At 37.6% G+C, this 231,597-nt stretch overlaps 5 protein-coding genes across 15 annotated transcripts; 3 read left to right on the top strand and 2 right to left on the bottom strand.

Moving 5' to 3' along the window:
• The first annotated feature begins 19,763 nt into the window (after window positions 1–19,763).
• Window positions 19,764–39,085, top strand: VPS26C (VPS26 endosomal protein sorting factor C). 3 transcript variants are annotated; one of them, XM_072335641.1, is made up of 8 exons: window positions 19,764–19,954; window positions 27,150–27,293; window positions 30,212–30,361; window positions 31,387–31,467; window positions 33,941–34,015; window positions 34,233–34,383; window positions 34,719–34,871; window positions 36,619–39,085. In XM_072335641.1, exons 1-8 carry the CDS (start codon window positions 19,898–19,900, stop codon window positions 36,699–36,701), a joined length of 894 nt encoding a protein of 297 aa, XP_072191742.1. In that variant the 5' UTR covers window positions 19,764–19,897; the 3' UTR covers window positions 36,702–39,085. The 3 variants fall into 3 exon arrangements, with proteins under 3 accessions (XP_072191742.1, XP_072191757.1, XP_072191751.1); XM_072335650.1 differs by lacking the exon at window positions 19,764–19,954 and adding an exon at window positions 26,096–26,280 and having other exon boundaries at window positions 36,619–38,179; XM_072335656.1 differs by lacking the exon at window positions 30,212–30,361 and having other exon boundaries at window positions 36,619–37,189.
• Window positions 39,086–39,532: 447 nt separating this feature from the next.
• On the bottom strand, window positions 39,533–95,097 carry TTC3 (tetratricopeptide repeat domain 3). Of its 7 annotated transcripts, none has more exons than XM_072329230.1 (46): window positions 94,979–95,097; window positions 94,397–94,482; window positions 90,943–90,988; window positions 89,639–89,771; window positions 89,158–89,245; window positions 87,993–88,046; window positions 85,362–85,485; window positions 84,394–84,479; window positions 84,014–84,108; window positions 82,830–82,892; window positions 81,867–81,921; window positions 81,073–81,235; window positions 80,914–80,962; window positions 80,025–80,184; window positions 78,270–78,324; window positions 73,094–73,154; window positions 70,282–70,348; window positions 69,186–69,323; window positions 68,405–68,485; window positions 67,700–67,812; window positions 66,056–66,182; window positions 64,666–64,788; window positions 64,429–64,530; window positions 63,688–63,780; window positions 62,906–62,970; window positions 62,201–62,337; window positions 60,588–60,896; window positions 59,601–59,864; window positions 59,140–59,186; window positions 57,477–57,533; window positions 56,305–56,378; window positions 55,554–55,700; window positions 53,753–54,641; window positions 52,381–52,446; window positions 51,591–51,740; window positions 50,110–50,249; window positions 48,674–48,742; window positions 47,750–47,846; window positions 46,522–46,622; window positions 45,482–45,575; window positions 44,826–44,924; window positions 42,646–43,046; window positions 42,116–42,233; window positions 41,741–41,974; window positions 41,452–41,541; window positions 39,533–40,784 (listed from the first exon to the last, which is right to left on the bottom strand). In XM_072329230.1, the coding sequence occupies exons 2-46, from the start codon at window positions 94,469–94,471 to the stop codon at window positions 40,674–40,676; spliced, it is 5,910 nt and encodes a 1,969-aa protein (XP_072185331.1). In that variant the 5' UTR covers window positions 94,472–94,482; window positions 94,979–95,097; the 3' UTR covers window positions 39,533–40,673. The 7 variants fall into 7 exon arrangements, 6 of the variants coding, with proteins under 6 accessions (XP_072185331.1, XP_072185365.1, XP_072185356.1 ...); XM_072329264.1 differs by having other exon boundaries at window positions 45,482–45,572; XM_072329255.1 differs by having other exon boundaries at window positions 89,158–89,242.
• On the top strand, window positions 94,830–100,817 carry PIGP (phosphatidylinositol glycan anchor biosynthesis class P). 2 transcript variants are annotated; one of them, XM_072329300.1, is made up of 5 exons: window positions 95,137–95,224; window positions 95,372–95,471; window positions 96,797–96,869; window positions 97,265–97,383; window positions 98,271–100,817. In XM_072329300.1, the coding sequence occupies exons 2-5, from the start codon at window positions 95,390–95,392 to the stop codon at window positions 98,399–98,401; spliced, it is 405 nt and encodes a 134-aa protein (XP_072185401.1). In that variant the 5' UTR covers window positions 95,137–95,224; window positions 95,372–95,389; the 3' UTR covers window positions 98,402–100,817. The 2 variants fall into 2 exon arrangements, with proteins under 2 accessions (XP_072185391.1, XP_072185401.1); XM_072329290.1 differs by lacking the exon at window positions 95,372–95,471 and having other exon boundaries at window positions 94,830–95,224.
• A 5,405-nt stretch (window positions 100,818–106,222) lies between these two features.
• Window positions 106,223–108,997, bottom strand: RIPPLY3 (ripply transcriptional repressor 3). Its single transcript, XM_072326698.1, has 4 exons — window positions 108,888–108,997; window positions 107,782–107,851; window positions 107,237–107,304; window positions 106,223–106,522 (listed from the first exon to the last, which is right to left on the bottom strand). Exons 1-4 carry the CDS (start codon window positions 108,995–108,997, stop codon window positions 106,375–106,377), a joined length of 396 nt encoding a protein of 131 aa, XP_072182799.1. The 3' UTR covers window positions 106,223–106,374.
• Window positions 108,998–113,983: 4,986 nt separating this feature from the next.
• HLCS (holocarboxylase synthetase) lies at window positions 113,984–229,553 on the top strand. Of its 2 annotated transcripts, XM_072326696.1 has the most exons (11): window positions 113,984–114,252; window positions 117,306–117,458; window positions 121,228–121,390; window positions 123,050–124,002; window positions 126,851–127,033; window positions 152,582–152,853; window positions 216,629–216,696; window positions 217,668–217,828; window positions 221,031–221,145; window positions 224,598–224,811; window positions 225,343–229,553. In XM_072326696.1, exons 1-11 carry the CDS (start codon window positions 114,034–114,036, stop codon window positions 225,509–225,511), a joined length of 2,670 nt encoding a protein of 889 aa, XP_072182797.1. In that variant the 5' UTR covers window positions 113,984–114,033; the 3' UTR covers window positions 225,512–229,553. The 2 variants fall into 2 exon arrangements, with proteins under 2 accessions (XP_072182797.1, XP_072182798.1); XM_072326697.1 differs by lacking the exons at window positions 224,598–224,811; window positions 225,343–229,553 and adding an exon at window positions 223,028–223,113.
• The last annotated feature ends 2,044 nt before the right edge of the window (window positions 229,554–231,597 follow it).

Raw genomic sequence — 231,597 nt, 5'->3', positions numbered from 1 at the left:
GTTCTAACCTGCGATGGATCTTTTTAGCTCCCAGGCAGCCTCCTTGAGGAAATGAGGACACGTTGCTGATACCTGTTCCTTGAGCTTTTATTCCCACCTTAACACTTTTTTTCTTGCGGCAAAGATGGTGGCAATAAATAGGCAAAGATAGGCAGATAGGTGTAGCAGCGACCAGGCATTACATCCCCCAAATACCTCATCATTGCTTTACTCAGGCAGTTCATAGAATCACAGAATACTTGAGCTGGAAGAGATAGGTTAGTATCACTACAACACTTTAAAGCAGGAGTTTGTGTTATATTTCTTACAAATAAGAAGACGGGCTCATAAGGAATACCTGGTTGGATTTCCCTTCCAAAAAGACAAACTGCCCCAGAAAGCTCAACATTTGAGGTCAAAAGGAACAACAATAAATGAGATACTTCAGGAGAGAAGAGATGAGGAAAAACCTACTTAAAAAAATAAAAAATAAAAAAAAAAATAGGGAGAAAACAGGGAGGAATAAGATTTGAGGAAAAAAATAATTTACAGCAGATGTGAGAGATAGATGCAGAAGAAAGCACAACAATATAAAAGTTTTCTTAGTTCAGAAGGTGAGAGGCAGCACAGTATGCAACACCCAAAATGCTGAATTACGGTATCCTATATCACGGAATCATAGAATCACCGAGGTTGGAAAAGACCTAAAAGATCATCCAGTCCAACCATTCACCTATTACCAATAGCAACCACTAAACCATGGGACAGAAATATACCTTAGGGTCAAATCTGGTGACTATTCCACCTCTCCTTCTGCCTGTCTTTCAACATGCTGAGAAATACAATCCTTCCTATCTTCCTCTATTTTGCTGGCATGCATTTACATCTATGCTGTCAACAGAGAAGACTTAGGACCAGTGCAGAAATGGTTGCAGGTGGAACTGGGAGGACCCAAAAGTTCCTGAAGGTGATTCTTTAATACATTTAAAAGTCAAGTCCACATGTACTGTTAGTGGACGGACTACGTGGAGCTTTCTCCAGCCACCAGTTCTGCTTTTTTATTTGTTGCTTCATTTGTTTGCCTCTGATTATACACACAGTCTACTACATGCAACACCAGATTTACCTATCTTGGTTCGTAGATGTTGGAAGCAACAAGTGATTTCAAAACCTTCCTCACTTTGTATGGATTACCAAGGCTTCAATTACTCTACTCAAGCAACTATTGTATTCTAAGATAGCGTTTTAGTTATTCAACCAAGCATTCTGCCATAGACTTACAGCAGTATAGCTGTGTCAGCAGACATCTATGTGGACTTTTGAACACACATTATATCAGTAAGACTATTTCTAGTGTTTTTGGGGTGAAAAAGTTTTCCTGTTTAAGGATCTAAGTACTTCCCAAGTCTATGGAACTTGCTCACTATATTATTGGCCTACTTCCATATCTTTGTCCTGCTTTAGAATATGGATGTGCTTTGTTTGTTTGTTTTTTAACCATGCATCTCCTGATAGTGGAATATGATTATGGATAGTATGTCCAACTTTTTTTAGTTGTGAAACACAGAGTAGAGGGGTCCATTTTCCTCTCCAACCTAGGCTTTGGAAGTCTTCATTCCCTAATCCAAAACTTTAAGAGCCCTCATACCATGCAGTTTTTCTTTTGGAATATGTGCATTTCTGTTAGAACTCCAGGCTTCCTTTCTATCAGTCATGGGAGCTCTGACTTTTCCAGATTAATACTTGTACTTTGAGTATGTACTTCAGTCTAGAAGATGTTTTGTGTCAGCAGCAACTTGAGTAATCCTTGGTATCCTACACATCTTCTGCAGGAGTGGCTTTCTTAGCCCAGCAGAATGAACTTAGAAGATCTTCAGAAGGGATTTCTTCAGAATGTGGGGAAAAGATTGTCAGCTGTTCTGTTAACTTGTGTTTTTCAGGCAAAGCCACCGTATAGCTCAGTCCCTTTAGTGCTAGGCCGCAGTCTGAAGTTAAGTCCCAGAAGGAGATCTTCTCTCTGGGTTACATCATTAGCACTTCAGAGGACTCCACAGCAGCTCTCAGACAGACTTAATTCTAAATCAAATCATCATCTGGAATGAGCAGCTTGTGTTTCGCCTGTCAAAAAGGTGCTGCTAAGTAACTAATGTGGTCCATCTCTTTTTAGGCCAGAGAGGTTGCCATAGTAACTTATCTGAATGCAGATAGATATGCTTTTGAGTCATCATCAGAGCCTGGCTTTGATAGTACATGGTTTGGATTGACAGCAAGTACTGCATGTTGTGTAGGTTGGCACGCCTCTGGACCAGAAGGTCCTGGAATTGCTGCTGTTGCTGCAGGATGAGGCTTTCTGAAAGAAAAAATTATTAAATAAATGAAATAAATAAAAATTATGCAGCTCCTCGAGTTTTCTCTAATATTTTCTTGAATGGTGGTTAGGTATTCCTTGCTTTTCTCACTCTCTAAAATGGCAAGCTGGAGGTCTCTTTTCTAAGTGTGACAAGTTCCTCACTCCAATTTCACAGTCTTTCCCTAAAACAATGGAGTTTTTGGGGAGAAGTATCTAGGAAAGAGGCTACGTTACTTCAGAGCAAAAGTGTAATTTAAAGTTGTACCAAGAAACCACTTTCTATGATACATCAATTTATATGAGAGCAGAAGAGTTTTCCATCAAAATCAGTATCAGGCATCTTGAAGAACGGTGATTCTTTAACAGTTTTGAAAGTCGAGTGGCACAGTCTCAAGTATGTCCCATCTGGGAATTCCTCTGCATCTTCTGTTTCCAGCTTCTGGAGGGAGGTGTTTTCTCTGCGTTTGGAAACACGCAAAAGACATTCTGTTAATTTAATCGTAATACTTCAAATTGTGCATTTGGTTCTGCTGATGGTAACAAAGTTCAGTTGACTCTACTTACAACTACCCAATGTAAAGCTTCTGCTTCTCTGTAGGAAAATTCCCCTTGGAGTAAAAGAAAAAGAAAGTCCTAAATCCTTGTAAAATCAGGTCCTTCTTTGGCAGCTTCTTCTAAAGTTTGTCCAGTGGTGGAAAATAGAGTTTCCTTGCCCTGTAGTTGTGTGTCAGTAGCATGTATGTCTTTGCTGGCTAAACTGAAAATTTTGTTCTACATGTCAAGAGAAAGCTCCTTTCTGGAGGGATACTTTGAAATGCTGAGGCAAGGTATCTGCAGTGTCCTGACTTCACAATTCCATTCATGGAATTTCTTAGAAGCACGATCTGCAAGGTGCCTGCCTACGTGGCCATAAAACCTCTTGCTAGCTAAGGAAAAGAAATTGTGGCAAGTTTTAAATTACATTTCTCTAAACTTGCTACATACTGCGTTTCACCATACTAAGAAATCACTCTTCAAACAGTGGAAACCACAATGCTTGGTTATCTACCCCTTTTTCCTCCCAGATACTCTATCCCCTCCCAGTCCAAGATTTTATCTCAGGGTTCCAGATTTCCTGTGTACCTCCCTGTCAGTGACCCCAAAGCTTCAGCATGTGACCCTTTAGAGCAAAGATGACTGTGAACTAGGGTTTATTTGGAGTTTTATGGGTGTAGCTTGGCCAGTTGGCACACCAACCAAAAGCATTAACATTTAAGATTGTGGTTCAGCTTTTCTGATAGTGAGAAATAATTAACTAACTGATTGGGATCAATCATCTCACCAAACTTTTACTAACTTTGTGTTTCTCATATGTGAGATCTCTGCCAGAAAAGAGTCATTGTGAATCTGTGATCATTATTAGGAGTTAAAAAATCATAATGATGAATGGACTGAGGGACCAATCAAGAAGAAGTTTAACCAGCCTTATAAAAACAGAATAAAATGAGTTTGTTCTTTTTACTATGCGTGTAAAATAAATCAGCTGTGTGTACATTACTTTCCTATATGTTTTGGAATCGGTTCCTTGGCTATCCACACAGCTTTGGCCCTGGAGCATATTCTGTGGTATCACAAATGTAGGCTAATTGCTATGTGGGACAGCACTTTTTTTTCTTTCTTTCTTTTTTTCTTTCTTTCTTTTTTTTGTAGGACACGCTTTTTAAGGGCCTGCACTTTCACCTCAGCAAGTTATTCCAGGGAAACTGGCAAGGCAAGGAGGGTTGATATTGACCTTATGCTGTGGATGCCCTGACCCACCTCATGATCACTACTGCATGCCAGTTGTGCAGCCAACCAGGCCTGTGGTGTCAAGTCCCACAGCGACAGTCCTGCCAGAATGGAGTTACTAAAATAGCACATCGGCTGCCGGGCAGGGTTTTTCTGCTGCTCTGAGGATATCCCATAAGTATTCCTTCTGAAGGTTCCCTGGCTGTCTGTGACAGTCTAGGGAGGGCAGAATGTCACAAGCATCTGTGGGGGAAACACGCATAGGGCCACTAATCTGAGTTTGGCACGGGAAGAATAACATAAACAATTCAGTGCAAGCAGGTCAGCCAGCCTGCTCTCCACGTACACAAGTCAGGTCTCAGTTCCCTCTGGAGGTACAAGAGCGGGGGGATGAGTCCATGAATTCACCAGATGGTTTGCAGTGAGTTATACTGACATGAGAAGCCTCAGGGGAGACCTCATTGCTTCCTTCACTCACCTGAAAGGAGGCTGGAGTGAGGTGGGGGTTGGCCTCTTCACCTAGGTAACAGTGATAGGATGAAAGGGAATAGCTTTAAATTGTGCAAGGGGAGGTTCAGGTTGAATGTTAGGAACCATTTCTTCTCAACAGAAACAGTGAGGCAGTAGCACAGGCTGCCCAAGGAGGTGGTAGAGTCAACTGGACTCTTCCAGAGCTGTGTGGATGTGACACTGATGGACGTGGGCAGTGGGCGTGGTGTGAGTGGGCTGATGTTGGACTGGGTGATGTTAGAGGTCTTTTCCAACCTTAACGATTCTATGGTTCTATTATTCTCTATGACTGTTCTCCAGAGAGTTTTCCATTCCGACTCTTTAAAAAGGCCGTGGAATTGTCTGTCTTCTTGATTCAGTATTATTGACTTCCACCCTAAATTTCCTTGTGCTGGGATTCTGATGTTCAGTTACCAGACAGTTGTACTTCCAGTGTGAGAAGGGAAAAAGAAAATATGTTGAACAAATGACTGCATTCAGTCTCAGAAAAGACGAAAACCTGCAAGGAGTGCAGCTCACCAGAAACAAACTTGGGCTAATGCATGTTCTTTCCTCATGACCTGAAGTCAAGAGGTTTGGTTGTTCATTTATTTAGTACAGATATGTTTGTGAAAAAAAAACTTCATCAAAAAGTAGTAAAGAGTTAGGATAATATGGTTAGGTTGTGGTCGGACTTGATGATCTTTAAGATCTTTTCCAACCTGAGCAATTCTGTGAAAAAAAAATGGCTTGGATTGCATTCAAATCAGCATGAGAAAACCTGAGATCAAACAGATTTTGACAATAAATTCTGGCTAAGAATTGGCCCACAAGCATTACAGAACAGATATCTGGGCAGTTCCTTCTTAGTGGCTTTTCCTCTGCAGGATCACATGTTTTTTTCTTAAGGTCAGTTCCATGCTTTGCACATTGAGTAAATCTCTGATGGCACAATATGTACGACTAGTCGGCTAGCATTCTCCAGCTATTTGGAACTTGTGTAGTCACATGGATTTGTTTAGGATATGTTTACACACCAACAAATCGTAGCTACTGATTGCCTAAAAATGGTGAAGTGTTATTAACATCAACACGTTTGGAGTGCATTTCTGCATAAAGTCTTAGCTTTACTTTAAATATCTAATGCTTCATTTTGGCATCTAGCCCATCTTAGCCCCTCCTCCGTTACAAGACGTAAGTCTTGTTCAGCTCATCTTTATCTGCTGAGATGCTCGCTGCTCTATCACCAGTAATAACTGTGCAAGGTGGTACAGTAATATATGAGAAAAATATTTTATACTTGGAGTGGTGAGTGCCATTATGCATGCAGCTGAGGATGAGATGTGTTGTTGGCATGACTGCTATAGCTGACTGGGAGCAGAGGAATAAGGACTTCTACTCCTGTTTGTCTTTGGGTGTTTGTATTTACACTGGTAGTCTTGTAAACAGTATTTAAATGTCACACACACACACACACACACCCAAAATCTGGCAATTTTAAATAGTAATACAGACTATGTAAAAGTGGAGAGTCTGTAGAGGTATGAAAGCATGTCCAAAAAGTATTTCATTCATCAGCAGCTGCTGATGAAACTTACTATGACAGTGGTTGCACAAAACTACATCTCTGCTGCTATACTCTGTGTTAAGTGCACTGCCCATAAATTCTTTCCCTTCTAGAGAATAAAATTAGCATAAATCCAGATAGCTAATATCTTTATGCGTAAGGCCTATCAAGTTTATGAATGCACAGACTGTCACGCTTATGAGTGCACACATCATCAAGTTTATAAGCTTTAGCACGTTAACAGTTATGCTCGTAGCACATAAACTTTATCTCTTGGTATATAAAACTCAGTTATGAAAAACAAAAGCCAAAAAAACTACCTCAAATCCATTTTTTCACCCTTCCAACCTACTTGTCATAGAACAGCATGTCACAGTGAGCCTCGATCAATTTTTGCATATAATTGAGAGTGGGTTGGAGTTTTTTTTTTGTAAGATATTGCCCCACTTATGTGAGATTGGACTTCTGTAGCAAAATTTCAGACAGAACATAGTTTAACTGAAATTTAGAAATTCTAATAAAGATAAATGGAAAGCACATAGTAAATTCAGTGTCTAAACTTACTTGTGAATGGTCATTTCGAAATCCCACTGCAGAGGAACTCACAGATACATTCATTTTAAAATGGTGGTTTTTTTTTTACTCAATGGCGTCTCATATTAATCAAGATGAGTCTGCAGTAATAGAAATAATAATATAAATATAATAAATATATATCTATAAATATTTTTAAAATGTAATTCTCATTTTTTATGTTTATTCTGGTTACACCACTATTCAGTGTAAGACTTGTGTTTGACCCTTAGAAGTCTGAATGAATACCTCTTCTGAAGAACTAGAATACATAGGTTGTTCCAGAAGTAATGCCTCCTACTTATTTCCACAGAAACTATGACAGGTCTTCTATTTTATAATTGCTAACTCTCTCTTCCTCATACTTAGCTGTTCTGAATGTTGCTTTTAATTGCTGGGTTAGTGCCTGTGGCCACTGAATAGAACAACGTGCACATCACAGCTGCACCAAAAAGCTGGCTAAGCTGGTCAAATGCTCAAGCAGATGAAGTAATACCTGAGCTGTGCTGTGGGAAGTGGCCCAGCATACTACTAACACAACATAGCGACCTTGGTTCAACAGCCAGCCCTAAAAGGGCAGGTACCTCCTTCCCTCTGATTGCCTCTACCTGAAGTGAAGGCATGGTGCGGCCTTGGCGTCTGTGTAGGAGTTCACATGAGAGAAGCGACTGGAGACTTGTGGTCTTTACTATAGTTAACTTGCTGTTTTATACCAGCCCACATAGTCATTTTGAACAGTATACTTCTGGGTTCAACTCAGAGTGGAGAACTGTATGCTCGTTATGAAATTAGGCACAGTTCTACTACTGCAAAATACCGTAGGCTGTATCTAAGATGTAAAAGCAAGGGCTGGTGGGACTAACCTGGCAAGAACACCAAGAGCAGCAAGAGGCTCAAGGCTAATCTTACTTCTTTTTCTAAACTTGAAACTCCTGTTTATATCATCTGGCCTATGCTCCAGAGATATTTCTTCCCCAGTTTGTACCTATCCTCTTGCTCACAGTAACCCTGCTTCTTATCCTTCCATGTTCAGCCTAATATATTTCTCCTTTAGACCTAAGCAGCAGAAATGCTAAAGAGACAGAAGAAATGTTCTCCCTGCAGATGCATAGAATTCAGATGCCACCTGTATGGGAAATTGGTAATCACAGCCTGAACCTCTGATTAATCAGCTGAGGCAAGTGTCAGGTCAGCTGTGGGAGCACAGGTGAGAGTAATTTAGCTGTGCTCCTGGAAGGGGTGAAGCTTGACTCCACCTCCTCTAGACCTCATTTAAGGGCTGACCACCACTAAGGCAGCATCTCTTGGAGATTGCCTCAGCATTTCCTAGTGAAGGTATCCAGTTGGTGAGTTTTTCCACATAAATAACCTTTTGGATATCTGTTACCATCTTTGTATCATTCCACCTTACACCACCAAATGCTGGAACAAGCAATGCCAGTTAACCCACTGCCTTATTAGTTGGAGAAGAAGGAACTCGAGAATTTATCATTGTAAAGATCCAACAGCTCACAGACAACCACAATTCTTCAGGCGTTCATCATTTTGACTGGGGAGGATAATAGGAATAATAGGGCTGAGTGTCCTTAAGACCTGGCATGAGAACCAATCCCTGTTTAGGTTCAATAAGCCTGACACTGAATGTGATCAATTTGTGTATGTCATGTAATCACCAAGACCAAACTGCGTGTGTGTGATACAGAGCCATTATCTGACACGTGGATTACGTCAGATATTTTGGACACGCTGTACTTGCGTATGTGGTGTTCAGAGCCTTGAGCATCCATAACAGGAAAGGAACAGAACAATTATCTCACATCATGGCAGCGCCTGTATTGATTATTAAGAGCTGTTTTCAGTTAAAAGACTAAAGATTTTACAGGAATTTAAAATAATATATGTATGTCCTTCTAGCTTCATTCTGAGAAATGGCTGAAACCTTTCTGGTATATATATATTTTTCTTTCTCTCCAGAACATTCGGTTTGAGGCAAACATTCAACTAATTCTTGTTTGTTTGTTTTCCATTGTTTCTGGTTCTACCAAGTTTCAACAGCTTGGAAGAAATTCTGGATCCTGGGTGCTCCTTCAGGCTTGATTTTTTTTGCTTGTTTGTTTTTGAGAGGAGAGGTTGGGGTTAGTTTGGGAAAGGTAATATTTCAGTTTTGGAAACTTACAAGCAACTGCAGACAAAATGTCAGTTTAAAAGGCTGAGAAGAGCAGCAAAAGTATTCCAATCTGAGGTTTTCACAAGAAGGAACTTTTTGTTGTCCTTTTTGTGTTGCTTGTTAGAGCAATAAGAGCAGTGTGTAATAAATTATGGTAAATAACCCAGCACAGTGTTATTAATTCTTGCCCAAATCCCAGATTGCTCTAAGGCATCATCTACTTAGCCAAAGAAACAATATATGGTTTTGTTACACCCAACACACAAGTGTCACTGTACATGCCTACTGAAGAAAGAAAAAAAAATAAAGGCATAAAAGTTTCTTCAGAATTAGGGAAAGTTTCCAGGCATTTGTTGTTTCTTTTCCCAACAGAGTATCACAAACTGCAGAAAACAGGGCTCTCAGCAAACAGCTTCCCGTTGTATCACAAAATTCTGTAGTGACTGAGCCACAGTTAGTTTGGAGAGAACAGGTGTGGAGACTTCACCAACAGGAGCATCTTGTATTTCTGATATGATGCACAAAATAGCCCTTCTTTCACATGTTTCCTTTTATGGCTAATAGTAAGAATAAGTACATTACTTCAAATGAAATTGTTTGTAAATTACCCATATTCCTATTCGAGCATCAAGATCTGTTGTCTGATACAGATTTTATATATGTGTGGTATACAGATCACAGTTTAGCAGCCTGATCTTCTAAATATGATCACCTTTCTAGTCCCCTCTTGAATAGGAGAAGTCTGGAGTTACCACTTCCAAAATGGCACAGCACTTGCAACAGAGATGTCAATTATGGCCTGCACAGTTAAAACAAAAGTACTTTAAGGCCATTGCTAAGTTGTGTAAGAGAACTTTGTAATGAGAGTCATCAGTATTGTAACAGCTCAATACTCATGTTGCTCTACAAACAATTTTAGCTGTGCGTCACCTGCAATGAATGGCGTTTTTTTTACTGCGTCAATATAGATATTTCAATCTTAAATACTTGCAACACCAAAATACTGAATTTATTTTCTTCAGACCTAGATTCCAAATTTATTATTTTGCATTATGTTTGTGTGATGTTTGAATCAGAGTCTAATGGAAATATATTTTCCTACATGTTATGTAAGTAAACATGTTTTCCCTTAAGTGTCCCAGTAACTTTTGAGTTGAAACAAAATACGCAAAGCTTTACCATGAAAAGATTTTTAAGTGATGAAAAAGAGAGATAAGGAAGAACATTCACCTATAACTTTAGCTAATACAGTTCAGTGTAGCAAGCATAAAAACCTGGTGAATGTGCAAACAGCAGAGGTAACGTGAGCATTTCCTATACAGTCAGCTTTCAAGTTACCTTTATGCAGCTGAATAAAAAGGTTTAAATTTAGGCTGAATCATAGTGTGTTCTGCCATACAACTAAAAGAAGTTCTGTGTATGCAAATACAAAGGGAGGAAATTACATTTCCTTTCTCTCACGCAACAGTCACGCACCCTCTTGCACTTTTGCCTCCCACAGTTGCAGTCTTGTCTTTTCTGTTTCTCAGAATGGCATTGCACATCTGAATAAAACAATGTTTTGAACAACCCATGGAGATCTTTCATTTCTCTCTGGAGAAGGATGTTGAAGTGGCCTCCTGTCCTGTGGGGAGATAGCCTTTCTTCTACCGTGTGTTCTTTCTTTCTCATACTTGCCTTCAAAGTTAATTCTCTTCCTCTGCAGAGTGACATGACTTTGGAGTCAACAACTGTCTCAGAGATCACCAGCAGAACCCACAGACACCAGAGTTCCTTCCCTGCAAAGAGACAGTGTTAGTTTTTACACGTGGGTGACTGGCATTACTGCTTAACTGCTTTTGACACTATTTTCTTGCTGTATGGATTAAGATTCTTTTCTTCCAGAGGCTATCAGTGTGCCTCCTAACCCTTCATAACTCTGAATCGTTTCACAGTGGTAAATCTTACGGTATCCAGATTTTTTCTATGGTGTTTGCATGATGAACTGCTATACTGTGAACTTTAAACTCATCTAGTTTACTATCTGGTTTCCAGCAACAGCCAATAGAGTATATCCAGCTTAAGAATAAGGTACATGTGTTGTCCCCGAGCAGTCCAGTATCACTAATCTGTGGTTTGGAGGCTTCTGCAGTGTGGATGATGAATGATGTTTTCTTCCTTACACTTAATGGAATTTTCTTCTATTAATTTGGCTGGCTGGATTTTAACTCCTACACCTTTAACATCTTGCAACATCTCATAGTATTTTGCAGCAAAGGATTCCACAGCTTAATATCCTGTGAAGAACTCTTTTTGTTTTGAGCATGTTTCCTAACAGCTTCATTAATACCCTTTGAACTCGTTTTGGAAAAAACAGCAACAGTGTCTCCATATTCATCCTTTCTTCTACCACTGGTGATTTCATAGACCTCTGCCATGTCTCCCCTCAGTCATCTGTCTTTCAGACTGAAGAGCTTTTAGGTATGTCTCATGCAGAACCATTATGTTTCTTCAGTTGTCCTTATCAAACCTTTTCTGAATCATTTCCAGCACTATTATGCCCTTTTTGGGATGTGAGGAAAAGAACTGAACATACTACTCAATGCACAGTGTGCTATGGGTTGATACAGAGGCGGATGTATTACAATGTTCTCTGTTCCACTCTTAATTATTTCAACTATTTGATTTACTTTTCTGCACACAGGGGAACACTGTGTAGATGTTTTCAGAGAAACATTCATCAGAACCCAAAGATCTCTTTTGTGACTGGAGAATCAGCTTATAGTCCACCACTGTATATATACTTTGCATTTAATGGTCACATTTTATCTGTTGTTTTATTATCCAGTCACTCAGTCTTGTAAAGTCTTTCTATAGTTCTTCAGTTCTTCACAGCCACTTTAACTTCATCACAATTTGTCCTCTAACTTTCCTTTACCTGAATAGCTTAATATCATTAGCAATCTGTGATACCTCACTGCTCACTCTCTTTTTCCAGATCATTTATGAATACATTAAGCAGCACAAGTCACAGCACAGGTCCCTGCAGACTCCTCTTGTGATCTTCCTCTTCTATGAAAACCAACCTTTATTTCTGTTTTAATTCTGCTTCCTGACTTCTAGCCATTTTTTGATCCATTCCCTTCTCTTCTTGCATAAAGGCTTTTTTTTTTTTTTTTTTTTTTTTTTTTTCCCTTTGCTTTTCTCTTTTTTTTTTTTAATGAAGCTTTGTCTAGGGATCTCATTGCCATTGCCACTGGGAATCCTATAGCCCTTAAATAGGAGCTCTCCTTGTCCACACACGTTAGCTCTACCCAAGAATTATAGATTTGCAGCATGTGATGTAATTCAACAAAAGCTGTACTGTGTCTTCCTCAAGATGTTCTATTTGTATTTAGATCCATTGATTCTGTTAAGAAGGATAAATAAAACTTATTTGCCCAGATGGACAACACAACAGACTTACCTCTATGTAGCTGCATGCATCTTCACTGGAGTCATTTCTGGAAATGGCTGGCACATTCCTTTCTGAGTTACCAGGGAAAGGGGTTTTAAAACCATGTGTTTTAAGTACTGAAGGGCAACACACTTCACTACTTCAACTCTCAGATGCCTGATTTCTCTTAGAGTTCTCGGATGTAGGCCATCTGGTCCCCACAGTGTATCACTTGTTTGTTCCCTAACATCTTCTGCCCCACATTTAAATTTGAGGTAAATCAGCTGAATTCCTCATACTGAAAAGTGCCAGCATGAGTTTCTCTAAGCTCTTGCACTGTGAAAACAGATGTAAAGACATGAATGTAGTTTTTTCTATGGCCTTGTTTACCTTAAGTGTTTTTTTTTACAGACTGATGTCTACAGGCCCTACCAAGTCAGTGGCAAGACTCCTCTTTTCTCCTAATGGGAAAGGTCTTGAGTTTTTTGTATTGTGTTTTGTTTATTTTTCCCATGGCCTTGCAAGTCATTTTGCAAGCTCATTTTCTTTTAAATCTCCTTTGTGCTATTGATGTAACAGAATCTATAAACCCATCAATACTTCGAGAAGTGTGATTTCCATGCTGTTCTTTACCCCATTTTAAAAATATTGCCATCCAAACACTAAGAAAAGTATGCCATTAAAAATGCATGGCATCACTCAACATTTTGCAATAATATCTCACTGCCTTCACAGAATTATCAAGGTTGGAAAAGACCTATAAGATCATCCAGTCCAACCATCCCCAATACTTCCCAGCTAAATCATATCCCTCAACACAACATCCAAACATTTCTTGAACACCCCCATGGTCGGTGACTCTACCACCTCCCTGGGCAGTGCATTCCAGTGCCTGACTACCCTTTCCAAGAAGTAATATTTCCTAATGTCCAGCCTGAATCTCCCCTGGCGCAGCTTGAAACCATTGCCTCTAGTTCTATCACTGTCTACACAAGAGAAAAGGCCGACTCCTAGCTCACTACAACCTCCCTTCAGGAAGTTATAGAGAGCTATAAGGTCTCCCCTGAGCCTCCTCTTCTCCAGGCTTCTTAGCTATAACACATGAAAGGAAAAAGCCATTTTAGGGAACAAGTTCCATAGTTTTATTTTTCATTTACAAGAAGAAAAAAAAATCTCTATTTATTATCTTAGGTAGTTCCACAGTCCACCAGTCAGAAGAGTATGGCTGTGAATCTCCAGTCACTGGCATTAACTTGCCTGCCTATTTATGTCATCCCTACCAATTGCAGAAGGAAAGATAACTGGATAAAAATGAACCCAGAAATAAGATTTTAGATTTGGAGTTTAAAAAACTAAATCACAGTAAAAATGTTAACAGTCAGGGTTATTGATAGCAGTTACTGAGATCAATTTTTGTTACTTTTTCTAGTATCACACCTATGTATATATATATATTAATTTAAAAGTTCTGTTACATACAAGCCTCCTTTGAGTTCACTACAGAACATAACTTTGCAAAAGTTCTTATTTATAAAAGCTGATGTAAAATGTGAGGTTTATATTGTATTATTAGCAAGAACATGTGCTTGTTTCCTGGGGATGAAAAAGAAAAGGTAATCTGTGCTGCTCTAATCGGCTGCCATGATCAAAGTACTGGGCTTAATAAACAAACAAGTAACAGAATTACACAGTTAGATCAAACCAGTGAGCTGATTGATGCAAGATCCTGTTATCTCCATGAAACTTGTCAGAAAACACATCATGGAGTGTTAGGGAACATCCAACTTCCAGTTATACTCTGAACAACAATTTTACGATGTTTAGTGTTTAGGATGTTTCCATAGAGTCATAGAATATCCTGGTGTTGGAAGGGACCCATGAGGATCATTGAGTCCAACTCCAGGTTCCACGCAGGACAAATCTGCCTCTTGTGTGCAAGAGAACTAATGCAAAGAACCTGGGTGAATGTCAGAGCTGCTACTTCTGTAATGAATAATGTGTCTGTCAACTTAAAAACCAGGAAAAAAACAAAAAACAATAGTTCTTTTATTCTGAGATTAAAATGTTACATCATTGTACAGAATCTCACAAAACTCATTGTTAATGTTTTACACTACGAATATATATGTATATGTATATGTGATTTATTTCTACAGTTTCCTATCTCATTCTAACGTATTTCTGACATGACTTTCTTTATCTCGAGACTCTTTCAAAAAAATAAAAAATAAAAAAAATAAAAATCAAATGTCTGAATCAGAAACAAAACCTTGTTTAGTTTTATGCACAGTTGGTTGTCACCCCCCACATGTTCCATAATGTCATTTTCCATATTTCCTAACACTTTTGAGAGAAGAGTAAAGCTTGGTGTAATTTTCACTCAGTTCTAGGTTTGTTTGTTTGTTTGTTTAAACAAACTAATCACATTTAATCTGTGGCAGTTCCATTAAAAATGATGCATTTTGGTGGGAAAAAAATGTTACTTGGTTCTTAAAAGCCTTCAGGATTCATAACCAAATATTATCCTGTGTATGGCATTGACTGTGTTTAACTATTTCCTGTTTTTTCAGGAGCTCAGCTTCCAGCACTGCTTTGCCTCCTGACACGACAAGTACCCCCACATTTCCTGTGACCAATCCATTTGCAATGTTTTTACCCCTTGTAGAGGAGTTTTCATCACGCTGCCAACTGCAGTTCTCACAAAATAGCTCTGAGGATTTCAGTAGCACAGAACCTCATCTTTTTTGCTTCCTAATAGCTGTGCATGGCCCTCTAACTGATAAGTACAGTGGATGTACACATACCTCCTTCAACTTTATGTCTATTTTTTGCTAGTCTTTGAACACTTCTTTTTTCTTACTTTTAATTTTGTCTTTATGTATTATCTGGCTTTCTTTAGTACCTCCTATATGGACTTTTCTTCAACAAAGTTTCACTGACTAGCCTTCCACAGCCTTTTCCTGTCTATATCCATGCATGGTTCTTCTAAGCCTGATAAAACTTAAAAGATAATTTTTAAATGAACATAACTTTCTGTGCAATGAGAAGCATTTCAGAAAATGTGGTTAAGACTTAATGTGTATACAGCTCCTATTTGGGATAAAGATTTTTCTTTTTCATTATCTTCCTTGTTTCTGAAGCATTCAGGAGCCCTACCAAACACTTATGTGATGTGATGAGGGGCTTTGGCATGATTTCTGCAGCAAAGACAATAAATTTAAATATGCTCCATTTTCTTCAGTGGATCAGGTACAGCTCTCTTGTGTTACTTGGAAGCAGTGAATGACTTTTCCACTCTTAAGGTCTCATTTCTTTTTGGCTTGTCATAAAGCCAATATGCTTCCATTAAGCAAATAAAAAATATTCAATATATGAATATCTGTAATAACTATTTTATTAGCCTTAATAATCTCTCTCAGCAGTGTGCGTTCTATATTCTTCTGATGACAAGTAGTGAATTTTCAGGTATGATTTTGTGTTACCTATGATTCTGTGATTCTACTTGCACAACTTCTTCAACTAAATTTCTTAAATATATTGCTGTTCTCTAGGCAAAGGCAATATATCTTGTTTATTTCAAGTTACAAATGCAGTAATGTGATATATGTTAATGCATAACTTTCAGTCTTGTATTGAGGCACAGAAAGAAATCTGATTATTCTGAAGAATTTAAACATATTTCTTAAAATAGGGTTTTAAGGTCAGTTAAAATGAATGCATGTGTCATTCTACTTAATTTATTATATTTTTTCATTTACTTTCAGTTTAGGTTCAACTTGCACAAGAGATCTTCTAGTTCAGCCCCAGCTCAGGGTCAACAAAACATAAAATGATAGAAGTTCACATTCAAGTTTGCGTTTGGCTAATTCAGCAAGTAGAATTATATCCAATATGAATTAAAGCAAAATATATACCCTAGTTCTCTGTGGGTATATAGCAAACAAACAAACCAACAACACAGGAATAAACAATAAAAATAAATATTTGATCTTATTCTTCTAGCTGAATGCAGCACTGCATGAACCAACATCAGTAACAGGGTAATAAAGAGCTGTCTCATGACAGTAGCTTCTATGTTCCTAAATTGATTCCTATCTCCAAAATAAAACTATGTTTTAAAAAAGAGAGTAGGAAGGAGGATAAAAGAACTACCTTGAGGAACAGAAATGTTTAGTATGATTTTTTTCATTGAAATGCTTACACAGAGAGCACCTGAAGTCTGCAGAGTAACCTTAACTTTATAATTACCAAACCTATCATTCTTTCACTCTGGAGTCTTACTAGTACCTATGAATACCTAGGAACTGAAGAAAGTTACAAAAAACCCTCCCAGATTCTGCTATATGGAACAGCAGTGATCCCCACATTTGTCTCTCGGACAAGAATGTCTTTATTCCCATCATGGTACACTGCTGCTTAAGTTGACTTCACACAATACCAATTGTTATCTTCATGTGGCATGACCTGCCCTCAGGAAGGCACTTGCTTTGTGCCAGGCACCAGGAATGCTGGTTGACAGCCAAAGCGCATTGAGAGGTGCCCTGGCCCAGAGCCTGTCTGCTTCAATAATCCTTCACGTAGCCCAGTACCCCTCACTCCTTCCAGATTGGAGATGGTTGGTGTGTATAAAACTGCAACTCTATGAAGTACCTCCCATTGGCTGAACAAAGCCTAAAATTTTCAGTCTCATCATTTCTCCAAATTTGGAATGGATTTTTCAAGTGGACAGAAGAAGCATCCCCCGACAATGAGAGGACTCGCTGCCAAATTTCAAGCCTTTGCTCTAAAGCTTGAACTGTCACACATTCTGCTGAAATTTTCAAAGCAATTCCCTATGGGGTAAATAATGCATTTAGTAGAGAAAATTTATGACTTTGATCAATCAGAAGGAATCAGTTCTTATGAATAAATATAGTTATGGCTGTAACTAGTAGCATGACAGAAACAAATAATGTACCTGGAGACTCATAATCTTTCTCTCAAAGAGCTGGATTAGACTATGATGAAACCTTTTTTTTCTTTTTTTTCTTCCCCCCCCCCCCCCCCCTCCCTCCCCTCCCCCCTCTCCCCCCAGGCTGTGGATAAAACTGATTGAAAGGAGAAAGGGCAATTGGAAACATTATGTTTATAAATAAAAACATTAAACATTGATTTCAGACTTTGGAAATGTGATTGAGGAGATGAGGAGGATGGTATTTGGCTCCAAACTGGCCAAAGCATCTCTAATTGTTCTAGCCAGTATTAACTCAGTCCAGACATTTAGAAACACATCTACAGATCTCTTTATTTTAGTCACCAGCCTCACTAGTCCAACAGAACATACCTTGAATCCGACTGCAGTCAAGAAGGAGCTATCATCCATTGCTGGCAAGAAGAATTGCACAAAGAGTGCTTGCTGAACTATTGATACAGAGACCGTATTTGGACACTACTTCAATGGGAGCCAGAGTGCTCCAGACGGATTTGTTTGTGATGATCTGTGTTGCTAGGCAGGAGGGCAGCTACAGCTTGTACCAACGGGAGCTTTTTCTGGACGTGAGACCTCAGTTCCTAGAAATGAGTAACTGAAGTACCTTCAAAAGTTTCCTAAGGATTAAATACTTGATTGTGAAAGCAATGGCAGAAAGCGTACATAATATGAAGACGACTGCACTATCTGGGCAAATACTCTTTTCAGTTCTTCTTTGCTGGGGTGAAAAATATAAAAAGTAAGTCTCTTTTTACCTGTCTCAAAGTGACTAGCAACAGTAACTAGTTATGAAGCACAGTACTAATCCTTTGTAACTAAACATTCCTTTCTCTTAGCACTTAGGTTCTGCCTTTGAAACACTCTCTGCAGAACATTTAATGGCAGCTGTCTCCACTCCTTCCCCAGAACAAAAGATGCTGCTAATTACAAGTGTGTACTGTTTCTTGGGTTTTGCTTGTTTGTTTAGCCAAGCTTTCCATAAGCACTTAAGCAGCTCAGGTGGCATAGTGTTTTGGTGATCTTCTTCCCTAATACAGTATCGCTTTTAGCACTAAAGTGTGCACAGGGGTGAGAGGGGATAGACCAGAACCATCTTCTTGGCTTCACATGGCTGGGAGGTCTAAACACAGACTTGGAGCCCTACACACAGACTTGGAGCTTTGCACCCTCTTCATGTCACTTGAGTGCTTCCCTCCTGCCATTTCTGGAGCCCGTTCGTGCTCAGGAATGATCTCTGCATGCTGTTGCTAGGACATGGTACCTCCAGATTTGTATTTATTTTTTGAGCTATTTGAAGCTAAGAAAATGTATCTTCTAAATCCCAATAACTAAAAAAGGACAATTATTTATACTAAGGCGATAAAATTAAAATAAAGATGACTTCAGAATGCTTGGAATGCTTATTCATTCTCAAATGCCTTCAAGAATTATTTATCAATTTTCACTGAGAATAGCAATAAAGAATACTGATTAGTAAGCTCAGGTGATGAAAACCAGCCCTAGCATTCAGACTTCAAAGATCCACAATATCACCAATGAGCAGCTCCACGACTCTCTATTCCAGGCCACTCAAAGCCTTGTTTTAGAAGACAAGGCCACAGAAAAATGTCCTTACCTTCCACCCATGCACTACATCCATGTCATTCACTGTAAAGCCTGCTCACCACAGCTGCCTCCCCAGAGGTCACAGCTCTGAGCTGATGGAGTTCAGGGAGGATTTGGAAGTTGCAGCCGCCATCAGGCCTCCTCTCAGCTCTTCTGCTCTGGGCTGAGTACACCGAAGGGCCTCAGTCGCTCCTCACACACCTTGTCCTCAGAGCATTCCCCATCTCTGTAACCTTCCTTGGGATGCTCTTTCACAGCCTTATGTCCTTTTTGTACTGCAGCACCCAGAACTGCACACAGTACCCAAGGTGAGGCCACACCAGTGTGGGGTAGAACCAGACAAATCACTTCGTTAGTTGTTAACCTCTAATATTCACCAGATACTTCTCTGCTTCAGATTTTCACACAGTATCACAGTATCACAGTGCGAGTTGGAAGGGACCTTAAATATCATCATTTTGTGGTGTATTTTATTATTATTATTATTATTTAACAGATTTTCTCACTTTATATTTTACAAGGCATTGCCTTCTTGAATTCATAAATTGCTGAGAACTTCCAGGGCTCAGACTGCACACGTGAAATCCAATGTGCCGAATCACACGTGTAACTGCAACAGACAACTCCAGCCGTCACGTATTTATCTATAGGCTCTTTATGTTTTCCTTAAGGCTGTAATTCCTTTCAGCGCAACGCATTTAGGCGGCCGTCCTAGGCTGTGGGCTTCCCCTACCCTCACAACCCCTCCCGGTTCCCGCCGAGGCGGTCAGTCCCTTCAGCAGCGCCAACAACGGCTGCGCACGCCGGAGCCCGCCCAGGCCGCGCCGAGCCCGACCGTTAGGGCCACTCCCAGTGCCAGGAAGCGGGCGGGGCGGGAAGCGGGGTCACGAGCGGAGGGATGACGCCACGGAACCCCGGATGTTGGCGGCACCCGCTGCCCCGAGCGCCGCGGGAGGAAGCGGCTGACGGGGGTGGGTTTCCTCCCGCAGGGGCCGCTCCCGTCCCGTCAGGGCGCGATGGGTACAGCGCTGGACATCAAGATCAAGCGGGCCAACAAGGTGTACCGCTGCGGGGTGAGTGCTGGTGTTTGTACTTGGCGGGGAGTAATACCCTCATAGATACACTCTTTAGGCAAGAGCAGTTCTACCGATTGAGTTCTCGATCGTTTGGTTTGTATTTTTTTTCTGACCGAATCTTTAAAAATGTTACAATAATGTGGCCGTTGTGTGTGGTAAAGTGATTCTGTGTAGCTCAACTTTTGCAGCTACTTGAAAAAATGCTGTGACTTTTTCAGTCTCTTTTCTCATTCCCTCCGAGAGCAATTGGCTTTGCTCCTTTACAACCACCTGAAAAGAGGATGTAGTAGTGCGGGGTCAACCTCTTCTCCCATGTAACGGCTATGGGACGAGAGGAACAGGCACAAGTTGCGCCAGGGGAGGTTTAGATTAGATATTAGGAAGGATTTCTTCTCAGCAAGAGCAGTGCTGCAGTGGCACAGGCTGCCCAGGGAGGTGGTGCAGTCACCGTCCCTGGAGGTGTTCAAGAGCCGTGTGGATGTGGCACTGAGGGACGTGGGCAGTGGGCATTTCAGCTTACTGAATGATTATAATGCTGGGAAACTGCTTTAAACAGTTTTGAATGGAAGGTTATGGAACATCTGCTCTGCAGTTGTCAAATCATTGAGGCAGCAGCATCCGTAAAGCTGAGCTGTCGTGCTGTGAACAACACATCCTTTTGGGTGTGATGTTCTGGTGGTAAATGCTCTTCTCTGTTTCTCGCTTTTTCATCACTTTCTCATGCATGTTGTTGTACTGCTGTGTTTCTTTTTGGTTTCTCTGCTTGGCTTGCTGTTGTATCATGTCAAACAGGACTGATTTTCTTAGTACAAGAAAAGGGTTATTTCTTCTGTCTTCGAGCTGAAATTAAGTAAGATTTTTACCATTAGTCGATCTGTGTGGTGTGTTTACTGTCACTCAAACTCCACAAGAGGAGGTTTATAGTTTCAGTTCATTAACAAGGTCTGAAATTCTGAGATTTGAGTGATGTGAAACAGCAGCGAGCTGTGTGCTAGGACTACAATAGGAATATTTGATGGTGATTTCCTAGGCATTGGAAGGCTTTTCAAATCTCTCCATAATTAGGCATGGAATACGTGCAGCTTTGGGGTTTGTTTGTTTTTTTAGAAATGTACTGATTGTTGTATGCTTTGCTGACATCAGCGGTGCTAATAATACCTTCAGTCTATGGCAGCTTTCAACTCAGAAAATGCTTTCATCGACGCTACTTGAAATTGAGGAGATTCCTGTAGTAAAAACTGTAGCTTATCCCAATATAGATGTCTTGCTATTTATATGAAGGCAGCGGAGATACTGGGGCTTGAATCGATCTTTCATTTTTTTTAAACTCATTTAGAACTGCATTTGGATATGAATAAAGATGGTCACAGAATCACAGTATTGTAAGTGTTAGAAGGAACCTTTGGAGATTATCAAGTCTGGTGATGTTCAAATCATGCAGTGGTTCGGCCTGTTAGGAGATAATAGCACGAAGCTTTCAAGATCATAATTTGCCTGAAACCACAGTTAATCCAGCATAGGCTTTTGACAGTGTTGTTACCTTTCTTATCGTCTCCTCACATTGGTTGTTACTTCAACACTAAACCTTTGAAAGTATGTAACATAGTTGAGTCTGTAGGTTTTCCCCACATTGTACAGGAATCAATGAGGTTGTGCCTAATGCAATCTCTTTCTTATTTTAAGAACAGTGGGCAGCCTATGGAATGGAGACTGCATGGAGTAGAACAGCTCCAAGAGAACAGGAAACTGGACAAAACAGATAAAGTTGTGGGGATGAAGAGATGACTGAGGAATCTCAGCCTATGCTTCTAGGTCCTAGTAGACCAAAGAAGTGGTAATGGCAATGGCTGCTGGTTCTTCCACTTGAGCTCTGGTTTTGTATTCTGTGAGAATGCATGAAATACTTGGGGATTTTTAGCAAGCAGCATCTCTGAACCTGTTGAGTGTATGCCGTTCAGCATCTCTCAGCCTCCTGAAAGCATCTGCTGTGTTTTTGTGTTACCTCCAAGAGGCAAGGAATGAGGGAAAACAGATATGAGACAGCCCCATATTTAACAAGTTCAGAGCTTCTAATATTAGTGAATTCCATATTAGTGAAGGCCCTGAAGGTGTGGGAGCTCATTTAAAAAACTTTTAGGGAGAAATGCCTAAAGATAAAATAAATCTGTTAACTTTAGTGTTATTGCAGAACTCTTCTGTGTTCTTGTAAGAGGAAAATATTGTTTCAAGTACATAGCAGAAGGCAGATAAGAGAAGAATGTGTGTGTCCGAAGTAAATAGCTGGCCAGGAAAATTAATAACATCTGAGTTACTTTTCATTTTTTGCTTTTTATAAGGTTACAGTGGTATGTGTGGTTTTCTGTAGGCTTTCTCCATAAGGCCAAGACCTCTACATTTCTCCTTGGTGCTGAAATAGCCGAATCATTCAGTCTTCAAATTACTGTTCCCTGCTGTCTTGGATTGGGTTAGGTTACTTTTCATCCTGGTACAGTGACCTTGCTTATATTAAATCCAGTTGAATTTGAGCATTTTTCATCATTACAAAACAGACTTTCTTGCCAAATTGAAATCTCTTCTCCTAATTTTATTTCATTTTCTTTTATTTTTTAGTGCAAGGCAGTATCTTGGCAATAACTTTGTTATTTTTAATTCCTCTTTTCTTCTATGCTAATTGTTATTTTTAACTGGGAGAAAGCAGACGTAACATTTATAAAATAATTATGCATGATACAAATCACTGCTTTTAAAAGATAAAATCTTGCTGTGATAATTGGTTAGCTGTTTCTGTGTTCATTGTTTACGATCATCAGAAACTGGAGGAAATAAGCAAACAAAGACCTTTACTTTTTTTCCAGAGTTCAGCTTGAGAAAGCTTGGTTTAAACAAGTGACCTTAAACTGAGGGTAAAGAAAAACAGCATGTTTGCCACTTCCTGGAGCAAAAAGAGTAATAGGATTTTTAGGGGGCAATAGAGGAGTGATTGGAGATTTAAGAACAAAAAGATAATGTAATAGATCCTAGTAGTTTGTTCTGTTATCTCAAAATAAGGCTTACTACAGCAACTAGGAACAGAAGGTCAGTGTTCAGGAGAGTTTCCCCCTCTTTCCCCCTTCACCCCCACCCGCTTTTTTTTTTAATTGAATAGAGAATTCCAAGCCATTGAGGCTAATGTAACAAACTTTGGAATGCTGGAAGAATGTGAGGGGACAGGCACAGCTAATGATGTGTTTTATTTAGCAAACCTAACAGGATGACTGGAATATCTGTGATAGTTAGCCCAAAATGGATAATTAAAAGAATTGGAGGCTGAAAAGCCTGAAAAATGCAGCGTACAAAGAAGAAAGCTGTGATTAATGTCAGTGAAGGACTTTTAATGACAAGTGACTCCAAAATATACTTAAGTGAGAATTTGCCTACACAGAAACTTTTTATTGTTTCTGACAAAGCAAAGCACTTAGTGAAACTAAACATTGAGGCTGAAACATCTGATGTCCTGTTAGTTGGATATAGCAGGGTTTACCTATTAAATGCAGTCTCTTTCTCTGTAAAGGATCAGAAAAATGCATAGTTAAGATATGTAGGTGGATCAGTTGAGCAGAATAATGCATGTGGCAGAAAATGATGAAGAATATTTAGTAAATGTGACTTAAGTGAACTTAATAGGAAATCTAGAATTGCCAAATTCATGCCCTTTGTCCTGAAATTAAAGGCTTGTGACGTCAAAAGAGGAACCCCAAGAGAAACTAAAGCATTTTGTTGGTAACCAACTGACCATGGACTTCCATTCTACCAAATCAATGAAAAGCATTTGGTAAGCATTTCTGTATGGTATTAAATATGCTGTCTTCTGCTGCTGTCAACACTTGAAAATGTGTGATGGTTGATTTCAGGTGGTCCTGAAAGCCTGCCTTATGGTTTGTTTTGTTTGATTGATTTTGGTGGTGGTGTTTTTTCAAAAGTACCTCTTGTTAGAAAATAAAATAGGCTGATATTTCTTATCAGCAGGTCTGTCAAATGCCCAGCTCCAATCAGAAAGTACATCGTATCTAGCTGAAAGCTTGTTGTTGTGCCTTACTCAAGCAAGAAGATGTGTCTGTAAGTGGTCAGATTGGAACTGGTATGTGTTCTAACACTAGAAGTAATTCTCAGCAAATAACTTACGGGACAAGACAGTGTGTGCTTTGATCCTGTGAATCTTTCCATCACGCTTAAAGAAACAGATTGCCTGCCTGGTTTAGTCAGGAGTCGCAGCTTGTCTTAGAAGTTTAGATATGAGGTTCTGTGTTCTGTGCTACACACTATTTCTTCTTGCTGCACAAAGATCACCTCTAATTGTCCTCAGCTAAACTCAGATAGCTCTGCTCAAGAACCTTGGAAACAAGGGATGATGCGGTTGAATGAGATGAGGATGTTTGTTGTAGTTGTGACTTTTCTGTTAGATTCATGTGCCTGTTTGGGAGGTAAAGAACTGACAACAGAAGACAAAAGAGCTCATTTGGGGATCGTTAACTTAGAACAGTTTTCTCACAAGAATGTTATGTTCCAGTGTAGTATGCACTACAGGATATGGTGTCCTTTCTGTGGATAGTTGCTCTTGTTAGGAGAATGATTCTTTGTGGAAGTGCATTAGCATTATTCCATTTCGCAAAGTTTTGTCATCATGTGGTGAAGCTGTGAGGAGTTCCTGGTAAGTGTGGAGGTAGAAAGTGAAGCAACAGATTAGTTGTAATAAGCGGGGCTTCATTTCAGTGGTGACTTCTACGCCTTTATAGAATTGGTTGGAAGGGACAGCTAAGATCACCCAGTCCAACTATCAGCTCACCCCCACCATGCCCACCGCCCACGTCCCTCCGTGCCACATCCACACGGCTCTTGAACACCTCCAGGGATGGTGACTGCACCACCTCCCTGGGCAGCCTGTGCCACTGCAGCACTGCTCCTGGTGAGAGGATATTTTTCCTAATACCCAACCTTAACCTCCCCTTGTGCAACTTGAGCCTGTTCCCTCTCATCATAACATGGTTACCTGGGAGAAGAGGCTGACTGCATCTTGCTACAACCTCCGCTCAGGTGGTTGTAAAGAATGATAAGGTAGATATGATAATGTAGAGAAAGGTAAGTTAGTCCCTTTTTATATGAAGACAGTAATAATTAGGCTAGAGATGCCAGAAAGCTTTTTCAAATGTTATGTGTTTGATTTTGCAAAACTGAGAAGCTTTCTCATAAATGGTGTGCTGACTGTAAGTATTTTACCATCTTGTTACACTTATGTTCTTTGATTTGTACTTCTTGGAAGGGCAAGTACTTTCCTAAATACAAAGCAGGGGCTTTGTATTTAGGGAGGACATGAAAAAGTACAAAGTAGCTCTTCTTAAGAAAAGGCATAGCAGATTTTCCCACCCATTGCAAAATGGTGATAGAACCTGGTTGCGTATAAACAGTTCAGATAAAAATTAAAGCACCTCTTTTTTGATGCTACCCTTTCCCCAACAAGTGACTTCTTAAAGTTGCTTGTTAAAAAGTGATTTCAAGGTTTTTGTTTTAATTTCTTTTTATTAAGAGATAGTTATTGTTTAAAGAAAAAATCACATTTAATTTTAAGCCGTTCTTCTCTGTTCTGCCCTAAGTGCATACAGCCTTCTTGTGCGAAGCTGTGTAGGTGATAGCTTTCTAATAGGTTGTTGCTATATGATAGGAGTCTGTTCTTATTTACTAAAGCTCTATATATGTTCAGGGCTGTCCTTGCTTCTTATAGTTCAGCAGTATTCATTTTTCAAAGCAATAACCTAATTACAAGTACTAATTAAAGCCTGTTTGCAAAGCAGTACAGTATTTAGGTCAGCTTTTCTTCACCGTCCTTTTGTGCTTGTGCCTTCTGTTCCTGGAGTTTCCCAGTTGCTGCAGGTCCTCTTCTCAGAATTGCAGCATGTCAGCCTTCATTGTGATGCTTGATATTCTGCTGCTACCATGTACTGCTTTAAACTGCCTGACCCATTTTCTATATTGTCATGCTGTACTGCTAGTAAAGACAAAAGGCTGGCAGCATTCAAGTAGTGTCTGTCAAGTGTACAGAGCTAGACTGGTTCTAACTGGTTGAGCGTGGAGTGGGCAGTCTGACTTACTGTTTGAATACTGTTTAGTGTGTAGCCTGCAAGCCTGGTGAAGGCACAGAGCTTTACTATCAACTGGGAGAGAAAGTTGGTCCTAAGAAACCTCCAAGCTCTCAAATCACTTGTGGCAGTTTCCAGGCGTGTGTGTTTGACATGGAATACTAGATTGAAGTGAATTCTCTATTGTAGAAGAGAGGAAGGAGAAATGATGGGGTATGTAAATTGAAATGTGTCTTGCTGTCCTGCAGTTAATCCTTTTTCAGTGTTCGGCCTTCTAAATTGGTGTGTAAAAGATGCCATGCTCTTGTGCAGATACATTCTTAGTGGGATAAGTGACCTGCCTCTTGAGTTCACACACCTTACTCTTAGATTCAGATACACTTTGAAACTGTTTCCCACATAGTAGGGCATAGGTTTGTGTAGTAGAATGTCTATGAGGTATTTTTGTTCGTTTGTTTTTGTTGCTGGTTTCTGTTTTTATTTATTAATTAACTCTTTACAGCTCTTGAGATTAACCTGATCTTCAGCTCAGTCGTTTCTTTCACGGCTGTGCTCTCTCTCCCATTCCCTATGACAGACCGTCTTGCTTTTGGTATTTAAATTTCTCCTGCGATTTGGAAATGGAACTTAACTGTTACCAACTGAACAGACAGCTGTTGGTGTGGATATTTTTCATTTGCAGGGAGAGGGAAATCTCAAAGCATTGGAATGCAATTGAAACTTGGAGTAGTACTTCTGTGAGAAGGAGAATGATTTTAAAGAAAACAAACTGGAAGTATGACAGTCTGTTCCTCACATTATTTTGTTATCAGTCTCTTCTATATTGTCTATCTTATATTACCTCTTCCAGCAGGGAACAGCTTTGTTGAGTTGCTGGAAAATCAGGTGGAATCATAGAATTGCCTGGGTTGAAAAGGACCGCAATGATCATCCAGTTTCAACCCCCCTACTATGTGCAGGGTCACCAACCACCAGACCAGGTTGCCCAGAGCCACATCAGGCTGGCCTTGAATTGTCTGAGTAACAGCAATACCAGGAATTGCTTTAAACAATTGTTTACTTGTTGTCTTTTCTTCTATTAGGAAATTCTTTCTGGAGTCGTGGTCATAACAAGTAAGGACACAGTCCAGCACCAGGGCATCTCATTGACAATGGAAGGATCTGTAAATCTGCAGCTTAGTGCCAAAAGTGTGGGTGTGTTTGAAGCTTTCTATAACTCTGTCAAGGTAAGAATCTATGCAGGTTGATATTTTCAGCATGAAACTTCTCTGTTTTCTTAGTTTTTTCCTTATTAGCTCTCAGGAAGTTACAGTACTTCATGGCATGTGAATGATAGAAAGCAGAGAAATCCTTAATGTTCTCTCTCCATTTGGGAGAAATTAGAGTGTTTTCTTTAGGGCAGAAATGCAGTAACATAAATACTAAGGTTACTGGAAGATGCATTGGAGGCACATTCTACTGTGACATAGTTTAATTAGACTTCTGTGCCAGGTCAGTTGTTACAGCAGTAGTTTCTGCAGAGGTCACTGAGGCTGTGGGCTACTGGGCATGATGCAGGTTCCTCTGTGCAGTATGACACTGCAATCCAGCAGGTTGAGCACAGAATCCTGGAAGGTCTCCCTGCTGCTCTCCAGGTTTGGAAGCGTGAAGTCTGAAATCTAGAAGGGCAAGTTATCTTGGGCTGCACATAGATGTGGCTGTATTGATTGAGGGCAAGGTTGCCTATGTCTAGAGCCCGTGTAGTTGTATTTGTGCAAGTTTGCCAAAGTTAGCATAGCTTGAGTGTAAGGTCTTTTAAAGTCTTAATTTTTATCATAGTTAATTTGTTTACAGCATGAGTAATCTATCCATGAATGACTGAAAAAGAGAAAAACAGAAGAAACAATAGGATTTTTTTGTTTCAGCCTACTTGTATGGTGGAAGTAATACAACTATAGTATTGTACAGTTGAAATAATACAAGTATAATGTACAATTGGAATAATACAAGTATTGTTGGAAATAAATAGTCAGAGGGTAACTAAGGAAAAGGACTCAACAACTCTGAGGCCTTCAAAATAGGTGCTCACCCCAAGAAGTCCACAAAGGAGCAATGTCCAGAAGGAGATGCTACCTTAGTGGTAGTCAGTCCTTAAATGGGATCTGGGAGAGGTGGAGTCCCCAGCAGGGACAGGGAAGTGATTGTCCCTCTGTACTCTGCTCTTTTGAGGCCCCATCTGGAATACTGTGTCCAGGTGTGGAGCCCTCAGTGCAAGAAAGATGTGGGGCTGTTGGAAAAGGGTCCAGAGGAGAGCGACGAAGATGATCAGGGGACTGGAGCACCTCCCCTATGAAGACAAGCTGAGGGAGCTGGGCTTGTTCAGCCTGGAGAAAAGAAGGCTGTGGGGTGACCTCATTGCAGCCTTTCAGTACCTGAAGGGAACCTATATGCAGGTGGAGAGTAAACTCTTTGAAAGGGCTGATAATACCAGGGCAAGGGGAAATGGATTTAAGTTGAAAGAGGGTAGATTTAGGTTGGACGTTAGGGGGAAGTTCTTTCCTAGTAAAGTGGTGAGGTCCTGGAACAGGCTGCCCAGGGAGGTTGTGGATGCCCCGTCCTTGGAGGTGTTCAAGGCCAGGTTGGATGGGGCCCTGGGCAACCTGATCTAGTAAATCTGGAAGTTTGGTGGCCCTGCCAAGCAGGGGGGTTAGAGCTTCATGATCCTTGAGGTCCCTTCCAACCTGGGTCATTCTGTGATTCTGTGGGTCAAGCTCCACCCCTTCTGGGAGCACAGCTGAATTACCTTCACCTGTGCTCCCACAGCTGACTCATCGCTTGCCTCAGATAGTTAATCAGAGGTTCAGGCTGTGATCAGCTGTTTTCCTTACAGTAATAGAGGAAAAATAGAAGTAAAACTGTAGAGAAGTGTTACCTTCAAGCAAAGCTGCAGTGAGCATAGCTCTTTGTAGTCATCTTGTACGCTTTTCCTAGTAAACTCAGCATTTATTGATTAGTTTCCTTCTAAGTGAGTAATAAACACTTTATTATGAGCTGGAGGAAAAGAAGTTCTCTTTATGATGTTCCTTAAGATAGGCTGAGATCATTTCATCTTTTCATCCAGCGCTGCTTCTGCTGCTTTGTTTCTGCTCATTTGGGTTGATTTAATTTATTAGATTAGTAGATCAGGAGAGGGCAAGTTTATTTCTGATATATCTGTTTAATTGATTTGAATTGAATTATCTTCCTGATAGGTCAGATGAATGTCTAGTTTGGCACAAAAAAAAAAGTAATGCCACATGGAGGAACAAGTTAAGCTGCTTCTTTTAGCACAAGCGAACAGTTAGCTTGGCTCTGTCATTCCTCTTTCTCATGTTAAAAACAGGTTGGAGTAAACTTAAATAGAGAAGGTTTAGCTTTATCTCATTAAATGTCAGAACAATAATTACTCTTTCAGCTCTTGCACTTTTTATACTCAACGAATACATGCAAGTAATGGAACAGTAAGATAATGAGGGATTGCATCTCTTATCAGTGAGATACTGAAGCAACTTGAGCTGCTTGCATGAAGCTGAAATCTTGAATGAAAATAAGATGCTAATAGTAATGCTGTGATAGATAGGGAAGCAGACTGAAAAATCTTGCAATATTCCTGCTTTTGCTCTGTTCCATTTGTGTTTATGCATGCATATTTCATGCAGATTATCAGGCTTTCCCAGTCCTGTGCCAAATTTTAGTTAATCATAATTCCAGAGATAAATTAGCCCTTAAGAGAAACCTTCAGGGTGAGAAGTGGTGGGCGAGTGGGCAGCAGGGTGGTGGGGGAATGGCTGCCTGCTGATGTGGCATGTGTACTTGTTGATTTCTGCTGCTCACGCTGCAGGTCATGACTTGGAAAATGGAGCTTTGCTTTTGCTGTTTAGTTCTCTAAATGCACCCGGTCATTACTTTGATACAACCATTAAATATATCACACATCGCTTTTCTGAACGAAACATGGTTAATATTTCCATTCCTTGTAATACTGGAGAACTGTGTCTGAGGAAAAAATATCTGAAGTTTTTGAAAATTTTTGAAGCCTGTTAGACTTTAGTGATATTGTTGGCTCTTTTGAAATGATGTAGCTGTCACTGTAGTTCAAACTAAATCTTCATATTTATTTTTGCAGCCTATTCAAATTATAAACAACACCATTGAAATGGTAAAACCAGGGAAGCTTCCCAGTGGCAAGACAGAAATTCCTTTTGAATTTCCATTGCACGTGAAGGGCAACAAAGTTCTGTACGAGACATATCATGGTGTCTTTGTTAATATTCAGGTAAGGGAGTCCTACCTGTAAAGAAAGTCTGAGCTTTTGTTACCTGCCATATCTCGTCTTCCATGGAAACACAGGATAAAGTTTTCTGTCATGGTGTCTTCAAGTATATTTGGTTTTGTCAGTTTGAAGGATAAGCAAAAAGTCAGAGGTCCTTCTCTTTAAACCAAAGCATGGTGAGAAGCAATACCAAAATCAGTCTTAACTGAATTTTGGGTGCTCAAGCCATACAAGAGCGTTACTGTGTCAGTGAATTAGTCCCTTGATCTCATTGGCTGTTATCACAGAATCACAGAGTCACCAAATCACCAAGGTTGGAAAAGACCTACAGGATCACCCAGTCCAACCATCTAATCATCACCAATAGTTCTCACTAAACCTTGTCCTTCAACACAATGCCCAAATGTTCCTTGAACACCTCCAGGGCTGGTGACTCTATCACCTCCCTGGGTTCCTTTCCACTACCTCAACACTCTTTCAGAGAAGCAGTATTTCCTAATGTCCAGCCTGAACCTCCCCTGGCACAGCTTGAAGCCATTCCCTCCAGTCCTACCACTGTTACACGAGAGAAGAGGTCAACTCCCAGCTCACAACAACCTCCCTTCAGGCAGTTATAGAGAGCAATAAGGTCTCCCCTGAGCCTCCTCTTCTCCAGATTGAACAATCCCAGCTCCCTCAGCCGTTCCTCATATAACTGGAGCACAGTCCTTATAACATAGGAGACCATTTGAAAATGTGATGGGCCTGTAAGCACAAAAACTAGCTTTCCTTTGGGGCATCTGTAATCATGTACCCTGTATCTCCTTCCTTCTCACTTCATCACTGGTATATATGCATTACCTACTAATCTGCTGTAAGCAATGCCTTAAATATTAAAATCTGCATTCTGCACATATATATACATATATATATATATATATATATATATATATATGCCCATGCAAAGGACTGAAAGTTAACAGATGGAGAAAATCTTAAGTTCTTTAAAAAGTCTCTCTTCTTTCTTATTGTCATCCTATTCCTACCAGTATACCCTGCGGTGTGATATGCGACGTTCTCTGCTGGCAAAAGACCTAACTAAGACTTGCGAATTCATTGTGCACTCACTGGTAAGTGTAGTTTGTATTAACTATACAAAGTGGGGGGAGGTTGGTTGTGTGTGTGCTTTGTTGGGTTTGATTTGATTTATTTTATTTTTATTTTTCATTTTAAGTGAAGTTTGGAGGTAAGTTTAGAAGATCAAATAAAACAGTAAGTAATAGTGTATGTGGTATGTAAGTATCCAGACCATCTAATGTGTCAGTTTTTCCTGATAAAGAGTAACACACAGTTGTGGTTTTTTTTGTTGTTTTTTTTTTTCATTTAATGAAGAATTGTAAATGGGATTTGCATTGCATTTTTTCTGTTATTTAATTTTTAAACTGAAACAGCAGTGTGGTTAGATAAATACTATGTGTTCATCTAAACGCTGTTTCAGATTATTTGAATGTTTCCTATCCAAAGGTTCCAGGCACCCACAAGCCCTGCCCTAGAAAAGCGAGTTTGTTAGTGGAGAGATAGCACACAATTTCTGTTACTTAGAAGCCTAGTTGTGGCTTAGAGCCCCAAGCCAGAATATCCAAGTTAGGACTGCATCAAGTTGGAAAGAAGAAACTTGTCAGCTTAATCACCTTTATAGCCCATGGTTGGCAACATGCTAGATATCCAGGTTAACGTATAACCACACACTCCAGTCAGTGACAGTCTTTCTTCTATATCATTGTGGGATTAGATCTGACTGTCTCACAGTAAATGGTTTACTGCATGTTATTTGGAAGTTCCTATATCAGATTTTTTTCCTCATTTTAGTTTGTATTGCCTTGTACACACATTCAGAGCATGCATTATCAGTACAGACTGTGCAGGCCTAACTAAATACCTCTTTTTCCACACAGAACTTACTAGAACATAGTGTTTTGTATCATTCCTTTGGAGTTTTTAACACAGCAATTAAAGTGTTAGACTGTCTTTCTTATGGTGTAATATAGTGGAAATATGCTGTTTTCATTCTGTCCTACCACAGATTTAGCTAGGTGCTAAAAGGAGGTCTGTTGGCAGAATTGTATTATTTTCCAAAATGTATTATGCTTCTTTTTATTAGTCCATCATTATATTATAAGTAAACCACAGCTGTCAAAATAGGGAACAAATTATATTGTGCAGTTTCCTGATTTTATTTCATGTTCCTACTGTGGCACGTCTTAGAACACAAGTCAATAAATCATGATGAATCTTCCAGTTGGGGTGAATTAATGAGGTTTTACTGAACATATAATTCTCACTGTCAGTGCTCAGTGTACCATTTCCCTTAACCTTATTCTTTGCCAGAATTTGTCATTTGTGGGAGAATACAGTCAATCTTTTTGCTATTATCTTCCATCTTGCAGCTGGGCAGCAGAAGCTGTTTTGAATTCTTGGGTAGTAAGTGAGTCCTAACTTAAGAGTTCAAGTTAAGGTCATTGGTATAGCAGTGCACTACCAACTCCCGGTCACATACAATTGGGTCTCTCCAGATTGATGCTAATCACTTGTTCTACATATGTAGGATATGTAGGAAAAAGACTGTACCTCTCTCTGAGATAAGGATGGAGAGAGAGTGTGGGTGAATGGTCAGTTACTCTTGCCTTCCTAATTCAAAGCACAGACTGCATCACAGCTGAGGTCAGAGCCCAGCCAGCCATTTATGTGAAGACTAACTTCTTGATTTTGTGATAAGTGATCTAAATAAGTGAAACAACAATAGGAATGTACCCCTAAAATTGTTTTTTTCCAATGTGGAAAGTTAACCTGGACCACGTTTTCCTTATTTTACAGTTAAAGAAGCTGAGACTCCTCGCCAGTTAGATCAGGTCCTTCAACTGAGGATCTCCTTTTGATACTAGGATGGCTTAAGAGGCCTGAGCTGTTCCTGAAAGGGCAGCAGAAAGAGTTCAAGGTTCTCAGAGGTAGAAGGAGTGAGGGAAGTTTATTTAAACATATAAATAATCTTGCTTCATTACTCCAGTTTACCCTTTTCTTCCCTGCCCAAATTTACAAAGTAATGATAATTTAAGGAAACCTAAGGTATAATATACAAAATGTAATTATTTGTAAATACAGAAATGTGAAATAGGCCATTTTTTCTATGACATTCGATATGTTTCAGAAGATTGGTACTGTTCTTTTTTTCCGGAGCGTTTCAACTACTCAAACACTTGGTTGGTTTGTTTGTTTTCTGGTGTGGGTGGAGCTTATGCCAAAAACTTAAAAATGGAGATTGTGTTGTAGTTTATTGCAATGGCAAGTGCAAAGTAACCAAGATATGGACTGTTTTGTTTCTATAATTAAGATTTGCAATACGCTGTGATTTGTTTAGACAATATTATAATATTACTTAATAACAAATGCAGGAAATCTCATGTCTTTTTTTTACACAGATTCGTACTTCAAGCATGCAGACAATCCTGAAAATTAACACAGTCATTGTTAATTGTTGTTAGTATTCAGAGTGTGTGTTTGTGTGCTGTAAATCAGTTACAGCTTAACTGTTTCATTACCCTTTAGTCACAGAAAGGGAAACTGACGCCGAGCCCAGTAGACTTCACAATTACTCCTGAAACTTTGCAGAATGTTAAAGAGGTAAGTTGTTTGGGTCTTATTTATTTATTTTTATATTACTACTTGCATGATTCTGACTGAAAACAAGAAAAGAATGAATAAAAGCTTTGCTGTACATAACTAGCTTTTCTTTCTTTCTTTCTTCTCTCCTCCTGTTTTTATTTTGTAAGGTGATGCTGCCCATTCTATTCTGGTAGTGATGATTATGGTTATGTTTGTTTTCCCTCCATCTTCTTAGAGAGCATCGCTTCCAAAATTTCTCATCAGAGGCCATCTCAGTTCTACAAACTGTGTCATTACGCAGCCACTTACAGGGGAGCTGGTAGTGGAGAGTGCAGAAGCTGCAGTCAAAAGTATTGAGCTGCAGTTAGTGCGCGTGGAAACCTGTGGTAAGTTCCTCTATAGGTGGAACATGTATATGCTGCAGTAACTACCACTTAGATGTTCAGTAGGCAAGACAGTCAGAAACCATACAACTAAAAAGACTGGCAAAAACATAATTTTGTGTATCATGTGGAACAGTTCAGGCATTGATTTAAATCCAATCTCCATTACTTAATTTTGAAGCACCATGCGAAATATCATATATCAAAGGGCAAAAGGCCATGCCCCATTCCCTTCCCTTCCCTGCTCCCACTCGCAGTAAATCTTCATATTTGAATTTTGGCTGCTGCTTTGCCTTCCCTTCCTCTCCCTCTCCCTCTGAATTTCTTGCTTTCACCAGGGTGTGCGGAAGGTTATGCCAGAGATGCCACAGAGATACAGAATATTCAGATTGCTGATGGAGATGTCTGCAGAGGCCTACCAATTCCTATATACATGGTGTTTCCCAGGTTGTTCACTTGCCCTACCCTGGAAACAACAAACTTCAAAGTGGGTAAGCAGATAGGATCTTATGTTCTGTTTTTGCATCTCCCTTTAGACATAAGCTGCTGGTTTCACTTCACTTTCTGGCATGTAATTAGATGAATCATTGTGCAAGGAAGATCATCTTGTTTCCTTGTAGAGGTTCCATGAACAGTACTGTAGTATGCTGTATTTCATATAGGCTGAGAAAGCAGAGACCAAGTGCTTCGAATCAGAAAATAGTTAGGATACTGTTATGCAGGTTCTAAGAGAATTACATGGCCGGAGTAATCCATGAGTGATTTTTTTTCTGCCAAAAAAATCTGGTGTTGTTCAACACCCGAGTTGTAGCCTAAGAATAAAACGCAAAGATGATCACTTCCTTCTTTTCATCACCGCTGAGAATCCCTCCTTCCACAGCATCTTTTTTTGTTTCCCGTTCTCCTGCTGAAGACTCAGTAGTATCATAGCATCATAGTATTGTGCGAGTTGGAAGGGACCTTAGAGATCATCGAGTCCAGCTCCCGGGATTCGAGCCCTCTGTGTAGCAGAGCGGCACTTCTACCGCTTGCACCGCAGGGGGGATTCGAACCCTGGCCCTCCGGTGTTGCAAGCGGCGGTTCTAACACCGCATGGCAGACTGTATCTGACTTTCTTGATCTACATAGGCCACTTCCTCATAACTGTATCCAAACTCTACCTTTTTCATTAACAAACATCTAATATTTAGGATATTTCTCGTTTGTTCAAATAAGTACTTCAGAAATTTTCCCTGCTAGCCTGTCGTTCTCTTTTTTCTTTTTTAAAATTGCATCATATTGAGGCTGCTACTACAGTAGTAGCTGATCCTACAGTAGAAGTCTCTACTTCCAGGATGCTTCCCAACTGAAGCTCCTGTTACTTTTCTGCTGTGTATCTTGGGCAAATATGCACAGGTAGCTTTTCAACATTGGCTACCTGATTACCTGTTCCCCCAAGAGCATTTCTATACCTCATATGCAGTGATTTTTCTTTTCATCCCCCCAAAATAATACTCTGCTTTACTTTGGCCATTTCTAACTATTAAAAAACAAATGGCTGCTGTTAACGTTATGCCTACTTTAATGTATTTTAAGTCTTAACTGAAGTATGAAGGTGCCCAAAAAAGACAGTTACGTTCAGCGTAATTTCTGTCTTCCTTCATCTGGGAACTCGCCTTTATATTGTCTCCACTTAGTATTCTTTATAGACCCGATACTATTGGATAAACACAGTGTAAGATTTTGAGATTTTTTTTATCATTTGCACATGTATGGTGATTTGGTGTTTAACTTCACTTTCTGTGAGACCTTAGAATCTTATACTACGTTCTGACAGTGTGGGCAGGAATCCATTCCCCAACTCTCCTACACGCTTCTAAAAAAAAAACAACAAAAAACACACATGGTTTGGAGTGAGGTTTCTCACACCAAAGTCCATTTTAATCTGTAGCTGTTTGATTTCTGACATACTGGTTGGTCAACAGGCATCAACTTGCAGTTGCAGGGAAGTAAATCCAGAAGAAACTCAGCTTGTAGGAAGCCAAGGGTCTCAAGAAATGGCCCAAGGTCTCAGATGCCTCTGATTTGGTTCTGTCTGGAATACTTTGTTCATCCCTGTATGACTTGGCCATAGAAACAGCTTGAGAGAGTCCTGTAATGTGGTGCATCTGAGAGAAGGAACTATCTGCGCTGTTTTTACAGTTACAGTTCAGTTGGATTAATTAATGAAACTCTCTTTTTTTCCCTCCCTTCCTGTAGAGTTTGAAGTGAACATTGTTGTCCTTCTGCATGATGATCATCTAATCACAGAGAACTTCCCACTGAAGCTCTGCAGGATGTGAACAGCCAGAGGAAGAATCACTTAAGGAGTCACTAGAGAAGGATGAAATCATTCAGAGACAAAATGAAGATTTTATCTTGTGTTATTTGAAGTGAAAACTTATCACTTCTTTCTTCCTGATGGTGGTTCTTGGGCTGTCAGTCTCTAATTCTCCCCAAAGCCTGTGCCTGTGTTATGATAGCCTACGTGGATGAACCACCTCGAGAGCCCTCTCAAGTGTTTGATTTCAGCAGCCAGATTTTCTGCAACTTCTTCCTCAGCCAAATTGTAAATGATTCTTTGCATATTTTCACAAGTTCTAGATATATGTAAAGTAAGTTTTTCTGCTCAATTCAGAATGTAACACCTGTTTCAAATTCTTTCAAAGACCTCTTAAACGGAGTCAGTCCTGTTATATATGGTGTATATATATTTGAGGAGGGGACAGGACTGGGATATATAATACTGAATAGTATTTGTGGAAGTATAATAAATGGTGCTACCACAGTGCATGGTGTCATGGGATGAATATTGCAAGCTGATTGAATTCAGAGATGTGAAATGAGTAATGATGTGAATTAACATCAAGTGTATTTTGGTCAAATTAGTAATGAGTCTGCCTCTAAGGAGTGCTTAGAACTGAAGTTACTGCTTTACACGCAGCTTCTCACTGGATATTCCCTGGAATGCCCTTGCTTTACCTTTGCTATTTGTGTAAAGTAGTGCCAAGAAAGATCAGTCAGAAGTTTTTAGCTTCAAACTGTACTTATTCTGGGCATTTTAACATCTTTCTTCTTTACTACACTTGTACAGCTCAGCTCTGATGTGAAAAAGGAATGACTGACGTGACAAACAGCAGCATTTGTCATGCATTGTTCGTCTGCTCCAAGAGTAGACTACACCAAGTACTGGAGAAAGTGCCCTAAAATACTTTCATGCAGTGGCACCTTGTGCCCATGGAAGAATATTATTCATGATGTGAGCAACCATTCCTAGGAAGATAGACCATTTACTGCTTAAACAGGTGGGTTAATATGTACAAATACGAGCACCAGAAAGGAATTTGTGGAAGCAAATATACAACTTTACGCTAAGAAATACATTAAGTCTTTGGAATCATAAATCTTAAAGGTTCATATAAACTGTCAAAGTAGGAACGAGATGGGAATTCCAGCAAGAAGGAATCTTCCCCAGACAAACAGGTAATGGATTTTGATGTTATTTAAAGTTAACAGAACAGCTGCAGTTTTCTTCTAATTGTTCATTTTCCACAAATTTTGTGTGGGATGGAGGCAGGCTAAGAATATAGGGTGAGGCACATCAAGTATGAGTAAAAAGATGACAACCTTAAAAGGATTAAAATCTGACAAAATCAACTTCCCATAGCTTTTTTCAGCAGCACTGCTAAGCAGGAATAAGCGCTACTGAGTTTGGCCATTGTTTGGTTATTAGCTCTGCTTCAGGAGTAAGCATTTGACGTTTTAATGTCCTACATTTATTAAAACAAACAAACAAAAACCAAACCCCACACCTTTGCTGTTCTCTATCCCTTCTCGTGCCTCCCCATTAAATAGAAATAAACACTTTCTATTTGTTTTTAAGATCGGGAAGCAGTAAGTACAGCATGATTTCTGGAAAACAAGAGCCCCTGGTCGGAGTCTAGATGGCTTTAGTCTGTGTTTCTAGTCTACAGGAGTGCCACCTGCTGCTCAAACCTAAAGTGGCAGCATCACTTCACATGTTCCAAAGTTACATGAAAAGATCCTGCCCCTGGCCATTGTATCCGTGGCATAGAACTCCTTTAACTGCAGCCTACTAGGTTGCCCCTTTGCCTGTACTGTGTTGTTCCTGGGGTACTGATGGTTAAAGAATGGTTCAAGAATCCAGGAGAAACAGCTGAGAAAATTCTGCTACAAAGTGCTCCTGTTGCTCTCTACAACCTTCTTGCTTTCTAAAAGGCAGCTCTGACTGGAAGCCAAGGATTAATGTGGGACCCTTCAATAAACTGCTGACAACTGAAAACTGGGTTAGAAACTGGACTCTTCTTGCAGATGGATACTTCTCCTGTTGTGGAGCATGTCCCCAGCTTTTCCATGTCAAAAGTCAAAGGCATCCTAACACAACAGGAATAATCATTCAGGATTTAGTACAGCTCTGAGTTAGGACTCCTGAACACAGAGCGAGGCTGCTTTACCTTGCCCCGGTCTGGAGATAAACTACCTTGTGTGCACTTACTTATCATTGGAGTCTGAGATACCTCGCTTCCGTCAAAACAATCTCATATAAAACCAAACCTCGTTTTTTTCTTCTCTAAGGCCTCCTTTTAAAGATGTGAATGATCTACCTCTGGCTGCCAGTAAAACTTGTGGTTTTGGGGTGTTAAGAGAAAAGGAGCAGAAATTTTTTAAAAAAGGAAAAGAAATAAAGAAAAAAATACAACACACCCACCTTACTAAGGACCCCGAGATCCCATCTATCTGTGCTGTGAACACAGGGACAAGATTGGCTGGTAACAAGTACAAACATAATTGTAATTGTCAGTTCAATGTTAAGACCTCACATTAACAGCCAGTGTTGCTTTACCCGTTTTCACACTCAGCTTACCCTTATCACCTCATGTCTGGCTGTGTTCTGATTAGAGAACACTGTCACCTGTGGCATGTACAGGGCTGCTCTGCCTGTACTCCCTCCCCGTGCACACTGAGAAAACAACGTAAGCTGACAAGAATGCAAGCAGTGTACCACAGAGCAGAACAGCACCTAATCCTGCAGGCAGCACAGTGCCTTGGCTCTCAGTACCTTACTCATCAAGAATTCACAATTAGCAAACATTATACAAAAAGAATCACCACAGCGGCTGCAGTAGTAACTTTATTATTGACCCAAGTTCCAGTAAACATACTGACTTACCGAAAGATGCTTTGAAACTTCAACTGTGTACTCATTAACTTGGGGAAACAATTGATCTGTTAGGCCACGGCCTGAAATAGTTGAACACAGCTCGTGCCCAAACCATGGTCAGACTCGCTGCATTTTGAGGGTGCTTACACCATGCGCAGTACCTTATCTAGCCCTGGATGTTTGGCTGACAGCAACCAATTTCACAAGGCAGAAGGCGCTCATGGCACAATCGGACTTTCCAAGCAGCAGGACAGCCATTCCTTCAGCTGGTTGTACCGGGTACCTCACGCTGTTGACAAATTGGCATTCGTGCACAGAACACAGCTGCATTATATTGCTTTGCCAAGAATAAAGATCCTTTAACACCAATTTAAACAAATCAGCTCAACGAGGAGGGAAATCTAAGACATATTTTCACATTACAGAATTGAATTGTTCTAAAATTGATGTATGAACGGGAAGATTCACAAGGATACTCAGTGCTTCAAAATGCAGCTAAGAGTCGTCATTTAAACAATTTGAATTATCAGCTCCAGATTTACATGGAGAAAAGAGTTGCAATTTCACGAGCTACATTTGTAATGATCTAAAGAAGCCCGATTCAAACCCTGCAATTGTTTATACCAGGGAAAACGATGGCTTGGTTATTCCAAATTCTGCTAGTCTGCTGCTTGGCCCACTTCTTTTATTTTGAGTGTAGTATCAGCTCTAAGGAAAACCCCCCTTTTTAGAGGAATTGTGCACAGACAGAACCAGCCTTTGAGAAAAACAGATAGGGGAGTTCAGAACCCTTAAGCAAGAACCCCACCAGCCTTGTGTGGTCCTGGCCTCTGAACTACGTGAGGTGCACACGCTTAAAGCAGCAACCAGGAGAAGCGCTGGGTTATGGAGCACACTGTCTTCATTCAGTAAGCGCCACAGCAGTACCTGCCTCTTACAGCCTAGTGCAAAATACTGCATTAGAACAAGTTCTGCCATCGTTCCCACTAAAACCAGCGTTCCACCTCTTAGGCATCACATTTCCATGCCATGTCGGGATGGTGATTTTTCTGCAGGCACTCCACACCTTACTGAATGTCAAGTAAAACAAGGTTTAGGCATATTTGTTGCGTGCAGGGAGCTCAGGAAAGTCTTCAGGTAACAGAACGTGGATCCGACAGATAGGGCAGGTACTCGAATGTTCCTTAAGCCATTTTCTAATGCACTGCAAAAATAGGAAAATTATATTGGAGAAACAGTCTTGGTCTGGTATAAAGAGTTCAGCATGACTTTCTTAATAACTGCTCCTGGCAGGTAAGAGATTTTCTACCCAATTCTACAACTTGCTATGAAATCTGCCGTTAGAAAACTATTCTCCAGTTCTGATGTTCTGCTCACCAACCTATTTTGCAAGTGACAAAAAAAAGCAGTAAACAAATACGGAAGTGGGAAGAAGTCACGGACAGAAGTATTGTGTTATGCCAGCATAATTTTTTGCCTCCTTACTACATGAAGTTAGATGTGCAGCTCCTGTCAGGTGGAAAATGCAGCTTTATAGCAATGGCCCCTTCTCTAAGGATGCTGCAAACAGAAATCCGTGATTTGGTTACCAAGACTTGGATTATTCTGAATTCAAAGCAAGCTTGAATTCGTTCTGACAAGTTACCATCTAAGTTAAGGTCTAAAACTGGAAACATTCCAAAACAGTAAGATTGTGTATAGCAAATCTTGGTGCAAAAAGTATGGAAGGGAAAACCATGTCCTGCCGTTCCAAACTTCAGACGCTGAAGGACAAGGGGCAGGGAGAAGCTTTTAAAAAGTAAAACCACTGCATAACCGAACAGAGAGTTAGTCAGCACTTGCATCTAAAGGAGTAAGAAAAAAATCCTTACTTCTCTGTGAAAATGATGCCCACATTCCAGTTCACAGGAGTCTCTGCTCAGCTCATCATGGCAGATGGTGCACGGATCATCGCTGGAAGGCTGAAAGTTTGTTTTAATAAAAAATATATTTGAACAAAAAGCAATTAGTAAACAAATAGCAACAATTTATCTTTTTTTTTTTGTCCACAAAATGAAGAAGTCCCGATTACTTTTTGTCCAGTGATACTTTGATTGTTTCACATCTCATAAAAAAGCACATGGTAATAACTTGAAATTCACAATGCAATAGAGAACTTACTATATAGTCTAGTTTTTTCCATTTGGATTTCACTGTTGCTCCAGCATTCCCCCAGGGCTGGAGATTTGGCTGAGGTGGCAATGTGTTTTTACTTGAGGTGCTTTTGTATGCAGGTCTTGCCTTGGGTGCACTGGAAATGTTTCCTTCTGCAGCTGCTTCCTGACTCTGAGTTCCCATCTGTCCCACTGAAGCGGATGATGCTGACTTCATATGTCTCCCTACAGAAGTTGATGCCTAGACAGGTATGGGATAAGAGTTTTGAGCAAGTTCACAGTTCAGAGCTTGACAGCAAGGAGAAATTTGTATTCTCTTTTAATGCTGCATTAATTCCACTGTCAGAGATGCACAGTAGAAACAGCAGCAGCTACAACAGACCTCATTTTGCTGGTCCAGAATGAGATCTGTCACTCTGCTTAGAATTTCAGTGGAGCTCAAACTTGATGTATTCCCACTTCTTCTTTGTACATCTTTTATGAACTTAGTAAACTCTGAACTGAAAGAAAAATGACACGATTACTGACGGGTAATACTACAGCTACTATAGGCATATTAGATGACACTGTAGTTTCCATGTTTGACTTATAGCAGGAGAGCCTGTAAAAGATCCTAACCTCTCAATAGAACTGCAGCAAGGACTTACTTCTAACACCTCTCAATAACTAGGATCTAGCTGTCGTATTTGTAAAAATAAAACACTGCTACTTCTATTCGCTGAAACATTAGGTCTACACTGTAGGTCAGTTCCAATAAGCAAAACCTCAATGAAGAAGGTTAAACACATAATGTTATTCTTTTGGAGAGAAAGAAGTACCCAGTAAGAAATCGATTCTTTTTGTACTTTATCCATGAAAGCTTAGAATTTCTATCTATTACCAAATAAAGCATTACACGCATTAAAAAAATACCTGCTGTAGCCCGGAAATATAGTTTGTAGATGAGCAATAATATTTTCAAATGTGTTGTTTGAAGAGGGCTTCATCTGTGTAGCTGAATCATCTTGGTGGGTTTGGTTTGGCCGTATATTCTGAGTATTGCTGCCTGAAACCTTCGACATAGAAGTTAGCAAAACTTTATCGGCATACGATCCCGTCCGAGCTTTGGAGTTTGTTTTCACTGATCCATCACTTGCTGAGCAAACCTTAGAATTTGCATTTGCAGGTTTAACTCCAGCCTGGGTATTAAATGAAGCAGTTACTGGACCTTGATCTGCAGAACTTGAAACTGCAGGAAGTAAATTAGGTTGTGCAGATGCAGAGGAGTACAAGACAAGGGCTGGATCACCGACGGCAGGTCTGCTTTGCTTTCTCTACAAAATAAACAGATTCCACAAGAAAAATATTAATCGAAGTCAACTGAGCAGAACTCTGGAGCATTTGCGGCATGAACTGCACTATGTTTTGGTCACACTGAGGAACTGGAAGGTCATATCCAAACTTTTCTGCCTAGGTGAAAATACTGTACAAAAGTGCCCTCTATTTTGTACTGCACAGAGACAACTGGCTTGAAGTAGGATTTAAAAGGGTAGCATGTATGCATTCAATGTGTTACTTTTACGTATTATGGGCTTACTAAGGAGTGAATGCTGCTGGACAGCTGTGGTATTTGAAGTATAGTTTAATGTCGGTGTGAGAAATCACTGCTTTAACACAAGTGCCACCAATCTGAAAATACATTTACTTCTTTTAATTGGCAATATAAACAATATATAACCCAGTGCAATATTTGTTCACTTATTTACTTTAAAAACAAACCCATCAGCTAAAGGTGTCATGTTGAGACTCCTGGAGTTCACATGATCCAGGAAGACTTCTCGTTGCACTAACAACTCTTTCATAAATGGAAAGAAGTAGTGAGAACTTACAGGAGGCTCAATTGGACTTTCACAAATTCTCACATACTTTAGTACACAGCTTGAGGTTTGGTTTTGTTGCTCCTTACAGATTTGTTTATTAATTTGTGTTTCTTATACCTCTTCATTAAAAAATGCTAAGAATTACAGATGGAATTAAACAGTTAAGGACAGCAACCGTTTTCATCAAGTCTTTTTCATCTGGATACAGCATTTGCCTCTTAAGGTCTCCCTGACGCTAAAAGAACTACAGATAGATTTTCTAAGAAGTTATTCCTCCATCACGACAATAAAAGCAAGAGCCAAACATGTAACAAGTGGAACAAAAACCACTCTACTTCCAAACTTCTAAAATGATGGTTTCCTAAAGAGGGTAACTAAGAGTATCTAAATATTCTTTAGAGTTCTGTGCCAATAAGACAAAAGAAGGGACCTAAACCTTAGTGGGGAATAAAAGGTATGCCAGAGAACATAAGGGACTATGAGTCCAGAAGTACTGCAGTGACAATCATAACATACTACAGTTTTGGAACAGAACCTTGCGTCTGAATTACACCCAAAAACAAAGGAAAGAAAAAAAACGTGACTTTATGCAGAGAATACATATTTTAAAGGAAGCTGTGGTATCTATGATGCTTTTGAGGATTTCATTTTGGCACGTACCAGGAATGCAGTTTACTTAGAGTTTAACTCCTCTATTCTAAAGAATGACTGAGCTCTTTTTGCTTTTCTCCAAACTGTCCCAATGTACAGCAACTCACGCGTGCTATTTGTCTTCATGACAGGGCATCAGCTCTGTGCCCAGGTTTCAATTTTACTTCAGTGAATGGCAGCATTCAGGCTGCTGGCATCATCGCTGCAGCTAGCTTGACTACTTCAGCACGGTTGTGTATCTCCCAAAAACCATGCTGATAGGGAATTCAATGAGTACTGACTTACACTGCCTTTGTCCTGGCACCAGGAACTAACGCACACTGTTTGGAAGTGACTGACATGATTCAAGCAAAGCATTTGTGGAAATGCTGACCTTTAAGAAAGTGCTTTTTTAACAGCATTTGTCTGGGATGTAGTCATTGTAGATTAAGTTCCATAAATGGCTGTACCGCTCTGAATTCAAGGCTACGTACTCAAGTTCCCCGTGTACATGTTCTGTAATGGACAGCCATGCTGATGCAATCTTACAGAATTTCTTTTCAGAATGTCTGAACATACCACTATCGCACATAAGATACATACTAAGACACTGGGAAGAGATGAAAGATCCACAGCTTCTATTCTGGTGAGGCAGTTTCGAACACCATTTTTCACCTTCTCAATTTTTTCTTCATACTCAACCTGTGGAAAGAAAACAAATTCCTCTCCAAATCACCATTAAATAAAGCTCTTCCGGTAGTTCAAACAGTAAAAGGCAGCAGGCCTTTCACACGGCTACAATATGGCTGCCATCTTCAACGGTAACACGAATCTCTATGGAAGTACTTGCATTAATGGCTGGAAACATTTGTGAAACACTTAACTTTTCAGACTTCACCTACATGTTCCATACAGCTTCCCTTTTAAAAGACAGTTTTGTCTTTTAAGTTGCACGGACTTCAAGGTTCAAAACATACAACAGAACTGACAGACTTGTCAACCTGGGATTCTATAAACTTGAACGACTTGTACAAAGGAAAGACTTCTGCCTTTCTAAAATGGAAGGTGTTCATCACAACTTAAGAAGATTTTATCATCAGGCCTTATAATCAAAACTATCGCCATTAAAAGAAACGCAGATTGGCATGTGGAGAAGACACCGGTGTTTTAAGAAAGGAATGAAAAAATATTTAAGTTATTTATCCTGTTTTAACTTCCAAAATTCAACTTATCCCTAGTTAAGAGAAATTAAGACTTACCTTTACTTTCTCCATTTGTTTCTTTATATTTGAAATAAATACTTCCCAATAATTAATCTGTGACTTTAAGTCAGGAAGTGCTGAAGCTGAGCTGCTGAAATAATGAAGATTTTCAGTTAAACTCCAACATTCCCATTAATTTGTCTACTTTGAAGAAAAGAAGGCTGAAAGGCAACCGCGTTGCTCTCTGAAGCCTTCTGAGGACAGGATGCAGAGGGGAAAGTGCTAGGCTCTTCTCTTTGGTCACTGGTGATAGGGCACACAGAATGGCACAAAGCTGCACCGTGGGAGGTTCAGAGTGGGCCTTAGGAAAGATTTCTTTACATGAGGGTGGTCAAACACTGGGACAGGCTTCCTAGAGAGGTGGCTGATGCCCCATGCCTGTCAGTAATCAAGAGGCATTTGGACAATGCCTTCAGTAACGAGTTTTAACTCTCGGTTAGCTCTGACAGCAATTTGGTTGGTCAGGCAGTTGGACTCAATGACCTTTGCAGGTCCCCTCCAAATGAAATTTTAAGACCTAACAGCTTGAGTCACAGTTAAAGCTATTCTAAGCTAAAATCACTTAAATTACTTGCACCTATGTCCTGTCCAGTCGTAGAAGTAGACTCCTCAAATGTATAATAGTATTTTGGGACAACCTACACAGGGAGATGGAACACAGCATATGTTTTTAAAATATTAATTCCTTCACTCTCGTCAAATGCCCAGCTGTTTTGCTTCATCCCTTTTTTATTTACATTGCAGCCCTCTTCCAGTGCTACTGGATAGCAGTAACTGGGACATTCCCAGCAATCTCATCTTCCCAAGCTAAGAAAGAATTAGCAAAGAAGTTTGCTTCTCACGTGTTGGTAATTTAAGCCCGGAATAGAAATCCAGCTTCAGGAAAGTTGCATTTAATGACTGTGCACATTTCAGGATAGCATTGCTTTGTGAGCAAAACTGATTTGTCTAGTTATAACGGTCACGATTAAACATCTAGCAATTGCTTTTGCTTAACAACAAGTAGCACTGAAATTCCTAGTGTAAAGACTCCATACCTGTTTAGTGACTTCAACATCTTGAGATTTGCTTCTGCTTTGGCAACTACGCCGTTTAGTTTGCACAGTTCGCTTTCTTTCCAGTTTTTGAGTACTGATATCTGTAACAAAACAACAGCTTTTTAAGAAGTGCAACAAAAGCATTGCTGATACAATGAATAAAGCCTCAATCCCTTTAAACAACAATCTGATGATACAGGGCACACCTGTATAAAGAAGTTAAGAACTTCTTTACAGTGAGGGTGATGGAGCACTGGAAAAGGCTGCCCAGGGGGGTGGTGGAGTCTCCTTCTCTGGAGATATTCAAGACCCGCCTGGACGCCTACCTGTGCGACGTGGTGTAGGGAGCCTGCTTTGGCAGGGGGGTTGGACTCGATGATCTCTAGAGGTCCCTTCCAACCCCTACAATTCTGTGATTCTGTGATTCACTCACAACTGAACTTCAAGTAGAATTAAGGGCACAGGCAGGCCTCTGAGGAGTTAAATAGGTTATATTCACTTGAACTGACTGTAGAATGTGTGCATAGATGTTCCTTCCATTTGCAACGTAAAAATGCACGTGTGTTCATATACACATTTTAAGTGTTTAAGGCAGTCTTTCAAATGTTGTATGGTAAAAGACCAACACGGACCAACAGTCTAATCTTTGTATAAAATTCCACTGCTCATATAACAGCCTTCAGACTTTTTCTATGAAGAAACAATTGTACGTCACATGACATATTTTTCCCGTATTAAATGCTATTTGGGCAAAAATACTGATGTTTATTAGTAAACTCCTCCTCTCAGTGAAATAACCAAGTTGCATTCTGACTGCCAGACTATGAAGCAGCTATACGTTCCCTGAGTAGGACTTATTTTTGCAAAGGAAATCCTATTTTCCTACGGTTAATACTCACTAATGAAATGAATTCATAACAGGGCTGAGTATAAACTGAGTTATTAGCTAAACGTTTTAGGCGATACCAGAAGCCCCAAATTCTGTACAGTTATAACACTGGCCAACAACAGACCAACATAGTGATGATCTGCAAAGTTCTGCAGGACAACATAATGAACAGCAGTTGTCAATATTTGATTAAAATTTTTAATGTATTCTTATAAAATGTCTTAGGTGCTTTTAAAAGGGAAATTGTTAAATAAGACTTCAACAGTCATCTTCCCTATCCAGCAATGCAAATGATCCAGACTGTAAAATAAGTGTTTCAGGGCTTTTTTTTGTTTGTACCTCTGCTTTAACAGCTCTCTTCTCATGCTCCTTGAAGTCATCTTGACTCTTTTTAATAAGTTCTTCCAATTTTACTTTCTCATTAGCAAATTTATTACTGCAAAACAAAAAAAGGTCAAATGTCTGAGTAACACAACAGAGCAGTATTTAGAACTGATGCCATTTTGGAGGTTTTCTATGGCTATTACTTCTCCCATCCTCAGAACCATTAATCTGCATTTACGCTGTACACGTTCTTTCTGGCCACATTATCATGTTCTTGTAGCTATACTGCTGGCTCCATGGACATAACTTTGGGATTTCTGAACTAAATTTCACTGTGTGACGTAATAAGTTGACAGGAGATTGACTACTACAGTCATGCAAGTTTTACTGTTCTGAATCTGTTCACATAGAAAGTTTATCTATAAATTAAACCTCGAATTCCAGCTACATGCAAGTTTTATGAAGTGTTTAGGTATCTGTGTATATTTAGAACTACAAACTTGGATAAGTAGTATGTATGTAGTGCACCCAAATTCTAAGGGGTTCTAAAATACAGGATCATGTTATCAAGAGAAATATCTGACAGCATTTTGGAACGATGGCTTTTAATTATTGTAAAGCCACCATCCCTGGAGGTGTTCAAAAAGCATGGAGATATGACAATGAGAGACACAGTCAGTGGGCATGGCAGGGATGGGCTGATGGTTGGACAAGGTGACCTTAGAGGTCTTTTCCAACCTTAATAATTCTATGATTGTAAATAGCTACAAGAAAATAATATTTACTCATGGTAAACAGAAGTAAACTAGTTCAGAATAAGAGACATAAGCTGAAGTGCTTATTTTTTTCTGATCTTTCACCCAGAGTGAGACAGGCAACTCCAATAATGAAAAGTCAATAGAAAAATATAAATATTACTGAGAGGTACAAGAGTTTTACCTGGTCTCAAGATATGTATTCAAACACGTGTTATACTCCTTCTCCTTCTCGTCAATGGTCTTTGAATACCTAGAGCAATCAAACATTCATAAAGCTTGTTTTGAAAAATGTTCTCTAGCAAATACATGTCCCTTTATAACCACAGTGTCAAATACACAGCATTGATAATTTGTATGTCCTATATATTATTGTTGTATGTGCACTTAAATGTACTACTAATTAAGAAGCAAGTAACCAATGTAAGTGCTAGCTGATAATTATTCATAAAAGATTTGGCCCAAGCTATTCACATTAAAGATAATACAATAGCATTCTATGACAAAAGTCTTCTCAAGTCTGTAAAGCTGTCAGCGAACATTAAAAATACAGCAGGGATCGACAAACCTGCTAATTAAGTCAGCTCCAGCAGTTATCTGGCAGCAGTTGTAAATGGTTACCTGAATGTGCAAAAAGAAAACCAAACCAAAACAAAAACCCCCAAAGAAACAAAACTAAAGCAGATGTTCATACTTCACACACACCATTACTGTGAGAAAGCTTCTGGCTTGCTATACAGCCAATGATAAAGTTACTTAAAGACTTCTCTGGTGCTTAAAATGCTATGTGAAAAGCTACATCAAATCACACAATATGTTTTTCAGTGACGCGATGTCTGAGCTGCCTGGACTGTGGTAGAAAGCTGAATGAAACTGCTTGGCATTCCTTCACAGCCAGAAAACTACTTGCCAGGGGAATACCTGGGTTTGCTGCACACAGGACTGTGGTAGGATATGGTAGGATATTACTGATCTAAGTTCCATAGGAAGCTCTGCAGACTTCTGTTATAGGGTGAAGAATGGGTAAAAAAAACAGAACAGGTACAAGCAGCTATGTGGCTCCTGCAGTTTTACTTCAAACTGAGAATTAAATGCTAAGTCTTGAAAGGAAGCATCCCAAAATAAGCTTAGGAACGGATAAAAGGAGTGAGAGAAAGATGCAGATAAGTTTACTTGGATTGACTGAGGAGGATCAAGACATGAAAACTGAAATAAATTGAGAATTTAAGACCAATCATACAGCAAAAGCAGAGCACAGTGAGGAAACAATGTTAAGTCATGAAGGAGGAAAGTAACTAAGCAGTGCTGATCTAAAGGATTCTGGAAAGCCAGGAGATTCTAAGTAGTGAAGAAATAGTATTTATTAGGTTATTAAAGGTTAAGTAACTATAAGTGTACCCCATTGACAGCAGCTCTCTAATCCAAAAGTTGCATATAACTTACTTTCAGAACTATATTATCAGAGCAAGAAGTTTTCATTCTGCACACCTCAAAGAATATCAGTGGATATGAAACTTATCACAGTCTATTAGAAACAGCCGTACGTACTGCTGCTTTTGGAAGAAAAAAAAGACAACAAGCCAAAGGACAATAATGTAAGTCTGTGTTCAAAAATGGTACCTATCATTGGTATCCATATGCTTTTTGGCTGTGTTCCTCATTGCTTTTAAGTTCTCTTGATTTTCCTTTTTCTCCTGTTGCCACTTTTTAACTTTAATTTCTAAAGCTTGATGAAGCCACTCCACTTCTTTCTTAAATATCTAAAAGCAGAAAATAAGAAAACATTTTTGCATACGGTATTCTGTTAAAATGCAAGTTAGAGCAGATTGCTGACACATGATCAAAAGAAATGCCACTGAAATTAACACTGACAGCTTCACTTAATTTACTTTTAGGTCAGGAATTTAGCACAAGTTTGTCTCTCTCTTTATTCTGCCCTCATGAGGTCCCACGTGTAGTACTGCATCCAGGCCCAAGGTCCCCAGCTCAAGAAAGAGTGGAGCTGTTGGGATGGGTTCAGAGGAAGATACGACAATAATAGAGGGCTGGAACACCTCTCCTATGGAGAAAGGTTGAGGCAGCTGGGCTTGTGCAGCCTGGAGAAGAGACGGCTCTGGGGAAATCTTACAACCTTTCAACAGACAGAGTGCTTATAAGAAAGATGGAGAGAGACTTTTCACCACAGCCATAGTGTTAGGACAAGGAAAATGACTTTAAACTAAGGGGAAATTTAGGTTCTATCAGGAAGAAATTCTTTCCCTGAGGGTGGTGAGGTGCTGGCACAGCTGCCCATAGAAGCTGTGGTGCCCCATCCCTGGAGGCACTCAAGCCCAGGTTGGATGGGGCCCTGGGCATCCTGAGCTGGTGGGGGGCAGCCCTGCCCACAGCTGGGGGGTGGAATTAGATGATCTTTGAGGTCCCTTGCAACCCAAAACAGTATGTGATTCTATAAATGTTAAAGCCGGAATTCAGGAGATCCCAAGATGCAGTAATTTACTCCAAAAAAATGCACAAATGAAAGGAAAATTCATGAAAAGAATATTGTAGGATAGACCCCCTCTTTACTAAAGAATAATGCGGGGAGATGGATAGAATGGCTTTGGTCTAACCTGATTTATTTAACTGAAATACTCCCCTTAAATGCAGACAAATGAACAGTTTGTAGCACAATCAGCTTTAACTATGAAATCAATCCAGTCAAAGTGCTAAACAAGCTGACGGTGATGTCTGGAAACTACTCTTGCTCCCAGACACTTTCATAGAAACAAGTCTGTTAGACTTCCCAACAAATCAATCACTGACCACTGGAAGCCCTTCTCCTCCAGAAGAGGGAGAGTGTCAATAGCACGGTGCTTTTTTTGTTCTTTAGTTGAATAAGAACCAGAACCCATCCACTAGATGGATGCAACCAATTTTCTGTGTTCATTTAAGCGCGTTCCTAAGACAACATACAGATTTTCAGATTTGCTGAGTAAAACTTAATAGCTATGAGGACCATTGTTCAAGTTTCAAAAAAATAGTGTTGTCCCATCACAACCAATGCTGTCAGCCACCGCAGTTGATCTTTGCTAACCCCACTGCTGCACAGGTAAAAATGTTACCCCTCTTTCTTGAACAATTTTCTTTATCAGCTCTTCTAAAACACCGATTTCCTCTGAGCTCCGGTTTTCCAATTGTTCATATTTTTCCTGTGCTTCTTTAAGTTGCTCTTTTAATACTTGATGCTCTTTTTCCATACGTAGAATATCTCCCTGAAAATAAATCAGTCACAGAAAGTAATTCAGAATCTACCGTGCACAGGATAGCAAACTTTTTTGAATAACAGTCAGTTAGCGGATATTCAAAAATTGTGGATATTTTTTGGTGCCTTTTTGTTGTTGTTTTGTTTGGGAGTTTAGCGGAGGTTTTGCTTTTGTTTCTTTGGGACAGAGAAATCTGTGTAACAGCAATGAACATCCGTGTCTGGAAAGAATGGAATATGAGAGTCTGAAGATTGTATTTTCTCATTCTGACAGGCATGTAAGGTCACCATTAATATCAGCCTGAGATGTCTCAGTCTGTATCCTCCAATTTAAATCAAGCTTACAGATTTTTTGAGAGGAAGCACTCAGTTTCCCTAGAACACTGTCCAACATCTGAATGGCTGCAGTACAAAGCTCAAAATCCTTCTTTTTGTGGGCCGTGGTGAAGTTCGTAAAGACATTACAGATTGCAGCCCGCCATGAAGGGTGGGGGAAAAAAAACAAACAAAAGAAAATAACCCCAAATCAAAAATATATTTTAGAGCATCTCACTTTGAGAGAACCTTCACCTTCATGCCATTACAGATTTGGGCTCTGCTTTAAACTTTTTCATGAGAAAGATGTAGAAATAAGTATACAGGTAACTTACTTGTTGCTTCTCAAATGGATGAAAAGGCAAAGTATTAGTTTCCCTATCAGTTACTTCATTATTCACCTAGAATACAAAGAATCATGAACTGATTAGAAAAATCTCCTGTTTACACGTGCAACTACTATGCCAGCTCTGCTCTGGAGCTTTTACATCTAACCTACAGTTCTATGAATCTAACCACATTCTGGAATAGGTTTACCCACAACAGAACAGGAAACTATGCATATATTCCCCAAATGGACTTGAAGCTATAATGAAAGCTATTTTTTTTCCCTCCCTAATACTTCCCAGCTTTAATTGACTATGTAGCATTATACTGGCGACAATTCTTACAGTCTTCAAACACAGCTGTGTTCCATTTAGGCACATTCGCTCTATTTATATTCTTAAGACTGGCAAATCCAGTGTCTGACTGCTCATAGAGCAGCTGCGTTTTGTTGCTTATGATCTATGACACAAATGCATCTCCTTAAAAGCAACTAAACTCAACGACCTTTGGAATTCTTGCTTGTTTTCTTCTCGGATTGCTCATTAAGGACCTACTGAAAGAACTGATGTTTATAATTTAATCATGCAATATACTGAAGATCCAGTTTATGCTACCACATCAATACTCTATATAGCCTAATAATGGTAATTGCTTTGCTATACCACACTTCCACAAACACATCTGTTGCATTCTGACCTCTCAAACTCTGCTAACCAGAATTCACTACATTGAAAAGCATTGTTGTCTTCTGTTGACAGTTTGTTAAATGCGCTCAGCAATTAAAAAGAAATTCCACCTTAAAAGCCCTGTTAGCCCAGTAAGTGAATTCATTCGCCAAGTCAGCAACTGCTCAGGAAAGATTTCAAGTAAGTGCATAAAAAAACAAGTCTGGGAAAAAAAATAAGGGTAGCAATGAAATGTGTTAACACTTTCATAATTTACAAAGCAATAACAGAAAGATGACCATCTCACAACAATAACATTGATTCCTTCATTAGTAATTAGAAATAAATTAAGATGAAGAACTTTTCTACAATCATTCTTCTAACATGCTGGATAATCTACCATAGGAATGGACGTGAGAAACTGCCATGCCTGTAACACTGAAAACTTGGCATCTTAACACAAAGTGCTTTCTGTAACAAAAAAAAAGCACTAGAGAACACTAAATACTACTATACAATACCCCTTGTATTTGGGTACCTTGAAGTATTTTTGCTCTTGAAACTCAATACAACGTTTGACCCTTCGGGAAGTCATAAAGAAATCATCCCAAAAGGAGCTGTGCCTTCCACCGCTGAAGAAACGTAATGCAGGATGTCAACACCATTTTTTGTCACTTACAAGCTTTTAAATGAGTGTTCCATTTTAACCTCTTACCTGAACAGCTACCATCCTTCTATGAGGATTTTTTTTCATTACAGGTATACTCCTGCTTTCTTTTTCCTTCTTAATCACCCGTATATCACATTCAGCTTTATCTGCACTATTTGCAACAGCAAAACTGTCCTCATAAAATGCGTTATCCGAGTTCTCCACCAAGCACTGAGGGTCTCTGTATGTTTCTATTTCAGCTGGTATAAAGTTGCTGCTGACATATTTTCTGTCTGAAATTGCTAATTCATCATTATCCCGATGAGTGACGTGATGAGCATAAGTATACCCAGGTTGCTTGGCAACATTTGACAGGAGAGGCATTGGAGGAGTCACTGGTGATGTTCTTTCACACTGATAACCCCAGGAAGTCTGGGGCAAAAATCTGCTTTGATTCTGAACATCTTGATAAAGTAAAACTTCTGGAAAATAAGGCATATTTTCGACAGGATCGATATCCTGACTAAGCACTGACTGCCATGAAGTAGGCAAAGAATAGGGCAAATATTGTGGAGTCTCACAGCTTTCTAATGATATGTCAGCAGATGTTGACGTATGAGGTTGTTTAGGATAAGACATCGGTTCGAATTCCTTAGCAGCTGGATTTAACTGTATCTTGTTCTGGAAAGAATTTTCTCTCACATCACAGACAATATAATTTCCATTATTTTCAGTCTCATCTCTGCTTTTACTTTCTTTAGTAAGAACATTGTGCCTTAAGCTAATAAAATTATCCACCATAACGAAACGATGGGATTTCAGAAGAAAAGATTTCAAACCACCCTCATCTTCTACAATCTTTCGAGCTTCTTCAGGGAAATGTTCATATTCCCCAACTAGCAACTCATTATTTAATTCCATCGGACCGTGTTCTTCCAATATCTGAGAGAAATAGCTGGAAAAAATAAAGTTGTAATTGTTCATTAACAATTTCTCACACATTTCTCAAGTTTTATTTCACATATATTTACACAGTAATAAAAAGCAGTAAGTCTGCAGCACTAATGAAGAACAAACATCTGGTGTTCTATCTAAGCATAAATATTGCCTGTGATGCTGGTACTTCTCCACATCTTATACTCAGGAACCTGCAGCCAACTGAAAGCATAGTACATATCTTTATGTACATACCCAAGTATAACAAACCATCAGGACTTAACTGCGATCTTTATCCAATTATGTGATTTAATAAGATGTTGCATCTAATACCGCTGTCCCCCAAAGGCCTGTTATTTACGTGAGACATTACTGCATGCAATCTACATACCATTCAATGAGAATTGAAAGGAACAAAGAAAGAAAGTGACGGACTAAGGAAAACGTGTTTGTTGCTGTCAGATGACAGATACATACAAAATACACTGTTAGCAAACTGCATCAACATATACTTTCTATATCGTTATATGCTATAATTTTCTCGTTTATAAATGGCTACAATGACTATCAATGAAACAAACAGTTCAACTCCACCTTCAGGTGTCAGAAATGTCATCTTGTTCACTGGTTCAAAGCTAAATTGAGGTCTGCCATTTGACAGACTTCCTTTATTCCTTACAAACAGACCTGCAAGTCTGAGTTCAAGGCCTCAGTTTTTCTGCACTCATCCAAAATTGCAGAGCTTTCATGTTTGTAATCGTCAATTGCTTCTATAGCAGGCATCAAAGATACTTCAATTCTAATTACTTCTGTCAGTTATTTCTTGGAATACTGTAGCATTAGTTATCTAACACAAAAGTACAGAATTTACAAGCATTTAAGCTAAAGGAGTAAAGCCTTTAGACTGCTAACCACAGAACTGTATACGTACTCATATAAGCTTTCACAGGTTTGATTTAGATTATCATCCAATCTTTGATAGCTGTCAATGTTTGAGATGTCATATGGAGATTCAAACTCCTCTAGTTGCCTCCGAAGATATTCTGGGATTATACATGGTTCATAACATGTAAAATCTCTACAACATCATAAAAAAAAAGAAAGACTCAATGTCTCTGAAAACAATTACATTCTTCACATACACTGAGAGGAGAATTAAAACATGGCAACTACACAGATGCTAAGAAATATCCCAATAGCAAACATTTTCTAACAAGGAGAACGTGCACTATTCCCTAAATAGTGAACTGCTAAACTTCTTAAATTGAGAATAACTAGTAACTAGTAGTAACTAACGGTAATAAAGCTCAGCTGTTTCCTAGCAGCTCTTCTTCTGACAAATGTATCAACTAATTTCTTTCTGCAGTAAAGTGGAACAGGAAGAAGGTAAAAGAAGTTACATGAAAGAATAGGTTTTGGCCTAGAGACCTTACTGGGATGCAACCTGCTCATTATTTGATTACCTCTTAGATCACTAACATCTTATAACATATAGTATCCATCATACTTGTCCCAGAAGAAGAAAAGTAATGGCTCCCTGGAAGCTCAAATGAAGGTTATTTCTAGAAATACTGAGATATGAACCCAGACTTTCTAAGGTGTTTCTAGGCCTGCCTACTGTGGTACCTGCAAAGTACTTTGGAGCTTGGACAACAAAAGTAAAGGTGCATGATGATACTTACAATGTATTTTCTTCTATAAATGTATTTTCTTCTTGTGGTGCTGTACTAACTCCACTGGATAATACTAAAACAGACTGATTAAAAACAGATTATTACTTTTCATCTTGGAAAATGATCCCATGTAATGAGTATGAGTAACTTGCTTACACAGAACCTTGTTCTGTAATTTTATTGCTTTCAGATGCGAGACTCTGAATGGCAAAACCCTCAAGTACAATTATCTGCATGAAGCCATGCTGTGAAACTTCTTAATTTTAAGTTACTAGCTTCTTCAGAACTTACTCTAGATCATATAACACTGCAATGTTCCAACAGTCCAACCTCCTTTTTTAATTTTTACTTATAGGTATCATCTAAATCCTGGATGTGCTCGATTTTTCACTGAGTTCTGATAAGACACACAGAATTTATGGCAGAGTTTTGCCTGCTGAAACACACCAATTGAATTTATAGGGATCCTACCTTGAAAAAAGCAAAGAGCATAATTTTTGTTGTGAAATTTGGGCAAAATATAAAATGTTGGGGGCACGGAGGAAATCAGGATGACTGTATTCAATAAAGCAAGGTTCTAGAAAAGTGGGACAAAAGATGCTATGTTTCGGATTTGATATTGTTTCTAGCAAAACCTATAAAATACTGAATGAAGTTTTACCTTAGCACTAAGCACCTGCAACTTCGGTGAGTGAGCTGTCCATAAAAATGATCAGAAAGGCAGTCAGAGACAAAGCGTCAAGTTTATCTCACGACTGGTAAATTAGTCCTTTGTCACATTTGCTATTTATCCTTGTAATACAAAGTGGAGCTGAAATATCAATTATGTAGTACAGTCTGTGCTTTGTCTTCACTGATTTATTTGTTTTTATTTTCTCCTATGGGAAATTAAGATGTGTGAGGACAGTGGACAGACTGAAGTTATGAGCACACAGTTCGAACCCAAGATCTTTATAAATAACTTCTTTTTCAAGTGCAGAATCATCTTTTATACTGATTAATTCAGACCGTAATGAAACAATTAAAACTGTATCAACTGTGTCTTAACATATTTCCGCTAGAGGAAAAAAAACACTTCAAGAAGGAGCTTCCACAAGATATTTACAGATATTTATCAATATCTGATCTCCAGTAACTCTGAAAGAAAACTGTTTATAGTAAGCAGCTAAAAAGTTACTGACCCGTAAGTCTTTATAGTTCTTCTTTCTGCTTTTGTTTTTAACTTTGATACCATTAGGCTGAAACAGAAAGAGACCAAATTATTATGTAAAACAATAACAATAAAATGATGATGCATTTCCAGAATCTATCCATACATTTAAAAGCCTCATATTACAATTCGGATTCTGTGTTGACCAGGAAGACTTCCAAGGTTAAGCATGCATGCTATCCTGTCCCTCTCTCCTATGCTCCCAGCTGAACAACACAAAAAGGAACAGAGCTTTGCAAAACCTTATCCTTTGGTTCCCTTTCGTTACTCTGCTCCTCAAACACTGAACAGAATACAAACAGAACAGTGCACTGCCGTAGTAGTTTGGATGCTTATTCACTACTTACATCTGACACTGCATATTTAGGCAGCTGTGATCATGTGGCAACACAGATTTTTGTAAGGAACAAAAGCAAATAGAACTGTCAGAAGTTTTCCTTATCCCTGTTAGGATAAGGAAGAACTAAAATGCCTCTTCACTTTTTAACAGGACACCATTATACATTAACATAACTCTACTAACAATAATTTAATTATACCAGAGATCACCCTTTTACTGTAGGACACAAATAGGGATATGAAATAGAATTTATTGTAGGAGGCTTTTAATGCTTGGATTTCTAATTCATCCAGTGAAAGAGCAAGAGATCTCACATCTCATTATGATTTATATTAATTAATAGCTCGCCATGTTTATTCTGTGTCAAAAGCAAATCTTGGTTTTGTACAGATAAACTTATCTGCAGGCTAGAATAGTTCTAATCGATTGTGTTTCAAACCTGTAATTAACTGAAATGACATATTCCTGCCAGTTAGGATTGTAATTAACATACTAACCAAAAAGTGATTCAGAACGATATACAGTTGAAGAGTTCTGGGTTTAATCTGGAAAGCATGGGTGAAAGTTGTTCACTACAAGCACTGAGTACATCTCACTTCAAATTTACTGCGCTTGTTAGTGGGACGATCTTCTAATTCCATCCTTACAGCTTAATGACATCTGAAAGTAAAGCTGGGTTATACCACCCTCTCATGCGTTGCTTTAGATGTTAAAATACACAGCACAGCTACCATCTGGAATTCTTCAGGTTCTAATTTAGCACTCTCAAGGAAGAATCGTACTTCATGTCATTATGGTAAATATGCAGACAGGCAAGTTAATAAGAGTCTCTGCCTGTAAACTGGACACACCTTTTACCTCCCAATTCCTCTACAGTTTTGCTAGAGATCTTGTCAACATAACACCAAATTGCTGTGAACACCACTCCCCTACACCGCATTTGCCCTATCCAATGTAACACGTTACTGTAGTCTCACTCGCTTTCACTGTAACCCCCTCATCTTCATCCTTGAAATGTGCACACTCTAAAGCTGTCCCGTTGGTTTAGTTGAAGAGAAAATCCTGTACAAATACTCTATGACTGAAGAAAAAGAGTATGCAATGCATAACTAAAGGACAGAGGCTATTTTAAAAAGCCTCACAGTGTAAGTCTCCAATCAGGTCTAAAGGATGATGTTAACAAGCAACCAAACAAAAGAAATGCATGCGTCTCATTCATTTTTGCACTTTTCTCAACACCAAACGTGTATTTGTTTCTGAGCTTATATCAGAATGGATACTTAGGTTAACATACCCATATATCTTCATTTCCGTGCTTCTTTAATATGATGGTGGGGTTGTCTATAAAAGGATAATCACACTCATGAACTTGTAAATTACACTGAATAGTAATATTCAACTGTGAGCTATGCAATCACAGTTATAATTATTATACTCCATCTAACACCACTGAAGCACCACATCTCAAAGACTCGTTACAGAATCTTTATGCTTAAAATTAAATACTAATTCTGTATGGACTGCATAGACGCATAAACATACGTGCCAGCCCATGATACAAACAGCAGAATGTAGCCCACAGAATGCCTTGGCTTTTTTAAGACTATGTTGTATTCTAAGCACTGAACACACAAGCTCACATGTATGAGGTTAGCAATTTAAAGACATTTCAGTCTTTCACAGAGTATATCAAAGGAGGCATAGAAAGCAGACAAGATTCAATGCTTGTAAGAATGAGGACTGTTGCAGACTTACCCGTTTTATCAAAGAATTCATCCAAAGCTTGATGGAGAGATGGAAAATTTTCTCTGTTGTCTTCTAACAGCCATATAAAACAACGGACCTTTTCTAGAGGTGGTTTTAAAAAATAGTCAAGAATTTCTCTGCCTTCAGAACTACTTGACACATAGTCAAATTTACTACCATACTTCTCATTCCAGAGTGAAGATAAAGTAGAAAAGTCAAGTTGTGTTAAAAACCGTCCGTACTGAAGGATGAAGTTCACTGTCGCTGTCAGCCCTAAAAGAGCAGAAAAAAGCCACCGTTTCATTTCAGCCTCAGAGTTTCTTTCGTTTTAAGCGTGATCTTGCAAGTGAAAGCTACCACGACAAATTAACTTTGTATAAATTCTACTCTCGGTCAACAATGACTACATTGCATCTGAACGTATCTGAACAAATTCTTTGAGAGACACGGACACACCGGAATACAGAATCCTTGTTGAAGTTTTTGGCATCTTAAATCCTTTATGCAAGCAAACAGAAGGTTTTATCTTCACCCAGGTACAAATTCAACAGCAAACCACACAGCAAGGCAACAATACCAAAGAATATGAAAATAAATTTCTTCCAAGTTAAAGAAATCACCACGATACACTTCCCAGAAGCAGAGCATATCTGCGAATATTCTCATTTAAGCCTATTCGGGAACTTTAAGATGTGAGACAAATCAATAAATAAATGAATATTGTTTCTTTCTCTCAAAGCCCTGCATCTGTTACAATGCTTTACTTTTTCTGGGAAGGTTGCCTCTGCAGAGATAAGAGAGGTTGCTGCTCTTACCAATGGTCACTTCTCCTGAAATCCTGCTCAGGATCAAGTAAAGGAAAAAGGAAGAAAGTTTTACCTCACCCCTTAGAGTTAAGAAAGCAAAACTGGGAAACAGGGAGGTTATTTTTCATCTGTAGATCAAACAATAACGACCAGGCAAGTTCTTCTGCTGCTACATAAGCACACAGCTTACCCAGTTCATTAAGCTGTTTCATCCACCTCTGTAACTTGGGATCCACTTCTTCCAGCTCACTCAGGACACGGATAAAACCCCTTGTTTTCACTCTGTTTTCTTCCCGAATCAAGTAACTGATGAGCTGCTCCACCACAGCATGTGACACGCTGCTAGTTTTGCAATATGATGTGTAATCCTCTTCACTGATTACAAACCAGGAACGTAATTCCTTTAACAGCTTGGAGGCATCACGGACAGCAGTTTTGATCTGCTCAGCATTTTGAACAATACGCTGCAGGAGTTGATCGCCAGCATAACCTGCATAACCTACAATGGGATTTAAACAACAAAAAGATCTCCTGGTGTTTTGTTGTTGATGTTTGTTTAGATTTATTCTCTTTCACAGAATCACAGAATTACTTTGAGTTGGAAGACTTAAAGGCCATCGGGTTCACTCCCCCTGCAGTGAACAGGGACACCTACAGCTCTATCAGGCGCTCAGAGCCCTGTCCAGCCTGACCTTGAGTGTCTCCAGGTATGGGGCATCCACCGCCTCTCTGGGTAACCTGTTCCACTGCCTCACCACTCATACTGTAAAAAATCTTCTCCCTTATATCCAATTTAAATCTCCCCTCTTTTAATTTGAAACCACTTCCCCTTGTCCTAGCACAATGAGACACCACTAAAGAGCCCGTCACTTCCTTTCTTACAGCCTTTAGATACTGAAAAGCCACTCTCAGGTCTCCTCAGAGCCTTCTCTCCAAGCTGAACAGCCCCAGCTCTCTCAGCCTGTCCTCATAGTGTTCCATCCCCTGGATCATTTCTGTGGCCCTCCTCTGGACACGCTCCCATAGCTTCATGCCTGTGTTGACAACTCCCCATCTGGATGCATCTGGATGCAACCTCACCAGTGCAGATCAGAGGAGCAGGATCACCTCCCTCACCCTGCTGGCCACACTTCTTCACACCGAATGCTATGCAGTAGGCCCAAGGATTAAAAATAAAGACATAGATATCTAAACTTAAAAAAAACAAACAAACAGAAAAAAACAGCAAAGCGACCTGAATATGATTTTAGAAAACCACAGGAAACAAAAATAGTGACCTACACGGCTAATGGATGGGCCACTCTCAAACAAAATGGCTAAAGGAAAAAAAACATAACAAAACAAAACAAAACCAAAATAAATAGCTGCATATATGAAGAAAGTAGCAGGATATGAGCCAGCAGTGCCCTTGTGATATGCCACTGAACAGGCAGCAGGGCCGTGGAGAGCTCTGAGTCTGGTTGAGTATGAGATGAAAGCATGTTGTCTAAGAATCTGATAAGATTCCAGTTTCTTACAGCCTTTGCTTTTGCAGAAACAAGAATAAAAGTTCCTTAAAAAGGGTCTTAAACAATCATACAATAACAACTTACAGTTATTTAGAAATTAAAACCAAAACTGAAATAAAAGTAACCTTAAGTGGAAATTCAAGTCCCTAAGGGAAGATTATGTAGGTCTTCAAGGGTGCTGGTGTGAGAAGTATGTCCAATACTAACAATCTGTTACCATTTGATTTAGGACACTCAGAACATTACCTATGGTATCTTCTGCTATCTTTACACAATAATCTGTACTTCTACATACCACTGCGATTACGGTATTGACACGGTTCATTTTGCAGCTGATTTTCTTCTATTTTCTGTTTAGAAGAACGTAGTGCATCTTCCCGTGCACGTTTTCTTTGTAATTTTTTTTCTTCTTTCCTTTTTAACTTCCTAAAACTGATAAAAACAATGAAACAGTGAATCCAGTGTTACTGAAGATAAACGTGCCCAACTCCTTTGGTGAATAAACTTGTTCTGTGTCTTACAACAGGTATACACTTCCATTCTACTGTAAAATACAACTTGGAAGAGTACAAATATAATCAAGGTACTTTTCATTTAAGTTAGTAAGAGATCACAAGCATTCATGAGTTATTTTATATATAATAATATAATAATATATATAATCTATATATATTATATAACTGTTATTTATAAATTTTACTTGAACAAAAAGCATACAAACAGTTGTATTAAAGGCACACGCATCAACCTTATTAAATAGCTTTATATAAGGGAAACTGTTGATCACAGCCTGAACCTCTGATTAACCACCTGAGGCAAGCAATGAGTCAGCCACAGGAGCACAGGTGAAGTTAATTCATGTTTTTCATAGGCAATGGACAAGAACAGCTTCCTGAAGTATTTGTGGTGTTCAATCAATTCTTTAAAAGGCACAAAGTTCAATCCTAGAGAAAGCTTCCTCAAACCGATTCAACTTACTCTTAAATGTCAGAGAGTTTACCTTGAACATTTCTGTTTAATAACGGCTCTCGGTGGTTCCTTGGGTTTTGTAATTTTTTGTTCAAACTACAAAAAAAAGTCATCATATTACTTAAATTTGGGTTACAGTGCAGCATTGTTTTTTCCCCAAAACCCAAGAATACTTGAAGCTTTGGAAAGCAATAAAAACCAACACTACCACAATGATCTTGCACCTTTGCAAGCTTCTTATGCCTCACAAAGGTCTACATGAAAATAACTTCATCGCGCATTACAGCTCAGCACACAGCAACAGGTTTTTATGTGCAAAAAAGACAGGTGGGAAGGTAGAGCAAAGTCAGGAGGTACTGGATACTGTTTATCTGTGCTGGTGGACAGGAAGAAAACTTAATAATATCTTTTCTTGCTTTTCACACATCAGTGCTAGTCAAAGATGAAGAATCCATCTCCCCAAGACACTGCAGGGGATACACACATCATCCCAACAGGAGTATTTCGTTTAGTAAGACTAGCGCTAAGCTCAACTAATAGAGTTCCTTCCATGTCACCCATACTAAATACAAAACACAGCTCTTGTGCTCCTCAATGATGGTTGTACCCAAAACAATAAGGTAACGACCACTCCAGCAAGTTAAGAAAAGAGCTGTCAATTTAAATGCCTAGTAATGCTCTCAGATTCTTTAGTGAATATAATACTAGTGAGTTTGCATATTCCTCGTGAGTTACAATACCACATTCACTTTATCTCCTTTACCAGAATAAATATTTTATAGGTTTTCATATTTTATATAAACTTTTACTTACTTCACATTTTACCAAACCAGAAGAACTGAAAATAACTATTTTTGAAATAAGGCCTTTACAGTCAGGAGTGAAACATAATTCTTGAAGAAAATCCTGTAGGAGAAAAACATAAACACAAAAACCTGCAAATCCATGCAAATTCTATATTCTCATACAAATTAGAGCTTCTTAGGTGACTGAGGTAATGAAAGCTAACATAGACTTAGACTCCTACTGGGTGAGGACAGCAAATCACTCACAGCTGTCTAGGCAATGAATCCCAACCAGAAGGGCCCTAGACCTGTGGCAAACACCTGCTGTTCACAAAGCAAGAGCCCTTCTCCAGCTTCAGTTTCAGGAGTACATAAAGTAACGGTCGTAAAGTTGACTCACACCCTCCCAGAATTTCCTTTTATTTCAGATTGATTGCCAATATAATCTTCTGTAAAATTACTTTAGATATGATAAATGTCAAATTACTTCTTTGACACCAAGACTTTAGAAGGAATACATTTTCTTGTGGAAGGACATAAATAACACAAGAAAAACAGGCTAAGCACATCCAGGCCTTTCTTCTGTAAATGAAAGCAAACTTTGCCAACACTTGCATATCATTCAGCAAGAGAATCCTCTTTCCTCTCTTCCTGTCAAATGAGTAGAATATGTAGCTGTAGCACCTCACGTACCATAAACAAAAAGAACATTGTAATACTGGCTAGACAAAGAAGAAATAAAATGCTTCTAGTCTAACATAGCTCTTACCTTGTCATTCTTATCACTGTACTTTGCAGTTTTCAACTTCTTCCAACAGCTGGTATGAAACTCCACTCTACATTGCTGACAGCAAGTAATACGTATGAAACCCTAACAGTAGAAAATAATACAAATTTGATGCCTTTAGAAACACAGAAAACAGTGCACAACAGAAGATATGATGTAGGGCTGAAAACAGGGAAATAGAAAGTTTTATTTCCCAAATGCTCTTGAACTAAAACGTACCTTAAAGTCTGGATCTGTAAAAAATATTTGGATCTTGGAATGGCCATGGCACTGCTGATAGCGACAAACTGCATCCGGCTCTGGAGGGAACTTGCATTCCTCAATGCAATTCTTTAAGAACAACTGAGAAACACAAAGCGACAGACAATAAACTGCACAGAAAGCAAGAGAAGATCTATTGTTTTCTTCTAGGGAAATCTGCAGTGAAACAGACATCTCTTTTTGAACAGCAGGAGGCAACTAATACCAAAAGAACAACTCAAGTCATAGTGAAAGCTGTGCAAGATTGCCCTTTTACACCAAAACATTCAAAAGTTCATTTGAACTGCTGTCAACTATATAACTCCCTGCATGCGGGTTTATACAAGCTTAACAATTCCAATAGCATGTGAATATATAAGTCTTCAATTACCAAAAACAATAAGCCAGACTACCCCAATATAATATGATGAAAATGGACTGCTTGTTCCTGCCATTTCATAACACCTCTGGGATCTGGGTTATAACATTAAGTACATTCCCAGGAACAGCTCAGACCTGGCTCTCCAATGCAGCTAACGAGCACTGTGTGAGCAGCAGTGCGTGAGATGCATTACAGCAGCTTTGTGAAAAGTATGTACGAGTTCCAAGGGGTTGGAACTGGCCTGAAATTAATAAAACATTGTTAGAAATAAATAAATGCCCAATCACAGCCTCCAGATTTTTGTATGATATTCTCCAAGAGTCTCTACAGTAATAATAATTACAAACTTTTAAAAGCTTTTCAACATACAAGAGGACTTTTTAATTCTAGAACCACACGCTGGATTTTTCTACTCAAGCCACTCCCAAGATAATCACTTACCAAGAACTACGCAAAGTCTCATTTTTGTTTTAAATACGGATCACTTAAACAGTTTTCAACTTCACATTTTTGCTAATTCTAATTTTCGACTTGTTCTCTCTAGCTTTACATTGCGTTTAGCCTTTACATCTACCCAAAGCAAAGTTTAATAATACACAACTCGTGAATAACTTGGAGCAGATCAGAACTACATTATTACGTAAAAATCCCCAAGTGCAGACTCTTAAACAGAGACTTTATGATTTAAATAGCATGCTTTCCAACAGTAACATTTTGCCATCGTAAACAGGGCTCTTCTCTACAAAGACCAGGCTTTGAGTTGGCAGTGCCCAAGAAAACAAGCACTGCACTGGCTTCTCCATGTTGAGTCTCTCCCTGCTTCTGTTCACCACTCTCTTTGGCCTTGACAATGTGAGGTGAGGAACAAAGTAAAGATGACGCCCTAGAAGTCACACTACAAAGGTTTGTGAAGTATGTCCTCTTTTCTCTTCTCTGGAAAGACCATTTGAGAGTACAGCACACTGTTGGTTTTGTTTTTAAACATACCTGTAAATTCTCTGTCCGTGTTTCTTCAATGACCTGAGATGTCATGGGCCAAGTTAATACTCCAGGTACAATCTTATGATTAATCATTGTTTGTGACTTCATAAACTGATTGAGTGCATCTGAAAACCTGAAATTTAAACAGGTAGAACATTGAGATGATATATCAGTGTATTTTACATGGCTTATAATTCTTTCACGATTCATTCTGCGCTTCAAGAAAAAAAAAGCAACAGTAATGGTAAGAGTACATAGAATGTATTCAGTTATCTGGGAAAAAGGAGTATTCTGCATAAAAGAATCATGGTCTGAGGCAGTAGCTGAATAAAGAGTCCCAGAGGCCAGGTATGGATATTATGCAGACTGAAAGCCTGTGTTGATGTCCAAGGAATCCATGAGGATGGGTGTGCTCATCAGTCTGGAGAGTGAGGTCATGCATATTTTCACTAGTGACCTTTGATCTCTACCTGCCAGAAAGGAAGCAGAGGATGCTGTTTTCTGTATTGAAGTTTTACCTGCCTTCAGACAATGTTACATGGTTGGTACTATTGATTGTGGTAGCCTCTGTGGGCAGCTGTGTTAATGTGTGCATGTGTGTACCTCTTCAAAACACACGCAGTCTCTCTACCAACCAAAACTGCAAAGAGAAGCAGCAGTCACATCCACAGGACTGGGCACAGTCACCTCCTGTGCCTTACAGACGGCCTGGCCACACCACAGTAGCAGGAAGGAGGAAACCTCTCACAGAATTCAGCACTTCTTGACCGGGTTCGTGCAGATATTCCACAAAAAGAGGGTTGAATCTTTGATATTAAACCTTCTTATTTGATAAATTTGGCATTGTACTGTGTTTACATAGAAAGGACTGGGGTTTTGTCTGGCAGAGGAGAGCAGGAAGTGTGTGCAGTGGCATTCAGTGTCAATCTACCATAGACAAATCATGAGATCTTGATTTAGTAGAGCAATATACTGAAATCGTGACACAAGTATAATACAGTAACTGCAATATACAGTTGAATCACAGTACAGTCATGGTTCCCATTACGGGTCTCTCTGTGCCCACTGTCACAATGCTGGGTGTTCCCAGTTTACAGGAAGGAATATGTAGTCAGATGCCAGCTCAAGCCCACTGCTCTCTTCAAAGCTGGTTAGTTGTCCAGTTTTTACACACTGGATCAGGCTGAGCCATGTATACACTCTTCCCTCTACCACTCTGGCTAGCTCAGGAATCTCTTTGCTGTTTACCTCAGGGAACTTAATGACTCACTGGTACAGCTGTCTTGGCTAAAACCAAGGTTACTCTTCATCCTCCCTGATCATGCAATAAGTTCAGCTTTCTCTACAACGCATGCATTCCAAGCTCATCATTTTCCTTGCCTTTCCTTAGCTCATCTCCACTGCAGAAGCATGTGCTGTTCAGTCACATCCCCACAGCCTGGAGAATGCCAGAATCAACTGCTTCTATTACATTTTTAACATTAACAAAACTGAAGTAGTAACAAATCACTCTGATATTTGAATTTGTTGATTAAGAAAGACTAATTACAAAAAAAACACGAAACAAAAATACACAAAAATACCCACACACGTATTTCTCAAATGAAAAGAGCTTCTGAATCAAATATTGAGATTTTATATTACACTAACCTGTTTTGTCTGAGGTACACTTTTCCAATTCCATAGTATGCCAGACAATCAAATCTTTCTTCCTGGTACTGTACAATTATTCTCTTAAACTGGTCTTCAGCCTTCGCCAATGCCTTGAAAATACAATAAGACAAAAATGAGATGCTTAGACTTTCCATTTTGTCCTCTTGTTTTTCCTGCAACATGCCCTATTGTTTGATTTAAGGGCAAAAAAAGGAAATTAAGCAACTTTATGTTCATGCATAAAGGGCTTTAAAAACAAGCCATCTAAAAAGTAATGAGCTTATTGAGCTACAAAATGACCAGATAGTTTTCAACTCACTGAAAGACACAGAATATTTGTAAACAGTATACTGGGATCTACTTTCTGTCTTCAGGAACCAAGAGCATTATCTCCCTCTTTCTTTTTTTTTTAAGGAATAGTACATGACCATATTACAACAAAGATGGAGATAAATAACTGACCACTTAACTACTACTTAAGAATCTCACTTGAAAGTTTAGAAAGTAATCCTCTTATTTGGTAGTTTAATTTGTCCACAAGTATTAAAGACCCAATCCTACAAAACACAACTTTATAACCTGCGATAAAAGCTTTCCTTCCCGACTCATCTTATGTCTGCTAAGAGTTAAGACAAAAAGGGATGACCAACCATCTGAACTAGAACTTCAAATAAAAAGCAAGACAGTGGTTTAACGTCATACCTCAGGCTGTCCTATTCCAAGAAGAGAAGTGGCATGTCCATAGATGAATACAACATAATTAATAACACGAAGGTTCAGTTGCTGCAAATAGAGTCAAATGATAGAAATAGCTTGAAAACACCTGGGTAGTAACAAGCACATTACTGACTAGTGTGAATTGAAGATCTACAGCAGGCATGGAAAACTACCATAGCTTCCAACCACATTAATGTTGCATTTAGCATAAAGAGTGAAGGCTAACTACCCCTTTATCTTGGCAATTTGGCAGCCTTAAGTGTTTCAAAATAATACACTACAGATCAGACTTTTTTTTTTTTAATTGCCTATTTGGTGTTGTCTTTTAAGAAATCCAGGATCACAAACGGCTCAGGGGCAGAATGGCTAGACACGTGCACTCAGAAACTGTAATACCTGCATCAGGGAATTAGCTGACAAGAACAATATCAATGCTTTTCACTCTGTACCATGACCAATAAAGGTTAAGCCAGCAAGGCAGTCATTTCATATCAAATACTTCGGTAGATACCTTTAAAACATCACCTATAAATGCACATGTACACTGAGCATTACAAAGATACATCATACAATCCCATAATTACCCTGATTTCAATTTTTCTCATTTTTAAGCTCCTTGGTATACACAGTGCAACATATAACACTTAGTCAACATGATGGTCAACAATTCAATTATGATTGATTTGGGCGGAAGGAAAGAATGACACGGTATTGAAAACATAAAGCCCAATTACCTTAATAAATAAATTAATTCCTTTCTATTTACCTTTAATTCTGAAGGATCAACAATGTTCAACAATTGTGAGAACATCTGTTCAGCACTGTGACACCTCTGGTCCATCAAGGCTGTGTATCCATCATGAACGAGGGATTTAATCACTTCAAGCAACATAGTTGAATCCACCTATAATATTTTAGAAAGCAGCTACTCAAAATGAAAACAGCATTTTTTTCCCCCTCTTTTTCTTCAGAAACTTCCACATTCAGTTCAAGCATTACCTTATCACCTTTTGTACAGCAAAATGCAGATATGTTTCCACCCCCCTTATACATTCATTGTGTACAAATGTACTTCCAAAAAGCTGAGAATTACTTCTTTCTGCCTACAGTTTTTTCTCCATCTAGATTCCAAGTTAATGCCTGAAGGCCTAAAATTGCATTAGGTTATCAAAATTTCACTACAGCAGTCACATGCATGCATGAACACTGGAGAACATCTCCATTCATATTTCACTCAAATTAAACTTAATTTTTTTGTAACAGATTTCTGATTAAGTTCTTTCAACTGGATGGAAAAAGTTTGATCTAAGGTGAACTAATCGTTCAAATGAACTGTGCAGAGTAAGTATTTGGTGGTTATCAGATAGATGGATGCACAAACCCCCTATGATCTCAGCATTAAAAACATGCTTTTGATACATAACTAGTAAGGTTTTAAGTATTTAAGCATTAAGAAATAATTCTGAGAGAAGTTATGAAACCACATAGACTCCTTCTGATGCCAAATCAAAACAATCTTGCTGCATTTTCTTCAGGGTCACACAAACACAAAAGGAAGTTTTCTTTTTTCTAACTAGACAATATTTTCCAGAGTTTTACAGCATTGACCATCACTGAGACACAGATATCTTTTTGTCAAATTAAGGCTGGACAGTGGTGGAAAGGGGAAAGGAGGAGTAAAGGGGCTATGAGCAATGAGACAGCATAAACCAGTGCAATCATATGATTCTTCTTCCCTGATAAAAATCAGGCTAAGTGTGAAATGCTAGGTTTTTGAGTGAACTAGGATCTTGGACAGCATTACTAAAAGACAGCAAATCATTTACAGCTAAGTTCATATGCCAAGTAATTCCCCGTGTTACCTGCTGCATAGTACAGACGAGTTTATCTTGGATGGTTTTAGACTCTATCTTCAAATCAAGGTGATCCCTACAAACAACAGGACAATGGCATTGTGAGTTTGTAGATGTACTTTACATGTACTAAACTTCTGAGAAACAGGTACTTTTATCAACAACATCACACCAGCCTATATGACAGAAGTTATCATAGCACACTCTTTCACAACAGCAACAACAAGTATTGGAACATTTCAATGGATTACAACACTATTTAACCTTATGGTCTGGGATTCAATAAGGCTTCAGGGAAGTAAAGGCCCTCTTCACCATTTTAGTCATTTTATTTGATCTTCTTTACCTCATAATCAGCTGACCTGCTTTCACACTGGACCAGGTGATGTTCCAACATCAAAGGTTAAAGTACACTTTAGGCCTCTTTCCCTTTTTCTGAGTACAAGATCCTTCATTCAAGCACATCTACTTAAAATCAATTACATGTAGCAGTTTGGCAGGGCACAGGCAAGGAAAATACATAAGAGAAGAAAGGAGTTCTTTCCAGCTATTCCTTTCTCTTGCTGGAGCACAAAGTCAATGCAAAACTGATCAACAGAGAAAGCATCATGCAGAGGCAAACTATTGCTTGATACTCTTAAATCACATCCCCAACACTCAGATTGCAACTCGGTCTTCAGTGCTCCTATATTTTCCAATATACCTTTAGTTCTGTCCCACATTCAAAGGCATCACTCATCTCCTGGGAAAAATGCTCTAGAGTGTCAAAGGATCCTTGATTATTTTTGAAGCCAAGCTACGTGCCAATTACAGAAGTGGAGATTTGTCTGTAACTGACCACATACCTCCCTTGTTAGGAAATACTGTATTTTCCCAAGTCTGAAACTTTACTGTGAGAGACGTAATTTTGTAGGTGGTTCTATTACTTTAAAGAGGATTTGTTCTCACAGTGACTTCGAAATTTCAGAGCTTTTTTCCCCCATTAAACTGAAAGAAGAAACAACTCAGAGGCAGCCAAGTTAAATGAAATACAGGACCTTTCCCATGTCAAAGTTTCAACTGCTCTAGTTGTGGTGGTATTCACAGAGTCCCAGAGGGGAAGAAAAAAAAAAGAATCATACAAACAAAAGAATATAAAAACACAGATCAAAAGATGACAGGTTTCATGGTGACACTTCAATTTGGACTACAAGTCATCAGGTTCAGCTCCTTGGTTTCCTAAAGGTTTGGCCTCTTCAAGGTAGGAAAAACGCACTTCAAAAAACAACACTTAATGGAAGCTCGCATCAATGTCTCTATGTCAATGTAAACAACTTATTTTGCTTTATCCCTTATGTGAACACAGACAAAAAAATATCAGCTCAAGAAGCATATGACCAAGAAAGTACAGTTAGAGCACAGTTTGTCCTATTTCACATTCCATGTTACAACCCCTACAGCTTCGAACTCTGTGTTGTCTTAAGCAGTGTGCCATTTGCCTCAATTCTGTTACAAAACAAGTCAGCAGCTATAGTTCTTCACCTTTAACAACCTATTCAGTGAGGAAATACACTTACAAATGGTATCACCTATAAATGTAGTGAACTTCCCAACTTGTTTGGATTATGTCAGCTCCGGTGTTACTGGAAACAATTATTTCTTTTGATAAACTCTTTTAAATTTTAGAACAAATGGAAGCATGTGTTTTGTACATAAAATCTACAGTGCTGCTCATTTCAACTGGCCATTAAACATATTGATTTACATTCAGGAAAGGTATTCACATTCTAAAGATCAATCAGTGTACCTTATGCCAAGATTCAACTTCTATGGAAGTACTAAAGAACTTTCTAAGTAACAGTTCTAGTATAAAACAAACTTAATTCCAATGCTCCCTTCATGGTCAAATCTCTTATTTTGACTAAGCGCACGAAGAATGAAAAAGGTTTAAAAAATGATTTGGTATGCAGAACAAATAGTACAAAGAGACCTTGAAAATAAGATACAGCTTGAGTTCTGCTGTGACATAAGTTTGAATGTAACAAGAAGAACAAGATTGCTATTATCTTCTGCTGCAAAGGAAGCACATCTACTGATAGCCTATATCACGTGTCTTGCTTATGGGACTTAATTATTCTTTTTAAGTAGCAGGGATTAAGTTAATGCCTTCCTTTACTGAAGTTCAACTGAGATTTGTAAAACATTTAGTTTTCAAATAAGAATTCAATTTCTTCACGAAGTTGTAATACTGGCAACTTTAATCCACTGTCTTAACCTAAATAATACCCTGAAGAGGAAATAAACAATATCAATATATAATAGCGTATATTAGGTTTTAATTAAGAAATGTTTTATCAATTTTCAGCTATACTTTATTCAGTTATCTTCTTTTCATATAAATCCTTTATTATAAAGGTAAGTTGAATTACCAGCTGCAATTACTTTATCTGACATTCTGCTAGACGCAAATATTCAGTATGCAGGCATCATACACACAATGGCATTTCCAGAAAGCATAGCTAATGGTAGTGACTATGTTGAAAATGAGTGTTCTGTAGCTGAGAATTTTCTCTGTCAAATAGTGTTATCATGTTCTTTGTATCCACTGCGATTTCCATGGAAAAAAATAGGAGGTGTTACTTTTGGAGCAACCTACATATTCACTCATTTATTTCTATACTAGATTTAAAAGGTAAAATTTGTCCTAATCCAAGAAAAAGAAAATCAAAAAGCAAAGAACAAGCAGCAAGTCAAAGCTTCTTTAGCTCTTTAAGTGCTTTGCAACTCAGTGATAAAAAACAAATAATTTTGGTTCTATTAAATAATTTTAAAATATTCTTACTGTTTCTTCTCAGGTTCACCAGGTTTGTTCTTTGACCTTCCTTTGTGCTGGTGACTCTGGCCTGTAATGAGAAAAAAAGAAGTATTTCAAACAGAATGGCCATTATATAAAAAACCGAAAAGATACACTTAAAACTCATATTTTGCTTTATAAGAAATGGATCTAAAAATACTACAATATTCAGAGCTAGTACAACTGAGATGCTATTTAAAAAGCCATTGGAGTGCTACAATATAAATCTCATATTACTTTTATTACATAGTAAGTACAGAATTTTACTAACCCTACTGTGTATTTCAAATACACAGAATAATCTTGAGATTCTCTAACGTATGATCTGATTCCAATACTGTAACAGCTATTGAAGCAGACTGCAAGCCAAAAAAATCATGTATGTTACACAAAGCCAACACTGATATTTTTAATTACTATACGATAACTACAACTTCTGAAAGGTAATAATGGATCACTGTAGCTGCAAAGTGCCTTTATCTCGAGTATATAGATTTTACAGAAAGTCTCCTACTTGAGAAAAACGTTTCTAGAGAAGTCCAGTACAAGCCACATTAACATTAGAATTCCTAACATATGAGTCACATTGAGAGAAACATCCCTGATTCTAACTTACAAATGTTCTATGAGAAACCACTGGGCTACAACAAGAAGAATGAATCTATCATGGTACTGATTAGTTTCTAGCTGTGAAACAGCAGCAAGGACTATGCAAAACTCTCCCTTACTCCAGAATTTCCAGTGTCTGTAGTTAATTAGTTACACTGCTCTACAAAGTAAACAAGTTGTTAAGAACAAGGAACAAGAGAAGATGTTTTAATACTTTAATGCAATTGGTCAAAACCAGGAAACAACTCAACTGTTACTGCATAACATAAAGGCACTTGAATGCGCCCATGCATGCTCGTAATGAAGCCATGAAGTGTTTAATTTTCAAGACTTTTCAGTTAGAACTTTACGAGGCTGTAATAACTCAACAGCAACAGTGGGATAAAAAATCCAGTTATGTGGAGAGCTCCCTTCTGATAATCAAGCAATTCACAAGCAAGGCAAAAAGGAGGATTTCTGGATAGGCGACCAACAAGCTACTGACAAATTCAGTTACATAACTGCTGAGCTTCACACATTACATGAGTTCCAAATTATTTACAGTAAGAGGAAGGGGACAGGGGTTTTTTTGCTTGTTAAACCTGGTTCATTTTACAAAACATACAGGAAACTCTGTCTCAGCTATATGTTGGAAGAGAAGACGACTACAGCTTCCTAGCACACAGCATCACACAGACAACACACATTCCAGCACCTGGATTTAAGCTATTAGAACACTTGAACCCAAGCATAAAGTATGGCTACTGATGGTAATTAAGCAATCGCTCAATTACCAACAGTTCAATATGAAAGAGTTAATAATTTCATAGGTAAAGTTTCAATAATTACCTATTCTTTCAAACGTTTGTGTTACTCAGAAAAGTCTTCAATGTACTTCAATTTTAAATTTATTTTGCATATTTGTATTTTAAAATATCGAAATACATTAATCACAGAAAAACACTGATCTATCCATTTGACTTATCTCACTCAGGACAGCAAAATGTCTAATAGATTCACAGGGAACCTCCCACTGATTTTTTCACTGAAAACCACTTCATTACATAAAATCGGAATTAATCCAAACAAAATTCAGGTGTCACCAAGACTGAATATGTTCAGAATTGTTTTGCAAACCATTTATTGAAAATGAGACAGGAGACTGCACAGGTGCCGGCTGTAACACTAATAGTCAATATAAATTTTAAAGACATTAAATTTAAAGACATCTAAATGATGGAAAACAATATTTTCAGAGTCAGACATTTCAAGCATATAATCAGTTTACCATTTGGAGATGAGTATTCTATTCTCTTCTCTTCATTAAACAAGTTTCTGTCTGTTAAGGAACTGATATATCATCCAAAATGGAATCTTAATGAAAATAAAGCAATAAAAACCTTTCCTTGCACAAGATAATTAATCAGCCTAATTATTTCACACTGAATGAACTTAACATTGAAAGCCATTAAATAAAAATGATTTTAGGGAAAAATTTCCTGCATGAATGATTACTCTCGCATAGCAACCAACTTAAGATAATCCCTGAACAATTCTAATTCAGCATGACTTACTTGCTACTTTCATTTCATAAGACGCTACTCTTAGATTTTAAAAAGTACATTCAATTCAATAGCAAACATAATTCACTTACCCCACCACCATTTTAAAGTATTAGCACAAATGACACTGCTTTTCATAGAGATTCTCATTAGGAACAAACAAATGTATTTAACAGAAACATACACATGCTCAAAAAAATAGCACATGCAAACAAAAACTGTAACGAAAAAGGACAGTGCTGTTAAAATAAGATACAGCGGCATAAAGTTCCTTTACATGAAACCTCCTGCGAGTCACAAGCCTTTATGAGAACAAAGGGTACGAAAGAGAAAGCTGTCCCTCCCCAACCACACCAAACATGTATCGGCTAGTCATTCAATGCATAACCCCTCCTTTCACATCAAAGCCAAATCAAATATTTTCTTCTACATCAGTACTGACATAATGAGTATCGGGGAGAAGGAAGCAAGAATAGAAAGAAAAAGTACGGAATCATCCACATCATTTTTTCCCCCCCCCCAACAACTTCAACGCATTTCATAATCCTACAATCTCCTCAGCCTGGAAGAATTTGCAGTTCTATCCCTGCATTCAGTCTTTCATTACCCCTCTTCCTTAACCTCTCTAACATGAGTTATCCTTCTCGCTCAGGAAAAGTGAAACCAGGCATTTTACTTGCCAGTTGCTTCAGACTTGTTCAAAAATCCCTGTGGCCGCAGTACATCTCGTATTTTTTCTCATTAACGCTGATACTTGGAAATAAATTCAGGGCTTTCAGCAATGAATTCAAGCTCCTCAGAAAACTGACATCCTTTTTTTTTTCCTCCCTAGACAAACAGGACATCTGGAGCCTAAAAGCAGATTCTCAACATTCCACAAGCCTTGAGGAGGTACGCTGTATTATCAACTCAGAGTCGATAATACAGGCGCCCTAACAAAGTCAAACTGTTAATCAGAAACTTAGTTAACAGACATGTTTCTTGTAAATAAGTTCCTCACCATCTACGGGACCTGGCCTACGTATCACACAGCCTTTTGCTTGGATAACACCTCCCCATGCAACCTTTGGACCACCAAAGACCCCTCCTACCAAAACCCATATTAACACAGCACATGTGTAGCATTAGATTTTAATATGTACAGCAATTCTAGGGACAGGTGGGAACGTCATGGTAACTGTATGGATGTTCAAATGTTATAGTGTATAAAATCTCTGTGCTGTAGATCCTGGGTACATATGTTATTCTTTCCTTTAATAATCCCACCCACACTAGGTTAGATATTTAGAAACTTTCAAATGGGGAAGCACAGGTAACAGACATAATAATCTTCTCTAGGATAAAAGGGGGTATTGTCTGTGCTTAATCAACGTGAACATAAGATCTTTGACTCTACTAAAGCAGAATGTCTTAGCCAGCAATGTTATCTGATTAATCAAGGACAATTAGCTCCCTTTGGAGAATTAGGAAGAACAGAACTTTTCAGCTTGTTCTTAGGTGACCAGATCAGGATAAAAAGAGGAACATTCCCCAAATGACCACCAGGGCTGCTGAAGACCCACAAACAACCCCACAAAAGCACAGGCGGACAGGAAAGCAGACAGCAGAGGATGGACTGCCCAATCCCCCACAGAAAGCAGCATCTCCCCTGAGTGTATGGGAATAGGCTCATTGCACACCAGTTAATAAATCCACTTTTCTGACAACATTACCACGTAATACCCTTTCAACAAACTAGTCTTGACTTCTTCTTTGGAGTCTTTCTACATTTTCCACTCCGTAATAAATGAAGACTTCAAGATATTTGCATATGTACAAAGTCTACAAATCATGATTATTTTTTCCTACTGCTTGTTTTTAAATAGTACTTTGCAGTACTTCTTCATTGGCTTCCTAAGGTCAAATTTTGAGATGCTTCATACTTTGGCATCTGTTCAGCTAATTATTTAAGCATGTGAGGTCTACAGAAGAGCACAGCTGAGCACTTCAACCTTCAGACTTCTCCCTGTTCAGGACTATAGAAGGACCTGCTGCAATGGAGGTCAATGGAGGGAATACACCACAGACATGCACCTGGTCACACAGTATCACAGTATCGTGCGAGTTGGAAGGGACCTTAGAGATCATCGAGTCCAACTCCCGGGATTCGAGCCTTTCTGTGTAGCAGAGCAGCATTTCTACCACTTGCGCCACAGGGGGGATTCGAACCCCGGGCCTCCGGTGTTGCAAGCAGCACCTTATACCACTGCGCCACCGGGGGCACACTTAATAGCCCAGATACTGCAGGAAACATATTCCACACAAACCTTACAACTAACAATAATTTCTGAATGTCAGAGAAATCTCTTAGGAATTTTCAATTCAAGTAGGTTTACCAAATGATAAAAGCAGACAAAGCTCAGGAGAATTCACTTTGAAGATGAGAGCTGCTCCTGCTTAAAATGAACACACTCAATATGGGAAGGTGATTCCAGGACTGTGGTATATTTGGGGTTAGCAGGTTCTTCTACTAATGTGTTCTTCTAATTTAAAGAAACACACGAGCAATAAAACATACCAACTTCCTCCTCTTGAAGTTCGTAGCAAAACATTACCTCTGTCAAATAGTTTGTAATATCCTTTCTCTCTAACTGCAAGATTATTTTCTTAAAGACAATACGGAGCTTATAGTAATCAAACAAATTATTAATACTAAAACAACAACATCTGTAATGTTAGTCCCTAAAGATCCAAAAACAAGGAAAGTTATTTCCAGCCTCTAACTCAGCATTTTACTTTCCAGTTCCACTTTAAATTCCAAGATCATCCATATAAATTAGATTGAAACTACAAAAGAGGAAAGGAAATAAGACACAGAAATAGGAGGAACTGAGTTACTGCACCAAACAGGAAGAAAAACCAATAACATAATAACTTATTGTTGTGAAAATGGCACTACATAAACTTGCTTATTAATAACAACAACAGTGAATGAAGAACTGACCCAGACTTGATAAACGGTAAAACAAACTCACTTGGTGGAAAGTCCGAAGACCACACTTTGTTTTCTGTCCTGGGCATGTTGGTCACCTAATGCCAAATACAATAGTTCGGTTTTACACAGAAAATAAAAAGCAAACAGGTATTATTCAAGCTTCACAGTCACTTCCCTGCATATTAACAGAAACAATCTTTAAATCTAAAAACTGATTTGCCCATTTCAGTCCTGTCTGGAAATTACAATTAAACTAAAAATCACAGATTCAACAATGAAAGCACCCATTCTATCATATATTGTGTCCCCTAAGAAAATTTGTTACTCAAACTGTACTCATACACACGCTTTTCCCTAATTTCAAATCAATTTACACTATCTAAAAATGGCAGCTTTTTTGAAGTAACATAGTTTAAGATAAATTTATACAGACCTACAATATGAAGATCTGCATGTGCAAAGGCAGATTCAAGTTCTCATAAGACAGTCAAAAACTTGAAGCACTTCTTGTACGTTCTGGACCTGTCTTTTCCAGCAAGTTATTCCAACTAACATTTCCCTCCCTTTGCCTTTGTACCTTAGTTTCATTTTCCTAACTATTGCGTCATCTTTACTCATTGTCCCACCCTCCTATAAAAACTGAGAAGGTTGTTTGCTGAGTTTAATCCACAACAGCACAGAAAGCCTTTGCATTTTAACAGTGAAGTAATACTCTAAAAGGCAGAGTTATAGGCTTTTGTTGGCAGATTTCTTGTACCATCCTTTTCTACTCCTTAGTTTATTTTTTCTGAACAAAACTCAGTCCTGATCAGAGAAGAAAGTTTAAGTCTCATTTTATCTTAAGTCTTCCTCACCAAAAAGTGAATAAAAATAATTTAGTAGAACACTTATGCTTGCAAACAGGTACTTAAAATTTAAGAATTAACTTGGACTCAACGATCATTATGGACCACTTCCAACCTGGGACATCTGTGATTCTGATTTCTAACAGTATATTATGCTTGTTTCAAGCACACAAGCCAGACACATGACCGAGAACTACAAAATCCTAGTTTTAAATATAAGTCAGTTAAAAGAATCATAGAATGGCCTGAGTTGAAAAGGACCTCAAAGCTCATCTAGTTTCAACCCTCCTGCTATGTGCAGGGTCGCCAACCACCAGACCAGGCTGCCCAGAGCCACATCCAGCCTGGCCTTGAATGCCTCCAGGGATGGGGCATCCACAACCTCCTTGGGCAACCTGTTCCAGTGCATCACCACTGTGATGAAAAACTCTGTGTGAAAAACTTCCTCCTAATATCTAACCAAAACCTCCCCTGTCTCAGTTTAAAACCATTCCCCCTTGTTCTCTCACTGTCCACCCTCATAAACAGGAAGGGAAATGGCTGTTTATATGCTCCCTTCAAGTACTGGAAAGCCACAATGAGATCACCCCAGAGCCTTCTAGGGGTACTACTCAAACAACACTGTATCCTGTAGAGGAAAAAGCTGCTTCACAGAACAACAAAATAATAGTCTGTAAACGTGCAAATATCTTAGCACTGCAATATCAGTACAAAATGTTCCTATTTAGGAAAAACCCTGTATATGATTTAACTTTTGCAAAAGCATTTTCCACTGAACTCAATTATATCAGGGCACACTAGCAGAATCCTCTTGAACTGAGAGCAGTCTCAATCTAAGGGCACTCCTCTTGCACTTAGCTGAGAAAGTAAACAATTACTAAAATACTATCAGAGCAAAATTTCTGCCAAGCATTAATTGGCATAGTCCAGAATGGAGAAAATTAACATACTGGTAGTCTCGGAATCCCGTCTGTAGCATATCTTATGGTGGTATCATGTTTTTGATGATAATGGTCATCTTTATGATCGAACTGCATTTGCTTTCTGTCCTTCTCTATTTCTTTCTGCTCTTGAGAAATGATCAAATGAGATTTTGAAGAACCGAAGTCCCTGAAAAGTAAAAAGAGAAAACCCTAGTTTTTCCAGTGTTAACATTTAAGGTATATCACATATATATGCTGTGAATAAAATAAATAAAAGCCTACCCTCACATAAGCTGTCATGCCACAAACATGATCAAGCATTGATCAAACATATATATATATTTTAAGACTCCAAGGTACACAGTCTTAGCTTAAGCAAAGATCTCTAATGAAAAAAAAAAAATCATACAAGGAAAAAGAAACAAACCCCACACAATTTCCTACAGATAGATGGCACATCACCAAAAGTAGACCAGCAGAAACCAGAACAGTCTTTCATAGGCATTTAATGCAAGAGTTAAGGATTATGCTGTAACACAGTTGAATGTATGAATACAGAACCCCTCTCAATTCTTTTGCCTTCTCCAGAGAGATTAAAACAGATGCGACAAAACCAAGTTCCTATTTACTGGGATTCACATTATTTTTTAGCATTGCCACAGTTCATTTCCTAGAACTTAATACACTGAAGGAGACCACTTGGAACTAGAAAGCATCAGAAGATAGCTTATTTAGAACCTAGAAGTCCTCTTTACTACTAGGCCACATTCTGGCTGCAGTTCTGGTAGTCTTATTTCTTTCATTTTTATTTCTTAAACTGTAATATATCAGTAAACATCTATGACATATGTTACTTAAATCTTATGCTAAGCATTGTTAATTAAGAAAAAAAATAGCAAATTTAGCAGTTGCTTACTTTTTCTCAAGAAGCAAATTCTTTGGTTTCTGCTTATATTCTTTAGTACCTATAGAAAATTTTATAGGAAGGTAAAAAAATTAGCTGTTTTTGAGGGAAAGTTACCAACAAATGAGATTACCTTTTTTCAAGGCAAATCTTGAAATCAGAAAAGGTTACCCTTGATTTCTTCCAATGTCTTCTTTAACTTGTCATTTTGTTGAATAAGATCCTTAAGTCCATCAAGAATATTCTTGCACAGTTCCTGAGCTCTCTCATTAGCTTCTAAAGCCAGTTCATGTTCCCCCAGTAATGACAGCGCCTTACAGAAGTGGTAATGACCCTATGTGGATATCAGTTTAAGTGTTCATTCACTCAAATAAGGAAATACTCTATACTTAAAACAGTTGACATGCACTGGACAGTATGAAGTAAAAACTGCACACTAAAATATCTATTGCACCCGCAGATAACCAAAGTTTTCAACTACTCAGCACACTGAAACAGAAACTAATTCATCAGAAGCAGAATCTAGCCTCTGGCTTCAGAGAAAATGTTTTGTTTTTTCCTCTCAATTTCAACCATTGATTTGCAATTCTGTACCTACCCCTTCTTTAATCTCCTTTAGTCCAAGAATAGAAGGAAATACATTTTGCTCATTAAACACGCTTTTCATTACTCTATGGACTACATGAACATTTTTTAAAGCACTATGATAACGCAGCTATGCATTATGAAGTAATACGCGTTTTCTTCTTCACACGTGCAGAACATCATGTATGCAAAGCACCAAAATAACATTTTTTACATAAATATGCAAGAAAGCTACGTGCTTGTCTGACTGAAGCAGGCACTCCCAGACACTCTACTCATGCAGATATGAACACTTCCTATCTGTGTGATTCAGACACTGAGATCCTACGTTGATTTACGACACCAGCAAAAGACAATTTTGAAACATGTATGAAACCAACCTTTGGCCAATTAGGCTTTAAAATAGTGGCCCTTTTTCCATCAGCAAGGGCTCTCCTTAGAGAAAAGGAAGAAAAAAAGAAGAGATATTTATTATTCAGACTTCAAGAAAATCTACAGACAAGGGCTTCAGTGTACATAGCATTGCAATAAATTAATAAAAGAACAGTTCATTCACCTGCAAAAAGGCCAGAGAGAATTAACATAACTGGGAATTCTTAAGGAAGGAGATGACTGAAATTATCTGAGAAGACTACTTCAGGTGAAGTAGAAAAAAACAAAGTCAGTGGCTTGGCACTGGAGACCTCATTGCTATTAGCTACTCACCAATGGTCACGTAAAGACACACCAGATGTGGACAAATAGGACTTCGAGAATAACAAATAAGTATCTAATATCCATTAAAAGTATCATGCATAGTAAAAATCAAATGTAATGTGCAGAGGGTTGAGCACAGAACCAGGAAAATGGGCAGAAACTATGAACTGTATGGATGTCAGTTTTTAATTCTATTATTACTTCTTTTTCTTGCAACAATTAGGTGTGGATTAATGATAATCAGACCCTTAAAACTTCAGTTTTACTAACAATAAAATGTATAAAAAAAAACATACATCCACTTTGGTCACAAACAAGATTTTTGGCTTAATATCTGGCTTAATGAACAATAATCCCAGAAACACACTCTTCTCTAAAAGGTTTCATAAATCACAGTGCTCAATGATACCAAGGACTTTTATTTTCCTAGTCATGTAACCTCCTCACCATTCCAAACTTTAAATAGCATTACATACTACCAGCGAATAGAGCTAACATTACTCTTTACTCTTATTATCAACTTCCTGAGGTAGTGACACCACAATTACAATAATACACTTCAGTTTTTTAAATACTTTCTTTGTTCAGTGTCAATTTGCACTTATAGGAGACCACAATATTTCAGATCATAAATAAGAGTTACTTACTTGTACTGCTTCGTGAGAATTAAACAAAGAGCTCGGTTTCCATACAGAAGATGGTTTGCAGGACTTAAGAAAAAAAAATCAAAAAGTTTGTAATAAATATATATTTTTATTTATTTTTATTTTTATTTTATTATAATTATTTTTTTTTTTAATAAATATATTTCAGAAAACTTAAGGAAAAGTTCTCCCAATAACTGTCTGCAAACACCACAGCACAAACACTGCAAACAACTATATACAAGTTTCCTTCAATAGTCTCAGCAACTTACAAGTCACTAACATTATAGTTTTAGTTATGTAGCAACTAAGATTAGTAAAGTGAAAAAAGAAGAAAGATTTAGATTCTGCCCCCAATACTTTGTTGCAACAGATACATCAAAACACAACTCAAGCCATCCAAAGATGCAGATAGTACACTCCCTCCCATCTCTGCTTTGCCTAGGGAAAATCATGGAAAAAGCTAGCTTGACTGTCACATACATCACTTTTTCTTTTGTTCTGCAGTTCTTAACTTCCAATTAAACCAAACATTTCACAAACACTTTTGGATCACCGGTTCTAGAACTGTTTCATCATCATCTGTCTGACTGGGACGATCAAACAGCAGTTCTAAAGAATTAAAGCACTGCTGCCAAAGTATCTACAGAAGAGTGAACTGTGTATGTAATCCAGTGACCACATGAAACAAAAGGAAAAGGATGTAGCTAGCTGAGGTAGAAGTGTGATGATGAAGCAGATGAAAGTCAGCTCAGTCAGGGAAGAAGGAGAAAGAAAATAATGTCCAGGAAGGCTGAAATCAGCTTGAATTTAGCATTGAGATATGACACTATGTACTGTGGGACAAAATCTGAAGAAAGACAACAGCAAAATGCTAATCCCATCAACCGCATGGTTATAAAACTATGGACCAAATTAAAAAATATATATATATATCAAATTCAGAATTACTGTACTTATTATTTAGTCACCTTAGATCAGCTCCAAACCTAACAGAATCTCTCGGAAAGAAAAAGAGCAACCACTAGTATGAAGAAATGGAAAAGGTTGTTTAACACCTTTTTTTTTTTGTTTTAGTTAGACATCATTTGGCTTCTAGCGGCCCATGCAAAACTAAACAAACTCATGACAGATCCCAGTAAGCTCAGTTCATATGACACAACACAATCTAGTTAACCAGCTCTTACCAAAACTCTATGGCTTTAGTATACGATACTATAGCATGATCAATTTTTCCCTGGGAGAACTCCTCATTTCCTTTCTGTTTCATAGATTCACTCTTCTGTGAAATTAAAAAACAATTCAGAAACCACTGTAATTAAACTCTCAGTTGCAACGTGCAGTAAAGAAAACATCTGGTAGTAGACAGCTCCAATGTACAACGGCAACATAAAACAACCAATGTTCTGTTTATTAAGTCAGGATCTCTCAATTAAATCATTTATGTCTGGATAATTACTCACTTAAACTTTTGAAACTTGAATCTTTGATCACTTGGCCATTTTTTTATGGCCAAAAATACCCCGCAACACACAAAAATGACAAACACCCTGATACAGTCTCTTACCTTCCTACAGTTTTCACAGGTGACAGCTTTAAATTCTTCAACTAGATTACAATCTTCCAAAGCAACTTTAGTAATATAATGTTTGCCTGTAGACAAAAATCAGAAAAACGCAACGTAAGATAAATTAATCAAGACAAAAAGTAGAGTTTAGTTTCTGCTAAGAATTGTGATACCTTGTATGGGCGGAAGCAAAATTTGACATAGCAAACAAATGATAGAAACAAATGATGTGACAGAAACTCTTGAAACAAAGGTACCATTTAAAATACCTTGCAAGCCGTAAAACCTTTACGGATTTGCCCTCTTGCAAGCAATCGATTGAAATTTTGTTTCATTTTGATAAAGTTGGGACTTTGGTACTTAACTATAAAAAGATTTTCTGGTTACATGCAAGTCCAGTTCCCACCAGTCACTTATTTATGGTAGTAGCTAAATTAGAGTGTATATATGCAAAAATTAAGAGCAGAATACAAGCTGCCCAACAGGCAAGAAAAAGCATAGGCCTGGCATCTTCTGCCATTTCAACTGAAGTTCTACTGCTAGTGTTAATAGCCTATGGTAATGTTCATGAGCTGTGTAAGCTGAATTTTGAAAGACGAATGTCCAACATCAGAATACAGACAAAATCCTCTGTCAAACTTTTAACAATAAAACCCTATTCATATTACAGTCACATTCCATCCCTACATTAAAGATTGAGAGCCAACAGGCACACAGTTCACAAAGGACTCCAAACTCAGGAATCATTCTGAACACCTGTTCAGAAAGAGTGTGTGCACTGTGAACATGGCAATGTGCAGAAACTCAAGGAAGAACTGACTTAAATAAACAAAAAAAAGCAAAACAGTAACAACACTTTTTCCAGTCACTCTTACAGACACTTTCAAGCTAATATAGCATTACTATTCCATAATCTGAGCACAGGTGACTTTCCACATGACTGTTTCTTCACAAGAGTTCATACTTACATTCACCAAAGAAAGTTTCAAGGTAGAGCCAACCAAAATCACCAAGTTTTTCCAGCTTCTGCAGAATATTGATATCACCTGTACATCTGATCCAATCAAGTGCATCCCTAACATCGAAGAAACCCTAGTTCAATTGAACAAAAGGGGGGGGGGGGAAATCAACAAACAAAACAGTAACTTTATACAAAGTCCTAAATAAATAAATAAATAAAACCCAACACACCAGATAAACCAAGAGTTCATTGGCAATAGCGAAAGTATAAAAAACAGTTCTTGTGTAGCACCCACTTGAGGCACTTGATCCCAATTTGTTAGCCTTTCAAACAGGTGATAGTTCACAAATATAAATATCCAGGTAATTCAAACGCATATTCACAAAAGGCAGACAGACATATTTTCAACAGGAGGCAGGAAAGCCATTCAAATCATAAAATTTGATTTAGAAACTTCTTTTTTTCTTTTTTCCAGTTAAACCACAAAACACAGCAGAAACTAGGAGCTGAAGAGTAAAAGTGAGAAGCATAGAGAAATGAAGAACAGTCAGAGAAAATGAAAGAAAATGAAAAAATTAACAAGCATAGCTCTACCAAATGCTGACTTTGATCATGAAGATGGATCAACGTGCTCCCATAACACAACCTTAGTCAATCATTCACAGTCTTTCAGACTCAATCAGTACCACTGTATGAGAATCTCTTGGAATATTTCCCATCTGCCTCCAAAAAAGAGAGGTTCTGAAGGTTTTTATCATTTCAGTAATCAAGTATAGTCTTATCTATAGCTCTGAAGCCTCATCATACATAGAATCATAGTAGTATTTCATAGAATCATAGAATCACAAAGTTGGAAAGGACCTACAAGATCATCTAGTCCAATGTCCAGCCTGAACCTCCCCTGCCGCAGCTTGGAACAATTCCCTCTAGTCCTATCACCAGTTACACGAGAGAAGAGGCTGACCCCCAGCTCACTACAACCTCCCTTCAGGTAGTTATTGAAAGCAATCAGGCCTCCCCTGAGCCTCCTCTTCTCCAGACAGAACCACCCCAGCTCCTTCATCCTCTCCTCATAAGGCCTGTGCTCCAGACCCCTCACCAGATATGTTGCCCTTCTCTGAACACACTCCAGGGTTCAAAGTCTTTCTTGCACTGAGGGGCCCAAAACCGGACATAGCACTCAAGGTGCGGCCTCCTCAGGATGGATGATGACTTCCTGCTCCTGCTGTCAACGCTAGTTCTGATAAAGCCAGGATGCCTTCTTGTTTATTTGGGCAAGCTGCTGGCTCAAGTTCAGTCAAGCATCAACCAATACACCCAGGTTGGTTTCCTCTATTCAGTATTCCATCCAATCTGCCCCATGCCTGCAGCATTGCCTGGGGGTGCTGTGGCCAAAGTGCAGAATCTGGCACTTGGTATTGTTGAACCTCATCCATTGGCTGCAGCCCTGCTATCCAGCCTGTGTAGACTGCTAATAGGCCAAAGGACTGCAACTGCCAGGTTTACTACTTACTTGCATCTCTAACAGAAATCTCTTTTGACCAGGTGGCTATGATTCACTTGGCTCACTTTTGCACAGTACAACAATAGTTTATATACAGACAGTAGTTATGTGACTTGCTACTGCTATGGTTAACATAATGATGCAATATTAAGAAATGTAAAAATAAAAGACAAATATAATAGAGAAAATGACTCAATAACTGGAGACATGAAATAGTTGAGAAGAGTACAAACATAGGAAAGATATCACAAGCTGACTTCAAAGACCCAGTAGCAATAAGCAACTGGTAAACACTCATTATAGAAACAGTAAGCAAACAAAAAGAAACAAATATCCAAACATAGAAATGGACAAAATTGGGGCAAAATGTATGTAGCATACATAAAACACAGGAAGTATAAGAAAATCAGAAGCAACTTGAACATGCATACCAATGACAATAGCAAGCAAGGCACAAAAGTGTATTATCAAACATAAAAAACAAAAGCAAGTCAATTCTAGAATTAGAAAGAACATCAACAGTAATCATCACAACAAACTCTTAAGAAGCAATGCTTATTCTCCCCACTGTAAATTGAAGCCATTGACTGTAAGTCTCCAAGGAGCTGTAAATGCTAAGCATAACACCTCAAGTAGGGTCGGAGACTAGGAAACATATTTATCAGTAATTTTAATTGTATTATTACTATCTCAAGAGTTCCTCCATTTACTTTTCTTTGTTTTCATCCTTTGTCTGTAATAACCCATTCTGGAAGGTTTCAGTTATACTAACAATTCCTTGTCATTATATGCAAAGTGTTTTTCTTCCCCACTGGCCTATTCCAAGATTTTTAGTGTAATACACAAACACCAGCACAAAAAGAGGACAAGCAAACAACATCAGCAGTAGGACATACAAGCCACCCTCAGAATTCCCACCCATTACGATCTTCTTACACAGACAGTATTTATTTCAGACCTCCTGTCACACAGACACTTTATTTTGTGGCTCAGCGTTGCAACAAGTGGGATGTATCAACATACAGATCTGTATATGTAAGTAATTATTTTAATATTTTGGATACTTGTACAAATATTTTGTTTGTATTCACACATAAAAGAGCACTTCAAGTAAAAAAAATTCAAGAAACTTACATTTTCTAACCTGCTGCCAATTCTCAGTATGCCCCCAATAAAATGCGGCACGTTCTAGCAGAGAGATTTGAAGAAAAATAAGAAAAAGTTAACATCTGTTAATTTTAGTTGCTGTCTGCTCAGGTTCAACTCAATAACATTTTCTATTCTGCGTCAATACAGTGCCATTTGGATAACTGCTCTGGTCCATTTCAACGTTCAAGAAATATTTTTGTATTCAGTAGCTAATCCCCAACTATTGTTGTTGAAAGATAAATGAATAGTGAAGATGCTACGATGTCTGGTTAGGACAGCCAACTGCTTTAGCCACTCCTGCAGTTATTTACACAAAGTACCAGCTGGCACGTCACATGAAAAATATCCAAAACAACAGCACTTCCTCTCCTGAGATCTGGATACTGGATATACTGTCTTTTACAAGAAGATAAAGGCTGAACAATTAAGATCAGCAAAGTATGGGTCAATGGGAATGGGAATACACACGGAGCTCCTCATATAAAGACTGAGAGGCTCCCATGGAGGGAAACAGCACAAAGAACTCATCACATCAGGCGAAGTGGAATAACTGCAGGGACATCCTGAAGTATGAGAAGGTGAAAACAGAGAGCCTGAAGGGGGGAGTGGCACCAAGAGCATAAGCATGAATCCACCAGATGAGTACCTAATAATGTAACAGTAAGGTGGACAGAAAAGCACACTCAAGAGTTCAACACAGAACTTCGGTAAATGAATATGTATATGTATTTTTAATGTCATACTTAAATTCTAAAAGTCTACTATCTTTCCTTCCGCTGCTGAAAACGTTCACGTCATTCTCCCCTCCGCACTGTCAATGCATGAAGTCAACAACAGTATCTATGTTAGAATAATCTGTTGAGCAAGGAAACAATTTGACCAAAAAAAAACCCCCAAACCCGTTCAACTTACTCATCAGGATAAGGTGCCATTTCTTTTTCACGCATGTGACTCTCGTAGCAATTTACAAGGGCCCCAGTCAAACATACTATAAGACTCTGCAAGTACTTAATAAAAACTCTTCCAACTATAAGAAAATCTATGATCTGAAACTAAATTTCTAGAAATCTGTACCTTGACTATTGATTTATTCACTCCAGTAAAAAGGAAATGTCTAAAGTAAAACACAGTATTGAGTTATAATACTTACAACCACTTTTTTAGTCAAATCAACAAGGTCTTCCACAAGCACTAAATCACAGAGTTTCTTCCAATTCCAGTCTAAAATCTGTAAACTGCTGCAAAAAAAGTTACCAATTAGAAAAATAACACTGTTCAACACGGTCTTATCTACTAATAGTTACAGTGATTAGATCTAAGCAAGAACGTGGCTACTAACTAACTCAAATCAAGCATTTCAGAAGGGGGAAAAACAAAAAGACGCAAAGACTTTGGTACCTTTCAAACAGGAGATACCCATTTAAGCACTTAAATACCCGCATGGATTCCAAACTTCAGAAACCCATTCTTAACAGTGTCATCACATTTCCAAGAACTAAGTAACACAGCTCACCGTAAAAACACTCCTGCAGATTGGTTTACCATTACTGAGAGCACAACTGTCACATCTGTTATCCTTCTCAGATGATGAAAAGAAATGCAAAGGCTGATGAATCATTGTGAGAACTTACCCCCAGTCAGCTACCAAATAATTACTTTCACTTTGGAAGAGAAGAGGCCAAAAGATGCGTATTTTAATAATGTTGCAATATTCTCTCAGTTTGTCAACCGGCTGACGGCACCACACTTCACAGGGGTCAACATCTTTAAGAAAACAGTTAAGAACTAGACTATACAATTCAAGCATTGGAAGTAATCAAAGTCCAACTACACATTCAAAATGACCAGTTATTTCCATGATGCATTCTTATGTACTGTTTAATCAGAAAAAGACAATTTGAAACTCCCAACATACCTGATAAACTGAGGTTTCTGTTTATTTTTCTAAACTGAAGGAGGGAATTTATATGGAAGTAAGCATACAGACCTGCTGTCAGACCTTACATTCTTTCACTATGTTCTGAATAGTATTAACATAAATGTATAAATGAATAAATGCTTCCTGCTTTTAACAAGGAGCCTAACAAGGGTTGTGAGCTGCTTAATGGCTAAAAGAGATACTATTTCCAAGGTACAATATGAGCCTCTTGTAGCTGTACCCATTTAATTATTTTCCATGACAAATTTAATGTATTGTGGCATGTAGCAACATAGCACAAAAAGAAAAAAAAATAATCAGAAACAATCTTTTTTCTCTAGGGTTCATTACAGATGTGATATATGGCTCTTCCAAAAAATATAACGCTGTCTTTAAAAGGTAAGGATCCCGATTAGACCACCGAGGTGGCATCAAGTAATCCCAGAGCAGAAGTTCCAATCTGAGTTGGAATAAATGCAAAAATTCATCTCACACAGTGAGACTGGTAGTTAAACCTGAAATCCTACATATTAAATGTTATCATTTCTGTAGTGAATCCAGATTTAATAATTTAGCATACTCTAAAGCCATCTGCTTCTCTGCAACTGTCCAAAAAATGATTATTAAGGATTATAGGTAAATAGTTTTGCAGTCATTAAGAACCATTTGAACGTGTCTTTAGATCTAGACAGCTAAGATACAGTTACAATTAAAGCATAGGTAATAAGCATCAATCTTACCTTCCCATACTTGTAGTATTAACCACCTGAATTTACGTCAGTATTACTGCGTACTCACACTGATCTCACAAATGCATAGTAGTATACTGCATCAGCAGAGTAAGATGAGAATCCCTTCAGCATTAATTAAACATAAGAATGCTTCTGATCAGAGACGAAATGATTTTAGCTTACTCAGACGAAAGGAGGGGAAAAAAGTGAATCAGCAAATGAAAGATGCAAGCACAGCACAGACACTGCTTAAGAAAGTTATATTGTATTAATTTAGTTTACTTACCAGTTTTAGGTTTATGTGGAGAACGTTGTACAAATACTCCATGACCCTAAAAATAAATATGTTATTTCTTAACACTGCATATCTCGCAAATACGTTCCTTAAGGAGTTTTGAAGTATTAAACCAAAACATAATCTTTACATTAGAAGAAGTGGAGGAATAGAGGCAATTTTTAAGCTCTCTCACCAATTTCTTTTCTCAATACACTCTTGCTTTCAAAGCACTGATACAGAGGATCAGTAGCGAGGATGATCTGTGGCTATGGTGGCAACCTAACCTAGCTGGCATATCTCTGTTTACTGCAAGGAGCTGGACTAGATGGCCCTCAAAGGCCCCTTCCAACTCTAAGGATTCTATGATTTTATATCTTCATAAGTAGCATGATCAAAAAGGAAACAAATCTATGAAGCAAATCATTTGGTACTGAGGAGCCTACTTTTACATTACACACTTCTCAAGGGGTTGTTTTAGTTTGCACTTTTTCAAGTCTAGTCCCACAGACAGCACACCCATTCATGGCTAATGCACATTACCTATTGATAGGGAAAATAGTAAAGTTCTCAACCAATATGCTACTCATGTATCCCCTGTACAGCCCAGAACCATGACCCATGTAGGGGTGTTAGACTATTGTGAGATTATAAACAGTAGAGATAGACAATAATAGTGCTGACATTGTTGTTTAGTAGTTAATAAGTTGATGAATGTATAGTTTAACCATGAGACAAATGGAACGGACTGGTCTAGCTCGGAATCGGTCTAGCACGGATAGCTCGGATGAAAGAAGATAATGAATTTTTGGATAAGTTCAAAAGAAGAATAACACGTGAAGCATGAAGTCTGGCACAAGCTAAGGACCTAAGATGAAACACAGCGTTTTGGAAAGAAGAACTGAAGATAAGTTAATTAGTCTCGAGAATGGATAACATAAGTGGTGTAATGTTTTTCTGATCATATAAATATAGGACCTTTGTAAAGCTTGATGTCATTCACTAGGAGTGATCCAAGCTCTGTATGTTTGTTGCACTGAGCTTGTTAATAAAATCAACCCTAGAGTACCCACAAGTTCGAGTCTTGCCTGGTTCCTTTCTGCAACACCTATGCTCCTAAAAGCATCTTACAGATTAGCCTCACTCTCAGCGAATCCCACAAGCACACTCCTATACATCTTCACAATGAAAGCTGAAGCACAGAAGACAGGGACAGCTGGGATATCTGCTTCAAAAGCATCCCGAGTCAAACTAAAATACTAATGCACACACATCAACTAAATCAATCAGTAACTAACTAAAATTTAGTAAGGCATTATTAACTCTAATTTCTTAGTAGTTAACTGAAATACTAATGTAGATAACATAGCCAGGAAAACAATTTTTGCGTACCTACTTGTACTGAACAGAAACTTGTAATAAAATCTTAATGAAATTCACTTAATGTGAAGACATCTCAATCTCTTTTATGTCCAATTGGAGATGGGTGAACTCCCACAGCCTTCCCTCCCCCTGCACTGCATTTCACAAAGAAAAAAACAATACTAATGTTCCTAATCTGCTCCATTTCTGGAATTCTGCCATCTGTCTTCTGGGAGAAAACAAGGAAACTTACAATCTGTAATATTTTTGCACTAGCAAATCCCTCTGACAGACCCCTTCATATCAACTCTTTCTAATTCACCTTTAGCAAAGCCAAAAAGCAAGCCAGTAAGCAAACAAACAACAACAACAAAATGCATTTTTATTAGTTAGCTAACACAACAGTCTAGTCAACTGCACTCTTATGGAAAATAAAAAGTGTATCTACATAACCATATGCTGAAAGGCATACCTACAGATTAATCATTAGGGATGGACAAAAACTTTTTAACAGTTTAAACAACATACTTTAATGGGTTTAAAGCACAGTGCTCCAGAGAAGCCTCTCAAGCTGAGAAATAAGTTACTTTCTTCTCTTTTACCAATTTCTAAGAAGTCTGTTATTTTAATAAACACTGTGTGTGCCATTTGATGCATACCGTTTGTATTATGCCCCCACACAGCAACATTATCATATCAAAGAAGCACATACCTATCCCTGAAAACAACCGGAGAAAAGTCTGTAAATATGAACCATGTCATTCAGAAAGTTCTTTTCAAAGCCCTTTATTGTTTCAACAGCAGATCTCACAGAAACACAAACATGTGGCCCAATGATGACTTACAAACTTGACCTGAGGTGATGACAAGGAATCACACAGTTTTGCCCAACCTAATAATCCTGAACTGCTACTGTGCTACACATAAGTCAAGGCTTACACTTAAAAATAAGTTATTGCAGTGTCAACACACTCACCAGACCAGGGCACCAACACAGAGAGGAAAAAAATTAACTGGTACTTCAAAATCAATTAATCTTGAACGATGACTGAGAATGTCCTGGTGAGCTTTTCCTAAGCCCTAAACCTGATACAGCTTTACAAGTCAGAAAGTCACTTAATCCATACTTGTTATTTCTCTGCAAGATAAAGAATTGTGGCCCAGCTAGTTTGTAACTGGCAGCAATAACGCTTCAGATAAATAACCCATGAACAAAAGCAGCAAAACGATTAGCTGCCTCAGTGTTCTGGAGGTTCCTTAAGCACAGCAAGAACTGGGAAATAAGAGTCACAGAAAGCATTTGTGGAAATATTCTAAGAGAAACATGCTACAGTTCAAAAAATAAAATAAAGAACTAAATAAGCAGAAGCCATATTGGGCAAAAAAAGAAAAAAATAGAAAAAATATATATACGTATAAAAAGAAAGAATAGGTGAGCACTATACAGCCAATTCACAATCCTGAACTCACACTAACTGTTGTGACAGTTGTGAATGTTTTGTGATTAAAGAGACACTCACATCTGTCATCCCATACATGGCCTGCATACACAACCAAGGGATTTGTTAAGCAGTCATTACAACCCACCCATCATTGTCTGGTCTTACATCAATTGTATATGCATTCAATAAATGCCTAATAGAGGATATACTGTCTCTGTTGCCCTACCCGGATTTGCTATTTCTGCAAGAGAGCGGTATACAGAGTAGCACAAGAAATCTTTGCTTGAGGGAGACCTAATTGTGACCTTCCAGTATGTAATTGAAGGGAGCTTATAAATAGGAGGAAGACTAACTGGTAATAATGTAGTATTAGGACAAGGGGGAATGGCTTTAAACTAAAAGGGGGAAAATTAGGTTAGATGTTAGGAGGAAATTCTTTCCCCAGAGGACAGTGATGCGCTGGCACAGCTGCTCATAGAAGCTGTGGTGCCCCATCCCTGGAGACACTCAAGGCCTGGTTGGAAGGGGCCCTGGGCAGCCTGAGCTGGTGGGGGGCAGCCCTGCCCACAGCTGGGGTTGGGGTGGGTGGGCTTTGAGCTCCCCTCCAACCTAAGCCACTCTATGATTTTATGAAATCCCGATGGAATTGCAAACCCACTCACCAATTCACAGCAGGACTTATAACCAGCACTGAAAGCCAAGGCCGCAAACTCAGATTCAGACAAAGCTTCACCCATGATTCGCGATCCTGAAAGATAACGATTAAAAGAAATACGGTGAGAAGCGAGCCAAGAAGCAAACAATCCATGGTTAAGAGGACTTATCCAGATCCCTACAAGAGTTTCACAGAAGAGCTGTGTTATTTCTACGCGTCACATCCTTCAGGCTGTGGCTTTCAACGCTAACTCAGCGCAGCGCTCCGAGCCCCTCGTACCACCCAGCCCGGCGCCCCGCGGTGCGGCACTACGCACAACCCGAACGCGGAACCCCGCAGCCGCCCGGCAGCTCCTCTGACAGCCGCCACCCGGAAGCCCCGCGGCTCCGACTGACGTGTCGCAGCCCGGCCCCACAGCGCCGGCTCCCACCCCAGGCGACAGCCAGCCGGGGGCTGCGGAGAGATGGAGATCGCCCTTCCCTCCTGCTGCAAGGAAAGAGGCATAGGAACGAGGCAGGGATGGAAGGGTCGCACCGGCCGCTCTAACCGCTCACCAGCCCTCACCAGAACCAACCGACCGAGCACCCACCCGCCCTCAGCTCAGCTCTGACGCTCAATGCTCCGAAAAACCCTCGGGCTACTCCTTGCCTGCCCGCGATGGAGCGCTGCCTGTCTCTGACTGCGCATGAGCGGAGGCGACCCAGTAGACTCGCGATATCCAGGGTGAGGAGTGAGGCTGGGTGTTGCTCCTCCTGCGCCTTCCGGCTTGGGAAGGGGAGGGCTGTATTGCCGCGGTCACTCAGGCCGTGCAGGGCCGTCCCGTGTTGCCGGCCAGGTGTGTGTGTGATGGCGGCGGTGTCCTCTTCACAGTGGCCGTCCTTATGGCAGCGGTGCTTGGGGTAGTCCCTTGCTCGTAACACAGCTCTGAGGGAGCCTTCTGACCTCATCTTACCGTTGTTGTTTTGTTTCTTCCCTGAGTTAGAGGGAAGGAGCAGCGAGTATGGTGGAGAACTCTCCAGCCCCGCTGCCTGAAAGGGCAATATACGGATTTGCTCTGTTTTTGGGATCTTGGTTTGGCTTTAGTAAGTATGTTGGCTACTGGAATCTGTTACTTTGCTTATGGGACAAATGTCATTCTAACAAAACCATCTCATAAAGGTGATGTTAGTGTTGAACTGCCCGCTGTAAGGAGGTACAGTGGAGGAGTCAGCATTACTTCTCAGGCCTGTGGGTTGATACATTACCATCTGTGATTCTAATGTGTTTTATTTTATGCTGTCTTTTGTAGTAGCAATAATAGCATTGATAAAACCTAGTTTAAAACTCTCTGCAATCTAGTTTTAGTAAATCTTGCATCTGAATTGTGTATATTGCCACTGCTTAGTAACCATTGCGGAGAGGAGTAGTGGGTGTATGGTAGAATGATATAAAGATGGTAACAGACATTTATGAGGAAAAACTCACCGATGTGAATGCCATTGCTGAGAAATGCTGAGGCAATCTCCACCAGGGAGTGGTGGTCAGCCCTTAAATGAGGTCTAGAGGAGGTGGAGTCAAGCACCATCCCTTCCGGGAGCACAGCTAAATTACTCTCACCTGTGCTCCCACAGCTGACCTGACACTTGCCTCAGCTGATTAATCAGAGGTTCAGGCTGTGATTTCCAATTTCCCATACAAGTGGGTATCATAGGCTTGTTTGAGTTGGAAGGAACCCTTAAAGGTTGTCTGATCAGGGACACCCACAGCTCCATCAGGTGCTCAGAACATTCTCCAGCCTGATCTTGAGTGTCTGCAGATATGGGGCAACCACCACATCTCTGAGAAGCCTGTGCCAGTGCTTCACTACCCTTTTTGTAACAAACTTCTTCCTTATAACCAATCTAAATCTCCCCTCTTTTAGTTTGAAACCATATCCCGTTGTCCCATCACAACAGACCCTAAAGAATCTGTCCCCTTCTTTCTTACAGATCCCCTTCAGAGACTGAAAGGCTACTCTTCAGTCTCCCCAGAGCCTTCTCCAGGCTGAACAGCCCCAGTTCTCAGGCTGTCTTTGTAGGGGAGTCAGAAAGTGCTTCCAGTGTTCAAGAAGCATTTGGGCAGTACTTTCAGAAACTGATGATACTTGAGGGTTCTTTTCAACTTGGAATATTCTGTGATTTTACAAAATGCTAAAGCAAATACAGAAGTGTTATTGTATAAGTGGCTACAAAATGTTATCCCCATGCTGGACAAGATTTTTCTGAGGTGTATTCTACCATATTTTAGTAGAGCTATTTTTGTTTAAATTCTGCTAAAGCAAAGTCGTTTCAGTACGTTCAAGTATGAGAGTATTGCTCTAAGAAATTAAGAAAGAAGTCTAAAATGGTATTGTTTGAACTGCTGTGATTCTTTTAATTCTTCTGTGCAGTGCTGTATCTTATCTGGGCGTACGTCCCTGAGACTTGGCTCTTCTCATTGGGACTGACATACTGGCCTCAAAAGTAAGCTCAAGTTTTATTTCTTAAGATCAACCTCAAACTGTTTCTCATTGTGTCTTGGGGGGGATGGTGGTATTTTGGTGTTTTATGATAAATTTGGATTTTTGCTTTCAGAGAGTTTGTCAAATAACATACAGTAGCCTTTAAACTGTAAATATAAAAAATAAAAACTTCCTGTAAATGAATCTATTTGATGGTTTATACCAAAGTAGTTACACTGATTTTTGCAGTTGGGTATCTTCCTGGGGGAAACCATGATCTACACCCAGAAGTGTTGTTTCTTTGCCCGTTGGTAAAGCCTGTAGTAGATAAAATAGCCACTACATTAAAGCTGTTTGTGAACATCATTAGACATTTGTTACTAGAAAATATATGAACTTTAAAATCTTTTTCCTCAGGTACTGGGCAGTTGCTTTGCCAGCGTATTTATTAGTTGCTGTAGGAATTGGTTATGTATTACTTTTTGGTATTAATATGATGAGTACAGCTCCACTTAACTCCACGCATACTATTACAGGTAATCTTTTTTTTTTGTTGTTGTTGTTGGGGATTTCTTGTTTTTTTTCTAAAATTTTTATATTTAACTGATAATTTCTGTAAATACACATATGTAGACATAATATAAATCAAATATTAAGCTTTCAAATATTTTAACATAGAAAAGTTCTTGGAAATACTTAAGGACCAGAGGGAAAAGATCCCCAAAACCTGACTTCTGCTTCTTTGTTACTTTATAGCAGTAATTTCCAGCTGGTAAAGTGTACCATATTAGCAAAGCAGACTACATTAGAGAAACAGGTCTTAGGTATTTGTCCAGGGATGTGTACATATCTCTCATATTGTCCTCTCACTTAGTACCAGCCCAAGAGTTTGTATGGCGGGTGGGATGTGGGTCTTGCTCTGTTTGGAAAACAGCTTTTCTCGTCTTTGTTTTCTCCTGAGAGAAATGCTCAGTGACTTTTTTTGTTCAGTATGCACCTGTGAACATGTTTATGCTGTTATAGGAGCAGGAGCTGGGAACAAGAAGTTAAGATAAAGGAAGGGTAGCCAGCATCTCAGTAGAATCCTAAAATGAAATACTATTGCTACAGACTGAGCAACTCGCTGCAGGGTTTGTTTACTCTTTTTATCTGTGACTAGTTATGATTTGATGCCATACAGCGTCTTAAGCAAAGTGCAGTCCCCAGTGGATGTTCCAGCAGAAGGGCAGGGTTGATTTCTTCTTAACATATGTTGATGTAAAGTGTTTCTGATTTACTATTTTATTATAACTCAGCAAGATGGGTTTTTCAGTGTCACTTAGTAGCTGCATTTATACAGTATTGCATTATGTAACATCTATTGAAAGCAGGAAAAAAAAAAATAAATCTTTAATATGTAGAATGTTTTCATTGTTTCCTGTAGATAACTATGCTAAAAAACAGCAACAGAAGAAATTTCAAGAAGAAGCAATTCCAGCATTGAGGGATATTCCTATCAGTGAAGTAAACAGAATGTTTTTCCTTCCTGAAAAAGGAATCTGCGGTAGCAGATAGTAGTTACTAAGACCTGGATGAAGAAAGGATTATGAGGAACGTTACATAACCTCTCATTGCTGAAAGAAACCTTCTTCTCATGGTGTAATAAAGCTTTTTTTTGTGTGTGTTTCTAACAAAATTTATGTACATGTATTTCACTGATATGGCTTGGTAATCTGCATTAATATGAGAATTATGGCACATTAATTCATTTTACCATTCTGTTGATTTTAAAATTACATTAGTTGTGGGCTACTACTTAAAATTTCCCACTCAGAGTAAAATGAATGTTTGTACCTGGCTTAACTGTGTTTGTCGTTGAGTTCAAGGAAAGCAAATGTGTTTTGTTTGTCAAATGCTCGAGGCTTTTTTTTTTTTAATATAAGTTAAATTGAAGTGTTTACATTGCAAATCTACAGTTTTCATTTGTAAATATTAATAAACTGTAAGTATTTTTAAGGTTAGCAGTGTTCCTGTGATTTAATAGGATTTGTTCTGGGTCAAGGCGTATAGAGATGGGCTTTTCTTTATGTAGTTCTTTACTCATCACATTATAGAATCATTTAAGTTGGAAAAGACCTCTAAGGTTATCAAATTCAACAGTTAACCTAGCACTGCTGAGTGTACCACTACATCTACACATCTTTTAATTCCACCAGGAGTGGTGATTTAGCTATTTCCCTGGGCAGCCTGTTCCAGTGTTTCAAAGCCCTTTATGTAAGGAAATTTCTACTGATATCCAACTTAAACCTTTCCTAGTGCAACTTGAGGCTATTTCCTCTTGTGCTGTTGCTTGCTGCCTGGGAGTAGAGGCTGACCTTTGCCTTGCTACAAACTCCTTTGAGGTAGTTGTAGAGATTAATGAGGTCTCCCCTGAGCCTCTTTTTCTTCAGGGTAAATAGGCCCATTTCCCTTAGCCATTCCTCGTGAGTCTTGTACTCTAGGCCTTATACCAGCTTGTTGCTCTTCTCCGGATGCGCTCCATCAACTCAACATCTTTCTTGTGATGAGCGGCCCAAAACTGAATGCAGTAGTCAAAGTATGGCCTCATCAGAGCTGAGTACAGGGATACAAATGTTTCCCTAGTCATGCTGGCCTTGCTTTTTCTGATACAAGCCAGATTGCTGTTGGCCTTCTTGGCCACCTGGGCATGCTGCTGACTGATATTCAGCTGGCTGTTGCCAGCTGGCTGTTGCATCCAGTCCTTCTTCACTAGGCAATTTTCTAGCTATGGTTGCATTGCATGGGATTGTTGTGATCCAAGTGCAGGACTCTCTACTTAGCTTTGTTGATCCTCAGACAGTTGGTGTCAGCCCATTGCTCCTTGCTCTCCAGATTCCTCTGCAGATGCTTCCTACCCTCAAGCAGATCAACACTTCCACCTAACTTGGTGTGATCTGCAAACTTACTGAGGACGCAGTCGATCTCCCTGTCCGGATCACTGATCAAGATATTAAGGAGAACTGGCCCGAGCGCTGATCCCTGAGGGTCACCACTTGTGGCTGAATTTAACTCCATTCACCACAACTCTCTGGGCCTGGCTACCCACCCCATTTTTTACCCAGTAAAGTATATACCTACCCGATCCATGAGCAGCCAGTTTCTCCAGGAGAATGCTGTGAGAGACAATGTCAAAAACATTACTGAAGTCTAGATAGACAACCTTACCATAAATAAGGAAAACTCTTTGCAAAGATTTTCAGAAACAAGTCTTGAAATGACTTTTTACCGTACTGAAATCTAGGTTCAAGGAACCCACAAGTCCGCCTTGTTATAATCTGGATTATAGCACAAAACACAGTAATTTATGGCAATAGTCTGGATTTTGTGGAAGTAAATGTTCTTCTTCAGTAATGTATGTGTTACTGAGAGGAAAAGTAATTTTTATTTGTTCTCTTTGGAGAGTCAGAAACTGAGTTGCAAACTTTTAATGCGTTTATCTTAAGTTATCACAGTCATTTGGCTTGTATCCTCATTATTGGACAGGTCTATAAAACAGCTTCGACGCAGCAAAGAATCTAAAGTGTCTCTATCTCAATAAGAGAGAGTGAGGAATTTTTGAAAATGTATTTGTAAGGAAACACATTCCAGTTCTTTAGAAATCAGTCAGAACAACCATCACTTCCTGTGAGAAGTTTTAAGATCTGATAACAATTATTTTGGTATGAATATGAAATTTGCAGTTTCTTGGTCTACTAGTAACTAAGTCTTCAGTAATTTGCTACTCTTTTCACCTGTGTTTGAAGAAAAAAGAAAGTATCGTGGATATGAGAAAAAATGCCTTCTTAATCAAGGAAGAAAATGCATCTTGACTTTTCAATCTGAAGTGGGAAATTTTAGATACATAGTCGTTCGGGAGCATTTCATAATAATGACTATTTGTACCTCATCTTCATGAGTGCTAATTAGTAAAATGTGTATTTGCTTAACAGTTATAGGCTTCTTGGTGTTGCTTTGTTTTACAGGTTTCTCTCAGTTACTATTATTTTCCCAGCCCCGTTTTTACCCTTAGATTACTTTTAATTTACATGCCAAAACAGCCATTTATAAGGTGAATTCAAACCTTTATGATCAACAGACATGAAGATTCATTTACTCTTCTGTCAATTCTCTGTTCATGTTGTAGACACCATATTATCTTTTTTTTTTTTTTTTTTTTTCCTGTGGAACTTTTGTGTTCCATGTTCCTACTGCCTCTTGAGAAAGCAATTTCATTTTTAATTCTAAATTGACAACTTGTGAAGGCCACATTTCTGTTATCATTTAATGTGAGGATTAATTTAGTCCCCTGTTAAGGATACTCAAATCCCTTCAGGATAAAGAAAAGCTACTGGAAGATGCCCCCAAGCCCTGAAAGCACACAAATTAACGGACTGTAAACCTTGGACAAAGATTGTATCAGTGATGAATCTGCCATTTCATTTAACTGCTGACCTCACAATTATGGGAAAACTAACAGAGGCACCTAAGTGTGTAGGCAAACTGGGGCCATTTGTTTAAGTAAAACTTGCAGGCATGAAACTCAATCTTTGCTTTTCTGTCATCCCCATGTAGCGGTGCTTCAAAGGCACTGTAGTGACCTTTTCTTCAACTTACGAATCATAATTGACGCTTCAGAAATTGCCCCTGTGATCAAAATAAAACCAGGTAACTCAGGGTATGTCGAGGATAATAAATGCATTTTGCTGAGAGATATGTCTGTTTTGATTGGGATTCATCATTCCATCATCTGCCTGTGACTGCAGTTAAGTGAAAGATAACTCCGTCAGCAGAAGGAAGAGAGGTTCCATCTTTTGTAAATACACAGTACACTTTAGCTACAGTTACTTAGAGGGATTTTTATGGATTTGCTTCAAGTTTTAGTGTTCAAAGAAGATCTGAAATGATTGAAAAGTGTTGGTAATAGTGCCTTTCTTTACAAAACATACATCTTTAAAGACTATGGATATCAGGTATCCATTCTTCTCAGACTGACACAAAACCTAAATAAATAAAAGCAATAGCTAAACTTGCCCTCTCTTTCACCCTTATGACTTTTGATAGCATCTTTTTCTACCACAACTGGTAGCAATGTTTTAAGTCAGATCAAGTGCTCTATCCTTTCTGACACAGACACAAAAAAAAAGATGCAACTTCTCTTTTTCTTCCCTACAATTTTTACTGTGTTGGAGACTGATGATAATTATCACATCTTGGTATTGCCTTCATTTCATAAGACAGGTTCCCCTCAGGTGGTATCAGAATGTACATATCATCCGTAATAAAAAATCACAAAGGTTTAGTGTTTCAAACAAGAAGATTTAAAGCCAGAGAAAAATAACAGAGCTGTGGTTGCCAAATTTGTATAATGATGATAAAGGTTGTCTCTCTTTTCCATCTTAGCTGTGGAAGGAAGGGTAGTAACACACATAACGTTTATGACATTGAAGTTGAAAAACATTGAATAAGAAACACTGGGAATATCCTTTCTTTTTAATAATTTCCATGAGTTTATCTTGGATTTTGGTCTTTTATTGCACTGCACTTTACTGAGTACTAAAGGCTTGGAAGCATCAGCACAAATACTTAATACATGCATATGAAGTGGCAGAGCTAAACTGCATTTTTCAAACACATTTCATTAATAGAAGTATTTTTCCACTTCAACTGAGTCAACAAGGAGTTGTAATGGAAGAGGGAAAGTGCTCAGCTGTGAAGTTCAAAAGTACAAAGCATGTGGAGTAAAATATATGAAAAGATAGCACAGTTTTGGTTTTTTGTTTGTTAGTTGTTCCTACAGATGGAGTGACTGAAATAAGAGAAGGAAACAAAAAGAAATACCCCATCTCAGGTTTTACTTCATGAGTAGAAGCGAGTACACAAGGAGAGACAGTGGGGGTAAGGTAGCAGGTTTGTCATTCCTTTATGGTGGGCCTTAAGATGCTGTAAGTTGAATGAGGCAAACATGATGAAGATAAGCGACCGTGACTGTAGAACAGACCATCCTGTGACAAATGTGTGGGTGGAGGCAACAGTAAGGTAACCTAAACAGAATTTCAGGCCCTCATACTGAGCAATGTTTCTCATTACTTCAGATTGGTGCTGAAGCTCCCACCTACAGATACTATGAGAGGCCCAGCAATGAAGTTTTCAAACACTTTAAAAAAAAAATTAAAAAAATCGTTTTGAATATTTTCTTTACCAGGCAGTTTGTATGGGTTTCACTTTCTTTTATGGATGTAAAAGATAAAGTGTTTCTGATTCACAAAGAGAATAGTTAATAAATAATTTCTACATAAACATGTTTTGTTCCATAATGCATCTTTTACTTTGGTGCTTGAGTCTGAGTGGCTAAAATACTTAGTGCAATGTGCTGGTTGCTGACGTACTGTTGCATTTCCAGTCAGTTGTAAAATAACTAAATTGAATGGGTTTGTTTTGTTCTTTTATGTTTTGTTTTGCTGTTGGGTTTTTTTTGTATCTCTCCCTCTGTTCTTGATATGGACTGTAGTCTGAAGAGGTAGTTTTGGAAACAATCTTCTTGTTCTGACAGTTTCCTTGCAGAAAGGTTGCCAAAGTAGATTTTGCTTGTGTGCTGCACAGTTGATGCCTTATCTTAATTATGAACCTAGAAGCAGCTGATCCAGCTCAAAAATCATGACTGTGTGGACTGTCATCAAATGTTAAGTGTTCCTGTGCTTTGGATAGATTTTGTCTCCAGAGCTCATAAAAACAACTGTTGTGAGGATTACCTTGTTTCAACTGCGGCAATTCAGTGCTGTTGATGTTATTCTCCCAGTGTAAGTATAGTTTAGGGGGAATAAAAAGAAAAAAGAAAACAGAAAAAAGAAAGAATTGCTTTATTGCTCCCTTGATAATCTGTACTAAAAGAAAAATAGCTGTTACTGTGTAAAAAAAATAACACTTAAAAAATACTATGTCGTATAATGGTTATGCTTCCCTGAGACATATGTATCTCTTAAGAGTTCATCTTAAAAGAGCTTGGAGATAGGATTCAAGACAGTTTGGTGAATGCACCTTCTCTGACTTTTCACAAGAACACATACAGTAGAAATAAAACCTTAGGCTTTATCTCCATATCCCTCCAGCATTCAACTTCCAGCTTTCATAATTTTAAACAAACAGAGGAAATCAAAAGGTAGCATTTGCTGGAAACATTACAGTTATGGAACTACTGTCGGAAGGTCTGTGAAACAAAGATTCAGAGCCAACAAATCAATCTGTAAGGCTGTAGATGGCTAGCCTTGTCTTTGAAGCAGTACACTCACAATAAAGCCGTTATTTAGGGATGCTTTGTTATCTTTTTCCTGGACCTGATGGATGATTCTAAGGTCACTGAAAACTTCACAAGGTCAAACTGCAGATGAGGTAACAAACTAGAACTGAAAACCGAAAGTGAACTACATTTGAGCAGCAGGGATGCTATAATTGATTCATTTTTAGTCCTTGGTTAGTTGTTAGCAAACGGGTAATGGATCACAATGCACATTTTATTTGCATGTGCAAATATGTTTAGGTTGTTGACATTGTAACACGAAGAGATTGAAAGTTATCTGACACACACACAAAAAAAAATTGCTGGCATGATGGGGAAAAGAATAATATAATTTGTCTTCCACTAAGAACCGTAGCTAAATATTACCAGTAGTAAAAATATATAGTATAGTTCTATTACCTGAATTTAAATGTGGAATTCAGTGGTAAAGGGGAAAGTAAACAGGATGTAGTCAGAGTAGTACTGACTGAGAAACTGAATCAGTACCTGCTGATAGAATGCTGCCAGACCTCTGCATATGTGTAAGGTGATTTATTTTCTTATTTCCAGCTACCTTTGGTAAGATGGGTATCTATCATCTAGTTGCATTTTCCTAATAGCAAGGTTTATTCTACTCTCCTAAGGAATGCATTTCTTTAAAGTTGCCACTTATTTTTTTGTTTGTTTCAAAGGTATGAATTTGCAACAGCACTTCTATATCAGATGGGCCAGGATGGATCAGATGGGCAGCGAATTTAGCCAACATCTTCTCTCCAGCACTGGCTAGTAGTGTGTGCCTATATAAGAGCAAAGAAATAGGGCAAGAAGCTAGCAGCATTTCTCCATAATTCTTCCCCAGTCTGCAACAGTGTGAGTCAGGAAACTTTAGAACCAGATATTTGTATTTTTTCTTATGATAATTTTTCATTTACCTTTTTGTAAAGTAGATAAACTCTAAGTTTCAGCATAATCACAGCATAATCATAGGCTGGGTAGAGTAGTCTTTTGTTTTAAACTCACTGCTCACTATTTTCACTAGATGGTCAGTCATTTTCTGCTATCTGCAAACCTCTCAGGTGTTCAGAACTAGACCTATATACTCAGTCACATCTCCCAGGCTGAAAAGTTCTAATCTGCTTTGTTGTTTGCGTAGTCTACGTTCTTGTTATCTTTTTAGTTTGTCAAAGGCTTTCCCAACCAAAAATCTGCTGGTGGTTGTCCAGGATGCTCTTTTGCAGACCTCAGTGAGGCCCCTGCCCACTGTAAGTTGGTCGGCCACCAGCTGGTAAGAGTGCAGGGCAGGATCACAGAGTTCCACACAAAGGAAATGAGTGTCTTGAGGATGATAGGCTGATACTGAGAATAGGGTTTTAGCTCCATAGACAGATCTTCAAGAGCTCTGTCTGTTTGAAAACATGGTAACTTCAGTGTGGATGACCAGCAGCATGTAGTCCCTCCTGCTGATGCAAATCTTTCTGACTCAAAACTTCTCCTTAATGCAGGAAGGCTAGTGTTGTTTGCAACTGAGACCGCCCTCTGTTTATGTCTTTGAGCCCTACAGATATTAGGTCCTCGTTCCTATCCTGCAATAATCTAAACACCTACTCTTGCTGGATGACTGCACTTATAAGAATGTACTAATCTTGTCCGATGTTTTTTCTAAAGCCCACTGTTGGGCTTCTGCAGGGCAGATAGAGAAACTGTGTAGGGCAAAGTAACAGGCAGCATGGTGTTACAGGGAGTTAAGGATCAACAAGGAAGAGCCTGCTCCGCAGAAATAATATGCAATATTCTTCGCATTTGAATTCATTTCCTCCTTAAATTCTTAAAAACATCATGACTCAAAGCCTTCTGTTTATTTTAGGGTTTTCTATTACATTATTTTGCCCTATAGCCTGTCCTATTTTCATGCTGCATTTAAAAGAAAGTGAGTAACTAAACGCAGTGTTCTTCATGTTCTTAATATAACTGATGTTTAAACCAACACAATTAAAAACATTACGATCTTTTAGTAAAATTTCAGGGTTTTATTTAAAAGTCTTTTGAAACACAAACGGATTTCCTCAATCCATCGACTCATTCTTCTTGGTTAGTTAGCTATAAATAGTCTTCATATGAGCTTTGATGTACTTCTTTGTTCAGTCAGATGTTTGTTCATGCATTCTTGACACCTCCTTTTTAATTCCTTTCTTTATTTTTTAATTATGTACTTGGAAAGGCTGGTGATTATTAATTACTAGGCTGAACAGGTTTCTTCCTCATCTTCTTCAGACTCAGTGTCATCGTTGTAGAAGTGAATTGTGGCTTGTACTGGAAAGTTAGCCAGAACCTTCTCTCCAGTGTTATTAAGAAACTTCTGGCATTTGGATTTGGGCAAATAAAGTCTGATAAGAAAGCATATTTAAAGAGAAAAATTAAAACCATGAGACACTTTCCCAGCTAACCTAGCTTGGCTATTAAAATCTAATTCTGTCTTTCTCTGAAGGCAGAAATATCCTGGGACTCTTTCTCCTTTAAAATAAAATTTGCTGACTAAAATGTGCTATTAACTGTTATTTAATAGTATTAACTATTACCTCAACTGCTTTGGTCATGTTTTGTAATGTATTTATCTAAGGTCCCTCCATGATAAGGTGCTGACAGGGCAGTGATGTGTGCTTGAGATTTTTTGTTTTGTTTTCTATTAAGCACAGTTCATGGAAGTGTCATATGTGGCTGTGAGAGGGTTGAAGAATGTTTTGTGATTCTGGAATTAAGATTAAGACACCAGTTTAAGATTGGGGTGGGTTGTCTCTTGCACACAGGTTGATCTTAGTTTCTTTTTTAGTGTCTTCAGGTGGAAGAGATTTATTTCAAATGCAAGTTAGATTAAGTAGGATGGTTTTTTAAAGTGACTTTTATTTATTTTCATTACTGGAGTATTCTTTCAGGTTCTTTTCAGCCTGGGCATCTTTCCTTGTGGGGTGTAAATATCTATGGAGTTTGGCAAGTTGTTAAAATGCATCATTACAAAGAGACGAAGTAATACTTTTTCCTACAAGAAGTATTTTCTCCCAGGACGTTAATTTCCCTGAATCAGGTGATAGCATTTAACTCACCTCACTGGATGTTGAAACCCCAGGGCTCCTTTTGATCTAAAACTTGTTAGCTGACCATCTGAATGTGCCTGTAAAGAGACATGCTTATTATATAGAATGGGCTAAAAATGAAGATTTCACTTTTTTTCTTCTACAAAGAACTGTAAAAGTATATGATTATGCTTTTCTGTTTGGTGTTCTGAGTTTTCTTCTACCAACTAAACACTCTTCAGATATTATCTGTGCCCATTTCAAACAGACAGTATTCTTATTTTTGTAAAGAAATAAAAACTGATGTTAAAATATGAGCTGTCTTAGCAAGCAGTGTTTTCTGTAGCTCTTATGAGCTGACAACGATTCTATCTCTGATAAAAAATTAGAGATACTCTTACGCATTGCCATGCATGGAGAATCATTAATTGGAAACATTTGTCAATGCTGAAGAAAGTACTTTGGAATTGAAAAAGGAAATGACTAAAAGACCAAGCTTCACTTGCTGTGTTCAGATATCTTTCATTTCTGCACCTGTTTACAATGAGGATTATTTTCTCCAGATTTAATCTCACCATTTGTTGATTCTCTGTCATTTCACCATCCCTGGCTGTGGGCATCCAGGGCCTCCATAAAACAGGGCTGCTGAAAAATTAAGATAGAATAGCACTCCCACAGTTAATTCTCTGTGTTAATATCCATAGAATATCCATAAAATAGTTACTTTGTTAGTTTCTGCTGGCATCTTTTGGAAAAATAAATAAATAAATAAATAAAATACATGTTTTTTGTTTTTTTTTTTTTAAATTTATTTTTTTCCTCAGCACATTTTGATCACAAAATCATAGAATATCCCAAGTTGCAAATAATACTTTTTGTTTTGTTAGGTCTGATTTCTGTGGCAATATTGGTCTGCCTCCTGTCCATGATCTGATTAAACAAACTAGATAATTACTTGTGCGTTTATAACTAATGTATCATTCCCTTTCAAGAATTCACTGAAATATTTTCTATTTATGTGCTACTGCTGCACAATGAAAGGTAACTCCCCATCTTTGGCACTACATCTAATTAATCGTTACATATGATCACTGAGTGCCTGATCGTTTATTGATTAGACAACATTAAAGTATCACAGGAGACTGGATCTAATTACCATTTTTTTGACAGGGGAAATTGAAAAGTTATATTATCTTCAAAAGCTAAATAAATTAAAAAAACAAAACAAAACAAAACAAAAAACAGTTATTGCAAGTTTATTATTCATTTGCTTTTGTTTGCAAATATATTTGGAAATACTTGACTGAAAAGGATAAAATATCAGAAAAACAAATATCAGTCCTGGATTAAAAACTTTCAGAAATTTATTTTGCCTCTTATTTCTGAAGTTAAAAATCGTTTTTCATTTTCTGCTCAAATTTAGAATTATTACATTCAAATGGTACTTACAGTCTGAGCTTCTTAGCAGTCTTTAAATAATTACTGGTGGAATCCATTTACTGCTAACAGTGATATAGCCAGCTATCTTTTTAAAGGGGATAGTTATGCTTAGAGATGGCTACAATCGCTGTCCTTTGAGTGGATCCCTGTTTTAAGGGAGTCCTATTTTTTTCAGTATTTCTGCTGGCATTTGGAAAGGAACTTTGGTTAAAAAAAAGTTTTCTGCCTGTCTCTGTCTTACCTCTCTGGCTGCTCTCTTGGATTGAGCGAGTATTGCTGGGCATCTCTGGAGCACTTACAGATGTGATCCACTGTAGCCCGGAGCAAGAAATCTACAGCTGCACCCTCCATGGTTTTGGATGCTCTAAAGCCTGCTGTTTCTGTGGCAGGCTGGCTGCTTGTCTTGGCCTCTTAGCCCCTCCTTTATCTTAACTCCCAAAGCTTACTTACCTAAAACAAACATGGCCTCAGGTAAAAGGAAAGAAACATCCTTAATGAGTTTTCTTTTGACTCCTCCAAATAGTTCAAAGATGTTCTCATTTGGTCAGACTATTGGTGAGAGCAATTTTGGAGAAACAGTCTATTTATTAAACTTAAGTTAGCAAATCACATTGAATACTGTGTCCTTTATCTTTCTGTTGCTATTTTATACTCCTTGTGTGACTTGGGAAGATGCATCAGAATCCAGTCTTAAAGGAGTGTAATGGAGGCTTGAAGATAATTTTAATAACAGAGTGAATTTTACAGTGAATGAAATACTTTCCATCTTTTAGCTATAAAACACAAAAAGATACCAAAAATCAGTGATGGTGAGAGGACAGGCATAATGCCTGCCTCAAGACTCTGGGGATAGTCCTTTAATTTGCTACTTGATGGAAGGAGAAGAAATCTTATGCCAAGAAATATTACTTCATCTATCAAATAATAAGGGTTATGAATGCCATTTCTTTGAGGCATATTTTATTTCACAATATGCAGTATGTTTTAAACCTATAAAGACTGAATACAAACTGTCTTAGTCAAAGCTTTCTTCCCAGTGTTATCATCTGAATTGAAAATTACTAGTTACCTATTACATTGTAAAAGAGCAATTCATTATTTGATAGGTAACATTATCTGTTTTTATTGTTAAGGTTCATTGCAACAGTTCACTTGTTTCCCTTATTCCTCAACCACTGCAGAGATGCAAGTGGATTGTAAGAACCATTTGCTGAATTATTTTTCCTTTGGTGCTGCTTACACATTGACAACAACAACAACAACAACAAAAATAGATTGAGCTATCAAACATAATTGCTTTATGCTCTCAACTTTCTTCCCAGAGAGAGAAAAATGATTTTGCTTACTGAACATTGATTATCCATTGATTACTGAGAAAAAAAAAAAAAATGGCAAATTTTCTAAGTAACTTAAATTATTATTGACTATCTTGCTGAACTACTGTCTTAAAAACACATATATAATTACATCAGCTTTGTTTTGTTTAGATCGAATTTATCTTGGTAGTCAAAAAGGAAGTGTTCATTACACAACTGATACCTACAGTCCCAATCTTGCAATCAGATCCATATGTGAGAATGATTGATTTGTAGCTCTAGACAGAACCTGCCAACATGGATATTAGTGCAGAACTGAAGCCTGGGCTACTAAAATACAGCTCTATGAACGATACAGTTACATCAAATAAATCTGTTGATAAAGTCCTGCAAGACTAAATCTGCTACAAAATTACAGAAAATATATTTTGTTAATGAAAATATAATATAATATAATGTAACTCTGGGTAACATTGTAGGAAAAAAGTAAATTAATATTTTGCTAGAGACTTGTGTTTCCTGCTGGACAAAAAGCTGGGCATGAGGCAGCAGTGTGAGCTGGCAGCCCCGAAGACCAGCAGTATCCTGGGCTACACCAAAAGAGATGTGGACAGCAGGAAGAGCGTGGTGATTATCCTCCTCTGCTCTGCCTTTGTGAGGCCCCATCTGGAGTACTGCGTCCAGGCCTGGGACCCCCAGCACAAGAAAGATGGGGAGCGTTGGAATGGGTCCAAAGGAGGGCACAAGGATGATCAGAGGGCTGGAGCACCCCTCCTGTGAAGGCAGGCTGAGGGATCTGGGCTTGTTTTGCCTGGAGAAGGATGTGGGGAGATCTCATTGTGGCCTTCCCACTACTTGTAGGGAGCTTATAAACAGGAGGGAGACTGACTTTTTGCATGGTCTGACAGGACAAGGAGGAATGGTTTAAACTAAAAGGGGGAAAAATTAGGTTAGTTGTTCAGAGGAAATTCTTTCCTCAGAGGGCGGTGAGGCGCTGGCACAGCTTCCCATAGAAGTTGTGGTGCCCCATCCTTGGAGGTGTTCAAGGCCAGGTTGGATGGGGCCCTGGGCAGCCTGAGCTGGTGGGGGGCAGCTCTGCCCATGTCAGGGGTTGGGGCAGTGTGGGCTTTGAGCTCCCTTCCAACTTAAGCCCTATCACTACACTATCTTATAGAATCCCTCTCCAAATTTCCTGTAGGCTTCCTTTAGGTACTGGAAGGAACAACCTTGTTTTGAAATACGCTTAATTTCAATATGAGGAGCTGTATTTTGCAAAAGAAAGAAATACTGATACTGTTACAAGTGCTTATCTCTTTTTTCCAGAAGCAGGGATTATTTTCCACACTTCTAATACTTCCTGAGAGTAACTTTGGCAGATTTGAGTCTAATTTTAAGGGAATTAATGGTAGTGAATCAAAAGAGAAAAGGACCGTAAGATAATTGTGTTTTTACCTTTGTGGGAGACTCAGTTTTGTTATGAAAGCACATATGCATTTGCAAGAATAAATAATATACAAAATGAATTGGTACAGTCAGAAGACAGGATAACTCTGCAGCATGTACTGATTTAAACATTAGCTGGTGTTAAGAAACAAAACATTGACATTTGGAGCCATTAATAGTATACAAAGCTCCTCAAGAAATGAATTCAAAGTCATTCACAAAGCACACCAGAGCTGTTTTCATAATACTTATTTTAAAGTAGAAAGTTAAAAACAAAAACAAAAACCAGAGGCTCCTTAACATTTATGCTCTGTGGCAGTACTGGCTCCCTGTTCTGAGTCATATGGGTGAGCCTAGATGGACTTAACCCCTCTAGGCTGAAGCTGGTCTTTCTGTCCCATTTGGAAGGGGTTATTTTCTCCCTGTCTGTGGGCAGAATTCTGAATTTTAGCTTATTCCCTTTATTTAGAGTTTACCTCATTTTCTTTGTTAACCATTCCATGCCTCTGTGTGTCTGTCTTCTACTTCTTGCAACATCTTTCTGTAAACTGTGCTCTGTGAAAAAATATGCAGGTGTTACGGTAAGTCTGAGAGCTAATATTACACACTGTTCCTTTTCGAGGCTTCCTTCCACACTCCTTTATGGGGAAACTGATTGTCATGCCTATTTTAGGATGTCTATTTTAGTAAATATCCTAGTGTGTACACGGCCTTGATTTCATAACAATACAAAAATGTTCCCCAATACAAAATACTTAACATTCTGAACAGAGCTTGTCATGATTAAGTCGAAGCTACGCTATGATCAAAATCCAAATACTGACAGCAACTTTATGGCTTCAAATTATTCTCATTGAGAATATTCCAACATTTCACTGTCTTAAAATAGTGACTGCCTGTATATTTTTCTGCTTTAGATTCCCTTGCATCACGAAATTTTGACTCAGTTTTCTCACTTACTCATGCCCTTTTCCTGAGCAAAGGAACCCAAGCAAATAGAGAACCAAACAAAAATTTAGTTGACTGCATTCAATGCTGTCATTGAATACAGCAGGATTAAACAAAGTGTGTCGCTCATCGTGCAAAGGTTATATAAACAATTGTGTTTTGCAGTGTGCTCTGAAGGTCAGCAACATGAGTGCTATTGAACTATTATGGAGAAAGTGAATTCCAAGGCTGAGAGCTTTCTTTTGAGACTGTGTATTCTTCGCTTGTTTTCCTTCTTTTGATGTGCCTATGTAAGTATTTTGACTTCCTCTGTAAGATAAAGCCACATAAAGAAACAGCGTATAAAATTAGGACCACTAGAGACTTTTTTCCTCTCTTTATAGGATATGTGTAGGGGATAGAGCAGCAGTGCCACCACACTGATACTTCATCAGCTTGAGACAAATAGTTTGGCCATTTGACTGAAAATGTTCACTGTTTCAGCCATGCCCTGTGGGAATCAATCTGACTTCAGAGATTTCTGCCGGTTTGGATAAGCTTTCACTGTGGGTGCAGTGTGACTTTAGAATAACTATTTTAGTAAATTTCTGAGTGCATATCAGGCCTTGAGTTCAGAATAGTAAAAAAGAACATAGCTCCGTGTCCTGTTCAGGAAATGTTTGTTACATATCATCCAGCAGAAACTATTTCACCTTGGTGTCATTATTTCTTCTAGCTTTTTTGTATTTTCTTCTCTTTTTTTCCCTCCATCTTTCCACTTACTCTCTGAATACCCACTGGGATCAAGCTGATCATAAAATCCTGTTTTATGTTTCTAATTTGTTGATCTAGTTGAATCAAATGAAACCAAGTATGTCATCTTATTGCTGCTGTACCCTCTGGTGGCTGTCCTGTTGCACTGATGGGATTTGAGATCCATCACTGTGTTTTTGACCCAGAGATGCTGCTCCCAGAAGTTGCCGTAGGCACTGAAATAAGCTCAGGTAGCAACGTGGAGTCATTTCTGAGGAAGATGAGAACCATTCCTTGTGTGGAAAAAAAAAGTAACAGATACTTATGTTTGGCTGATCTGCTAGCTGCAGACCCATCCCATGCAACTGATGGGATAAGAAACAGATTCGTATAGCAGAAACATGAGCCTAGTCCTCCAACTTGCAGCTTCATTACAGATAGGGAAACGTGCATTTCATGCACAGGGCTGCATAGCAGAGCTCAAAATCCGCAATGCTACACTGCTAAGTAGAATCATAGGATCACAGAATCTTTAGTTCTTTGAGAGCAGTGAGGTGCTGGCACAGGCTGCCCAGAGAGGCTGTGGATGCCCCGTCCCTGGAGGTGTTCAAGGCCAATATGGATGGGAGCCACGTTGTTCCAGTCAGTCTCACACACTCTGCGGCACCAAACACCACCTCACACACCAACAGCCCGCGCCGGCAGGTTGCATGACGCCTCAGCCGGCCGCGAGGACAGGCCGCTACAGCCGGGCGCACCTCCTCCCGCCGCCGGTAACCAATCGGAGCGGCCGACGGCTCGCCCAGCCGGCTCGCCCCCTTCTCCCCAGCGGGAGAGAGAGCACGTCGGTCGGCGGGCGGAGTCTGAGGCGGGGCGGGAGGCGGAGCGGGGGCTCCGCTCGGCGGTTGCCGGCCGCTGGAGGCGGGGCTGGGCGGGGGGACGCCCGCCATGCTGATCACGCTCTGCTACCTCTACCTATGGGCGCGCTGGGGGCCTCGCTCGGCCGCTCTCATCCGCCGCACCGTGCGCCGCCTCCATCGCTCCCGTTGCTCCTTCACCTTCTGCTGCTCCGCCGGCCCTGCGGCGCCTCCGGCTCATCTGCCGCTTCCCGAGGAGCGCGTCTGCCTCAGAATAGGAAACAAAGTCTTCTTCACGGACGAGACGCAGGTACGTGCGGGGGAGGGAGAGGAGGGAGAGGAGAAAGAAGCGAGAGACTGTGGCCACCCCCGTTACCGTGACGACGGCGGCCGCGGCCCAGAGGGAGAGGGGCGAGTGTCCGCCCCCCCGGGCTGTGCCGCGCCGTCCTCTCCCGTCAGCGGCCGATCCTCACCAGCGCGGCTTTTGTTATGGAAAACTGCGTGCTTCTCTGGGTACAAAACGTAACTCGGGTGAGGAAAACGTGATGCGAAAAACAAAGTCTGCGAAAATCGCGTTTGTACGGAGAGACGGCGAGATGGGAGGGCGGTGGAAGCGAAGTGCGCGGCACCTGGATAAGTTCCGCTTAGTTTCAGTTTTACTTTATGATACACTAAGCTTGCCGCCAGCCTTGCAGCTATAGAAATGGAACTCTTCGGGCACCCCTCCTGCCTACGGATCACCTGATTTATTTGAATTAAGATTGGGCTTTATCTACATTCATAATTAAACGCCAGCGCACGGCTGAGAGCAGGCATCATCTTGATCTCCCCCTTTCCGATTTACAGAGTCATACATGCGTTTGTGGAAGTTATTTCAATTATCATCCATCCTGCATAAATGAGTGTTCCTGAGATGTATTTATGAAATGCGTTGTTGGCTCAGGCTTTTCCAGAAGCAGGAAAGCTGATTTTTGGGTGGCCCTGTGTGGAGCCCAGAGTTGCACTTTATGGCTTCATTCCAACTCGAGATAAATCCATGAAGTTAAGCAGTCCAAAAGGCCGGTTTCAGTGCAGTGCAAGTAAGGGTGCAAATAAGATGGATTCAAAAGTAGTTTCTCGCAATCCAATGATTGCATTATTTCATACTTAGAGACGGTGACAATCTGTCATAAGGCAGTTAAGTAGTTATTAACTAATATCAAGTCCTTAAAGACAAAATCAAATAGTTTTTCCTGTCTTCAGAGAAGTTCTGTGTAAGCGGCAGTCCTCTGATGTAATGAGCATAAAGAGCACAGTTATGTGTAAGTGGTGGAAAGCTCTGTGTAAATGTGAAATATGAAATCATATTTCAACAAGTCTGTACTTTTCTTTGCTCCACTTCTGCTCATTTCTAAAATAGCTTCTCCCCAGTCCTTGCATACTAAACATTTCTTTTTGACTGCTACGCTATTCATGCAAACCGACTTCATAAGCTTGTCAGTTTATTCGTATTTGTGCTAGTTAAGAAGCTCAAGAGAACTGTATTTTGGCTTGATGTTTAACATAAAGTCAGTGCTCTTATTCACAATGTATCCATCTCTTAAAAACATGCATTGGAAGTTACAAGCTGCATTTGCTGGAATGCCTGTGCAAAAGGCCTGTTACCCTACACCCTGTTCCTGTGACACATGAGGGCTCTGACTTAACTGTATTACAGACAGAGGCAGCATTGCTGTGGAATGCTGCATCATCCACTGAACACTGGAGGAAAAAAATATGTAACTATCATGCTTTTGGCTTCTAGAAAGCTACCTGAGCTATACTGGTTTCTAAATAGCAACCTAACAAGTTACTCTTCCCCCCTCCTTCATTACTCAAACTGAATGTGTAAGGTATTACAAAGCTGCATTAGTTTGGTTCACTTTTCTGTGGAAGGTAGCAGTATTTATTCTTGCAGCTTCTACGCGCAGAAAAGCTGGTTGAATGGCAAGCTAGCCAAATTGTTCTCTTGAAGTTTAGTTATACTGCAAGACTTAATACTGCAGTGTTCCTATTTACATGTGGAATCACATCTACATGTAGTATTTTCTATGGAAATTTTCTCATGCTTTTAGGTAGTTAACCAAAGGAATACAAAGCATGTGTTTCTAGTACAGTAGTACCAAAATAGCTATTTCTTTTTACCACTTTTAAAACGTGGTGGGAAAAATAACTTCAGTGCAGCATTGTACAATTAACAAATGCACAGTTAGAACAGTGACATAGTTAGGATGATATTTTACAGGTTTATTGTTAGCAAGATTATTGTGGTGGAAAGAGACAGTCAAAAATGAAAATGCTCACCTCTGTCCTAGGTTCACAGTAGAAAACTCCAGCAGGAGTAAACTCCAGAAAGGGATCCTTCCCCAGTGGTAGTCAATTCTTAAATGGAGTTGAGGAGAGGTGCAGCCAGGCTCCACCCCTTCTGGTCACACAGCTGAATTGCCTTCATCTGTGCTCCCATGGCTGACTCAGTGCTTGCCTCAGGTGATCAATCAGTGGTTCATGCTATGACTCAACAGTTCCCATACATATATATGCTTTTTGTACTAATTTTTAGGAGGTTGTACGCATCCACAAAAATAAAAATATCTTTACATAACTCGCTTTACAGAAGAATTTCTAGAAGTATAAGTTAGCTATCCTGAATATTAGACCCATGTAATATACGGTCCTTGGGTCATTTGTGGCTCATAGGCTGATGGATCTTTTGGCAGATAGAAGTAGAGACGGTGTGTACTACTTAGTTGTGGGACTGTGTTTCCCGGAGAACTGTTACCTAACTGTAATGATTGCCATCTGAATGCTAGCCAGATAATGGCACTGTGCTGACTGAGTCTGTGAGCAGTGTTGTGACTGCCTTCTCAGTCTCTACAAAAGATCAAGTAGTGCTCTTCTGCCATCAGGAACCAGCACTGAGATGGAAAGGTGAAGGCAGGGCAGTCTGCAGTATGAGTGAGAGAGGAGGATTGGGTTGAATGAAACATACTGCCAATGGCAGAGTCTACTGGCAAATGGCCTATGGAAGTCACAGTGCCAATAGCACAGCTGTCTTCAGTGGCCCACTCGGCTGCATGCTTCTACTGTAAAGTTGAATTCTGGAATTTAAGTTGTCTTGACAGCTTGGGTGATCCATTATTATTTTACTTTTAACATGTCTCTTCTTAATGGTTCAGAATGATTTCACCTTTTCCCTTATGGGAAGTTCTTTTCCTTGTGAAATTGGAGAGGCTGTTCATGTAAAGCCGAAGAGTAAGATTTGAATTTGGTCTGGGAAAAACTAAAAAAAAGAATTATTAAATCAGATGTTCCATTTAGAGACTTTTCCTTTCCTGTTTCTTTCAGCTCCTCGATGATTTAAACAGATGGAGTCTACTTCTCATATCTCCTTTTATTTATCCTGATAAGTTACTAGAAGCGGAACATATAGCTTTTGTGACAGAAAGTGTTTCAGCTCAGGCGGATAACTTGCCGAAATTACCTGTCTCTTCAAAGGAGGTAAACACTTCTCTTTGTTTTGTGTAAAGAAAGTAGTAGTGCAAAGTCTAGCGTTGATATGGATGTAGAATTAAGCAAAAATTGAAACACTTGAAGGAACAAATCAATCACAGATTTTGTACACTTGTAATGTTATTGGGAATAAAAATGTAATCTAGTCATTAAATGATCACTTGTAGTACTCTAGTTCTATTTTCTACTTCTAATAAATGTATCAACATATGATACTAAATACATTTTCATATTTTTTTAAAAGTCTATAGAACTGAGGCCAAAGTCAAGTTCTTAATTTCTTTGCTTTTCTATAAAATGCAGATGGGAAATGGTAATGCTTCTTGTTCAAAATTGCTTCTTGTTCAAATAAATAATGTTTGACCTTCAATTCATAATACTGACAAATGTTGTTGAGGTACGGAACAGAACTTATTGCTCACTGAGGCAAGGAGAGAAGAGTTGGAAAGGCATGCTTGCGTGTCTGGGTAGACAGTAGTAAAACATCTGGTCTGATTGCTGGAATAGCATAAACCTGACAGAGTCCTCCACTAAATTGGCTATACCACAAGCTAGGACCACTATCTGTAGGGGGCTAATAAAGTGTCCTCCTGAATTGGCCCTGCTTAGCACCCCCATAGAATCATCTTTCATCCTTACTTTCTGGCATCAGGTTACCAGGTCCTTTTAGTTGTTAAAGATGCTGACCCATCTGTAAGTAATTGTGATTCATCGGCTCCCTTGGATGAGGAACATGCTTTTTTCAGGCAGCTTGTTGTGAGAAATCAGTCCTGTGCTGTAATGAACATAGAAAGCAGAGTGTCTTGAGTGCAGGAACGGAAGGACAGGCTACAAATGGGAACCATTCTGGATATCTGCAACCTGATTTTAGTACCTTTTGTGTAGGCCTTTAAATTGAGAACAAGGCATGGTAATGGAATCATAGAATCATAGAATGGCCTGGGTTCAAAAGGACTGTAATGATCATCCAGTTTTAACCCCCCTGCTATGTGCAGGGTCGCCAACCACCAGACCAGGCTGCCCAGAGCCAAATCCAGCCTGGCCTTGAATGCCTCCAGGGATGGGGCATCCACAACCTCCTTGGACAACCTGTCCCAGTGTGTCACCACCTTCTGCATGAAAAACTTCCTCCTAATATCTAACCTAAATCTCCCCTATCTCAGTTTAAAATCATTCCACCTTGTTCTATCACTATCCACCCTCATTAACAGGCATCCCCCCTGCTGTTTAAATGCTCCCTTCAAGTACTGGAAGACTGCAATGACGTCTCCCCGGAGCCTTCTCTTCTCTAAGCTAAACAGGCCCAGTTCCCTCAACCTTTCCTCATAGGGGAGGTGCTCCATCCCTCTGATCGTCTTAGTGGTTCTCCTCTGGACCCAATCCAAGAGCTCCACATCCTTCCTGTATTGGGGGCCCCAGGTCTGGACGCAGTACTGCAGATGGGGCCTCACAAGAGCTGAGTATAGGGGGACAATCACCTCCCTCTCCCTGCTGGCCACCCCTTTTATAATGCAGCCCAAAACACAGTTGGCCTTCTGGGCTGCTAGCATGCACTGCTGGCTCATATCCAACTTCTCATCCACCAAGACCCCCAGGTCCCTCTCGGCAGGGCTGCTCTCAAGGAGATCTTCCTCCAGTTTGTATAAAGAACTGGGGTTGCCCCGACCCAAGTCCAGCACCCTGCACTTGGCCTTATTGAACCTCATTAGGTTTATACAGGCCCACTTCTCCAGCCTGCCCAGGTCCCTCTGGATCGCTTCCCTTCATTCCAATGTATCAACAGCACCACTCAGCTTGGTGTCACCTGCAAACTTGCTGAGGGTGCACTTGATGCCATCGTATGTATCAGTGATGAAGATGTTGAAGAGCACCAGTTCCAAGACTGACTGCTCGTGACCAGGCTCCACTCTGACACAGAACCATTAATCACAACCCTTCAGCTGTCTTTGCCTTCTAGAGGAATGATGTCCAGGTGAAGTGCTGCACCAGGCAAAATCATTATTTCTATGAAGATCAGTCTGTGAGGACTGCAGGTACTAGAAGTTTGTTCTGAACTGAAACTTTTCTTGCTGAAGCCTATTGACTCTGGTCCCAGCTGGCCTTATAGCGGTAGCCACACTAGCTGGTTTGTAGATGGCTTTTTTTTTGTATTTGATGTTAGTCAGTGGAAACCATCCAGATGGGCTTTGCTTACAGGAGATAAATTAGATTACCTGCTGTTTAGATTGTACCTTGTCTCAGTGTGTGTATTGGCACATCTCAGGCAGATAGCTAAGGGAGATTTATAACACAGGTCCACAAAAGCAACATCTGGATTGCAGCATGGACTTGCTGTTCTTTTGAGGTTTTTTGTTAGGTGGAGTTGAGGTTTGGTGTTTTATGTGTGCGTTTTTTAATCTTGTTGATTTGTTTGTTTGCATTTTCTTTAGAATGAGGGAAGGTTGCATTCTTCTTTAGACATTAACGGTTAATTTATCAAACTGAAAAGCAATAATCCAGATAAAAGGGTGAAACTTAAGTGGAAAAGGACTGATGTTTTATTTTGTTTATTTATTATTCTTATGTGTGTCATTTTACCAGAAGTGCTTTTGGCTGCTACATCTGGCAGCCAACTTTCGACATAGACAGGGACTATAGGAATAGATTACTAATGTGGCCTACAAAATGTCTTGACAGAAAAGATGTTCTTTGAACAGCTGTCATTGATCTGTCACTGGTTTCTTCTGAAGCTCAGGTGGATCCATAAAGTAGGAGTATAAATAATTTCTCATCTCTTAGTAAGGCCCTTAGTAAGGCTCTTCGTTCTGTATTATGACAGAATTTCGATGAGGATTTCTAGTCATAGCAGGAAAGCTTGGCTGGTTTGAAACAATTCTCTTAGGGCTTTTGTTCTGCTCTGGATTGTTGCATTAGCAGGATTTCAGGTCATATGTCTTGGCAGTAGCCTGAGTTTCAGAGGTTCTTTTGTTTATTCACTGTATTCATATTAGACAGCAGTAACTACTTTTTCCTTGTTATTATGCCTAATGCTTTACTTGGTGCCATGAAGAAAAAAAAAAAGCATCAATATATTCTCACAGGTTACATGTGATGTGGATGTTAGCCACTTGTGAGTGTTCTATGGGTAAGAAAGGATGTCTTAAAAATGTTATGACTCTTAACTTCCACCCCAGGGTGGAAGTTACATGATTAAGAAAAGAGAGGAGGCTGTGGAAGACTTGGCTTGAAAGGCATGCAGAGAAGAAGAGATAAAGGTTTTTGTAGACACGAAAGCAATGTACTCTTAAGAACTCTTAGGTACCCTGAATGTCTAAGACTGGTTGCCTTCTTGTTGAATTCCTGGACAAATTGAAATGGCAGCAGCATAGCACTTGAAAAAAAAAGCTTATCAGGAGTAGTGAGTGATATGTTTAGGTTTAGCAAACCTTCCCTGAGAGAAGCCCAAACGTGTCCCATTATGCTTTTCTAGGGACCATAATTCACAGTGTACCAAGCAACTTAAATCTTGTGTGCTTCCTTAATGCTTCTGATAAAATAGTTATGTTACTTTTGACACTTGAATTTGCCAGTTGTGCTGGTTTGTTTTCATAACATCCGTGTGGCTCTGCCTGTTGTTGTGATGTTTTTCCATACCAAAATGTTTAGAGAAGGCAGTTCTTCCTGCAGTTGATCTTTCAAAAACATAATACTGTTGGTACATTTTACACTTTTCTGTAGCCTTTTCAAACTGAAAAACATGTGTTTGGTTTATTCTTAGATTGTGAAGTGGTCTGACTATTGTTCACCATTGGCCTATAAACCTGGGGAACCTTATAAGCTAATTGCTGAAGCAAGTGTAGATAATTTCAGTAACCTTGGAATAGCATTTATGGAAGACAGGCTTCAAATGGATAACGGAATGGTTCCATGCAAGATTGTTTGTGAGTATTTTCACAAATTTGTTTTAGAGCTATGTATATGACCTCAACATCTATATAAATAAGCATTTGGCCTTCTGGCAGTGGAGATGGATTCAAGCAATTTTTGCTTATTTTGACTTGTAATATGGAGGTCACTCTGAAAGTGATAGAATCATAGAGTCATAAAATCTCTCAGGTTGGAAAAGACCTTAAGATCATCGAGTCCAACAATGACTTAACCATACTATACCCTAACTAACAACCGTCCACTAAATCATGTCCTTGAGCAATGTCTCTTACTTTCTTCCATGGAAAGTTTGTGATACAAACACAATGACACTAGTAGAGCAAATTCTCAGCTACAAGACATTGTTTCTCAACACTCACCAGCTTTAACTATACATTTTCTTCAGCAGTGAACAAAACCCTGCATGACATGCTCATAAAAATCTACTCCAGCAGAGATGACCTATTGTTGCTCTTGCCATGTCTGAAATGCACCACCAACCCCTCACTGTGCTCACATCATTTTCGGTCTCCATCAGTGTTCAGAAAACATCAATGAATGTCAGTGGTTGCCATTTTCTCCACATGGCGGAACTGTCATGGCAACAAAATGTAGTGGAATATTGGTTGGAAGGTTCAATCTCCACTGCCATATAGCCAGTATCCACCTCTGACATTGTGTGCCAACATAATAAAATAGGAGACATTACTTTAGAAGTAGTCCTTGTATTTCTATGACTCAGAAACTGCAAGAAATAAGTTACCATATGAAGAATAATTTTTTCTCCTCTTTCTCAGTTAATTGGCTCACAGTAGGTATCTTTGTCCTTCTTTTTTTCATTTGTACTTACCAGGAAATTTTTATCTTTGCATTTCCGTTCTTTTTAGGGGAAGGAATTCACACTTGCTATTTGTTTTTTCTTTGGATTTTTAGATCCTATGTATTGCTATAGCTGATTATGTCTCTCTTTCTGCAGACTGGAAGCAGCTCAGATAAATCTATTTTTTTTTCTTTTTTTTTTTTTTTTTTACTTATGTAAAGCTTTTATTTTACTGCCTTTGACAGTGCAAGAGACATGGTTCAGCATTTCCATCTTACCCAATATCATGACTATAATAGCTTATTTCAAAACAACCTATTTCAAAATCTTTCATTTCAAAATAACAGCAGTTTTCCACTTTGCCCTCCTTAACGGATCAACGTTTTTCCAAAGGTATTTCCCTTGCATTATTTTGTCAGTGTTTTTTAGGCACAGACAAAAGCTGAATAACTGTTACTTTTATGAGAACTTCTTTACCTTTTTCTCATCTGGTATTGTTTTGTTAAGAGCATGTCTGAATTGCATGCAGTAGTTGTCAGGTTTTGTTTTTCTCTGTATATTTGTGCACAGCTAATGAATGCTAGCATTCTTTATGTAAATAAATAATAGTAAATAGTAAATAACAAGTGTTAGACTCTCAGTCAGACTTTCCTGAAACAAATAGTCTGTATAGTCAATGACTTATTTTAAGAGTATAAATTTATTCCAGGGAGTGGTTTTGATGTGTCAAACAGATAACATTTGTAGTATTCTAGAGCCTCTGAAATTAAGCCTTGATTCTGCTGATATAGTGATATTCATCATAGTTCTTCTAATGTTATTTTTGTAACTCCTAATTCTTTAACTCTTCCAGCTGTCCACTTGCAAGAAACTACTCTGGAGGAGTTAAAACATGTGACACCATCTATGAAAGAGAAGAGTGTAAGCATTACACGGATGGATGAAACAACTCCCGATACTTTTGGGACTACTGTTAAAACACAATTAAAAGGAGCAGCTGACTCTGCGGGACAAGGTGATCCAGACACAAAAGAAGAAAAACCTAAGCTAGGGGAAAAAAATGAAGATGAATCCAGCAGCCTATCTGACAAAGAGACAGGTTTTGGAGAACATCATCACTTGCATCTTTCCAGCTGTCATGAATGTCTGCAACTTGAAAACAGCACTATTGAATCTGTCAGATTCGCCTCTGTGGAAGACATTCCAGAACTTCCTGATGATTGCAGTAGCAAACTGGAAGAGAATGGTGATTGTCTAACAACAGGAATAAAGAGAGTAAACCTTGCTGGAAAGCCCCCTAATATATTGATTTATGTTGGGTCTGGATCTGCAAAAGTGGACTTTGAGCAAGTAAAATCAGTCATTCAGGAATGTGTTGATACAGATAACTACACCATCTACCAGCTGCATGAGGAACAAGTTCTGAAAGCTCCATGGATTGATAATTCACTGCTATTGATCATTGCCACAGGAAGGCCTATTTCTGAGAAGAACCAAAAACAGTTTATGAAGTTTTTATCTAAAGGTGGAAAGATTCTAGGGTTATCTTCCTCTTTTACATTTGATGGTATACAAATAAAGATGAAAGACAAACTGAAGAGGACTGTTCATGAATTAGTGGTCTCTAAAATGGACAGAACTGAAATGAAGTTAAATCTTTTGATCAGTGGCTATATTTTTGAGGTAGCAATGGAGGAAGGGAGCAGCAAAGCGAAGCCATTGAGTTGCTTAAATAATGCTGATAAAGATATAGTTATTGTTCATCTGCCTTATGGAGACAATGGAGGAGAAGCCATTCTTTCTCAGGTACTGTGTATGCAAAAGCATTAATATGCTCATTGGTACACAGTGTTGTTGTGTTCTAAAAAAGTTCATTTGTTTATCTGACATGCTCTTTGGAATGTTTGTCAAGGGGCAAATATGGATATATGTCTTAGTGAATGTACAAGGGCTCTGAATACAGAATAGTATTCACTTTATCCTCAGGAAACCTAAAGAATGGGAGAAAAATGTCAGTGCTGTTCCAGGTTCTCGTTTTCACTATGTAGCCGTGCACATGTCAGTCATGCACAATTGCTGTGGATGGTAGAGGAAACAACATAGTAAGAAAGCCTCTTCAAAGGCAGAGCTGTCAATTTCTACTGCTTTAATCATGTTAAAACTACACTCTACAGACTTTAGGAAATGGGAGCAGGAAAAGCAGAGTAATTGATGAACTCTGGGTAAAAGCTTAGGCTGGCAAAATAAAAACTTAGGTACAAAAGTATGAAATATGATGAGGAAGAGAGTCAGAAGAGGAAATATAATAAAACATGCAAGCAACTTTAAAGAATTTTCCTCTTGAGTTCTAAGAATATGGTAGTTGGATCTCTTTGAAAAAAGTACGTGAGAAAAGTCCCAGACTATTGTTGCGTACTGTGTGTACAAAAAACTGCCATACAGTTTCTTGCATGAACAAGTAGCTACAATAAAGATTAGTCTCTGACGGTGATGAAATGCCACTGTTGATTTAGATCTGTTTGTGCTGTTTTTCTGGTATTGTTTCCCTAACCCTATTTGTGTACCAAAACTGTGAATGAACTAAACAGTTTAATGCTTTCTTTAGTAGTGTTCTGGGTAAAGATAATTTCCAGATGGATGTTGGCCTTGCTGATCTGTAGTTTAAAAAGCAAAACCAAAACAACCTCCTCACATTTTTATTCATTTAGGGTGTATTTCTTCTATATACAATCAAAACTGAAACAACTTGAAATTTTAAATGAACCTTTTTTGCTTTCTAGAAGTTGATGAGTATGTTTTCAGTCAGTAATATATGCTTGTAATTCTGGGGAGGAATGGAGAGGTCTGGTCAGCTGAAAGCACCTTATTTTTTCTTTTTCTTCCCCTGAGTCTTCCTTCAGGATTTAAACTTTTAACTATGGAACATTCTGCACCTTAGAAGTAAAGAGCGAGACATTCAGGGGTAAAAAAAAATTAAAACTCACGAGTTAGATAAAGGTAGTTAAATAGAACAGAAAAGGAAGGGAAAATAATGATGGTGAAAGAGTGTACAGAGGAAGTGGTGCTTAGTGAAGTACTCACCGCCTACCAACCATGCCCAGCTACTCCTCAGGTAGTGGCTGCCACTATTCTTCCCAGCTTTGAAGTCCAGCATGACACCATGTGGTATGGGACATCCCTTTGGTCATTTTAGGTCAGCTTTCTGGCTGTGTCCCCTCCCAACTGCCTGTACAACCCCAGCTCCTTGCTAGCAGGGCAGTGCAAGGAGCTGAGATATCCTTGGCTCTGTGTAAGCACTCCTCAGGAACAACTGCACTCCAACATCAGTGTGTGAACAGTGTTATTTTCATCTTAAATCATTGTACCAGCTACCAGGATGAAAGCTAACTCTGTCCCACCTGAAAGCAGGATACTACCCTCAGTTTAAGTTAAATCTGCTTGCATTTTGGAAATCGGTATATGTAGCAACATGTTTGTAACTCTGGTGGAAGTCTTGCTACCCATGTGATCCATCTGTACTTGGACTGGAAAATCGGTTAGATACCATTGCTATTCATTTCTGCAAGTTCCATGGTAAGACCTGCCTTGCTTAATACTGCAACTTAATACTGCAAAAGTTTTCCCCAGGAAAGAAAAAAGATGTTACAGTGTAGCTTCAAAAATAAGATTAAAAGGATTAGAGTGTCATTTTCTAATTTCAAATGACTTCCAGTTTGGATTTGAGAGACCTCATTGTTTTCCTTTCGGGAGGCTGACAGTGACATCAGCCATTAAATATTCTGTAACAGAGACTTGTTGTTTCCCTTTTTTCTGTACTCTTCTGTTGTCCATTTGTTCTACCCAACCTGGCTACCTTCAGCAAATTTCTCAGAATTCTGGTGAAATAGATCATCAATAAAAGATAAAGGACATCATTAAAATGTGCAAAATGGGAGAAATTAACACAGTGACTTTTGATTTTCATCAGATGTGTGTCCCTGAAGCAGTGTACAAGGGTGTCTAAATATTTTGAAACAGCCAAACAAAAGTAGGCCTTGAAGGTATTTCATCTCTTCTGTTAAACAACTACTTGAGCCTTGAGATTTGTTTATATTCACAGTCCTTTTCTGGGGTTCTGAGCTACTGTTCGAAGACATTTCTTTAGCTGTGCTTTTGGCTACTTAATATGTGTGACTCAATAAGGATGTGTTCTGGCAGACTTGTTGATCTTGTGCAACCTCTGATAAAGGTCATTCAATATTAATGTAATTCTGATTTTGCACAAGCCAGAATGTGACTAGTGTTGCTGTTGGTTTTAAGATGCCCTCTTGCAGTAGTTTCAGTTAATGAATGTATACAAGATTGAACTTCTCCTTCAGAAGAAGATAAGTTATTGTATAGATGTTAGATAAAATTGCTGTATACTAGTAACTGTGATCCCTGAATGTTAAGATATGAATAGATACTCCCTAGTTTTTAGTAGGATGATAGTATCCAAAATGTAGGTGTGATGAATATGTGAGAAACTTTTCAGTTATGCTAGTTATGCAACCACAGTCAGGATGGAGCCATTTTAGTTGAGCACATCTCTCTGTGCCAGTATAAAATCCAGTAATATAAAATGTGTAATCCAGCAAAATGATTGTTTAAATTCTCTTTGCACATATCCTGCCAGGTGCATTTGGAACTGGATACCAATTCTATGGATATCCAAACTGAAGAGGATTTTAATTTGCTTAAGATGAGCAATCCCAAGAGATACGAAGTTCTCAAGGAGATTTTGATATCACTTGGCCTGAGTTGTGAATTAAATGAAATTCCGATGTTGACGCCTATTTACCTTCTCTCTTCTGATGAGGTAAGGCTTCTACTTACATTTCAATTGCCTGACAGTTACATGACTAGGCAAATTCAGTGTTCACTTTCAACATGGCTGGTTAATGTGGTGGGTTGTTTGTGCTTTTTTTTTTGGAGAGCTTTGCCGTGAATGAACAAGCTTAATTTCTACTCTGTTATTTTATTACCGGTTTATGGTAGTTTTGAATTTAACAATGGGGGGATATTTACTGTATATTTTAAGAGTTTTGCTTACACGCTTCTGAGTATCAAACATAAATCTGTGATAAGCTATGGAAGGAACTAATTTAAACAACGGGAATTGTTTTTGTTTAAAACTAGGTGGAAAGTTCTGTATGGGTTGGGAACAAAAGATCATATGACATAAAACTGTGTGACAGGCAGATCAGTAGCAGAGCCAGAATAACTCATAATTCTGCAAGCCAATTCTTTTTCATTTCTTTTAAATTAATTCCATTTACTGCTATGAATCTGAAAGTGTTCAGCTTCATGACAGTGCACAGTGATGTGCAGGAGCAGGCTTTGCCTCTGAAGACCAATGCAAAGAACACACTGAATACTCCAGCTTTTTCTACAGTGTTTGTCTCTAGAATCTTCCCCATGTGTCAGTGCACCAAGGTTTTTCTTGAATAATTTCTTTGAAATTAGAAAATCTTGCAACTGCTACTGTCCAGTGCTAAATTAACTCTAGGATATTTAACTTCCTGAGTTTCATCTGTAGATACCCGAGTTATGTTTTTATATACTTATTGCAATACTTGTTCTTGTTTCTACTTTACATACATTCTTTTTCTACATTAGTTCATTGAACAGCTCCCTGTTTAACCAATCAAGCCTGGTCTTTCTGCAGAACAGTGTTTTATAGTAAAGTTCTTCATAAAGATACTTTACAAATGAGTTGTATTGCCTGGGTAACCTTCCTGGTGTGATTTCTTTCCAAGGAATCCTAACAAGCAATTCCTTGAATAAGCTGGAATCTACTTTCCCAGGGCATAACCCTCCCATTTACTTTCCTAGCCTTTCTTCAGATCATATATTCTCATCATTGCTACAGTTAGTGAAGCTGTCTGTGACAAAACTTGAAACAAGCACTTGTCTGTCTGCCTGCAGTAAACTCAAAAGAATCAGTTTTGTGTCTGCTTGGAAGACAAAAAAGTAAATTAAAACTCATTTAAGTTAGCTAATTTTTATCCAAACTTGCCATCTAGTGGCACATTACAGGTTGCAGTCCATTAATGGTTTTCTTAAATATACATACTCTGTAGCTAAGTCTCACACCAAAATTGTTTTGTAAATGTTGTTTCTCCGTAGTATATTTTATTTTCACTGTGGCCATAACATGTTTCCAGAATATTGTGTGAACTGAAGTTGCAACTTGTGTGTAAGAACTACAGTTAATAATGAACAAATAACACAGTAAAATAAGTAAGAAGTATGCAGTAGGTGAGCTTTCTAACAAGTTACTTATGTTAAACATGACATATGTAGAAAAATAAGTTTTCTCACTTTCCTATATGCAGTGAAATGTATTTACAATTTCAGAAATACTTAAACAAGATTTAGGTTTACAACATATACCAGATGTATTGGAAAGGGAGGTTGAGGAGCTGCCTTGAAGGCTTTGTTATTCTTGAACTTCGATCTATTTTCTATGTCACTATTGAAAGTATTTGCCATATGGGTCTCTGGGATGTACTGGAGGGTATAGAATCATAGAATCATAGAATTATCCAGGTTGGAAAAGACCTTGAAGATCATCAAGTCCAACCGCAGCCTAACCAGTACCCCATCTCTAAAAAAAAAAAACAAAAAACAAAAAACAAAAAACCAACCTCTGCTAAATCATATCCCTGAGTACCACATCCAAACGGCTCTTAAACACATCCAGGGATGGCGATTCAACCACCTCCCTGGGGAGCCCATTCCAGTACCTAACCACCCTTTCTGTAAAGAAGTTCTTCCTAATATCCAACCTAAACTTGCCCTGGCGCAACTTGAGGCCATTTCCCCTCGTCCTGTCACTTGTCACTAGTGAGAAGAGACCTGCCCCACTCTCACTGTAAGAACCTTTCAGGTACTGGAAGACGGCAATAAGGTCTCCCCTCAGTCTCCTCTTCCTCAGGCTAAACAGCCCCAGCTTCCTTAGCCTCTCCTCATAGGGCTGATTCTCCAAGCCCTTCACGAGCCTCGTTGCCCTTCTCTGGACCTGCTCCAGTACCTCCATATCTTTCTTGTGCTGAGGTGCCCAAAACTGGACACAGTACTCGAGGTGAGGCCTCACCAATGCCGAGTACAGGGGCAGGATGACTTCCTTAGTCCTGCTCAGCACACCATTCTTGATACAAGCCAGGATGCCGTTGGCCTTCTTGGCCACCCGGGCACACTGTCGGCTCATGTTCAGCCGTGCATCAATCAGTACCCCCAGGTCCATTTCCTCCACACAGTCCTCCAGCCACTCCGCCCCAAGCCTATAGCGCTGCCTGGGGTTGTTGTGGCCGAAGTGCAGGACTCGGCATTTGGCCTTGTTAAACCTCATTCCATTGGCTTCAGCCCAGCTCTCCAGCCTGTCCAGATCCCTCTGTAGGGCCTCGCTACCCCCAGGCAGATCCACACTCCCAGCCAATTTAGTGTCATCTGCGAACTTACTGAGAGCGCACTCAATGCCCCCATCGAGGTCATCAATAAAGATGTTGAAGAGGACAGGCCCCAGCACCGACCCCTGGGGAACACCACTTGTGACCGGTCGCCAGCTGGATTTAACTCCATTTACCACCACTCTCTGAGCCCGGCCCTCCAGCCAGCTCCTTACCCAGCCGAGAGTGTACCCATCCAAGCCACGGGCTGCCAGCTTCTGCAGGAGAATAGCATGGGAGACAGTGTCGAAGGCTTTACTGAATTCCAGGTAGACCACATCAACATATGTATGTGCCTTTCCTGAGAGATTAAACAAGTTAATCACTGTCAACAAGTGTTTTTTGGATTTATTTATTTATTTATTACATTTCTCTGTATTAAGAAATGCTATGATAATTCACTGATGAACAGGCAAGCTCATAATGTCTCCTTAGCAGCTGCCAGTAGCAGATACTTAGGCAAAAATGGAAGAATGACACATGTGCTCCTCCTTTCTAAGAGCTGGCAGTTCATTAATTCATTTTTTCTTAAGCTGAAGGTTGCATCTGTACCACTCTGTGTAAAAATCACTAACCTAGACAGATTTTTTTCTAATTCTACTAAGAAGCTATGTGCTCATTTTGCTCATATGTGAGAAATATTTGATTTTTCTCTTTATTTTTTACTGCATTAAAACCATTTTTTCCTTGTTTTTAGTTCTTTGAATTTTACATACTATTTGACTTAGCTATTTTTTTCCTTTCTGATCTATAAGGTTCAATTTACAGTACATCTGTTTCCTGTTCTGTATGATTTATTTGGTTTATCCTAGCTATTCCCTTTTCTTTTTATCACTTCATGACTTCCACCATGCCTAATACCTTCTAAACTGTGAACTTTAGATAAAACTTTCTCATCTTTATTGAATGAGTAATATCTTTCTCAGCCCCAAATTTCTGAACAATCTGTCTTTTTACATTATCAGTGCAACACCGTTAACTTGTAGTTCTTTCTGCCTACTCTCTTAGGAGAGGTCTTAGGAGAACTACAGATCAGTATATGAAGAAATGAGCAAATATATAATTACCTACCACATAGCAACCTCCATTTAAAATCAATTTTCTTCAAAAAAGGAATTAGAAAGACAGATGTTAATATTTTTTGCTTTTAGCATATGAAACAAAAATCTGTTTTGAGATGGAATGTCATATATGTGGGAAGAAATATTTAAACTTTTAACCCCAGTTACACTGAAAAATACATGATTTTATCATTGGAGGAAAGTGTTAGAATGGTCAAGCTTTTTAAAATAAGTGATGTATCAGTTTTTTAAGGCTTTGCTGCTAGATTTGTGCTGCTGACATTCTAAAACAGGCAGAGATCTCCAGCTTTTCTGTAGTGAAGCTGGAGACAGAGTGAGTTAGAGGTTGTGCTAATTGAGCATTGAATCTTATTTACTCTTAGTTGAATAACTGATTTTAAACAATGGAAGTTATATCGCATTGTTACCTCTCTTGGGGCAACATATTTATGTTACTTGCCAATAGGAAGTTAAAATATCAGACTGAGATGTCAAACTGGAAAATAAAAATTGAACAAGTTATGTGTGGCACTTTACAAATAATATTACTACTATGAGTAATTCCCATATCTCAGGTATTTTTAGTTTTATTCTTTTTTCCTTTGTTTCTTTTGTTTACCTGTCTGTTTCTAAAAATGGCAACAGTTTGATATTGAATTCTGGTATTACTGTGGCTTTGCATTCAAGTAAAAACTCTTTTTAGAAACTTTTTTTTTTTTTTAATATACATTATACATTTTATATGTGGCCCATGACAATTCCTCTTAAAACTCGAAGCAGCTGGGGAAGCCAAAAGGTTGAACACCTCTCCTCTAATACCTGAATAATGGATGATATTGTCTGTCTGGTTAGAGGTTCATGTCTTACCATATGGAATTATGCTAGTCAAATCCTCAGCTCATGTTGGCTTCTATTGGTGATGAAAGATTGCTATGACAGCTTGTATGTTTTATTCATGGTCTCCTTTCTTGTAAATACAGTGTAAGATAGTGGGCCTGGAAAGCAGCAACGCTCGAGGCAACTCTTTCATCACAGGGTTTTTTACACTAAGACTAGCAAGTAAGGTTTACTTCCGATATGACATTTAAAATTCAGTTAGCTGAGGAAAAACATTTTATTGATATAGTGCTACAACAACAATGAAGGCAGTGTTTGAAAGGCTGATCACTTGTTGGGTAAAAGTTAAGTTTAATCTACAGAACTTGTTGGTCTTAGAAGTTGTTTTAGTGTCAAGTATGGATATTGAAATACAGGGCTTTTCTACTCTCTTTGATCTGATATAACACAGTCAAGCAAATTGTAAGCTTATGCAGTGCTTTAAAAACAAAATTTTGTGTCACTGTGGTGCAAGTAAAATCTAAGTGTTTAAACAAATGGTGATCACTGTATGCCTGTTATCTGGCCCCCATATGCTCAGTGGTAGCTTCAAGCATAGAGATCTGATTATTTCTGCAGCTTTGCCTTGAAACCATCAGATATTTACTCTTTCACATTACCATTTTAAAGGATATTTTTTTCAGAAATGAAGGGTAGGATTGTATTTTATTGCTCTAAGTTTCAGCACAGCATATTCTTGGTTTCATGGAAACTGAAAGAAAAAGTTCACTCCTCAAAGAATGAGGGATATTTGAAAGAATAGTGATTATCTCCATTAGGAAACATGTTATTCCCACACATTTGCTGGTCTGATGCTTCTTAGACTTGACTAGTGACTCAGGCTGTGTTAGGCTGAGTCAGTTTTTTCATTATCTTCCAAATGAATGTCAGCCAAGTCATGAAATATAAGCAGTCTTTGTTGCTTTGGCTGAGCTAGTAGCCATCTTTTAAACACTATGCTCTTCTGGAATAATAAAAAGGCAGTAGAAAGATACTGACTGAAGTTTGAATTTGAGGGCTTTAACCTTTGTTTATTGGAGACAGAGAATAATTTAGAAGTATAAATGAACATCTCTTGCACTTCAGACTTACTTTTAGAGGACACTTTGAGATCCGGAATAGCATGCTCAAACAGATAACAAACAGTAAAGGTGAATTTGTGTATTTGAATGGCTGGGGTACATTACAGCAGAATCAATTGGGCCAATTCTACATTTTGAGCTACAGTTCCAAGATCCAATTCTGTGATGCCATCGTCTGTTTAAAAATTCCAAGTCCATTATGTCAGCAAAGAGAGTATGAAGTTACTTTATCCTGAATAAATCTTTCTTTGAGGATGGGAAATTTGATCTCCTAGCTAGCGCTATAATGAACATAGATTTCAGGGTACATTTTAAGTCAATTTTTCTGAAATATTTCCATATGTATTAGTGCCTATTGTAGAACTTGAGATTCAACTGCAAAACTCGTATTTAATAAAGTGTTAAAGTCATAAAAAGTTACGCTAAAGTTCAATAGCCTGTTTGTTCTTGTTATCTGATAATTTTGTGTCTATAAGTGTATCATCTACAAAACAGTAGACTTACTTGTTCTTTTGTATCATCCACAGAGTGTAAGCATTGTTCTTGACTTTTAGCAGCAGGACAAAAAATAGGAGTCTTTTGGAAAGATTTTTTTCCAGAAAGGCAATTTGCTTCTTTCTTTAGCTCAGGAGTAACCTGAGAGCTGAGAAAACCAGTGAATGAAATGCATGCTGTTGTGAGCTATCTTATGAGTGCTGGTGAATAGTTTGTGTCCAGATTTTTTTACTTTTGGTTATCTATTATTATCATTTCAGTTGAACTCTGCCTTATTGCCAGAAGTCTTTGTATGTGAAAGCATTGAGAATTTGTCTTTTGTCTAGAAGGTAGATATCTTTTAGTGAAGCTAATTCTGGAAAAAACGAGCCTGTAACATAAATGCAACAATGTAAATGTAGGTGTACCTGTCAAACACCCTACTTCATGTGTTGATTTTCTATCATTCTGAATGGAATGACCTTTTAAGAGGGGATAGCTATTTGTCAGTCAGCAGCAGTTAAGGTGGTGAGGATCTGTATAGGGACTGTTATGTGTTGGCACTTCAGAGCTCTGCTGGACAGAGGAATATAGAAAATTGTTCATCTGAAACCCTGACTGAGGTAATAAGCTGCTGCAGATTCCTATTTTTCAGAATGGCTGAGGTTGGAAAGTGCCTTTTGCTGGTCATCTGGTCCAACCTTCTGCTTAAGCAAGGCAGCTTAGAGCATGCTGCCCAGGACCATGTCCAAGTTGCTTTTGAAGATGACAGATGGATGTGGAGTAAGTACTGTGTATCTTTTTCTGTTCTCATCTGTCTTCTGTTATTCTTTGTACCTGTAGTTTCCTCTTACAGGCCTGCTGGTTCTGCCCAAATGTAACTCTGTGACTGCAACACACACCTCATTCTTGTCTCCTTCCAGCTGGAAGGCTTGGCTGTATTAACAAGGCAGTAATTTTGGGGAGACTGAGTGTTGCTGTGAAGAAAGGAAGGGGTTGTCACGTGGAAAGTGAGATAGGGGAACTTGGGGACATAGTGATAGATGAGGTACAGTGATACCAGCTCTAAGTATAACTAGAGTTGGTCATTTTATGGGGTGTAGCAATGACTTGAAGACTTGCTGATGCCTGTGCTCATCTCCCTAGATGATGGAGATGATGGAAGAAACCAAGAGAGGTATTTGAAATAACAATAGCAACTGTATGTAGGTGGTGTGGACAAAAAGATCGTGAAGGGTTTAGTGCTTAAACTATTTGATACAATTACAAGAAACTGGGCTTTCCTGGCTCTCTGTTTGGAGGCTACATATTTAACCTGTCATATAGTGCAAAAAACCTAATAAACTATAAGTGGATTTTTGGTAATTTCTGGGAAAAGAACTTAAGTATATAACAGAAATTGCTTTTTGTAGATGCTAACTCTGTTGTAGGGGCTCTTACTGACAGCTGAGTTTGCTTCTACTGGCTCTATAATTATCAGAAGGCTAAATTATTTCTCAATTACTTGTTCATACTTGTGCGTTTCTTCATACTTCTGTTTGGATCTCTTGATTGATGAATTACTGGTGTACAGGCAGTATTTTCAGTGAATTCACCAGGGAATAGACTGTCTAGCATTGTGAGACTTCAGTATTGATCAGCTATATGGTGTTGGCATTGCATTAAGATCAACAAGAATCCCTGTTCCTCTAGGATGCTGGAAGCAGTGGAGGCTTTTTATGCAGCTCTTTGAGTGAGGAAAGGTACCTTACCGCTAGGGGTCACTTATTAGCTAAATTTAGAGAACACATTGAAAAGCCAATAATATGGAATGGATGGAAAAGATTTTATACATAGTGCATTGTGCATAGATTTGCGTTAAAATTTCTGTGTGCATTTGCAGCAACTGGCCTATATAGTATTTCCTCCATTTTAAAACTGTGTTGTAAATGTTACAAGATCAATGATATGTAGTGTCAAAATACGGTACAACATTTGCAATTAGGAAATCTTGATGAAAGATGAGAGAGACTCTGAAAGTGGAACCAAGTAATTCCAGGTGGTTTCTTCTTAAAGTTATCCTTCACTTTTCTGCTATTACGCTCCAGGGAATACTTAACATGTATTGGTGGGAGAGAAAAAAAGAAATGTGGCAAATGTTCCCTTTCTTTTATACTTATTTTGTTAAGAAAGTGTTCGGGTGTTTTTTCCTTGTCCAGTAGCCACAAAATGCTGTTTAAGTTAAACAACGATGAGTTGATGATGCAACTTCAGTTGCATTACAGTTTGTAAACAACTTTTGACTATGTACTGAGTTGATAAATGCTTTGGACGGTCATTTAGAAAGCACAAGAAGTTTGATGAGATGAAAGAAAATACCTACCTTGTAGTAACATCCATGAAAAGGGTCTTTATGCTGCTGTGAGAGCTAAAATCTAGTGCCTTTGTACTGGGGAGCATTTAATCTTATTGTAGAACCAGCTCTGATATGAAATTGGTGTGTGCTAACATCTAACCAGAGTGCAACTTATTGAAATTTTATTCTTTCATGCTTCAGGGCTCACTTTATTCAAACCAATATGTGTGATATTTCACTATCATTTTCTTCTCTAGGTATGAACTTTCTGTACTGTATAGAGTAGAAGATATAAGCTATTCTGAAACTATAATGATGTGATAAATAATATTTAAAGCTTTACAGATCTAAGTGTTCATCTTTTTTGTTAACATCTCACCCTTGAAATTATAGTATATAGTATTTTGATTCAATACTCATTCTTGAATACAGGTCATTCAGTGTAGAGCGGTGCTAGCCAGTGTGTGAGGCTGATATTTTTGTTTGTTTGTTTCAGTTTATGTCTGAGTTTGCAATAAGAAAAAATGCTGAAATCCACAGTGGCAAATTAATCCATAGTCATGTTGGCTGTGCGTCTAGTACAGGCATATGTTCTAACTTAATGCAAAGGCTTCAATTAAAGTGACTGGTTTTGGATTTGGTTTCAGCACTCTGTAAGTTGTAACTGTTAAACCTTCTGGAGTCAGAGTTCATCTGCCTTTGAGCAGATGGGTGATTTTAGATAGCAAGAATCCATAACTTGTGACAAACGCTCTGGAGATCCATGGCAATTTGGCATTGATTCATTTACTATGACCTCACTGGTAAAGATCTGACAAAAGTGGAGTATTTCCAAACTTAAAAAACTTGAGATTCTCTGACTGTTGGTGGGGCCTGTAGCTAATTTATGTAAGTGAGACTGGGAAAATGAGAACAGGCTTGGCATCAGCTGGAGTCCTGTGAGATGCTATCGTGTTACTGTTGCTCAGAAATGACGATACATTTCCACAATGGGAAATCATCATAGTGGTTATCTAACAATTTAATTTGGGCTTCTTTTGTGTATTTACTTTAAAACAAATTACAGCTAGATGATACAGGATCATGCATTTTAATTAGAGGTAGAAGTTGAATAAGCAAGAGGAAATACGAGTCAACAAGACAAACTGCAAACACTGTCTGTTATGTGAACAGTGAATTTATCACACTGAGGTCTTCTGAATGTATTTCTTTAACAATTCTCTGACAATTCAGCTACTCAATAATGTTGTTGATCCCTTATGAAGAAGTTCATTATTGTGAGAAAAAGAACAATTCACAACAAAAAGCTTTTTAGTTAAGTTTATTGAGCTGACTTTAGTCTGGAAAATTAAGATGGGAACTTATTTAACATTATCATTGATTTAGAAGACATTCTGGTATTCTCAGAGTTTACTGTACCAATGTTTATACTGGAGAATATGGAGAATGCAAAAAATATTTCAAGTGTGACTTCCTTCAGTAGTTGGTATTAAGAGGTTGACTTACAAATGCATTCATTTTTTGACAGTTCATTTTAAGACATGATTTGATGTTTCTGCCATGTTGAGGAAATCCTAAAATTCCAGGTGCAGTGGAAATGGAATTTAGCATGTGACTATCTGGCAGACTTTATGCAGTTCTTGTAGTGAAGACCTGATTAGAGAATAGCTGCTAGCTTAAATCAGACATTTGCTTTACTTTCTAGTACAACTTTTCTGTAAAAGATTATTTTTATTTGGGTTCTAGTCAGTCTTCACAAGTGAAACATATTCCAAATTTGTAAATAATTTTACCCAATTACTTGGCAGTTCTAGTGGTGGCATTAATTACAGAGGATTCATACAAGTAATGAAGCAAGGTTTCACAATTATTTGGAGAAATTAAGTTAAAAAAAGAAAATCAGAATACATTTTGTTTTCCCAGTAATCTGTTTTTCTTTTGCCCTTGAAAGTATCCTCTTGAAAGATGCTGCACAGTCACGTCTATCAGGCAATTCTTAAAGTTATAGGCAGGATTGCCTTATTTTATATCTTTGCAGGATTGCATGATTTTATACTAAGAATTTCAACCAGTCACTGTTCTTTATCTGTGCCAGCACCAAAGAATCAACAGCACTTCTGGAGTTCTGTACCTGAGTGCAATACTGAGTCTCTATATGATTACATCTTCTTTTAGTAGCCATACTGGCAACTTCAGGTTTCAGAAATAAAGTCCTCTTTCTTTAACCCTTCGTAAATGGACGATATAATAGAGATTATGAAAATGAGACTGGCCTAGAGAAAAAGACCTGAAAAAAGTAGAGATGTGAATTTTTCGTCATTTAAATTGGAGCATGACTCTTCACTGATGAGGATAAGATTTTTTTTGAGAGAGAAAAGCCTGAAGAGGAAGAACTATTTGGTCTTCTTTGATACTGGATGAAAGAGAAAGCAAATGCTGTGTGGGTGGAGAGAGAGAAATGGGGCAACAGCTGAAGAGGCAGAGGTAAGAAGTGAGTTTTAACCACATGGAAAACAACTTCTGTTGCTGCATATTCTAGCATTCCCTACAGCTGCTAGTTATAATGCATGTCTAAAAAACATTGGTTATCAAATAATGTTAATTTAAGCAATAGCGTTAGCTAGACAAACTGAAAGTACACATCAGACTTCCAAGTATTAAATGATAATCACTTTAATCAGTCTCTTGTTTCTCTGTCTGTTTAGTTCAAGGAACAGAGACCCAAATTGTCTCTATTTAACCAAGGATAAATTAATCGTTAGATGTCACAGACTGAGTGTACAGATTTTCTCTGTACTTTGAGTTCATTAGCTTTCATGGAGCTATTCTGAATCTTTATTTATTTATTTTTCGTTTTATTATTCGAGATCATTCCTGAAACTTTTTATTTCAGTCTGATTTTTTAACTGCCTGATTTGGGAATGTTAATCAAGAGTCTTCAACACAGGTTCGTAGTTAGTCAGTTAGACGTTTATCTTCGGAGTAGATAGCACAGAGCTATTTTGTAGTGTTTTAAAGCTTTTACTCCATTCTGCTGAGATTCTTGATTTTTAGAAGTGTTGTCTGGGTAGGAAGTTGTAGTTTTTGTCTTTGTTTCTCTATGACTCTTGGCTATTTTTTTCTTTTTAGTATTATTACAGGGCTCTGTATTTCAGCTTTACCATTTTCATGGTCAGACAATGTCTGGAAGGCTCGATACAACCATGTGAATTGGGAGCGGGAATCGTCTTTCATTCACAGGCTGCTCAGCCAGAGTGAAAAATCATATTAACCTGTATTGTTACTCCACGTAACAGCTTTCACACCTTGTCAAAATGTTTAACCTCACTACTGCTCTGCAGTCACTAAACCTTTCCAGTAGTGCATATTATAGTCCATACACAGCAAGCATTTACTACTTAAATAAATGTACAAAGTTTCACCAGAAGGTTGTTTTTTGTTTATTGTATCCACTTCCCTATTCCCCCACCCTCCTTCTTTGATGGCATTTCCTTACCTGGGTTAATAACACATTTTAATGGGCAAAGTCTGAAAAATGAATTCAGGTGTGCTATTCAGTGGAGTCCTGAGGCAAGAGCCAGTTTCTGTGCATTGTGATTAGTTTGTATTAATAGTCGTCTCCTTAAGCTGTATTCTACATAGAACATTACAATTTCTGTTAGTGAATTTTATTTCAGAAAGCTTTATTTGACAGATTGTGTCTTCCCTCAACTGTTATAACAGTGATAGAAAACAAATATTTGTAAGCACGTAAACAGATGGTTATCCTCAGAAACAAGTCAAGGGAATCAAAAGTCTTCAGAGTAAATAATGTGTCATTGTCGTAAACGGCTCTGAATGCTTGTATTTGCTTCCGTGGATCATTTCTCTTAAACTGCTACTTTCTTGAGTCATTTCTTGTTTGCTTCTTTGAGTGCAGTGTTTCCCAAGTTGCTGTTGAAAAAAAAAAAAACAACAACCATATTTCAGTCATGAGTTCTGATTTCCACTGCACTGTCTATAGTATGATAACTTCTCCATGTCAGTTTGGTCTCTTCAAATAGAGCTAGTGGTGTGTGACTTGCTTAAAGCGAGCTCACTCCTGGAGTGGCTGAAGGGAGAAAGATTTGTCATCATAAATGTTCACCTGCATCCCCACGAGGGCTAAAGGTGATGCATGTTCACCTTTGAATGACAAATTGCATTTTTCTTTGTTTGTTTGTTTGTGTTTTTGTTTGTTTTTGTTTTTTTTCTTCCCAGTTTACCTCTGAAAATTGCAGGAATGCTTTTGGATGGCTGCTGTCTGGGGAGGCTGGTTCTGAGGCTAGTTTCAGATGCTACCTCAGTATCACAAACCTTATAGTTACAAGCAGTTGTACTGTGTGCTTGGTTACTATTTGGATATTTTTTCTCTTTGGTTAAAAAAGTTACTTACTGCTTTTGAATATGAGCATTAGATATGAAAGAATTGCTATGTGTTTAAAAAGAGCAACAAAACCAAAGCACAAACCAACAAAAGTGAATGTAAAAGTGGTTTGTATTAACCACTTCTACAGCTAATCACTATAGTATGTGCACATGAATACTGTATTTTTTCCATATTTTGTAAGAAAAATGTATTAATTTATAAGTTGAATATAATCAAGACTTTCTTCAGTCAACTTGATACCAACATTTTATACCACTATATATGATGTATTTGTAAAGCATGATGTTTAACTTTTATTGTTAGACTTCACTGAATAGAAAATATTAGTTTATTATAATTGTTTTAAATAATCCCATGCTGCCATGCTCATGTTTTTCAGGATCCTGGATTAGGAAGGATGTCATAGTTGCAATGAACTTCAGTAGTTGTTATTTTAATGCTGTTGTTCTCTGTTTAGAGTATGTATACTATAAATAAGATGCTATGCATATTCTTACCTTTATAGCATATAATTCCCAAGCTAATCTACTGTTCTAGGATACTTCCTTTATCATATTTTATTTGTTTATTTATAAACTGTTATTCCAATCCAAATAAGTTTTAGGAAGTGTAGTAAAATGGTTGGACATAAGCTCTACAACTTTTAAGATGTAACTGTATTGTAATCTCTTTGAGTTATGATACATTTGAAAGCACGTTGTGGTCTCACCCCAATGCTTAATAAACATTTCTTTAGCTCAGCCCTCTCCTGCAGTTTTGCAGAACTAGGATTTGCTTTTAAGAAGAGGCAAAACCCTAGATGCAGCAGAAAGTTTGTCATTCAGGTCTAATGCATATTTACAGTGCTCAGAAGAGAATCCTTGGCTCCTATGCCCCTATTTCATATTCATGAACACTAGCTTCACTCACATTTTATATATATAAATCTGCTGAAAAGCAAAGCAAACCTGATGGAAAACCTTAAACTAGGAATGGTGTATTATCAGTGCTAAGAAAAAATATTTTCTTAAGTTTTATTTACTTAACTCATTCTACTATGGATTCCAAGGTTTTCAGCAAACAATTGTATCCTCAGTTGGAAAAAGAAAAAATTTTGGTACCAAATAGAAATTCTATTATGTGATAGCTGTTTAACAGAGCCAGTTTTACCAGCTGAATATATTGCATCTAATTTATTGCCCTATTAGCTGAGAACAAAATTCTTCTGTATTTTTTTCTAGTCAATGCAGAATACTTTTGAGAGCAATTTAAAGTAAATGCATGTAACGTTTAGGGTTATACTGTAATTTATTCTTCTAAATGTGACTTTGATCCTATTTTAAAAACAGAACAAAATACGACTTCAGGCTAATATGCATAATGCTCAGATTTTAGTGCCAAAATGGAGTGTCTTTCCACTTCTGCATGGTTTCTCTGTACTTTTTAGCATGGTTGTGTGTATGCTCAACATACTATGCACTGTTCTTTAAAAAAAAAAAAACAAAAAACAACCAAAAACACATACACACACAAAAAAAAGCCCAAAACAGTGCTATTATAAAGTAGGTGTCACAAAGAAATAAATGGGCAAAACATAATTTATCATGCCCTTTTTTTCTGGTAAGATAAATCAACACCTACTAGTCCTCTGATTTATCAGGCCTTTCATTGCAGTACTTGCTTTTGTGAAGTGTTATGTAGTGATGTTATGTCAAAGGTAGACCTTGTTCTTGTTGATCCTTTACCCTCAAAGTCAACTTTATGGAATGCTGCAGCAAATGTGCCCCAATTACTGTATTATATTCTGAAAGCAGTTTGCATTGCATATACATTCATCTGCAGTTTTATTATTGAAATACTAAAGGTTTGAAGTGTAATTTTGGGTAACTTATAAAAATTATCTTTAAAACTTAATTGTGGATGTTAGAAAATTATTTTTTTGTGCATGTTTGTGTGCTTAAATGTAGCACAATGATAGCATGCAATTACGATTTTGCTTGGCTTAAAGCATGGTTAAGTTCAATTCTCGAGTGATTTTTCACAGAGTTGTGCATTCTAAGAGATTTTAACATCCAAATACGTGCTATTGCATTCAGACGTTTTCTAATAGGATTTGAAACTAGTTTGGAAAGTGTTAGGCAAAGGAGTTAATACTTAAAGAGTTCAATACATCATCTTTCTTTGCTACCTGTATCATAAAATTTAGTTGTGTTTTTGTTGTTTTTTTTTTGTTTTTGTTTTTTTTTAAGTTGATACTGAACTTAAATCTTTTCTTTCTTTCTTTCTTTCTTTCTTTCTTTCTTTCTTTCTTTCTTTCTTTCTTTCTTTCTTTCTTTCTTTCTTTCTTTCTTTCTTTCTTTCTTTCTTTCTTTCTTTCTTTCTTTCTTTCTTTTTCTCTCTTTTTCTCTTTCTCTCTCTTTCTTTCTCTCTCTCTCTCTTTTTTTTTTTTTTTTTCCCAAGTTAGACACATAAAATGTTGATGTTGTATTGGTAATATATTAGGGGAATACTAAACTTGTTATTGCTGTTGCGTATGGATACTGAAGTAAGTTATTCTGTTTTAAGAAATGTTTAAAAAAAAAAAAAAAAGTTTTAATAAAAATGTTCTGAAATATTTTAATCCTGGAACACAAACTGAGTTTTAAGTAACTTCTGGTTTTATTGGAAACCTTCAACAGGTCTCAAAATCAGCACAAGCCAGAGTAAGTTTGTTCAACATTATAAAATACTGCTTCATCAAAGAATTTTAATTTAAGTAGGCTTTTAGCCTTCTCAGAGTGGAAGATCATTTCCTTTCACATGTAATGTGCTTTTCTCATATGTATGGATGGCTACATGTTCTGCTGTTTTTGTTGTTGTTTTTCCTGTTTTAAGATACACGTTCAGTTCTGAATAACGTTTACCCTTTGACCCAACCACTTTCTTGCAATAAACACTTTGTTGATGAGAGCAGCTGCTGAGGAGATTGCTTCCAGACTGTTCTGTTGCAGCTGAATAAGAAAAGCAAAAGCCAGAATGCACCTTACGGGGTTGCACTGCTGTACTCCTGGTTTCCCTGCTCAGTTTCTGTTTTGTTGAGGGTAGTGCGATGGGCCTTCTGTAGTCAGTATTCTTTTGCAGCTGTGAAAGCTGTTACTTAGTGTGGGACCACAAAGGATAGTACTTTGGTACCAATACTAGCAAATCAAGATAAATGTTTTTTCCTGAGGATAAGATGTGTTCTTTCTTTCTTTCTTTCTTTCTTTCTTTCTTTCTTTCTTTCTTTCTTTCTTTCTTTCTTTCTTTCTTTCTTTCTTTCTTTCTTTCTTTCGGTATCTCTAACAAATTGTTCCATACTTTTTTTCTAAAATTTAAATAGCTTTTTGCATACAGCACTATAGAACGTTGTGATTGCCTTGTTTCTTTATTTCTTTTGCATACAGGAATGGCAGTATATGCCTTCTAGCAGCTTAACACCTAGGAGCATCACTGTGTTAAAAACCAGAAATGCTGATGTAGAAAACTTGAAATGTTGATTTCTTATTATCTTGTTCCTAGCCTTATCAATAGTGTTCTGTTCTATACAGAATGTAACATGTGATATGTTTTTATTAATTGATAACTTCTGAACTAGACATGTAGCCCATTCTTAGTATTTACTGCTGCACATTGAGCAAATTAATTTTCTGACTACATGTAGTGATCTTTTAGGCTAAATTTAGTTTTGGATTCAAATTTAGGCACAGCTTTATAGAATCACAGAATCACAGAATCACAGAATCACAGAATTATAGGGGTTGGAAGGGACCTCTAGAGATCATCGAGTCCAACCCCCCTGCCAAAGCAGGCTCCCTACACCACGTCGCACAGGTAGGCGTCCAGTCGGGTCTTGAATATCTCCAGAGAAGGAGACTCCACCACCTCCCTGGGCAGCCTGTTCCAGTGCTCCGTCACCCTCACCGTAAAGAAGTTCTTGCGCACATTCGTGCGGAACTTCCTATGCTGGAGTTTCAGCCCATTGCCCCTAGTCCTGTCCCCACGCACTACTGAAAAGAGACCAGCCTCGCCACTATAGCTCCCACACCTCAGGTATTTATAAACCTGGATCAAGTCCCCTCTCAGCCTTCTTTTCTCAAGGCTAAACAGACCCAGTTCCCTAAGTCTCTCCTCGTAGGGGAGATGGTCCAGGCCCTTCACCATCTTTGTGGCCCTCCGCTGGACTCTTTCCAAGAGATCCCTGTCTTTTTTGTACTGGGGAGCCCAGAACTGGACACAGTATTCCAGATGAGGCCTCACCAGGGCAGAGTAGAGGGGGAGGATCACCTCCCTTGACCTGCTGGCTACGCTCTTTTTAATGCACCCCAGAATGCCATTGGCCTTTTTGGCTACAAGGGCACACTGCAGGCTCATGGCCAACCTGTCGTCCACCAGGACGCCCAGGTCCCTCTCAGCAGAGCTCCTCTCCAGCAGGTCTTCCCCCAACCTGTACTGGTGTATGCAATTATTTCTACCAAGATGCAAGACTCTACACTTGCTTATGTTAAACCTCATCCGGTTTCTTACTGCCCAGCTCTCCAGCCTGTCCAGGTCTCTCTGAATGGCCGCACAGCCTTCAGGCGTGTCAGCCAATCCTCCCAGCTTCGTGTCATCAGCAAACTTGCTGAGGGTGGCCACTATCCCCTCATCAAGGTCGTTGATGAAGATGTTGAACAAGACTGGACCCAGCACAGACCCCTGGGAGACACCACTAGTCACAGGCCTCCAGCCAGACACCGCACCGCCAACGACAACCCTCTGCACTCTGCCAGTCAGCCAATTCTCGATCCACTTCACCGTCCACTCATCTATCCCATACTTCCTCAGCTTTGTTATAAGGATGTCATGGGGGACCGTATCAAAAGCCTTACTGAAATCAAGGTAGACTACATCTACCGCTCTCCCCCCGTCCATCCAGCTAGTGACATCTTCATAAAAGGCCACCAGGTTGGTCGAGCACGACCTCCCCTTGGTGAACCCATGCTGAGTACTCCTGATAACCTCCTTTTCTCCCAGTTGTCTGGAGATGGCATCCAGCACAAGCTGTTCCATCACCTTCCCTGGGACAGAGGTGAGGCTGAAAAAGCAATAAGACAATTATAAGCAATTGACAAACACATAGGCTGAGAATTGGGTCAAAATCAAAATGAGTTCTTGTTCAAAGCCGTGCAACTGTGATTTTAAAAGTGTTCCTTATAGGCCTTGCACAACTCAGAGTGTTTTTTTTAAGTCTTCCTCTGTCTTGGACTAGGTGTTCCACAGTTTGGTACCAGACTGCTTCTACTCCTTATGCTGCTGAGATGATGTACTGTGTATGTGTATTCCTTCTGCAAAGTAATAATTGCTTTTTGAAGCATAGAGAAGAGTGGAAAAGACAAGGTTTCTTATTGTTGTTTGGTTTAGAGGTGATGAGATTTTTCTGTGCCTCTTCAAAGTGTATAGCAAAGTAAAGTAACTACACCAACCACTAGAAACTTCTAAAAATCCTGTTAGTTGTGAATTATAAAGTTACCAATCCTTACCATCTTTTTAAATGCCCTTCCAAATTTTACGCAATGGATTCATGTTTTACACAGTATCTGGATTTAGGAAATATGAAAAGATTACTAATAAACTGAAACACCTTTCCTAGTTAAGTTGCATCCTGAGAATGCATAGCAATATCATTCAAGTAATTTCAGAAGTCCATGAGAACATGAAATGACAAGGCACCTTGGCACTGCAATAAAGTCCTTATGAAGTTATTCAGGGATGGGGAAAGGAGGACCTGGAGACCTGGGCATTTCTCTTCTTTCTAAAATTTTATGTTATGAACTAAACATGGAACTGCAAAAATAATGACCCTCTACCTGCTGGAGAGACTAAGATAAACAGATTTTCCCCTGTTTTGGCCTATATTATTGACCCCATTGTAAAAAATATGTTTTCCTATTTAAAAATGCTGAACAAATGAAAATGTTAGGATGTCATCTGGAGGTGGATTAAAATCCATCCAACGTGGCAGTGGATGGAAAAAGTCTAGCTTGTTCCATTTTTATCTATTCTCTTGAACAAGGACTGAAATTTGTAGTGAATTATGAGCAGTTAGTATTAGGAGGAATGTTTTACATGTACTTTCTGAAAATTGATTCAATTGAGTACTTCATATATTTCAAATGAGATTTTGAATGTTTGTATTCTGAATAGCCTTTGTGCTTTGTGGTTGTGTTTATTCTTTTTGTTTCTGCTATTGCAAAATCTATCATCAAGCTCAAACTTACTTAAAACTATTCAAGACGCCAAGTGTTGACATGTAGTTTAGTAACATTTATTAAGTATTAATGACATATGACAGTCTAATGAAATATCATAGCTTGATTGTCTGACTGGGGAGAAAGTGAGAGAGACCGACTGGCTTTTGCACGCAAACACGAATCTGCTATTTACAGCTTTCCCTGTCCTGGTGAACAAGTGGAAGATGTTTGCTATGGTTTAATTGCTGGGAGGGAAGAGTGCCCCTTCTCCCACCTTTGTGACGGTTTACAGCAGGCCTGTTGTTGGTCCTCTTTCAGTTCCTCTGTCTAGGCCATGATCTCTAAGATATTATCTTTTTCTTTCCGTCTGAGCTATCTAGAAGTTATTTTTTTCTTTAGTCATTATTTCCCTAAATAGAGTTGAAGAAAGATAAAATAATACCTTCTAGTGGTTGGACGTGATGCTAAATTTAGTATCCATAAACTGTCTTACAAAACTTCAGTAAAAGGCAACATGTACATACTGGAGTATGAAAGCAATAAGGATATTATATATATCACATTCTGCATCGACAGTTTATATACAGTAGATTTTTTTGGTGCAATTTGATATGTTTATTTTTAACATTTTTCTTAATCAACAAAGTACAAACATGATTTTAACATGGGTTTATAGTTGCATTATGAAACTGTCATATACTTCAGATCTCAATATATGCCATTATTACAGGAAGTAAAAACATAGCCAACATCAGAAAAGCATTTTTTTTATTTTTTTTTTGCCTCATTAGTCAGAAATATCTGCCAAAACCTTGCCCTCTTGTGCTAATAACCGACTTTTCCTACTGCTGGCCTCCTAAGTTGCTGGCATTCTGGGCTGAGGTTGCCACTGTAGGTGTGCTTTTCACTGGCACCAGCCTACTGCTTACTACCACGTTGGACTTGAGTTTGTTTCTGTTGGATTCTAGAGATGGTATGGAAGCTCTCCAGTGGCTAGTTTAACACCAGTTTAACACCTTTAAATTTGTGTGCCTGCAAAGCAGAGCTGTATAATACAAGGAAGATATACTTTGTGTGTGCGTGTTTATTTTTATATTTGGAAATCAGATTCCAAATGCTGTGTGCTTTATGAAAATGTGTTCTTTTCTATCAGTGTTGTTATAGAAGAATTCTTATGAAACGTGTATATATATAAGATTATATCTGAAGCAAGTAATGCTTCATTTCATTCATTTGAAAACAGCCAATTTGGAGAAACAGCGAGGTTAGCCATATGAAGGTGTTATTCCCATTAAGTTACTTATGCTCAAAACGGGCTATTCATGTTCCCCTCTGAAAGATTGGCACTTTATGTCAATTCAGTATTAATTACCTTGGAGTTCGTAAATGTACAAGCTTGTGTGATTTAATCAGTCTATCAATTAATAATTCATCGATCAGTGCATCAACTGCAAAGTTTTAAAAACTATGTTATAGCAAAAATAGAGTCTGGTCTTTGGAAATTATTAGATTTTAGGAAAAGGAAAGTAGAAAAATAGTTAAAAGTCCCAGGTGAAGCGTTAACTTCAGAACATTTCTAAAGTTGAATGTTTCCACTCTAGAAAATTTTGCCATTCTTAACACAACACACAATAGCTAAAATAGTTTTTATGCTGGAATCACAGCATTGTGTCACAGGTAGAGCTTTGCTGGTTAAATTTATCTGATTTTTCCTCCCAAGAAAGTAGAGCGCTAACTGATGTATGTTTGTTCATTTTATGGCATTTTATTTTTAGCTTTCATTCAGTTTCGCCTTCATGTTTTTAATAAAAACCAAATGAATTTAGGCTGCGACTGAAGCTTTGTTTCAACAAAGAATTCCATTGATACAGAATTTGAGATTTATTCTCAAAAAGTTTGGTAGAAAAGACCAGCTCCCAAATATGCCCTATTTGTACAGGGGGATGATGCATATGTGTCTGTCTGCGTACACGTTTATATACATAAGTAAGGAAATGCATAGAATGATATGTATAAACAGAATATAAAAATAAAACCTTGGAACTGGGATCATTTTTTACCATGTGCTTTGTGTATGAGTCTCATTAGCTGATATAACCAAGGTGAAAATAAAGTCATCTCCATCAGGAGCTATAATTTTCTGCTATTTTATTGCTACAACTGAGAAGGGTGCATCAGCAGCTGTTTTTTTTTTTTTCTTTTTAATCTGGTGTCTGCCTCTTCTTGTTGTTCAGTCTCAACTGCTAAATCTGCATTAGGAGAAAGGGAGGCTAATGATTACAAAAAGAGATTTTTATACAGCAAGAATATGTTTTGTAGCAGTTCCTTCACACACCTGACCAAACTCTTATAATCAGAGAAAGCAGATGTTAAATGATTAAAAAAATATAACTTTTACTCTTCCTTCTTAGTGTTGCAATTACCACTTATACTTTAGTTCAGTAACTTGCAGTGCCAGACTTCCAACTTGATGCAGTCAACCCAATAAAATTCTGTGCTGGTGCAGGAGTGTACAAAGCATGCAATGGCTTTACTCTTTATTTCTATGGATTCTGTGAATTGCCATCCACTCTATTTCCCTACCTTCTTCAGAACAACTTTTCATTTCATGGCATTTTCGTTCTGACAATCAAAACTCAGCTTGTTTGTATGTTTGTCCCTTAGTACCACATCAGTGAGGCTGTCACCACTTTGAAATGCTGCTTCTTTCCATGCCCTCTCCTTTCAAATTCAGGTTTCACTTTGTAGTGAGTGGGAAAAACTTGTTAGTGAGACCTGGTGAGTCGTTCCTGTTAGTATAGTGCTTTTCTGCTTTTAACAATTGCTTTTTACAATGCATTGAAAACATATTGTGCTTTTGTCATTTGAAATATGGCTAGAAATTTTTTCTTATTATAGATGTAAAGTTCATAGCTGAGTCTAATTGCAAAGAGCTGATTTAACCTCTTGCCATCTGGTCATTCAGCTGAGATGTCAAATTTCATTCTTCCTTTAAGAAAGAAAATGGCACTATCTTGTGTTTAAAGAATGTATCTATCAAGTTAATTTGAAAAGAGAACAGTTTCAGGCACAGGGAATTAAACTTGTCTTGACTTTTATTCTCCCTCCCAAAAATGATGCAGTAATGATGGGTAGCAATTTTAAACGTATTTATGTCACCCTAAAACATGTAGTTTATTTATGAAGTACATTACTGATAATTTGTGAGGTAGTGGTTTTAGTATGATTGTGTTTGTATTTAACTGCAGATACTGTGAGTGCCTGGATGTGTGACAGCTACAGCTTTTTTTTTGCTTGTGTACTCGTATAAGAATTGTATCTGTGTGCTTTAGGATTATGATAATGAGCTATAAGTCAGGGCAAGCAGTGGCAAGTATCTCAGCTGTCTCCCTACCTTGTGTCTCAGTTGGGTGCCTTGCTTGACACACCTGATGTGGTCCCACAGGTATGTAGGGCCAGGCAGTGCTTGGAACCGACACTTACTTTTAAGTGGCCACCAGAGGTTGCTGCAGAACGGTGTACACATCTGGGAATAGATTTGCTTTCTGCCTACAACCCATAAATGGTGTTAGGTTCCTCGTTTTGAATTCAAAGCTGAATCCTGAGCTTAGCAACAAGTTGTGCAGTTCTAGTTCTGACGTGATTATTATTATTTTTTTCCAATGGAGTTGAAGCAAAGGTTAGCCCTGACTCCTTGTATGTGTTTATGTCATTACAGAAAGATGTATTTTTCTGTGCACCGGTTTAGTAGTGGGGACCAAAAACATTGGTTCAGCATCCATGTTTCTGTAACTGACTATATGAAGGAAGTGTGGATTTGGGGCAGGGCTTGAAAGTTTGCTTGCTAAAAATGTAAGAATATCTGTTGGCTTTATCTGTTTGTTTTAGAAAATTCTAAAAATGCTGGTTTTGAATATGTAGTATTTGTGTTTATATTTTTCATCGATCCAGTAAGCATATATCTTTTGTGGGAAAGAAGATGAAATCAAGAAGTGTGGGAGGAAAGATCACTTGAAAGAATATGCTCAAGAGGATAAACATTAGGAACTGTGTGGCTTATTTGTAATAATGTAACCTCACACATGAATATATACTATTTCAGACTTTTCCGAGACTACATTTTAGCAAAAGTACAGAGGACTTTCAGATGCATAATAATATCAAAACACTGTTACTGTTCGCTTGGAATATAACAGCATTTTAAGAACACTTTCTTTTTAACTTAATGTCTGTTTCTGCTAGTATGTAAATCCATCCTTATGTGAGTTAAAATGATGATTTTGTACCTGGGAATTGCATCCAGACTATCATGCTGAATGAAATTCTGTGTTCTGAAAGCAACAGGAAAATGCACTGCCAGATGAAGCATGGTTTCCTTATGCTCCCTGATACATTAGAACTGTATTATTTTCTAAATATCAGCTGCAGTTACTAAGTTATTGTGCGTGTGAAACAGGCAATAAAAAGGACAGTCTGTAAAGAGTTTAGCAGCATTTTGCTCAGCCTATGGTATTACAGTGAGTAAAGATACAAGTGGTGCATGCAGATCAAATCAAAGAAGTGTTCATTAAACCTTTTGTGCTACATCATCATGTATGATGTAAAAATAAAAGTGAAGCAAATATCTAAAGCATATTTTATCCAAGTTAAATGGAACTTTAGAAAATGGAGAAATGAGAGGTAGCTTATCGGTAACTAAAATGTTGCTAGAGCTACTCTTAGCTAGCTCCTGATTGTATTTAGTAAAAGAATATTTATTTCTTTATGTTGTGCTTAGTTATCCTTACTATAGGATTGCAAAACAGTAAGTTGGTTGACATTCTCCTTCCAGAAATGCCACACCAGAAGCAGTGTCCATGTGAAACCTGAGAAAGCGTAGTTTCTGAGGATGGAAAATCCATAGAAAGGTGTTAGAAACAGAGCCGCTTTTCTCATTCCTTTTTAAGATACAACAGTGGGATATGGAAAATAGGGGTAATTCCTTGGATAGATATCTATTTATAGGAAGCTTGCTTTTAATTGCAGTTTGTAGGTTTTAAAGAGTGGGACTGGAGCTCAGGGACATCTTTTTCAAAAGCGAGAGAGCTAGGCTTCAGAACTAGCTTAGGAAACCCACAGCACTATGGTTCCCAGATACTGCTGTAATGAGGAGAAGCACATACTTAGAAACTATGCATCGAAGAAAAGATTTTGATTAAGTCAGATGTCTTAGAAAATTTGAAGGTAAAAATTGCTGATACATTACTTTGGGTAGAGTAGAATACACATTATTTTGTGGCTTTCATTTATCTTCTTCTGAAAATGAGAATACAGTTATGAGGTCCACATTTTAGAATGTTGACCCCAGGTCCAATTTTGATGGCTGTGCTTATCTTTTGGTATTCTGAGGAATCATTTGTCCATGCATTTCAGTATCTTGTTATGTTTCCTGTGTCTCTGTCCCACAATGCTATATATACCACATAAAGTATCCATCACCTTAATCAGTGAGCAAATAGCTTGTATTTGGTTTCCTGGTTTACATTCAATAGATTGTGTAAAATCGCAGCATCTGTTTTTGTGGACTGTTAACTCACAGCTTTTATAGAAAAGGTAAACTTTTCATGCCAAATGTCCTAAAATCACTTTAGATATCTCCAGAAAGAGGGCATCACGAGACAGATAATAATTGCACTAATTCATTTCTTCATTTCACATTCAGTAAAATGTATTTCTAAATAGCCTAAAATAAAGGAGAAATAAATGTTTATATATATATAAAATTCTACATACATACACATACATACAGCAAATTTATACTTCCTATTTAAAATACTTTGCAAAGAAATGTCACAGCCAATGGCATAGCTAGAAGACAAGGTAGCAAGCATACTCACAACTGATTTGTACACTGGTATAGACATTTCTTATCTGTGTGCTTCTTTGTGTTACATGCTTCTGCTTTAGCTGGCTACTTAACAGGCACATTGGTTTAAGGTAATAGTTGTGAAGCTTCTGTTAAGCTAATGGTAGGAGCTCTTTTAGTAGAGATTCCACTGATAAATCAGTAAACTATTTTTCTTAACTGATGATTTGTCTTTCAGATCATGTTTTAGTGGTGAGTTGAGAGGCTTGTTGCAAAGAAACATGGCATGATGAAAAACATACATAATACGCAATAATATATGCACTCCTCTAGCAGAACCAACACAACCCCTGTTACAGAGAAAGATTAAGCCTTAACCTGCAAATGAGCATGGCTTCAAGTTTAGGAAGAGTGTACCAACTAGTCAGGACAGGCCAGAGTAAGACAGGTGACAGAAGCTGGTCTTCAAAGAGGAAACAGTGTTAATTTATCCTACTTTGAAATAGGAGGTGATTACATGAATATGAATGTTCTAAGAAGAATGTTTATATGTCTTCCTGTCTTCTGGTCTGCATTTCTAGGTCTTATTTTATTTCCCTTGCCCACAGGAAATCCATCTTACATTTTTGAAATGGCTTGAGGAGAATGTAAATGTTGAAGGATTAATAGAGTCCAGCAAGGTGTCTCTTAAATTTGTTTCATCTTGTGAATCGAAAATGGAGATAACTCCATCTCTCATGTCAGTCGTCACCAAGATGGGAAACTTCTCTTCAGAACATTTCAGCCTGGAGACATATCAGCAGAATCTACAAACAAAGAAACTTGGAAAGATTCTTTTCTTTACTGAAGTTACCACCTCAACAATGAATCTTCTAGACGGGTAAGACAGAGATCCAGACCATCTTGAGTAAGCTTTCTGATCTGGAATGTGCAATTATAGTAACATTGTTTTCAGAAAGAACAATTTTTCTCTCTCTTTTTTTTTTTTTTTTTTTTTTTTTTATTTGTCACCAACAAGATACCCAAAGTCAAAGCAGCTGATTGTATTTGAGATAGGATGTAAAAGAGAATTTTGTGTTCAGAGGATATTTATTGATAGTGTATAGAAAGTTAAGCTATGAAGGTTGGGAAGGCTTGAATGTGGCAACTTCTTACTCGTTGGTCATCTTAATTGTTACTCCTCTTGAAAATCCTTAAAACTACTTTGGTAATGTTTCAGGTAGTAAGTATCTGTATCTAGGAGATTACATACATTTTCCAGTGCAAGTTATTTGCTAAGCTAGTTATTTAGCAAAAGTAACACCAAATAGATTGGGGTGTTAGTTTTAACATTAACATTTCTCTCATTCTATTTAGTATTGTTTTGCTCGATATTTCACTAAAATGTTCTTTGGTGCTTGGTGGTTTGTTTGTTTGTTCATTTTAAATGTCATTTAGGGTTATGGTAGGCATTTTCTTCATCATCACACAGATTACACTTGTGATTGAGTTGTGAGATATCTTTGAGGAAGTAGTTTGTTAGAGTTCTGAATGGGGTTAAGTGATATGAAAATCACAGCTACCAAATCTTAGATTGGAGCCTATGTACAAGTAGTCTGATGGATCAAACTGTCTTTGAGAAGTCATTGCTCTTCAGAACAGATTTTTCTGTATGTTTCTTCCTGTATCTAGAACTTTTCTTGATAGCTACTTTTCAGTATCAATATTCATTCACTTACAGGACTTGCAGGTGAATTTTACTGTTGAAAATAACTTCAGTAATTTAGATCTGAATTTTTCTATAGATGTCATCAGTTAAATGGCCTTCAATGTTATTGTATCTGATTAGTTAACTGGTAATAATAACTTTAATTGGAATCAAATACAAACTTCTTCAAAGCTAAACAATTTTGTGTGTGTGCGTATGTACATATGTTCATACGTTAAAAAATGTTGCTATCCAATTTTGTCACAACCCTTTTTCCAGATCTACATCCTGGTCCTGCAGCTGATTTTACAAGAGCTTTTGGACATAAGCAGGCTTTCTTTCTCATTAAAGCCCGAAAAGGAAGAAGGGCTTTTTAACTGAAACATTTGTAGTATTTGCTTATTTCATTCAAACCCATTGGACTGAAAGAAGGCTTACTGGGAAGAAACAGTAGGAGAGATATCTTAATATGTCAGCACCTTTAATCATTGACAGTTGTTTTTGGTGGTTCTCAGTGCTAGTATCTACACCTCTCAGTAAGATGAAACATACTATTAAGAATTTGTGAATTTATTTAGATATCACAAGCTAAATATAATTACTTCTGGTTATTTTATTTATAACACCCGGTAGACAAGGGAGCTGAGCAAAGTGGTCTTGGTTTTTCAGTGAATCTGGAACCTTTTATCTCTAAAGTGATGTCACAGCAGGGTGTTCAGTTCTCAGATTTTTTTCTTACTAAGCAGTTGAAAAGTAATGAAGTGAGTCTTCCAGATTTTTTCCCTTGTGATGCAACTCAAGTGGCTGGTTTTCTATCTGTAAACCAGATGTAAACTGGATCTGTCTCTCAGGTGAGAAGATGGTCCTTCTTTGATTACATTTTGGGAAATAAAGCTTCTTACATAAAGCCGTTTGTTTTAATAATTCAAAATATTTGTCTTAAATATTGTGGTTGATGCTATTGTAAATACACTATTGCCATAGATGAAAGAATAACTTTGTGATGTGATTTGTAGTTCAACAAAATACCTTGAGACTTCATAAAGAGTATCAATGCATAAACTGCTAGAAATTGATGCAATTACCTATTACATGTCTTTCATTGAAGAAGAGCTTGTCAGTTTTTAATGTATTTCCTTAAGAACCAATACGGATGTGTTAGGATATATAATATGTCACTTTTTTTCTGCTTGCCAGTTCTATGTGAAAGGAAAACATATACTGGAAATAATAGTTGGTTTTCTTGCATACAGACAAAAAATCACCTTTTAATTATTTGTCATTATACATTGTATGTATATGTACATACATGTAATCATATATTGCAATAAGCAAGTGTTTTAGGATGGAATATCTCAGATTTTTTGAAAGTTTGTGACGACTGAAAATATGACTCAAAAATTTATTTCATTGGATTGGTTGCAAATTTATTTAGTAAATTTATTTAGTTAGTAAATTATAAATAAAAGTAGTATTTAGCTTCTGTGGCTTTAGATTTTCTTATATCCCTCCCACGGTCTGAACGTCAAAGTTTTGCCTCTTCCATTTCATTTCCCTGAACCTCCATACCCCCCCAAAATTAAGACATCGAAGGAGAAAGTGGGCTGGAACTAATTTAATGGCTGAGTGACCTCACAGTAGAGAAACAGCCGGAGCCTAATAGGGGTCTTTGTCTACATTTCCACCCTGGCTGGTAACGTGCCAGTCAAAAGTCAAGCAAGAGAAACAGGTGGAAACTATTAGACCTGTCATAAAGTTTGAAAAATTGATTCTGGAGTCTAAGTGAATAGATTGAACTTGACAGTGTTGTCCTAAAGATTCTAAGGGAAAATTCTGTAGTTTAATTTGGAATCCCTTGATTGTTCATTAGCTTTCCAGATGGCATGTCTTAACATTTTGCATATTAACATACATTCTTTATTATCATTGGCATACGTTTATATATCCTAAGGTAACAAGTGAAGTGTGAATTCACCTGTAAGTATCTAAAATTAAGTGGCATTAGTCTAATTGCAAAACAAAGATTTGTTTAAATATCATATAGTTTTAAATAATGAAAATTGTCTCAATGTTTTCAAGTTAGAAGTTAAAGTGAACTTATAAGACTACTTTTAAAAGCATTTTAACTTTTGTTTCTTAAACTAGAATTTAAAATCCTTACCAAAGGTAGGATCTCCTGTCTTGTTTATTTTCTTTTTGTCTTTAAAGGATTATTCTTTCTGTACATCAGAGAGAAATTAATTTCAGAAGTCTCATGTATTTTTTCAAATATATTTATCCTAGTGCTGCCTGACCAATTTAGCATTTCCAGAAGAAGTTCCACATTTACTGTCTTAGAGAATGCCTGCAATTGTATAATTTAAATGAATCATTTTTTTTTAAAGATATGTCTGCCATAGTAGTCCAAGTACTGGATTATGGAGATGCGCATAAAAGGCTTGCAAGACCTGAGGTTGATAAATAAGTGTTTATTTCTAGCACACTTAAATTTACTGGAATGGTTTCTTGATATTTTCATTAAAAATAAATAAATTAGGTATTCAGTTTTATTTTTTTACCAGCACTTGCTATCTTGTTTTAATAATTTATTTGGCAGAAGCTGTGATTCAAACACTACTACATGAGCATGTGATATATGGTACATAAAATTACATTGGGGGATTTTTCCCCGGTATTTAAGAGTGAAGGCAGCTTTTATTGTGCCATTGTTAGGAAAAGTTTGATACAACTGTGGTGCATTTCAGTTAAAATGAAATGTGGGAGAAAATTACTTTCATAATTGCTGAATAGGATATTTAAATAAAACATCAGTTCAGAATAAACAATTTCCAAACAGTTAAAATCTTTGCCAAAGAAATCCTTTGCATTTTTAGTGTGTGTTTAGTTTTTCTTTATACTTCTCAAGATGCATTGTAGTACAGCTCTAATTTCAGAAACCATGTATTAGGACTAAAATTTTACGTTGAATCTCACGTTTTGTATTTAAATACATGTGCTGTTTATGCAGGCTAGGGAAAAGTAAAAACAGCTTATATCTGAAGGAAGTTGGAATGTCAGTTCAGAGGTACAGACAAGTTTAGATTGACAAACTGTACTTTGTACCTAGTGGGTGTTTTTGTTTCTTTTTTTCTCCAAATCCTTGTAATGTTTTACTCTATGTAAACACAGCAGACACCCTTTAGTCTTTTAATGCACCTCAGTGATCTCTTATATTCTCTGTTTAAACCATATTTGATATGAAACAAATTAAAAAATTAAAATCAGATGATCTGGGGGGCTGGGGTTGCTTTAAAAAGTGTTTTGAAGACAGAAACTTGGAATTAACACAGCACATACAAAATATGCCATATAGTCACAGCGTATGTATTCATCCCATCATCTGGCATGTCTGTCTAAAGCCTGGCCTCTCAGGTATTTGCATCAGAATTCCATGATGACTGGATGACAAACACAAAGTGCTCTTGCCGCTATTGACTCAACTTGATTGACCATTTTGGAAACTGTTTACTGCTTACTAGTATTACCTTAGCAAGCCATGTCTCATAATGTAGACTCAGTTGAGTGGAGGAAGCAGTTGTGCTGTGTGGTCAAAACCAGTTGCAAGGAGGCTGGTTTTCACAATATTTGCAAATAGAAATCTTGTTTTTCCTCACATGAAGATATATGGGTAGTTGGATTACGAAGTCTTTAGAGGGTAGTCTTTTTTTAGTGTGATTCTGGTACATTAATAGTCATCTGTAGATACATATCTTTCCAAAAATGCTAACACTTGGTAAAAATTACTGCCCTATGTCCTACATCCTTCCTCCTGAAAAGTGCATGTTAGCAGAGCTAGAAAAGGCAGTGGTGGTAAGGAGGGATTCCTTTGTTTGAGGAAATAGGAATTCCTGTTGGATATTTTAAAAATGTATGCTGATAAATCGGTCAGTTGCAATTAAATGCATTATCTACACAATCATTAAAACAGATAGATAAAATAAAAAAATAATTTCATCACTTCAGGTCACCAGTCCTTCCTTATGTAGAGACCTCTCAAAATAGTGTATGTCACTTTTAAAAGCTAAGATTCTTTGATTTTGTTTGCTTGTTTGTTGAGTTGTACTGGGGGACAGGAATATTTTGCTTGACAAATACCTACCCTGAAAACTGACATTAGACGCTAGTGGCTGGAGATCTGCTCTTTAATGACTTCCGTTCTTTTAATCTACACCTCTCAAATTAGCCTTGATCCAGTACCATGTTCTTTTATCATTGGGGTTACTAACTTTAAAATATGTTTGCTTTCTTCTTAGGATTGAATCTGCAACAGGGTTTTTATTATCAAAAGAAAAAGTGTTGGTGTACTGGAATAGCTGCTTCCATGCTTGATTTCCTTGAGGTTATTTTTCTTTCTTTCTGTTGTTGGCATTTTGTGCCTTTCCTTGGTGGTAGAGATTTGCTCAAGTAACAGAATGTTTACTTCCCTTGAGTCAAATTAATTTCAGCAGCAACTTTTACTAATTTAGTTTTAAACGCATATTATTTCCTTCTTTATTCTTCCGTTCGCTTATTGGTACTGTTTTGCATCATCCTATGATAGAGAAAGCTGTCCTTCATCCTGATAACAAAAGATTATACAGAAATTTTTGTAGGGCAGCCAAGAGTCTGTTCCCTTCCTTGCCTGTGAGGAATTCGGAAGTTTTTGGCACTGATTTGGTTCTGTGCCATTCCCAGACTCTTCCTTAAGATACCATTTTTCATTACATGCTTGCTGAAAGACTTCTGTATTAGGATTTGTCAGCTCCTTTGAGTCAATTTTCCTTGCCTTTCTTTCCACCTGTTGTGAATGATTCGTAAGGGCACTGAACAATTAGGTCCCTATTTTCTTGTCACGCACCTTGTGTATCTGATTTTCCATGGAATTGAAGGCAAAATATGTTCCTTTTAATTTTTTTATTATGTAAAATTAGTAGATTTTCTTCCTGTTAATGAAATGGGCCCCCTTCTTGCATGGTTTTTGTCAGTGTAGGGGGAGTTTTGACATTCCTAACGGGGATTGAATTAAAAAAAAAGATACCCGTTTTGCAGAGCAATTAACTGACATTGAACTCCTACATTGTATTACGTTACTCCACTGCTTGGGAGTTCCTAAACAATTTGTATTGTGATATGAATACTTATGTATCCTTGGGATGCCCTTTGTTTGTGTTAGATATGAGAGGGTAGCCTTACAAGTCTGTTCAGTTAAAATATTAGCTAGAGAATGGAAAAGATTTGAAGAATATTTTCCTGTTTTGTTTTACATGGTGCTTTCTTTGTGCACCATGTAAAACACTTCGTGCACCATGCAAAAAACTTTGTTTTAAAACAAACTTTTCAAATTAAGATGATAAACATTGAATGCTGATGTTAAAAATCACACATCTTTGAAAAAGAGAATAGCCTTGAGAAAGTGTTGTATTTTATAATACAATATATGTAATACAACAGAATATAGTATATGATATATTGTTGAATTATTGTTATTAGTTTGCTAACTTTGTGACTGCCAATTCAACCTTTTAATTTTAAATTTTATTTAGTAGTTGCTTTATGATTAAACTGTCCAGAAGCACTTGTGCATTACTGTTTGCACCTCATTGAAAAGAAATGTTACGTTAGAAAGTTAAGAGTTTTGATGAGAAGGCTTGGAATGTATAGGTTATAGATAAGGAGGTCCTTTGAGTGAGGAGAAAGTTGAAAGATTTTTTGTGCATTCTCAATCATTTTGTACCATATTGTTAATCAAAACAAAGTCCATTCTGCAGTATCAGTGTGGACGTGAAACAAATAGGGCGCTCATTCTATTCTTCACATCTATTTCTGTGTACTTGGAAACTACTTTATTGCCACAAGTCCAAATTCAGATCAGAATATTGCCTCTGTTGAAGTTTTATGTTTATGGTAATAAGTAAGATGGACGCGAATCAGTGTGATATGACCTGTTGACTAAAAAAAGGGAGATAAGGCAAGAAGACTAAATATCTTGATGCCTGTCTTTATAGTTTACCTTGCCGAGTAGCTCAGAACTTTGGTAACTGGTGGGGCTACAGTTCTCTCCATGTCTCTTTACTGTAATCATTAGACTAGCAGTAAGTAAAAGATGATGCAAAAAACTAAAACAGTGGTTAAGTATTCTGAAGCACTGGGAGGAGTATATGGAAGTGATGTGATAATATGTGTTGTTAACAGGTTACTCACAGATGAAAGTGAGGACACATCAGTTTAGGAGCTAATAAGGAATCAGTTTGTCTAGACACTGTAGGCCTTTTAAGGAGATGTGCTGGAGATATTCAGCACATGCAAGTTCCAAACAGACTCCCTGTGTTTTGTTTTTTTTTTTTCAGAAAATGGGAAATTGAAAATGGTTGGAAAAGTGGAGCCTTGCATACTTTGTTTTGGCAACTCTTCTGGTCATTATAGTTGTTTTAAGGGTTGCATAGGGCCTATTTCAGTTCTGAAAGTAGAATTACATCAGTAGAGTAATTTTTGTCTGATTTTAGCAAGCTGTTGGGAAGAATCCCTCTTATCAGCCTTATACAGAAATGTGTTGTGTGGTAGGTTTTCGCTTTATCTGTTTTAATTGAAACTACAATAAAGATCTGAACTCTAAACTAAGATTAGATACAGCCACACAAAACGTGAGTTTTTCTATGGAGATGCCAGTTTCTCATTCTGACTCTACATGGAGAATAATATAATCAGATTTCTTTGAAGCTTGAAGATAAGTCATGACTTTCAGTTTCCATTTAGTACAATCTCCGACTCTTTGCCTTTGTCAAAAAAGTGAAAAAGAAAGAAGGTTTGGAATCATAACACTGTAGGAGCTAAGGTAGGACCTGATAAACTTAAGCATGATTGTTTTGAGGAATTTTAAACAGCACCTGTTGCAGTGCTGTTAAAAATAAACATACTGATTTTTTTTTTTTTTTTTTATTCTTATGCTGCCAGTCAGAAGATAGTGATTTGGTTTCAGAATAATTCCCTGATTGTTTGCAGTACCTAAGCCTTTCAAAGCTTGCATAATTTCTACCTTAAGCAGTAAAATAAGAAAATCCCACAAAATCTGAATTCTTTTCTTAAATCCCACTGGCCTAATTTATTTTCACTTGTACTCCTAGTTAAAATATCTTAAGAATCTGTTTGTATTCAAACGAACCCTTGCGTTTATCACACCTCATATCATTTAGCCAAAATGCCGTGGCCTGTAGAATGGTGTGTAAAAAACTGAGGTTCCCCCACTGCATTTTGTAATCCCCAGAGTTCCTATAAATTACAGTACCTCATGTTGCTTTCAAAAGAATTTACTGGCATTGTGCTTTTTGCTTAACAATTAAATGTGGATAAACTTCCAAATGTTATTTTGTAAACTTGAACCAACTCTTTTTACTGATGATACTGTCTGACATTAAACAAACAAACAAAATGTTAAAAAAAAAAACCACAAAAAAACACAAACAAAACAAAAGGAAAACACAAAAGGGAAAAAAAATAACACAAATATTTTGAAAGATTCATAGCAAACACAACACTTTCATTGCATCTTACATTAAACAGCTGTGGAATACAACTATACGCTGTGTGTAGACCTTTTTGGTTTGTGTCTGAATGGGTTATATCTGTTCACAGAAGAATTAAAATAAGGGTAGTGGAAAGAAATTAAGAGGAGAAAGGAGAAAAAAGTAGGGAGATGGAGGCTGAGATATGTGAGAAGTATAGTATTCCATTATTCAAATGGCAACTTATGTACTGAAATGTACTTCTTTTAGTCTTTTAGTTGTTTTTTCTTTTTCCTTCTGAAGTCCAAGAGGCTGTTAATAATTCCACTTAAGCATGTGGTGATTTCATTTCTATTTTTGTTTGGTTTTTTTTGTTTGAGAATTGCGAATTATGAGGAGCAAACTTCATTTCTTTCAGGTGAAAAATAATTTACTATACTGTTTTTAATAAATCTTCACATGATGATGTTCTGGTTTTCTTGTTTGTTTTTAGCTGCACTTTTGATCATACGTCCCTTTAAATGTCACCAGAAGCATCTTTGAATACTTAATCAGAATTCTCAAAATTGCTTATATTTCATGATTTAAAAAATGTGGCGTACAACGTATTGTGTTGTGTGTTTTGGATTTCAATATGTAATTCATTAAATTGTGTGCCTCATGACAGTAGGAAAGCTTCAGAATTTGTTCTACACAACTGTAATGTTTTCCATCCTTTACTGTCTTTATTCGAATATTAGAATAGGTGGCCCCTAAAACTGTTTGGTAAACTCAGATGGCTTGTGGGCTTTGTTAAAGAAAACAGTGTATTTTATGTACTGTTGTATTTATCTTTCAGCTATAATATTTCATCCATGTAATCAATGACTTAAACCTAAGGCCTGATTTTCTCATATTTTGAAACCATTTTGTCATGCAAACAAGTTGCTACAGAACCTGTTCCCTTTTAACTATCTATGCTGATTTTTGTACCTAGGAACTGAAGTTTGTTCAGTTCACTTAGATGTCCATAGAGCTGTATGCTGTGGCCACACAAATGAGAACTGATTATAGAATGTTGTCATAGCTATTTCCTGGCATGCGATGTTCTTGAGGGTTTGGTGTGTTTTTGTTGTTGTTGTTGTTTGTTTGTTTGTTTGTTTTTGTCATTTCCAATGAAAAAATGTGAGGAATTACTCTCCTTAGTAGCCAAACATAGACTTCATAGCACCAACAGCAATATTATAAAATTGCTTTAGTCTGAACTACTATTAATCTAAGCACTTTTAACTTCAGGTGCACAAAAGACATTGACTTAACAGGTAGATTGATTCAACTTCTTAATCTGTGTTTGTGGAATCACAGAAGGGTTTGGGTTGGAAGGGATCTCAAAGTCCACCCACCCCAATCCCTGCTGTGGGTAGGGCTGCCCCCCACCAGCTCAGGCTGCCCAGGGCCCCCATCCAACCTGGCCTTGAGCACCTTCAGGGATGGGGCCTGCAGCTTCTATGGGCAGCTGTGCCAGTGTTTCCAGTAGTTTTCATGCAAACATCCAGCATTTTGCTTTGTCAGTTAATTTTGTTTATTTTCTAGTTTTGGTTCAGTTTGGTATATGTTTGAGATCGATAAGATACAATTTACTTTCGCCACTTATTAATAAGTGCCTCTGTCATTAATCAGTAATGAGTGTCTTTATTATTATTATTATTATTTAAAGTAGTTTCATTTTGAAACAAATCTGGTTGTTGCTGACTAGTAGGTAAGGTAATGATGGCCATATTCAGGAGAAAATTGAATTAGGAGAATTCAATTATATACTCAGATCTTGACCTGGCATATAAAAAAGCAAAACAAAAACAAAAGCAACAACAAAAAAACTTGTTAAACTTCATTGAATGTAGCCTTTATCATTAGTCTGTTTTTAATCTTGCATTTCTGAGCACAGTTTGAAATTAGTAAGTTGTAATGGTTAAATTCTAGAGAAAGAATAAGAGAGCTTCTTAAATCTCACTTCCTTTTGTCTGTGTCAGGTCAGCTGACTTGAAATGTGTAAATTGCCTATATATCTGTTGTATATCATAAAGAGTTTTCATGCTTTCTCTATCTTTTCTGTTATTTCTGCCACTTTATTCTCCCTAAAACCAATGAATACTTGCTAAGGCTTGAGAATGGGTTCAATCTTCTGTTTTCATATAATAAATAATATAATAAATATTATATATTTAAATATTTTTTTATATATATTCATATAATAAATAGTTATGTCAAGTAATATGATTCATATTCATGTAATATTATTCAGTCTGGGGGAATGTCTGCTGGTCCATCATTAGCTCTGCAAGGAAGGTTTGTTAATGCTCCAGATTGTTCTGTTTTTTGTTTTGTTCTGTTTTGCTTTCAGTATGGCATAAGTATGAGAAAGTATGCTAGGCAGTTTTGAGTGTACAGAAAACCAGAACATTAGGATTTGGCCTGATAAATTGTTTTTCATCTAATGTACCCATTAGAATTTTCAGTGTTCAGCAGTGATCAGAACAGATAATATATACTCATTTGCAAATTATTTTTCAACAGTGACTGAATAAACTGTAGCTCAAAATCTCTAACTAAGAACTATAGCCCTTTACAAGTGAAGGAGATAAATATTCTACAGTCAGCGGAAGCTGTAATTGAAGATATTCATAACAATAGGATTAAATTGGTTTGGGGGGGTGGAAAACAGTAATTTGCGCTGATGCATTAGCTTAATAAACCGGTATGCCAACAGTAGAGGTTAAGAAGGGTGAAAATGTTCTATTTTGATGTTTTGCCAAGTTAAGCAGAGAAGTACTGTGAGCATGAACCAAGTGAAATGGAATGCTGTCTACTGGCTGAAGTTTTTCTTTGGGTTTCAAACAAGAAATCTCAGTGAATGAGTGATAATTCATAAGTGGTAAAATGTAACAGTAGATAAGTGCCCTTCCTGCCCTGCTTCCTCTCCCACTGAGGAGAAATTGCTGAGCAAAAATTTGAAGTGCTGAGGTGTTTATTTTAGCACTGAGAAACACTTGTTACTTCAAATATTTGCCTGCTTGTATATCATATCTATTATAACAGATGTGCCACATACAAATTAGACATGGCTCATAAAGTGTGGTAACCCTAGATTTTTAGAGATTTTGAATGTAAATTTTCCCTTTATTTAACTGTTCTCTAACTCATGTCAAGGAGACTTTCTACCAATGCAAGGCTGTATAACTTCAATTAAAATCCTCTGTAGATTTCTTCCCATGCTTGAAACATACACCTTATTCTTTTCCTCACTTAAATGCATTTTGTATGTGTGTATACACATTTAGATGGTGTTACAACAAGACACATAGAAACAAAGGTAGTGCTTACTGGGTCCAGAACCACTTGACTTAATTACTTGGCTTGATATGCAGATGCATTTGCTATCATGTCCTTAATTGGAAATAGAGTAGTTTCTTTACAGTGATAGTAATTATACAAAGAAGGCATAAGATGGATTTGGATTACTAGATCCTAGGACAGAGATGTATAAAGTATAAAGAAACGAGAAGTCAAACTACCTGTAGTTTCTTTTTTGCTTTTCCTTGTACTCTGAGATAGTTCAAGTAAACATTTACTGCAGAATGTGTTTAACTCACTCCATGTCTAATGGCTGCTGGCATAGGAGACTTTGCAGCGTGTGTTATTTTGATGGAAGAGAAAGTTGGGTTTTGGCAGGCTGTGTTCCAGGCACCCTCCTGGACTTCATAGAAGAGGTGCCAGCTCTCTTGGAGGCTAGCCTGTTAGGCATGTTGTCTTGTTTTAGCTGGATGTATAATCAGCAGGCAGTAAGATCAGTGAGTAAGGCAGTAAGATAAGGCAACACTAGGTGATATGAATGAACTAGTCTTCAGTAAACCACAGTGTTGTTTTTTTTTCTGTATTTAGCAGAATCATTAAACACTGATTTACAAAAATCTTTTTGTGAATGTGTTTATAAGCTTCAACCACATAACTATTAATAAAACTGAATGGGGAAGGTTGTGTATTAAGAAGGCTGTTAATTTTTAAAAATCACAAACTTTCATTGTTTTACTTTCAATCTGTTATGTACTTCAGTACTACTAAAGACCTTTTTTTATTTGGTGATATTAATGTCATCAAGGGAGTGAGCTGTGAGGCAAAAATATTTGCTTAGTGTGTTTTCAGTTTTATGTGTTCTAGTAAATCTGAGGTCCTTCATTCTGGTTTTTAGGTTTTGAAATACATTAACCATCTTATGCAGTGGCTCTCACCCACCTCGTTACAAGAAGGGCAGGAATATGATCCCTAGATGTGGTTTTGCTTAAGTAGGTGATTATTTGTGTGTATGCCATTTGTGCATAGATTTCCGCACTGTACCATATTACATACTGTTTTAGGTCTTCCTAGCGTTACTTACATGTACGTATAGTTTTTTTTCTGTGTGAATGAATTCTGGAGGGTGGTTTTGAAACACTGATATTCGTGTTACTAGGGGTATGTGTGGTGTCTGCATTATTTGCCAGTAATCTGAGTTGGATTTGGTTTCAAAAAATGTGAGCTAGTTCTATGCCCACTCTGATTTTACCTACGTAAGTTTTAAACCACCAGCTGTATGGCAGATGCTCATATTAAAGTCTTGTGTTTCAAGCAGAGCACAAGAAATTCTTAGCATACCTTATTTGCTTCTACTGCCAATTTTCTCTCCTTCAGATTCAGCCAGTCCATAATCTTGGATATACAACAGTTTTGGTCTTTTGTCAAAACCTACTGACTAGAACCTGTTTCTCTTCCTCTCTGTACTGCTTTCTTTTCTGCTAGACCATAGTTCACAATTAAGTTTGAGTGGGGAAGGAAATTCTATTCTGCTTGTTCATTTCTATTAAATAAAAAGAATTGTCACTGCCTGCTAGAAGTGATAATATGTTTATATCTTGTTTTACTCTTCACTGTGTCCAAATCTTTAGTTCTCTTGATCATTCAGGAATCCAAGGAACTGTCAGCCTCAAGCAAATTGTATAAATAAATGGCATAAGTAGACTGATTTTCCAATAGTAAAGGCCTTTTTTGGAAGCCTTCTTTATTTTTAGTGGCTGTGATTGATCTAGTTGGTTTTGCATTTTTTTTCTTTCTTTTTACCCCTCTGAGATTATTTTTATTCTTGTTATTATCTCATCTAGTTGCCTATCATCATTTAAAGCCTTGTTTATATGGTGGTACAACAGTTTCCACAAATTTAAATTCTGCATGGAAACAAACTCATAAATTAAGGAGAGAAATAGTCCCAGCCATAAAGTACTTGTTATAATATTTTCTTTGCCGTATTTCGTTTGCTGCTTCAAGACTGACTTGCATATGTTTTTACTTGCGTGTCAAATCACTTAACTTCTTGCTGAAGCTGTGTGTGGCTTCATGGGTAGTTACAAAGTAGAACTTGATGCATGAGTGGGGCCAAATTTATTGTTGGTATCTGGGCCATTTTCCAGCTTTGTTGGTTTTTTTTTCTGCAAGTCTACAATTGTTATCAGTAGGCTCTCATTATACAAATTGAGACTGCAGACTGTAACTGAAAGTATAATTTGACCTTCCTTAATGTGGGAGTTTGACTGTCCAACGTGGGTTTTGTATAATTTTGCTTCCAGGATAAAAAGTGCTAGCCTCTAAATGTATTTGTTTATTTTGTGGCAATTATATTTTTAATGTATACATCAGATAGAAGATATTTGAGTTTTTCTTTAGAATGTACTTAAGTACACTTGAGTATGCAAAACATATTCGCGTTTGTAAGCTTTAATATCATAAGCATGGGATGGCTTATGAAAGGAAGCAAGTTTTTTTGTTTGTTTGTTTGTTTGTTTTCCCTAGTCTTTTTTTATGACAAAATTCAGTCTTTGAAATGGTTTTGTGATGCTTTAAGGCATTCTTATCATACATTTATATGAATAAGTTGATAAACAAAATCGTACTCTAATGTCTTTATGCTTAGAGTTTGAGCAAGCTTAGTCCTGTTCTGGGTACTATCAATAATAACTCTCAAAGATCTTCCCTGATGTTTTTAATGTGTGAATATTGTGCTGTCTGTTTTTGGGGATAAATGAGAGAATTCCAATAAAGCTGGATTATAATGTTTGAGATAAGTAGTGTAATTTGTTCATCATCCTTCTAATTGCAGTTGTTATTTAATGCATTTTTTCTTTACAGGTTTGTGAAAGACTGAAGTTGAGAAAATTTTGGGGAGCTCATTTTAGTAAAATAACATTATTTCAGTGCTTAGGAGGGTTTGACTTGTTAGGTTTCATTTTCAAAATGATCCCCAGAAGCTATTAAAATGAAATCTGCTCATCAGTTTTTAAGTGACACCAGTTTAATTGTCCTCTTCATGGGAACTCTCTAGTTCTGTGTGTACTGTAGATATTGAATACAAATAACAAAATAAGGAGGAGTATAAATTCTTGTGGAAAATGCAGTTTCTTGGATAGTATAATGCAACAGAGATGCAAAAGTTGTAGAAAGCCAAAGATGTACCCTCTTCTATGTGAACATTATGATCAGCAAGCATCTTTCTAAATGGCTTTTGTGTTGTTATCTTACACACCTTAAAAGAAATGTCTGAACTAAAAGTTGTTGGCCCTCTGGAAACCAGACATTTATGTTAATGCTTAAAGGACAGGAACTGTGCAAAGAATGGTGAGAGATGGTTTATGCTGAATTTTTCTTATTAAGACATGGTATATGATAACCTAATTCCTAGACCTACTACACAGGGAGGGTGTAAAACACATGATTTCTGATTCATAACATGGAAGATTTCTGATTAGTTGCTTTTAGGTTACTACAAAAAGAAATTTGTGCTCTTGATATTTGGATATTTCTTTCTAATAGCACAAACTTTTTGATATTGGTTTATAGGAATGTTTGTATTGTGCCCAATAGAAAAATGTAAGCAAGAGGAAATCCTTGGAAGCTCAGCTGGGAATACAGATTGCACCTTTTGACCCACTTCCAACTGAACCAAAGTGGGTTTTCTTGTTCTGATTTAGTTCTATAGCAATGTGTCAAAAAAAATGTGACTTCTGAAACTCTTTCACTGGTCCTTCTGCATGGTTTTGGGAAGAATAGACGAAGCTTTCTCCACATATCCTACACATGGCTTACGTTGTTCCAAGCATCTTTTGGAACATAAGCTCAGTTTCATCAGCTCTAAACTTCTGGCTATAAATTGTCTAACAAATCCCTTGTTTATGATGTCTGACAAGACAGCACCTTGGCAATACTATCAAAGAAAAGGGTAACAGATCTTCCAGTAAACTCTGAATGTTGTGAAGTACTGCCCAAAATTGTTATACTTCGTCACAACATACTCTCACAGTATCCTAGTCAAATAGCAGCAGTGCCTAGAAGTAGGAATACAGTGTTGCTTCCAGCTCCACTTGGATACATCTCTACACATATGAAACTCCTGTATAAAATACATGTCTCTAGAGTCCCAAGTTTCAGAGACTATAGTTTGTAATCTGGTAAGGGTTGCCATTCGTTATGTTTGTATTACAGCTTCTGCCAAGTACTTATGACAGAATTATGGAAGTATGAAGTGCTTAAACAGAGACCTTGAGAAAGAATTCCTCTGAGGAAACAATATTTCCTTACTGTGGTTAGGTGACTGGATGACTATATACCACTATTTCATTTGCACTGCATAGGATAAGTGGTGGTTCATGTGGGTGATTCATTGGTTTATTTTGCTAGGGATGCTATATTTCCTTTTCACGTACTGTTACACCTGATAGATAATTTAAAGGTCAATTTGTGATAGTTGCTGCTCTTCTACTGTGATAAAGAGCACTGTGTCCTTTCCAGGAGTGAGTGACACAAATGAGAACAACCGTTTTGAAGTACCGCCCAGTGAAAAATTGCAGATTACCAGAGAAACTCCCTGTGTTGTTCTCTGGAAAAAAGGCAGCTAATTGAAAGGAAAAATCTTTGTGGCTGTGTACGTGGAATTGTCATTGGTGCAGCTGTGTTCAAGAAGATCTAATTTGAGAAATTAGTCTGAGTTAAGATTGTAACAGATCAGGCATTTCAGGGGGCATGATGAAAAGCAAGTTGCTGTCCTTATTCAGACGTACGTAAACAGACATTTTCATGAAAGAAGAATTTTGGAAGTGTCTGTGTTCCTGGGAGACAAGCTACTAACCTGCAGACATTTTCACTTGCTCAATTTTAGTCTGTGTCAGCAGGGTCTAAGATTTTCATCTGATCTTAGCAATCCTGTTTAGATGAGTTTGCTCTGGAAACTGCCTATAAAAGAGAAGTAGAGATGAGCGTGAAGGACTAAGTACTCTACAGTAAGCACGATGATGAGGGGCTATGTGTGGAGGAGGGAGGGAAACCTGATTGTTTTTCTCTCTTCACCAGCACTCACAAATTTATACAATTGTTCGAACACTGTGCTTTTAGTTGATATCTCTCATGATTGTCAGTTGGTGCAAAGGATTGTCTAAATTGTAGTTGTGAAGTTTTATTCAAGAAACTGCTGTCAGGGGAGTGGAGCTATCAAGATGATTTCTTTCACTGGGATTAGAGCTCTGCTATTTTAAAATGATATTAACTTCTCATTTTAACACAGTTATTAGCATTTTTGTTAAATGTATCAGAAAACTTCTGGAAAATTGGTATCTGCATACTTGCATAGTAAATGAAAACAACAATTTTACAGTCTAGTTGCTTTATTCCAGAAGTGTGAAACAGAGCAAATCTGTCTTACTATTCATGGAATAGCACTGTTTGAAATCTCTTGATTTAGTTTGTGTTAGACATGCCATGATGCAAATGGCATCCTGCTGATATTAAAGAAGGGTGTGGAGGAGAAAGAACTGGAGATGTCAATCAAGTGTTTAACAATAAGAGATGCGTGTGTAGAAAGAGATGCTTGCAAACTTCTCTAGTCAGAATACCAACATGGAGTACTTGGAGTGGATTTAACTCCATTCACCACCATTGTTTGGTCCTGGCCATCCAGCCAGTTCTTTATCCATCAGAGAGTGTGCCTGTCCAAGCCATGAACTGCTAACTTCCTCAGGAGAATACTGTAGGGGACAGTGTCAAAGGCTTTGCAGAAGTCTAGGTAGACTACATCAACAGCCACGAGGGGTAACTTGATCGGAAGATCTGGTTGGTCAAGCAGGATCTGCCTTTCATGAACCCATTCTCACTGGGCCTGATCCCCAGTTGTCCTGCCACCTGCCTTGCGATCTTTCTCAAGAGGATCTGTTCCATAACCTTCTCTGGCACTAAAGGCAGGCTGACAGGCCTGTAGTTTTCTGGATCCTCCCGATTCTGAAGCCTGTATGGCTCTCTGAATCAGTTTCTAACCAGCATGTGCACCACTATAGTTCCTGTTTCAACATGGATTCCTAACCTGAGCTAGCTTGAGTGTTGTGCTTTGCTGCTCTTGTCATTTTTTATGGTACTTGGGCTTATGTAGTGAAACCTAGTTTTGAGTTGCTGCTTTTAGCTTACTATGTGCATAAAGTCTTGGAGTACAGACCACGTCAGCCATAAGATGTGTAGATCTACAGACTTGGTTCTAGGAAATTTGTATGCCAGAAAAGTAATATAAAAACATTGCCTGGCAATGATACTGATAGAATGATTAGTTGTGCCAGGGATATCTTTAATCCTAATTATAAACAGATGCATTCCTTTCTGTCTTGTCTTTAAGGGTGATTTTCTTAATATGGAACCTAACGGTACTTTAATTTTAGCGTTAAATTTAGCATTTCTAATAACTTGGGGGTGTACCTGCATGCTTCTTCAAAAGCTTCTTTCTACTTGGAGGGTGAGGGGAGGTGAGAATCCAAAAGATTTCACTTGGTTTAGGTTATGTTTTAACTCTGTAAATCACACTTAGGAATGTAGTTCAAAGCCTTCAGGAATTATTTAACAGAGGAATAGCAAAATCTAAAATATGGACAGTTAACTTTAGAAAGCAGTTTTGTATGTACGGTTTTGTATATGCTACACTTGTTAAGAAAAATTATAGAAATATAGCGATTTTTTAAGTTCTATTGCAATTTTTAAAAAACAGTTTCTTTTTATTATCCAAACTCGTATGTAATATTGTAGTACAAAAGTAATATTAAGTATCTAAATGGCAGAAACATGGATTTGTCACATATGTAGTCATGTTACTCCCTTGGTAAATCCAGCTTTGCCAAGGGAGAAGGACAGATTATTTTTATACTATAGACATTGTTCCAAAACAAACCTTTTCTGTAGTTAAGTTATCCTTCAATGTAAGGAACATGTTTGGTTTAGATATTGCAGACGTCTGCCAGAAGTTTCTTTACCAAGTGTTTAGTGCAATTTGCAATGAGCTGGTGAATACTTAATGGTCTTTGTAGAACCTCATCTTTTATGTCTTCCTCAGCTGGAGCAAATCCTTTCATCATCTGTTATTTAGGTGCTGTATTTTGCTATTTAGCTGCATCCCATTTTAATTTGCAAAATGTGAGGTTAGGTTAATATTAAAATGGGAAACTCTTAAAAAGTTGCTGGAAGTGGTAATTGGAGCCTTTCTTCTTTTCTAATTCTTTATGTACAGATGCACCTAGTTCTCTTTTAAGTCCGAAATGTTGCACCATTCCCCCTCTTTTCTTTCTCAAACTGGAAGACTGTCCTGATCAATGCAGTAAAAGAAGCTTGGGTTGCTAAAATCATCCTTACCATGCAAATCCATTTTAAAAGTGGTTAGAGTTCTGAGGGAGGGGTGGTAGATGGGATAATCTGTGTCATTAAAATTTCCCCTTTTTTTCATTATATGTACCTATAGTCTCTGTAATTGCCACAGCAGGGTTGTGGATTTTTTAAAAACAAAGGCTAATTTTAACTCTATTACCTCCCCAATCTCGAAGGTACAATTAATAACATTATACGTAGCTAATTTTGACTGGAAGCTTAAAAACATGCCAACTACTCTTTTTTATTTCAAAATTATCAGTGATAATCAGCAGGCTCCTCAGCCCTACAGAATTAAGCTACCCACTTCCTTTACAAGAAATAAAGAAGTCCACAGTCTATTTAGATTCACAAATGCTAGATGAAGGAAAAATGGCTTGGAAAGAAAATCATAAGACATTGAAAATATCCTTTCTAGTAAGGCACAGAGAAGATGGATAAGGTGATAAGTTTTTAAAGTAGGCAGCATTGGGCCAAGCTGAGTAAAGACAAGTCCTTATTGATGGGAATGTTTTCTGAAAGCTCTGATGTTTGCTTTCAGATTCAGCTGTTGTTTAGACAAGAAGGACTCGTATTACTTTTTCAGATCTACATGAGCACCACTTCAAGGTTGCAGACGTAAAGAACTTTTTTACGAATTTTATACTTTCATCTATATTAATTTATTTTTAATGATTTCAGCTGTGTGTTGCTACTGGTAGTAGAACATGCTGACTAGTGGTGATTTCCTAAGCTAGGATTGCTGTAAAAAGTGCTTCGAAGTACTTAAACTACTTCACATTTTGTATACGCCACAAAATTCAGGAACTTTGAAATTCAATTTTCCTGTTGTGAATTAAAAAATGTATTGGTAGCGTTGTCCTTTTAAATTACTTTTTCCCCTATTCTTTTTCAAATATTACAAAATAATTAATTTTGCTTGTTGATAGATCAGCGCTTAAGAATTAGTTTATTAACTTCATTGTAAGAATTCATACTAATTTTAATAGGTACTGGTCTCTGTGTCACAGCATTTTTCATCCTCTTTTTCAGAAATGCTTTGCCTAAACCTTTAAGCCTTATATATTACATGGAAAAGTTCCAGATGGAAAACAGGTTCTGGAGAATTTAACTGAATAGGTTCAGGAAGCCTTTTGGCTACAGGTTGCTACTGAAATTGAGCCCTTTCACCCAGAGTGTGACTATTACAAATGTGCTTTAGTGCAGCATCTCTTGGTTAGTTAAACCTGTAACTCGCTATAACTACAGAACTGGATGTCTTCTCAAAGAAACAACCTTGGAAAGTCCTGTGCAAGTTTCTGTTACTGATTTTGGAGTACTAACAGCCAGAATAGAAATGTTTTACCCTCTATCAGCTGTTGCTGGTCAGGGGATTATGTCTTGAGTAGTTCATTGGAAAACACTGTTACTGGGTTGTTCCAGTTTGAGAAAGACTGATGAAGGGTGCTTCCAATCAATAGCATGTTTCAGATATACTGAACATCTGTCTTCTCATTCTGACACTTTAAAGAGGCTACTGAAACCAGTTCTTAAGAATAATTTGCATATCATAAGCATGCGTTGTAATCAAAACTCATTTGTCTTTGGCCCAACAAATGAAGATTTCCGAACAAGATTCATAATTGTTGTTTAAAAGTAAAATCAATCATTTCTCTGTAATTGCCCAATTTATAACCTTTCCTTTGCCTTGAGTTTCACCTCATAGAACTATGGCAGCGTGCTGTAGGTAGAGAGGAAAAAGAGGAAGGAAAATGGGTTATTTGCTGAAGCATAGGGCATGCGATTGTTGTTTGTTGTTATATGAAATCACAATCAAAATTGACACAAGTTGCTATTAAACTCTATTTCCTGTGTTAAAAAAAGTCAGTATTAGCTAAAAAGAAACCTGCAGCAGTAGATTTGCACATAGACCTTAATGAGCCCAATTGACCTTCTGTGCTGTATTTACAATTGCCTTAAAATTGTAAGCAGATGTTTGAAAAACTTTTGTTAATAGGTCTCTAACATCTGTTTCACCAATGATACTGCCCACCAAAGCAGCTGTAATTAGTAGAGCACCTAGTGCATGCATCTTTTTCTTACTGGAGCAGATGATCATATTTCTCCCTCAGGTATTAAAGTAAAATCTTATTGGCACTTTTATTTTAATAAATTCTACAGCATTTCTTTTGTAAAGTTCTTCTACCAAATGTAGAGTAATGTAATAGTTTTTCCTTGTGAAGTCTTATAAAATGCAGTACAGTACCAATACATCCACTAACACTAGGCAAAATTCAATGGATAGCGAAAAAAACAGAATATGAAATACTGTGTGCAACTGAAACTTCTGATAGCATTTGTCCATTTGTGCTGCTCTGATGCATGATAGAATGTGTGTTTGAAGTGGAAAAAAGGAAAAATGAAAAGATGAAAATCTTAAACTCTGCTGCAGAAAAAGCCAGTGTCATTTGGCCATTAAAGTTCTTTTATATGACAGAGTTTCCATTTGTGTGAGAACACAAAGACCTGTCTGCTTGTTTAGTTTATATAGCAGTCTTTTCAAAGAAATTGTTATGACAGTCTGCGAGGGTAAAGGTTCAGTTCTAACCTTGTGTTGGTTGCCAGCCTTCATAGTCTCATGGCTTCATTTTTTTTAAAATAAACTACAATTTGAAAGTTGTTCTTTAACTCCTACTTTATAAAATGTAATATGGAAAATACAACTGGGAGAGAACTGTGCAAAGCTGCCAATAACATTTCCACTACAGTTGTTTCCATGTGGGCTTCACTGGAGCTAAGGCACTGACAGAGGAATCGCCCCTTTTCCAAAGAGAGGAATCTTTATGGAAATGTTCTGCTACCTTCTTAAGCCGCTGCCAGGCTTTACACAGTACGGGAGCTTTCTAAAACATCCTCCATGTCTTCTCAAACTTGTGGAATGAAGACTACATCAGTCACAATTAGTCTAATTATAATAGATTTCATCTACGTCATTGTCACAGTACTGTAGGCACAGGCTGTAAAGTGGTGTGAAATGTACCTTCCCAAGAGCAAGGGAGGAAAGGGAGTTCTTAAAATATCACATCCCCCAGTGTTGTTAAAATGGAATTGTGTAATCTAACATGAGATGCAGGACTGTGTTATTACAGAGGCATGTCTACACATCTGCTAGCTCACCTGTATGTTCAGTTAATATTTAGATCAGCATTACTGAGTCACTGTTCTTTTTTTTTTTCATATACAAGCAGTGTTACTAAGAAGTCTTATCATGGCCAGATGCAAGATTAATACAGAGAGGCTTTATAGACAAATACAACTGGAGAAAGATCTGGGGATCACTCTCCTGTATTATATGGTGATTTCTACCAGCACAATCTGGAGCCTGTCACCTGTTCATCCAAGGAAATACCCAGACTTGTCATTCACAGAATCAGAATCATAGAATGGCCTGGTTTGAAAAGGACCTCAAAGATCATCTGGTTTCAACCTCCCTGCTTTGGTCAGGTTCACCAGCCACTAGACCAGGCTGCCAAGAGCCACATTACTGATGGCCCTTTACTTTTCAGATTGTGTAATCGGTTTCTTGGATTTAAATAAATAAACCTTTCCCATGGTCTTTATTCGCATATCAAGACAAGAATATAGTAATGTGTCCTGTATTTTCTACTAGCAACTCCTTTCAAGAATGTTCCAGTATGTTGTTTTTGTGAAATGTCATTTTTCATAAGAAAATTTTCTACGTTAAGTTTCTGTAATGACTGTGCAGATGTAGTTACTACTTAAAAAAGTCTTGAATAATCTCTCCAGTCTCATTTTCTTTCCAAGAGTAAAATGAAAACCAGCTTATTTCCTATTCTTTATGTGAACCTGAAATCATGTGAATGGTAATGAAACAGGTTTTATTTCAAGATGCCAAAAAGAAATATACTTGACTTATAGCAAGAGAGACATTTGTTCATTGTTTATATAGACAAATATAAAAATAGAGAACATCGTTATGAAAACCAGCTGATATACAGAGACACTTTTGCAAACCACTTCTTTTTTATGTAGTGAAGATACTTTCATCGATACTTAGAGTTATGAGATGGAGGAACTGAACATTAACTGCTGTAAATCACTTCCAGTGTCTCTCTTTTCTGATTAAAATACCTTTGGAAAAAAGCAATAGAGTTGCTCACCAATAGAGTGGGTAAATGAAATGCACAATTCAGCTTTTAAACTTCTTTTTAAAATGTGTTTTTCTGAAAAAACAGCCTTCTGTTTTGAAGTAAGCTAATAGAAAGGTAATCAAAATTGGCAGGTAGAACATTCTCACAAAGCAAATAAGGATATAAGGTTTCTGCTGTGAAAACCTGAAAGATTTTTTGTAAAGTTGGAATTCAGTGTGGTGTTAACATACTGCAACAACTGTGCAAATATGTAAAATCATGTAGATTTCCTTTTGACAATAATAATACATTCAGCTTTTCCTCTAAAACTTGAATAAGAATCAGTATTTTATTATTATTATTATTTTATTTTTTTTCATGTTTAGGTTTTATTTTTTAGATTACAGGTAGGTCATCTGAAATTAGTAATGTCCTTGGATACTAAGCTGCCTGTAGAAATGAATGTCTTTTGTTAACATCGTCTAGGCTACAGAAGATTACCATAGGGCCATTCTATTTTTTTCTTCATTTCTGTTTTTATGGTTACTGGAGATGCATGTAGGAAGTTTTACAACTTAAGGAAAAACCACTGGATATATAAATTCAAGAGTTCTGAAATGATTTGTTGTTTAAAAAGTGTGTGTGGGTTTTTTTGTTTGTTTGTTTGTTTGTTTGTTTGTTTGTTTTTCTCAAAAATGAAGAGTTTACCTGAAGAAGAACAGAAACAAGAAGCTGCTAAATTTGCAATAATGTAGTCAGCTGTATTTTTGTCACAAGGCCGTGTAGTAGTATTTTCTTTTACATGGCATTGTGGCCATGTAGTCTTCCTCTTACCTGTACAAATTCAGTCTGATGAATGATAGGGATGTTTAGTCACACATAGGTATCACGCAGCTGTGGTTTATGGTTTTATAATTGTAAACTGTGGTTTACAGCTCTGTGGTTGAATCAGTGGTCCCATTTGTTTATCTTAAAGTAATGGCAGTGGTCAGCCTAAAATTAACAAGTGCAAAATCCATTCCAACTATAGTATTTGAGTCTGTCTTATGCAGTTTCTGACATACATAAGCTTTTTTAAGGATGTACGTATTATTAAACAGCCATGCTTTGGGATGATGCTACTTTTCCCTTTCTCCCTTTATGTTTTGCTGCCTTTCCTCTTTTCTATCAATTCAGCACTTGTGCAGGCAATGTGTAATGTGGCTGTGGTTTCTGGAAAGCCTGTTCATAGTGGGTCTGTTCTTTCTTTGTACTTCTTAAGGCCAGTAAATAACCCACATAGGCAATCTTAAATTGTATGTGTACAATTCATGACTCACTTAGGAATTTTGGCAGTAAGGAGCATCCAGGAAAAAATAATGTGCAAAACACTGTTCAGAAACTTTAAAGCTATTCCTCTCCTTCTTTGTCTCATAGGCAAAATGTTGAGCATTGAGACTGATATAAAATCACAAGGATTGGTAACACTGTAGCGTATGATGATGAAGGCATCTATATTAAATATATGTACCTGTGTGTTTAAGTGATTTGTTGCTAAATGGGCTCTGTAGGAAAAACAGATAACCTACTTGGAGAAAACTTATATTTCACAGAATGACAGTATTCTTTACAAGAGAAGCTTCACAGAGCTTTTTGAACTGAATTTGGGCTCAAGTCCTGTTGCAATCAACTTTACTTTGTAGATTTACAAATGGATCAGGTTAAGTGGCATGAACTAATAACCTGAAATCTCTTTACACCCTAAGTCAAATGCACAAAGTGAGATATTATCTTCAAAAGTTGGGAGCTAATGAAGTCCATCAATAACCAGTGTATATGTATTATTGCCAAAGATTGCTCTTGATATTTCAGGAGACACCCTAACTTCTTTTTTTACAATGTATGTACTGCTGCCATTAAAAAGGGGAAAAAATGCCGTTGAGGGAATAACCAGAAATCTTGAGTGTACCAACTAGAAAGTTGGACCGAATGTATAGGATTTCATGGTTTCATATGGGCTGTATGGAAAACAGTAGCATTCATTATATAGCTTGACAAAATGTTCGTGATTGCAGTTGACTTCCAAATTTCTCTAAAATTACACTTCTGTGAGAAAACAGCTCTTTCAATGTGTAAAAATTACCATTCAGTTCTTTAGTTTTGACCTCTGTTGATCTTACTAATTCTTAGTTATTCTCATATGTTCTAGTTTTGCTGAGAGGAAAAATGGGACTTTAAAATATCTTACTATTTTTTGTTGGAGATTTGGGAAGATTGTTTCAGAGAGTTATAGCAGCACCCATTAGCTGTCCCATTTCTATCTCAAATCTTTGAAAAAGGTTTAAAACTCCATTACTTGAATTGCATTCAATGTACCAGCTGTGATACCTGTGGTACATGTTTAAAAATTAACCCAAATTTAAATAAATAAATAAATAAATAAAATAAAAAGAAATTCATTAAGCACACTGCTGCATTCAAGTTCAGTTGTTATATGGCGGTTCTAAAAACTAATGCAAAAAAGTTATTCTCTAAGAGACAAAAGCAACATACAATTATTTCTGTATTTCCAGTGATACCTGATTTTTTTTACATGTAACCTATTGTAGTTCACAGTTTATTTGGGAATATATTTTCAACTGTGATGGATACAGTATGGATACAGTGATGGATACAGTTATGAACTCTAAACGGTCGGTGTAAATAGTCACCTCTATGTTTGAGAGCAATGGGAATGTGGATTTTGAAACAGCTGTGCTCTTGCAAGGTAATAGTTGCATCTGTGTTAATTGCGGGGATCAGGAATGAACTTTTGAAAGCAATCTGATTATACCCCCTTACTGCACTTGAATTCATGTTCCAGTGTTCTCATAATCCGAGTTGGACTCCTTTGAGTTTAAACAGGTGCTCCAGTAGTCTATGTAGCATACTTCAAGCAGTGTATTCAACTGATATTCAGTACCTGGGAGCAGACTGTAGTTACTCCAAAATCCAACCCCTAACCTTTCAGAGTGTGGCAGTTCCATCCTTGCTGTTGACTGATCCACTTTTCACGTCTGCCTTACTGTTCATTCCTCCAAGGCCAGACTATTGCCAAACCTACTGGTATCTTACAGACTTGGTGGACTAAAGGGCTTCCCTGACTCTAGGTTGATGCTAGAATACACCTTATTTTCAGAAAATTCATCTGTCTTTTAGGGGGCCTGTAAACTGAGATAAAGCTGGATGAAAAAATATTAAGCAGTCTGAATACTGAATTTATTTCTGTTACCTTGTGTTGGATTTTGGTATTATAACTAGTTTATCTTCATTCAGTGCACAGTAGAAGTTCTCAGTGTAGATAGTTCTCAATAGCTATAAGGATCATTTGGAGTAGATGATCTTGCAGGTCCTTTCCAGCCTTGTGATACCATGTGATTCTGTGATCGCAAATGACGTCACAGTTGTTTCTATATGCTGGTAGTATTGCATCTGATATGTTTCTGCCTCTGTCACTTCCATTATTCAGGATTTTATAACAATGACTGCACAGAAAAATCAAGTGGTGTTTTCTCCCAGCTATAGTTAAGAGGGGAACAAAAGAACTGAAAGTAATTCTGCATTTCCACATGAAGTGCATTGTGTTGTCTTAAATTTCCTTAAAAAAAAAAAATAATAAAAAAAAAAAACAAAAAAAACCCACATTAATTAGGCCTCCTTATTTAATAAATAAATAAATATATAAAAATAAAAAAATTAAATAGCTTATCTTAGTACCTGTCATTTTCATGCTTCAATTATTGCAAATTAGCAGTGCTTACTTACTCTGGGTTTAATCTCACATTCAATACTAAGCTTAGTCTAAACAATTTTATACTATTTTAACTTGTCAGTCAGAGGCATGATTTATTTTTTTTAGCCAATGTAGTTGTATTGATATCATTACTAGAATAAATATAGTTATACAGGTATGAGAGTGTATTTCCGCCAATTTATTGTATTTCCTTTTCCTGTCTAGCAAGATGATAAAGCAGCACAGCTTCGTATAAAAGCAAGTTCTTAGAAATAATAATAATTTAAAAAAAAAAAAAAAAAAGAAAGAAAAAGGAAAAAAGGAAAAAATGAAAAAAGGAAGAGTTTGTTGCTCTGGAATGAGCTCATTGTGGCAGTTCCATTTCTCTGGTGTCCAGAAGATGTGTCATGATTTGATGTATTCTCAGTACTGTGCTGGTGAAGATTAGGTGTGTCTGTATGAGTACCATATTGAAGGAGAAACTGTTATTTTTCTACTCCTCTCTAAATACTAGTCTGATAATTTTACCTTCTTTTTTCTTTATCCAGTAAGAGCAGGATTTTCCTCCTCTTTCCTTGCTTCTATTTGTAAAGTGTGCTTATAGAATACTTTAGTAAACAGGATTTACTCAATATAATCAAATTTACAGATTAGTTCATTGATCACAACTATTTCATGCTGGAGATCGATGCTAATGTACTTCAATTCTTTAATTGCTAATCCATTTTTTAATTAACATTGATGTTTGTTGGTATAATCCCTGCTCATCTGATTATTTTTGAGGCACAGAAAAATTCTTTCTTATCCATTAAGGAATTTATGGGAAGAAAAAGGACACCAAGAAAACCATTGTTTTTATATATATAATTGAAGTTGTTGGTTTTAGGTAAAGACTTGATGTGGGCCATAATCGCTGGTAAATATATGTTAGGATGTCACGTATTCTGTTTTATACAGAGAGATATAGAAGATATGGGAAAGGTAATATTTTCAAGGTTCAAGGCTGGGAATTTATTCTCATTTTGATCCAAACATAGGCATTGGCCTGATTTCTGTGAGCCATTGCAGTAGTTCTGTGAAGCTCCAGTGTGAATTGCTAATTGTGTGTGCTAGCATATTGTTAGCTAACTATATTGCTAGCAATCCTGGCAGGCGGGGTAAGTGGCAGGTCTGTTGACAGTTTAACAGACTTCTAAGGGTTGGTATCTGATGCAGGGTTACTTCCTTCATCCCCTGTTCACTGAAAGGCCAGATTTTTTGTCTGCTTGGAGAGTTGGTTGTGAATAGGGAAAAATAGACCTCCTTGTGCTATTTTCCTGGTTTATCACCTGTCTCTCCCACAGTGCTAAAGGTCTGAGACCTGAAGTGCATGACTTCATGTTGGCTGTACATCTTTGGGCAGTTGTGGGTTTTTTTCTGACTTTGCAGAATGATGCTGCAAGTGGGAGAAAGGCAAACATCCATCCAGCTTAGGTCAGCTTGGCCTGCTGGATCATGCAGGCAGTCTGCAAATCCACAGCATGGGAAAACTGAAAAGGAGTAAGAGAGTAAGTTAGAAATGCTTTTATTCTGCCTTGCTTACGTAAGATGAAAGTGGATTGTACAAATGCTTACCTGTTCAAACAGATTCCTGCTTCATCTGGCAATTACAATGGTAACACTGCCTCATACTTCCAGATTTTCTGAGGAAGGGAAGATGAACCTTCAGGTGTCAAAAATAGGCCAGCATTGCTACTAATACCTCAGCATTAGCACATCAGATACACTTGGAATCTGTTTTAATCTTTTATTTTTAACAAATAAAATTTCTTAGCAATCTTTTTTTTTTTTTTTTTTTTTTTTTTTTTTTTTTTTTTTTTTTTTTTTTTTTTTTTTTTTTTTTTAAATATAGACTTTGAAATGCTAACGGGGATTATTTAGACAGCAGAGTCAAGAACTTAGGTTAATAGATCCCACATATGCCATTTATTGCATACTTCTGTTTATTGCTTAAGGCACAAAATCCCTTAAGTGAAACACAGTATTTTATAGAATTAAATAAAATAAATAATATAAATTGTGTTTTTTTTTACCCACTTCTAATATGTCAAACAGAAAATTTCTCTAGCAGATGAACATTGATGTAAATACACAGTGAAGTCTACTAAAGATGATGGTACTGTTGTTCCTGAATGAAAAGAAAAAAGGCATCTCTGTAACTTAAGTTAGCTAACTGAGTGCAGACATCTTAGCAAAAAGGAGATAGTTCTCCAGTGTTTGCACTTTAACTAGCGGATTGGTATAATTTTGATACAGCTGAAAAAACATGATTGGTGTTAAAAGTAGATAACTGAATGTGCTAAGCACACGGCCAGAACAATCTATCTAAAAACAGTTTAGCTCTGGCTGTAAGGAGCATATTCTCACTGAAGTGTCTGCTTGTTTTTTAATGGCATACTTGTCAACATGTAACCTTAGAATATAGACACCATGGTAACAGTTTTAACACAGTCTCTTTAAAGAGCATAATTGTGTGGAGCACAAATAGAAACATCTTGACTCTTGTAGTCTTTTAATCCACTTAAAGAAATGCTTTTCAATCTGTCAGGCAGCGTTTTGTTTCTTGTTGAATATCTGTTTTGAAATGACTTGGAACCAAAGACTAAGCATGTCCTCCAATGCCATTTTTTGCAACAGGTCTTAAAATGAGCCTTTAGACAGTGTCAGTATTTTATTATTAAATTTGAGTTGAAGAACACTAAAAATGGTATGCTGAAAATCACTTGGCTATATTATAATAGAAACATGCTTATAACTGTTGTCTAATTCCAATACAGCAACATGTTTAAAGTTATGCGCTGTCTTAGGTGTGTGAATAACTCACACAAGTGGTATCTTGTAAAATCTGTGCACTTTGATACTTTTGCTGTGTTAAACATCTATTAACTGCTGTGATTCTGTAGTGGTTTCAGTCAGTAAAGTGAGCAGAATAACCTTTTCTGATAGCATGTGGATGCACAAATGGCTGTGTTGGCTGGTAACTGCATATTGCCAAGGGTCTTTCTCTTAAATATCCAAATACCTTGGCTGTGTGGCTGTCTTTGGAAAGAAGTAGTCTATTGCTGCACTTAGGGCTGTATTGGGGACAAGCTGTTTTCTGCCTTCGGAAAATCTTCAGGGTTGATTATGGGAGAGCCCTGCAGCAAGGTACATAGACTCTGGACTTACTATATTGCTCTTAGGAGAGCTTTCGGGTTTATATAAACAGTCTCTGCTATGCAGCTATCAAAATGCAGTAGAAATAAGTAACATTTCTGCTAAACATGACATCAACAAAGTGACTTAATGTGGTCTCATCTGGTATCTTTTATAATTCTGACAGTGCTTTTACCAAATGCAGTTCAATAATTCACCCTCTCCAAGATGTGATGACCTACTTCTTTACTGTGATAATAGTAGTTTATTTTCTATAAATGGCTTATCTTCTTAACCTGATAATAATTGATGTTCTGGGATGAGAAAGTAAGTGAGAAATGACAGGCAGTGCAAAAAGGTGAGTCTTGAAATTATGATATCACAATTATCTACATGGTTATTTTAGTATAAATTTAAATTATCCTGAATTGCTTGTAATGTGGGGGGGAAAAAAAGAAAAAAAAAAAAAAAAAAAAAAAAAAAAAAAAGTTGAATTTCTCTACTAATGCATGTATCTTTATGTTTAGGAATATTATTACCTGAAAAACATCTGCTGTTAAAATTCTGTCTTTCTGTATATACACGACATTATCCATGGAGGAGGATTACCTTGGTTGGTATTTTACAGACCTGCTGTATACTGTTGGCAGGTGTAGTCTTTACTTACACAATAGCAACCCAGCCTTTTCACTCCTAATGGAGTTCAATTTAATTGCCTAATGTAGTAATTAGGACATAGAAATACGCTGTCAGTTTAGCAAGTGGCAGCACCTTTAGGTTCACAGCACCAGAAACATTTGTTTCAAAATCTGAAAACCAGTCCTCGTGAACAAAATCACTGACTTTGGCAAGCCCTAATTCTATAACTGCAGGAACATTTTCATCTATTGTATCTCTTAGGTTATGAGTAAATGAGAGTTCCTGTGAGTTGTTTTTCTAAGGACGCTGCGTAATTATGGTCTAAGATCAGACTTCACACAAGTGAAGTAAGTGTGTAACTCCCATCTTATTAATATGTGTGAATCAAAATGATGTTCCCATTCCTACTCCTCTGCGTCTCCCTTAGAATAAATAAATAAAGCTTTGAATATTCCTTCAGAAATAAATCACAAAGTATTAGTTTCCATCCTCATATCCTTCATAGATATGCAAGGACTTGCAGGGCCAGTTTCTTCTCAACTTCCCATTTGAAGGGTATTATAACTAAAACCGATGCATTTTTTTGCTGTGCTTCACAAATGAGCTATTTTATTATTTTTATCTACTTTTTAATCATGTGTATCTTTTTGGGGTTCTACTAACAAACTGTTAAGATTGAAAACCAGAAGTTCTAGAAGACTGACGCATATTTAAGTTTCTACATGAGTGTTTATCAACTTACATGAACATAAATACTACTGGCATAAAGATACTGTGACAGGAAAGTGATGAGTGAAGTGAAATTACTTTGTATTCTGTAGCTTCTCTTACTAACTTGTCTATGTGATTCTAGAATCAAACTCTTAGAAATTAAAAAGCGCTGTGTCACTTTTATAGCTTTCTAGATTTCTATTGTTTTGAGTAATATGAGAAAATCACTGTGTAATAATTTTCTGGATTGGAGTGTGTGGTAGGAGTTATTTAGCTGTATGAATTCCCTTGAAAAGTGAGTCCTTAGCTCTTTAATTGCCATGCTGAGTACTAAATTAACTTGTAATTTAGTTTTCACTTTTTACTTAACTGTTCGTAATGTGTTTTCTTTTTTTCCATAGCCATTTCTTGTGATTCAGATATTCCTGTAAGCAAAGACTTTATCCCTTTAAATATAGGCAGATAAATGTCAGTCCATTTTGTTGCGGAACATATATGCCTCGGTCATTTTCTGTGTTTTCAGTATATGAAATATTTTAATATCAGCATTGCAATATTCCATTAGGCCTTCAGTTCTCTTTTAGGAAGAGTAAATATATCTCATTTTGTTGAGGGGAAAAAAATGTGTTAGAGCATTTTTTCATCCTTAAGTAGGTCAGTTTGTGGTATTCAGAAATAGTGGAAAATACTAGTTTCGGTTTTCCATCTGTTATTAAAGCATCTTCAATATGGTGCTTGTGCACTGATTGCAGGATTATATCACAAAAGCAGACCCAACTAAAATTTAGTTGCACAGACAGCTTAATAGATTGTGGTGGTATAAATCCTTTCTCCGCTGTAAGAGCGTGAATTGCTTACTATTGAATTGCTCACTTGTCTTTCACATTGTATTCTGGATTTGTTTACTCTTCGATGCGGGCATTATGAGTAGTGTTGACTAGAAACTAGCTAGTTGTAATATGATTTCAAACAGTCATAGAAAACTTCTGCCAGAATCTTTTGGCCTAAAAAAACGTATTCCATTCCTTTTCTGAATTTAAAGCATCCAGTAGATAGACATACCATAATTCTTGGTCTGTTGTGCTAAGAAAATCACAGCGCATTTTAATGACAGTGCTAGACAGCATGCATGCATAAAGAGAATATGACAAATGAGTTTGTAGAAGTGGCACACAGCCTCATTGCTTTTTCTTCTCTTATTCTGTGTCACATTTTATTGACTTACGAATGAAACAAAGATTGTTCTTACCACAGGATTTATTTTCGGATTCTGAAATTAAGAAATATGCTCTGTAAACTATAGTTCACTGTTAGGAGTAAGTTTTATGATATAGTTTTTAATTAACAGTGATGGAGATAAGTTCTATTTTCTAAACTTGGAGGAGCATGAAGTCTTATAAAATGTCTGTTCTTAATGCATTTTTCTAAAATATGTTGTGAGTGCTGTGTCTTTTATTGAGATATCTGGTTAATCCAGTTTTGGTGACACAACTGCTTTTATTACATTTGACATGCTGAAACTGATTCTAGATTTACAGAATGCAAAGGGATTGCTTTTCGGTCCTTTCACTGATGCTTCAGTCACACAGTGGCAATTATACGCACGTTTATATAGCCTCTAAATCTGTAACCTCTCCTGAGTTAATATGGTTCTAATGCTCTCCCATAATTACTGAGGACATTTTCCTTATGATATAAAATGTCTGTTTTGTTTTATTATCCATCTTCTTTTACTGTTTGTCTTTGGTGATGAATAAGTACTCTGATTTTGACCTGTGAGACTTTTGATGTTACTGCCCTCAGAGCAGAACGTATCCAGATGATGTTCTGCCTGTCCAGAGATTTCTTTTTGCTGTAGTTTGTCAGTGCTGAAATTGCTGACTCAGACACAATACTTACTTAAAAATTCTGGATATTGTGCAAGTTTATCATGGCATGCAGCCTGAAAATACATTTGAAATGTTATTGGCAGTTATGAAATTAAACATTAGTGTATTAGAAGTGCAAAGTTCTCATGTTGTAATTTAATAATCTGCTTTTGTTTTTGAACCACTAGAACACATCTAGTTATAATTGCTTATGCTGTATTGCTGTAGCAGGTACTATGTAAGTTTTGTGCATAAATACTAGCTTAAAGCAGGCTTGACTGTCCTCTTTTGTAGTGGATTTGCAATGTTATAGAAACTAGGACAAATCCTGTTGGTACAGATGACTATAATACAAGTTTGCTTTTATTTATTCAAATTTTAACAGCTTTTAGTAGCAAATGATGTTTGCAGGTGAGTAACAAAAGACACGTTGAATATTTTCTATCCAACATATTGTAACACGAGTCAGTTCTTTAAGACCTTGCACTTTTAATGAACCATCTTATTGTCAATTCTCAGAATCTAATAGTGTGCCTTTTGGTGACGTTGTTGAGAATTTTAATGCATTTTAGTTCTCATTCGGCACGGCCTATGTGCTCCTCACGGGAGGGTCTTTAGAAATGGGATTAACTTCTAGTGGAATGCATTAGCCATGCCACAGAAGTAGGCAAAGCTCTAACTAGCCTGATAGATTGCTCCACGCTTCAAATCCTCCTAACTACCCCCTCCCTCTTTTTGACAGCTTCTCATTGAGCGGCTAGAAGCATTAGTGTATTTAGGAGTTAGATGTTTTGTATGATCCCAGACTGATCTCATATTCACTTTCTGAAATTAATTCGACACTGCTTTACATGTTAATCCGCAAAGGATTGATTTTGGGAAGGTCAGAGCAGTGCAGCCTCAGAAAATGGAAGAAAAGCTCCACTTAAAACAGCTCATTTCAGTTCCCAGAAATAAGTATAGATGCCTTTTCACTGTGACACTTAGCCAGCTCTAGGAGACATGGTCATCTTGCAGAATACATCAAATAGTGTTGTTTGATGTGATCTGCAAGGAAATGGAACTAATTAAATATAACTTCATTAACCGATTGCACTTTTCAAATTGCATAACTGTACTTTGAAAACTGCAGTGTAACAGGAAAAGCAGTCTTCTTTTAACTGCCTGTATAACTTGGCAATGAAGGTAGTTGTGAGCAGAGCTTCACTTCATTTAGTGCCTTCTTTTTTTTTATTTTTATTTTTTCATTGTTTGTGTATGTGTAGAATTTTCAGAGTTGCTAAAACTGGCAACAAATGCACATGAAAAAGAATCTTCGTTGTGGGATATAACAGTGTTGGAACATTATGGATAAATAATATGTTTCATCTGGAGCTACACAAAAGAGTGAATGGACTTGAATTGTAGAGTATTGTGGCAAGAGCAGGATAAGAACATCTTGTGAAAGAAAGCATTATGAATATTGAGAAAGTGTAACTGAGTTGCAGCTGCAGTTTACTGACGTGATTCTTTTCATTTGAAAGAGAATGTCCCTGATAAGATGGTGTATAACAGCATAGTATTCTTTTATGGATTCAAAATGTCGAGCACAAAAACAGATTGTTCCTTGCTACTTAAACTAGCTTAAGAATTCATGCTACTTTATACTGAAATGCAAGAAGTTTTCATTGTAAGTCACGTTTGACTTGTAGATTCATTAAGTCATCAAAACTAAAAATACCAGGAAATTAAACATTTTACAGTTCGTGTTTGCACCTTTTCTAGTTTAACATTCCTGAGTGCAAAATGTACATGTAACCTTTTTACAAGAAAAGAATTTGGATTCACATTTGGTTTGGAAGAGTTCAAACCACTTCTGGTAAAATTTGCAGTGAAGTCTTTTATGGCACTCAGATGTGGTCCATTTTTGTGCTCTCTCTTTTTTTACTTAACTACTATTTATTTATTTATTTTGTTGAGCTTCATCCAGGTACTTTTCTTTCTGAATGCAACAGATGATTAAATGTCTTTACCCTCCTCCCCACAAAGTAAACCAAGTCAGTTCAACAATGGTAAATATTTTTGTATAATAATACACACACCACAGATCAATGTTAGCACTGAACCTGTGGACCTTTTCTTGCTTCAGTATAAGCTGATGATTTCTTTTCCTTTCAAAATTTGTGAACTGTACTAACACTTTCTTTATCCAAAGAAGGTTGGGTATTGATGGTTTTCTTCTAGAACTTTCATAGAGAATAGAGAACTTTAGGATTCCAATAATTTTATTGTAGATGTTTGGAGCCATCAGCAATAGACACTGTGTTCAAATTTACTTTGTTAATAATATTTGGCTGGAAAGTGTAAGCTTCTTAAGTGTTTGAATAACCTAATATAAAGTGGAAAAAAAAAATAAGTCAGATTTTAAATTGTTTCAGATCATTGTCTCTTGTGATTTAGACACTCACTGGATAGTTTTCTGAGTTTTTTGTGACTGAAAGCCCATTGATAATTAGGAAGAGTAATTGGGAAGCCAATGGTATAGCTATCAGTATATATACAAGTAAAACAGGTAATACAAAAGCTCAGGTGAAGTTTAAATTGAAGCCTCTTTCTTTATACTTACATAAAATAGGACACTATTCTGGAAAATGCTATATAGCTAGTAATTATGCGAAAGAATGCAGTTTGGTTTATCACATAACAATAGATTCTCAATTAATGACAGCTGCTAGTCTGAGTGCAGATAAAGTGATAACTAGCCTATAAAAATAGAGTTCAATCATTGGAGTCTTTTGAACACTGTATTGATACTGAAGTGTTAAAAAAAGAAAAAATAAATAAATAAGGCTGAAATTAAGACTAGTTCAGATATGAAAGGGATCTCATTTATAAATATTAATTTTGAGGGCAAAAATATTCAAAATTAATGTTTGTGGAAAAAAAAAGTGTAAGTGAGATTGTTAGCCTAAAACATCTGACTATTCAGTGTGATTTGAGAGTAACAAATTTTGTATCCAAACTGCATTAGAAAGGTTTTGAAATATTTAATGATGACCTTGTGTCAGAAGTGTCTTTTAGGTGGCTCCAAGCATAGAAGTTCTAGCAAAATCCATCGTGTGATACTTCCAACTGTGTGTGAGTGAAACCTCAAGCAACAAATAATGCATTTGGAGATATGAATAGGTATGACTTACTGAGACCTGATTTTATGAATTTTTTAGTTTGAAATTTATCTTCATTAAAAAAAAAATAAGAAAAGATTGAAGAAAGAGCAGAGTAATTTTATTTTTTTTCCCCTGACTTATATTTTATCATTTAAAGGTGATTCTCCACAAGTACACATAAGTATTCCATTACTTGAATGTCTTATTTTCTGGAGGAAATGCTGCAGTATCATATCTTCATTTCTTTATGGATAGCAGAAGCAAACTATTAAAAAAAAAAAAAAATCAAACAAAAGCATTAGGCAGTCATAATGAGTCTTCTGTGTTTTTTTTTCTTTATTTCTTGTGTAGTTCTCAGTAACGTGAAGGGAAAAAAAAATGGAGACTGACAAGCTGAAACCCACAGCTGAATGCTTTGTTTTTAAACATGAATTTATCTTTGCAGGAAGTGTCAGTGACATTGACTAACATAGAAGTCAGTAGTGTGAGTCTTTACTGTGTACTTTGTTTTATTGTGTATTCATTTGAGGGAAATATAAAGAAAACTCTTTGAATAGACATACACTGGTCTGGATTGACTTTCTTAAAGTGCCATGAAAGTTATGGAGCATGTCCACTAGTATGACTATTTGTTTTGCATTACTCCAGGGAAAAAGGTGTCATAACAAGGAAATCTGAAGTCCCTAATTTTGCCAAAGAAATATATTGTCGTTGCTGTGTGTAGACTTTAGCAGAGTATTTTGGAGATATGGGGTGTCTCTCACTTTTCAGAGAGTAAATTGTGAAATGAAATAATTAAGTCTCAGCAAAAATGGTGCTTCAGTATTACATATGGTCTGAATGCTCATGAGTGAAAAAGGAGGTTTAGGTTGAATAAGTTCAAACACGAGAAAGGTTACAAGAACTGATTACAGATCAGCTGGATGTTGACCATGGTAGCTACTTAATAGGTATGCAGAAAGAGCCAAGAGATGGGACTTATCATAAATGAAATTAAGGTTTGTGGAAAAAAATCAACCAAACTCTGGGAAAACAGTTTGAAATATTGTTATGGTTCTTAGCTGTGATAGCTGTGATGTGTTTAAACTAGGTAAAGGACTTGAAGACAGGTAGTATCTTTTGTTTGACCATCTCTTCTTAAGGTTTTAATGTTGACTGTCTTGTTTCTGTCTGCCTGCCTTTCTCTGGGTAACGGCTGCCATGAGTCTGTAAGGAGCAGGTGTTGTGGTGGCTGTTGAGCCATTTTCTCTCTGCTTTGCATTCAATTTTTAAGCATCTGGTAGCACAGAAACTCTTGTTCTTCTGTAACTTAAAGAAATAAATCCAAATATCTCTAGTGAGTCATAATTGAATAAAACAGTTATGCAATATTATGTTTAATATCTGCAAATTATCCTAAGAAAAATGTTCATTCATAAAATAGAATTTTGTACTGGTTATAAAAAGGAGAGAACTGACTCTTTTTAAACTCTGTAGTTCCAATAGTCTTCCAGCTTCATTTTTCTTAGATATGGAACTGAGGAGCATCATGGAGTTACAGTGTGAAGGCTGGAGATCAAAGAGCAAGTAATACACAGATCCTTAGTGCTGAGTCAGAAAGAAGAAATGTGAGTCCTTTTTAACAACTGAATCTGTGCCAGAGATGTATAGAAACACAGTAATTTCAATTCTAATTTCTGTATTTCAGTGGTGAAATACAGAAGTATGAAAGAATTCTGTAATGGCTGTCTTTTAATGCAGGGTTTCTCAGTAGATTATGTAAGTGTTGTTTCTCACAGAAATTTCCTAGACAGTTCTTGCTGACAAAGTGCAAGAGTGGCAACAGAAGATGGCATGGAAATGCAATTTTTTTACTTTAGCTTCTCAATCTCTTTGGCTTAGCAAATGGACAGTTAATTATGTAATGTAAGACTGTGCATAAATCCTCTTTTTACAGCAAACTTCCTTTCATACCCCATACACCTCTCTACCATAGCTCTAGGAAATATTTCCTATTTGTTACAGCTTCTGTTCTATCAAGACTCTTTACCCCTTCTGGGTAAAGGAGTGGGATACTGCATCCTGAATCTCAGGCTTTCAGTTAGGAGCATAATTATGTGTTGTAGAGGGCTTCAGATTTCCTCTGACAAGCTCTTCTTCCAAAATCATCAGTTGGTAAATGCAACACAGCCTTAATTAGAGGTATCTTTAAGCCATCTGTTAGTTTTGAGAAGAGGATAATTGAAGTCTCCCCATACAACCAAATTCTTTTTGCAATGGCTAACAGCTGCATTCGGTCTAAAAGGTATACTCCACAACTTGGAATGTTATAAGAAAGAACAGTCTTACAACAAGATTTATTAACAAAAATAAAAGGCGTGGAATTGTGAAAGGAAAAATTCAGAATCTGGCTGGAGTGTCAGACATCAGAAATATAGTCCAGGGGATTGAAGGGGATTGAAAAATGCCACTTGTTCCACAAAGCGATCCAGATAAAACTGTGGTACTCCAGATAATACTGTGTGTTAGAGTATTGTACTGAAGTTAAAATGACTTGTAAAATAATAATTAAAACCTTAACTAGTTCATCAATGAATTCCTACCAGAATGGACAGCTGACAAAAACAAATGGAAAAACAATGGCTCTGGGTAGCAAGTGGGCAAATTAAAGTCAGATAACTGCATACATACTGTTAAAATACACTCTTCAGGGAGACTTATTTCTTGATCAACCTCTTGACAAAAGTGTTAAAAGAAATTGTATGGTTTTATGATTTTGGGCTATTGGTATTCCACATCATAACATCATGTAGTGCACTGGGAGTTAAAGGGTTAATTCTCCAGTTCTGGGTACCTGTCCCAGAAGACAAGAAGAACTATACACCCCAGAGGACTTTGCATTCAGAGAGAAGATGAAGCCCCTGGCAAGGTCACAAGACCAGGCTCTCCTCCCTGCTGCTCATCCCAACTGCACATCTCACCTCAGCATTAGCGTAAGGCCTTAAGTTTTGGAACACTCTCATTATATTTGATTTATTAGCTTCAATTCTAATTATATTGTATTATATTGTACTATAGTGTGTTATCTTGAATTCTGGTATTTTACTTCGTAAATTAGTTCATTTCTCCTTGGATCATTGCTGCTGTTATTTTGGGGGGCCCATCTCTTTTTCCCTTTATTTTCCCTTTTCCAGGTTGCAGATCCACAGGTCCCTCCACCCCGCTAGTCACAGGACTGGGCCAAATCAGCCCATAAACCGTTGACAGGAAATGTTGATACTAAATCTTCTCGTGTAGTGGCATCACCATTGTTGAAGAACCAGGTTCTGGTCTAACTGATTCACTTCTTCTGGAGGGAAAAATTCCTTTACACATCAAAAAGATCTTTAGGCTGCAGTTTGTCTTCAACTTTCCTTGTAAACATCTGCCAAGAGCTACACTAAACTGTGCTACATGTTGCAAATCAGTTCTTTTCAACATAGCCATGATATTTGATGAGTCAGTAACATAAGAATCATCAAGCTACGCCAGAACAAAGCTCCAGGTAGCTCAACATCCTGTCAGCAGCAATGACCTATATAGCACATCCAGGCAGAATAATAGACCATCAGAGAATTGCAAGGTTGGAATGGACCTACAAGATCATCTAGTCCAACTATCCTATCAGAGAATGAGCACAAAGTGATACCTCTCTAAACATTCTCCCTGCTTTGAACAATTTACAGCTTAGAGACTTCCTGTGCAGATGGTAGTATCTGAGTATTATTTGATGTAAAAGCCCTCAGTGGACTTTTTTTCTATGAACTTATTTGTAGATTGGTATTAAGCCTTTATTTATTCTGTATACGGCATATGGACTCATAGCTCATTACTTATCTCTCATTTGAAGCCCATTTCTTTTGTGTGCTGGCAACCTGTTTCTTGTAAGTCACATGTGACAGGTGTGATACATGACTCTTAGAATCAGTTGAAAGTCAAATATTGAGCGTGTTTATTTTGCAGATAGATGAAGTGGTACAACCTTAGAGAAGACACCTAATAACAAAGGGTGCCCCTGCTGGTAATCACAGTAGAAGCTAACCTCAGAGGATGTTATGTATTTTAATCCATTGTACATTCACTCGTAATTGATTCCAAACCAGATGGAGAACAGGTAGTTTTAGTGTCATTGCTTGCTATTTGGGCTATTGGGTCATGCTTTTCCAGCTAGCCTATGGAACTCTCATGACTGGTGACATTCTGGAAAGAAATACATTTACAGAGGTTTGGATTATGCTAGCTATGTCATTACTAGGCATTTGTAGTTCTTTTGTGTTTGATTTTGGATATAAGACTAACAATATCTGAATAATTAATTAATATGCTGTCCACTGAGGTATCCCTATTGCTAGTTTACATTGGACGTTTGGATGCTTTTTGAATTAGAAATTATCTGAAAAGGAAAAAACAAATAATAGTTAAGTAAGGATGTGTATTGCAGCCTTTTCAGTTGCACAAAATATGTGCAGGTCCTAGCTCATATATTGTATGTCCGAATACATTTCTGGTTGTATTTTTCATACCAGTGAAACACATACAAAAATATCTTTCGTTAGGCATATTTTACAAAAGCATCTGCATGCTGATCTTGTTATATTCTTACTTAATATATATATATATATATGTATATATATATATTTGCTCTTTGTTTTTTCTAACATCAATTACCTTGAAATTAAGCCTTCATACAAAATATAACAGGATATAAGTACGAGGGGAGACATATGGGGACTGACTTGTTTTAAAATGCATTTTTTTTTCTGAGGAAAATTGTTGTTTTTAATCATCATGGCCTTTCACATTCTTCTGTCACATGTGTCTTGCTCAGGAGGATGCAGTCAAGCACTTTGCTCGCCTGTAATATGTAGTTATTTCTGCATGTAATTATTCCTAATCACTACTTCACATAATAGGCTGTATTGATATAAATATTTTGAAATACTAATCAGTATTCTTACGTTTCCATAAGCTTCAACTCTTAACAACTGTGTAAGATTGACAGACATTTAGAATCTCTGTACAATAAGAAGGAACCAAAAATTCCCGCTTTGTGAATGTGACATGTTAGACAGCTGCTGCTTACTTATTATCTTTGTAGCTGTTCTTGTTTAATCTGGAAGTCAAGCTGTAGACTTCACCTTTTGTGAATTTTTAACTGAATATAGTGTTAAATATGCTATCCTGAAGTCTCTGCAGAGTTAGTGCAGCACCAAAAAAAAAAAAAAAAAAACAAAACAAAACAAAAAAAAAACAACAACAGCAGCAACAAAAAACAAGCCTTCTGTCATTGCTCTTCTAGTGTGTTTCATCCCTAGTCTTCAGGGAGTGCCTCTTCAGATGGTCAAAATCATGCTAACCTTTGAAAATGTCAGCAGAGGGGCTGGTACTTTGTCAGCTGATGCTATAAGCAACAGTGCAAACCCTGTGGATGGGTTGTATTCTGTGGAGGATTTAGCTGTGTGATTTATAGGATAACCTGTACCATTTATATATGTGGAGCATCCCTTTGAGTATTAAAAAGCTACACTTCTAAATGAGTCCTAGGGGTTTGGAAATGAAATATCAAATTTGTTTCAGTAAAATGTGGGATTTTTTTAGGAAAAGAAGTTTTACTTTTTCATCTGTCAGCTTTTGTGAGCATTTATTTCGGTAGCCTTATTACTGAATACTATTATTGCTCTTGAAAGCACTGTGAACAAAATTATATTTTAGCTTTCCTAATAAAATATTTCTTACAGAATTATTCACTGTCACCTCCTGTGATTCTTAGTTCTCTTCACACAGTTCCCAGCTGCATTATCTACCCCCAATGTAGAAAATTAAGCCAATGTAAAAGTATACTCTGTTTTTTAAAGAGAGGTCACGAATAGCCTTTCTTCCCTCGGTAGTCACCAGTGTTCTTATTACACTTCATTTATATAGTTGGAGGATTTGGGAGAACCAGCTGGGCCCCCTGTCTGCACTCATCAAGAGTTAATTTCTGAAAGAGGTGCTGTTGTCATGAACAAGTGCAGAAGGTACTCTGGTGGTCCTGCCAAACAACAAGAGCTCTTAATTAGCAGCAATGTTCAATCAGACTGCTTAACCTGCCACAGAGCGGAGGAGGTCATGTTCCTTCCTGATGCACTGCCAACCTAAAAAGCACCCAAGAACTGATCCCAAATGTTTTCAAAAACATTTTACTTGGTTTTAGAGGCAAGTAAGGCAATGTATGTCAGTGAAAACTGCCATCGGGATAATGAAGTTTTATTTTTGTGAATGATGTAGACTTTTCTTTATTTGTATAAAATGCTCTATGCTTTTTTGAGGGGAAAAATATTTTTCACAGTAGTCTGAAGAACGTGAAAATTCAGACTTTTCCTGTGTCGATTCTAGTTTGTGAGAGGTCTGAATTTTCATATTTGTCAGGACTACTGCGTCATGTACGATAATTAGTAGTTCAAGAGTTTGTCTTCTCATGGTGTTAATTAGCTAGCACTTCACTTGAGCTAATCGTTTCACAGGCAGACATCTTGGTCTTGGAAACTTCCCTCCAGTAATTCAGAGCTATGTGCTACCGATCATTAACAGTAATGCATTTAAATATCTCAACAAAATCTGCTGACAAGAAAGAACAAAAGGTACAATGCATAATTTCATCTATTTCTATCTCTGGAGGCTAACAAATATCCTGTGAGATTATTAGAATCCAGGAGGGCTACACGTCTACTTATATATCAGATTATTCTAAAGGAGAATAAATAGCACATGAACAAGGATCCTGATGTAAATACCCCAAAAGCAATTGTTTTTTTCCTGCATGAGTAACTCATAGGAAAGACTTATCATTTCACTATTGTATGAAGAAATTACCTAAATCCTTAATTCCTACCTTTAACCTAGCTGCATCTATATCAGTCTTAAAAAAATTACGTATGTTTTGTTTACTCTTTGTTCATAACTGTCATTGTAAAGGAGACTCTTTAGATTAGGATAGTAATTCTTCCTAGATTTCATGGAATCTTGACTAGATTTCAGATGTAAGGCTAACAAACTGATTCCTAGTCTGCATCTGGAGAGTGGTGGCCAGCAGGGCAAAGGAAGCATTTATCCCCTTCTACTCTGCCCTTGTGAGGCTCCATCTGGAGTACTGCATCCAGATCCATGCCGGAGCCCCCAGTGTAAGAAGGATACAGAGCTGTTGCTCTTGTTTGGCTTGGAGAAGAGCAGTCTCTGGGGAGGGATAATTGTAGCCTTCCAGTACCTGAATGGAGCTTAAGAGCAGGAAGGGGAGCAGCTTTTTACACAGTTTGATAGTAATAGGACAAGGGGGAATGGCTTTAAAAGAGGAGAAATTTAGGTTAGTTGTCAGCAAGAAATTCTTTCTTCATAGGGCGGTGAGGCAGTGGCACAGCTGCCCTGAGAAGCTGTGGTGCCCCATTCCTAGAGGCGCTCAAGGCCAGGTTGGATGGGGCCCTGGGCAGCCTGAGCTGGTGGGGAGCAGCCCTGCCTGTTGGAGATGTGGCACTTAAGGACATGGTTTAGTGAGCATGGTGGTGATGCGTTGCTGGTTGGACTGGATTATTTTAGTGGTCTTTTCCAACTCAATGATTTTGTGATTCTAGGATTTTGTACAAGTAGAGGCAGTATATTTTCCATTAAGCTTTGTTTCATAGTTTCCGAATTCCAGCATCTCCATGTTTTGGACAGTTGTCAAAAGCTGTACTTATAAAAATAAACATGTTGATGTGCAAGTATCTGTGTATGTTCTTTTAAGTAAATTGAGATGTCTGTGTTTCTGAAATGAAGGAGGGTATTCCTTAGCCAGAAATGTGTCCAGGCATACCCTTTACCATGTCTAAATGAAACTGCACTGGAATTTTTACATCAGCAGAAAATAATTGCACTGTTGGCAATTAGCCATGGTTTTACTCCTACTGTTCTGTAATCTCATGCATCCATTATTTCATAGAATAAAAATAGAATATTCTGCAGTGCCATTAACAGTAATGACTTCAAATGACTTTTGCACTGATTCGCAAACAAAACTTAAAGACTTAAAGTGATCCCACAGTTTTGTGCAGATTTGAACTTCTTTTCGTGTTGTGTCTGCAATTTCACAGACTCTAGTGTGATTTAAGCATTTTTGCAATGATTGTACATATTCTTTGCATTAATATGTTAGGACAGGTTTGTGTGTTTTGGAATGCATTTGGATTATGCTAGGTAGTTGCAGGTATGTTTGATCTCATTTGTGTCAATACAAGCAAAAGAAGTCCAAATATTTCTTTCAAACTTGATTAATATCAAATGTGTATTTTAAAAAAGAGGCCAAGGAAGTTCACTGGTTTGCTTTTCCAGCTTGAATAACAGAATTGTACGTTGAATTATCTACCCAAGTCTCTATCCATTTAAAGGTGTAATGGCACAACAAAGTCAACATGTTTTCACACAGAGAGTGGTGGCACACTGGAACGGGTTGGTTGCCCAGGGAGGTCGTGGATGTACCATCCCTGAATTCAAGACCAGGCTGCCCAGAGCCACATGCAGCCTGGTCTAGTGGTTGGTGGCCCTGCATATGGTGGGGGGGGAGGTTAAAACTAGATGATCGTTATGGTCCTTTTCAACTCAGGCCATTCTAGGATTCTATGATTCAGTAAAAATGGATTATGAGTGAAAGTCCAGGTGAGTCCTATACAAGGGCCTAGAACTAGACCTTGTAAGGTATGAATGCCCTGAAGCCACTTTAACAGTACTTTTCAGCATGAAACAGTAGATTAGTTTATAGTTAGAACTGCTGCCGACCTTTTTTGCACTCTAAGACAAAGGCTAGAGTGCACTATGAGTGATAGCAACAAGCTGTGGTATTGAAGCAAAATAAAGGACAGAGTAAATTATAGCAGCAATAGATATGCTTACAGGGTGTGCAACAGTGTCAAATTTATGGAACATGAAGACTGTTTGTGGGAGAATTCAAGGCTTTACATAAAACTGTTCCCTTTAGTAGTTTTGCAGTCTCTTGCACATGCAGTTTGATTTCTGTCTCTGAGAAGTGTCAGCAATAGGGTATATGATAAACATGACAGTTGCAGCTCCATCTTAGATACCTATGCTACTGTCTCTGATTTTTAGAAATGCGTGTAACTGATCTGCATCATTTTCGAGATTAGAAATAGTATTCCCGGTGTACTTCTTTCCTGCTTGTGCAGTGAGAGCAGAAATCCATATGTTCAGAGCCCAAACAAAGCACACCCTTTAAATTACTCCGTTTGTGGGACTTTGGTAAACATGCAAAGCTCTTCATACCACTACTTATGTAGTGGTACCACTAGTACCACATGTACCACTGAGTAATAAAACGGTAGTACCTGAAAGTTAGTAAATAGATTGTTTTTCAGGAATTGAGCTAGTATGTTTTTTGTGCTATCTGTTGTTTCAACTATCTGTTGTTTATGAAATGTTTTGCAAATACTTATAATTTAGCTTTCCAGAGTATATTAAGACAGACTGTAAATGGTGATTAAATTCATATTAACATGGAGAAACTTAACCACAGAAGTTTTCACTTTGTATCCTACAGAGGCATTCTTGGAAGTTGTTTATGTGAAAATCCCACACTGCCAAAATAGAATTGAATACAAGTACGGACTATCTAGGCTAACAAACTGATTTTATGTAATAATAATAGATATAAAGCAAAATTTTAACCATCATTTACATGCCAGCTTCATTATTCAAAACTACTTGAAGTGCAGGCCTGCAATCAAAATTCCAATATTACTATTCTATTTGTCACATAAAGATTTTCAAGTATGGACTAATACTGGTAGTTTTTATTCTTCAGCTTATTATTTCTCTTTCTGTGATGAGGGTATCTATAAAATGTGTAAATGGTGTCTAAACTGAGCTGTTCTGTGCCCTTGACATCCTCATATGGCAGTCCAATATGTAGTCCCAACTCTGGGGTAAAAGAATGCTTGTAAGGACTGCAGGGCCTATGTGGCAATAGAAACTTAATCTTGGTTTGTCTGGGAAAAAGGCAGCCATGCGAACAGCTGCATTTCATGAGGCCTCATGGCACACTGCCTTGCAGATATTGTTTTCACTGAGATGCAAGACAACCAAAACTATTAAAATATAGTCCAGAGGTGTTAGTGAGCCATACAAATGATTTTGTGTTCATACAAGAAACCACATCTATAATTGTATATTGCTTCTTTAAAGTGCTAATTTACAGCAAATGATGCTTAATGTATTATCAAAAATTTTCCACTAAGAAAGATCCGTGGGATTTTATTGATGTGCACATGCACTTGGCAACAATGGGAGGGCTGAGGGAGTAATTTACTCTTGACTGGAAAACACATCTTTTTTCAGTTTCTGAAATCAGTTAATTTTTTTGTGTGTGTTTATGTGTGGCTATAGTTTGTTACAAGTTCTGTTTGGGCTTACTCCTCACAGCGTATGTTCCACTTGGAAAGAATTGCTAAAGTTATAGTGAGTTTTGCTTAGTGGACAGATAAATAAAGCATTTTCCAGCTCTCACATTTTGTTTTGCTGTCTCCTTGCAAAAATTCAGTCATCTTTTCTTTGTCTGAGTGTCCTAAAAGCTAATGAGGAAAACAAAGCTTATTCATAGCAACTCTACAGCAACAAAAACTTCCAAGGAATTGTTTTTATGATAGTGGGATTTTAAAAATGCATTTCAGTTGAGAAGTTGACAATGTGTTTAGTGATTTTAGAAGTAATGTTACACAGAGGAAGAACTTTGTTTTTCATATTAAAAAAAAAAATATGTATATATATATATATGGTAGCTTTTAAAAATGAATACTTATATTCATGATTTAATAATAATCAGGCAGTATGCAGATGTAATTTGACTATATTAAACTGTTCAGTTGCTGCATTAGATAGGAGGTTTTGGGTTTATTTAAAAAATAGAAACCTGTTCATCTTTTTTGTTGGTCATACTTTATATATATGCTTAGTATTTTCGATTTGAGAGTTAAGCTGCTTTTGTTGTGTTTGGCTTGCATCACTGCATGTCTCAGCTTTCAGGGTTTGTGTAAAGGTAGAACAGAAAACCCCACAAGAGAATTAGGTTATGTTCTATATATTGACAGAGGTCTATTTGTTTGTGTCTGTATTTGATTTTGGAATGAATGTTCATTTCTTGATACATAAGATTATCTGTGTGTAAAGTATTCTGCCTGCATTGGGTACATAATATGTATCTTGTCTGTTAGGAAACTTCAGGCTCTGCTTATGTTTTGATGTATAGCCGTGGAATTAAAGTAACAATTCTGCAAGTGAATATCTGAAACAGCTTAGTCTCCAAATATATATACCTTGAAAATGCCACTAGAATTCCAGAAAACTTGTATGTTTATGATAGAGACATATTCATGATAAGAAGCCATAGTGCAGTGATAGTCTGTTCATTTACTGATCTCACAGTTCTGTTCCTTCTGTTTGTTCTATTATAACTAGTAGGAATTTTGCTTGTGAGAGAGAATCATTTCACTGTGGTCAATGGACTGCAAAGATCTGTCTTCACTGTCTGAGCCTTGTGTTTCACTTGGACCTTGCAATCTTGTCAAGCTACAGTATGAAAACTCCAACTCCATTTGAATATCCCTCTCTGAATCATTTCAGCACCCTAGTGATGGGTCTAATGCTGGAAGACATAAAAACACAAAAAAGATGGTTCCTGAACCAGGGTTTAAAAACTGTGTATAAGAAAGGGAACTATACAGACAGAGTGACTTTGGGATGTTTGATTGATTGATAGTGAAAAGGGTATCAGAAGTGAACACGAGTAACATGTATTTGTTGCAGTAGAGAAGATGCCCGGTAAAAGACAACAAACCAAACTGGAAGTTGAATTTTAGTTTTGTTCAGGTTGAATCATAGTATTGTGTTTTGGTGTGTTAGCCCTGTATCCATCTTTGAAAAGCCAATTTAGAGTACTTGTTGAAAAAGCCCCTTTGATAAAAACACCTGAAGGGTATTTTCTCACCTTACTCTTCTTTGGTTAAATTCAAGAAATAAATATCCAGTGAAAAGGTGTGTTAAGACAAGGGGAAAGGTGGAGGAGAAGGCTGCAAACACTGGAAATTTGCAACTGCAATTTTATTAATTCTATGTAGAGTTTCTTGTTAAAAATCTGTTGGTGGAGAAAGGGAAAAAATGACCTATTTTTATTTCAGTAATCTTTTTTTCTTGTAGATACTTAAGTTCATAGCATCACTGTTGAAGTGTTTAAACACCATTCTTAAAACTACAACCCATATGGAGTGTGCTATTACAAAAGATTTTCCAAGCCTTAAGACAGCGTCTGTATGTCCAGTTGGATCTTATTTTATCCAAAATTCCATATTGTTTACAGAATAGGATTACCTATTGCATTACAGCTTCTTGGGCTTATGAAATCACTCTGACTTTTCCAAATATCCAAAGTGCTTTGTCTCGGTATTGTATGTTGGCATCTAATCATCATAAAAAAAATGGGAAAAATACTTCAATAAGACAGTCTTGTTACAATCTTGTTACAGCAAATCCAAAAGATTAATTAGTGAATGAAGCTTGTTTATATGGTTTGTAGATTCATATAGGACTGGACATAATGACCTCAATATTATTAAGAATTTATTCAACATAGTTTGTTCTTAACAGTTCACATTAGCAGAGACTGTGAAAAGCAGTTCCCTAAAATCACTTCCTTAGTGTAGAATGATATACCAGTATGCTGTTTGTGTAGTTACTTTTTTACTTTTTTTTTATTATTTTTTATTTTTGATAATGAAATTTATGATGCAACAGCTAATGCTGCTGTTTTTGCTGTTTTAACTAAAGCACAAGGACATTTCGTTGATTGGAATGTTTCTGCTTCTACTGTATTTGTAACTGTTCTTCTCTTAGCCACAGATGAGTTTATAATTTCTGTATTAAGGGGTGGCTTATAAGGTGTTGTAGAAGACTGCAGTTACTAATCTACGTAGACTTGCTTGAGCAAGGAGTTCAGGTATACCTCATGAAGTTCAACAAATCCAAGTGCAAGATCTTGCACCTGGGTTGTGGCAACCCTCAGTATCAGTACAATCTAGAGGATGTAAGGACAGCACAGCCCTGCTGAAAAAGACTTAAGGTTACCAGTGGATAGCAAGCTGAACATGAACCAGTAGTGGGCTCTCGAAACCCAGATGGCCAACAGTATCCAAGGCTACATCAAAAGAAGTGTGGTCAGCAGGGCAAGGGAGGTAATTCTGCCCCTCTGCTCTGCTCTGATCAAGCCTTGCCTGGAGTACTGCATCCAGATGTGGTGTCCTTAGTATAGGAGTGACATGAAGCTGTTGGAGTGTGTCCAGAGGAGGGCCACAAAAATGATCCAAGAGATGGAACACCTCCCCTACGAGGACAGGCTGAGAGAGATAGGGTTATTCAGTCTAAGGAGAAAGCTTCAGAGTGACCTGAAAGCAGCCGTTTTGTGTCTAATGGGGGGCTATAAGAAAGAAGAGAACAGGTTCTTTGTAGAATCTGTTGTGGTAGGACTAAGATTTCAAACTAAAAGAGGGGAGATATACATTGTATGTAAGGAAGAAGTCCTTTACAATAAAGGTAATGAGACACTGGAATGGGTTGCCCCAAGAGGTGGTGGATGCTCTGTCCTTGGAGACATTCAGGGTCAGGCTGGGGGGGACTCTGAGGCACTTGATCTAGCAGCAGATGTCCCTGTTCATTGCAGAGGAGTTGGACCAGTTGGCCATTAAAGGATCCTTCCAACTCTAATGATTTTATGATGATCTTGTTGCATGGAGTTTCAGTATCACAGGTCATATTCTTATTATCAGATATATGTGTTTGAAAAGATTGTTTGTGTGTTGTTTTTTTATTATTATTATTACACTTAAGCAATGTTTATAGAGTTATCTAGGTGGGAATAGACCTTCAACTCTGGCCATCAAGCTGACCTATCAAGCCCACTACCAAACTATGTTCCTAAGGGCCACATGCACACTTCTTTTAAATAGCTCTGTGGATGGATACTCCACCACTTCCCTTGGCAGCCCATTACAGTGTTAGACCACCCCAACCATGAAGAAATTCTTCCTAATATCCAAGCTAGAGCTCCTATGGCATAACTTGAGTCCATTTCCTTGCATCCTATTAATTGTCACCACAGAGAAGAGACCAACACCCTCCTCACTGCAGCCTCATTTCAGGTAGTTGGAGCAGTGAGGTCTCCCTACAGCCTCCTGACTAAGCAACATCAGTTTCCTTAGTTACTCCTCTTGTTTTCTAGCCCCATCACCAGCATTATACTTATGTTGCGTGGGACTTCAGTGGGTTCTCCTGATTCACTTACTGCACTGTACTGCTGAGGGTTTATATCTGCCATGCTTCATGAATAACGATTGTTTTAATTTTACTTTCATTTGATTGACAGAGTTGAGGCTATGCTTATTAAAACTAAAGTCAATGTGAAGGAGGTATAAGATTATACAACGATAGGTTTCAAATTCTAAACATCAGAATCACAGAATAGCCAGAAAGAAATAGGATGCATCTCATTATAGGTAAGAATGGCCTACAGGAATAATGAGATTCAAATCATTAAGTGAAGATAGTGTGATTGGATATTGGTTTTCAAGAGAGGTTATGGAAGCGTGAGTCAGGATTTGAATGGAGGGAAACAAGTATTGCTGTTGTAACTAAAGGAGGTGAGGAATGAGACGGAAATTCATACAAAAATAATTTTAGAAAGTGCTATGTGTAAAATGTACAGAGTAATCCTTTCAGTTCTACTCAACACTGAGAATGCTTAACTGGAGCTATCGGTCCAGTTTTCAGGCTTCTACTGTTGCTCTCAGCATTGACCTATTGTTAGGGTTTTAGCTCGCTTTCATGCAGCTGTGGCTCAGTTTTTTTAGGATTACAAATCCAGGTACCAGGAGATAACCTTCTGCTGGTATAGCACATTTTTTACTTTACATGCATGTGCTAACCACTGATTTTATTTTTTTTTTCTTCCATTTGTGCATTCTATTCTGACAGTAAAGCATTTTTGTATGGTAGCCTCTGTATGTGCTGATACTTCCCATTTAAGACATTCTTCCAAGTCCTTTTTGTTTTTTTCCTTCTTCAGAGCCAAAGGAATTATTTTCTGCAGACCACCCCACCCTTCGATAAAGCCTTACTGTTTCACTCAAAACAAAATACCACCATGTGTGTCCCACAGTTTCTGTATGCTTAGCGTTAAGTGCAGCTAATAGTCATAGTATCATGTAACTATTCCTCCAAGTCTTCCTTTCTCTCTTAGATGCTGGCTTCTATTGCATGTGATCTGAATGGTTTTGTTGATAAGGCTTCACATCTGACTGAACTTCAGCACAATCCATTTTTCATTTGTCAGTGTCTGATGAACACGTATTTTGTATAAGTTTATCAGTAAACCAGAATGAGAAAAAATCTATAAAGAATGCACAAAAAAGTGGTGAAGGAGGAGCCAGTGGTCTTTCATAAGGTTCAGTAATGATTTATAACAGTTTTGTATTATTACTCTGTGAGTACTGACTACATGTCTGACAAACAAATGCCAGAATTATATGTGATCAAGCACGTCCACATGAGAGCTAGTAACAGACAACAGGATTTGGGATGAGATTCTAGATATTGTGATACTACAAGAGAGTTTCACTGTGGTACAGATAGGGAGGAGAGAGAAATGCCAGGGAGTGATTGATCCTACAGCTTTCTTTGTTTTTCCTACAAGAAAGTTAAAATGCTCTTTATAGTGATTTACTGCTAGAATTTGATGTGTTGCATTTGTTGGTTTGCACAAGTAATTCCTGAGTTTACTAAGGTAAGTAGGAATGAAAGGCATTTTTTCTTGGCAGTGTTTTTGATGATATTCAGTATATTTGATCTTCAGCTTCCACTGTGTGCAAATACTGGTGATTGTTGCTCTGAAAAGTGGCAAGATGCCAAGACCCAAGTATAGATTTACCTAGGGGCCTATTTGGTTTCTTGCCCCCTAGCCACTGCTGTTTATGCTGCTCACACACAATCCAGACGCTTAGTTTGGAAGGGCTGTGCAGCTGTCCACACTTGTATATGAGCTCTCTTCAGTTCCATTCAGGTCTTTACCTTTCATCCACCTCCTGTGAGGGCAGGTATTTGTATGCATTTGATTGTCTTACAGTGGGCATTCCTTTGAAATTTACAGAGTTAGGAAGTAACTGCTTTTCTTACATTGGAAGAATTGGAAATAATGGGGCTACAAAGGTATGTTTGGATTTTCTCCTACCAGCCCTTACAAAGAAAATCCACAGTTTTGAGATTTAAATACCAGCTATATTTTGTGTTGAGTCTGTGGTTAAAGTCTACATCATGATGACTGTTTCTGGAGTCTACAGAGGATGCTGCGGCCAGCATAAAGTAACTTCCTTATTTTGAAATCCATTCTTAATCACCCATGAAATTAACTATTGGTGTCTGCCTTTGAGTTGGCACAGTCTAATAGTAAGGGTTTTAAAAATATTTAACAACATATTTGGAAACAGAACTTTTCTGTTCCTTATTTATATGTTTTTGGATGTTGGCTCTTGCATGAGAAAAGTGCTGTATGCCTTACTGAATACTGAATTTAGAAATCTTGTGGTTTCTGTTGGCACTACAAGGGAGCAGCTAGTCTAAGTCTCTGGTACTTGACGAGAGCTTTTTTTGTGTTTTAATTATTAGACGCATGAATAGAGAGCCAGCTCAGTTCAGCTATTGTGTTTATTGCCGTTTTTATTCACCATAAAAAAGCAGTAATTTTTCTGGATTACTATCTTTAACACGGTCTGCAACTTGAAATCAGAAGAAAGCTGAAATATCATTAGTTCTTTCTTCTTACAGGGAGCAAGAAATTGCAGAAAAAATCTATTGAGAGATGTTGAAGTGTAATATTCTGGATTTATAACCCAGTTAAATGTTGCAGTTCAAGTCAACTCAACAGTTCATTAGGAGTGCCTATAGTACTTGTGCCTTGTGAAAGTACTAGTAAGGATACCCCATCTTGTTGCTCTGGTTAGTAGGCCAGATACTTAATACAAAATGATGGGTGACATCGATAGTCAACAGAAGGGCAGCTGATGTGATCCACCTGGACTTCTGTGAGGCTTTTGACATGATCCCATACCACATCCTTATCTCTGAATTGGCAAAAGATAGATTCGAAGGCTGAACCATTTGGTGGATAAAAAACTGGTTGAATGGTAACAAAGTGTTGTAGTCAATGGCTCTGTGTCCAGGTGGAGGGTTAGGGGTCTACCTTGGGATAAGTGCTTTTCAACGTCTTTGTCAATGACACAGACACTGGGATTGAGTGCACCATCAGCAGGTTTGCTGATGACACCAAACTGAGTGATGCAGTTGATATGACAAAGGGACCTGGGCAAGCTTGAGAAGTACTCCTGCAGAAACCTCATGAGGTTCAACAAGACCAAGTGCAGTGTGTTGCACTTGGACTGAAGCAGTACCAGGTATGTGTACAGATTGACTGAGTGCCACCCTGTGGATGACCTCGGGGGTCCTTGGGGACTGGAGTCTTGACATGAGCCAGCAGTGTGTGCTTGTAGCCTAGAAGGCCAATGGTATCCTGGGGCTGCATCAAAAGCGAGATGGCCAGCAGAGTGATTGTCTTCATCTGCTCTGCCCTTTCTGTGGTACTGTGTCCAGGCCTGGGGCCCCCAGCATAAGAAAATGTGGTTGATGCCCAGTACCTGGAGACTTTCAAGGTGAGGCTGGATAAGGGCCTGAACAACCTGATCTAGCTGTGGTGTCCCTGTTCATTGCAGGGGAGTTGGACAACATGTCCTCCAGAGGTCCCTTCCAACTCCAAGGATTCTGTGATTCTATTATAAGAAGGATGTGGAGCTGTTGTTGTTTGTCCAGAGAAGGGCACAAAGATGATCAGAGGGCTGGAACACCTCTCCTGTGAGGACAGTCTGAGGGAACTGGTGTTGTTTAGCCTGGAGAAGACAAGGGTCCAGGGAGGCTTAATTGTGGTTTTCCAGCACTTAACAGGAGCTTAGAATCAGAAGGGAGACAGATTTTTTACACAGTCTGATAGTGATAGGACAAAGGGGGCAAGTTTTAATTATGGAAGGAGAGGTTTAGTTTACATTTAGGGTGAAATTTTTCACTTAGATTGTAGTGAGGCACTGGAATAGACTGGAGAAGCTGTGGTGCCCCATCCCTGGAGGCGCTCAAGGTCAGGTTGGATGGGGCCCTGGGTAGCCTGATCTAGTGTTTGGTAACCGTGCCAGTGGCAGGGCAATCTGAGGGCTATACAGTCCCTTCCAACCCAAACCATTCCATGATTCTATAAGCTTGGTTGCAAAGGTAGAACCAGAGTCTGCAGGGGAAAACTGACATACATGAAAGCACAGCTAAGGTATCATGAATTAGTGTGTTTCAAATTTTAAGTGATCCAAACTTCAGCACTACCATGTATGTGAAAGAACTACCAAGTTTGAATTTGGTTGAAAATGCTCCAGAAATTTGTTAAAGTTTTCTTAAAGGAGAAAGGAAGTCATTTCAGACAAGTTAATTCCTTCACTTCTCAGCAAATACTGGCTTTCCTCAATCTGTATTTTCCAAAGTTGTGTAATGGAAAATATGTATCCAGATCTAATAAGGTGTTTGAAAATTATATCCTAAACATTACTAGCTAAACAGAATATTTCAAATGATTACTAGATTTTTAGATTTAAATTACCATCTTCTAAGAATTTCTCAAAACCTGTATTTCACTGGAACAGCTTTTCTTTAAATAAAATACTAGCTTTTCAGTTTTGCATTGTTTTTTTTGTTACATTTTTCTTAAGAAATGTTTAAATGCCAGTTAAGATTCTTTTATTGGAGAAGAAAAAAAAATCTGACATTTTGGTCTGTGGGAATTTTGCAATTAAATTCTGGGATTATTGACATTTTTAGAAGAAATGCAGTGCTTTTGTTTGGTTTTGTACATCCTATTAATAGCTTCTTCAGAATTTTAATATTTCATAGCACTTAATGGAAAAAAAGACATACCAGTAATATGATAATGCTTTTCTTGCCAGTTTATGAAGCCAGAGTTGTTTTATAATGGTTGTAACAGCTGGGTAAAATTATGGAGCTTTGATCTAATGCCAAATAACGTGTCAAATTACCATCTGCACGGCAATGCTTGTAACATACATTGTACAGTAGTATATTGCTTATCATAAAAATCAAATACGAACAAGTGTTTAGAACTTCCAAGAAGTTGTACATATATTTTTAAATCACATTGGTTTGAGACTAGCTGATTATTGTCCATACTGGTGTCAAAAGTGTATGATTTCTTTTTGTATACACTGTTGATCTAAATCATGGTTTTTACCCTTCAGTAGAAGAAGAAATATGTAAGCAGCATAAGCTGGTAACAACTTAAAAATTGCTAACTGATGAGAGGCATGTGAAAATTTTAAGACTGAGACTGTGTTGCTTTTGGCCAATGAGATCAACACTAATTAAGAAATTTGTTCAAAATTTCAGTTGTTTTTCATGTCAATTTTTTTTTTTTTTCAGAAAGAATATTTAAGTTACTGACAGATCTCTCCCAAACTATCTCTTATCTATAGATCAAAACAAATGTGAAACAATATAATAGCATGCTACCTCTTGTTTTAATTCCTGAATACTATTGAGTATACCTTCATAAAGAGGAGAAACAGTAAAAATATTTTTCACCAAGTTCTGAATAAGGAAGATCAGAAATTTACTACATCACTAGATTTATAACAACAGCCCCCTTGTCATTCTAAAACATTGAGGTCTATATTTAGTGTACGGAACATCTTGCAGTCATAATATAAAAGAATCATGAGCAAATCACAGAAGAAAAATCCAGTGCATATGGAGCTTTTCAGTATAACTTGCTTCTTTGATTTGGAGTATCATTGTTTCTGATGGAAACTTTAGTATTAAAAAGCTAATTGGGAGAAAACTTGTATGTATAAATGAAGTATTATAGTCAATTTTGTAGGCCTTCTACAACTATTTAGCAAATTAATTTTCCTGGAATGCTTTAATTTTTTCCTGTTTGCACTGAAAACCTCTGGGGAGGATCTGGAGAGGGCAACCAGATAGTTTCTGCTCAAATGGAATTCTTTTTTAAATTTGCATTATATGCCCTACGTCTTTTGTTCTGTGTTAACTTTAAGTATCTGGCTGGATACTTGGGAGTAACTTCATCCACTTTTCTGATGGAACGTGGCAATATTTAATGCCATGTATGATTTAAGACAGGAAATGAAGGACTGTCTTCCCAAATTTTCATAAGGAAATGTTATTACCCAGACTAGAATTTGGCTAGAATGTAAAGTTTAAGTTGCTGTCTGTGCAAAAAAGTTCTCTGGGTTTTTGTTTGTTTGTTTTGTTCTGTTTTTTAATCTGAAAGGTGACTTCAAATAAAACTGTATAAATTCAGAATTGCTACTGGTTACTTTTGAGATCCCAATGTTTGAGTGTCTTCATGCTGTAAGTTATTAAGGGGCAATGCTTGCTTAAAATAAATGTACTACCTTATTGAAATGTTTCTATTTCTTGCTGTGCTGTATAGGGTTACTTAAAGATTTCCCTCTTAGTGACCTACCTTGTATACTCTTATCTAACATGATGAAACTACTGATAAAAGTGACATAACAGCAAGCTGCCTTGATCTCTGTGTTTGAAATTTTAATACCATCTGTACTGTGCTTTGTCTTGGACAAGAATACATCAATCTGGTTTTGGTCAATATGTTTGTAACTTTTTATTCTGCTCTGAAGATTCTGTTCTTGAAATGTTAAGATAAATGTGTCTCACTGCATTCCAGCAACTGTTCTGTTCTTAGATCTTGGCACTGGAGTTCATTTTTTTTAGTGAAATCTGTTTCATTTCCATTTATTCAGTGTTAAATTTTCAGTATGCTTCAGGTAGCTTCTTCAAATACAGAAAGGTCATGAATTGAAAAGGTTAATTTTTAAAGGAAAAGTAAGTTCAAAATGGTGGGAGTGTTTGCTTTTCAAATTAAAATTTGAAACAACTTAAACTCCTAGACTCTTCTCACATCTCCCTTGGAAACTCCCTCCTTTACTGTAACTTTGTGGTCTTGATGATATTCACAGAGAAGCTGATTTACTGAATAAAGAAGTTCTTTAAGTTTTGAGTTTTGGAACATTACCAGTGTGTCTGAACCCAGGTTTCAAATTTTACTGGCATTTTGTTGGCAAACCAATTTTTTGGAGTCCTTTCTTATTTGGGTATGTTTCCTGACACCTTTGGCTGTATGGTACTGTGTTTTAAAATTCTCTTTTTCATATATATATATATTTTTGTAAGTGAAAAAGCCTATAAACATATACGGAGGATTAATTATGAAATATCTGGTATAAAAATAGAGAAGCAAGAAAATTAGCAGCTGAAAAATGCTGTAAGCAGGAAAAAAATGAACATTTATAGGTAGTTTTACCCTGTCTGTTCAACAAGCTTGATTCCACATGCAAAGCATGTACTATTCTGAAGCTGTAATATGGTAATTTAAAACAAGCAGAAATACATATGTGGTAAAGAAGAGGTGGTTTCGTCTTCCCTTCTACCCATTGGCTTTTTTACTCTTACTTCCCTTTTGCCAACAGCAGTATTCATTTATGATGAGCCAGATTAGAGCACTGATCCAGCTGAAAAATAGCTCGCATGGCTTACATGCCCTACTAACAATCTTCCTATTTACTGTAATTTGTTTAAACTATACTACTTTCCAAGTATGTAGTACATATAAGTTGCCAGTCTGTGACATTCAGTAGATTATTCCTTGCTGAACATATCAGGACAAATACAGGACTTCTTTTTTTTTTTTTTTTTTTTTTTTTTTTTTTTTTTTTTTTTTTTTTTTTTTTGTAGTCTTAATTTCTGTGAAGTACAAGAACTAGCATTTCAGTGTGCCAGTACTTTTTTGGTTTTCCAGTCTAGGACATTGTAATTACTTATGCTTTTTCATGGGAATATAGGATATTAATATATATAAAGAGTTCAAAGAGAATTTGATACTAAATGGTTCTTTCTGTACTAACATTGCTACAGGGAAATCCACTATAACGTGAAAAAAGCTATGAATTTTTGCAATAGAACAGAAGAGTGCATTCATGTAATAGTGTACTCTGGCACATATTTTGCCGGCTGGATATAGGCAAAGTTAAAACAGCACAGGGCAGTATGTTTCCTATCATTTAAATAAGCGTCATGAGGATTAACAGTTTAGGTGTTCTTCTACCTGTCTCAGCTGTGTGAGTTGATCTATTTGGGGACTGTGTATTGCACCTGGTCCCGTATAAAATGCTAATGGAAAGTGGAAGATGGATAAAGTTAGCTGTTAATTAAGGTTAGTAAGAGAGTATGAAAATTGTTTTAATCTAGGATCATATTTGGGATAGGCAATTCCAGTGAACATCTTTTGGGATAAAGTGCTGATTCTGTAGTTAGTAGCTAGTGGCAAGTTGCTGACTAATCTCAACTGCATTTTAAGGACAGATAGAAACACTAAGGATACGAGGTTTCTGTACATTTCCTGGAATCAAAGAATCATTCAGGATGGAAGGGATCCCTGAAGGTCTCTACTGCACACCTTTGCTTTTAAGCAAAGGGGTGGAGTGAGGTGTTCTCATTAAGATTCCAGCTACCAGGTCTCTGAATAAACTGAATTTTCCTCTTGTGAATTCTAGGATTTGTACTGTTACTTACCTTCCTTATTATTGTCAGAATCTTGAACAGCATTGGATCATAGTTGCTACATCCAAGGCTGCCACAGATTATCCCTTCCACAACTAGCTCTCCCTTGTTTGTAGCAGACCAAGGAGTAGATAATCTAACATATGGGCATCCCACCTTTTGGCTTGCCTGGGTTGAGTTGACTGAAGAGTTGTTGTCTTGGGCTGTATGTAACATCTATCATACAGTTAAAATATGTAAGTAACAAAGCTTCTTTTTAAAATATATTTTTTAATTAAAATATTTTAAAAATATTAAACCACTGGGGTATTTGACTTCTGTGAAATTAATGCATCAATGTTTGGTTCTATGGAAGTGGTTGCAATTCTTAGTGAGCTCTCAGGGTGTTCATCAAAGATTTTTTTTTGTTCCTGTGCTTCATCCTTGAAAAGAGTTGTTGTATGTACTCCCAAAAACACTAATCAAATACTAATTAAAAACTATTCAAACTAATAATACTAATCAAAGCTAGATAAAAACACATCACATGTTACAAATTAAACTTTTGTGAATTTTTGAGATGTTGAAAATTACTAAATTTGTCAGCACCACACAAGTTATCTGGATATTTTTTCTACAGTGAATGTGCTAACTTATGAAATAATTTTACAAAATAACACAGCATTCCTTGTCACCTACATTGTCCATACTTGAGCTACGCATCATCAACTCATGAAAAATATCACTAAAAATCATAGTAACGTTAACAGCTTACAATCCTGTGGGGCTGCATTGCTGTCTGTCCAGCAATGGACCTGACATTTATGTTAAGAGCTTGCCTTTGACACCCTTCCGAAGTCACCTGGATTGCTTGCATTCCACTTTGTTTCCATTTTATCAGTTATCAGAGAGATCAGAGTCTCCCATAGGAATCAGGATCTGTCATCGGCAGATGTTCTCAAGCTGTTCAGAAAGACTTTTCTCCTTCGTCCTTTTGGCCTGTAACAAATTCCCTCCCACCATGATGTCATTCTTGCTGGCTTCTGCTCAGTTGTGGCCCACCAGCCCTTCATAAGTCTGCCGCCTACTTTGCAGAAGAACTGCATATATTTGAGCTGTTGTCAGGTTTTCATGTTTGCTTGAAAACAGGCTTCCAGATAGGGAAAAGGGTCTCATATCAAGGCTGCCACTAAGAAAGTCTACAGTGTGGACTCGAAAGATCTGTTATACTTGGCCAGCATGCCCTCTGGCTGGCCCTTCAGCACACACAGCCTGGCATCAAACACAGAACCATGCAATTGAGTGCTATGAAGAGGAAATGGAGAGCAATGGAGAGTTTAGGAAAAATACTAGTGGCATCAACACTGCTTGTTTTCAGACTGGATGTAATGAACAGAAACAGTGGATATAAAGTAGTAAAGCAAGTATTCAGGCCACCTTTTTTGTCCAAAGAAATACGAGAAACTTATCAAAAGATACGTTATTTTCCTTTCAACTAAACATTGAAAGTTTTTATGTTATTTTATAATTTCCTGTGTAAACAGTAGTTACAAACAAGCTATTTGAGAGTGGGATTTTCAGAAACTTGGAGGGAAGGGAGAAATCTGTTCATAACTCACCCACTTGTGCCCAGGTATTTTAACATCTGGAATGTAATGCTGCCTGTTGTAATACCTCTGCAATACTGTAACACAGCAGGATGCATTAATGAGAATTTCAACCTTAAACCCACAACATCAATGAAATTTATAGTTGTCAGGCTGCTAACATAATTCAAACATAGTTTCTGTGGTTTCAATTCCCATATAACATTCACGTCAGAAGAAAAGTCATTGTGTTGAGTAGTTATAAAGACAGATATATTCTCGGACTTAAAATTTCTTTAAAGTAATTAGGTATTGTTTATTGCTCTTGACAGTGCTCATGCTATGTGTTACAGGGTGTATAAAAATGATGCTAGAATCTGTTTTCGTATTTCAGCTGTCCTAATATTCTTGCATACCAAAAGCACTTTGCTTACATTTTGGAAAATCCCACAAAAATGGCCAAGGCAGAGAAGAAGAATTTACATACAATTCAAGCATCCTCATTTGTGACCATATAAGTTCTGTCTTGATATTTTTCCTGATGGGTAAATTTGTTTTCAGATGTTCCACGTTTTCCCACTCTTGTATTTCTGTGTGGTCTTTTGACTTAATATATAGACCGATTTTGTTACAGAACAGAATAGAGAACAGAGAATTTCACAAAGGCAAAAATTTAGCAGAAAAACGTGGCGAACATTGTGATTAAGTTACTCTGCAGAAAAAAAAAAATGAAATAGTTATGTCTGCAACTGATTAAGTTGAAAGAAAAGAGGGGAAGACGAAATGCAAAGAAGTGCACGTACAGTTTCTCTTTCTGGAAAGGAAAATACGAGTTGTTTCTCTCAGATAAAAAAAACCTAGCAAGCTCACATAATTTACAAAGCCCTGAAGCTGGGTGAGGATTGTGTTGTTTTCTTCTCTTTTACTATCTTAGACTTCATGGTATTCCCAGAACAGTCTCAGGAAATAGTAAAAATAAATCTCCCTCTCTCTTGCTATCAGTCTGGGTATTAACAACTTCCCCATGTCGTGTCCATCTTGAAGAATATCTTCATGACCCTTAAAAGCACAAACTCAGTCTCTGTGTTTAATAAGTTGTTACCTGCTGCCAAGCCTCTAATAGCTACATTCATGCATTCTGTTTCTGTTGATCATATTTCTTTGTTCTACAGTCCGTGTTTTGGATTCATACTTTTTTTTTATTTTTTTCCCCTGCTTTGATTATTTTCCTCCAATCATAGCAGCAAATTACTTTTTTCCCCCTATTTATAAACAAGTACGAATAGAGAAGAAACAGATATCTGTGTTTTTTGACAAAGCCTATAATCTCTTCTTAACTGAGCTTCCAAATTTAAACTATATTTTCTTGTTGTGAAGCTATGAACTTGGTGTTGTAATTGCAATCATGCTGTTCCCAGATGACAGTGCTGAAGTCACATGGGCATAAAGAGCTGCCTAGGATTTTCTCCAGCATAAGTGGAGGTATTTTCTCAATATTGATGGTAGATAAGTGATCATAGTCTTGACAAATAATTCATACTTATGAAGTGTCAAACTGTAACTCATGTAAGATGGAAAGGGATTGTCAAAGAGATTTGGCTATTGCTATTGATGATGTCTCACTGATTCTGTGGTGCTGTGGAAAACTGTTGCTGGATCTGTCAAGGCTTCTGTTAGTTTTGGTTCAAAAACATTTCTCATTCATAACAACTTTTATAATTCAGGCATTATTTGAGTCTTCAAATAATGTACCATTTTGAGCATTACGAAAGCAAGTTAACCCTTTGAAAGCTATTCTGAATCTTCTTGCTATCGATGTTGCCCTTTGAGTTTCTAACATCCATTTCAAACTGCAAAGTAGGACAGATGGCTGCTTCCTTAGCATGATGTCTGCCAATATGTTTGTGTTTGATGAGCAGGGGGGCCATGCTTATGCTTGGAGCTGGTGTCTTCTATTCAGTGATGCTTGATTTCAGAACTTTAAGCACTTTTCATGTGTATCTGAAATTCAGAGAAAAAAGTTTTGAAGGATTGGGCTGCACTTATCTCCAAGACAAGACCACTTCTGTATGAATGAACAACATGATATTTGTGCCCATATTAGAAGTAGGGTTTTAGGCTATTAATCTCTCTCTGGGTTTGCCTTGCTGGCACCATCTTGAATATCTATTTTATCTGTTAAATAACTCTTCCCAAAAATGTGAAATGAAGAAGGATCATAGCACAATTCAGATCTGTTTTAAAGCAGCTTGAACAAAGTTCTCACAGTAGAGTTTTTTTTTCTTCTTTTTTAAGTCTAGCATTGACTCATTTGGTGGTGTTAAAGTGCACTTTCTACTTATCCCCAGAGGAAAGTTAGTATTCTTTTAAGTGAAACTATTTTAAAAGCAGAACACAAGCCTAAAATAAGCCAGTGTTCTCTAGAGCTCTCAGAAGGTGTAGATTTATTTACTGTAGTTAAATCATAATTAGTTCTCAGGGGATAGTGTATCTTTTAAACTGCTTTATTGCCACCATATTGGTTTTCTAAATAATCAGAAACTGCTGCTGTTATATTCTGTAGTATGAAAAAAAAATTGCTTTAAGTAGAAACAAATGTCTAGAATTGCTAGTTGTCACTTACTGAAGATAGCAACACACAAAAAATAAGCAATTCAAGCAAATCTGAAGAAATGCAAAACGTGTGTTATCGGAAGGCACCTTGAATGAACTATGACTATAATTTTTTTTCCAGTGTAATAGATACAGTAATGTTTTACATGATAATTTTTCAATTCATCTTTTTAAAATATTCTAATGCTTTTTGGTAAAGAATAAATATTAACTGAAAACAGATAAATGGTAGTGCAATGTTCGTGTAAAATATTACCTGATATTTAAACCTAAATTTTCATGAATGTAGCTCAGTGTTCCAGCTGATAAGCATGGTTGTGTGTGTTTTTTTTTTTTTCCTTAATTGACAGGTTAATGTTCAAGTTGCCTGAGGAGATGGGTTTAATAGCAATCGCTGTTCGACAAACACAAGGGAAAGGTTAGTATGTTTCCTTCAAGTGCTAATAAATGCATATTGAACATAGGGAATGTGACATTTTAATGTCACATAGTTGCACTAAAGATACATTATGAGTATTTTTGATGATGAGCTACAGAATAACAGTGTCCTCTTCTCTTTCTTGAATTGTGGATTTAAATTCAAAACCGAAGTTAACAGAGACCAAAGTAAACATTTTCAGGATGTTTGGTGGCGTTTGCAGAAATGATTTAGTGGTCTTCTAGTTTCTGCCAAAAAGCCTCTGCAGTCATGCAAACTGCCATCACTATGCATTTAGTGTAATACAAGTCAGACTTCCAAATCAGAACTCCTTTTTGATTTAACTGGAACAAGACTGGTTCCTGACTTGCTCTGAGACAGAGATTCTGTTGAGTCTGCAGGACTGTCTTAAAATGTCACGTGGGTTTTCACAATCTTATACAAGCAGGTTCTGCCTTTTTCCTAGGAAGATGCTACCACTATTTTAAAAGCCACTTTCAGTTTGTTGGAAAAGCACAGCGCCCAGGCTAATAAGCTCTTCTAAGCATGGATCTACATGAAGATGGTTAACCAGTTTCTGGCTGATTCACAGTATGGATGGATTTGCAGGCACGCTCAGAATGTCTTCACAAATACTTCTTTGCTTAAACTAAGCAATATTATTTGGAAAGTGTTTGTTTCCCAATACCAAGAAAATATTGGAAACAAGTCATTTAAGACGTTCTGTGAAATCACGTAGCAGCATGCACATTAAACAACCTGCTTGTTTTTGTATTTTTAAAGAAGTTTTGTGCTTTAAACATTTTTCTTTCAAAATTAGTTTAGAAACTTCTTTACAGGACTTACTGTATGTTCTCAGGTGGGTACTGCTGAATCTCTCTCTCGTACAGTTATCTGCATTAACAAAGTAATGTTTTTATTAATGTTTTTTTTCTTCTGTTGAAGTTAATTCTTTTTCTCCCCCTCCCCAGGTCGTGGCAGAAATGCTTGGCTCAGTCCCATTGGTTGTGCACTATCCACTCTACATATCACAATTCCTCTACATTCCAACTTGGGCCAGAGAATTCCTTTTATTCAACACCTTGTGTCCTTGGCAGTGGTAGAGTCAGTTAGATCAATACCAGGATATGAGGTATCTCATTTTAATTAATCTCAAAATTTGCTTTCATTTTCATTAAAATCTGGTTTTTGCTATGTCTTCTATATGTTGAATGACTCAACACTAATACAGTGGTGAACAACAGTAGTAAGCTTAACTTTTATACATACTAGATTATTTATATGTTTTAAGAAATCTAATATGCATATGAAGAATACTGTCTTTTATTGAGCTGAGTATACTACCCTCACTTCTCTCATAATCTGACAAAGCAAGATTTGATCTTCTGCAATAGAGAAAATGTCATTTTTGTTTGTCTAACAATTGAGTTAATTTGTTTTGGTTCTGAAGTAGCAGGGGAAGTGAGAGGAAGGAAAAACAACATTGACAAATCCTTTTCTGCTTTTTTTTTTTTTGCCAGTGCTGTTTCAGTGGTCACTTTATCCCTTTTAAAGGATTTTTCCAACTCTTGTTTAAGGTTGAAAACTGATTTCTAAGGCAAGAACTTAGGAGTATTGCTCTCAAGAGGGAATCAAGTGTCCTGTCATCAGTATTAAAATGAAGAACCAGTCTTCTTCAGCACCTCATATATCTCCTTTTTAATGTTACCATTTCCTAATATTTGCTAACTATAAAACTTTGGTATTTTACAGAAGTAGTTAACTAAAGCATATGTTTCCTATATTACAGAAAATCAATGACTTATACACATTTACACATGAACTTTATTATAGTGGCACCCAGTAGCTTTGCTGTAGTTTAGGGTCTGTCAGCCTTTCTATTAAAACCTTCTAACTTCAGTGCTTCATAACTTGACTATAAAAGCAAAATGCTTCAGGCTAAAATTTACAGTATGAAGTATTTGTCTAGAGTGAATAATTTAACCATTTAAAATGGAAGGGACAAGGGTTAGTTTTACAAAATCTGAGTCTGACTGGGGAAGGAGTTAATTTAGGAATGGAAGTGTTTTTGCTTCCGTATGCCTACCTGTGTCTTTTTATTGTATTTTATTCCACTCTAGAGGAAGCATGTGACTGACATACTAAGTTTTAATATAAATAGAATGTGAATTAATAATGTAGATAATGTGGTACCAAACTTACTTGGAGGTTTCCTGTTGTTCCAGTAGCTTGATATCACCAAAGCAAAGCTACTCAATCTCTTTGACAGTAGAGAAACACGTATTAACAAAATCTTCCAGAATATGTAATTGGGAGGATTGAATTCTGTTGTTGTGGTGTCCCATCCCATCCTCCCCTCCCTCAGTAAACCAAAAACAAGACAATGGGTTAAAATAACATTGAGGGTTTGGACTCAAATACATTAAAGCGAGGAAATTAAAAGATTTATCTGAAACTCAAAGCTTAAATTTCCCCTTTGGACTTGAGTATTGCAGGGCTTTTCTTAGTGTCAGATAAACAGACATACCACAGCAGCTGAAAACAATGGGCTAATTTAGAAAAGCGATTGTGTTCTTACCTCTGAATTTCCATACCTCCGTGGGCGTATGTCAGAATCTTAATGTTACTTTAACATGATTTAGTGTGGTTCACTATCCCCAAAATCCACATCAGGATTTCCATACGCAGAAATAAAATACATGTGCGTCAGTTTATCAGCCAGTCATTGTTTTTAGGATTCTGTCATGAATGTTTGCAGCTCTAAATAGGCAGTGATTGAGGCTTTTGTTCTGGGCTGTTTTTGAGAAAACATGACAGTTCCAATTGTAAGTTTTACTGTCAGATGTTGTGCTGCAAATTCAAACAAGCTCATATCCAGAGAGTGTTTTACTTTCCCATTCTGAGAGCAGCATAGATTTCTCTCTATAAAGGAAATTAAGAACATGCTTCATTCCCACTGTGACTTTCCCATCATTTCTGTGACATATTGGTAGTTACGCAGAACGTTGTTTTGTGGCAAACAGCACAAGTTTTTACTGTGTAGATTGTATCATTAAAATGGTTATTTTTCATGCTTGTTAGTGACTTCAGTTGCAGTGCTGATGTGTGGTGTCTTACAGGTGTATGTTTTCCTTGAGTAAGATCTACCGAGCATATTGCCATTCTTCTGCAGAAAGAATGGAGAGCTCTCCTTTGGTTACTGTTAGAAGATCTCCTAGCACTAATAATACTGTTTAACTGTGGCATACTTTGCATGTCTCAAGAGTCTTCTATAAAACCTTTCACAGTGTCAAGAGTTGCTTTCCATAACAAATATGAATTGGTGATATTCTCTTAGAACGCTTTGATAGCGAAATCAGTTAGTATTTCCTGTCCATGTATGTATAATAGACTCCTCTCTGGCCTTTAAATCTGTCAGAAAAGTGGACATGAACCCAGGTGCAGTTTTCACACATCCTGTAAAGGGATTTCATAATCTACAATAGGAGGGAATGTGACTCTTGTAGTCCTGGAGCACCTCCCATAATTTGCCTCTTGGGATATGGTCATATGCAGTTTTTCAAACTACAGGAAGCACATTTGCTTTCTTTTTGTGTTTAAGTAGCCAGTGCAAGGTTCAGTTCAGTTCTGTAGTTTCAACAAAAACTTCTCTATTGCACTGGAATGGTGTCATACAGCACAGTTTGTGTTTCCATCTCCGTGGTGTTGCTTGAGCATAGCTGCCGAAAGCATGAATGTATTAAGGACGTTACTGAAGTATTTACGTAGCTGTGAACTGGAATTTCTCCTGTCTGCTAAATTTCCTTTCTGAAGTTCAAAATGGCATTGTCTCCTTGCCTGGTTTCTGTAAAGACCCCCAAGTCTAGCGTTGATATTACTGTGAATTTACTCTCATCACTTGCACTTTATCTGTAGTTTTCCATGCATTCTGACAAAGTTTGCATCTTTCTTGAACATATCCTTTAAATCCTAGGGCCTAATGAATCAAGTAAGTGAATTCTGTAAAACCTCATGAAAAATCTCTAGTACTGCTTGTCCTCCTTTTGGTTGCTCTAAGCCATTATTACCTACCTTACTATTTTAACTTAATAGAAAATTTTCACTGACAGCTACCAACCTCCTTAGTAAAACATGTAACCACGTTACTGTGGCTTGTTCAGTATCATTTGTGTAACACCTGAAAAGGTTCTTATTATGAGGAGCTGGTAGTATCACATTCAGTTTGGCAAAGAGGTACAGAAAATGTAGAATATGGAATGATAAATGAACCACACTCTTGTAATAGGTGTCAGAGAACAAAGTGTTTCTAAATGTGTATGTTTTTGTTTCTGTAGGATATTGACCTGCGAGTAAAATGGCCAAATGATATTTATTACAGTGATCTCATGAAGCTTGGTGGAGTTCTGGTAACCTCTACACTTATTGAAACAACATTTCATATACTTATTGGTAAATGTCGATTTTCAGACTTCTTTCTTTTTTCCTAAAGGAATTTGTTGCTAATGTCTTTATTAGTTCAAATGATGAGAATAAGTAGTGACAGCAAGCATACAGAAATGAAGTACAACATTCAATCAAAAGAAAGCACATAAGTAAATGTTTTCGTACATCTTAATAATTCCATATGCTTGACAAGGAAAATGTAAATGCAAGCATCTGGGCTAGTGCAGTGGGGTTCAGAGAAAGAGCATTACAAGAGGAAGGCAAAATGTCCTCCTTGATGCATTGCAAAAGTAATAGAATGCACTAATTCTTTTTAGTTTTTCATTTTTTTGCAACCTGACCAATAAGGATAAGTAAATGACATGCCTTTTTGATTAGGAGAAGTACACATGGTAATATTTTCATGTCTCCTTTCATCCCTTTTAAATTGATTTGTAACTTGTTTCTGTTATATCTTTCCAGAAATTGGAATGTTACCAGTGAAGCAGCAACAGATTAATTATTTGGTTAATTAATCTCTTACTTAAGTTCTCAAAAAGAGTCAAATTTGCTAAGTAGCAGGAAAGACTGGGAGGGGCAGGGCAAGGATTGGCAGACTTTTTGTTCATCTGCTTGGAAGGCTAATTCCTATAGGGTAGCAGGACCTCTTCCAAAAAAGCTATTAATTGTGTCTATATTTGGCTGTATTTGATAAGGAAGATTCTTATCCTAATAACCAGCAGTACAGTTCTGTCACAAGTGCTTAAAAACCTTCCAAAATAAACTCTGGTCTGTTTCCAAAAACAGTTATCTGTGATGTGTCTAAAAAATGAGTGCAAGTTCCTTAGCAAGTGTTAAAGATTAAGCAAGATTATGATTTCCTTATACTCAAATATAGCATGGTAGATAAGTAAAGTGTACCGCAAAGAAAATGTGAAGCTGACACTATTTGTGTCAAGATGCTGTTAAATTTTAAGGTGCAAACAAGCAAAAAAGTTGAAGTAGTCACCAGCTTCTTCTGTGATACTTGTCTAGCCAGTAAATTTTCTATTTAACTTTTACATCCTCATTTTGTAGATAATCTGCATGTACAGAATGGAATGTTGCGCTGAGACACAGTAAGAGTCTCTATGTGCTCCATCAACCATTTACTGCTTCCATATGTTTTCCCAGAGCCTGAGCTCTGGGAAGAAAAGCTCTGTAAGAAAAATAGGAATGGATGAAAAAACAGTTCATCATAGCAAGGATTTCTTTACACGTTATAGGTTAGGTTTGCACATTGAGCTGCTTGTTGTAAACACCAGAACATTCAAATTTAAATGGAAACTTACTGTATGCATTCTATCTGATGTCCATAGGTGTCATTTTGGTGATGATAGATCTGAAGTATAAACAAAAACATACATTTTCATCGGCTTTCAATCTTAAAACTTTGCTGCCCATAGAAAGTTACTTTTCATGTGCTACTCCAAGGATTGTTTCCATCATTTCAGTGATGGCAGTGAGTGTGACTCGTGTAATCTAACTTCTTGTGTTAGTAGTAGAAGTGAGATCAGTCTTACACAACACAAGAGCCAGATGGATCATCCTCTTCCTGTAGTCTTGCAGATTTCTTTCCTGACCTGATATTTAGCACTAATAACGTGTATCCCATGATGATAATGATCAAAATCACAGTTCATCTACGCAGCTACACTACATGCTTGAAGCCTTGCAGATGGCACAATTCATGTTCATATTTTTATGAAAAAGAAAAAAAAAAAAACTTTTGGAAGAGGAGTTCTGCAGAATATTCTTCACTGGTGTAAGGGCCAGATTCAGAACAGTTGTAGGAAGCCAAATATAATTGGGTTGAAAGAGATGGACAGTGTGCTTGACCTGCAGAAACTCTGTCTACTTCACTGTGCAGCTGTGGCATGACTGTTTGGAATAGAGGAGAGCAAGACATAGGCGCTCAAGCCAGTGCTTGCCCTTGAATTGAAAGTTGCGTTAGCCACATCAACATACCACAAGGTCAGTGCTAAATGATAATTTCTTACCCTTCTCACATGAGTGAAGAGAAGGTGCCTGCGCACCTAATATTTTTTACATTAGCTGTTTACATTCTGGCCAATAGGCTTATTCTCAGATGCTATTTGTTCAGTTGAGCTCATCATCTCATTGTGTTTTTCATGTCCATTTCAGTTTTTGGATGTGTCACTAGTGCACCTGCACACCTGAGTGCCCTTAGTCTGCAGATGGACTTAAAGGCCACATTATGCAGCCTGACAGTAAAAACTGCATCATAATGACCACTGTCATTCCTTCTTCACTTGTATTATGTTAGAATTTTCTTGTACTGTATTTGAGTTTAAATAATTGAGTTGTGATATCCTGGCACAATGCATTATTTTTTCCAGTTTTCTTCCTGATAATACATTTCTCCATCTTTCAGTGGGATTGATATCTTAGTATTTATGTTACTGTGACTTTCTTCTATGCATTCTTTTAAGAGTTAGAAGTCAAAAACTTCTTTTTGATGAAGAGATCCTTCTCCTCATAGTAAATAAAAATTAACTACCTATAAGAATAGCCTCTGATAGCAAATTTACAAAGCAACGCATCTGGACCTTCCAACAGATGGAGGTGCATGATGTCTAAACTTGATTGACAGGACTGGTGTTTTATCTCAAATATCTGAGGAAAGAAAAGTCCAAATTATTAGGAGAAAAAAAATAAACAGGCAATACAATATATTTCTTTACATCCCTCAAAGCCTGTTTCAGCAGGCTGCAAAAAAGGTCCCAAGAGCCACATTTAAATCAGAAAGGCGTTCTGCCAACGTTATTCTAGCTGGAGAAATCTCAGTGAGAGACTTGAGGCTTCTAAAGGATATGCTGTGGTAAAATAGATTAAGCAAACTGGAGACCAGCACAGCAAACTTTAATCTTCTGGGTTTTTCACAGCAAACCAAACAAGGCTTGTCAGCTGAGTAACAAGGCTTAATTTTCAGAAAATGAAATCAGCTAACTATAGTAAACAGAAAGTAATCTTAATTACATTTAGACTGAAAGGTCAAACTCCATCCGAGTGTATGATCGATGATTTGCTCTAAGTTAGCTGTCAACTTACAGTGAGTAAAAGAATTTCTCACTTTGATGTTATGCAGGTTACCACTTAATGTCTTCCTAAACCTAAACCTTGTGATAGGATAGTCTTTTGGTGAAAGATCTGTGCTAGATGTAATTCCACAGTTTTGAGGAGACACTTCTAAGGACAATAAACAAATAAAATCTGCACTGCAATTTGTAATTGTGCAAGTAGGGAGATCTAAAGATATAAAAGGCTGAAGAAATACTGGTAAAATCCTCAGAGATAATCATTCCATGATTCTGTGATTCTATGATATCTATTAGGTGAATGAAGTACAAGCATTTTGATTGTAACAGAATATTCATAGTTACAGATCCTACCCTATTCTTTTGGTTTGTCTACTTCAGGCTTTGGATTTAATGTGAATAACAGCAACCCCACCATATGCATCAATGACCTCATCACAAAATTTAACAAGGAAGAGGGGACAAATCTGAAGGCTTTAACTGCAGACTGCCTTATTGCAAGAACTGTAACTGTGCTAGAGAGACTTATAGATATTTTTCAGGAGAAAGGGCCCAACGGGGTTCTTCCTCGTTACTACAAGTACTGGGTACACAGGTGAGCATAATGTTTTTGTCCAACATTCTTTTTAGAGGTAACTCATGGATGTTTTGTCTTCCATTTTAAGTGTTCTACTAGATTGCCTTTAAAACTGGTGACTTAATTGAAGTGCATTCCTAAGTAGGGTGTGATACTGTAGGTAAGACTAAAAATAGTAAAATCAATGGACTAGGATAGGATATCTATCTAGATAGGATCCTATCTAGGTATTTAGCATGTATCATTTGGGAAAAAAAAAAAAAAAAAAAAGAAGGGAGTTTAGAGTGATTCTGATTTGTGTAGCTAAGAGCGAAGCAGCTGTACTCGTGTTCTTTTGGTTGTTTATCAAAATTGAAAGAAAAAAAGGATTAACTGTTAATTCCACAGAAAGAAATTAAAGCTGAAAGACATTCTCTATAAAGGTTCTGAGAAGTGAGAAGCAAAAATATTGTACTAGATGGTAGTCCTCCAAGTTATTTTTCAATTCTTTGTTCATCAACATTGAATGAATCAGTTCATTCATAACTGTCTGATTTTCTCTATTTGCAGTGGTAAGCAGGTTCGTCTCCACAATGAGGAGGGCCCGCTGGCGTGGATAGTTGGGATTGATGACTATGGATTCCTTCAAGTTCATGAAGAAGGCAAAGGTGTAGAGTCTGTGCATCCTGACGGCAACTCTTTCGACATGCTGAAAAACCTCATAATCCCAAAGCATTAATAGTTCTCAGAGTTCACAGCACAAAAGAAGGTTCTTTACTATTCAATACCAAGCAGCTAAACTTGCATAGAAGTGGGAAGGGTGTTTGATGGTTTGTTTGGTTGGTTTTCTTCTTCCTATTTCTGATGTCTTTGTTCTTTGAGAGGGATAACTTCAACAGTTTAAGAAGAGATAATTATCTTTTTGATGAAGCTGTTTATTCTTCTGCATTGTCTTAAAAACTCATCTATGTTGCCATTCTTCATAAGCATCTACTCTTTTAACGGACTTTGATTTCAATGGAATACTGTGCAATTAACAGAATTTTTTCTTCAATTACTCACTGTGTTTGAGAAACCAAAGTGACTAAATATTTTGTTTTCAGATGTCTGTGTTTTTATTGTGCTTTAGTACAATGAAGTACAATATTTACATTTTTACTGTGTTGTATGAACTAGATTCTGGTTTTTGCACTGTCTGCAGTGGAATCATCTGGAAGAGCTCATCACATGTTTCTGAATTACTGGGCTTAACGTTGTATTTAGATTCGGGTCTAAGTAGAGATTTTCTGACTTAGTTCTTCTCCATGTGAACCTGTACAACAGTTTACATACCATGATTTTGTCACAGGTATGCAACTCTGTCATGGTTGCCTTGAGTTTTTGGAGTCTTCCATCAGCTCTTAAGAATTATGATTGGTTAAGCCAATTTATTTTTAGCCTGCTCTTCTTAGCCAATTAGATCTAAGTGAATCATCTCATGTCTCCTTTAAATCAGTGTTCTGAAAGTGTTTAGCCTTGCAAGAATAGCCCGCTGGCGGTCATGACTAGTATAGCTTCTGATTTCAGTACCCTTATACAGGTTTGAGGAGTAACAGTAATTTCAATATAATGGAATGAAGTGATGAAGTTAAGCAAATCAGATAAGATGATGTCCCAGTCTTAAGATCCCGGCTTCAACCACTTTGCTGGAAATGATAAAATGTTCAGTTATTTGTGTCCAAATTCTCTTCCATTGCTTCTGCTTTCTCCAGTCCCTTTCCCAAGGTAGGCTTTTGTTTTTTCTGCTAACCACTGAAAACAGGAGGTTTGACATCTGCTGACTAGGAGGTAGCTTGCTTTTGGGGTTGGCTGCATGGTTCTGGGTTAGGTGTAACAGCTTGATCTGATTGGAAAGCATCAAGAGGTAGGTGTGCGGGAGCTCCTGTGTGATAGGCAGCTTATTGGGTTTCTCTCCTGTGCCAGATGACTTTGGATTTTGTCTGGCCACAGAGCACTTCAAATGGTTCTCTCAAATAAGAATTTTATCACAGGTGTGATGTGGCCGGCTTCATTTCCTCAAGTAGGCAGCACCGCTTATTATGTACCTTGTCCCTACTAAAGTTGGATCAGCCAGATTGGTTTCCACAAAGCACTTCTGTCTACCAGCCAGAAATGGGTTTTTTAGGTTAAAGTTCACCTCATAAACAATCTGGACTTGTTAGTAGATTGTTTCAGTTACAAAGCCAAGAAGTCTTAAAGCAAAGAATCTAGTCTGTAATGGTAATTTACAGTAATCCTCACATATTAAGTTTTAGGTAGCTTGGCAGCAAGTGCTAGAAATTAAGTTGTCCCTCTCACACTTGGGATTTTACGCTCCATATCGCAGTATATCAGCGTGTGTGCCTGGTTGTCTGTCCCCTGCTGTTTTGTTTCTCCTTGTGATCTGTGTCAAACTAGACTGCACACCAGTATTCCCTGCAGTTGTACAGGGGAGTGTAGACAGCTGTTAATTGGCTTAGCTAAAATGATGCACAAGATCACCAATTCTTAGATTTTCCCCCCAGATGCTTTCAAAACTGCTTTGAGCTGTTAATTTTTGGCAACGGCCTTTATTTCAGAATCAAGCATTGATGCATATTATAATAAAATGATATGTAAATCTGAGTTAATAAAGTTTTTTAAAGAGCCCATTTGTATATACACATGTGTAGTATATGTGTGTGTGTATACACAAAACTTCATATGTTTATTTACTTCTTTTCTACCTTTTCCTTCCTAGCTGTGGAAAGCATAGTTCTGTTACTGGTTTTTGACCATAGAATTCTAAGAAACTTTAGATCTGTATCTCAAAGTGTCTGTTTTGTTACAGTAGAGTTTGCCAATAGGAAACACAATCGATATCACTTCTATTTCAGATAGACTGATGAGTGGCTGTAGAGATTACTTGAAATGACCAGGCCATGCATTGTTTCTTTCCATCATGCTCTTCCCTACTCTTAGGTGCAGGGACTGTGAAAGAATGATGGGGAAAGAGATAAAGCACGTTCCTGTAGGAAGGGCAGAATGGAGTACTTGAAAAACTTCACTTAGCTGAAAAAGTGCTGAGCAGAAAGTAGATGTATTTTCAATAGTAAAATGCTACAGTGTTTCATGATTGCTATCATTCCAATTTGGCTGTCTTCATTCTTTGTAATGAAAAGCATGTTTTATTCTTGTTTTGGATTTTAAGATTATTCCAAAACAAGTTTGGGAAGAAACTTAGCATTGAACTTCCTTTCTGGAAGTGAGAACTATCAGCCGTGGATTTGTCCGAGCATTGGTAAGTGATGTGGGGATACTATTTTACCTCTACTTTTTAGTGGCCTCTTTGTTAGTGTCTACAACTACCTGCTGTCTTGAGGAAATGACCTTGAGTTGGATGAAGTGTTTGTTACAGACCTGACCTTTCTTTCAGAAAAATCAAAGAACTTCACAAAGAAAATTTGTGCTACAAACAGAGAGCATTGGAATAAGGTCATTCTGACTAGCAGCTGCTACTTTCAGGAAAGCCCATGAAACTTCTTACACCACACTCATCCCCAGGTATCTGGGAATCACAACCACTGGTCATACTCTTTTTATGGCAAACTTGTCACGTTCTGAAAACTGCAATATTTTTCTATGAAAATGATTTTTAGTATCATTCTTTACATAAAACAGACAAGTGTGGTGCTGTGTGGTATGGAGAGACTTGGATATCTCTGGACTCAGAAGTAATGCACTGAAACTGTTTAATGTTATTCAAATGTAGAACATTTCATCCATTGTGAAGCTGATGGTGGTACCTTGATGAAGTGCTTTCAAAAAACATTTGTTAAGGCGTCCATATTTCTGTGACTTCCTTTTTTTCTCTCTCAGACTGTTACACCTTTCCTCATCATGCATTGTGAAAATATCTGTAGAGGTTGTTTGTCAGCAGGGAGACTTGTGCAGGGCAAGCCGAGTGTATTGCCTGCCTGTCTGCATTCAGAACAAATATGCGGGTTGAGTCCCTGCAGAACCAATGCTGTTTCCAAAGATTTGAAAAAGGGATAACATACTTTACGTGTCAGAGTTCAAGCAATGCATCTCACTTCTATTGAAGGTTTTATAAGATTTCAGAGCTTTTTAAAATCTGTTCAGCAAATATGTGCTTCAAGGGCTATTGTCTAGAAATAATATTGGGGTATTTAATTCTTTATGTTCTATTTAATTTTTCAACTTGTTTGTTTGTTTAATTACTTTTTTGCTTTTTCCAATGCAGCTACAAGACTTCACAAGTCTAATAAATTACTCTCTGCAACTGCTTTGGAATAGACAATTGCTATACAAATGTTTTCTGAAGTACAGATTAATAGCTGTCATGGCAAAGATTTGTGCTGCAGACACAAAAAACACGGATTCCTAGGGGGAAATGCCCTGATAAAGCCATTTGCATGCGTAAGATGTGGCAGTGATGCACAGCACTGATCAGACAGCAAAGAAATTAAATCTGGACTGAGGCAAGAACAGAGGTCAAAAAATGGTGGCATGCAGCAGACTGTCATCATGTAGCAATCAATTGATTAGAAGAACTGCAGGGAAGAATTGTGAACTGGTGCTGTATTTGAATATCTTGCATTAGAGTATTTCATTAGAGATTCTGTGTTATTTTCAGTTCTCCAAGACACTTCCTTTAGAATGCAATGCAGCTTAAATTGGATGCGTCGAATCCTTGTATTTTGTTAGACATTAAAAGTCAAAATAAATGTTGAATTGAAATAAATTTTCCAATATACGTCGTGAAGCTCTGTGTTTTGTGGTGAAAAAGAAACCAAACCCACTTTTCCTTTGGCTACAGGACTTTATTATCATTTTAACAGTTTTGTTTTACATAATAAATAAGCAAAAATGCTTTACACTTTCAGGGAATACATATATAATTCTGAGCATTAATAGATTGTTTGGTTTGCGTGCTTTTTCTCCTACATTTGCCAAATAGCTCATATAAAAAAAAGCAAAACTTAATGTTCAGGAAAAAAAAAAAAAAAAAAAGTAAAATTATTTCTGTGTTAATTTTGAAGTATGACTGAAATGTTGAAAAAATCCTTTGTGTTATGTTTTGTGGCTTTTAGAGACAAGTGCTGATATTCCGGGAGGTATCCCATTCAGAAAAACAGCCTTTCCGCTTTATGTCAGTGAGATATGCTCAAATTTTACACCTATAACCCAATGTACTCAATTCCATTAAGTTACTGCAATGCCCTTTAGAAATGACGTGACTGCTGTCACCCGGAGAGAAGTCTGTTCCCATACCACCTTATTTACATTGCACAGTTTCCATTAATAGGAGCAAAACTTTTGAGACATCAATATGGGAGTCATGTTTTCAACCTTAGGTTTTGGTAAAATATTCCCCGTCAGCTCTCTTTCTCTCTTCCATTCCACATGCACTTGCTGTAGGTCTGCCCTCCCCCGAGATGTACAATCCTGTCAAGTAGCACAACAGAGGCATCTCTTATGGAAGTATCTCTATTAGCTCACATATGTACAGTAGAGAGAAATGCGGGCATATTTTCTACTGTATCCCTGTTCCCACTCCACTTCTGTGACATATTTTTTTCCAGTTACTGGAAGCATTGCCACCCTCGGTGGCTGCATCACATTCTGCAGCTGTAATGTACTATGAACATCTGTAGTTTAACTGACTGAAAGTCTGAACTTGTATTTTTCTCTCAATATAATTTGCTCACATTCCAGCTGTGATTATGCAATTGCTGTTTCTACTTCGGAAGGGCAGGAAAAATGTTTCACACATTTGCTTTTTCAGTCACGGATCTTTTCTTAAATCTACGATGCATTATCAGATGTGAATGCCTAATTGAGTCGTTATTTCCTAACAGGGAAATTCATGTATCTGAATCTCATATACTGTAAAACGTCTGTGGGAGGGTGATGGAACACCTCCTTTACTTGGGATTGTTGAATAAAGTCTGAAAGTGTGAATAACAAGGTAGAGGCTGGAAAAATATTTTGTGGTATTTTAATGAAAAATATCAGTGGAGGTTTTTTAACTGAAGCCTAATTTATATGATCCTGAAAACATGTTTTTGTAATGAGAAAAACTTAGGAGAACAGGAAAATACAGCAGATTGACTTTGTGTGCAGCAATGCCACTAATGAGGTATTGGGAGACATGCAGTATGAAGGATTTTGTGCATCAGGTTTCTTTTTAATGATGCAGACAATGTCAGTTTCTCCTCAATAGGGCATGGCTTTAATTTAAGAAAATTAACATGCAAGTCTTAGCATCGTTGTATCTTTTAAGAAGTTGGGTGTGTTCATTACCAACGCTGACTGAGAAGGCCATTAAAGAAAGCCACTGTAAAGCCAGCTCATGCCTCGGCAATTCATAACATCAGAATGATAGTAACAGTCCCACATAACATTTCTATGGCTTTGCCAACATTCTCCACCTCGAGAAGAACAAAGGAGTGCAATCAAACTGAAGGTGTCAGTTTGGTTTTGCTCATTTTATGTTGTTGCTAAAAAGTCGGTGTTCTGGTAGCGACAGATCCGGTACTTCTGATCATATTTATCATGAAAGATATCTTTCATACGTTTTTTAGTAAATGAAGTCAGACGACTGAATTTCCAAGTGAACATGAATTCAACTCCGTAACAAAGCTTTCTCTGTTCAACTTTTAATCAAAAGCAATAAAAATACTGAAAATTATTTTCAGATGTGTTAGAAGTATTTTTGTTTACTCATGGCAATAAATATTCATACATACAAAGAGGTGACTGATTATTTTTGCTGCACGTAGAAGATGGAAGGCGTGTAATTAA

This window comes from Excalfactoria chinensis, chromosome 1, assembly GCF_039878825.1.
Source record: "Excalfactoria chinensis isolate bCotChi1 chromosome 1, bCotChi1.hap2, whole genome shotgun sequence".
Lineage (NCBI taxonomy): Eukaryota > Metazoa > Chordata > Aves > Galliformes > Phasianidae > Excalfactoria > Excalfactoria chinensis.
The sequence above is the reverse complement of the archived record's forward strand: the minus strand, read 5'-3'. Positions and strand labels throughout refer to the sequence as shown.

Bases quoted from the DNA above. Each gene is read 5' to 3' on its own strand.
- HLCS (XM_072326696.1), top strand. From the start codon at position 114,034: ATGCTGATCACGCTCTGCTACCTCTACCTATGGGCGCGCTGGGGGCCT. The intron at 121,391-123,049 runs GTGAGTATTTTC...TAACTCTTCCAG, and splicing joins GGTTCCATGCAAGATTGTTT to CTGTCCACTTGCAAGAAACT. The intron at 127,034-152,581 runs GTAAGGCTTCTA...CCTTGCCCACAG, and splicing joins ACCTTCTCTCTTCTGATGAG to GAAATCCATCTTACATTTTT.
- PIGP (XM_072329290.1), top strand. From the start codon at position 95,047: ATGGAGCGCTGCCTGTCTCTGACTGCGCATGAGCGGAGGCGACCCAGT. The intron at 96,870-97,264 runs GTAAGCTCAAGT...CTTTTTCCTCAG, and splicing joins CTGACATACTGGCCTCAAAA to GTACTGGGCAGTTGCTTTGC. The intron at 97,384-98,270 runs GTAATCTTTTTT...TGTTTCCTGTAG, and splicing joins CTCCACGCATACTATTACAG to ATAACTATGCTAAAAAACAG.
- VPS26C (XM_072335641.1), top strand. From the start codon at position 19,898: ATGGGTACAGCGCTGGACATCAAGATCAAGCGGGCCAACAAGGTGTAC. The intron at 27,294-30,211 runs GTAAGAATCTAT...TTATTTTTGCAG, and splicing joins CTTTCTATAACTCTGTCAAG to CCTATTCAAATTATAAACAA. The intron at 30,362-31,386 runs GTAAGGGAGTCC...TATTCCTACCAG, and splicing joins GTGTCTTTGTTAATATTCAG to TATACCCTGCGGTGTGATAT.
- TTC3 (XM_072329230.1), bottom strand. From the start codon at position 94,471: ATGGGTGAAGCTTTGTCTGAATCTGAGTTTGCGGCCTTGGCTTTCAGT. The intron at 78,325-80,024 runs GTATGTTAATTT...ATTTGGCATTAG, and splicing joins ACGGGATTCCGAGACTACCA to GTGACCAACATGCCCAGGAC. The intron at 52,447-53,752 runs GTAAGAGGTTAA...TTTGTATTCTAG, and splicing joins GAAGGATGGTAGCTGTTCAG to GTGAATAATGAAGTAACTGA.
- RIPPLY3 (XM_072326698.1), bottom strand. From the start codon at position 108,997: ATGGAGGGTGCAGCTGTAGATTTCTTGCTCCGGGCTACAGTGGATCAC. The intron at 107,305-107,781 runs GTGAGATTAAAT...GTCTCTTTACAG, and splicing joins TGACAGAGAATCAACAAATG to GCACATTCAGATGGTCAGCT. The intron at 106,523-107,236 runs GTGAGTTAAATG...CTTTCTTATCAG, and splicing joins GGGTTTCAACATCCAGTGAG to ACTTTATTTGCCCAAATCCA.